Consider the following 288,358-nt stretch of genomic DNA (forward strand, 5'->3'; position numbering starts at 1 on the left):
CCCTTTTTACTCCCCATTCTGTCTCACCTGAAAATTCTACACCCTGGGGTATCGAGTTGACAGTACTGCCTTCGTTCAACCATGTCTCAGTAATGCCAACAGTATTAAATAACCTTGTATTAACTAAAGTTCTGGGCTCACCTGCTTAACTAGACCTCCTCTTAATACCACCAGTACTCAGAATCTTCCCAACTCGCAGCTCCAGTAATTTGCTAAGTAACATGCTCTGGTGAAAGTAATTTTCTCAAGTTCCTCCCTCCCTTATAATTCCTGATTTACAGCTATTTCGGGAATGTTAAGTATATTATCTACAGTGAAGAAAGATGCAAAATATCTAATTCATCTATCCTCTTAATTTCTAAGTTTAATCACCAACTCATTTTTGAAAGGGTAAACACACTTTCACTCTTTCCTTTTTAAAATATCTATATCATTAAACATATATATATGTGTGTGTGTGTGTGTGTACAAATGTTTGTATTTAAATATCTGTATTAAACATCTGTTTTCACAATTGTAGCTACAGTTCTCACATTTATATCTACGTGTGCCACGGTAGTGTAGCAGTTAACACGACACTATTACAACTCGGGGCAGTTCTGGAGTTCAGAGTTCAATTCCGGTGCTGTTCTGTAAGGAGTTTCTGTACGTCCTCCTCATGGAATGCATGGGTTTCCTCCGGGTGCTCCAGTTTCCTCTCACAGTCCAAAGATGTACCAGGTAGGTTAATTGGTCATTATAAATTACCCTGTGATTAAGTTAGGGTTAATCAGGGTTGCTGGGGCAACATGGGTCAAAGGGCCGAAAGGCCTACTCCACACTGTATAACTAAATAAAGAAACAAATCACTGAGATTTTCATCTTGCACTTAAAGTGAAAACTTGTTAAGTTCAAAATGTATACTCACGCTCTACTTCCACCCCTTCTCATCTATCCCAACTTACTCATCACTCCCACACAGACAAAACTAGCTCTGTAAAATTATCCGACTGCAGGAGAGCCTGTGTTCCCACAGGGCAGGAGGCAATATGAAAGACACAGATTCTTCACAAGAGAATCTTGAAGAAATGTGCTCTTGTATTACACAAAAGTTAAACTTTATTTTTGTGTTTTTTTTATTTTTGTAGAATTTTGCTAATGGCAAAATAATAAAATAGAACAACGACAACTTTGTTTGGTACAACATAAAACATGTCCACATGAGAACAAAACATAACATATAGAGTCTTTAATTCAGATTTTCATCCATTTTATCATGCTGCCTTGCATTCTGCAAGATATGAGCTTGGCACAGGTGTCATGGCAACCAGTTTATCACAAGTCCTTTCTTCTTAGATTCGTGTCAATTGATGCCATAGGCTAGAAGGCAAGATGCTTTCAACCTTCTCCATCACAAAATTCAATGGAGCAAACAGAGTACTGAGAAACTGCAGGGAAAAATAATGGAAAATCCTGTTTAAGGAGAGAGTTAAGCGCAGAAAATAAACATTAAAAAACACAAAGCAAACTTGAGATGTGTATTCAAGAAAATAGTTCTGCCATTAATTTAATTCAAACAATTATAGATCACTTTAGCATTCATACAAATTAAAAAGCTCCATGTACTCCGCAACCTTACTCTACAACAGATGCACCTACTATATGTTTTATTCTACAGAAAGCATTGCAGTGAACCCAGTCTAAACATTTAGTGCTAATCCGAGAGATTCTGCAGATGCTGGAAATCTTGAGCAATGCACACAAAATGCTGGAGGATCTCAGCAGGTCAATCAGCATCTGTGGAGGGAAATGAACAGTCAACATTTTGGGCCAATGCCCTCATCAGGATCTGTCCGATGAAGGATCTCAGCCGGAAACATCGACTGTTTATTTTCCTCCACAGATGTTGCCTGACATAATGGTGACTTTTTCTTGCTGATATATTGACTGTTCAGCACTGTCATTGCTACAACACTTTGGATGAGGGGGCAACAATGGAAGAGAAGTCTCCTGGTATCTCTGTTAAATTTTTCCTTAAGCATTAATTTTCCTTTAACATGCCCACGCTCTTGTCAACTAAAGCAACTTTTGGCTGCAAATCAGTGAATTCAGGTTGAGAAGAGATATGGAATAAAAAGGATGTGATAACTTGCTATTTTCATAAATGCACACACAAGATGCTGGAGGAATTCAGCAGGTCAGGCAGCATCTATGGAAAAGAGTAAACAGTCAACGTTTTGGGCTGAGACCCTTCATCAGGACTGAATGATGACGGGTCTGGGCCTGACATGTTGACTGTTTATTCATTTCCATAGATGGTGCCTGACCTGCTGAGTTCCTCCAGCAATTTTTGTGTGTTGCTTTGGATTTCCAGCATCTGAAGATTTTCTCGTGTTCGTGATTTTATTAGATTCTCCTTCATTTTAGACATCACTGATAACATGTAAGATCATTTGGTGATTATTTGAGGAAGTACTTTGCTAATTGTTCAAGATCAGGCTCCTAATTCCACAAGCTAATCAACAGATTAGTTTGAAAACCGTTAATCACTAGCACTGCATTAATTACCCTGTTGTTAACATTAGATTTGAATGCTAAAAGTGCTAAATCCAATTATCAAGTGAGAACATGATATATTAATTTTGCAATTCTAACAAAACTCCAGGCTGTTCCAGTCGTCTCTAAATCCATGGTTTGAGACACAACTTACTGGGGAAGAACGACAGAAGAAAATTGAAGTGCAAACAAGGAGAGAGAAAAAAGTGGGCACATTTGTAAACTGGAGTTGAATGTTTAAATATTTAAAAGCCCCACAGGCACTAAAACATGTCCTTCGCAGTCCACACATCCCTTCTTCTGTTTACCTGAATGGATCTGAAATCGCCTGTGCTTCTAGATTTTGCAGCAGGATCTACCCCTGGGGGAAGTAAACACAAACACACCCATGGGCCAGAGTGATCTGTTGTCATGGTGATTGTTACCTCCTTGAGGTTGCTATCCAAAACCAAGTCGAAACTCTCCTTAATGCCCCCATGAACGAACATTTTCCCAAGGGACGCAACTCAAAAATGCATAAAATAGTGGAAATCCCACGGCAACACATATAAAATGCGAGAGGAACTTAGCAGATCATGCAGCCTCTACAGAGAGGAACAAACAGTCAATGCTTCAGGCCGAAACCCTTCATCAGGGCAGGGGAAGGAAGCCAGCCCAAAACGTCAACTATAGATGCAGCCTGACTTGCCCAGTTCACCCAGTATTTTGTCTGTATTTTTTCTTCATCTGCCCACCATCTATGAGCTTCTGCCATTAGAATGTAGGTGACATCAGTTCCGCATGATTGACATAGAACAAAGAACAGTAAAATATTGGACAGGTCATCCGGCCCAAAGGTCAGCATAAATTTGGACAGGGCATTCGGCCCATGATGTTGTTCCAGTCTTGATGCCAATTTATATTAAGTACCTTCCTCCTGCATATTATCCATATGAGTCCATTCCCTTCATATTCACGTGACATCTGGTGAAAGTGCTCCCACTTGTTTAGGATGGAAAAATTTCATTCGTAGCAGAGGACAGGAAAATTGCATTAAGTGCAACATTTAACTGACCTTTGCCCCTTTGCCTCTGCTTCGCACTGGGTACATTTTTATTTTGGGTGTTCAACACAAAATTAAGTTATCAACAGATTCTCCCAATAAACTCCACTGAGCGGCACAGTGAAGGGTTGAGTAGAGGAATACTGACCACAAACCCATCAGATTTATGAATCAGTTCTTGCAAATTAAATACCCATTGAGATACCAAAGTGGGAACGAGGTGTAGAGACGACACCTGAATGGTTAAATCCTGAAGTGTTGTTAAGGATTCCTACCACCCATTCCACAATCTGTTCAACCCACCACCGTCAGTAAGGAGGTACAGGATTATCAGGACTAGGGGATCAACAGCTTCTTCCCCTAGGTAGTGAGACTGTGAGTTCGTTTGGATGGCCAGAAAAAATAGCTAGAATGGTGTTGGGGGAGAAGCGAGTGAGGAGGCTCATTGTCCATTTTGTAGCTGCTACATGAGCTCATCGGTACTGGTGGGCGGGAAATTAAACTCACCACACAGATCAAGGCAGCAATTACAAACTGCTACTATGCTTCTCAAACCGTGACACTCAATTTATATTCATCTCCTGTGCTCAGTGTCAACATTTGAAACATTATCATCTATTCATTATAGATCCAGTTGTAATCACTGTTCTTCTGACCTCGCTCCACATTAACATTGTAAACTTACTAATGAACAAAGCATAGACAATTAAATAAAAAACCTACAGGCAGGCAGCTCCCAAAAGCACCATTGTCTGTCAAGAGGTCTATTGAAAATATGGTCCTGCTGTCCGTAAAAGATTTCTTTACTGGTGAAAAGGTTACTGCACAAATAGCAAAAGGTCATGGTCCTGACTGACCAGCAGCATCTAAGTTTTGGCATTCCAATTCCCTACAGTATGGCCAGCTGCCACTGTCTCTTTAAGATTCAGACTGCCAATTATTGCCTGCACATTCCTTCATGGAAAGTCTGTACTTAACTGCCTCGTGCTGAGCACTCAGTGCTCAATCACAGGAGTTTCATTTCTAGTACTATGGTTTGTGATTTTTTTGCCTTTGGATTCTGGTTTTGTTGTCTTGTTCATTTTGAGCCTAAGTCTAAGTCTAAGACTTTACTCTGCACTTGGGTTCACCACTGTCCGTAGGTCTTTCGTTACACAAAATGCCTGGGGTTATTCAGCATGTTTAAATTACAAGAGTTCTCTCACTGCCAAGTGTCCTATCCCATCTGAAGGCTGCTGAACAACCATATCCGGCAGCATTAAAGCACAAGGAGCAGCCTATCAAGTTCAAAAGTCCTATATAAATATTTCTTCAATAGAAAGCCTTCTGTAATTTTATTATGTAAGTGTTATGTTTAATTATAAAAATGTGCATGAAAGGCAAAATCCAACAATTACTCCACCACAGGTGTCAGAACTAGATCTTGAGATGAGTAATGTCAAGTGGCAGGTTGGGGATACGTCTCTACTAAAGGAGGTGTAAGGCACTCCTTCCCTCCACTAGCCTGCAGGTCACCCTTGGACAAGGTGTAGCACCTGCTTCGTTCTCTGATCAGAGTCAAGCCAATCCATGGGAGGAGCTGGTGGATGGTCAGCTGGTGCACATCACAAGTCCTGGTTGTGCGACCACTGAGGGCAGACAATCTCTGAAGAATATTGATAAAGGCTGTGGTCACCTGTCTTCTAAAGACACTGCCTAGAGGAAGGCAATGGCAGACTACTTCTGTGGAACAATTTGCCAAGAGCAATCACAGTCATGGAAAGACCATGATCGTCATAAGACACGGCACATAATGATGATGTCATATGGCACGGCACATAATGATGACGATGAATATGGGAAGTAGTGAGAAAAGTTAAAATTCATTAAGTAGAGTCACTAAGAAACTGATCTCCACTGTGATGACTCATTTCTAATCATCTGTACATTCTCTCTTTGTACTAACTGTAAATCAATATCAAACTGCTTGCACTGAATAGTGCCTTTAGTACAATAACACATCCCAGCCCTTTTATAACTGCGCTTCAAATAAAGCATAACAACCACACAGCCCATTACTGTTTGCTTCCTGAACTTGGCATCTTGCTGCAACTAACTTACATCTCTCATCTGCAGAGTTAAAAGCCATGCTAAAGTCTTCACACTCAAAACACTGGACAACACTGTGCCTATGAGAGAGTGTGTCAGAAATTACAATATCTACCCCACGATTTTAGAGACAGATGGACACTTGGCACGCAGTCTGTTTATTCTAATCATTGAGATTCTAAGCAATATTCTGCTCAAGATTCACAGCTCACGCAATGAACTAAGTACAGCCAAGTCATAAAGGTGAAAACCTTTGATCTGACTTCCCTTGATCTCTCAAAATGCCCATTATATCTGTGTGCAATTTTTATAAGAATGCCCTCATGTGAAAAGAAATAAAAACAAAAACGAGAAGCTGGTAATTATGTAGTCCTGGGCTGGTAAAAACCTCAAGGTTTTGTGGCATTTATGCAAATCACCTCTGCACATAAGGGTGGCTACACAAAAGGTGTCCAGTTTAGCAAGGGTGGTCAGAAACATAAGGGTAACATCAAAAAGGACTTTAATGACATAAGGTAATTCTGAATTGTTTGCTGATTCTATTTCCTAATGCCACTGAACTACAAAGGCCCTGCACTAACATCTGCATCCCATCAAGACAACTTGCAAACAGTTCATTCAAAATCAATTTTAATTAAACCTGAAGAAAAAGGTTAATGATTCCTATTAATTTATGCCATAGCTATTCCAGTTTTTAAGCAGATGATCGATCACTTTCTTGCTTGAAATAACGCACAAATGCACAACACCTTCTTAATAGCAGTGACAGAGATTCAGCTATCTTTCAATACGTCATTGTAAACAGCTACTTCAGTCACATTGCTGCCAAATCAATTCTTAAGTATCTACTTCAGAAGAGGCATTTGTGTTTGACCCAGTTTAGCCTTATTGGAGTTTGTGCTATCAGCTGAGGTAAAGGTTAGTGAAAGATCAAAGAATTGTGATTTTGATATGTCTACAGTATTCACAAGGGTTCTTTAGGCACCCACGCACAGACATCATCACTTTGCAGTCAAGAGAACTTCTATCAGTAGACTTATTGAGTAACACAATGGACACACACTACTCCGGACACAAAAGTCAAAAACTATACACCCAGGGCTCAGGTGGTTTAATAAGTTAAGGTCAAAGACTTTCATGTGGTGACCTGGGTTCAAATTCTGTCAAAACTTTGACATCAGAGCACAGCTGCTACCTGAGATTGAAGACTATGTGGATTAAATTTGTCAGCTCAAGGTTCTTTGGTTCGTATGATAGGTAGTTTTTGTTAAAAAGAAATTGCCTATCGCAAGAAACTCCAGAAGCTCTTTACAATGCCTCAACTGCAACAGTTTTGACCTATTTAAACTTCTTTTAATGGGCATCCAACCTCTGACGCACACCTCCATTACATAACGTAAGGAAACAACATCATTCTGATGCTGTGACCAACCAGCTTCTTTGTTAACTAAATCTCTGACCATGATCCACAAAGAAAATTTCTCAAGATCTCGGAATACAATCAATATCACAGAACATAAAATGGTTATACTTGTACTGCAGACCACGTTTGTGAAAAGCATACTTTAGCGTGGTAGAACTGGTAAGTACAAAACAAAAACTAGTTTACAGTGTTAAAAGGATCTAGACGGGTACTTACAGCTTTTGCAAAGACTCCCATGAGCTCTGGAAACTGATGTGTGAGGAGAGCCAGCATAGCAGTGAAAGAGCACAGGCCTGCTGTGAACAGGATGAAGAACGGCAGCTCCTTCTTGGGGTACACTGAAACTTCATGAAACGCTGGATATGAACAGACAGCATCAGATAGGTATAGAGAGAGAAATAGATGGAAAGAAATAAAGACCAGAGATGCACAAAAAAAAACAAATAAAAATAGAATCAGGTACTCAGAAGCAGTGAATCAACACAGGAAGAAATAGAAACCAAGAATACAATGTGACATTTTACAGAAGTGTGACAGGAATGAATGCAGATATATAAACATACAACTCAAATATGTGTTGTAAGTAATATGAGAAATTCATCCTGATTTAATTTAAATATTTTACATTCAAAGACAGATTGATGGGCTGAATGGCCTAATTCTGCTCTGTGTCTTTTGGTCTTATGAAATCACAGATACAGCTCGACTCAACACAATTTAAAAAGGATAGAAAAGTGGAATAATTACTAAGGTATGATAAAGGGGCAAAGCAGCAGCAACACAATAAGGTGCTATTTTGTTAAATGTAAGAGTATTCTTAATTCTTTATGTTCCATCTGTTTAATAAAGCAACCATCTAAAGTATACTTCAAAGTTGGTTTATGATCTGTTAATACAGGGAACAATGTCACAAAGATGTGAACGTCCTTTATGGAAAGTTTAGGGATAAGAACAATGAGGGTGGTGGTGGTGATGGGAACAGGTTGTATCTTGTGGCACCTTTAACTTGAGGTGCTTCCAGAGGAACTTCAGTTGTATTTATGAAAAAGAGAATGGAACTCTGAGATGAAAGAGATCAAGGGGGCGATGTAAACTTGGTCTGGGTGATGGCTTTGACATTGTTCTAAAGGAAAGGCGGCAGAGCAGATTAAGGAACAAATTCCAACAAAATGCAGATTGCTGAATTGAGTCATCAATAATTAAATGAAAGCTGTTTCAACACATAGTCACAATTTATTGATCCCGGGGGAAATTGGTTAAATTGGTTACAATTTTACAACACCTTACAAGATAAGAGTGCTGGAATATTCAGCAGTGGGCTAATGGGAGGAGCACAGAGCTGAAGAAGATCACATGGCAGCTTAGAGTAAGAACGTAATGAATTTAAAGATGAGGTTTCGAACTTCAGTTCAATGCTTTGAGCAATTACAAAGCAGAAGAAAGATTAATTTAAGCTTTCAAAACTGTGCGTCTTAAGAAACATTCAACCTGTCCAACCTTGCTACTTTATCCCCATTTCAATTGACTAACTACTGGATGGGGAGTCCATGTAATTTGGTGGAAACGAGACTGATGGATCATTGGCACAGAATATGTAGTTATTAATGTCTGGATACAGAATACTTGGACACAGGTTGTGAAGGACTCATAGATTGTATTTTGTGTGAACAAAGCAATAAATGTGAAGTAATACATTTCAGTAATAAAACAAGGAAACTAAAAAAAGGTAAAACATTTATAAGTTGAAGAGGGAAGAGATACTAATGGAAGTATATTAGTATTAATGTTAGGGAATGGGGACAACCCGAACAACGAAGTTTATTGGAATATCAGGGCTATTTTGTATGGCGTTTGAAAGTGACTTATTTACGTAAAATCAATAAATCAAAATGTGGAACGAACAACCAACACTATTTTAACAAAATTTTGAGGTAAGCAGAAATGTAGATTACTCTATGAACTTACATGGTAGCAGTTCTCTGTCAGCAGTTTCTGTGCAGATTGGATATGGATAAAAAAGGTGACCTTTTTCCAAGGGATAGGGGATCATTCGGAATGCTGAGGAGAGATTATTACTGTATAAATAAACTAAATTACTTGCATTTTAAAACATTTTACTATTTTTACACTTATTCCCCTTCCAGTGAAAGCATTTTATCTATTCACTTATTTATGAAGCTCACAAAAAGTGAAGTATAAAGGGTGTTTAATAGAGAACTCTAGTTCTTTAGTATTTTAACTTGCTCTGTAAACATGGTCTTAATCTTTTGAGAAATTCAAACATGCATTTACTTTTAAATTCTGGGGACAATTGCTTCATATGGCTTTGAACATACAGGTTTGACATCTTTGAGGATTTCATAACATCTTGGGACTTCATTCACTGGAGTGTAAGAGAATGAGGAAGTGATACCACAGAGGTGAATCAGGCAGCACGGCAGTGTAGTGGTTAGCACAACGCTTTACAGTACAGGTGATTCCCGCTGCTGTCTGTACGGAGTTTGTACGTTCTCCCCGTGACTGCGTGGGTTTCCTCCTGGTGCTCCAGTTTCATCCCACAGTCCAAAGGTGTACTGGTTGATAGGTTAATTGGTCATTGTAAATTGTCTAGGGTTAACCGCTTGAAGGGCCCGTTCCAGGCTGCATCTCAATAAAAATAAAAGTAAAATCATGAGGGATGTGCCCAAGGCCAGGAGATCAGGAACTAGAAGTCAAATGTTTAGGGAGAGATTTCATAAGAACCAGAGGGGCAGCCTATTGACACAGTAGGTGGGCCTTAGGCTGCCAGATGAAGTGGTTGAGGAATTTAACAACATTTAAAAGGCACTTGAACAGGTACATGGATAGGAAAAGTTTAAATTGGACAAATGGTAGGATAGCTTAGACAGGAACTTTAGTCAGCATTGATCAGTTGGGCCAGACGATCTGTATCTATGCTGTACAATTCTACAGGCTCATGGCTGATCTCTTACCTGTCCCCACGTCACCCTTTGACTCACATTCCCCAACATGACTGTTTTTTTTAAATTCTATCAAATTCAAACTTGAAATTAACAACAATTTAGTATCACTTGCCATTTGCCAGGCTAAAACAAAAACAAATTTCTTTCAGCCTATGTTTCCAAATATGACTGCTGGGAGATCCAGGTCTAACCCTTATTTTCTGTTAAGCTTCTCAACAGTTTCCCTATTTCTGCCCTATTGGTTCCCCTAAGTGTCTAAAAATTTCAGTCAAATCTCCTCTGAATTCAGGAAACAACAGTCCTTGTATCTGATGTTTGTCTGCTGGGGGGAGGGGGTTGATGTTTTATTTTCTTTGAATGGGTTTTATGGTTCAATGTTTCGTGGCTGTCTGTGGTGAAGATGAATCTCACGGTTGTATACTGCATACATACCTTGATAATAAATGTACTTTGAATCCTTGAATCCTCAGAAAATTTCACTTGCAATTTAACATTTGGAGTCCAGATTTTTTTTTCTGGAAATCAACACAGTGCTGCCTTTGAGGCAACATATCTTTCCAAAGGAGTAGGCCAGAATTGCTCACAGTGCTGCAGCTCCGGTCCAACCAACACATTGCACTGTTGTACCATAACTTCTTCCTGTTGAATTTCAATTCTCTTATCAAAGCCAGCATTCCATTAGTTTTCCTTAACAACTGACTCCAACATCTTCCCAACCACTGAGGTCAGGCTAACCGGTCTAATTTCCTTTCTGTTGCCTTCCTCCTTTGCAATTTTCCAATCCTCCAACACCATGCCAGAGTCCAATGATTTTTGAAAGATCATTGCTAATGCCTCCACAATCTCTAAAGCTACCTGTCTCAGAACCCTAGGGTGCAGATCATCTGGTCCGGGTGACCTATGCACCTTTAGGTCTTTCAGCTTTTGAGCACCTTCTCCCTTGTAAAAGTAACTGCACTCATTTCTCTTCCTTCACACATTACAACACCTAGCATATTCCTAGTGTCTTCCACAGTAAAGACTGATGCAAAATACTCATTTAGTTCATCTGCCATCTCCTTATCCCTCATTATTATTTCTTCAGCCTCATCTTCCAGCAGCCCTCTATCCACTCTCATCCCTCTTTTATTTTTTACATACTTGAAAAAGCTTTTACTATCCACTTTGATATTGTTGCTAGCTTGCTTTCATATTTCATCTTCTCCCTTCTAATGATTCTTTTCATTGCTCTGTAGATTTTTAAAAGCTTCACAACCCACTAATTTTTGCTTTTTGTATGCCCTTTCCTTTGTTTTTACATTAGCTTTGACTTCCCTTGTCAGCCACAACTGTACTATTTTGCCATTTGAGTATTTCTTCGTTTTTGGAATAGACCTGTCCTGCACCTTTCTTATTTTTCCCAGAAAATCACACCATTGCTGCTCTGCTGTCATCCTTGCCAGCAGCTCCTTCTAATTTACATTGGCCAACTAGTACCACTGTAATTTTTTTTACTCCACTAAAATACTGCTGTCAGACTTTACTTTCTACCTATCAAATTTCAAGTGGAACTCAATCATATTGTGATCCTTCTCCTCCTAAAGGTTCCTTTACCTTAAGCTCCCTAATCACCTCCGGTTCATTACATAACATCCAATCCAGTATAGCTGACCCCCTAGTAGGCTCAATGGTAAACTGCTCCAAAAAGCCATCTCCTAGGCATTCAACAAACTCGCTTGCTTGAGATCCAGTACCAACCTGATTTTCCCAATCGACCTACATGTTAAAATCTCCCATGATTATCATAACATTACTCTTTTGACAAGCCTTTTCTATTTCCTGTTGTAATCTGTGATCCACATCCTAGCTACTGTTGGGAGGCTTGTATATAACTGCCAATAGGGTCCTTTTACCCTTGCAGTTTCTTAACTCAACCCACAAAGATCCAACATCTTCTGATCCTATGTCACAGTTCCATGAGTGTCAACTTTAGTTCCATGACTTTCAAAAGTGCCAGTTGGAAATTTGTGTGAATAATATTCACTGACACTTGACTAGTGCTTTGGTTGTCTATTTATATAAGAACAATCAAGTGAAGTTTATGAGTCACTGCTGACAAATTCAGTTCGATAGCTCAGTGCTTTTGTGTATTCAATTTGTCATTCTTTAGCAGCAAATAATTCCTCATTTGCCACTTTAATAATTGAACACTTGAAGAAATTAGTATTAGGAACACTAAAGTTAACTGTAGAACTGAAAGGTGTTGTATTAAGCCAAGGACTCCTCTGCATCTTTACTGTGAGCTCACTAACAAAATCTAATGAATGTGTGAACTCCTACACTTGCACAGTAGATACAAGCTAATGGCATAGAAAGTTAGAGCAGGACTGATGTGATATCAAGAGCTGGCTTTGGTCTGTTCATGCTTAATTACCACCTAAGAACTGCAGCTGCTGGAAACCCGAAATAAAAACAGACAATGCTAGGTACACTCAGCAGGACAGGCAGCATCTTAGGACAGAGAGACAGGTCAACATCCAAGCCTAAGAACCTGCGTCTGATGAAGGCTAAAGATTAGGGTTAGATCTTTAGAGCCTTAGGGTGTGAGTAAAAACCCTCATTATACAGAGAATGATTCTGATCTAAGCACTTTAAAGTGTTTGGAGGAAAACATGGGAGAGATGTCAGAGGTACGTCCTTTAGACAGAGAATGGTGAATGTGTTGCCAGGTTGAGGTCTATGAATGAGGGAAGAGTTAGATTCATCTTAAGAGTAGGGTAAAGGGTCAGCACAACATTGTGGGCTGAAGAACCTGCACTATCATGCTCTGCCACAATGATCAGTGGAAGCAGAGTTAATCAGGCACTCTAGTGGGAACTGGATTTGGAGAATAATCTTCAGAGCTACAGGGAATGTGCAGGAAAGCTGTTGTTCTCTTAAGAGATTTCACGGACGTGATGGGCTAAGTTTCCTCTATCAGTGTCAAAACGTTTCTGTTCCATGATTCTAAGCCAGAGAATGTTTCTAATAAAGTGCAAGCATAAATTGCTCTTCCAATTAATTTGACAGGAAATTAGACAGAAGCATTTTCAATTTAAGCAAGAAACACTCTAGGGCCCACACAAACAACCGAACAACTCATATCATCAGCTCAGACCCGAGTTGGGTTCTGGACCGAAATCAAAAAAGAAATAATAATCGCTTACTCAAAACCAGTGAAATAATTTTGATTTAAAGAAATAAAAAGTTTGTGGAAAGGAGAATGACCTCTCTTAACATCTGCAGACTAAACAATTCCCTTTGCACTCCAGGGATTGTCCACTGGGTCAGGTTGCCATTGAAGTTTGTGGTAACTAATCAATGTCCGCCTGAAGAAAGAAGACACAATCTATATCGCCACCAAGTGGCTAACACTGGAAGAGCCACTGTTGCAATAACTTTCATCTCAAGCAGTTGTTGAAGCAAAAGTATATCCCGTAGAGAGTCATATGCAACTTCGGCAATTGAAAGTATTTTTTGAATTGTAGCACCGGTCTATTTAGATTGAGCTGAATGGCCTAATTCTGCTTTTAAGTCTTTTGAACTTTTGGTCTTAATGAACAGAAGATCCATTCTAGTTTTGTTGACAGGATAACTGGTCTATGAATATTGCTCTTCGAAACAGTCCCACCGAATCCTTTATAACCACCTGATAGGGCAGAACAGGCATGAGTCTTAATTTCTCAACCAATCTATGGCATCCCAACAGTACAGGGGCCCCTCGGTCTACACAGTGGGATGGAACTTGAACCTACATTCTTCCAGTACAGAGATGGAGTTCTTCTTTTGCTGATTTCGCTACTAGCATTTAGGGCAGCAATGACGGTCCTCCATCTTTGGCAACATTCACGGCTTCCTTCATTGTGTCAGTAGCTTCCTCTCAGCTTACTGTCAGTCAGGCAAGGAATACCATCGCACTCAGATGTAGAAGGACTCTCACTGCTGTTTCTGTAACAATTCTGTTTTATAGTCAGGGTTTTTCGGCCCTGATCCGAGCCTGCGAACCTGGAGGACCAGTGGACCGCTCTTAGCCTGGCCTCTGGCTTTTAACCTGTTTGGCATGGGTGACCCCCCCCCAAGAGCCAAAGCACGGGGCCCTGACTCCAGCCAGCATAGCTCTCCGGGTCATTGAGGCACGCAACCCACCAAACCTCAAAAAGGTTGTGGTCCTCTCGGAGGACAGAGATGAAGTGTTACTATATGATTTTGTATGATGAGCAAAACTCAGAGTGGGGCACTTCCGTAACAATTGCTGGAGAAGGACCTGCTCTTCTTCTGAGCAAATTACCTGTGTGTCGATGCCCCAAGCTTGAAGGATTCTAGGATGGAGAACGATGCAGAAGTTTAAACAAAGGGGAAAAGTTTCAACAATGGACCTGGATGCTCTGGAGAGTGCTGGCAAACGATGAATGCATATTGCTTGCTACACCACACAGCTATTGTGTAAGGACAGTCACAGGCCATGGATGTTTTTGTAGGACCTCACCCTGCACAGTCACTGTTGAGTTTCATGCATTACTACGGTGACCACACTTCTAAACCACTGCATTGGTCAAAAGCATTCTGTCATATCCTAAAGGACATAAAAGAAGTGTGCCAATTCAAATATTTATTTTCTTTCTTACAAATGGAAAAAATGAACGATTTCAAAAGGAGACAACAGAAGACCTTTTACTTAACAGGTAATAATTAGATTAATCATCAGTCGATGCACTCTTAACTAGATCAGTGGGAGAAATATGTTATTTATTTAGGGAAAGAAAGTATCACTGAACTAATAAAGTACACTCTCTATGCTGGTGGTGTAGTGGTATCCGCACACAGACTTCGGAACAGGAGGTCCTGAGTTTGAATTCTGCCAGCTCTTTGCATGCTTTGCATTCATGCCGGGTTGAACGTCAAGCTAGCAAATCGCCCTCATAAGGAACAGAAAACCGCTAAAGAAACAGCAAGGTTGTCACCTGATGTGCTAAACAAGGCGCGCAGGGAGGATCTTTTTACTAATAAAATACACTGGATTGGGACTAAGTAGCTCAGATGAACAACTAAAAGATACTTACTTCCCTCCCAAGTACAATGTAATAAGTTGAGGGCTCCTTCTACCCGCTTCCAATGTTGAAGATGGAAGAATGCATATGCTATTGCTTCACTGTCCCCTCTCTTCAGAATGTGTTCTGGTGGCAGTATTAAACTTTTCATTTCTAATAAATACTAAAGAAAAAGTATTTTTTTAATATAATTATACGGGAAAACCACACAATGTGAAAAAGTTATTCATTTAATCATATGCCTTTCAGAGTGAACTAAAATGCCCAATCAGTTATTCCATTTTCAGACATCATTCTTTACACACAAACTGAGAGTTAATTTAACTGCGGGTTTTAAGCTGACTTGACACTCACAGCAACTTTCCTCACTGCCTTCCAACCCCACAGTTAGTAATGATTCGTTTATAATGAATTCTCTGATGGCTCACTCTTAAGAGACTGCAGGTCAATGCTACTCACAGAAGCATTACTAAAAGCATTCCCAAACAAAGCTATTGGAACGAGAGCTAATGGAGAAAATAGCAGCGACTCACTTTGGGAACGTGTGGGTTAAACTCTACTGCTCTGTGTATTGCTTCTACTGCATTCATCTCTGCAGTGCTGAGCCCTCGCCTGGAGGCAGCCTCTGGTGAGAATCTAGAACAGCAGCAAAACGGTTCGTCACAATTTATATAAAGCCCCGTGAAACACTGACAAAAACACAATATGACACAGAGCTCCCAGAAATCTCATAACATGGGAGAGGGACTCAAATGTTCAAATGCAGAAAATGGCTATGCTCAGACTCCACAGAGATCTAATGTATGTCAAAGACTTGTCCTGAAATATTAGGAGTCATATTAGGAGCTGAAGATTCATAACCGCTGCCACAACAATCAAACATCCTGCATTTATTTAGAAAGAGACTTCCAACTTTTATTTTAATGTACACATAACCTAATCGGGTGGTGGGGTGGCAATACTGTATGTCTCTACAGTAAGGCGCTCCTTTCCTCTGCTAGCCTGCAGGTCACTTCTGGGCAAGGAGTAGCACCTGCTTAGTCCCCTATCAGGGTCCAGAGAAGCCATGGGAGCAGGTGGTGGATGGTCGTACGAGCAGCTGGTGCATATCACAAGTCCTGGTTATGTAACCACTGACGCCAGGCAGGCAATCTCAGAACAGTATTGATCATTGGTCACGGCTGAGGTCACCTGTCTTGTAAAGACACTGCCCAGAAGGCAGCAATGGCGAACCACTTCTGTAGAACAATCATGGTCATGGAAAGACCCTGACTGCCTACATCACACAACATGGCACATAATGAACAAACGAACATATTTTGGCATTCTTGGCAAAGAAATATATCATATCTGCTCCCCTCTATTTTTTTTATTAGAAATTTAATTCTCCACTTTTTACTAATGTTAACATTTTCAAGGATACTTACTTGTCAGAGACTGCTCTTGCTTTAAGTAGTGCAGCTGTATAACATATTGTTGCTGACTTTGGAAGGCTAATATCTATTACAAAAGGGAAATAAAAGCAAAGATATTTGATAGTGGTACACACAACAATCTTCCACTTAACAATACAATGAATGTTTCCACAAATATTTGATCTTCATTGGGTTGATTTGCTTATATATTAATTCTCTCAACTGATCCAAAACACAAAACATTATGCAGAAAAATTCCAATAAATAATGTATCGTCTTGGCCACATTGTGCTGCTTATTTGTGATGCCTTTATTAACTCATGGGTTCAAATGTGTTGACTATTTCCATAAAAGTTTGGAAATTTTGTAATGCTAAATTGCTGCAGATTAAAACAAAACTGCAATCTGTCACTCCGTACTTATCAGGCAGCACACATTTGATATTTTGCCACTTTTCAAATATTAGCCATGCACGTCCAGTTTAGAAGTGTATTTGGGAGCTTGGCAGTGCATGCAGCTCTGGGTGGCAAGTTTCGTAGCATTCATACGCTTTATCATAGTACGACTCATTAAGCACTGGAAAATGAGGAATATATGTACTAAAATCACTATTATGGAATTCCTGATTAATATCCCAAAATCAGTTCAGATTGGGGTCATGAGACAAAGGCTGGAATCCAAATACTGCTGATCTTCTGCACACAAATTGGAATTACTCTGTAAACGTGAACATTTTTTCTTAATGGCCAGATATGTCAAGTGCTTTCCTGGCAGAATGTGCATGCTTTTGCAATGATTTCTTTTACTATACTCTGGTGTCACAGTTTGCAAACTGCCTGCTTGGCATTCTGCATAGAGGGTCTGAAATTCACGTCTTTTCATTCTTTTTCATCATTCAGTTCTTTTAAAATCGATTTTCTTAGAATTCTTCACCTGGTAATAAACACAATGTGTGGAATCAGATTCAGAATCACTGGCACAGGTCATGAAATCTGTTGTTTTGTAGCAGCAGCATAGTGCAACACATAACAATAAAAAAAACTATAAATTACAATCAGAATCAGATTTAATACCACAGATGTGACATCTGTTAACAGCAGCAGCAGTATAATACATGATAATATAGAAAAAATACACGAATAAATCAATTAAAGTATATATTTGTACATTAAATAAATTAAAAAATAGTAAAAACAGAAATAATATTAAAAAAGTGAGGAGGTGTTCATGGGTTCGATGTCCATTTAGAAATCGGACGGCAGAGGGGAAGAAGCTGTCCCTGAGTCACTGCGTGGGTGCCTTAAGGCTTCTGTATCTCTTTCCTGATGGTAACAGTGAGAGAAGGGCATGCCCTGGGTGATGGGGGTCCTTAATAATGGACGCTGCCTTCCTGAGACACCGCCCATGATGCCCATGATGGAGCTGACTGATTTTACAAGTTCTGTAGGCTTCTATCAATCCTGTGCAGTAGCCACTCACCAACCCCGACCCCCAAACCAGACAGTGATGCAGCCGGTCAGAACGATCTTCATGGTACATCTGTAGAAGTTTCAAGTGTTTTAGGTGACAAACCAAATCTTCGCAAACATATCGAAATATAGCCTCTGTCTTTATAGCTGCATTAATATGTTGGGACCAGGTTAGATCCTCAGAAATCTTGACACCCAGGAACTTGAATTTGCTCACTCTTCCCACTTCTGATTCCTCTGTGAGGATTGGTTCATGTTATAAAATTATATATATATTAAATATGTAGTGCAAAAAGAGCAAAAAACAGTGAGGTCATGTATATGGATTCTTTGTCCGTTCATAAATCTGCTGGTGGAAAGGAAGAAGCTTTTCCTAAAACATTAGATGTATGTCTTCATGCTCTTGTACCTCCTCTTTGATGGCAGCAATGAGAAGAGGGCACGTCCTGTGTGATGGGGGTCCTTAATGAGAGGTGCCGCCTTTTTGAGGCATCACCTTTTGAAAATGTCCTCGATACTGGGTAGCCTAGTGCCCATAATGAAGCTGGCTGAGTTTACAATTTTCTGCAGCCTTTTCAGATTCTGTGCAGTGGCCCCTCCCCCTCCATTCCAGACAGTGATGCAAGCAATTGGAATGCTCTCCACAGTACACAGAAATCCATGGCACATTACAGGCCCTTCAGCCCATAATGCTGTGCCGACTATGTGACCTACTCTAGAAACTGCCTGGAATTTCCCTATCCCACTTTCAAGGAATTCTAGATCCGTATTTCCAGATCACTTGTAGGAATTTGTGAGTGACTTTGGCGACATGCCAAATCTCCCCAAACTCCTAATGAAATATAACCGCTGTCACGCCTTCTTTGTAACTGCATCAATATGTTTTGGGCCCAGGATAGATCCTCAGAGATGATGACACCCAGGAACTTGAAACTGCTCACTCTTTCCACTTCTGATCCCTCGATGAGGACAGGTGTGTGTTCCCTCGACTTGCCCTTCCTGAATTCCTTGGTCTCACTGATGTTGAGTGCGAGGTTGTTGTTGCGAAACCACTCAACCAGCTGATCTGTCTCACTCCTGTACGCCTCTTCATCACCATCTGAAATTCTGCCAACAATAGCTGAGTCGTCAGCAAGTTCATAGATGGTGTTTGGGATGACCTAGCTGCACAGTCACGGGTGTAGAGAGTAGATCAATAGGCAAAGCATGCAACCTTGAGGTGCAGTGGTGTTGATTGTCGGTGAGGAGGATCCACACTGACTGTGGTCTCCCAGTGAAGAATTCAAGAATCCAGTTGCAGAGGGAGGTACACAGTGAAAGTGATAGTGCTAATGCTCACACACAAAAGCAAAGCACCAAATATTTTAAATCCTTTATTTTGTTATTTTCCCCCTCTACTCTGTACCTCTGAGTACATGCCATCAACATTGCTATAGGCCAGGGGTTTCTAACCCTTTTTTATGCCATGGACCATTACCATTAACCAGGGAGTCTATAAACCCAAGTAGGGAGCCCCTGCTATAGGCAATGAATTTCAATCACTGAGAAGATTGGGGACAAGTCCAAATTCAACCTTCAAACTAATAACCTGGCGATCTTTTCTCTTCCCTGATTCAAGGGTACTAGAAGCAATTGCAATACTTCGCTTGAGTATCTTTCGTGGCGTGACTAGCAAAGACTTCCATAGTCATGGTTGTTTACTACTTTAGTTTGCTGAATTAAAATGTGTAGCAAATGTACAGTCAGAAAAACAGTTCTCTTGATTAAATACTAAAGGGAAGCTACCTTGTCGTAAAACCAAATGAGCTAAAGATTAATGTCACCTTGACAACAAACAGACATTAACATGACAGAAACTAACAGGCCTGCAAACTGGCACTAGTTGGCAACATTACAAAGAATAATACCAAAATGTGACGCAAATAAATGCAGATACAGAGGTTCCAAAATACAAGTGAAATAACATTGTCCTTTTCCATGCATTGGGTCATTCCTACAAACAACTATTTGGAAAATCCTTTTCCAATGTAGATTGAACTTCAGAAATTGGATTCATGATGTCACTAATTAAGCCATGCTCCCATGAATACACAGCAACAGCAAATATCAAGTTTGTTGCTTAGCAATGCACATAGCTACAAAGATATCAACAATAACTTTGAAGAAGGCGAATGCAATATTGGCATTCATTTCTAGAGGAATAGAGTATAGGAGCAGGGATGTGATGTTGAGGCTCTATAAGGCGCTGGTGAGACCTCACTTGGAGTACTGTGGGCAGTTTTGGTCTCCTTATTTAAGAAATGATGTGCTGACGTTGGAGAGGGTACAGAGAAGATTCACTAGAATGATTCCGGGAATGAGAAGGTTAACATATGAGGAACGTTTGTCCACTCTTGGACTGTATTCCTTGGAGTTTAGAAGAATGAGGGGAGACCTCATAGAAACATATCGAATGCTAAAAGGCATGGACAGAGTGGATGTGGCAAAGTTGTTTCCCATGATGGGGGAGTCTAGTACGAGAGGGCATGACTTAAGGATTGAAGGGCGCCCTTTCAGAACAGAAATGTGAAAACATTTTTTTAGTCAGAGGGTGGTGAATCTATGGAATTTGTTGCCACAGGCAGCAGTGGAGGCCAAGTCATTGGGTGTATTTAAGGCAGAGCTTGATAGGTATCTGAGTAGCCAGGGCATCAAAGGTTATGGTGAGAAGGCGGGGGAGTGGGACTAAATAGGAGAATGGATCAGCTCATGATAAAATGGCGGAGCAGACTCGATGGGCTGAATGGCCTACTTCTGCTCCTTTGTCTTATGGTCTATGGTCTAATAACATCTTTGGGGGGAATTTAACATCAGAATATTTGAGCCCAGAACTATCAAATCTTGCTTATTGTTTCAAACCAGTATACTTCAAGTAGGTCCTGCACTGAAAGAGAATTGATATCTAAAACATATAAGGGCAGATGAAATCACTTCTCAAATTATACCAGGAACAAGAATTACAAATTAATTGTATCTCCAAGATTTCACAAAAAGTTATCAGACTGATACTGATACAAGTATACTGCACAGATACTGATGAAGGGTCTCGGCACAAAACGTCGACTGTGCTTCTTCCTGTGGATGCTGTCTGGCCTGCTGTGTTCCACCAGCATTTTGTGTGTGTTGCTTGAATTTCCAGCATCTGCAGATTTCCTCGTGTCCACAGATACTTACTGACTTTGGTTCTAGCAGTTTCAATTTTTATCAAAAATTTGAAGCAATTTCCTTCAGAACAAGTCAATTCTAACACAGATTGTGAAGTCTAGGCTGTTACAATAAGATTAACTGTACTTATCTTCCAGTCCTATTGACTCAAGTCTCTTTGCTTTCCAATTCCCCATCTCTCCCATATGTAGTGCTGACAAGCAGGCATTTCTTAACTATTTTTAGTTGGTCTGAGGAGAATCAGTATATTGGTTTGACAGAAATCCAGATAAGCACATTATTTCATACAACAGTCAAGAAGCAGAGTTAATTACATTAGTGTAGGACAGGAACAACAAAAGCCAGGATTGGATAAGGATGACAAGTTTTCTTCTTCAAATAATGTTAGTAAACCATTTGGGCACTTAAAACATTCCAACGAGCTCACTATCATATTTACTGATAACAGCTATTTTACTTCTAAACTATAACATTTGAATCTTTCTATCAGAATTACTAATTTAGGACTTTTAATGACTTGTCCAACAAAATAACTGCAAAATGCTTGTGATACTTTCTACCTGGTCACTGATGATCTTTTCATTGTCAACACAAAGTTAATATTATTAGAAATAACTTCAGGCACATCTGCTGTGCTAAACTGGAAAAATCACCACACAATTTTGTGCTAAGGCATTCAGCCTAAAAGATTCCATATTCAATACCTTCAACCTCAGTAAGGATTATCGCTCTACCATTTGCCTCAACAATCCTAGGTTAGAGAGAGAAAAACATTGAATGGATTAATGAATTGTCTGCTAACCAGGAAGGACTAGATAGAACTGTCTGCTATCCAGGAAGGACTAGATAGAATTGTCTGCAATCCATGAAGGACTAGGTAGAATTGTCTGCTATCCAGAATGGGATGCTGGAAACTTTACACTTGGAAAGGTTAGATGAAGCCATGTATGTTTCTACCATTGTCCCTTCAATGAGTAAATTGCTTGCAATATGAGAATCTGGTTACCCTTTTAAAGTGAGGGCATGTGGTTATGCTAATGAAGAGCAGCCAGATTCAGTGGAGCAATACCTTTAGCAAGAGTCTACAACTGAAGAGAGCAGGGGAGGAAATAGTGGAAAAGAGAAATCCTCTGCAAATATATGTGCACAGAACAGCAGCTTCAATCCATTTGGGACGAGAGGGGCATATTCTGTACTTATTGGATCACGGTAGTGTAGTGTTTAGCACAACGCTTTACAGTACAGGTGATCCAGGTTCAATTCCCACTGCTGCCTATAGGAAGTTTGCATGTTATCCCCGTGACCGCGAGGGTTTCCTCCAGGTGCTTCCGGTTCCCTACCACAGTCCAAAGACGTACCAATTGGTAGGTTAATAGGTCATTGTAAATTGTCCAGTGACTAGGCTAGGATTAAATCAGGTAATCACTGGGCAGCGTGGCTTGAAGGTCCGGAAGGACCTATTCCATGCTGTATCTCAATCAATCAATCATTAAAAATTATTATGAAGTGCTTTAGAATGATTTGCTGACACAATACAAAAGAAAATTATTATAAAAGAAGAACCACAAAACATCTTTTCAACTTTATTCCAGGTTGTCCAAGGACTCACCATCATATTTAGCTAATACTGCTTGCACGTCAGCGTAGGCTTGTAACTCTAAAAGTGCCTCCAGTAAATTTTCATGAATATTAAACATGCTGAGGAGAGGGAATTCCTTCATCAGCTGCAAAGTAACCAAACTCAGAGTTACATAGCGGAAGAGGAAATAATATACAGTTTAAAAAAGGAAATTGTAAACTAAGTTGGCATATTTTGAGTTATGGGTTTTCGACAGTTCAGAATGTTCTCCACTTGTATTAAAGGTTGTAGTAAACTTTGGTTGGAGTTTGTATACTGTGCTGATTCGGCAGTGTATCAATGTACTATAACAGATATAGAGTAAGTTATTCTGTTAGCTAGTTTTTCAAAAACTCTGAATTTAAACTTAATGGCTGTGAATAACATATTTATTTCTTAGGAACACTTGCCGACTGTCCACTGTATATTGTCAGGGTCTAAAATTGTTAATGTTTATCATTTACAAACCTTTAGTTATTGAACAGAAAAACACAATCATTGTGCACTAAAACACAATTCTTCTTACAATTAGAAACCAATAAGTTGTCTGCAATTGCTCAGACCGATCATGAAGGTGAACATCAAGTGTCGGTATGCATTGAAGTTGTTTTCTTTCATGATATTTCAATTGCATGGATGCCAGAATCTACATTAGCCGTATATAGGTGGTAGAATCAGTCATCAGGTTTTCACATTGCACTACCTTTCAGATTTTTAAACATTTTAACACTATACGCAGGTGCAGCAAGCCTTGCTGGTATTATGCTGTTAATTTCCATTTCTACTCACATCTCGCATCATTTTTACAGCTTCTCTTGTCCTTCCCAGTTTTCTCGAACACATCGCCAATCTTCTTTTAATATAAACTAACACGTTTGTGTCTCGCCCTGAAAGACAAGCATCGTGTATGCAAATGCATATTTCTGTTCGAGAAGACAGCCATTAAATGAAAAACAATCTCTCACACCTAATTACTCAATAATAGATCACAATAATAGATTAGAAAGATCTAAATAGAAACATAAATAAAAATGTCATCGTGATCAGAATATATTTCACAACTCAGGTTAATCATGGCTGCTTTTTCTCAAGATGAAGATGAGTAAGCTGAATGTATTTTAACATAGCAATAACAAGGTTGTGATCAGATACATTTGCCATTACCACAACTCACCACCTTATAATCTCATCATCGTTTCTTTGATTCAGGCTGGTTTAACTACTTTCTTACCTGCCTATCACTTCCCCCTGGGTCCCCTCCTCCTTCCCTTTCTCCCGTGGTCCACTCTCCTCTCCTATCAGATTCCTTCTTCTCCAGCCCTTTACCTTTTCCACCTATCACCTTCCAGCCAGCTTCCTTCCCCTCCATCCACCTTTTTATTCTGACGTCTTCCATTTTCCTTTTTGGTCTTGAGGAAGGGTCTCAGCCCGAAACGCTGACTATCTATTCACTTCCACAGATGCCGCCTGACCTGCTGAGTTCCTCCTGCATTTTGTGTGTGTGGGGCTTTGCCTTAACTACCTGTTTTTCCCAGGTTGATCTAAGCTCCACACCATAACAAAGCTTCAAACAGTTATTCCTTGGACTCCTATACAACATATGCTTCATTTGGTTGTCTGGAACAGAACAAGAGGAAGGGGTTGCTACCTTCCCTTTCCCTCTTAAGTACTAAATTACCAAATTAGTTCATTGTTGCCACATGTACCTAGGTATAGTGAAAAAGTTGTCTCGCATACCGTCCATATAGATTAACTTATTATAACAATACACTGAAGTAGTACCAGGTAAAGCAATAGCAGAACACAGAATAAAGTGTTAAAAGACAGAGAAAGGGCAGTGCAGGTCAACAGTAAAGTGCAAGGCTATAACCAGCTAGATTGCAAAGTCAAGAATCCACCTCATCGTACTAGGAAACCATTCAATTGTCTTACAACAGCAGGATAGAAGTTGTCCTTGAAGGTGGTGGTCGGTGTGCTTTCAAAGTTTTGTACCTCCTCCCTGATGGGTGGAGGAGAGGAGAGAATGTCTGGGGTGGGAGGGATCTTTGATCATGCAGGCAGCTCTAAAAAGATAGAATTTTTAGTTTTCTAGTGCCAAGGCTTCTAAATAACATATTCTTATGGGATGCTGAGCAAATATGTTATGAAAGAGTGAAAAATAAATGCACAGCATGCTGAGGAGGGAAATGAAACAGGACATCATTCCAATAAGCAAGTTATAGTCAGTCTTGTGAATGGCAATAAAAAATTCTGCATCTCCACATAGATTCAATCTATAACATTCTAATGGTCTTAACAGTAAAATTATTTAACTATGTTATTCATTTAATTTTCAACAGACTATTGTAAACACAGTGGTTGTTTTATTATTCCATATAACATTTTCTGCTTCACCTTTTTTTTGAAGAGATAATCAATTGCTTCCTAAGTAAAGATTAAATGAATGTAGCAAATTTAGGACGGGATATTAATACTCATACCAGTCAGCCTTGAGATTCAAGATGTTAAAAGATACTATGAATGTGAAAATTCTGAGGTTAATTTAAACCTTGTTTGGTGTTCAGGACACTTTGAACATCAATATCTCAGCCTGTGCCTCACTAATACTCCCATCACCTTGGAAGTAACTCGCTAACAGGAAAAATCCTTCACACTATTCCCAGAGAGATTTGTGTCATCTATCTCTATCTCCCTACATTTTCTGAACTTGAGGGCGACACTGGATTCTCAACAAATGTATTTAAATAAGCAGTTTCTTCTCAGTGAGAGGTCTCCAATTTCTAGCCCTTTGTTTCGAGGTTCAATTGTGCAATTGTTCTTAGCACCTTGGCTACATCCTGCCGGCACTTACATTTCTGTCATAAATATTGTGGACACAAGGTCTGCTCCATAATCACCAGCAACAGTCCCCACTACTGTGATTCTTACATTTCCTATTTTGTCTAATCCACATTATGACCTTCTGCACTCTCTAGCCAAAAGCTCCAAGAAATGAAGAGACCTTGAGAGAACCAAAATTGAAATAATTTGTTGACAATCAAAGGCGGGCAGTTTTAGTCTGCATGGTACTTACTGTGTTGTGCTTCATACTGCGCTCCGTGATGCTGCAGTTGTTGACTGCGTCTGTAACAGACCTCTCCTGCCTTTAGTGCTTGCTTAAAGAGTCTTTCTGCTTCCACAATGGTAGTAGCTTCTTCTTCAGCCAAAAGAATGTATGCAGTTGCACATCTGTGAAAAGATTCATGCCTTATTACACTTAGACCCTTCTGAAATTGCTTCACTGATAATGTTATAAAATAGCATTTGTTTTTATAAACTGATTTGTTTTCAGGATTTGGCTGTCAGAGGAAAAGTCAAGATCTATAGGTCATGTGTCACTGAAACCTTCATTCACTCTACCAAAAGTGCACTGGCTGCACAGTTACTCACCTAGGTTACATGGACGGCTCCTCTCACATCTGAGACCTCCGGCATTAAACCTATAACCTCCACCATCAATAGGTGAAGAGCAGCAGATACACAGGATACAACCACCAGCAGACTTCCCTCCACAAACCTGACCTGGAAATGTAATATCATCTTCACTGGGACCAAATCTGGGTATTCCCTCCCCAAAAGAGCCTTGAGGGCACCTTCACCAGAAGGACTGCATCAATTCAAGGTGGAGGAATGCCACTGCATTCTCAGAATTAGTAGGGATAGACAATAGATGCAGACCCAATGAGCAGCATTCACATTCTGCAAAATGCATTTTTGAAAAAATATCCTTCAATAGTGTGGTTGGCTAGGCCATTAGTTACTGCCCTGTTACACCACTGGCATTTAGGGCAGCAATGATTGCCCTTAGGATTCTTTATTGCTGTTTCTATAACATTTTTTTTTGACCAGTGAGCCCTGAGCTGCGCCCCCGAACCTGGAGGACAGGTGAACCACTCTTAGTCTGGCCTCTACCCTTTGCCCTGTTGGACATGGGTGACCCTACCAAGTGTCAAAGCACAAGGCCCTGACTCCAGCCAACGCAGCTCTCCAGGCCATCAAAGCACCCAAGCCTCCAAATCCTACGACAAGGTCGTAGCCCTCCTGGAGGTGGCTAGGCCATTCCAGAGGGTCAATCGGAGATACGGAGGCAGACGTAGATCGTACTAGGAAAATAAGAACAGATTTCCTTCCTTAAAGGACTTCATTAGCTTAAAGGTCTTTGGCCTTGGTCAACAAATGTAAGGTTGATTCTGCACTCTCAGCAGTGGTCTCACATAGAACAGTACAGCAAAGGAATTGACTCTTTGGCCCACAGTGTCTATACTGAACACAATACAAAATTAAACTAATTCTCTTCTACATGCACATGCCTCCATTCCCTGCACATTCATGTGACTATTTAAAATCCTCTTTAACCTCACTACCCCCGGCAGTCTATTCCAGGCATCCAGCACCCTCCATGTAAAAAAAAATACCTACCCAACACACATAAAAGTTGCTGGTGAACGCAGCAAGCCAGGCAGCATCTCTAGGAAGAGGTGCAGTCGACATTTCAGGCCGAGACCCTTCGTCAGGACTAACTGAAGGAAGAGTTAGTAAGGGATTTGAAAGTGGGAGGGGGAGATCCAAAATGATAGGAGAAGACAGGAGGGGGAGGGATGGAGCCAAGAGCTGGACAGGTGATTGGCAAAGGGGATACAAGAGGATCATGGGACAGGAGGTCCCCCTCCTGTCTTCTCCTATCATTTTGGATCTCCCCCTCCCCCTCCAACTTTCAAATCCCTTACTCACTCTTCCTTCAGTTAGTCCTGACGAAGGGTCTCGGCCTGAAACGTCGACTGCACCTCTTCCTAGAGATGCTGCCTGGCCTGCTGCGTTCACCAGCAACTTTGATGTGTGTTGCTTGAATTTCCAGCATCTGCAGAATTCCTGTTGTTTGCCTACCCAACGCATCTCCTTTAAACTTTTTCCTTCTCACTTTAAATACATGTCCAAGTATGCACATGCACTGAACCCCATTAACAGATACATTATTCAGGATCAGTGATGTTCTGCTTGAAAGACTAAATTCATTCTAAAAAGATGATAACATAATTTGCCTAGTATTTCAAACTGCAGAAATTATGCAAATGACATATACGCACCATTACTGCTTTCAGTAGCTGAACTTCCTTTCAGCTACATAAAGGTCAAAATAAATCAGGTTTAGATTCCAGCCTATGCCAAGTTCTAAAGCTAGATATACACTTAGCGCCTCTAGGATGTTGAAGAAGGAAGATATATCTCTCATTCCAAATGGGCAGCGAGAACAACTGTCTCATGGCTCCAAAGAGTCCATGGGTTCAATCCTGACCTTCAACACAGTCCATGTGAAGTTTTCATGCTCTTCCCATAACAATGTTGATTTGCACCAGTTACCCAAAGTCATGAATGTTGGTAGGTTAACAGGTCACTGTAAATTTGTTCTATTATGTTGGTGTGCTGTAAAATCTGACAGAAGTTGATGGGAAGCAACGCACAGAAAATGCTGGAGGAATGCAGCAGGTCAGGCAGCATCTATGGAAAAGGGTAGACAGTTGACCTTTTGGGCTGAGACCCTTCATTGTTGCTTTGGATTTCCAGCATCTGCAGATTTTCCTGTGTTTAAGAATTGATGGGAGTATAATTTAAGTAACATGGAATTATTGTACTACTGGTATAAATAGATAATTAATGCTTGTGGACTCAGTGGCCAAAGGGCTTGTTTCTGTGCTATGTCACTCTATGATTGATTAACCCATCCCATGGGTGGAACATACAATCTGTATAATAATCAGGCAGCAACTGATGAGCGTACTGAATTGCCCCTTATGGTAGTCTTGCTATCTCTGTGCGCAAGGTAACCACATATAACATTCTAAAAGCTGTGCCAGCATTCATGGAACTGCATACCAAGCAAGAACTGGTGGCAAGAGGCGGAAAATTAAGATTCATGAGAAAATGAACTTCAGGATTATATATGGTGACATATATATATACTTTGATAATAACATTTATTTTGAACTTTGAAGACACCCATAACATTAACAAATCACTTATTTTGTATTGAGATTTCAAATGACTGCAAATGTCTTCACTTATTACTGATCTGATGTAAAATTGCCTCAATATGGTGACTTGGACCCTGAGAAAAACTGACTGGAGTTGTGTTAGCATAAAAGACAGATTTCAGAAGCTGCACTTAGACTGACATCCCAACTATTTCATTCTAGACATTTTGCATGCTAACAATGTGAGCTTACATATCAGTATTTGTAATTAGATTTAAAACGAGTCATCAGAATTACGAGACAATTCTTCCTAAGTAGTTTTATAATTTACTAGGACGTGGACTCAGGGGAAATGTTGCCTCTACAGGTCTCCTTTTGTGTTCCGCAGATCAACCAACGATCCTAACCAACAAAAAATTGTGATTTCTCACAAAGTATTAGATAAATCTGAACAAAATACTATTGTATACTGAACAAATCTGCTTTAGGTTGAGCCCTTGGCATGTTCTGCTGATATCAAAGAATTGTAGCATAAGAAATATTGTACATGATTAAGAGAAATGGCAGCAAGTGATTCAAGTGAAGTGCTCTCAATGAAAACTAAACCCCAAGGATGACAATAACATTTCTTTATTTTTTTTTAGGATGTATGCAAGACTTCTAAACCCAATCTTGGTTGCTCTGAGAAGATTGTGGTGGGCACTTCAAAAAGCACAGTGTTATGTGGTTGGCCTCATATGCAAAACAGGTTGACCAGAGATTACAAGTTTCTTCCTTGTGGGACATAAGTGAACTCACACGATTTTGACACCTTTTCATAGCCACTAGCTTGGTTCCAGTCCACAAAATCATCAGACTATAATGAATTCATCAGACTATACTAAATTCGTCAGACTATACTGCATTCATCAGACTATACTGAATTCATCAGACTATATTGAATTCACTTCGCACATCCCACTGTGGGATTTGAACGCACGATTCAGAGTTATTAATCGAGCCTATATCCATTCGGCCACAGGACACCCATTCTCCACTATACTATTTAATTACCCAAAGCCACTCTTTACAATTTCTTCTGCATTTTATTGTATTTTGAATATTCATGACACACTTATTAAATGAATACATTGTGTGCAAATGTTGCTGGGCCATAATTAAAGATAATGATAATGCCAGTTAAGATTTTTAGCATTATGTGGCCAATTTTATTTTCTGTAAAATACGTAAAGCACTCAATATTCACCAGTGTTTGCAAAATTACACAACCAGAAACAACTACATTACACTGAATGTAAATTTATTAGGTTTAAGTTTTCTAAATGCCTGTTGGTTAGCAATTTGACTATAAATTATGAGCGCCAGGTCAAATAGCATAAAAGACTCCAACAATCTTATTTGATTTCTTTATTATCAGACAGAGATTCTATACTGCAGGGGCTCCCAACCTGAGGTTCACAGATCCCTTGCTTAATGGTAGTGGTCCATGGTGTAAAAAAGGTTGGCAACCCCTGCTGTACAGGCTCACTGTTTAAAAAATGGCTGTTTTGAAAGAAGGTGATCTATTGAATTAATTGGAACATCTAACCTGGAATGAAACAATTCATAGGATGCTAGTAGTTCTAATAATTCTCACCATGAAAAGTCGAAGTGGAATTATATTCAAAAGCAGTACAATGTCTTTGCCAATTAACATTTAATGATTATGAGAACAATTAATGAAACAGTGGACATTAGAATATTAATTCCTGTTAAGTGTGCAGACCGGGAGATATAGGTGCCATGCTAAACAATCTGTAGCTTACTGTTAGTTCTTAATGTTGATGAGCGGCTAATAACCAAACACTGAAACTTTTTGGTTACTGCAATGATGTGAGAAGCCTCTTGCGTAATGGGGCACAGCAGCTGAATTAAATGTGAATGTCAGATTGTACAATTCTCAGACCCAGCTGCTGTGATGTCAAGGCAATTCAAAGGAATGGACAATAATGGGCAACCCTGGAGTGATTATGAGGCAGTAATTTCTTTGAGTAGTTCAGATAATGTCACAAATCACATGAGCACAGCTCGAGCAGATCAGAACTGTCATCCTACGTTTGAAGTAGCCTCAAAAACACTCCCAGGTAACTCTTTAGGAACATACATTGTGAACTTTATTCCATTTTGGGTCCTTCTTTTTGCTTGCAGCGGCTGTAGCAGTGGACGCCAATGGTAAAATATCCTGGGTGGAAAGTGGACAGTGGTCTGGTCAGAATTCAGTGGAATTTAAAGAAAACGGTACAAAATGTTGATCAGAGTACATTAGCATTAAAATAAGATTAGACCCCTTACTTCAAGTGTTAGATATATTGCTACCAAAAACAAAAGGTTGCCTACAAACAGCCAGGCAATGTTCAGTGTAAACATCAAATTCACTGGAAAAGTTAATCAGAACTTCTGGTTATAAAAAGGGGCAAAAACATCACTCACTCATTTAATTCTAAGGCTTCATGTGCTGCAGAGATTCTTGCTTGTGGGTTCCTCTCTCTCCAAGCTTTTTGCATTACTGTTCAAACAAAATAAAAGCCATTATTTAAAACAAGATGGAACATGCAGCTAGAATTTGAAAGTTCACCTAACCTTTTCCAAGACATTAATCGACAAACAATTTCAAATCGAGGTGCAGTCAGTGTTGCAATAACCTTTCTTCACTCTGTCACAACTAGATTTCACTTTGGCAGCATTCTTCTGCTCAAAAATGTGAGTGATTATGGAGACTGTACTGAAACTCCTAACAATTGCCCACAAAAATGAAAATACATAAATCAAAAAAAATTGACTTCACTGAGTTAACCTTGCAGCTCTCACCAGATTGCTTCATGGTAAAAATAACACTCTTGTAGGAGAGCAACTTCGAAGCTCAGTTAAAACACTTTCAAAGACTTTATGAGCACAATTCCATTGCTCACAACTGTATTCCTCATTCTACTATATTCAACTGCGTTTGTGACTCCTCAAAATACAAACTGAGGCAGATGATACCAGTTTGCACCATCTAAACTTAGAGGCAATTTTTCATGCTCCTTAGATCAAAATCCTACGATTCCTGACCCACCAGTAACGCATGTGCTTTCACGACAGACTCCAGAGGTTCAAGATGATGCTTACTACCATCTTCGCGTGATTAATTATGGCCTTGACAATAAAAGCCATATCCCACTTGAAAAACAAACAGTCCATGCCTGTGGACCACATCCAGCTTTGAGTGGATAAGCGATGAGCAACATCAAGGCCACAAAAGATGTCTTCTCCAGCAAAAGAGAATCCAAATCTGACAGCTTACCAATATATTCAATGGCATTACCACCACTGACATGACCTCCCTACTATCAAGTTACATTTTGCAATAACATCTGTTGCACAATAGTCATTACTTTGCAAGTTAGTGGAGGCTGTGATTTTAGTGCTGATGGCTTATCTTCTGACTTCTGTATCCTCTGCGAGTACATGGCTCCTCTGTAGAGAGAGTTAAGTGCACCAAGTTCCTGGGAGTTTACATCATGGATGACCTCACCTGGTCCCTTAATATCACCTTCCTGAACAAGAAGGCACAGCAGCGCCTGCACTTCCTAAGAAGATTGAAGCAAGCAAGGCCCCTCCAAACCACCCCCCCCATCTTAACTGTGTTTTACAGGAGGAGAGGGTCCTGATAAGTTGGATCTCCATCTGGTTGAGCAGCAGACCAGAAGTCCCTACAGAGAACTGTGAGAACAGCTGAGAGGATCATAGGAGTCTCCCTACCATCCAGCAGGGACATTTATCAGGAGCGCTGCATAAGCAAGGCCCTTATTATTAGTAAGGATCCCACCCCGACCCCCATCCATCCAGCATCCTTTTTGACTTTCTACCATCAGGCAGGAGACTACGATGCATAAAAACAAGAACGGTCAGGATGGCAAACGGTTTCTTCCTCCCAGACCATTTGGCATCTGTCATCTGTAGATTCTATCCTTACCTTCATAAGTTATCATGTGTTATGTATGTTATGTGCTTTACACCCAGGTTTGGAGAAACATCTTGTTTCTGTATACATTACATGGTTATATATGTTATATACATGCATACAGTTCAATGCAATAAACTTGACTTGACTTCCCAAAGATTATCCACTAGCTACATGTTAAAGCCATTAAGTAAGATGGAATATTGTCCATTTCTTCGAGGGTTCAGTTTAAACAAAATGTCTTAACCTCATTCAAGACAAAGCAACTTGATTAACACCTTAAACACTTGTTAAAACATCAGCCAGAAGCATGTAGCAACTACATTACACAGAGCAGGGGGTTCCCAACCTGGACCTCACGGTTAATGGTAGTGGTCCATAGCACATAAAAGGTTGGGAATTCCTGATCTAGATACTATTGCTGGTATTTGACTTCACTTAGTATTTGTTCATTACTTCGCCAGTCCACAGACTAGAAACCACATCACCCAAAGGAACAAAAGGAATGAAATGCATTAAAGCAATAGTTTCCCCAAGTAACATAGCACCTTGATTTGGACTTGCTATCATCAGGATTAGAATTGTTATCACTAACTTTTATGACACAAAACTTGTACAGTGCAATGAAGTTCATGTCAGACACAGTGACATGACAGCAGTACAGTGTGAAGACATACAATTATTATAAATTAGAAAAATACATAAATAATGCAAAAATAGAAATAATGAGGCCGTGTTCATGGACTGTTCAGAAACCTGATGGTGAAGGGGAAGAAGTGGTTTCTGAATCATTATGTGCGGGTCTTCAGGCTCCTGTACCTCCAACTCTGACAGTAGTAACAAGAAGGGGGCATGCCCCAGATACTGAGGGTCCTTAGCGATGGATGCCACCTTCTTGACACACTACCTCTTGAAGACTTCTTTGATACTGGGGAGAGTTACTGCAGGGAAATCTCTATCTAACAGCATGAGCCGGAAGCTCAAGAAGAAAGGCCACCACCAATTAAGAATTGTGAACAAAGTTGGCCTTGATGGTGACAGCCACTTCCTAAGAAGCAACGGAAAATAAACTAACGATCATGGGAATTCTGGTGTGTCCTTACCAACAATTACAAGAAACCTATAATGAATCCGCAATTATTTATCTAATAATGCAGAGAGATGTTGCAAACTGCAGAATACAACAGGAGGTTTACAAAGGAATACAGAAATCAGCAATCCCTCTCTGAAGCTTCAAATCGGTGCTCACTCACCACTTGGCAATCTTTCCACTTTGAGCCTCTTTCATATTTCACAAACAGTTTAATTTAATTACAAGTAGTATTAAAAATATCATAAACCAGACATCTGTGTTAGAAGGAAGCTACATTCTATTTGTACAATTTGTATTATTGTATAATCCAGTTTTTCAAATTTGATGGCAATTTGCCATTTTATTTTTTGCTTTTGTAGAATCAGAAACAGTTTTTTATTTGTTTCACTGTATGAAAGAACGTTTTTTAAAGCTGAAAGATACATTAATTTAACAGTGTTATCTGCCAGATTACAAGCATCACAGTGAGACTTAAAATATCTGTGCAGCTGGCAGAAATGCATCATCTGATGTCCATGAATTTATGATTAAGTTTTCAGCTGTATTCAGGACAATGGAACACTTCAATAAATATTGGTTCAGACAAATCTCATAGCAACACAAGATTGCCTTCTATTATAGGAAAGCACAGTGAATTTCTTATGGTTTTAAAAGAAAGGATTTGCAGAATATAATTTAGGTGCATAAATTGCAGTATAAATTTATTTCCTATTTCCTAGAAGGTATTAGGGAATAGATGGTGGAAGAGAGAATATTTATATGCCTGACTGGTTGGTGTAGGGATATAATGCGATCTTAGAAAAGGAGCTGCAACCTTAAATTTTGAATGACTGTCCATCTGACTTTTAAAGCAACCAGATTTTCTAAGAAACCTGGTTAAGACTTAACCAAGCCTCAATCAATGATTATTCCATAATGCACGTCAGCTGAAGGAAATAACGGCTGCCCTCTACACTGGTCTTCTCCAGGAGAAAAGGAGTCATGATTATCTAGCGAAAGTGTCCCATCATCTGATGGGAGGAGGACACGTCCAACAATGACAGCCAGAGGGCGGTGGGGACTATTTGTTGCTCCAACCGCCCACTCACTCTTTCAGAAAGCAATTAGCCATCCTGGAATCTGTGTCAATCAGCCCACTTCACACTCAATCAGATGGGCGCACAGTGCCTTCTCCTGGATTTTGAATTACACGTTTAAAAAGGCTTACAGTAAGGATGCAATATTCACAAATGTCTGAGTTTTCGATCTTACAATCCTCCTTACTAGCATCGGCAGGCCGTAAGTGATCAGTCTCACATGTGAAGAAGGTCTGGTGATCTTGTGCAGAAAGATTCATGTCATAGTAAGTCAGTGGTTCTCTTCCTGTTACCCACGTATACCTTTGAAAGAACACAAAGGAACAATGACAAAACTTACCACCAACAAGTGGCAGGAATAGTTGAATACCAACTATTTTCAAATAAAAGCTCTTGTCCTAAAAATTACTCTCCCTTCTTTTGGAGAATTAAAGCCTAATATTGTTTAATGCTGCACTAGCAATGAGAAAGAAATACTTCTTACATCATTGTTGTAGCTAGTACCCCTCTCCTAGAATGATTTTGCAGGTGCAAATGGAAATAAAAGAGCTCAGGGAAATACAGAATTATAGCTGACACTTTGTGACAGAGAGCGTTTAGTAAACACACTCCGGACCCACGCGCATTTACACACACACAAACGTTGCCTTGTCATTCTGCAGTTATTGTGCTCACAGTTTGCACTTTAGTGTTTTCCCCAGTATATCTGAATAACGGGTCGTAAAGGATTCGCTTTATGGGATCTTTCCTGCATTATATGGTGGAATGTTCCATTTCTTTAGTAAAGGGGATGGGTACATGTGTGTATGTTGTTTGTACACAGTATTTAAGGTAGATACTTCTGTTATTTTGTAATATGATTGAAACTATATTGTGGGGTGTCTCATATTCTAATTCATGTGTAGTCTTATGTAAACTTTATTAGTAATTAAAGATGGCATGTCCTAGTGCTGGTTTAAAGGAACTCATCACTCTCATGGAAGAGAGAGATCGAGCTACCAAGAGTTCATACTGGACAAATATAGTATGGAGCTATTTACTCTGTTTTCTGGTATATATCTTCTTGTAAATATTGGCAGTTTTCTTTTTGCTATTTTTGTAAGCTTGATTTTTGGCACATTAAAGTGCTACGCAACTCCAGGTTTGGTCATAATCCACAATCCAACACACGTGTAACACTGCATTTTATATCATACATGAAGACAATAATTATACAGTTAAATACTCACCGATTATATTCAGCTCCTCTAAATAAATTTAGTGGATTTCGCCACACCTTGCATTCTGTCAGATAAGCATAAACCAAACAAGTTTATTATACACTGCTATGTGATAAATACATATTATTGTTCTGCATAAAATTTAATTTAATGGCACAAAACTCACTTATGATTTCTTAACAGTAATTGGAGGGAAGATATATCAGAAAAGAACCAAAACTGGGGACTGGAGAGAAAACATTAATCCTATTTTTTGCACACCTTCTCCCTCAGACCTTGTACTTCGTGATTTCTTTCCTTCCGGATTATGATTTTTAAGCTTGCCCATGATTATCTGTTGGAACTTAAAAACAAAATTTTGAAATTGCTCTTGACCTAGGAATGGTCCATAATGGTTACTTTGGAAAACAAAATAATATGCAATGATGATTTGCTAAAAATATATACTTTACCATGTGCAAATAATTACAAAATATCAATTAGAATCATAGAATTAGCAATGAGCAGATGAACTTGGATGTAATAAACTGAAGGTGCTTGGTAACTTGTGAAGCAGTGGGTCAGCTTTCGAAGGACTGAAAGGATTATCGCGGTCTACCAGCGTTACTGGGTTCCCAACTGGATATAGAGAAACGTGAAACAGACAGTTACTTTTAACCAGGGATTTGGGGAAGAAAGTTCTAGCTTTGTTTTGTTTTCATTATTCATAATGTTTCCATCATCTTCTGCTACGGACTCTAGGGAAGGATTAGTGAATCAGAGCTTATTGTATCTTTTTTAAAAGAATATGTACTATCCTTCACTGGTATATCAAAGCTTCACAGAAAGAAAAAATAATTAGTTATTAAAAAAATTATTTGCAAGGGGTGTGGATTTTCAAATTACTCATTTAGTTTTAAGATTTTCTTTGGAGGAAAACAACTATGAAGCACTGAATTTAAAACAAGAGATGAAACTAACAGAAACACAATTAAGTGAGGTGCAGCTCTCCATATCTAATCACACACTGAGCTCAACCATACATATACATCTGTGGACTGGCAAAGGGGCAGCAGCTTGGCTAGTCACTTCAAAATAACTGGAGCCAATTCAGAGAGACTCTGCCAAGGTTGGAAACTGTCAGGGAAAAAAGTGAAGCATGGGTTTGTGTTTACAGGTTACTTTAATCCTTTGTATTCTGAACTGCTAATCTCAATCTGTTTGAGAACACTATTGTCAAAGAACCCATATGTTAGAAATTGAAGGGGGGAAAATAAGATTTAAGGTTATCCTTAATATTAACCAACTCACCCCAACATGCTCTTTCTGAGACTGGAGTACAGGGCACTATAGCTAGCTTAGGGCTATTAACTGTAGAGCTTTTAAATATTTTAAAAAAGAAATTTACAACTTATTTCCAATAAATGTTATACTTTTAAATTAGTGTCAATAAGATGTACAATAAAAACTATTTTTATAGCTTAGTCTCTATTTGTTTGCATGAATAGAAGCCATTATTTGAACTATTGAGGACCATTATTCAGAAGTTTCCACCTAAATGTTCATCATTATCTTCGTCATGTGTGTGTCGTGTGACATAGGTGATCACGGTCTTTGACCGTGAGTGTTCTTGGTATTTATTTTATATATAGAAGAGGTTTGCCTTCTCCTGGGCAGTATCTTTCCAAGGTGGGTGACCCCAGTCATTATCAATACTCTTCAGAGATTGTCTGCCTGGCGTCAGTGGTCGCATAACCAGGACTTGTGATATGCACCAGCTGCTCACACGACCGTCCACCACCTGCTCCCGTGGCTTCATGTGTCCCTAATTGGGGGTGGGGGGGGGGGTGCTAAGCAGGTGCTACACCTTGCCCAAGGATGACCGGCAGGCTAGCAGAGGGAAGGAGTGCCTTACACCTTGTTTGGTAACGACATATTTCTCCAGCCCACCAGCCTTGCCCAGGTGTTACTTCAGATAAAATGATTAACAAACCAATCATGTATACAGTAAATACTAGACAAGGTATGGGCTAGGTCAAAGCCCATATGTGCAAAAGAGGCAACAAATTTTTCAAATTTCTATGATTGATAGCTTGTTTTCCCATGATATTTGATTGTAATTCAGGTATTTCTCACTATTCTTAGTTTAGTTCCAACAGAATCTTTCTCTGTGGCTGAACTCCACGCATTGAAAGGATTCCTGCCTTCTCATGTACAATATAACCTGAAGTTTAAATTAATTTCTCCAAGTGCCTCTCACATTATCAGGCAGTATGAAATCAAGCCAAGATGATGGGATTAAACTTGTGAACTGATTTTATCACTTATTTCTAAAGAACTGCAACATAAGCAACAACTTCCCATATTTTAATACTTCTGTGCCCTGCACAGTAAATCTGATTCCCAATTTTAGCTGTGCAATGCATCTGCTTTTGGAATAGATGGGGAGCACTCTAGATGTGTGGTTTCTGATACATTGCTTCCCGTTCTAGATGTACATAATGTTGCAGGTTTTGTGCAAGAGGGCCTTGTTCTGCCTGTAAAAACTACTGTTGTAAACTATTTTATTGTAACTTTTAATTTTAAAGTACGTCATATTACACTGAGCATCTTGGAGGTGAATTTTCTTGGCAAACCTTCCAACTGTCTACAACTTCAGTGGATCTGTGGAATTCGTTACCACAGGCAGCTGTGGAGGCCAAGTCATTGGGTATATTTAAGGCAGAGGTTAATAGATTCTTGATTAGTCAGGGCATGAAGGGATACAGGGAGAAGGCAGGAGATTGGGGCTGAGAGGGGAAATGGATCAGCCATGATAAAATGGTGGAGCAGATTCGATGGGCCAAATGGCCTAATTCTGCTCTTATATCTTATGGTCTAAAAGAAGATTGGAGAGATTTAGGCACAGATTTATGATACACATTAGAATCCCAATGGATTTAGGGGAGTCCAATTATTATTTGTAGGAATGGATTAGTATGCCTTATTTACAGTACGGCACGTTCATGCTGGAAGAGGGAAGCAGCACACTCCACTCTCTGACCAATGACACTAATCACACTCACTAACCAAAGCCCTAGTTGCTGCTTTGATCAATGCAGTTCCAATAAGTATCGTATGCATTTCACTCTGTACAATAGCTCTGTGGCCAATCATGAATGGGGATAGGAGAATATTGACAGGAGTCAGCCTTGGGAATTAGTGTTCACTCATTTCCACCGACCGCCTCATGGAAAAGAGTGCGACGAGGAGCAGTAGCAAGATGAAAAGATCATTCCACCTGGAAATTTCGAACAAGTGTTATAAATGTCGATGGATTTATTGCCTCTTTCTGTGCTCCACTGCCCTCATTTATACAAGGAAATTGGCTTTTTACAATCTCCTAATCACCAGTTTTATCATGAACTCAAACTGAAGCTCTTCAGGTGATGAAGGAAAGGAAAATCCTTAAAAACACGACTGAAAAGCTCACATTGTAGTAAGTATTTGCACATGTACAGTGCTTCAGGGTACACGGATCGTTGATACATTAGAAGTAGATTTACAACTAGTCTCTTCATTATCAGGAACTTCCCAGTTGACTTACTATTTAAAACCAACACTCAAGGCAATTACACAATCATGGATAATCTTCGTCTAAATCACTTAAGCATTATAAGTTGTTTCCAGGTTCCTTCCTACACTCCAGACGCATGCAAATCAAGATTTAAATAATTGAAGTGGATTGAACTATCGCTGCTAGTTTTAGCAGAAGGTACCTCAGGCAAAGTTCCTAAAAGCACCAATTGCAACCAATCTATTCAGAGTACTGTAATTATCAATTCACTGCTGAACAAATTCGCGGTGTAACAGTACGCTTGGCATTCATATTGCAAGGGCTGCTTTATATTGCAACTTACAATGAGAAAGAAGGACCCAGAAGCAAGTCATTAGCGTGTTGCTTATCAGATACAATATGTCTAGTAAGAGTGTATTAGCAACAAGAACTTGCTGTGGCTAAATAAAATCCATAACTCTCTCGACACTGAGTGAAAGTCTGCTGGTTCTCGCGTTGGGGGGAACTCCAATAAGCGAGGCTGTAGATTGTAACATCGAAACAGCCTTCTGTGACAGGAGCGCTCTCTCCCTCTCCTTCGCCAGTGAGAGAGATAGAGCCTGTCTGAGATGCTGAAGCGCTGGGATGGACAGTAGCTTTTCACAGACTCTACATCATGGTCTCTGGGGACTTTGTTATCGCTTGCACGGCAGATGGGGGGGAGGGGTTAATGCTTTTGCTGGAGCAAGTGGGGGCAAGGGGGTAGGGTTGATGTTTTTGCTGCTCCTTGTGCATGGGAGAGGGAGGGGGCTTTGTGTTTCTAACATAGTCATTCATTCTTTGGGTTTTTCTTCCTCTCTGTTTTGTGATTGCAAAGAGTAAGGGTTTTAGGTTATATAATGTACGTTCTCTGATATTAAATCAAACCATTGATATTTGACCTGTTCATTAGACTACATTAGCCTGAGAATGATAGCAATGTTTATTTATAAAGTAAGTTCAGCCTGCCAAGTAAACAGCTTATCAGTCACATCATTAGCATTGACAGGATATCCACATTACATTTCTCTTTCACAGTTGCTCTGTGACAAAATAAGCATTTTATATTTTTTTCTGAAGTAGTTTGTTAGTGAATTTCTGTTGCTTTAATCTCTAAATGGAGAAAAGTATAAACTTATATAGTGTCAGTTGCCAAATATGCTAAACAGATTGAGGGATGAGTTAAGATAGCCCCCGAAACAGGATTGCATTGTGCAATAGATCCACCATCTCAATATAGGCAGCATGCCTTCTTCAAACTGCTTGCTGAGTTGCATAAAGCCAACACTGATTACTGTTATTAGCCTTAATAAGCATTGAGAAAATCCAGTGAAACTAAAGCTTACCCTGTATTTAAAGTCACCGTAGATCTCTAAAAGCACCTGAGCAATCTTGAACACAAGGTGCAGGACATTGGACATCCCAACAAACCATCCTCTAACAGATTGCTTTAGGCCAGAGGTCCCCAACCTTTTTTGCACCACGGACCGGTTTAATATTGACAATATTCTTGTGGACCGGCCGACGGGGGGGGGGGGGGGGGGGGGGCGGAGAGGGGGGTGGTTTGTCCAAGTAGGGTGAACCTCACCTCGACATGTCTTTTATAGTTAGGGTTGCCAACTTTCTCACTCCCAAATAAGGGACAGAAGTATCAGTCAAATCTTGGGACACTTTACCCCAGGAAAGACTATCATGACCATGAAGCCTTGCGCGGACACCTGTGTGCGCATGCACGTACGTGCCGGTATTTTTCCACAAATCGGTTTTGGCTTAATCTTCCCAACTATACTGTACATACATAATTTCTTCTTTATATAGGCTGTGTATTTATCAAATAATTCCTGCTTTTACTATATGTTAGTGTTATTTTAGGTTTTATGTGTTATTTGGTATGATTTGGTAGGTTATTTTTTGGGTCTGGGAACGCTCAAAAATTTTTCCCATATAAATTAATGATAACTGCTTCTTCGCTTTACGCCATTTTGGCACGAAAGGTTTCATAGGAACGCTCTACTTTAGCAGGGGAAATATGGGACAAGGGCGGTCCCGCATGGGACTAACCAATTTAGCCCCATATACGGGATGTCCCAGCAAATACAGGACAGTTGGCAACCCTATGTTCAAGTTCAACAGTGCATGACAGGGAATGAGGAAAGGCGCAGCTGACTCATATCGTTTCCTCGTGGACCGGTAGCACATGCTTTGCAGCCTGGTGGTTGGGGACCACTGCTTTAGGCAACCTCAAGAAAAAGCAACGGGGTGGGGGGGGAGGGGTCGCCATGAAGGAAGAAGCAAGATATTCTCTCAATGAAACATTTACTCTCTAATAACTTTGCCAGAGTCCTCAATTATTGTCCCTCAGCCAGCAAGCCTTGACTCCTGGGACTTGGTGGGAAAGCTCATAGTCATAAGGCTCATAGGATTATTAAACGTCCATTTTGGCTGCTGTCTGTTACCTGATACGCTCTGTCTGTTCGAATCAGTATCTCCATTATTTGAGGTGGAGTTGCTGGGCGTGGTGTTGTCCACTCCACCAAGCAATGGCCGGAGGTGGCTGACTGACACTTGCTCAATAAATGACGTGCCATACTTTCGAAAATACCACCATTCAAATATCTGTGAAACCAAAAAAAAATGCATTGATTGCACCTGAAAATCTGATATAGCTTTGAAGTTGTGATCATAGTTGATGCCTCACCTTAAAATTCATACAAATATTAAATTCAAAGCAACAGTTCTTTTAATAGTACTTAAAATATTAAAATGAAAGGGGTTCCTTCCTCCTGGTGGCTGTGAATGAGGACTATCTTGTGGATAATTGGTTAAGAGGAAAGGAGTTCAGTGTTTCTGGATCTTATCCTATGACTTGATGAATAGATTTAATATTTTTATAAAGTTCAAGACGATTACACATAGTTTCGACACAGACAGAAAGGTATTCAATTCAAAAACACGAGGAAGTCTGCAGACGCTGGAAATCCAAAGCAACACACACAAAGTGCTGGAGGAACTCAGCAGGTCAGGCAGCATCTACGGAAAGGAATAGATAGTCGATGTTTCGGGCCGAGATCTTTCTTCAGTTCAATATGCCCATATTATTAATTACACCACAGGTATTCTCCCACGCTTCTTCATCGATCGCCATTAACGCATCCCTCTGTCCACTTCTACATTTTTATAGTCAGACTGCCTCAACACATACTTGTGCGATTTGCCTCAACCACTCCTTGCAGTGGTAAGTTACACATTTTAGATATTGATGTCTGCCTGTTCTTGATTTGAAATATTGTCTCTATACCTCCTCAGTCAAAGTCATTCATAACCATAGGGACTTCTATCAGACCAGACCGTCATTGTTTAGAAAGTGAGTGTCACTGACACGACCAATACGTGTTGCCCATCCGCAATACAATTGCGAAGGCATTGCCCTTCTTCACCTGCTAAGTTTGTATGGTGCAGGTCATCCACAGTCCTATTAAGTGAGTGTAGATCCAGGATTTAGACCCAGCAAAGATGAAGAAACAATGGTTATATTTCCAGCTTAAGACAGCATACAGCTCATTGGTGAGCATGTAGGTGGTGGTATTTCTATGAATCTGATAGCTTTCCTCTTTTGCTGGTAAAGATTAGCAGTATGGGAGGTGCTGTTGCAATAGTTAAGCTCAGATATCTTGTGCATTTTGCAGATGGTACACCAGTTGTGCAGGGAATGTACGTTTTGAGTGATAGATGGGATGCCAATTGCAGGTTGCTTTGTCCTGGATAGCGTCAGACTTTTTCCAGAGTTGTTGAGGCTTTGCTCATCCAGGACGGTGGGGAGAATTCATCATAGACTTAGGACCATCAGATATAGGAGCAGAATTAGGCCATTTGGCTCATCGAGTCTGCTTTATCATTTCATCGTGGCTGATCCATTTTCTCTCTCAGCTCTAACGTCCTGCCTTCTTCCCGTATCCCTTCATGCCCTGACCAATCAAGAATCTATCAACCTCTGCCTTAAATGTACCCAATGATATGGCCTCCATAGCCACCTGTGGCAATGAATTCCACAGATTCACCACTCTCTCATTAAAAAAAAATTCCTCTTCATCTTTGTTCTAGAAGGATGCCCTTCTATTATGAGGCCTTCCCTCTGGTCTTCCTGCAGAGGAATTTGCTGTGGGAGGGGAAAGATCCAGTTGTCCTGGTCCTTGTGGGTTCCAACGACATAGGTAGAACAAGGAAATAGGTTCTGTAGAGGGAATCTGAGCAACTAGGGACTAAATTAAGAAAGCAGAACCAAAAAGGTAGTAACCTCTGGAAAGCACGAAACAGTGAAGAAAATTCAAGTGCAAAAGAGTAAAAGATTACAAGATCTTAAAAGCACAATGAGTATAAGGGAACTTTATTTGAATGCCCATAGTATTCGAAACAAGGTCAGTGAACTTGTGGCACAAGTCAGTACAAAGAGGTATGATTTAGAGGCTATTAGAGACGTGGCTGCAGGGTGGAGAGGATTGGGAATTAAATATCCAAGGATATCAGGTAATATGGAAGGACAGGCAAAAAAGTAACTATGAGATCAGGGCGATAATGAGAGATGATATCAGATCTAAAGAGTAGAATAATGAATCCATCTGGGTAGAGATTAGGAATAGTAAGGGGAAAAAAATCACTGGTGAGAGTTGTCTATCGACCACTGAATAATAATATTACAGTGGCACAGGCAATAAACAGAGAAATATCCAAGGCATGAATGGAACAGCAGTTATCGTGTGGGGACTTTAACTTGCACATAGATTGGATGAATCAAGTTGGTTGAGGCAGTTTTGAGGAGGACTTCATAGAATGCATCCGTGATGGCTTTCTTGAACAGCATGTTACTGAACCTACAAGGGAACGTGCTATCTTAGACCTGGTCCTGTGCAATGAGACAGGTAAAATTAATGATCTTGTGGTTAGGGATTCTCTTAGAAAGAGTGATCACGGTATGATTGGATTTCTCCTACAAATGGAGGGTGCAATCGTTCGATCTAAGACCAGTGCATTGTGCCTAAACAATGGAAACTACAATGGGATGAGGGAGGATTTGGCTAGTGTAGACTGGGAACAAAGGCTATAAGATGGGAGAGTTGAAGAACAGCAGAAGACTTTCAGGGAGATTCTTCATGATGCTCAACAAAAGTATATTCCAGTTAAAAGCAAGGACAGTAAGGATGACAGTAAGAATAACTTAGGAAATAAAAGAAGGCATCAAACTAAAAGCACATGCATTCAAAGTCGCCAAGAATAGTGGGAAACTGGAAGACTGGGAAAACTTTAAAAAGCAACAAAGTACCACTAAGCGAGCAATAAAGAAAAGGAAGCTAGACTATGAAAATAAACTCACACAAAATATAAAAATGGATTGTACAAGTTTTTTATAATTATATAAAGCCGAAAAGGATAGCTAAAGTGAATGTAAGTCCCTTGGAAGACAAGAAGGGGAAATTGATATTGGATAATGAGGAAATGGCCGATGCTTTGAATGACCATTGTGTGTAGGTCTTCACAGTGGAGGACATGTCTAACATGCCAAAGAGAGATGCTATGGATGCGATGGGAGGTGAGAAACTCGACACTATAGCTATCACTAAAGGGGTAGTGCTGAGCAAGCTTGTGGGCCTGAAAATAGATAAGTCCCCTGGTCCTGACAGAATGCATCGCAGGGTACTGAAAGAAATGGCAGAAGTTATAGTAAAGGCTTTGGTGATAATTTACCAACATTCTCTGGACTCCAGGCAGGTCCCGGCAGGTGGAAGACAGTGAATGTCACGCCACAATTCTAAAAAAAGATGTAGGCAAAAGGCAGGTAACTATAAGCCAATTAGTTTAAAATCTGTAGTTGGGAAAATGCTTGAAGCCATCATTAAAGAAGAAACAGCAAGACATCAGGAAAGAAATGGATCCATCAGACAGATGCAGCAGGGTTTCACCAAAGGCAGGTCCTGTTTGATAAACTTACTGGAGTTCTTTGAGGATATAATGAGCGCAGTGGATAAGGGGGACAGATGGATGTTACTTACTTGGATTTCCAGAAGGCGTTCGATAAGGTGCCACGTAAAAGACTTATCTATAAGGATGCATAGAGTTGGGGTGATGTATTAGTGTGGATAGAGGATTAGTTAAATAAGAGGAAGCAGAGAGTTGGGGTACATGGTGTTACTCTGGTTGGCAATGAGTGGTGAGCAGTGTGCTGCAGGGGTCGGTGCTGGCCATGCAACTGTTCACAATCTGGAAGAGGGACTGAGTGTAGTGTATCTAAATGTGCTGATGATAATAAATTGAGTGGAAAAGCAAATTGTGCAGAAGATACGGCGAGCCCGCAGAGAGATATAGATAGGTTAAGTGAGTGGGCAAGGGTCTGGCAGATGTGGAGTACATTGTTGGTAAATGTGAGGTCATCCACCTTGGAAGGAAAAATGAAAGAGCAGAGTATTATTTAAGTGGTAAAAGATTGCAGCATGCTACTATGCAGAGGGACTTGGGAGTGCTTGTGCGTGAATCACAAAAGGTTGGTTTGCAGGTGCAGCAGGCTACCAAGAATGTAAATGGAATGTTGGCCTTCATTGCTAACAGTACAGGATACTGGTGAGGCCACACCTGGAACATTACATGCAGTTCTGGTCTCCTTACTTGAGGAAGGATATACTGGCTTTGGAGGAAGTGCAGAGGAGGTTCACCAGATTGATTCCAGAGATGAGCGGGGTTAGACTATGAGGAGAGATTGAGTTGCCTGGGACTGCACTCACTGGAATTCATCAGAATGAGAAGAAGTCTTATAGAAACATATAAAATTATGAAAGGGATAGATAAGATAGAGGCAGGAAAGTTGTTTCCACTGGTAAGCGCGACTAGAACTAGGGGACATAGCCACAAGATTTGGGGGAGCAGATTAAGAACGGAGATGAGGAGGAACTGCTCTTCCCAGAGAGTAGTGAATCTGTGGAATTTTCTGCCCAATGAAGCAGTGGCGGCTACCTCAGTAAATATATTTAAGGCAAGTTGGATAGATTTTTGCATAGTAGGGGAATTAAGAATAATGGGGAAAAGGCAGGTAGGTGGAGATGAGTCCATGGCCAGATTAGCCAAGGTCTTATTGAATGGCAGAGCAGGCTCGACAGGCCAGATTGCCTACTCCTGCTCCTATTTCTTATGTTCTTAAGCCTCCCCGACCAAAAGAAATATCCTCTCCAAGAACACTCTATCGAAGCTTTTCAACATTCGATAGGTTTCAATGAGGTCATCCATCATTCCTCTGAATTCCCGTGCGTAGAGGCCCAGAGCCATCAAATGCTGCTCATATGACAATCCTTTCAATCTCAGAATCATTTTCATCAACTCCTTTGAAACCTCTCCAATGTCAGCACATCCTTTCTTAGATATATGGCCCAAAATTGCTCTCAATACTCCAAGTGAGGCCTCACCAATGCTTTATAAAGTCTCAGCCTTATATCCTTGCTTTTGCATTCTAGTCCTCTCAAAATGAATGCTAACACTGCATTTGCCTTGCTCATCATCGACTCAATGTGCAAATTAACCTTTTGGGAATCCTGTACAAGGACTCCCAAGTCCCTTTGTACGTCAGATTTTTGAATTTTCTCTCCATTTAGAAAACAGTCTATGCTTTTACTTCTTCTACCAAAGTACAGTACTGTACATTTCCTGACACTGCATTCCATCTGCCATTTCTTTGCCCATACTCTTAACCTCTCCAGGTCTTTCTGTAGCCTCTCTACTTCCTCACAATTACTTGCCTCTCCATCTACCTTCATATCATCCACAGACATGGCCACAAAGCCATCAATTCCACCATCCAAATCATTGCATACAACTTACAAAGTACTGGTCCCAACACACACCCCCGTGGCATGCCACTAGTCATCGGCCGCCAACCAGAAAAGGCTCCCTTTATTCCCACACTTTGCCTCTGGTAATCAGCCACTGCTTTGTCATCCATGTAAATATATTTCCCATAATTTCTGACGTGCCTTGCAGATGGTGGAAAGGATTTGAGGTGTCAGGAAGTGAATTACTTATCATAGAATATCAGCCTCCATGGCGTTGCGGCCACAATATTTTTATGGGTGGCCCAGTTCAGTTATTGATCATTGGTGGTTCCTAGAACTTTGACCATGGCGTACTCGGCAACGGTACAGTAATTCCATAGACTAAAACTCTCTCTTGTTGGAAGTGCTCATTCACTGACACCTCTGTGATTAGATTATTAATTGCCACCAGGTTATTGGAGAACCATAACACCATGGTCAACAATACCTTTCAACACTTCACTAATGATTAAACATAGGCAGATTGAGTGATCATTTAACCAATTAATTTGTCCTGCCTTTTTTGAACAGGAAAATGCTAGGCAGTTTTCCACTTTTTAGGTTAGATGCCAGTGTTGCAAGTGTACCAGACAATTTGGCTAGACCCATGACTAGTTCTGCATCACAGGTCTTCAGTGCTCATTCAGATTGTTGTCCGCAACACCCCCGCCCCCCCCCCCCGCCAGCCTTTGTTGGATATAGTGCTCTGAGCCGCTGAGTTTTGTAGATCCTACGCCTTTGCTCGATTCCTCTACTGCTTCAAAGGTTTGCAAATGCCTGAAGAGTAATTTGGGGCATCCTGAGTTCAGAAGGCATTATATAAATTTGTTACTTATTGGTGGAAAAACTAGAATTCAAAAACATCAAATTGAAACATTACTTTCAAGAATTTATTTTGACACCATCATTAAACTGACCAGCATGCTTACATCCTCACAAGTTAGGTATCTGCATCTGGGTACTGTGCGGTCAAGGAGGCCGCGGTGAGGCTTTTCCGAGTGTTCCACACTTATAACAATAAATTTCAAAGTCCAAAGTACATTTATTATCAAAGTATGTGTACTGTATACAATACAGCCTTGAGATTTGTCATTTTGCAGGCAGCCACAACACAAAGAAACACAACATAACCATAAGGTGTATGATATAGGTTTCAGAATTAGGCCATTTGGCCCATTAAGACTACTCCACATTAAAAACCCATTTAAAAAACCCACACAACAAAGACCATCAAGCACCCAATGTGCAAAAAAAAAGAGAAAAAATCTTGCAAACAATAAAAAAGGAAACAAAAACACTTGGAACATGAACTGTAAAGAACCCAAAAATGTTTCCACAGCTGGGGGGTCCATCCAGCACTGAGGTGAGTGAAGCCCCTTCAGGAGTCCTGTGGCTTCAGGGGAATAACTGCTCCCAAAGCTGGCAGTGTGGGACCCAAGATTCCTGTCCCTCCTGTCCAATGGTAATAGCGAAAAGAGGAGACAAACACAGGCAGATGGTGCTGAACACCTGTTCATTTTTCGCTCTCATCCCTGACAATTTTAATCTTGTCAATACTGTAATTGGGATGGAGTTATGGAGCTAACCACAGGTTCAGCTTCCACCATCAGGCCTCAGTTTGGCGTCCACACCAGCAATGGCTGTCCCCGCCATACCTGCACTCTTGGGAACCTAGTTCGCCAAATCCCCCAGGAGATCGCAAAAGCACCAGATTGTTTAGCTAGTTGAAAAGAAAAACCCTGGTCAAACAATGTAAAGGGCCGCTACCAATATAATATTGAGAGATTGGGAGATGTTTCCCACTCCACTGAACCCTACAAATCAAACACGTATGCTAATGGATTTACCACTTCATTTGAAATGTGTAATTAAGGACACATGGAGGAAGGACTGAAAAAAAACCCAGCTCTTTCTATGATGTACCATCAAAGTGTAGAACGAGCTCTTTTATTTTGTTACATGAGTGTGAGGTAATAATGCTTTTTCAATTAATCTAATAATAAATACCACACTTAGATCCACAGTTGTAACCCACCGTACTGCCCGAGTTCCATTAAGGGATGAAGATAAACTTCCATCATTGTCCACATCACTAGAACTTAGATTGCAACGAAATAGAAATTTCAAAATTTTTTGTTTAAAGTATTTGCAGCAAAAATACTCATATTCATTTTCCTGACACCTCTTTATCTGGAGGATGACAAGAGGCATCTCGACAGAGGTTTATATGATAAGTGGACACAGTCAGCACCTATTTCCCAGATCATAATGGCTAATATGAGATGACATACTTTTAAGGCAACTGGTGAAAGTATAGGGGGATGTCAGAAGTAAGTTTTATTTTTACACTGAGCCACAAGAGGCCAATACATCAGGAAAATTTATAAGACTCCTAGATAAGGGTGACTCTTAAGGTGATATGGTAGAGTAGTGGTTAGCACAACGCTTTACAGTAAAGACAACTCGGGTTCAATTCTCCCCACTGTTTGTAAGGAGCTTGTACGTTCTCCTTGTGACTGTGTGTGGTTACCTCCAGATGCTCTGGTTTTCTCCCACAGTCCAAAACCTACTGGTAGGTTAAATTGGTCATTGTAAATTGTCCCGGGATTAGGCTAGGATTAAATCGGGGGATTGTTGGGTGGCATGACTCGAATGGCCTATCCCATAAAACCATAAGATATAAGAGCAGAATTAGGCCATTTGGCCCATCGAGTCTGCTCCGCCATTTCATCACGAAGAAGAAGAAGAAAGCCCTTAACTCCGAGTGGAGTCATCCCGACACCGTCATGACGCCGTCTTTTTAGCAGGCTTTATGTTTACGAGGCCGAGTTGCTAGCTCGACGCTCAACCCAGCACGGATGGAAAATGTGCAAGGGAGCCGGCTGGATTCAAACTCTGGAGCCTTCGCTCCGAAGTCCGGCGCTGCACCACCAACCGGCCACATTTCATCATGGCTGATCCATTTTCTAAACTCAGCCTACAACATCATACCTGTCAATCTGCAACTGTGCTACAAGTTCAACGACTTTATTCCGTATACTGTGCACATTCAAATACAATGCCTTCAGTCCAAGATTCACACTTCTTGATTCTGTCCGCCTTTTACATTGTAACTCATCCTGTTGACTAGAACTTTGCCCTATCATCAGCCTCTCCTTTCTAGGAGTCTCACACCACACACCGCCTCTGTTTGTAACACAACTACCTCATCTTCAGCACTATCACTCCGCAGTAATATCACAATAAATAAATAAATAAAAATAAGCACGTGGATGAATAAAACAGGAGGGATATATAGGAGGGAGGTTTAGTTTGATCTTGGAGTAGGTTAAATAGTCAGGACAACATCATGGGCCGAAGGGCCTGTACTGTGTTGTACTGCTCCACATTCTATGTTCTAATCAAAGGACCCAGCAACATGACAGTGGTGAAGTACATATTGTAAAGCACTTCTGATTTAATCCATAAACACAAGAGATTCCTCAGATGTTGGAAACACAGAGTAACACGAACGCACAAAGTCCTGGAACTCAGCAGGTCAGGCAGCATCTGTGGAAAGGAATAAACAGTCGGCGTTTCGGGCCAAGACCCTTCATTAGTCGTGATGAAGGATGAAACGTCGACTGTTTATTCCTTTCCATAGATGCTGCCTCAGCTGCAGAGTTTCTCCAGCATTTTGTAAAAGTTACTCACAATATAATCGATACAACAAACAAACATGTGGAAAATGCAAATTACTAAATCTGTCAGAGGACACTGCATTTTCTTTAACCAATTGAATACAAGCATGAGACCTTTGCCTTATTACTGATGGACATGGCAAACTCCTTTTCTTCCAGTTAAGTAAGAACTGGAATCAAATTGTAAAGAAGGTGAGACAGTGGAAACCTGATTGGCTGCGAACTAATCAATCAGGACGGATGAACGTTAGGGGAATATATACCAGTGGACTAGATGTGCCTCGGCATCATGCCTGATGAAGATGGCAGAGCCTGTCATCAAAACATCTGTTAGCCCAAGAGAAGTTTATTCATCATATACACCAGTAAAGCACAAGAACATTTTTCCTTTTCCTCCATTTTACCAAGCCAGACTAATAATTTGCACTGTGCTTATCCCTCACTGTCTCCCGTGATGTTACTGCCTGGAAGCATATAATATGGTCTCTGAATGGAATGTGAAGGGGGTTTATCTACTCACCAGTAACATGCCCCAACAGTACCTTTAGATAGTAAGTATAAAACCAAAACGAAAGATGAGCCTTCAACAGGTAATTACACATCTCTGTTCATGCTGCAAGCTGCTTACAAAACTTCTAAATATACCTCTTCTGAATTACTCTCACTGAAATTTGCAGCCTGTCATTTCCCTTTAAGCAACATACTTTTAAACTGCCTTAATGATAAACTAGCAATTTCATCATCTTCTGCAGGACATGGCGGACTAATTCTCAAGCACGCAGGTGCGGCACTGTTAAGTGGACGAAGATACATCACCATGGCCGGAAGAGATGGAGGTGGTGAGGACTCCAAGCCAGACTGAGACACAGAGTAATGAGACTCCGTCTATCCAGCATCTTGTTTACAAATGTACAGTCACTGGAGAACCCAAGGGCAAGATTGCTGTATCAGGAGGAAATGAGAAATTGCTGTGGTCTGTGTTTCATAGAGACATGGCTCACTCCAAACATGCCAGGTGTGTCAATAAGACCTGATGGCTTCTCAATACACAAGATAAATTGAATTGCTGGTTTGGAGAAGGCAAAAGGTGGGTGTCTGTGCTTCATGGTAAATTCTTTGTGGTGCTCAGATGTGGCAGCTTTGCCGTACTCTTGTTCCCCTGACCTGGAACATCTAACAATTATGTGCTGACCATTCTACTTACCAAGAGAGCGCTCCTCTGTGATCTTGCCCATAGTTTACATACCACCAAAAACCAACATTAACCAGGCAACACACACAAAATGCTGGTGGAACGCAGCAGGTCAGGCAGCATCTATAGGAAGAGGTACAGTCGAAGTTTCGGGCCGAGACCCTTTAACCAGGCCTCCAGATATTGAATGCTGCCATCATCAAACAAGAAACAGCTCACTCCAGTGCATTTCAAATCATACTTGGGGACGTCCATTACAAACCAACGGACTCTCACAGCTACCTGGACTATACCTCGACCCACCCTGCTACTTGTAAAAACGCCATCTCCTTCTCTCAATTCTTCCGTCTCCACTGCATCTGCTCTCACGATGAGGATTTTCATTCTAGAACAAAGGAGATGTCCTCCTTTTCAAAGAAAGGGGCTTCCCTTCCTCCACCATCAACGCTGCTCTCAACAACATTCCTTCCATTTCACACACACCTGCTCTTACCCCATCCTACCGCTACCTTACCCGGGATAGGGTTCTTCTTGTCCTTACCTACCACCCCACCAGCCTCTGTGCCCAGCACATAATTCTCCAAATTTCCACCACATCCAACTGGATCCCACCACCAAGCACATCTTTCCCTCCCCACCCCCGCGCCCACTTTCTGCTTTCCAAAGCGATCACTCCCTATGCGACTCCCTTGTCCATTCGTCGCTCCCCACTGATCTCCCTCCTGGCACTTACCCTTGCAAGTAGAACAAGTGCTACACCAGCACCTTGACCTCTTCCCTCACTACCACTCAGGGCCCTAAACAGTCCTTCCAAGTGAGGTGACACTTCACCTGTGAGTCTGTTGGGGGTCATTTACTGTGTTCGGTACTCCTGGTATGGCCTCCAGTATATCGGTGAGACCCGACATAGATTGGGATACTGCTTCGCCAAGCATTTATGCTCCATCCGCCAAAACAAGCAGGATCTCCCAGTGGCCACCCATTATAATTCCACTTCCCATTCCCATTCCAATATGTCTATCCATGGCCTCCTCCACTGTCATGATGAGGCCACACTTAGGTTGGAGGAACAACACCTTATTGTCACAACCACGGATCTCAGTCTGTTGGGCTTCCCAGGTCTCTCAGTCTATTGGGGTTCCCAGGTCTCTCAGTCTCTCTGGATCCCCGAGTCTCCTTGCCTCTCCAGTTCCCCAAGCCTCCCTCTCAAGTTCCCCAGGTCTCTCGAGTCATCCCTGGATCTTGAGTTTTCAGGTCTTCCTGGGCCATCAGATGCCAGTTATAGGGGGTGGGGAGTCCTGTAGTGACTTCTTCAGGTCTGTGCAGGGCATCAGAGTATTGGGCTCTGAGGTTTTTGGAGCACCTGAATTAGTTAATTGTTGCTTAAGAACAGCTATTAATGGTTTAAGAGATCCTTGTGTTTTTCTCGAGCGATGCACTCTTTGTAATGCGGTTTCCTGATGCTTTCTATTTAAGTTTATTTTGATAGGCTCAGGGATTCTGTGTTAGTTTTATTGTTGAAGCAGGTGCCTGGTTAGTTCCAATTGGAGGGTCCTCATTTTGAGAATGATCTGTCTCACGGCGTCACTTGATCCAGCTACCCCTGTAAAAGTCTTGTTTCCAGCTCTACGTGGAAGTCTTTGGCTCCGATACTGGCAGTGTGCACCATGGCACTTATCTACCAGCATCACTGAAGGACATCTTGGACAAGTCCCTCATCCGGGACTTCCAGCGGACACAGGTCTGTGATGCCTCAGGGGCTGCGCCTAGAGAAGGGGGCCTGTCACAACCACGGATTCGGCAGTGCAGCAAATTCAGCAATTTCGCTTGCGAATGTGCGCGTTTCAGCTAATTATTATTTCATTGTGATAGTACTTAACTCCATTCATTCCATGGTTGTATTTATTGAGACTCGGACACAACAATGCTTCGCTACCTGCTTGCATTCCGCCTTGCCTGAGTCAACTAACTCTGAAGACTAGCGGTATTCGTTTTACCCTTAGTTGTTCTTTTCAGCCGCAGTGTAGGCTTCATTTGCCATTTGAGAGTTTTAGTTAATGGTCCTGTTTAGCTTAGAGTTTTCCCCTTAACACTGTTTGCATTAAAGTCTGTGAACTATCGACCTGCTTCAGTGTCTCTCACTCTGCACTTGGGCCGTATCCGAACCGGGTGACACTTCTAAATTGCTGGTGAACGCAGCACGCCAGGCAGCGTCTCTAGGAAGAGGTACAGTCGACATTTCGGGCTGAGACCCTTCGTCAGGACTAACTGAAGGAAGAGGTAGTAAGAGATTTGGAAGTGGGAGGGGGAGGGGGAGGGGGAGAAAGATTTTCGGATATCTTTAACCCCTCGCTTCAGCAGTCTGAGGTACCTACCTGCTTCAAGCAGGTATCAATTACACTGGAGCCTAAGAAGAATTAGGTAAACTGACTCAATGACTATCACCCAGTAGCTCTTACATCCACTGTGGTGAAGTGTTTGAGAGGTTAGTGATGAAGCATATCAACTCCTGTCTGAGATGCAACTTGGATCCACTCCAATTTGCCTACCACAGCAGATGCCATCTCATTGGCTCTTCACTCAACCCTAGAACATCTGGACAGCAAAATGCATATATTGGGATTCTCTTTATCGACTATAGCCCAGCATTCCATAGCATCATCCCCTCAAAGCTAATCAATAAGCTTCAAGTCCTATGCCTCAATACCTCCTTGTTCAACTGGATCCTCAATTTCCTCACTTCCGATTGGTAACAACATCTCCACAGACTGCATCAGCATAAGTGCACCACAAGACTGGGTGCTTAGCCCTTCGCTCTACTCGCTTTATACTTATGACTGTAGGGCTAAACACAGCTCCAATACTATATTTAAGTAAGTTTTCTCTTTACACCACTGTCGTTGGCTGAATCAAAAGTGGTGACGAATCAGCAAATAGGAGGGAGATTGAAAATCTGGCAAGTGGTACCACAACAGCAACCTCTCACTCAGTGACAGCAAGACCAAGGAGCTGACTATTGACTTCAGGAGGAAAAAACTGGACGTCCATGAGCCAGCCTCAACGATGGAGATTATATCGACTGGTTTCACCACAGCCTGGTATTTAAACACCAATGCTCTTAAACAGAAAATCCCACAAAAAGTAACGGATATGATCCAGTTCATCACAGGTAAAGACCTCCCCAGTGCTACATGGAGCGTTGTTGCAGGAAAGCAGCATCAGTCATCAAGATCCCCACCATCCAGACCATGCTCTCTTCTTGCTGTTGCCGTCAGGAAAAAGATACAGGGGCCTCAGGACCCACGCCACCATGTTCAGAAACAGGGACTTGGGAGTCCTCCTGCAGGATACCCTTAAGGTGAACCTCCAGGCTGAGTCAGTGGTGAAGAAGCCGAATGCAATGTTGGCATTCATTTCTGGAGGAATAGAGCATAGGAGCAGGGATGTGATGTTGAGGCTCTGTAAGGCACTGGTCAGACCTCACTTGGAGTATTGTGGGCAGTTTTGGGCTCCTTATTTAAGAAAGGATGTGCTGACGTTGGAGAGGGTTCAGAGAAGATTCACTAGAATGATTCCGGGAATGAGAGAGTTAACATATGAGAAACGCTTGACCACTCTTGGACTGTACTCCTTGGAGTTTAGAAGAATGAGGGGGGACCTCATAGAAACATTCTGAATGTTGAAAGGCAAGGACAGAGTGGATGTGGCAAAGCTGTTTCCCATGGTGGGGGAGTCTAGTACGAGAGGGCATGACTTAAGGATTGAAGGGCGCCCATTCAGAACAGAGATGCAAAAAAATTTGTTTTAGCCAGAGGGTGGTGAATCTGTGGAATTTGTTGCCACGGCGGCAGTGGAGAGCAAGTCATTGGGTTTACTTAAGGCAGAGATTGATAGGTATCTGAGTAGCCAGGGCATCAAAGGTTATGGTGAGAAGGCAGGGGAGTGGGACTAAATGTGAGAATGGATCAGCTCATGATAGACTGGCGGAGCAGACTCGATGGGCCGAATGGCCGGCTTCTGCTCCTTTGTCTTATGGTTATTACCCCTCAACCATCAGGCTCCTTAACCAGCGGGGATAACTTCACTCAACTTCACTCACACAATTGCTGAATTTTCCCACAACCTATGGACTAACCTTCAAGGACTCTTCATCTGACGTTCTTGTTATTAATTGCTTATTTACTATTATTATTATTATTATTTATTTTTCTTCCTTTGTATTTGCAGTTTGTTGTCTTTTGCACATTGGTTGTTGTCTGTCCTGCTTGGTGTGGATTTTCATTGATTCTATTGTGTTTCTTGGATTTATTGAGTGTGCCCGCAAGAAAATGAATCTCAGGGTTGTATACGGTGACATGTATACGTACTTTGATAATAAATTTACTTTGAACCTTTGTACGTCCCATACCTAATGCAGTGAGATGTATGTTCAGTGAAGAGTTGGTTGTAACTCTACAACAGCAAAGCTCTATCATCCAAAAATGCAAGTCATCACTTGGTTCGTGATATCTTTAATTATTTTAGAATTAATAGAAAAAAACCTATGCATGGTAATAATGCATCTTCACTTTCCTAAAACCCATCCAAATAGGAAAACACCTGTGGTACTGTTGCATGCCCGTAAAACAGGATTAATGAAACAAGAGAGAAGCAGGTAGAGTCTGCACAAAGACAAACCTGACACTGCCCCTTTCTCTCCTCCATTGCATGAACTGCATCTGTGAGAATCGCATTAGTGGAGCAGTAGGGTGGGACAGGACAAATTGTAGTGAACTAAGAAATGCCAATAACCAGAGCAAAACACCACAGATGCTGTAAATGACAAACAGTTGCATAAAGTTAGGGAAATAGCAGGTCAAGCAGTACCCGTGGAGAGAGAAACTAAGCTAAGATTTTTGAAAGAAGCAGTTTAAGTAAACTGGCAAATAAGATGGCTAACCAGGTCTCCCAAACAAGGGCAAGACCTTAGTGCTGTGATTCAGAGACAATAGCCTGGGAAATGAAAGTCAGGAAGTTTCTCAGTACCAGAAATGGAGAGTTCAGGGACTGGTATCCAGGGACCTTTAAGATGTCAGCCGAAATGGATATTTATAGATCTTCAAGCTGAGAACCTCATGGCTTCCAATGGTATAAAATGTCAAGGGTTAACTAACCGGGTCCATACATATAAGCAGTGGTGTTAAAAGGTTCTCAGGACACAAGTAATGACAACAGATGAAAAAACATAAAACGTGGCTGATGATCATGGACAACTGCACATCTGGCCCAGCTGCAATTCTGTTTACATTTTTATTCATAATGATAATGATGATGTAATAATATTTACTTACCAGAATAAGCCCTGAGATCAAGGATGATGTGCCTGTCAGAGCAACGTAGAATTTGGGGGTTAATGTATTCAAAAACATACTCACTGCAAAAGGAAGAGGAGAAACATGCATTAACATAAATCTTCACAGGCAGAGCTACAGGACTTAACAAAATGTCTTGAGCTACAATTTCATCCAACCATAAAAAGCATACAACTACATTGAATTGATTATGTACACATATCAGAAATGTAACTCTTCTTTTGTACAGATTGTGATAACGAATACAATTTGGAACGCAGTACTGATTTTAGAGCATGACAACTGGTTAATGGAATAAGCGTACGGGTTTGAGAACTCCCATATTTGTATAAGGGCTGGAAATAAAAAGCCAGTCTCAGCAGCTGTAAGGTGAGCCACTTACTGCAGGGACCCAACAAGTTCACTTATCCTTTCCCTTCGTGAATGGGAGCCTGGCTAACAGGTGAACAGCTCTTAACCGACCACAAGTCCATCCGGCAGCAGTCAGCAGAGAATGATCTGCAAGCCTGCTGGAAAATGACATCGTGAACCCTGTGGAGTAAGTTCCCAAGCAGACTGTTGAAAACCATTTGGCACAATGCCTCATCACCAGCAGGTGTCAAGACCTCACCTCCCTGGCAGTGAGCAGGGCCCTCACTGTCAGATCTTTCCTGCATGGTCAGAGTGTCCTACTGCCCTCAAGATGACTGTGATGAGGATGAGGTAATCACCCACCTCTTCGTGCAATGTATTTGCAAAGATGTTCTGTAAAAGGATGTAAGGGTCTGTGCCGATGCTCACCTGAAGCAGCCATGAAACAAAGGACTCTCTGATCTACAGGCTATTCCCTGGGGCACATACATACCAAAGCAGCCATCAAGTGCTCTGAAACATCAGCTTAGTGAGAGATGCATTTTAGTATCCCCAAAACTTGTTGAGATGTCTGTAGCACCTTCCAGACTTGAGGACTACACACTAGAGGACAAAATGAAGCTTGGTGCAGGCAATACAAAGGGTTTGTGGGGAAGAACTGCAATCTAAAGTCCTGCTGCCATTCGGCACTGAGAACTTGGTCCTATGTAACAGCTGCATGCACACTTAAGGCGATGCTCCCTCTAGGGTGTGCGCGTGTGTGCATGCACACATCTTTTGCTAGTAGTGCACAGGGAAATTTAAACTGAGCACAAAAGGTTGTTACCCTCTACCCCATTGGCATGTTAAGTATATTTTGCAATCGTACACAATCACATTTCCTTTTCCGGTTCTGATGTGAACAGTGTCGACAACAAGGAGTTTGCGATGATTTCTCTGCAGATTTTAGATCTGGCTTATTTATACTGTGTTTATTGAAGAAATTATTGATTCACTATGCCGAAATCGAAAGAAGCAAAGCGTGTGAAGTGTAAAGTAACTGGTAGTTCATTTAAAGCAGAATAGTTTAAGCCAATTGTCACGATACAAAAGGTGCTGGAGAACTTGCAAGTGGGAAGAAGTGGAGTGATAGTTGGAAACTTTTCTTTTTAAAGCATCATTTAGCAAGCAAATCGCATATGGACAGTGTGCAAAAGCTCCAGCGAGAAAATTCTTCATTACCCGCGACAGGACTGCCACGTAAGTTTTGTGAGAGTGCAGACAAACGACTGTGAAAACGGTCAAACCCAGAGGAGATCAAAGTTCTTCTTGACAGTGTTTTGCTAGCTGTTAAAATGAATACATCTACATACAAAATTCAGTGCGCACACGTTGCTGTCACTGGGAAGAAAATTGCACAGAACAAGATTTTTGCGCACACTGGTCATTACAAATTAGAGACGGGTGTATAGTTCGAAGAGGAAATGTGAGTGGCATTGGTGTTTGGCACAGGGACTGTATTAACTTGATGACACTACGAATGTCGAGACTTAGACAATACTATAAATGTACTGACACTGAATATAAAGAAAGCCATTTACTGTTTTGCATTTCTCATATATATTTTCTATGATTAAAACTTACTTTTTAAAAAAAAGATTAGCTGTTAATTGCTCTGAACTGGGCAACAAAATTAATTGTATTGTAGAGGATGGCACTTCATTTTCATTATTTTCAATGTTTATTGGATCAATACTTTTAGAGAAGAACAGGCACAAAAAGGTTCAGGAGAAGCTTCCAGCCAAATTACTGATGCATGAAAGTACAAGAGCCCTTTGGGTATCAATAGTCCTGTTGCTGGTGAGAAATCCTTATCCTGAGTCTTATCGAATATGAAACAGTATAGCCCAGTACAGGCCCTTCAGCCCATTAAGTTGTGCCAAACTTTAATCTACTCTAAAATCAATCTAACCTTTCCCTCTCACATAGTTCTCCATTTTCATTCATCTATGTGTCCATCCAAGTCTCTTAAATGTCCCTAATGTATATGCCTCTACCATTACACCTGGGTTATATCTCATCTGGCCTCAGGGACGTATCTACCCTCATGGATTTCAGAAGTCCCAGCACGCCCTTTCTTAATGTCAATATGTTCCAGCATATCAGCCTGTTTTACACAGTTCTCACTTTCATCAAGGTACCTTCTCACAGGAGAGGTCCTTAATGAAGCAAAGTATCATTAAGGTCTTACTGTCTCTTTAGTCATCCTTCTGTTCTTCACGCATGTGTAGAAGTGTACAAGCATGCACGTATAGTTTTACAGAATGTATCAACGAGTGCAGTCTAGTTTTAAACTTGAAGCCTGCTGCAAAAACAGAGTTTGATCATATCTACTGAAATAGCCTCATAGGACCTGATGCAGTGCAAGTATTCCTGTTATCAGACACAAAGTGCTCATGAATCAGTGCTTCATCTTTGCCTGAAGAGCAACATCTACCATATTAAATTCTGACTGATACTGACTCTGGATGTTTACCTTCTACCAGGGGTTCCAAACCTGGTGTCCACAGACCCCTTGCTTAATGCTATTGGTCCATGGCATAAAAAAGGTTGGGAACCCCTGCCTTATACTGGAGCAAACCCCAAAGATATCAGTGCTTAATGACCTATGATGTTGGCACCTCAGTAAAGATGCATGGATAAACAAAGTCTGCTGATTTAAAACACCCTCGAGTATTAACTGAAGTCAGAGTTCACAAATTTATAAGAACCATTTGATAGCAAGGACTTCTTGCTTGTAAACCATTAAGGGTGGAATGTAAATGAGAAGGAAATATATAGTGGAACAACACATATCACCAATTAATGGAAACTCCTGTATAATTCTTTCAAGATGAATCAATTTTATAAAAAGTGCAACTCTGATATACTGAAAATGCCCCTTAAATGACTGCTCAGATGGTAATGGGGCTTCAGCAATGCTAATTCAAGTACATCAAAAATAATTCTAAGCTATGACCTTCAGTAAAGACCTTTTTGCTCTTCAGGTATATGGAATAGACAATACAGATTACACTTTGAGCAGCTTACAAACGGCACAAAGAACTTCTGTTGTTTTGTTGAGATGAATTATTAATAAAGAGCACAAAATCCTCAATAGAGATTTTGGCAAATATCTGGACTTTGTGGGATTTCTGGTATATATGCATGCATGTGGAAAGCAGGAATGTGCTTCATGTAGAATCCAGCCATAGTTTCTCAGCTCTTATGTTGGAGTTAGGTCTGCCACAGGCCAATTTAATTTTTAACAAGAGAAAATCTGCAGATGCTGGAAATTTGAGCAACACACTCAAAATGCTGGAGGAGCTCAGCAGGCCAGGCAGCATCTATGGAAAAAGTACAGTTGACGTTTTGGCCCATGTGTTGTTCCATTTAAATTTTAGTTAATTTATATTTTGGATTTTTTGAACATTTAAATATATGGCATATATAAACGTATTGGTTTTTTCAGTTTTCATTAACTTTGAAACATCGTTAGCCCAACACACACAAAGCGCTGGAGGAAATCAGCGGGACCTTCATGGTCCTGAAGAAGAGTCTCGGCCTGAAGCGTTGACTGTTTACTCTTTTTCATAGATGCTGCCTGGCCTGCTGAGTTCCTCCAGCATTTTGTGTGCGTTGCTTGGAATTCCAGCATCCGCAGAGTTTCTCTTGTTTGTTAAAAAAATTGTTAGCAGTTTGAATTTTTAAATGAATTTTGCAACATTTTCTTGTGACAGCCAGACGTACATGACATATGGCTTTATTGCTATCAGAGTTCACAGCCTTCCGGAGGGGGGGCTTGATGCTCGTCTGTCTTGTTTCACTCACCAACCCCACTCTGATATAAAACCAGCATCACCGGAGGTTGACTTACTTGAGTTCTTCACTTATACACATATATAACACTATTTGTATTGAGGTTCATTTCATAAATATCCGAGCTTCCATTTGCTAGCCATTTTAATCCACCCCAATTCCACTTTAAACAGTCTGTCCACAGCCTGTGAAAGATGAAAAAATGAAAGACAAGAAAAGCACTTCGTATACACCTGGATGCTCTACAACTCAAAAGTATCAACAATGAATTCTCCGATTTCAGGTAACCCACTTCCCACCTGTCTTTCTCCCTTCTTCTGATCTATTCAGTTCCTCCCATACCCACAGCACTCCCGCCAAACCCCTTATTTCCACATTTATTTTCAATCTAACACATACTCCATTTGCCCATCACCCACACCCTTCTCCCACTGGGTTCCCTTTTCAACTGTTCCCATCTATCCACCCCAGCTCCCTTGTCTCATTTGATGCCCCAACTTCCTTTTGCATTAGATTTCACCATCTGTAGCCCCTTGTTACCTCTACCCATCACCTTCCAGCCCGTGTCTCTTCCTTCCTCCATCTGCCAGTAATTGCTGCTCATCTAGATCCACACAGCTCTCACTCCACCCCTTCCCTTTGCCTAATCGTACTGCTTAACTAGATTTGCAACATTTCCTTATGAACACCATTTTGTATGGGATTTGCCTGTTCCTTCCATATGCACAGGATTGAAAGATGCTGCAGAAAGTTATGAACTCAGTTTAATTATGGGCACTAGCCTCCATAGCATCCGGGATACTTTCAAGGAGTGATGCCCCAAAGAGGCATCATCTACCATTGAGGACCCCCATCACCCAGGACATGCCCTTTTCCCATTGCTACTGTAAGGGGGTTTCGACTTTTATGTTACTGCGGAGGCTAATTAAAATGGCGTTTTTGTTATGTTAATCTGGGGAATGCGGCTTTGTTGTGCTTTAACGCTGAGAAAGTTTGCGCTAGCAGCTTATTGTGGTTTAGAGGGTGCTATTAACCAATTGGGATAGTTGTTATGGTTTTGGTGTATTTGAAGATACTGTTTGCGAGGGGGTTTGGGGGCAGAAGGCGGGAGAGCGAGACAGAGGATGGACCGGGTGCTGTGAGTCCGCTAACGGGGTCGGACCACGAGCGGGATGTTCGGCGAGGAGACGGAGACGGACTCGTGTGGAGCGTCTGGTCGACCACCGTTGTTGGTCCCAGGCGGCCGGTCGAGGTGGTCCGAGGGGGTCGCAGGGTGAAGAAGAAGGTCCTTGAGCTCCAACGGTTTTTGTGCACGAAGAGATTGAACTTTGATAAGTGTTGGCGCCTTTTTTTTCCCATTACTTTCCTCTCTGTATCAAATGCATATTAATGTCATAGAATTAGTAATATCTATAAACTGTAAATCATTTAATTGCATCTGGTGTATTGTCTGTTATTTGGGCGGGGTGGGGTACCTCACACAGCATCCACACAAACGAATTACCCAGTTTGGCGGGGCCGAGGCTGTTTCCCTAGACGACAGCGAGCCGAGCGACCCTGAGGGTGGCCAGGGGGGGCTACACTACCATCAGGAGGAAGGTACAGGAGCCCAAAGATAAACACTCACTGATTCAGGAACAGCTTCCACTCTACTATCAGATTTCTAAATGGACATTGAACCCATGAACACTACCTCACTACTTTTTAAATTTAAATATATATTTATATTTACTATAATTCACATCTCTTATTATGTATTGCATTGTACTGCTGCTGCAAAAGCACCAAATTTCACAACATATGCTGGTGATATTAAACTTGATTCTAATTCTAAAAATATTCTTAATTTGTAACTGTTGAAAGCTGGATACTGTACACTGAAGAGAGTCTTAAGCCATTAAAAACACTGCAATGTTTTCTGCTCCTTTGTTCAAATTGATGGAGAACAGGGAGGTGACTCTTTCCTTGCCCCTATGACAGTGTGGGTTTCTTCCAGGTGCTCTAGTAAACTTCCACACTCCAAAGAGATACAGGTCAGTGTTAGCGATTTGTGGGCATGCTATGTTGGCACTGGAACAGCAGCAACACTTGTGTGCTGCGCATCACAATCCTCATTGATTTGATTTTATGCAAAATATGCATTTCACTGTATGTTTCGATGTACATGTGACAAATAAAACTAATCTTAACTTTAAGCAGCTTAAAAAGAATTGTAAATATTTAATGTTTTCAGAAATTCAAGATTTGAAAACTGAACTACTAAAACAAAATATTATTATTCAATTTGAAGTATCTATAATTCTAAATCACTTCTAAGGAGCAAATTCTTAATGTTCAGTTGAAGACTTTATTGCACTGTACAGTAATGCAGTGTGGATCAAATCTGGTTGGTTTTAAAATGATCTATCCCTTGGTGCCAACACAAGGGGGCACTAATGATTCGATGTGTGGGACAAAAGAACTCATGAAGCCAATTCACAGACAGCAGTGGATGGTGGTAGGCACTGCCAGAAGTGGTGGAAGAGGCAGATACATTAGGGAGATTTCAGAGACTCATAAAAAGGCATGTGGATGAAAGAAAATAGAAGGCTATGCGGCAGGAAAGGTCTAGATTGACCTCTGAGTAGGTTAAAAGATCAGCACAACATCATGGGCCGAAGGGCCTGTATTGAGCTATAGTGTTCTATATTCTAATTTAATGTGTTAAAATGCAAGACCATTCTCCTTCCTAAAACATGACAAAAGACAACATAACATTGTCCAGTTCCTTTAAATCCAGTAATGCTTTATATGAAACTATGGACATATACCACATGCTGTTCAGCTATTTAATGATTACAGCTCAGTGCTCAACACCATCATCCCTTAAGTAATAATCACCAAGCTTCTAAATCTGGACCTCTGCATCTCCATCTGAAACTGATTAATCAACAGCCTCATCAGGAGAGCACAGTCTGTGTGGATCAGTAATAACGTCTCCTCCTCACTGATAATTAACCTCAAGGATGTGTGCTCGACCCACTGCTCTGTGCTCTCTACATTCACAACTGTGTGGCTCAAACACCATCTATAAATTCGCTGATGATACCACCGAGTTGGCAGAATCTCAGGTAGTGACGAGCTGGCGTAAAGGAGTGAGATAAATTGGATGGTTGAGTGCTGTTGCAACAACAATCTTTCACTCAACATCAGCAAGACCAAGGAATCGATTGTGAGCTTCAAGGAGGAGAAGTCAGGAGACAACACACCCACCCTCATGGAGGGGTCAGCAGTGGAAAGGGTGAGCAGCTCAAGTTCCTGGCCGTCAACAATTCAGAGGATCCATCCTGAGCCCAGCACGTTGATACAATCATGAATAAGACACATCAGTAGCTCTACTTCATTGGGAGTTTGAGGAGCTTTGGTATGTCAAATTTCTACACTCACACGGTGGAGAGCTTTCTGACTGGTTGCATCACGGTCTGGATTGGAGGCACTAATATTTAAATATTTTCCAAAGAATTTGCCTGTTGTAGCAGATCCCCTTTCCCTCGTGTTTTTACAGCAGCTACAAAATTCACTGATTAAATTCTTCTTTCCTAATTTACAGAAAACTATCATCATAGAACAAAGGATTATTAAACTGAATTTATAAATAGCTAATGGTGAAATAGCTTATATATTTATAGTCAGTTATCAATAGCTAATGACAAAACCTGAAAACAAGCAATAATAGGAAGACTGGAACAAATTACAGGGGTCAAGCAGAATAGGAAAATAATTTGGAAACCAGTATCAACTCAGTTAAGTGAAGATAATTTATTTTAGAGGAAGGACAGAGGAAAGCGCATTACCTAAAATTCTGGGTCTAAGTAGGATCTAAGTAATCTAAACAAGGGAGTCATCAAGTACAAATACACCCCATACCACAGGCCACAATTTAGCAAGACCATTTAGCAAGCATATGAAGCACAAGGGTCTATTTTTAGAAGAAAAGAATTGAAAAACAGGGAAGTTACGCTCAACAGATTTCAAAAGTCGGGTAGGCCACACACAGGAGCACTGCAAACAGTTTTGATCGCCATATTGTATAAAGGATACTTTCTCCCGAGTGATGGGAACTGATGGATGACCTCATGGAAATATCGGAAATTACCATGGATTTGATGAAGTGGCCACAGGGAAAATGTTTCCATGTATTGGGAAAGAGTGTGACTGAGGCCGGAATTATACACATTGGTCACCAAGAAATCCAACGCAAAATCAGTAGGAATTTCTTTACCTAAGCAGTGGTGAGAAGATGAAACTTACTTTAGGGAACGACTGAAGCAAATACTATACAAATGTTTATGGAGAGGCCAAAAATTCATGCAAAGGAGATTATGCCACCAAATACAACTGAAAAAAGACAGGCTCAAGAAACCCTATGTATGCTAAGTTGACCTGGTTGCCTGCTCCTCTGCCTTTCCACCATCTATAGGGGAAGTTTCAGGAGCATGGCAGGATTTCCTCCATTTGCCTGGACTTAAGGACCTGAGTTACAGGGGGAGAGGTTCAACAGAATAGGACTTTACTCCCTGGCGTATACGAGAATGAGAGATTTGATAAGAGGTATAAGAAGATTATGAGGGGTATAGATAAGGCAAATGCAAGCTTTTTCCACTGACATTGGGTGAAACTAGAACTCGAGGTCATGGATTAAGGGTGAAATGTTCAAGGGGAACATGAGGGGGAACTTCTCACTTGGACGGAGGTGAGGGTGTGGAACGAGCTGCCTGCAGAAGTGGTGGACGTGGGTTTGATTTCAACATTTGAGTTTGGATAGATATGGTCCAGGTGCAAGTCAACGGAACTAAGCAGAATAATAGTTTGGCATGGACTAGATGGGTTGAATGGCCTTGCATGCGCTGTAAAGCTCTATGACTCTAAAAATACTGACAGCTTTTAATTGGTAACCCATCTATCACCCAAGCCTTCATTCTCTATACCAGTGGTGCAAAGTGAGTACAGTTTGTACAGTGTCTACTAAATGCACAACTGTTCCAATAGCACCTGCCAAATCTGTGACCTCTGCCTCCAAGAGGAACATGGACTTAGGAGCAACACCAACCCACACAGGTCTGAGATGTCAGGGACTACCTATGCCCAAATCAGGAGCAAAAAAAAAAAATGGTTGGAAGAACCCGTGAGGTCAAGCATGATCCGTGGAGGAAAAAGGGGAAATTAATGTTTTGTTTAAGACCCTGCTTCAAGACTGAAAGTGTAGAGTGAAGATTACCAGTCACACAGATATGAGAAGGGGTCAGGAGAATCTGGAGTAATTTGGAGGGAATGTGAAGAGAATCAAGTGGGATTATTGAAGGATTAGTGTTAAAAGGTGCTTGACGGTTGATGTGAACTCAGCAGGCCAAGGGGCCTGTTTCCACACTCAGCATCTCTGAAGACCTTGATTATAACCACAAGAACTTGAATGTAATAGGCAGAAGGACATGAATTTCGACCCACAGGCTCACAACAGAACTGCCTGCCGCATTCCCCTCCCCCATACCTGAAACCCAAAAATTGCTGGCCTTGGATTCAGGCTCAGTTGAGGTTTCCACAATCTGTAGCACTATCCACAAAACAAATAAGGCTTGAAAGACCTCTCTTCCTCTTCCTATCTCTCATTCTCATTCGCACACCAACGCAATTCTCCTGGTGGAGGAAATAACCACAACAAAACCAGCAATGCACACAAAATGCTGGAGGAACTCAGCAGGCCAGACAGCACCTATGGAAAAAAGCACAGTCGATGTCTCAGGCAGGATGGCTTGGATTTCCAGCATTTGCAGATCTTCTCTTGTGATACAATAAATCACTATGACAAAAGAAACAATTATACTTCCCTCCGTTCACTGCAGCTCAAGCCATCTTTGCACTCTCTATTAATGACTATAATAACTAAATTCAGCAGAAGTGCTCCACACATTATTTAAAGAGATGGTAGATATTTTTTTTTGGAAGATTGGGGTATTAAAAGCTGTAGGAAACTGGCACAGAAGAGGAGTTGAGGACTGAGACAAGTCAGCCATGAATATGTTGAATGGCGGGGCAGGCTGGAGAGACCTGGTGACCTACTTCTCCTGCAACCCAGACGAAATCCTAAAGGAACTCAGCAAGTCAGGCAGCATCTATAGAGGGGAATGAACAATCAATGTTTTGGGCCGAGACTCTTCATCAAGACAGGAAAGGCAGGGGGTGGAGTCCAGAAAGGGGTATGCTGGCAAGTTATCAGAGTGGTTTTAGAAAGGGAAGGAATTCCATGGACTCGGTGATTATGTTAGAGACTGAAATAAGGAAGGCCCAGAAAAATAAAGAGTCAGTAGTGGCAGTGTTCTTTGACATTGAAAAAGCCTATGATATGATGTGGAAGGAAGGATTATTAATTAAACTGCACAAGATGGGGGTTGGTGGGAGAGTTTTTAACTGGATTACAGATTTTTTTGTTTGGTAGAAAAATTCAAGTTCGGATTGGATCAGAATTATCAAAACAGTACATAGTGGAAATGGCGCACCTCAAGGTAGTGTGATTAGCCTGTTACTTTTCATCATTATGATCAATGATGTCTTCACAAAGGTACCAGTGGATATAGGTAGGTCACTGTTTGCGGATGATGGGGCCTTGTGGAAAAGAGGCAGGAACATGGACCATATAAACAGGAAACTACAAGAAGCAATTGAAGTGGTGGAGTGGGGTTATGATTGGGGATGTAGATTTTCAGTAGATAAAACTCAAACTGTATTTTTTACCAGGAAAAGGGTTGAGGTAGGGAAGAAGTTAAGGATGTATGGGGTTGAATTAGAAAGGGTTGCATCATTTAAATTTCTGGGAGTTATATTTGATTCACGATTAACATGGGCAGACCATATCAGGAAAGTTGAGGAGAAATGTAAAAAAGTAATAAATGTGATGAGATGTTTGACTGGTAGGGAATGGGGAGCAAGTTGTTCAGCTTTGAAGAGAATGTATGTGGCTTTAGTAAGATCTGTATTGGATTATGGAAATATAGTATATCGATCAGCATCTAGGTCTCTTATAAGGAAACTGGATGTGATTCAGGCTCAGGCCTTGAGAGTGTGCAGTGGGGCTTTTAAAACGTCACCAGTGTCAGCACTACAGGTAGAAATGGGAATAATGCCTTTGGAACTAAGAAGGATGCAACTGATGGCAAACTACTGGGCTAACTTGCAGGGGCACAATGATTCTCACCCTGCTAAAGGAGTGTTGCAGGAGTGCTGGGAAAATGGGAGGTTTCAGAGGGATACCTTTAGTCGGGTAGGGAATGATATCGCGAAAGAATGTGGAGTGTTTGATCTGAGGATAAGTCCTTCAGTAGTTTATCCGGTTGTAGCTCCATGGAAGCTTGTATGGCCTGACATAGACTGGCATTTGTTAGAGGTAAAAAGGAAAGAAAGATATAAAACAGATCTGGTAAATGCATTTAACTGTCATGTGATGGAAAAGTATAGTGATTATACTCACATTTATATGGATGGTGCAAAGGAACCTGAAACAGGAGTGACAGGGTTTGGGGTGGTAATACCAGCAAAAGAAATTGGAATCAGCAGAAGAACATCCAATAAGTTAGGGGTGTTTACAGTGGAGATGATGGCAGTGTTGGTTGCATTGCAATGGGTGCAGAAAGCCAGACAAGCCAAAGCATTGATATGTTCAGATTCATCCTCAGTTCTAGCAAGTTTAAGGTCTTTTCACACAAACAGTCGGCAAGATGTACTTTATGAAGTCCTTCAGTTAGTTACAAGAATTGCAAATCAGGGAGGTCAGGTAAAATTTCTATGGATTCCAGCACATGTAGGGGTGAAGGGGAATGAGAGGGTGGATGAGTTGGCAAAGAGGGCGTTAAAGAAAGAAAATGTGGAAATGCACATTAGTATCAGTAAAGCACAGGTTAAGTGTGTAATCTGGGAAAAAGTCAACCGAATGTGGCAAGAGAGATGGGACAGGGAGGGGAAAGGGAGGCATTTATATCAAATACAAAAGAGTGTTGCAGTTACTAGGGTAGGTAATGGAAACAGAAGAGAGGAAATTGTGTGGACTAGGTTAAGGCTGGAGCATTGTGCATTAAACAAAACATTGAAAATGATAGGGAAACACCAGACAGGATTGTGTGAGGAATGACAGGAAGAGGAGTCAGTAGAACATGTAGTTCTGAGTTGCAGGAAGTATGGGATACAGAGAGAGAGATGAGAAATAAATTAAGGGAGTTGGGGATGCAGGAATACACATTAAAAAGGTTGCTGGGCATGGGTGAGAGAGCACAAGTCCGGGTATTTTTAGCGTTTTTAAGGGGTACAGGGGTTTTTTATAGAATATGACGAATAAACAGGAATAGGATACTAGGATGGTCAAAGATGGGAGGGTGAAGTGTAGGTTTGTATATATATATATATATATATGTTTGTGTGTGTGTGTGTGTGTGTGTGCACGCGCACGCAATTGGGTAAAGGGATTTAGAATGTATGTTTAGTGCACATTCTGGAGCAGAGGGTGGCGGTAATGCACCATTAAGCTGGATGCCAACCGCCGTAAAACAAGATACAGACAGACAGAGTCCAGAATAAGAAGGTGGTGGTGGGGGGGAAGGAATACAAGCTGGTAGGTGATAGGTGAGACCAGGTGAGAGGGAGGGTGAGTGAGTGGGCGAGGATGTGAAATAAGAAGCTGGGAGGGGATACTCTGCCGCTGTGTCTTGATGTGTTTTTGCGATACTCAATCAGAAATGATTACCACAGGAAGGATGTGGAAACCATAGAAAGGGTGCAGAGGAGATTTACAAGGATGTTGCCTGGATTGGGGAGCATGCCTTATGAAAACAGGTTGAGTGAACTCGGCCTTTTCTCCTTGGAGCTTCGGAGGATGAGAGGTGACCTGATAGAGGTGTAGAAGATGATGAGAGGCATTGATCGTGTGGAGAGTTTTTCCCAGGGCTGAAATGGCTGCGACAAGAGGGCACAGGTTTAAGGTGCTGGGGAGTAGGTACAGAGAAGATGTCAGGGGTAAATTTGCTTTTTTTTTTTACACAGAGAGTGGTGACTGCGTGGAATGGGCTGCCGGCAACGGTGGTGGTGGTGGATACGATAGGGTCTTTTAAGAGACTTTTGTATAAGTACATGGAGCTTAGAAAAATAAAGGGCTATGGGTAACCCTAGTAATTTCTTAGGTAAGGACATGTTCAGCACAACTTTGTGGGCCAAAGGGCCTGTATTGTGCCATAGGTTTTCTATATTGTATGTTTTTCTACCACTGACAGTTCACACCTGTGGCCAGCCCTGTTCTCATCAATATTTTTGTATTACTTTATCAATTTGATGAGCAGAAACTAACGCTCACCTGTAACTTTTGGCTCCCATTTACCGGCAAACCAGTCTTTTCTAAGTGGCTCCTCACAGGAAACAGACTGCATGTTTAACGTCAAATAATTGATAACTAATAGCTCCGGGTTTCGGGCCCACTGCTGATATCAACCCCTTTTCCAGCCATATTGATCAAGGCTGTAAGAAAAGGCTTGGCACCTAGATCACCTCCCTAGAATCTCCCCTCTCCCAAGGACTTCCCAGGCCATCTAAACAATGACCTTATTATGAAGTCTTGTCCAAAGAAATCCAAATTCCATATCCATGCCAACCAACTGCCACACAGACCCTGTATAAAGCTATCTATCTCCTACTTAGTCCAATCCTCAGATTCTGGCTACACTTTCTCCTCACCTCTAATAACCATCCAACCTTCAGCCTTCTGGGGATCTCCCTCAAATTTCCTCCTTGAACTTCATATATGTTCACATTTGAAATTGTCCTCACAAACCACACTATTGACCAAGCCCTTGGACTTTTCCTTGTCATTACAGTCATAAGACTAAGTCCATTCTCAACTACTTCCAAAGTAAGGCACCCTGAAACGTTTTTTTCTCACTATAAAGTGTTGCATCATTCCAAATTGTTGTTATGTTAAGATCACCAAGCTCAATCCAAGCACACTCTAAAATCCTCTGTTAATCCTATTCAGATCCCCTTCCTTACTCAAGTAACACATTTGTAGCCCTGCCTTCTTGTCAGGCTCAGTTAAATTGGAGAAGGGTAGGCTTGTTTTCCCAGCAAAATACAGAAGGAAGTGGAAATCTATTACAAGAAAGTCCAAGAACACACATGAGATGTCACAAGGATAAATGATATGGAAATGTAAAAGGCCTCTTTGATGCCAGAAGGTTTCCAGGGATGTAATTAAATCACAGTACTGTAGCAACATGCAGAGAACACGTCGGAGGAGTTATAGGAACTCAAGGAGATAAGGTCAACGAGAGATGTGTTGACTTGGATACAAATATGAAATCCAGTTCTTCTATTAAGTCAGAGAACTCTGTATGCCATTATGACGAAGAATGACCAAGGTCCCACATTTCCACTTCATTTACCCTGCGTTCCTCCTCTATTCCTTCTCTGCTAACAGACCGGCAAGAAATTAAGTTTACATAGAGCTCTTCACATGCTCGGAAATCCCAAAGTACTTTACCTCTAATTAATTAAGCTGCAGATGTCAACCATGCAAATTCATTGATGAAATTTGCACATCTGGGCAATTCCACTGTTAAGCCTGCTCTAAACAACTGAGATTGAATTCATTCACATATTTCATGCTTAATTATTTTCCACTAGTTGCACTTCTAATGAAAATATTCAGCTTAAAATGGGACTAGTTTCAGTCACACGTTCAGTGCCATTCTCTCTTAAAATTCTTTGTATTTTCAGTAAAACATATGTGAATAAACCCAGATCTATATCCAACTCATGGGCAGATACAATGTTGTCAAAAAGACTGAATTAACATAGTTCTGTCACCAGAGTAACGTAAGAAACTTATGGAAACAAACAGCAAATATCTACAAGCAACAATGAGAAGACAGCAAGCAAAATTGATGGTTTGTTTTATTGGGAAATGTTTGTTCAAGTAGGGCAACGAGTCTTTTGCAACCAGCGGAACAGGGAGATAAGAATCTTGGTTAAATACATCATTAATGTATCCCCAACAATGCCGCACTGCCCCTGTACTGAAGTACCAGGCTAGATGAAATGGCGAAATCGTTCAAATAGTGTTTGTCCAGTCAACCTGTAATCTAAAGGGTAACATTACCATGAAGCCAAGCTGACAGGCATGACAAAATGTAAACAAAATCATTTATTGATGATCCTTTAAAAAGGATCTGTGAAGAAATTCTGCATGTGTACAGGTCTGTGTGTGTATGTATGTATGTATGTATGAGAGACAGAAAGAAAGAAAGAGAGAGAGAGAGACAGAGAAAAAGAGAGAAAGATAGAAATACAGCATGGAAATAGGCCTTTGACCCAATGCAACCATGCTGATCAAGATGCCTACCTGAATTATTTAGTGAGATTTCAGTTAAGCAAAAGATTTTTTGGGAAAAAAGAGAAAAGGAGAGATTTCAGATGAAAATCATGTGATATATTTTGGATGCTAAAGCTGGTCCAATCTTACTTATTGCCATTTTTGAATTATCACAACAAATTGGTAAGATAATTATAGTTAGATTATGTAAGTGTGACCCTCTCATGGTCAGAAATCAGGGCATTACAGCAGGTTAGTTTGGTGCAGTGTTGTGGGCTGAAGATGAGGTACTGGCCTATGTTCCAACAGTTAGAAACTGGAACCCTTCACAAGAGGCAGCAATGAAAGTTCAAATAATCCCTCCAGGTTATTGCAAGTGATTAAACAGATTTGTACTCTGAACACAAAGCCAAAGAAAGTGATGCTGCTCTAAACCAGCTACTACCATTCCTGATGGTTGAAGGCTAATAAACGTTCCTACACCAGGTTCAGGTACCCGTCAACCATCAGGCTCTTGAACCAGTGGAGATGAATTGACTCAACTTCACTCGCCCCATCACTGAAATGTTCCCACAACCTACAGTATGGACTCATTTTCAAGGACTCTTCATCTCATGTTCTAGATATTTATTGCTTATTTATTTATTATTATTATTTTCTTCTTTTGTATTTGCAGAGTTTGTTGTCTTTTTACACATTGGTTGTTCATCCTCCCTGTTGGGTGAGATCTTTCATTGATTCTATTATGGTTGTTGGATTTACTGAGTATGCCCACAAGAAAACGAATCTCAGGGTGGTACAGCACATGGTGGCATACATGTATTTTGATAATAAATTTACTTCGAACTTATTTGCTTATTTAAGTAGTTGAAATGCTGTAAGTCACGGCAGGTGAACAGCCACATTGTTTGTACAAGATGTTCTCACGAAGCCCATAAGAATGGTGGTGCAGGCAACGAAACAACTAATCAGGAGATATTGTGTTATGAATGACAGCAGCAGAGACCAGCACATGGAGAAACTGAAAAAAGCTGGTTAACTTGAAACTATCATCAGCAAGAAGTTTCCAGTAGATGATCCAGCTAAACATAGTGAGGTCCCACCGTCACCAAAGTCGATCTTCAGCTATCTTGATTGACTCCACGATTTAAGAAACAGGTGAATGAACCGGGTACATTAAAGGCAATATGTCCTGACAGCATCCTGTCCATGAACATGACAGTCTGAGTGGTGATCGTTCCCATAGCTGCAGACTTCCAATCCAATAAACAAACAGTGGTACATTTAAAAGTCAGGATGGCGTACAACTTAAAGGGAAGTTTACTGATGGCAGTGTCACTGAGTGTGAAAGGAAAGCACTGAGACACTCCCTTTTTGGAAATAAGCACTTTACTTGTGGCCTATTGACTCAAATCTGCTTTGTTTAAAAGACAGGGTTCAGGAACAGATGCAATTTATCTGCAGTATCCTTGCACACTGGCTCCTTTATTAAATACTGCTATACCTCTACTTCAGAGATATTCTGCTTCCACCACCCTTTCAGAATGAATTTTCCAGACTCATGACACTTTTGTTTCATTTCTGTCCCAAAGGGGGTGACCCCGTTTTTTAAAAAAACAGTGTCATCGAGTTTATGTATACAAGATGATCTCCACAAACCGCCTGTCAAGATTCCACTGGATCATATCTGTTCAATCAAGCCCATTCTCATTTTTTAAAACTCCAGTGGATATAACCTTATCATGTCCAAACTTTCCTGCCAATTTTAGGTATTACTGCAAGAAACCTTCCTGAACTACTTCCAATGTGTTAATGTCCTTCCTTAAATAAGCAGACCAATGCTGTAGACAATATTCCAGATGTCATCTCACCAATGTCTTATATTAATGAACATAAATTCCGTTTATGTATTTAGTTCCTCAGAAGAGTTACTTTTAATTTTAGAGATACGTTATAGTAACAGGTCCTTCTGGCCCAACAGCTGTGTGACACCCAATTACACCCATATGACTAATTAACCTACTAACCCATACATCTTTGCAATGTGGGAGGAAACCCACACGGTCATGGGGAGGAACACACACAAAACGCTGGAGGAACTCAGCAGGCCAGGCAGCATCTATGGGGAAAAAAGTACAGTTGACGTTTCAGGCCGAGATCCTTTGGCAGGACTGGAGAAAAAAGATGAAAAGTAGATTTAAAAGGTGAGGGGAGGGGAGAGAGAAACACAAGGTGATAGATGAAACTGGGAGGGAAAGGGATGAAACAAAGCGCTGGAAAGTTGATTGTTGAAAGAGATACGGGGCTGGAGAAGGGGAAATCTGATAGGAGAGGACAGAAAGGCATGGAAGAAAGGGGAGAGGAGCACCAGAGGGAGGTGAAGGACAGGCGAAGAGACATGGTGAGAGAGGGAAAAGGGGATGGGAAATGGTGAAGTGGGGGGGGGGGGGCATTACCAGAAGTTCGAGAACTCGATGAGAATGTACAAACTCCTTACAGACAACGTCAAGAACTGAACCCAGGTCACTGGTGCTGTAAAGTGTTACATTAACTATGCTACAATACCGTCCAATTTATGACTGGAATCAAGCACCACAAAGCTATCTATATGTAAATGCTACAATCAAAATCAGGCCAGGCGCTGAACATTCTGCAGAAGTAATTCATTTCCTAATTCCATGAACATTCCATCATTCAGTAATGTTGCAAATTCAGTAACTCAGAAAAACCATTCCGCAATCAGAAGTATAATGGAATAGGGTCACTTATGGGATACGTGCAATTCCAATATTCAAGATGCATAAAAATATCCAAAGTATCCTAGTTGAACTGATTCACCAACGTAAATATATTGTCTTCCACCAGCAGCAGTTCATTGCCACACGTGAGGCTGCTTAACAAGCTACGAGCCCATGGTATTATAGGAAAGATTCTAGCATGGATAAAGCAGTGGGTGATTGGCAGGAGGCAAAGCGTGGGAATAAAGCAGAGGTCCCCAACCTTTTTTGCATCGCGGACCAGTTTAGTATTGACAATATTCTTGCGGACCAGCCGACGAGGTTGGGGGGGGTGCGGGGTTGCTGTTCAAGTAGGGTTAAATTTACCTCAACATGTCTTTTATAGTTAGGGTTGCCAACTTTCTCACTCCCAAATAAGGAACAAAAGTAACAGTCAAATCCTGGGACACTTTATCCCAGGAAAGACTACCATGACCATGAAGACTTGCGCAGGCACCTGTGTACACATGTGCGTACGTGCCGATTTGTTCCCACAGATCGGTTTTGCCTTTATCTTCCCAACTATACTGCACATACATTATTTCTACTTTATATAGGCTGTGTATTTATCATATCATTCCTGCTTTTTCTATATGTTAGTGTTATTTATTTTTGGTTTTATGTGTTATTTGGTATGATTTGTTAAGTTATTTTTTGGGTCTGGGAACGCTCAAAAATTTTTCCCATATAAATTAATGGTAATTGCTTCTTTGCTTCACGCCATTTCGGCACGAAAGGTTTCATAGGAACACTCTACCTTAGCGGGGGAAATACGGGACAAACCAATTTAGCCCAATATACGGGATGTCCCGGCAAATACGGGACAGTTGGCAACCCTTGGGTCAGAGCCGTCTCTATTTCCTGAGGAGACTGAGGTCCTTTAACATCTGCTGGATGATGCTGAGGATATTCTACGAGTCTGTGGTGGCCAGTGCTATCATATTTGCTGTTGTGTGCTGGGGCAGCAGGCTGAAGGTAGCAGACACCAACAGAATCAACAAACTCATTCGTAAGGCCAGTGATGTTGTGGGGATGGAACTGGACTCTCTCACGGTGGTGTCTGAAAAGAGGATGCTGTCTAAGTTGCATGCCATCTTGGTCAATGTCTCCCATCCACTACATAATGTACTGGGTGGGCACAGGAGTACATTCAGCCAGAGACTCATTCCACCGAGATGCAGCACAGAGCGTCATAGGAAGTCATTCCTGCCTGTGGCCATCAAACTTTACAACACCTCCCTTGGAGGGTCAGACACCCTGAGCCGATAGGCTGGTCCTGGAGTTATTTCATAATTTACTGGCATAATTTACATATTACTATTTAACTATTTATTACTATTTTCTATTACTATTCTATTACTATTTATTATTTCTATTGCTATTACTATTTACTAATAGTAATATTACTATTACTATTTCTATTACTATTTATTATTTATGGTGCAACTGTAACAAAAACCAATTTCCCCCGGGATCAATAAAGTATGACTATGACTATGACTATGTTCAAGTTCAACAGTGCATGACAGGGATTGAGGAAAGGTGCAGCTGACTCATATCGTTTCCTCATGGCCCGGTAGCACATGATTTGCAGCCCGGTGGTTGGGGACCGCTGGAATAAAGGGACCCTTTTCTGGTTGGATGCTGGTGACTAGTGGTGTTCCACAGAGGTCTGTGTTGGGATTAATTCTTTTTATGTCATATGTCAATGATTTGGATGATGGAATTGATGGCTTTGTTTTCAAAGTTTGCAGATGATATGAAGACAGGTGGACGGCAGGTAGCTTTGAGGAAGTAGAGAGGCTACAGACAGCGTATGGAATGCAATGTCACAAAGTGTATGGTCATGTACTTTGGTCAAAGAAATGAAAGGATTGACTATTTTCTAAATAGAGAGAAAACAGAAAAAACTGAGGCACCAAGAGACTTGGGAGTCCTTATGCAGGATTCCCTGAAGGTTAATTTGCAGGTTGAGTCTGTGGTGAGAAAGGCAAATGCGATGTTAGCATTTATTTCAAGAGGACCAGAATATAAAAGCAAGGATGTACTGTTGAGACTTTATAAAGCACTAGTGAGGTCTCACTTGGAGTATTGTGAGTAGTTTTGGGTCCGATGTCTTAGAAAAGATGTGCTGACACTGGAGAGGGTTCAAAGGAGGTTCACAAAAATTATTCTGGGATTGAATGGCTTGTCATATGAAGAGCATTTGATGCCTCTGGGGTGAATTCACTAGAGCTCATTAAAACCTATTGAATGGTGAAAGGCCTTGATAGAGTGGTTGTGGAGAGGAGGTTTCCTATGGTGAGAGAGTCTAAGAGCAGAGGACATAACCTCTGAATAGAGGGGTATCCTTTTAGAACAGAGATGAGGAGGGCATGAAGGGATACAGGGTAAAGCAGGAGAGGAAAATTAGATCAAACATGATGAAATGGTGGAGCAGATTCACTAGGCCAAATAGCCTAATTCTCACCATAAACTCCCACCTGTACCTCAGCAACTCACCATGCTTTCTGGGCAGCATGGCCCCGGCTTATGATGACTTTATCCATAAATACCAGGGTAAGCGGTACAAAGTGAACGTCGTCATCTTCAAGTTTCCTCTAAGTAACATAGCATCTTAACACAGAAATATGTTTTTATTCCTTCAACTTAACCACAGTATGAAAACAAACAGATGGCTTGTCACCATTTTCTGAAGATAACTGAGCAGTTAAGAAATGCTGGCCCTTCCAATTAAAGCCAACTCCCCATGAGTAAATAATAAGAAATAAAACTGTACATGCTGCAGTGCTCAAAATATGTCCTCTACTTCCCGACTTTTGTTTCAAATATAACTACTTTGTCTTCCAATACTTTAGGTCGGGAATGAAGGATAAATAAATCACTAAGAATGAAGGATAATCAAATTCAAAGCTTTGAGTGTGAGCTGAACTATCACCTGCCAAATCACAAACAAGGCTCTTGTTGCATTCTATCATTGTTGACATCTGCAATCAATTCCTTCCAATTGCAGAATTTCAATGAACCCGCATTTGCTGTCAAAATAACAATGAGGTTAATGGAGTTCTCTGTTATTTATGCTTAAATATTGTAGCAACTTCAGGCGAAGATCTATATTTTCAATACAGATAGGGGAATCTGATGGGGAGAAATTACTCTGGTTAGGGAAATTGTGGATTAGAGTGTATAAACTTAAAAAAAAAAAGGCCTTTCAGAAATAAACACATTCTTACACATAAAATGGTGGGAGAGGTTTGCAAAGTCCTTTCACAGAAGGCAAACTGATCTTAAGTTAAGGATTAATTTTACATCTAAATCTGATAGCTTTTCGTTGGTCAAAGTATTAAGGGATACAGAGCAAAGATGGGTATATGGATCTGTGCCATCGTAGAATAAATGTCCTACTAAAGAGCAGATTGGGCTTGAAAGGCTTGATCTGCTGTACCCAGTCATGGCAATGTAGCAGTCAATATAATGCATTACAGTGCCAGCTGTAAGACTGGGGATCAGTTCCCATAGTCTGTAAAAAGTTTGACCTTTTTTCCCATGACTGAATGGGTTTCCACCAGGTGCTCCAGTTTCCTCCCACATTCCAAAAGACATATAGGTTAAGGTTAAGTTAGTTGTGGGTGTGCTGTATTGGTGTTGGAAGAATGGTGACACTATGGGCTGCCCAAGCACATCTTCAAATGAGTTGGTCATTGTTGCAAACATATCTCACTGTTCTTTTCGAAGATTCTATGTACAGATATCAAATAAAGCCAATCTAATCTAATCTTTAATCATTGATAAGAATGTTGCTCTTTCTGATTTAGATACACGGAATTGGCATTCCAACCTCTCTCATCGACATGCACCGAGCTACAGGAAGCTGCTATTTTTATATGGTTTTAACTGCTGGGGGTATTTACAATTAATAATAACATGCACTAAAAACTTTTGCACAATGGGACTTTTTTTATTGGCTGAAGGGATGGGTATGAGGATACACTACATCAGGCTGTGGAGCATTGGCTTTGGGTAATGAGATTACCATTAATCACAGCTACCTCCAGGTCATCCTTAGGCAAGGTGTAGCACCTGTTAGCCTCCCTACTTGGGTTACAGTGAAGCCACGGAATGCAGGTGGTGGATGAAGCAGAAGGCAAGTTGTGAGTAACACAATCGATGGTTCCTGCTTCTCAGACGCTGAGCAGTAGATCCTTTTAATAGGACAATGTTCAGGGTCACCCATCTTGTAAAGACACTGCATCCGAAGCAAGCAAGGGGAAGCTACTTCTTGTATTTTATCCCTAGTAAAACCATGGTTAATACATAGACAAACATAAAAGATAACAGCGTAAATGGTAGCCCACTTCCAAATAGTGCAGACACCTCGCTCGGTACCGGATATCATGTAAACAGACAGGTGAGCCGGGATCGTCATACCACTACTGTCTGCAAGAACAAGAGACTGCGAATTGCCACTTGGAATGTTCGAACCCTGTACCAAGCTGGTAAGCTAGAAAACATAAGGTTAGAAATGAAGAGGCTGGAAGTCAGCATCCTAGGCCTAAGTGAAATAAGACGGAAGGGCACTGGAGTATTCCAATCAGATGACTACAGGATGAGATACTCTGGTGGAGATAAACATGAAAAGGGTGTTGCAATCATCTTAGACAAAGAAACATCCAAGAGCCTGCTAGGATACTGGCATATCTCAAGACAGAACGATGCTAATCAAACGAAAAGGACAACAAAACAACATCTCTATCATCCAAGTATATGCACCCACAATGGCAAGCTCAGAGGAAGAAACTGATGCCCTCTACCACTCCCTAGACAAAGCAGTAGAAGAATGCAAATCACAAGAAGCCATCATAGTCATGGGCGACTTCAATGCAAAAGTCGGTGAGGGAAGAGAAGACCATATTGTTGGAGACCAGGGATTGGGAGAAAGAAATGAAAGAGGAGAAAAGCTTATATCATGGTGTAAAACAAACAGTCAGATAATCACCAACACTTGGTTTAAACAACATCCAAGAAGGAAATGGACATGGAGAAGCCCAGATGGGAACAACAAAAATCAAATTGACTACATAACAATCAATAATAGATTCAAAAACTCGATAATTCAATCTAAAAGCTACCCTGGAGCCGACTGTGGAAGCGACCACATACCAGTCATTTGCAAAATGAAAATAAAAATAAGAAAATTAAAGAAACCAAAAAGATTAGAACCACTGGATTATCAACAACTACAAAACAACCCTCATCTGAAAACAGAATACACAATCAAGGTGAAAAACCGTTTTCAATTGCTGCAGGATGAAGGAGGCAAATTTTCCTGGGACATACTGAAGGAATCCATGGTTGAAGCTGCAAAAGGAACCATCCCACGAAAAGAACGGAAAAGTAAGAAGAAATGGATAACTGAAGATATAATACAATTGATGCAACAAAAACAGACCAAACTAAGAGACAGCGAAGAATACAAACAACTTGATAAGACAATAAAAAGAAAATGCAGAGAAGCTAAAGACAGATAGCTAAATGAGAAATGCTCAGAGATAGAAATGCTACAAACCCATAACTCTGGAACAAAGCTGATGCACAATAAGATTAAAGAACTAACGGGGAAATTACCTTGCTCAGCAAGTGGATGCATCAAGGTAAAAGATGGCAGCTTAATTATGAACAAAGAGGAAATCCTAAACAGATGGACAGAATATATAAAAGAACTTTTTGAAGACCAAAGAGGAGAAAAACCGAACATAAAGAAGAATCTTGAAGGATCTAGCATTCTAAAATCAGAAATTCGAGCAGCCGTAAATAAAACAAAACATAACAGAGCAACTGGTCCAGACAACATCGCTGTTGAAATGATACTGGCCTTAGAAGATTTTGGAATAGAGAAAATAACAGAAATAGCAAATGAAATCTATGATCATGGGGAGATACCTGATGATTTAAGTAAATCAGCGTTCATCACACTTCCAAAGAAAGAGGGAGCAGCAGAATGTGAGTTACATCGTACAATAAGCCTGATGAGCCACGTGGCAGAAATTATTCTCAGAGTAATCATGATGAGAGCAAGACGCTGTATAAAACCAGAAATCAGTAAAGAACAATGCGGCTTTGTGGAAAACACTGGAACCAGAAATGCAATTTTCCTGCTATGGATGATCTGTGAACGAGCCATCCAGGTACAAAAAGACATCTACCTATGTTTCATTGACTATACAAAAGCCTTTGACACTGTCAGACAGCAAGATCTTCTGGAAATGCTTCAAGATATTGACATAGATGGGAAAGATATACGTTTCTTAAGAAACTTATACTGGGACCAGACAGCGGCCATCAGAATAGAGGGAGAAGTGAGTGAGTATGTGAATATCATGAGAGGAGGCAGGCAAGGTTGTGTCTTTTCGCCAGACTTCTTCAACCTGTATAGTGAAAATATCTTGAGAAGTATCAAAGGATTCACAATTGAAGGCCATAATATAAATAACATCAGATATGCTGATGATATCGTACTAATAGCTGAGTCAGAAACAAAACTTCAAGAACTACTCACTATAGTGGCAGCAGGAAGTAATCGCAGAGGCCTCTCAATCAACACCAAGAAGACAGAAAGCATGGTCATCTCCAGAAAGACAAATATCCCACAATGTGTAATCAAGATCGGAAATACAAACATCAAACAAGTCAACAAATTCAAATATCTTGGCAGCCTAATAACAAGTAATGGCAGGTGCGACACAGATATCAAATACAGAATAGCAATGGCGAAAGAAGCTTTCCAAAAAATGAAGACCAGATTAACAGACAGAAAGATGAGCACGTACACTAAAAACAGAATACTGCAGTGCTACATTTATTCTATCCTGACTTATGGAAGTGAATGCTGGACCATTTCTCCAGCAATGGAAAAGAGACTAGAAGCAGCTGAATTATGGTTCTACAGGAGAATGTTAAAAATATCATGGACAATACACATCACATCAAATGAAGAAGTTCTCAGAAGAGCCCAAGCAGTTCGATCACTCATACCAACAATGAGAGAAAGACAACTCAGATTCCTAGGACACATCATGCGGAAAGATGAACTAGAAAAACTCATACTCTCTGGGAAGATTGAGGGGAGTAAACCTAGAGGAAGACCTCGGCTTATGTACATCAAAAGCATAGCCAGGTGGCTACACATCGAGGAAATGGAAGTCATCCAAAAAATGAAGGATAGATCTATATGGAAAACCATGGTCAGCAAAGTCCACATCAGATATGGTACCTAGACAGACAGACAGAAGGGATGGAGCCACTGCAGCATTTGTTGTCCATCTCCATTCCCCCAATACCAAAATGGAGCTGTTAACATACCATATTGGATTGGGGGGGGGGGGTGCAATAAAGCATCAACCATGACAAGGGGACTGAGCCAAAAATAAGTAAAACCAGGTAATGGCACTACATTCCCTTTCCAAAGGGGCATTTGTCTAGGAAAGTGATTACCATGAAAATCCAAGGTTTAAAGGTTATCAATAACAGCTTTTAATTTCAGGTACATTTAGTCAACTTGTCTCTAAATGTTAGTCCAGTAATTTAACCATTAGGCTATGTTATCCAATAGTCAAAATTACTCTCAATCCATCTCTCCAGCAGTGTAAATTAACTCTCTTATGTAAGGAGTCTCATTCCTTTATTTTTCCAAGCCAAGTTTAAGAATTTCTGCCTCATCCTTCTCTCTATCTAATGGTTCAGTCTTTAGTTTTCCTTTATGTACCTTGTGAAACAATGACTTTTTCCACTCCCTGTCTCCAGCTTTCTCTGTTTATCTCTCCTTCCTGAATCTTACTGGTAAAAGTCCTGTATGTTTCTCTCTTCTCTCAGCTCTCACTTCCAACAACTTCTGGGACAAAAAGTCTTCTGAGCTGCAGAGCTCATGTATGTCTAGGTAGCAACAGATGTCTGGAGATGCCCTGGTCCAGCAACATCTGATCTAGTGGTTCAAATTCAACATTCGCCTTGTAGTATATTGCAAGAGAACAATCTACAAACCTCCTGCCTTGAGAAGCAGGATTACTGGAAATGTTTCAAGAGTTGCCTAAGATTCAAAAGAAAAAGAATATTAATTAATATAAAAATATCACAGAAGTGCATTGTTTTAAGTATTTTGTTCTAATAATACTTTTCACAAACAAGACCATCTTTCTGCTAAATGCTGGTACAGTAATATGATTACAAATGAGTCAAATAGAAAACTCATCTCCTGCAGCAAAGCATCCTGTAATTATCTGCAAACTGACAAGGCTAAACCAACATTAGAAGACAAACACAATGCATAACAATCCAATGGGTAAAACTACAGGAAAACTGGCATAGTTTAATAAAATGCATTCTGAACAAAAATACCTCAGATTTATGTGTTAAATAAAAGACTTCTTATAATTGATAACAACATCTTTTATTTGGCCTTTGGTATATTCTTTAGTTTGTAGTCTGACAGGAACAATCTAATTTCCAATACCAATTTAACACTTTCAGTATGTTTCATTTCCACATCATTTTACTATATTGCATCTCAGTGAATTTTGTTTTGCTTTCAGTCTCAGAGAGAGTTGATGATTTGGTTTAATCTACTGCTTGAACCAGCTCTGTATAGCAAAACCTAAGCTTGATAAGAGAATCTGCTGTTTGATGCAGTCAGTTACCAACTGTTTGCCTTTGCCATCTTAAAAGCCTTAAGATCTGCAGTTTTATATCATTCCTTTTGCCCTGTCTTCTCAACTTGGAACTAAAATGTGTCCATTTGTGTATAATCCTTTTTGTTCAATGTCATGAAGATGAAAATAAAAAGACATAGCCAGGCTACTTGTTCCAAACATCTTACTCTCCCTCCTCCTCCAAACATTCAATCAAAATGCCAATTAAAAGAATTTGTGCACTATTAACATTGTTTAGAAAAAAATTGCTTACAAGTACGTTAAACAATATCAAAAAACTGCAAAGCTGAAAATCCAAAAGTAAGTTCAGCAGGTCAAGCAGCAGCTGTGAAAAGAGAACCGGTAATATTTCAGATCAATAGCATACTGACTGTAAACTATCAGTGCATTTCAAGAGAATTAAAGTCTTTCTCTTACATTTTAGTGAAGGGGTCAACAGTGGAATCCTATCAGATTCTTTCTACTCCAGCCCTTGACCATTCCCACTCCTGCATTTCCTTCGTCTACCCTGCTTGTAATTTCCTCAAAAAATTGCAGTAGGTTAGTCAGGCAGGATTTTCCTTTCAGGAAACCATGCTGGCTTTGGCCTATCTTGTCATGTGCCTCCATAATCTCATCCCTAACAATCAATTTCAACAACTTCCCAACCACTGATGTCAGGCTAACAGGTCTATAGTTTCCTTTCTGCTGCCTCCTACCCTTCTTAAATAGCGGGGTAACATTTGCAATTTTCCAGTCATCCAGTACAATGCCAGAATCTATCCATTCTTGAAAGATCATTGTTAATGCCTCCGCAACTTCTCCAGCTACTGCCTTCAGAACCCGAGGGTGCATTCCATCAGGTCCAGGAGATTTATACAACCTCAGAACATTAAGCTTCCTGAGCACCTTCTCAGTCATAATTTTCACTGCACCTACTTCACTTCCCTGACAGTCTTGAATGTCCGGTATACTGCAGAAGTCTTCCACCGTGAAGACTGATGCAAAGTAAACATTCAGTTCCTCTGCCATCTCTGAGTCTCTCATTACAAGATCTCCAGCGTCATTTTCTATTGGCCCTATATCTATCCTCAACTCTCTTTTACCCTTTATATACTTAAAAATGCTTTTGTTATCTTAAAAAACATAGAAAACGTACAGCACAATATAGGCCCTTTGGCCCACAAAGTTGTGCCAAACATGTCCCTACTTTAGAAATTACCTAGGGTTACCCAGAGACCTCTATTTTTCTAAGCTCCATGTACCTATCCAAAAGTCTCTCAAAAGACCCTATCGTATCCGCCTCCACCACCGTCGCCGGCGGCCCATTCCCAACACTCACCACTCTTTGCGAAAAAAAACTTACCCCTGACATCTCCTCTGTACCTACTCCCAAGCACCTTAAATCTGTACCTTCTTGTGACAGCCATTTCAGCCCTGGGAAAAAGCCTCTGATTATCCACACAATTAATGCCTCTCATCATCTTATACACCTCTACCAGGTCACCTCTCGTCCTTCGTTACTCCAAGGAGAAAAGGCCAAGTTCATTCAATCTGTTTTCATAAGGCATGCTCCCCAATCCAGGCAACATCTTCGTAAATCTCTTCCGTACCATTTCTATGGTTTCCACATCCTTCCTGTAGTGAGGCGACCAGAACTGAGCACAGTACTCCAAGTGGGGTCTGACCAGGGCCCTATATAGCTGCAACATTACCTCCCGGCTCCTAAATTCAATTCCATGATTGATGAAGGCCAATACACCGTATGCCTTCTTAACCACAGAGTCAACCTGCACAGCTGCTTTGAGCGTCCTATGGACTCGGACCCCAAGATCCCTCTGATCCTCCACACTGCCAAGAGTCTTACCATTAATACTATATTCTGCCATCATATTTGACCTACCAAAATGAACTACTTCACACTTATCTGGGTTGAACTCCATCTGCCACTTCTCAGCCCAGTTTTGCATCCTATCAATGTCCCGCTGTAACCTCTGACAGCCCTCCACACTATCCACAACACCCCTAACCTCTGTATCATCAGCAAACTTACTAACCTATCCCTCCACTTCCTAATCCAGGTCATTTATAAGAGTAAGGGTCCCAGAGCAGATCCCTGAGGCATACCACTGGGCACCAACCTCCATGCAGAATATGACCCATCTCCAACTACTCCTTGCCTTCTGTGAGCAAGCCAGTTCTGGATCCACAAAGCAATGTCCCCTTGGATCCCATGCCTCCTTACTTTCTCAATAAGCCTTGTATGGGGTATCTTATCAAATGCCTTGCTGAAATCCATATACGCTACATCTACTGCTCTACCTTCATCAATGTGTTTCGTCACATCCTCAAAAAATTCTATCAGGCATGTAAGGCATGAGCTGCCCTTGACAAAGCCATGCTATTTCTAATCATATTATGCCTCTCCAAATGTTCAAACATGATCTTCTCTATCAACTTACCAACCACTGCAGTAAGACTCACTGGTCTGCAATTTCCTGGGCTATCTCTACTCACTTTCTTGAATAAGGGAACAACGTCCGCAACCTTCCAATCCTCCGGAACCTCTCCCGTCCCCATTGATGATGCAAAGATCATCGCCAGAGGCTCAGCAATCTCCTCCCTCACCTCCTACAGTAGCCTGGGGTACATCTCATCTGGTCCCGGCAACTTATCCAACTTGATGCTCTCCAAAAGCTCCAGCACATCCTCTTTCTTAATATCTACATGCTCAAGCTTTTCAGTCCGCTGCAAGTCATCACTACAATCACCAAAATCCTTTTCCATAGTGAATACTGAAGTAAAGCATTAAGTACCTCTGCTATTTCCTCCGGTTCCATACACACTTTCCCACTGTCACACTTGATAGGTCCTATTCTTTCATGTCTTATCCTCTTGCTCTTCACATACTTGTAGAATGCCTTGGGGTTTCCCTTAATCCTGCCTGCCAAGGCCTTCTCATGGCCCCTTCTGGCTCTACTAATTTCCTTCTTAAGCGCCTTCCTGTTAGCCTTATAAACTCCTAGATGTCTAACATCTCTAAAAGCTCTCTGAACCTTTTGTAAGCTTTTCTTTTCTTCTTCTTTGATATTAGTCGCCAGCTTCCTTTCATAATTCATCTTTTCCTTCCTAATGACCTTCTTCGTTTCCTTCTGCAAGTTTTTAAATACTTCCCAATCCTCTATCTTCCCACTAGCTTTGACTTCCTTGTATGCCCTCCCTTTTGCTTTTACTTTAGCTCTGACTTCACTTGTCAGCCATGGTACTGTTCTTCTTCCATTTGAAAATTTCTTCCATTTGTCTTGCACTTCCCTCATTTTCGCAGAAACTCCAGCCATTGCTGCTCTGCTGTCCTTCCTGCTAGTGTCCCTTTCCAGTCAACCTTGGCCAGTTCCCCTCTCATGCCATTGTAATTTCCTTTATTCCACTGAAATATCGACACATTGGACTTTAGTTTCTCCTTCTCAAATGTCAAAGTGAACTCGATCATATTGTGATCACTGTTCCCTAAGGGTTCCTTTAACTTAAGCTTTCTTATCACCTCTGGATCATTGCACAACACCCAATCCAGCACAGCCGATCCCCTAGTGGGCTCAACAAGCTGTTCTAAAAAGCCATCTCTTAGACATTCTACAAACTCTTGAGGGCCAGTACTGGGCTGGCTTTCTGAGTATAGCTGAGTATGCAGATATGCACTATCGTCTAGAAATTGTAAAATCAGTGTCTGATGTTAGGGGAGTCTTGGTCCTGGAGTGGATTTGACAAAGATCAAACAATTGCTTGTTCAACCTACAGATAAATACCACTCCAGCAAGAAATAGTGGCATGTCACTTAGGGACTTGTGTTAATATAATTCTGTGACTGTATATGCTATTGTAACAAAGGTCAAGATTTCTTTTGATGCTAATGACATAACCTAATTTGACTCCAATCGGCACCAGGATTTGCTCTGTGATGGATCCAATGTTTTACATTTACATCACATTTTGTCCAGCACCCTGTGACAGATGTTGAACGTTACTGAATTTTTGGGGGCTGGCAAATTTGAGAAGCATTCTCCTGGGTGATGGAGTCAAAGACTTTTTGAGAAAGCCAAGTACACAGTTAATCCTGCTCTCTGCATCTTTGCCAAAGGAAAATCATGTCCATTATATATCACTAGTTGGTAGTGGAAAGGGTTTGAAAGCAGATAAGACTGTTCCTATCCACAAAGAATAATTAACACGAGCCACTTCATGTCAGTACCTAGCAGAAATTTTGACGGTTCTTCTCTGCCTGGGGTCTCTTACTAAAGATTCCGCAATACTCCAAAAGCTGTCTCAGTTGAGCTCATTCACTTTACGGAGAAGAGAGACTGAATGTGGAATATTCTCACTCTGATGACTCAATAACTCCATACAGGTAACCTTTACTCATCGAGCGTCAGGAGACTTTCTTCTTTGTGACCAACAATTCAAGAAAGAATTCCTCATTTTGCAAACCTCTGCCCTATGGGTCACGACTTGCTGCTTTCTACCTTGTACAAAGAAATGGCAGTCTCTGCAGAAACTGGACAAGTTTTCAAGTGCTCTTACCAATGGTTTTCTATTCAGAATGCATTTTTATGAAAATTGTAGGAAGTCCTTTTCAGTCACATGTGATGAACTCATTAATAGTGAAAATATCATTTGTTTCACACGGACTTCAATTGAAATGATACTTGATAATTCAAATAAATATGGAAATTTAAAAGAAAAAAAGTCTATCTTTCTTTGTCCTTACAGGCTGGACAGCAATTCAATAAGACGAGTTTCAGATGGCTCCGTGAATGACACAAAACATTCAGAAGATAAAGACTTCCACTAACTTTCCCCTATGCTCAGCACAGCCTCCTCTCCTAGCAATTGGGGTTCACAATAAGATCTGTAGGAATATAATTTTCCATATCTCAGGAGCCAGGTCCTTGCACAGGCAGGCATCAATGACTACATTACCATTGCTTTTGGATAACTGTATTAGACTGCTCAATGAACAATACAACATAGCTGGCACCATCGTTATGGTCTACCCAGGAGCACTGGGCTCTGTCCATTCATATGCTTCTGAGTATAGACACTCTCCAAAAGGCAAGATGAAGGCACTGGAAATGTGTCACAAAAGCTGCCTTTACATAATCCTCCAACACTGAAAAGATATTGGAACCAATCTCTGAATCATATCGTCAGTTCTAATCAATAAGCTCCAAAACCTGGGCCTCTGTACCTCCTTCTGTAACTGGATCCTTGACTCCCTCACCAGCAAATCACAGACTGTGCGGATCGAAATTAGCATCAAGTTCAAGTTTAATTGCCATTGAACCACACGTGAACACAGCCAAACAAAACAGTGTCACTCCAGGGCCAAGGTGCAAAACACAGTGCCAACAATCATACAGTACAAGGTACATATAGCACATATAAGACGGCAATAACATACAGCCCGACAGAAAAAAAATCTCCTCCTTGCTGAGAATCAATACTGGCACACCTCAAAGAGGCCTGCTTAGCCTACTGCTCTGCCCGTTGTTCACCCACGACAGTGTGGCTAGGCACAGCTCAAACAGCGTCTATAAATTTGCTGACGACACAACTATTGCTGGCAGAATTTCAGATGGTGACGAGGAGGCGTACAGGAGCGAGACAGATCAGCTGGTTGAATGGTGTTGCAACAACAACCTCGCACTCAACAACAGTAAAACCAAGGAATTAATTGTGAAAGGGGGAAGGGGAAGTCGAGGGAACACACACCTGTCCTCATTGAGGGATCAGAAGTGGAAAGGGTGAGCAGTTTCAAGCTCCTGGGTGTCAACATCTCTGGGGATCTATCCTGGGCCCACATAGTGATGCAATTGCAAAGAAGGCACGACAGTGGTTATATTTCATTAAGAGTTTGAGGAGAATTGCTATGTCACCAAAGTCAGGTGCTAATTTCTACAGATGTATCGTGGAGACCATTCTAGCTGTCTGGTATTGAGCGACCACTGCAAAGGATTGGAAAAAGCTGCAGAGCTGTAAATCAGCCAGCTCCATCATGGGTACCAGCCTCCCTGGCATCCAGAACACCCTTAAAAAGGTGGCATCCATCATTAAGGACCCCCATCACCAATGACATCCCTCTTCTCATTTTTACCATAAGGAAGAGGTTCAGGAGCCAAAAGGCACACAACGTTTCAGGAAAATTACCATCAGATTTCTGAATGAACAATAAACCACTGAACTCTTCCTCAATTATTTTTCCCATCTCTTTTTGCACTACATATTTCGTTTATTTTTAAAATATTTTTCTTATTTTAATTTATAGTTTTAATTACTACATATTGCAATGTACTGCTGCTGCAAAATAATATATTTCACAACATATGCCGGTGATATTAAATCTGATTCCTCTCCCTGGCCAACTTCCTCTTAACAGACTTATAAAATATTTTGGGATTTTCCACAGCTCTTGCTTGCAAGCAATACTTAATGTCCCCTCATTGCCATATATTTTTTCACCGCACCCTACACCCCTCTATTTGTCAGGGGCCTCCTGTTTCAATTCTCTGTACCTGCCATCGGCTTCTTTTTTTTAATATTAACTATTCCTTGACATCCAAGTTATCTTTGCTTTTATGTTTATGGGAGCACTTTGTCCCTGATTTCACAGCTGAATGACTCCAGGTTGGATATAAACCTACTTGCAAGTCCTCAGTCTACTTTTTAATCAGATCCTGCCTTCTGAAATTGAAATCAGCCTTTGCGCAATTCTGTGCCTAAATTCCCAGACCATCCTGATCCCTTTCTATGTGTAAATTGAAACATGCAGCTTTATAGTTACTCTCTGCAAATTGTTCCCTCATTCACAGTTCAACCACCCAGCCAACTGCATTCACCAGGATTGGGTTCAGTACAGCCTCTTCTCTCATAGGACTCAGTATGGATTCTAAAAGGTGTTCTGGCCATCTCCCGACACCTTTCACACTAAAACAATCCCAGTTGATTTTGAGGAGGTTAAAATCACAACTATTAAAAGATATGCAACATTCCTACCTGCAGGGTGGAAATACGTCACTGCTAAAGGAAGTGTAAGGCACTCATTACTTCCGCTACCCTGCAGGTCACCCTTGGACAAGGTACTTAGCCCCGATCAGGGGCACATAAAGCCATGGGAGCAAGTGGTGGGTGGTCATGTCAGCAGCTGGAGCATATTACAATCCTATGCGACCACTGACGCCAGGCGGACAATCTCTGAAGAGTATTGATAATGGCTTGGGTCACCCATCTTGTAAAGACACTTTTCAAAAGAAGGCAATGGCAAACTGCTTCTGTAGAAAAATTTACCAAGAACAATCATGGCAGTAGACCATGATCACCCATGTCATACAACACTGCACATAATGATGGTGATGATGATGAACATTCACACCAACTCATGGGAATCCTTAGCAAATGACTATTCAAAGAGGAGGAGGAGCATCCAGGAAGGCATGCAGCACCTTGAGTGTCAACAATATAGAGGCCTAAAAGCACACCACAACCCAAACTACCAACGTCCCATCCCACTTTCAGCAAGTCCTCTTCATTAACCTCTGGGACAAGAAGAAGAAAAAAGCCCTTAACTTCGAGTGGAGTCATCAGGGCGCCGTCATGACAGCGTTTTTTTTAAGCAGGCTTTCTTATTTTTACAAGGCCAGGTTGCTAGCTCGACGCTCAACCCAGCACGGATGGAAAGCGTGCAAGGGAGCCGGCTGGATTCGAACTCTGGAGTCTTTGCTCGGAAGTCCGGCACTGATCCCACTATGCCACCAGCCGGCCTAGGACAAGAATGTAAGGATGTTTTCCACAGACTTAAAGATAAGCCTCAGAAGAAGCTGTCTTCATTACAGAAAGATAAAAATCAGAATGTTGAACACGAGAGATACTGCAGATGCTGGAAACCCAGAGGAACAAACACAAAATGCTGGAGGAATTCAGGAGGTCAGGCAGCATCTATGGAGAGGAATATATAATTGATGCTTGAGCCAAGACCCTTCACTGGGACTGGAAAGGAAGGGGGAAGATGCTAGAATAAGAAGGTGAGGGGAAGGAGCTCTGAACCAAATGTTCACCTGATGACTGAACTGATCTCACTCCACGTCAGTCACTGTAATGCAGGGAGAAAGTAAACCTTAAAGGAGTTAGGAAATGAAAAAAAAATCAAAATGACCAGAAATTACATTCTTAAATTCTGCAGCAACCATGTGGTACTTCAACTTTGACCACTCTATTTACTGGAAGTCACTATTGCACCTAATTGCAACAACAAACCTGATGCTCAGGAAATGGGCTGTCAACATATTTTATAGACATCTCCCAGGAGAACAAAAGCATTTTCTAAACACATTTCACATTTACTGACGTGCTGCATCGGTCTCTAACATCCCTCTATTTTTAGTTGGATGTGAAATGAAATTAAGGCAGGATCAGGAAGATGCATCTTTAACATTTTTCAGTCCTGTTGGGTTAAAATTGTCTTGCAAGTGTTGCCATGCAAACTCACCTGCTAATGTTAAGAATCTGGTCTAGATCTGTGAACATGCGAAGTTTATGCAAGTCATTGGGCCCGAGCAATCTTTCAGTTTTGAGGACAGCTACTTGTGCATTCCCATCTGCTCTGGATTAGCCTGGGCTCTACAATGGATATTTGTACAACATGGGAAAATGTTCCCTAACACGCACTGTTCTAATGGGCTTGTTGTTGTTGGATAGACCAAATAAAACATATATCCACAATTCACAAGGAACATTAGCTCTTACAATGGGCATTCCATGGTAAACTGTCCATTGTGTTAACCTGGCAGATATATGGAGTCACAGGGAGATACAGAATGGAAACGGCCCCCTCAGCTCATTGAGTCCATGCCAACCATCAATAGCCTATTTACACTGATAAAACATCAACCTCATTTTTTCTTCTACCCATATTCTTATCAACTTGCACCAAGTTCTACCATTCACCTGTATACTAGGGGCAATTCACAATTAACCTATAATCCGCATGCCTTTGGGATATGGGAAAATACCTGACCATCCAGAGGAGATCCGTGCAGATACAGGGAGAACTCCACAGATGGAAAGCACCCAAGGTCATGACTGAACCTGGAACTGTGAAATTTGAGGCAACAGCTCTAACAGGTGCATGACCATGCCACCAACAAACACTCCTATGTCTGACCAAACAATTGAAGGATGGTTATTAATGAAGGAGCTGAAGATATGGGGCCCACACCACTACTCCTTGCAAGGTGTCCTGAGTCAGGGATGACCCATCTCTAATAATCACAATCATCCTCCTTAGTGACATAATGAGATTCAAACTGACATATCTGAATCAACTGTATAGTTCTTCACATACACCACCATGCTATACATCCCCTGGACACCACTGAGCGAGGGCATATGTTTCCATTTTGGAGTGCACATGAAAAAGGTTGAATCTGCAAGTGTAATTCAAATCAACTAGCTGAAGAGTAACATCTCAGCAGTCTGAGAATCATCCAGCTAAAATCAAACAAAATATCATTTTTTTTAATAACATGGTGAAGGTTGCACATTTTAGGGGTGCTCATCAAATGGTTCTTGATTTTGTACATGGCGTTTTACAAATGGAAATAGAAGTGGAAGTGGATTACGAATGGGAATCGAAGTGTAAGTGGATTACAAATGGAGTGCACATGCAACTAAGTAAAAAAAGAAAGTGCTGGAGATACCTATAGAAAAAAGAAAAGTTAATGTTTTGAGATGATGACTTGGAAATCAAACATGTTTTAAGTTGTGATGAAGGTGAGAGATAGCACGAACAAAGGTTCTGTCTGTGACGGGGTGGAAGCCAAGACGATAAGATATACAAGCCAAATTAGGCCATTTGGCCCATCGAGTCTGCTCCGCCATTTCATCATGACTGATCCATTTTACCTTTCAGCCCCAATCTCCTGTCTCTCCATGTATCTCTTCATTTCCTAACTAATCAAGAATTGATCATCTTTTGCCTTAAATATACCCAACAGCTTGGCCTCCACAGCCACCTGTGGTAACAAACTCCACAGATTCAGCACTCTCTGGCTAAAGAAATTCCGCCTCATCTCATTTCTAAATGGATATCCCACTATTCTGATGCTGTGTCCTCTGGTCTTAGGCTCACCCACCATAGGAATTATCCTCTCCACTTTTCTAACTGAATCCAAGAGATTCAGTGACACATGTGCTGGTCATGAGCACAGTAAAATCACTGCTGAACTCTCTGCAGGAGGTGTAAACAGAAGGAATGAATGAAAACAGAGCTAAGAGAAAGATAATAAATTGCCTGAGTTGTGACATATGAAACATGGAAGATGCAGCAAATTTGAATGCAAGACAAAGTATACTCAGCAGGTAAGGCAGCATCTGGGGGAGAGGAAAAGGCAAATCTAATGTTACAAATTGATGACATCTCATTAGGACTGGTCAGTTTTGGTACAATCTGTTCAGGGCTGCTGATCTAAAATTGTTGATTTCAATGTTAAATCCTGAAGGCTGTAACATAGTATGTTGGAAAGTGAGGTGTTTCCCTCAAGATTAAGTTGGATACACTTCAAGCACTATGAGAGACCAGAGAGGGAGTGGGATGGAGGATTAAAATGAAAACCAAATGGAAGCTCAGGACCATCCTTGCAAACTGAATGTAGGTGTTCTGAAAACCAATCTTCATTTGGTTCCTCCAACATAGAGGAGACTATATTCCCAAGCATCAAATGCATTACCAAATAGGAAAAATCAGTCTCAGGAAGAGACTTATAGCACTAATGACAGGTGCAGGAAGGTACTGTTTTCAGCAAAAGTTGTACTTTATGTGTCGAAGCTCAACCAATCTCTAAAGCAAGTCTAATCAATGTTATCATGTGAAATCTGATCCCCATCAAGCCAATTACATCATTGTATTAGCTGCTTTAAGCATATTAGCAGATTTACAAAGAATTAGATCATTTAATGACAATGTGTAAACAGAGTGCCACCAACTAAAACAAACCTCGATCAAAGACACCATTTATTAAATAAGTTCTGCCTGCATCCCAAACTAACTAATATTACTGAATGGTCTGTACTCTCCTTAAACCTTTGTACTAAATAGCCCTAGAACTCATTTCAGCCAGGAAAACATGAAACTTACTACAGTGCTTATGTTACTATGAGAGGGTGAGGGTGGATTTTTTCCTCTGGGTACAATTTTATTTTCCTTTTTAAGGATGCTTGACTTGAGGCAGTGCAAAAAGGTTCACTGATTAATTCCTAGGGGAAAAAAAAGAGGTTGCATTAAGCAGAAGGACTGAGACTAAACTCCTAAATCTTCTAAAACTCTAGAGAGTGATCTGAACAATTCATAAGATTTCAAAGAGGCTGGGAGGGTAAGCAGTGGGAAGGTGTTTTGCTGATGGGGTCGTCTCGAATTATTTGTTCTCTGGATAGAGAGTACCTCAGAAATTGCTTCTCAGTGAATATGAATAAATGGCTTCTCTATGTCAGAAAGCTCTGCATGCAGACTCATTTTGGATATTTTAAGACTAAAATAAGATTTTTGGACTGCAGCGGAAACAAACCTTACAGGTATCAACTGAAAAGTGGAACAAAGGTAACCAATTAGATTAGCAAACATTTTATTGAAGGCAGGAGAAACCTCCAGTTGCTCTATGGCCTACTCCTGCTCCTATTTCTTACAGCCCCATAGAGTAACAGTGCACGGAAACAAACCCTTCACCCAAAATCTGCAATGACCACCAAACCCCCACTGGTGCTAATCCCGTTCTATGTTGATGTTGAAAAGCACTAGAGGGAGGTGATGGGCAGGTAAGGAGATAAAGTGAGAGAGGGAAATGGGAACGGAGAATGGTAAAGGAGAGGGGTGGGAGGGCATTACTGGAAGTTCCCTGTGTGGCCTCCTGTATATCAGTGAGACCCTACGTAGATTGGGAAACCGCTTCATTGAGCACCTACGCACTGTCCCCCAGAAAAGCCGGTTTTACCAGTGGCCACCCATTTTAATTCCGGTTCCCATTCCCATTCCGACATGCCAGTCCATGGACTCCTCTTCTGTCATGATGAGGCCAGATTCAGGTTGGAGGAGCAACGCATTATATTCCATATGGGTAGCATGAACATTGATTTCTCGAACTTCTGGTAATGGCCATTCTGATGCTTCACCCTCTTTCCTTTCTTCCATGACCTTCTGTCCTCTCCTATCAGATTCCTTCTTCTCCAGCCCTTTATCTTTTTCACCATTCGACTTCCCAGCTCTTTACTTCCCCCATCCCCCACCGTCCCAGTTTCACCTCTCACCTACTACCTGACCTCATCTTTTCTCTCCAGTCCCGCCAAAGGATCCTGGCCCACAACATCAACTGTTTATTCTTTTCCATAGATGCTGCCTGGCCTGCTAAGTTCCTCCAGCATTTTATTTGCATTGTTTGGATTTCCAGCACCTGCAGATTTTCTCTTGCCAGTTATTGCCTCCCCTCGTTCCCAGAGGAGGAGAGGAAATTCTACCGACACGCCAGTCAACTCCCCAATATTCTCCCACTCACCTGCACTCTAATTAACTTACCAACCTCAACATCCTTTGGACTTTGGAGGAAACCAGAGCACCTAGAGCATACTCATGCAGACAGAGGGAGAGCATGCAAACTCCACACAGACATCAGTAGTGGTCATGACTGAATCTGGAGTTCCTGGAGCTATGAGGCAGCAGCCTTACTGTCTGCACCACTGGCCACTTTGATTATTAATAAACTCATGGTCAATAGATTATACCTCAAAGAGGACTACAATCTTGTCGTGGTTTGGAGGCTTGCATGCCTCAATGACCCAGAGAGCTACGCTGGCTGGAGTCAGGGCTTTGCCCTTTGGCTCAAAGGAGGGTCACCCATGCCAAACAGGTCAAAGGGTAGAGACCAGGCTATGAGTGGTCCACTGGTCCTCCAGGTTCAGTGGTTCAGCTCAGGGCTAACAACCCTGACTGGCAAAACAATATTGTTAGGGAAACAGCAATGAAGACTTCTTCTACATCTGAGTGTGACGATATTCCTGAGTCTCCACCCAGCACTTGCATGACTGACGGTAGTGAAAACCGAGAGGAAGCTACTGACACAATGAACACCACCAGAGGTGGAGGACCTTCATTGCTGCCCTAAATGCCAGCAGCACAACATGGAGTATGTAATTCAATATATTATACAAAGACTTTTTTTTTGGTAAGCATGGCCTTAGATATTAAGCAACAGCAGAAATGGGCTTGGCAATGTGTTAAAGCTCAAGATTTACTTCAGAACGTGAGCCAAGCTGCACTGACCAACCCCACCAGTGAACATGTGCTGTGATTGGTGAATCAGCTGAAACTCCTAACTGGACTCCAGCACATCTTGTCAATGGAAGGAGCAGAGCTGGGCAAGAAGCACTGGGTGTGCATGAGGAAACGAGCAGGTTTCATGTGTTGTAAGCCAGTCACATCCCAGTAACCATTTCAAAATTAAATAAAAACATGGAATCTAACCTGGAGGTGAAGAGAGCAATTTCTGCATTCCTCCACCCATAATAGTCATGACTTCGGCCATATTCCAACAATTGCTTTCAGACGCATCCTTGCAGAATGATTTTGCCAAGGGCAGAGACTGGGAGAGAATATCAATCACCCAACTAAAAGCCACATAACTTCAGAGTTCAGCAGTTCATAAATAATATGTCATTGCCAGGCGATACATCTTGATAGGGAGAATAAGCAGACCAGAATTTCCTAGGAAAGGGTGTGCCTGAATGCGGTAAAGTAACAGGGAGATCGCAGACGATTGAAGTTGATGATAAATAAGGAAAATAAGCACATAAAAGCAAGTATAAAAATTAAACCCCAGAGGAAAGGAATAGGTAGGAAAGGCGTGGTTCTTTCTTATTTCTCCCTACTCTGTGTAGAGTTGCTAATGAGGGTGAAATTATTGATCATCCCTGATACAGCTGGGGTAATTTTTAGCTTAATGTGAGCAGATTTCCATGTATATAATGAGAAAAAAGACATTGAAGAACATGTCAAAAAAAAAAGATCATAGAGTACAGTGGTCATCCTTGTCAAGAAATACTGAATGAGACGCGGTTCCAATCTCTGGAAAAGCAAAGAAAAAAGTTTGGATTATCGATCTGATTGAGAGGTGAATGCAGCAAGGATGTTCCCAATTATGGCACAGGCAGAAGGGCCACACCTATCAAACACTCACTGATAAATTCAATAGGAACTCAGGAAAAAGGCCTTTAGCTGCAGACGAGTTAGAAGGTGAAACCAGCTCCCTAAGGAGCAGTTGAGACGAAGAGCGTTCAGGCACTTAATGAGCTGATAAGCAGGTGAAGAAAGACTGGAAGAGAATGCTGATGGGGGGTTAGATAGGGAAGAGGAGTGGAGCTGCAATACCAGCCTGAGGCAGTTGTCCTGATGAAGGGTCTCGGCCCGAAACGTCGACTATTCTCTTTTCCACAGATGCTACCTAGCCTGGTGAGTTCCTCCAGCATTTTGTTGTTGTTGTGTTGTTAATACTTTGTTCTTTACCTTGTAATGATATCATCTGCAATGTGATTTATTATTGGTGCAATCGAAAGTCAGGTAGTAGCATCTAATACATGACTCCCCCGCTACTCATTCACGTGCCCCGCCATTAACAAGTTTATTTGTGAAAATGAAAGCAATTCCTTTGATTTGTATCAATAAATACAATAAACATCAATTGCCCTCGAAATATATATTTTTAAAAACTTGAGATTTTGGTCCCTTAATGTGTATTTGAAAGGAGAGCTAGAAATATTTTCCAGAAGCAAAATGGCCTTGTTACTGTGCCAACTCCAAATGTAACATAATAATATAATAACTGCTGATGCAGTGTAAGGTTTTATTTTATTCTAAGTAACACCAAAGTCATTTATCAACTGGAGATTGACAGCTGGATATGGTCTGTGTTAATACTATAATGAAACATGTCTTGGAAATAAAATGTGTGTGTTTGTGCATGACAGATAATTTGTCTGTGACAGGACCAAAATGTCTTGCTTGAGGGAATGCCACTGGGATATTGAGGGGTGTTTTCAGATTAAATCAGGCAAATCTGAGGTACAGGCTAGGAGATTTATTTATTTGTTTGTTTGCTTGATTGTTTATTTATTGAGATGCAGCGTAAAGCAGGCTCTTCCAGCCCTTCAAGCTGTGACACCCAGCAACCCTCCAATTTAATCCTAGTTTAACCACGGTAAAATTTACAATGACCAATTAACCTGCCCACAGGTACATCTTTGGACTGTGGGAGGAAACCGGAGCACCCAGAGGAAACCCACACAACCACAGGATGAATGTACAAACTTCTTACAGGCAGCGGTGGGAATAGGAGCCTGGTGGCCTGTACTGTTAAGTGTTGTGCTGACCACTATGGGACAGGGCTCTGGTGAGGATATTAGTAACCAGAGAGATGAGGGAAGGACCAATCGTTAGGCATTAATATCGAAGTAGTAAAATGGATTCAGCAGTGGCTGGATGGGAGACGCCAGAGAGTAGTGGTAGATAATTGTGTGTCAGATTGGAGGACGGTGTCTAGCGGTGTGCCTCAGGGATCTATACTGGGTCCAAAGTTGTTTGTCATATATATTAATAATCTGGATGATGGGGTGGTAAATTGGATTGGTAAGTATGCAGATGATACGAAGATAGGTGGTGTTGTGAATAATGAAGTAGGTTTTCAAAGCTTGCAGAGAGATTTAGGCCAGTTAGAAGAGTGGGCTGAAAGATGGCAGATGGAGTTTAATGCTGATATATGTGAGGTGCTACATTTTGGTAGGACTAATCAAAATAGGACATACATGGTAAATGGTAGGGCACTGAAGAATGCAGAAGAACAGAGGAATCTATGAATAATGGTGCATAGTTCCCTGAAGGTGGAATCTCATGTGGATAGGGTGGTGAAGAAAGTTTTTGGTATACTGGCCTTTATAAATCACAGCATTGAGTATAGGAGTTGGGATGTAATGTTGAAATTGTATAAGGCATTGGTGAGGCCAAATTTGGAGTATTGTGTACAGTTCTGGTCACCAAATTGTAGGAAAGATGTCAATAAAATTGAGAGAGTACAGAGGAGATTTGCTAAAATGTTGCCTGGGTTTCACCTCCTAAGTTACAGAGAAAGGTTGAACAAATTAGGTCTTTATTCCTTGGAGCATAGACGGTTGAGGGAGGACTTGATAGAGGTATTTAAAATTATGAGGGGGATAGATAGAGTTGATGTGGATAGGCTTTTTCCATTGAGAGTGGGGGAGATTCAAACAAGAGGACATGAGTTGAGAGTTTAGGGGAACTTCTTTACTCAGAGAGTGGTAGCTGTGTGGAACGAGCTTCCAGCAGAAGTGGCTGAGGCAGGTTCGATGTTGTAATTTAAAGTTAAACTGGATAGATATATGGAAAGGAAAGGAGTGGAGGGTTATGGGCTGAGTGCAAGTCGGTGGGACTAGGTGAGAGTAACAGTTTGGCACAGACTAGAAGGGCCGAGATGGCCTGTTTCCATGCTGTAATTGTTATATGGTTACATGGTTAACAAAGAAGTCAAGATGGGAGGTTTGATAGACTTGGGTTATGGGTCTGGACACGGGGAAGGAGAAGGATTGGTGAGGTGAGAGTTAACTGTTGAGGAGCTGTCACACAACTGCAGTTGGAGGCAGAACGAGGAGATGAGTACTCGGGAGGATGTTGGTGATTGAGAGGGTAAGACTGGCACGCGACGTCACAAGTCTGGGGAGGGAAGGAGTAGGAGTTTAACAGCGAGGGCAGGAATCTGCTAGAGAGTCAGGCCAGCAGTGGACTGGGCTTTGGTCAGGAAGTTAATCGTTATACCATGCTGAAGTAGACCTCACGAGTGTCTGAAGGTCTGGTTCAGCAGAAATGATTCATGAGAATCCTGAAAGTGAAGGATATCACTGTGCTTGTCTGGGCACGCACTTGTTTGCTCATCAGACACATAGAAGACCTGAGAGGATATTCAGATACAGGTGTCCCCCACTTTTCGAACGTTTGCTTTACAAAACCTCACTGTTACGAAAGACCTACATTAGTTCCCTGTTTTCGCTAACAGAAGGTGTTTTCACTGTTACCAAAAAAGGCAGCGCGCGCCCTGAGTAGCCGCTCTCCCCCGGATTCGGAACTGCATTCTAGCCGGCATTGCTTAAACACGTGCCTGTGAGCAGCCATTAGCAAGATGAGTTCTAAGGTATCGGAAAAGCCTGAAAGAGCTCGTAAGGGTGTTACACTTAGCGTAAAACTAGACATAATTAAGTGTTTCAATCGTGGAGAACGAAGTAAGGACAAAGTGAGTTTGGCTTGTGGAAGTTGACGAAGATGGTGTTGAAGAGGTTTTGGCATCCCATGACCAAGAACTGATAGATGAAGAGCTGATGCAATTGGAAGAGGGAAGGATAACAATCGAAACCGAATACAGTAGCAAACGGACTGAAGGTGAAGTCGTCCAGGAACTGAACGTGAGGCAACTGCGTGAGATTTTCGCCGCAATGATAAAGTACGACTTTAATTTTGAAAGAGTACGTCGGTTTAGGGCATATTTGCAGGATGGTTTGAGTGCTTACAAAGAACTGTATGATAGAAAAATGCGCAAGGCTAAGCAGTCAAGCAAGCTTTCCATATCAGCCACAGCAGACGACGAACCTCGACCTTCGACATCGAGGCGGGCAGTCATAAGAGAAGATGAGCTGCCTGCCCTAATGGAAACAGACGACGATGAGATGACACTCCAGTGTCCCACCACCCCAACCCCCGGGCCCCAGACAGATACCGATTCGCAGAGAATGCAGCAGTAGCTGGGAGGCACACAGCACATCTTTAAGAAAAAAGCCAAAAGAAACATGCTAATTAATTAGGTGCCACCTGGCATGTAAACGTCAGCCCAGATCAGAGGCGATGCAGCCTCAGGTCTGGGGTGACAATTATGTGCCAGGCGGCACCTAATTAATTAGTATGTTTATTTTGGCTTTTTTCTTAAAGATGTGCTGGATGCATCCCGGCTACCGCTGGACTCCTGCATGCTTCGCGGATCGGGATCGGGTCGCTGCCCGGAGGCCCGGCGGCCACTGCACCACCCCAACCTGTGACAACTCAGCCTAGCACACCATCATCAGTGTGCTCGACGCTGTCCCAATTCTGGTAAGTGATACGACACTGTACATACATTATTTCTACTTTATATCAGCTGTGTATTTTTACGTGTTATTTGGTATGATTTGGCAGCTTCAAAGCTTAAAGGTTACTGGAGAGAGCGCTTGCACCGTGTTTTTGTCGACGGCGCTTGCGTGAGATTTCTTGCCGAGAGTGCTTGCGCCATGTTTTGCCAAGAGCGCTTGTGTGACATTTTCACTACGGAGGCAATCGTTGTAGAGAAGCATTTCTAATTTATATAGGCTGTGTATTTATATCATTCCTGCTTTTACTATATGTTACTGTTATTTTAGGTTTTATGTGTTATCTGGCATGATTTGGTAGGTTATTTTTGGGTCTGTGAATGCTCACAGATTTTTCCCATATAAATAAATGGTAATTGCTTCTTCGCTTTACAACATTCCAGCTTACGAATCATTTCATAGGAACGCTCTACCTTTGGATGGCGGGGGAAACCTGTACTTTGTGCAACTCACAAGTCCCTGATAACCATTACATTTTAGGTTTTGCTGTAATTAAGTCACATACCACACAAAAGCAGGCAATCCAATTTCTAGACCACAAAAATTCAGGTTGCAACTATATAATTTGCAAATGCAAAACTGAGAGTATATTAGTTCATACAGCATTGCTTGTGTATCTTGGAAGATCTGTAACCAGTTGTGATCTCAACCTAATTTTGACAATTGTAAATAAACTTTCCTTCCTGAACCATGAGAGACACGGCAAGTTCAAGACCACTGCTGAGGGAAAAAGAAGCAAATCTTGAGGACGTCTCCTCTGCTGTTCCTTTGCCAAAGGAAACTATCAGCATTCTATTCCTAGGATTGCATACTGTACAGCAGTATTCTGGTGCTTCCCACAGGAAATGCTCTGGATTACAATCTCATTGTGAACTATAAAATTCTCTGCAAACCTTGGCAATCTTGTGAGCTTCAATTCAACTTCTGAAAAACTATGACCTTCCACAAAAGTAAAGCAGCCACAAATAGGTGAGGTTTCATTAACTGTGTGTCCTACATTAACAAAGGTATGTTTTCAATAAATTACTACATTGATAAATATTAACATCTGTCATTTACAATCCTACATACTATATACTGTAAGCTATAGACAAAAAGGCTATGTTTTGCCAATAAGACATACGTAAAACTAATCCATACAATTAAATTTTCAGAATATCGATCTAAAGTTGCCATATTTTCTTACTATTTAAAAAGTAATAATCAGCATAAAACGTATTTTTCTCCTCAGCAGCAAAATGATAAGTCTGCAGAGTCTGGCCGGGACTCTGCTACTAGAGGAGCCAAAATGAACCATGATAATTCTTAATGTTTTCTAAGTGCAGTCATTTGTAAATCAAAATGTAAAAATATACAACAGCCACCACCATTAATATACCACACTGACAATATGTTCAGTAGCAACTCAGAGAAGTGTATTGAACAAAACATTGATGCTGGGCCATACACGAAAATGTCTGGACATACGATGATAAGCTAGGGCAAACAGTTAAGTTTTAAACTGTATCGTAAAAGAAGACACACAAAATGCTGGAGGAACAACAGGTTCTTCAGGACTGGAGAAGGATCTCAGCTCGAAACTCCAAATATTTATCCATTTCCAAAGATGCTGCCTGACCTGCTGAGTACCTCCAGCATTTTGTGTGTGTTGTTTTGGATTTCCGGCATTCGCAGAACTTCTCATGTTTACACAAGAAGATACGAAGTTTAAGAGGCAGTGAAGTTTAGGAAGTGAAATCCAGGGCCTAGTGCTTTGGTGGTTGAGGGTCTGGTTGCTAGTGGTGCAGTAATATAATTCAGTGGTGAGCCATAAGGCGGAATTGAAGCATGAACTGTTATACAGTTATACAGCACTGATGCAGTCCCTTCAGCAAATTAAGTCAAATCTAAGCATCGTGCATCTCTTTACACCAACCACAATTTACTCTGCTCACATTCCAATGAACTCATCCCAGATTCTACCACTCTTCCTCAGGGGCAACTTACAGTAAGCAATTCATCTACCAAACTGCCTACTTTGGGAAACCAGAACACCTGGAGGAAACTCACATAGTCAGGGGAAGAATTATGTAGGGAGCACCAGAGGTCAAGGCCAAACCCAGGTCACTGAAGATAGAAGGCGGCACCTGCACCACTGTTTTGTCTAATGGTGGCACAACAACCAGTGTTCACATTCATCATGGTATGGTCCTAACAGTAACTTCTGGAGGATGTACATAACAAATGAGAACATACTCTCAGCTGCTCTCTGGGCAAGATACAGAACAGCAGGCCAAGGCACCATCTATAGAAATTAATAACAGTCGATGTTTTGGTCCAAGACACTTCATCAGAACTGAAAAGGAACCAGAAGATGCCAGAATAAGAATAAGAAAGGGAAGGGAAGGAGTACAAGCTAGAAGGTGATAGGTAAAGACAGGTGGGTGGTGGATGAAGTAAAAAGCTGGAAGGTGATAGGTGGAAAAGGTAAAGGGCTGGAGAAGAAATAATCTGATAAGAGAAGGGAGTGGACTATGGGAAAAAGGGAAGGCAATAGAGGCAAGAGAGGGGAAGAGGTAAAAAGGGAGGCCAGAGTGACGAAATGAAGAGAAGGGGGAGCGGGAAAATAACATTGGTGAGACCTGGCACAGACTAGGGGTCCACTTTGTCGAGCACCTTCAACTCCATCTGCAAAAAGCAGGATTTCCCGGTAGCCAACCATTTCCTTCTTCCCAAGCCCTTTATCTTTTTTCACCTCCCAGCTTCTCACTTCATTTCCCCCCCCCCCCCACCCCAGCAACCTAGCTTTACTTATCACCTTCTCCTTACCCTCCCCTCACCTTCTTATTCTGGCATCTTTACCCCTTCCCTTCCAATCCCGATGAAGGGCCTCAGCCCAAAAACGTTACTTCCACAGATGCTGCCTGACCTGCTAAGTTCCTCCACCATTTTGTGTGTGTTGCTCCGGATTTCCAGCATCTGCAGAATCTCTTGTGTTTATGATCAGCAACTCTCTGCTCTTTCTCACAGTGAAATCAGTTCCAATGTAACCAGCAAAAATACAAGAACTTCAGGCATTTATAAGCTAATCTCTCTGCAAAATAGGCTGAAAACATTGAGTTTTTGCATATGAGGTAAATTAGCTTTAATAGAGTACCACACCGTAACTATTTAACAACCTCTCTGGCTCTAAATAAAATTATGTGTGCCTTGCAGTTTTATTAGAGAAGCATGTATTTATTTATTATTGATATGCAGCATGGATTAGTCTTTTCTGGCTCTACACAGCAACCCACCAATTTAACCCTAGCCTAATTACGGTACAATTTACAATGAGCAATTAACCTACCAACTCGTACGTCTTTGGACTGTGAGAGGAAACCACAATTGTTTCTGAAATAATAGTATATTACATTTTTTTCAATTTACATATTTCAGCTTCAACTTAAATCTCAAAATCTCTTTCGGTTTTGGATATTACTAAAAGTAGCCGGTAAAACCTGCTGTGAAGTTCAAACTGTGACATCATTTTTTGCTGTATGCCTCGGTCTTCTTGAAGCGCCAATTGAGCAGAACAGGCACAGGCAGAACAGAGTCCGTTAAAACACTGATCATTAGATCTTTGTGGCTGGCATTCTCATTGGCCTGAAATCCAGCTCATTGTTCTTAATACTGTTTTAGTATTCTACTATCATTCCAAGGAAATAATTCATATAGATTTGGGAATCATCAATTATTGGTCTTCCAGATGAAGGAGATGGATATCAATGAAATAGGCATAAAGCTAATTGAGTTCCAAACTGAAATGGATCATATAGATCAAAAGAAATTCATGACACGGCATGGCAGCAGAACATCAGATCCAGATCATGGGATCATTAAAACTTCTGTACTATGTTTTTTTTATATACAGCAAGACTACTCTAAATTCAGAATTATACAAATTTTGAATTTAATATAGATCAGGAGGCTAGATTCTCAACATTAAATTAATGCAATAAAAAGATAATATATGAATACTGTTAAAATGGATATACCTGTACATCTGTAAGGATAAGTGGAGGAGATGCCCACAGTGAAGTTGATACTTTATTTTTCATAACTTAAAATTTGATCCCATATTTGACTTGGTAACTCAACAATATTTTACATATATCATTGGATTTGCAAAGTCATGTCAGAATCAAATTATATAAAAATAGGCAAGTGACTTGAGATTAGAATTTGGTGTCAAAATCAAATTAGCATAATGGTACGTGTATCTATTGTTCACATCACATCCACTTAGAAGGTCAAACTGTCTAACAATATCTTCAATTTCATGTGGTGTAATTTGAAGGAAGTCAAGGTCAGAGGGAATGTCAGACTGAGACAGTAACAGAAACTGAGCGAGTGCAAATCAGCAGCCTGCTTACACACTGGAAAATGGGTAACTTCCCCATAGCAATTTTACTCCACTGACAATAACACAAATTCTCTCCAATGTGTATCTATCTGTCTGGGAAATTGGGATTGGGGAAATAACTGAAGCAGGATGTGTAGATGTGATTTAATAATACTTGCTTATTCTTTATTTCTGAATTTACATTACAATCTTCTCTGTCACCAAATGTAATAGTGCAAAGCCTGACATGGCTATAATTGAAGGATACAAAATGAGAAATCTCAGATACAAGATTAAATGCTAGAGCATGATAACAACTTGTTGTCCCCTCTGTCTGCACAGCACACCACCAGTGTTAACATCTAAAGCACAAATCCAATTCCGATGCACTAAGGGTTAGTATGGCAACTACTCTACCCACAACCTCAAGAAGCTATGGAGACTTGTGGACATGGTTCAGCACGTTATGGGTACCAGCCTCCCCTCCATGGACTCTGTCTATAGTCACTGCTGCCTCAGTTAAAGCAGCCAGCATAATCAAAGACTTCACCCACCCCAGACATTCTAGTTTCTCCCCTCTTCCATCAGCAGAAGATACAAAAACCTAAAAGCACGTACCACCAATCTCACTGTAAAAGGACAAACTGAACAACTCCCTAGTATGACCAGTTGGACTCGCCTCTTGCTGCACCTACCTTGTTTTAGCCTTGCACCTCATTTTTCAAGCCTGTACTGCACTATCTCTGTAACACTTCATTCTTAACTTATTTTATAAGTACCTTGTTTTCTCTTGTACCACCTCACTGCCTGTTGTAATGAAATTGTAATGAATATTGCAATACAAAATGAAAAATGAAATTATGTTTTTCACTTTGGTGGATTTTTGATCTGAATATTTAAACCTTAGACCTTATTGTGGTACATGTGACAATAACAAACTTATTTACAAATATAAATCAACCCATTTGTATTTGCCATCCCATGAAAGAGAAACCAAATCCTGTAAAATGTGAAACAGGACATGTTGGAAAATTAAAATACAAATTGAAAATGCTGTGCATATGCAACAGGTCACGCAGCATCTGTTCAAGTTGAAGTTCAAGTTCAATTATCATTCAACCATGCATGGATACCCATGAATAGAGCCAAATGAAAGAGCATTCCTCCAGGGCCAAGGTACAAAATGCAGTGCCAACAGTCACACACAGCACAAGGCACATATAAGATAGCAAGTAAGCATACAATCATACACAAAAAAAAATGTCAAGTCCCTGAATGACATATCCTGTAAATTGATAGTGCATGGGTGTTATTGGTGAGAAGACCATAAGATATAAGAGATAAGTAGGCCATTCAGCCCAGAGTTTGCTCCACCATTCAATCATGGGCTGATCCAATTCTTCCAGTCATCCCCACTCCCCTGCCTTCACCCCATACCCTTTGATGCCCTGGCTAATCAAGAATCTGTCTATCTCTGCCTTAAATGCACAAGAAGAACAAGTAGTTCTCAGTAGTCTGCAAACGCAAACAATTCAGCTTGTCTTGCACATAGCAAACACTGGAGGACAGCAATGACTGGGGCGGGGGGGGGGAGCAGCCGCCAACCCAGCTACACTTCCTCCAGCATCTACTCACCCGGACTGCTGCATCAGGCAAGCCCGCGGCTTGAGACCTAGTCCTTGACACACCAAGGCCACGCAGCTCCCTCACTATTTATCTGGCCAATAAACAAGGAAAACAGGCTTGCAGCATTTTGCAGGGTCTTGCAATCGCAAGAGAACTGTCAAGTATGATCACTCGCCATTGGACTGTGCACCCTGCCCTAACTCTCATGCCTTTCTGTAGCAGGCAGTAACACGGTCCTAACCAAGTCTAGCTACTCCACCAATGAGCACCTCGCTGATGGGGTAGACCTACAATACTTGAAGTTCTTGATGTCCAGCACTGTCTTGCAATTGTAAAAAAGACGTTTAAAAAAGACAAACACCTTTGGCTGGCCCCCAAGAAGCTGCTGCATCCAAATATGCTGCCATCTTACCAAAAGAGGGAAATAGAGAAACATTTCAGATTAATAGACAAGCACGTTTTAAGTTAAGAGGGGGGAAGGGAGAACAGAGGGAATATCTGTGAACCAGCGGAGACAGAGGACGTCCAAGCAACACAATTGTTTTTGCTGCTGTCAAAGGAAGACATCAATTCTTGTTGTCTCAAATGATTTTATTTTTGGAGGAATGAAAATACAGTTCCTTCCCAGTTTATGAACTTACACACAAGCGACAGATCCATCCCACCAGCATTCAGGATACTAGTGGGACGGATCTGCCGACTGCTGCAGGGCTGCATGTGTCTGTGCTTGTCACTAGCTGGAAATGTGACACATCGAATGCGAGAAGAATACATTCTAGTTAACATGTTGATGCCCATTCTGCGAATCCTATCTTGAGACATGCTAGTCAGGCCAGCGGCATTGACCTTCTTAAACCCTGTCTGCAATATAATCTTTTAATATCATTGTTAACCCCAGACAGGCTCAGGCATTATATATTAATATCAGTTTATTATTAACAATGGTAAAACAAGATTGATTTACTCTATACTATCTATTCCTACAGGACAATGCACCTCTTCAGGCATCTTATGCTGTATGGGAAATCAGCGGCTACATTTCAGACTTGCAAACTGTTCAGATTACAAACAGTTCACAGGAACGGAACCTTGCTGTGACCTGCAAGGGCCTATGGAGAGAGGTGAAATACAGCAGTGGTGGAAGAAACACTTTTTCTATCATCACAGATGCTACCTGACATGAATATCCCCAGAATTTCTGAAGGCAAGTCTAGTTCATTTCTCTTTCTATTAACTGTTCAATATTGTATTGCTAGTGCCATGATAGAAATGATGCAAATCAGATGTGCTCTCTCCCTCTCCCCCTACACACACACACACACACACACACACAGAATATGTTTGCTTTTTTAAAAGCAACATTTCAACCAAAATTTTGTTTTGTGTAAAATCTGCGAACAGTTTCTCTTTAAATTGCTTAGAAGATTTTGAACTATGACAGCTCAGAACAATATCCATAAGCATAAGTGGTTAATGCAAAATTCTTAAATACAGGGGAATGAATAATAGGCTTCCATCCTTGAAATTTAGACAGATCGCAAAGTTCAAATTCAGCTTCAGGCAACAATGATGACTTCAAGCACAGTCTCGTGGGAAGAGGTTATAGTCTTGAAGTAAAACTTTAAATAAAGACACTATACAGAATACATAAGACAATACAAAGTTAACTGTAATTGTAGTTGCAGAATTGTCATCCCTTTTATTTCACCTATTCTTTTAAGGTTGGACCTAACAAATAAAAAAAATCATTAAGAAAGAATAGTGTGCAATCTGGTGTCCAACTTGTACAGACATAAAATAATATGCACTAACTGTTCCCATTATAAATGAGAACATAAGAACTTATAACAAAAAAAGAAAGCCAGCAAGATTTTAATCTTGTCTAACCCCTTCATTTACTCCATTTAAATCAGTTCTAGTTTACATTGTGAAATCCAAGGCATTTCCAACTCCCTCAAGATTCCCTCAGCAGCCCACAAGATTTTTTTCTCTAACCCATCTAAAATAAATTTAAAAATAAGGAATATGAGTTTGGGATTCTTCTTTAATTTGGATTCAATGGTGATTATTACTAAAAAAAATATATATCTGGCAACTTGTACTCTTATCTAAAACAATTGTATAAACAACTGAAATTACTAACTGAGGTAATTTTCTGCTTCTATATTAAAACTAAACTTGGCCTGTAATTTTATCAGCCATTTAGACAAAAGGGGTTAATTCTTCAAATACAAACAGCAGATACTGGAACTCTCTGTATGTCAGACAGCATCTATAGATGCAGTGGTTGGTCGGTCCTTTATTTGAAATATTAACTCTGTTTCTCTTTCCATACTTGTTCAAACTTTTGAGGGTTTCTATCATATTTCTATTTATTTCAGATTTCCTTAATTTTCAATTTATTGATTTTCAATATTTTTGCAAACTTGCTCAGATAAAATACAATAATTAAATACACCTTCATCAACAAATCCCAATGGAAAAAAGAAAAATTTTCAAATACTTTTAAGAAGAAAGAGATTTTATGAAGGAGCAAAATGAAGTATTCCTAAAATTCAATTATCTAGTCATTTTAAAGTCACAACCAAGGAAAAGTCATCAGCTGAGCCAGTCTGATGATGCCTTGACATCAATAGTGGTTTCAAATCACACTGGATTCAACCACATCAGAGGGAAGTCTGTTTCTGCTTCCTAGCATATCGTTTTTGCATTTTTAGCTGCAGATTTGCCTACATACAGAACATGATATTGTAAAAACTTAGGAACAAAAGTGACAAAGCTGTAGTTAATATTGGCGAATGAATTGCCGAAGTTTCAGCATTTATATTTTTGCATGTACTTATGATTACAATTTTAAAAGGAAATGTGATTAATTTTACTGATTGGTGTGCGCGATGCATTTTGTGGAAAAGAGAAAGAGCAATAGGTCTCCATTTAATTTCTTTGCTGATTCCAATTTAACAAAATTATGCATACACATTTATTTGTAATTTTATATTAGGGCAATAAAAATGTACCAACTACACCAGGTTGAAAGGGTTAATCTCACAAAACTGGCTGGGCTGGATGTCTGTCTGGAACAGCTGTCAAATTGCTTTTGGCACTGATGCGTGACGTCTGTGAATTTATGTTGAACTAGGCTGTTTCTGGAACAGTTTTCCAACATCTCAACTGACTTTTTTTTTAAAATAGCCTCCACAACATTATTACCATTTTGTTGTTTTTTTTTGGTGGGGAAGTGCATTTAGTCTAAGAGCACCAACTTTTAATTCCATGCTACCATCTGCAACGCTTGTTGTGACTTACAACACTGAAGTTGTCTGAATACAGATAAAAATAAATATATTAATCCTACAGTATCACACGTTCACCGGAAGGCTGAAATAACAAAACCCCAAATTTCCCAACATCAAATACAACTTTGCGCTGAATCTACTTTCAGTGGGAATACTTAAAAATACCAAAATTTGTACACATGTATATAATATATATATTATGTATGACAATAGGAGTTGAAAATTCCCAATGGACTGTATTCAGAATTCTCACTGGGTGATTTATCACGTTAATGCATTGCTATTCCTCTATCTGCACAGTTTAATTGGTCCATTCTCAATGTAGTTCTTTACTCATGAGGCACTCGAATTTGGTTTCAGACAGGCTATATTGCAAGAGGAGAGAGATCAGCAAGGTATAAAGATTTCTGTCTCAGTCTGAGCTGTATTTAGTCTCTGGAGCGAGGTAACCGATGTCATCATTCACTTGTCAAAGACCACCTAAAAAGGTCAAATTAGTTGGTACAGAATAATTGGTTTAGGGGTAAAAAGCCTGTGAAATTTAGTATGTGAAAGGGGTAGTGGGGAATGAAATGGAAGCAATTTGCAGGGTTATGTAAAATCTAGAAAACTACTCAATAGCTGTGGGGTACTTTTAGGTAACAAATAAACAAGCTATTCTGGCACAGTAATTAATACATAACACCAAACATTAGGCACGTTGACGTGTACATTGTCCTGGGAATTGGATGGGACACATGCAGGTCACTGGGAGGTGGTAGTCGGGGCTTCTACAATGTAGCATAAATGAAAACAGTCATTTTAAATGTGAACAGTACTTTCGGTTGCCCGTTTTTCAGCATTTGCTTATGAAACTCTGGGGAGATAAGCAAAGCTTATTCAAACAACCTGTAGATATGAACACGCAGTAAATGAGGCTCAAAAGAAGTAAGGAAGGACAAAAGGGGCTCTTGTTCGTTCGCAAATTCAAAGTATTCCATATGGATTTGGTTTGTATTATTTGAAAACACTATTTATGAAGTGATAACCTTACAAGAAGTCAAAGTATCCACTTATCCTCAGACCCTGGGTGCAAAATCAACTACTGCAAGATATTCTTTATACCGTGAGTTTTCATCAGCGAACAACTTCAACATTGTACAGTAAATAGAGACTGAGGCATTTGTCATCATTTTAAAAAAGGCACAGATTCTTATGCAGTCATAATAAAATAAAATGTTGAACCAGTTACCACTATAATCACTCAGGTTTTACCTGAAGAACTAGGGTCATCTTTGTTGAGTTTTAATAACTCCAGTACCAGATGGACCAACAAAGGTAAAAAAAAAGGCACAAAGACATAGAATATTATATCACCATTACATGTGCTCAGCATGTGGCACTGAGTAATTGACAATTAATTGCTACAGTTTATCAAAATATCAAATATTCCCAACCTATTACTGGTTAAACAACTATTCGCTATACAAAACTAAACAACGCTATTTTCCGTTAGTCTATTTCTCCACTATCCATCAACAGGCCCTGCCCCTCCAAGACCTCTTTATTGTTCTCAACTCTTCCCCATGCCCTAAAGCACAGCACTGTATCTGTCAAGTCACCAAGATGTAATGAATATCAGCCCTGAACTTCCACCTTGGAAATCTGCAGCAAATCTCGAGGTTGACCTGACTAGCTTTAGGAATTCTTCTCATTATGAAATGAGATGCCGGCGACCATGGTGAGTGAAAGGGAAAAAATAAACGCAGTTCTGAAGAACATCTGCCTTTGTTTGATCACTCGAAGCAAATTATGGTTACTGCTTGTAGAAACCTAACATCATTAACCCTTCTTTAAAAGAGAAAGCCCTGGTATCTTGAGACAGTTGTTCACCTAACTATAGACCACAAGCATGTACTACTGAAGAAAATGCTGAATCAACAGGAAAGAGAAAGTGTAACTATGGACCAATGTGATAATCTCCTTCATTGCTTCATATCTAAAACAATTGCATCCAATGACATACAACCCAGCCATGCCTTGATGTTGGTTATTCAGAAGGAAGATATCTACTCACATGTTTTTGTTCTGTTCCTATTCATTCTCCTTGCTTAAGAATTCTCTTAATTGACTGAAAACATTGGGTAATGAGCTGGACCATAATGGCCACAGGTTTAAGTCATTAACAGTTACAGTGATGAAGACGACAAAAAAATTACAATTGCATGATCAATTGGGAAGCAAAACGTCACCACAATGCATAGTTGTTAAGAACTATTGTTCAGGTAAGTAGCCATGTAGGTGAGACATACAGGCTGAGAGAATCAGTCCAACTATACCCAAGTAACAATCAACCTCTACTCAGGGATTTCAATCACTAGTGCTTCAGAAACTTGTGGTTGCAATCCCATCTCTAATACTTGGGTACAAAGTCTAGTTTTTCTTCAAAAGATTATAGCTGCCATAATGCAACACTCTCTCAGGGTTGAGAGAGTGTCAGCACAACACTGAGGGAGTGCAAAGCAAACTGCCAGAGGAACTCAGCAAGTCAGGCAGTATCTGTGGATGGCTGACATGTTGGATCAAGACCTTGCATCAGGATTAAGCAACTGGTTCAGTTTCAGAGCTGTTGCCTTTTGGGTAAGATATTAAACCAAGACTTAGGCTACCAGCATGTAACACTCAGATCTATTTGATAAAGACCATCAAATTCACATGGCTGATATCTAAAACCAGATTATTTTGTCTTGTATTACATCAGTTTTTTAAGGACCTTACTGCGCATTCCCTATGTTACCACAAGATGTACACTTCAAAAGTGCGTTGTTAGCTTTGAAGTGCATCTGGATGACCTAAGGTCATGAAAGACACTTCCCAAGTACAAGTTCTTTTCTATCTATTAGTCACAAGCTTCATGAGAGGATAGAGTATTATATGTATTTTCATAACTTTACAGAGCACTTTGAATTCTGCAGCATGACTGCAGGTTGAAAAAAAATCTCCATATTTTCAGAAGTTACCATTTGTTACTGTCATTGCATGTGAACCATGAATAGAAAGCAAGATTTTAAAAGGTAGTTTCCAGATATTGATTATGCTGTGTTTTAAAATGCAACATTGGCACTATTACTAACTGCACTTACCCTTATTCCCAGAACAAAGGAACAAGTTAAGACAGTTGACTTATTAGAAGACATTTCTGGGAGCATCTACCATAAAGATATTTTTTCACTGGATATTAATTTGCAGGTGACCTCTGCTCCTTGCCCCAGGGTTCCTGTCAGTTACTCAGCACTGTAGCCAAAGAAGTCATCTGCAAAGGTCAACAGATGACACTGCAAGGAGCATTCAGCGAGAATATTTTCCTGACTTCGAAATGGATATTGGAGAAGTAGCATTTATTGTAAAAGGTTGCAATTTTATTTTTCACATAATTGAAACAAATATGTAGGTCAAGCAGCCACTTTACTATTTGCAATAACAGTTTCTGAGGCAAAAGAATACTTACAGATCAGACAAGTAAAAAGAACAGAAAGGACTGTAAGTGCTGACCAAGTTCCTGCAGAAAGCAAAATAAAAAATAAATAAGGCAGGGTACATTGGTGCAGATCTACTCGCACTTCCAAGGAATATTGTTTGTCAGACTATAAAAACATAGATTATAAAGATTTTAAATGGATATAAAGGAAAAATTCTGCTTTTAATATATATGCTTATTAATAACCTTTCCAATACAATCATATTTTCACAACTTTGGAGATATTATATGTAGGATACTTCAGAGAACATAATTTGATTGTTAACCTTCGGTTTTCCCAAGGATTTCCCCTTAAAGATGTTAGGGAACTTTTGGTTAATGTGTATTGCTAATTTTTAGATGTGACTCCCCCTGTACTTGCAGTGTAAATAATGCTTTAAGTTACCACTTTAGGAAAGAATGTCACATCATAGACCTTTGCAATATTTAGATTAGTAGAAAGTCCTCTACCACAATAAACGTGTTCCTTAATCTGGCTTGTCTAAGACAACATGTACAATATACTACAGTACAAGAACCCAAATACACTTCTATTACTTAATCTGGAATTTATCCTACAATTGCCTTTTTCCCTCTTTATCTGCATAGTAATAGAAGATTATTTGAAATATCCAATATTTGGACACTTGCTCTCCATCAAAGGTAACCAAACAATAAGATTGCAGTTGGCATGGTAATTAGTTACTAAAGTAGAGAGGTACTAATATTTCTCTCTGATCCCAATATTCAGTGACACTTGATGGAAGCCACCAAACAGTAGGAATTTGACTTGAGGAATCATCTGATTTATACAACCCATAAACCTACTACATACATTTACTGTATGTATTAATCACAACAACTTTCAATTCTCTGGTCTTGATCACTTTAACCATAGATGGCCAGTCTGTATACACTTCTATCCCCCCTCAAGAAGGCCTTAAAGCTGTTTCTTTCTCAACAAAAGACCCAACCAGTTCCCCTCCACCACTACTCTCCTCCATCTAACAGAACTGATCCTCACCCTCAACAATTTCTCCAAATTCAAAGGGTAGCCACAGGACCCCTTGTTGTCCATGTAGAACAATCCATGTTCCAAGCCTTCGCTGGTAATGCTTCTGAACTCTTCCTGCACTATATAGGTGACTGCATTGGTGCTGCTTCATACGTCCATGCTGAGCTCATCAATTTCATCAACTTTGCTTCCAATTTCCACCCTGCCCTTAAATTCACTTGGTCCATTTCTGACACCTCCCTCCATTTCTCTATCTCCATCTCTAGAGACAAACTGTCTACTGATATCTTGAACAAACCTACCAATTCCCACAACTACTTTGACTACCTCTTACCACCCCGTCTCATGTGAAAATCTTACTCCCCTTTTCTCAGTTCCTTCATCTCCACTACATCTGTTCCCAAAATGAGGCTTTCCTTTCCAGGACGTCAGTGATGTCCTCCTTCTTCAAAGAACAGGGGTTCCCTTCTTCCACTATTGATGCCACTCTCACCTGCATCTCCTCCATTACTCGGACCTCCATGCTCACCCCATCTTCCTGCCACCCGAACAGGGATGGAGTTCTTCTTGTCCTCACCTTACACTCCACATGCCACAGGACACACATCATTCTCCCCAACTTTCGTCATCTTCAAGCACATCTTTACTTCCCCACTCCATTCTCCACTTTCTACAGGGATCACTCCCTCTGTGATTGCCTTGTCCATTCATCCCTCACTACTAATCTCCCTCCTGCGCATATCCCTGCAAGCAATAGAAATACTACATCTGCCCATTTACCTCCTGCTTTACACCATTCAGGCCCCAAATAGTCCTTCAAGGTGAAGCGAATCTGTTGTATATTGTATCCAATGCTCTCCATGCGACCTGCTCTACATTGATGAAACCCGATGTAAATTGGGGAACTGCTCTTTCGAGCACCTCCACTCCATCCACTAAACAGGGAATTTACTGATGGCCAATCATTTTAATTCCAATTCCCATCCGACATGTCAGTCCATGGCCTCCTCTTACGCTACAATGAGGTAACCCTCATGCTGGAGGAGCATCACCTTATATTCCATCTGGGTAGCCTCCAAACTGAAGGTATGAACATCGATTCTCCTTCTGGTAATTTTTTTCCCCTCCACCTTCCCTCTTCTATTCCCTACTCTGACCTCTTACTTCTTCTCCTTGCCTGCCTATCACCTACCCCTGGTGCCTTCCTCCTTTCCTTTCTCCCATAGGCCACTATCAGATTCTTTCTTCTCCGCCACTATCAGATTCTTTCTTCTCCAGCCCTTTACTTTTCCCACCCACCTGGCTTCACCAATCACTTTCTAGTTAGTCCTTCCTCACCTCTCACCTTTTTATTCTGGCACCTTCCCCCTTCCTCTCCAGTCCTGAGGAAGGGTCTCAGCCTGAAACGTTGACTGTTTGTTCATTTCCATAAATGCTACCTGACTGCTGAGTTCCTCCTGCATTTTGTGAGTGTTGCTCTGGATTTCCAGCATCTGCAGAATCTCGTGCTTATGTAATTATTGTGCTGCATTAACAAATAAATATTTTCCAATGCTTTTTAAGATAATTTCAATGGTAATTATAGAAAAATATTTTCTTAAATGCAAAAGCCAAGATGGCCCAATGCCTCTTGAAATGTAGTCCAAGCGGCACCCTCTATTTCAACAACTAAAACTGTAACTGTTGTTTTCACTTCTGGATTGGTAGTAAGGTGCTAATCTTTAAGAATGTCATTCACGATCACTACCACATTTACACGCATACGGCAGAGGAGAGTGCACAGCTATGTTATGCTCAACGACCTAACTCTTTCCAGAAGAATTGGCGTTTAACGTAAACTAGAATTATATACAATATAACAACAGGCCATTCACGACAAGAGTGAAAATAATTATGGTCCATATTAACTTTCCCCACCACATTTTATCCAACCCCATCAACATCTGTCTCCATAGGACTCAGGCCACCACGTTCAAGAACAGTTATTAACCCTCAACCATCAGGCCCTTGAACCAAAGGGGATAACTTCACTCAATGTCACTTGCCCCATTATTAAAGTGTTCCCACAACCTGTGGACTCACTTTTAAGGACTCTTCATCTCATGTTCTCAATATTTATTGCTTATTTATTATTATTATTTCTTTCTTTTTGCATGCACACAATTTTTTGTCTGTTGCACACTAGTCAAACGTCCATGTTGGTACAGTCTTTCATTGATTATACTGTGGTTATTATCCTATTATGGATTTATTGAGTATGCCCACAAGAAAATGAATCTCAGGTTTGTATATGGTGACATATGTACTTTGATAATAAATTTACCTTGAAATTTGAACTTTAAGATCCAGTTCCCTATACTTTACAGATATTTGTGCTAGCAACTACTTGTGGAAGCAGCTACTTTGAATGGAGTTGCTCCTGAAATCCTTTTAAGGTTTATTGATCAAACTAGTGGCCTAGCAACAGAAACACAGCATTAGATTTAATTAAACTTTCAAGCCTTTATGGTCATCATTTTGTCCTGTTAGATGTCAGGAGTGTGGCGAGGAACACCAACTTTGGCTCTTGCGGAGAAAAGGAAGGATATTATAAAGCTGCAGTGGAAAACAGTTCTGTGCCTTTGCTTATTATTACCAGTTTGCTCGGAGCAGGTGACAGTACAGAAGTATTACAATTAACAGCATGACTGAACACAGACTCCCTGAATACCAACAGTACACACATTAAGTACAGCAAACTCAATAACAGAAGAGCAAGCAGACAGGAATCCCAGCATGTTTCTTAACCTAGGAGGATATTCTTGTCATACTACGACAAGCATACCTTCTTTATGCTCAGTTGCGCTGCTAAACCTACACTTCAAAAGTAAGCAACACTTCAGTAGCAGTAAAAAAGTCATCCGCACGATTCTCTGGCAGGCCCATTCATGGCTGGGAATTCGGATCCGAGACTTACAGACAGTTGAGCAGATTTGTATTTAACTGTTGAAATGTTAAGACTGTAATATACCAACCCTCACATTTCACCAGGGAAGAATACAGAAGTGGTTCCATATCCTTAGTAACATCTAGGTTAATTTCCCCAGAGGCCCACATTACCTCTTTATAGCTTTGCAAAGAAATTTCTTGAGATTTCCCTGTCAATATATGCTTTTATACAGTAAGACCGGTCGGTGCAAATTCCATAATCTGCAGTCATTTCATGCTTCTCCTTACCTCGGCTTTTTCAATGCCGCCTCTGCTCCCACTCCTCACTCCCTTCAAATCCCCACACTCTTTTAATCACTTCACCTGTCCTGAACTCATGCTTAACTTTGCAATATACAGTATAGTCATAATTCATTGTCAGGTTTAGCAATCCATTCAATGGCTTCAGGTACGGCAGTGCGCAAGGCTGTGCTGCTGACGGCACTAGGCAGGTGTCTATTACATAGGTGATGGTCTGACTTGGGATAGTCACAGTCAGCATGTAGTCCATGTTCAACTTGTGGAGCAGGTGGCCACAGCTTCCCTGGCTACTTAATCTAGTGGTTTGGTGCGGCTCAAAATGTTACCATGTTGGACCTCATTGCTCAGGTCAACTACCAGATTGTAGATGGTGATGTTTGCGATCAGTCAAGAAGTGCGCAATCAGCTTTGGACCACTTTTGAGACTGGGCTACATGAGGGAACGGAAGGGCGGAGGCTGGGGCAGATTGATTTGTTTATTTAAGGTCATCCATCAGTGGATGGACCTAATGATCATCAGCCACTGTTTACTGAGCTGTTCACAAACATCATCAGTCTGGGAGACTGCCCCCCGCTGAGTTTGTTGTCTCAGTCACGACAGTCACCAGAGCAGTATTTGCAAAAGCTCGAGACAGGCATCTTATCTAATAGGAAGAAGTTAGTGCACATTTGCTTGGATGCAGAATCATGCAACCATTGGGATCAATTTTCCAAGCAACTTTCTCCACTTGTTTCATCTCCTGATTCTTTGCTAGTGTCTAGTTCCAATGGCTCCACTATTCTCAGGAATCCTGTCCACTGGCCCTGGCAGTGATTATCAGCACGATACTAGCTGAAAGGAATATCACAATCAAGTGGACCCAAAGAATTCTCATTTGATTTTTTTTTTTGCATGGGGATACAGTGTGGAATAGGGCCTTCTGGCCTGTCAAGCTGGGCCACCCAGTAACCCCTCAATTTAATCCTACCCTAATCATGGGACAATTTACAATGACCAATTAACCTATCAAATGGTACTCCTTTGGACTTTGGGAAAAATTGGAGGACCTGGAGGAAACCCACACAGTCACTTGGAGAACATACACACTCCTTACAGGCAGCCGCGGGAACTGAACCTGGGTCACTAGTACTGTAAAGCATTGTGCTAACCACTACACTACCGTGCCGCCCTAAATTGATGAATTCACTTCAGTGGAGTTCATGAAATGACTATCAACAGACCAAATTGTTATCTAATTCCCCTCCCTGACTCAAACATCTTTAGACCCCATTCTTCAGTTTAATCTCATCAAACCAATGGAGTAGATCACAGAAAAAATCTGGTCGAACTCAGCGAAATAAACAGTCAACCTTTCCGGGCTGAGACCCTTCATCAGAACCTTACATGCACTGATGAAACGTCTTGGCCTGAAATGTCGATTGTTTATTCCCCTCCATTAATGCTGCCTGACCTGCTGAATTCCTCCAGTACTTTATGTATGTTGCTCTGGATTTCCAGCACCTGCAGAATCTCCTGTTTTTATAAACCACTGGAGGAAATGCCTCTTTTCAGATTTTAATAACCATAACCATATTTTGTTAATGAACATAATTTAACTCATTATTGTATCCATTTCTCCAAGTTATCCCTAAAGAGATGCAATATACTGGCCATTTCATTAAATATTTATGTATATCTGTCCTATAAACCATGTACTATGGGAATTCAGGTACTTACCCAAATTTACTAGTATTGTCCCTTTTTGCTAGTTCACATTCATATTAGCCACAAGGTAGACTTCACATTTGTCCTCAGTATTAATGGGGGGAAAACATTTTAATGAAAACAAGCTGGAGACCATTAATTAAGCCTGCTTCTTTTCAACTTCAGACCAGTACCTCATGTATCTCGGCCCACTTGGTCAGTCTGAGGTCAGTACCACTGAACGTGTTGAGAAACAATTCATTCAGATCCTAAGTTTAAAAGCACTCATTCTGAAGGAGTTTGGCAATCATAATAATTTCTACATAGTTTACTAATCACGCTGATCTTTTGGCCGTAGTTACAGTAGATAATAATCCTCATGGGTAAACACTACAAACACCACCAGAAAGCAGTCACCCTTATTAAGAGAGCTGAAGCTATTAAAAATTTTTGAATTTGCATCATGCTTCTTGTACAGTCTTTCAGAATTATTTCAAGCACAAGTAAACATAACCATTTTTAAACATGAAAATAAATAATTTTGTCTTGGGAAACAAGTTATTAATGATGAATGAAAGCAAATAATGGATTGATTTTGATTTGCATTCTATCCTTTCAAAGACCGGACTGAATACAACGCCATGAACAGTCAATAAACCAGGTACTATTTTCCTCCATCCCATAAGTGCCTCGCCAGCAAGGTACAGGGCAGAAATTGCTGATGTTATTGTATATTTAACTTGCTTTTTCACTGTTTGAAAATAAATACGACAGTCTCCTTAGCTGACAAAAGATAAGTACAGCGACATTAATCCAGGCATTTATTTTCAGTCCAGGAAAAAGACCCCATTTTTAATCCTCTCAGCACACAGAGTGTTTTTGTTGCCGGATTTTAAGATAGCTCTCCGCTCCTCAGAATAACAGGGAAAATATATGCTGAACTCTCAAAAGCAGATTCATCAAAAAGTATCATGCCAAGTTAAACATTTTATTGGAGCTTATTTATGAAAATAAAAATGAAAGTAACCCACTGAAAACTGCCATTTTGTCATTTTCCTTCCAGACTCCTTTGCACCGCCAAAACTACAAAGCCCCCAGGATATGAATCAACATTAAATCCACAGGTTAAAATATAAACATTTCCTGCAACACAGGCTCTCCAAGTTAATTTTGGTTCTCCCAATTAAAAAGAGAAATGATTCACTGTCATCATATCACATCACACCTTAAGGTAAGAACAGAATTTTTTTGTGATCGACAATTAAAATGTTACTTTGAGCAGCACTTAAATCCGCCCTAGTTTTGGATGTAAGCCACATTACCGACTCCATCCTCTTGCAGGGATAACGGGGGCAATGTACCACCTACAGGCACCATCGAAAACCCCATACTCACTATGCCAGCTTGCAAGAGATATCAATTTTCAGCCATCGCAATCTGGTAACCACGGCAGCAAGAGACATCGACAAACACAGGAGTGAACTGCAGGGAACGCGTGGACGGCTTTATCAAACAAGGGAGCCCTGTAAATAACAGTTCACTTTATGATAACAGACTCGCTCCTGCCTCGCGGTGCCCCTCCAAGATTAGCTAGCTCACAACAAGCACACACACGTCCATTTGCCCAGCTGCTAAAGCGATTCCCTGCTATTCAGCGCCGTAGCATCTCAAAGAACAGACAACCAGAGCAGAGAACCAAAGGGTCCCTATGCAAAGTCTGGACCTCCTGTCAATAAATTGTGTCGCCAGTAAAAATTGATGGGGAGGGACAGGGGGAGGGGTGGGGGCACAGAGTGGAAAGACTATTTGCTGGTCGTCTATTATTTGTCGATAATATTAACATCGTCTTCATTTATGGGAGCTGGTTGCAAATCCCACTGAAATACCAGGAGCTTCTAGAATTTTAGAACTTCCAGAAACTGTCGTTCTCAATATAGGCCTTAAGATAGTCAGCAAAATGTACTGTGGTAAAGTCGCTGAAATAATTTATGAGCTACGAGCAGAGATTCTCTGTAGTGCACTCTGTAACAAATTCAGCCTCGCCGCTCCTTGCCGCCTGCTTTATTGCTGTTGCCGTAACGGAATTATGTTTGTTATTTTGGGCAGCTTGATCACATATGTGTTGTTGACACACGCCGTACAGAATGATCACGGAAACAGAGAAAAATTATTCCCTTAAATCCTCAAGAACAGTTACAGTGACATGAATCGTTCAGATTCGTTTCGCACTGATGTCTATTCTAAGGGGAGCTGCGAATTCATTGTGTGAAGTGGCCCTGACTCCAACTGCTTCCATGCAATAAAACAATGCCATGGCACAACGCTTATAAGCTAATTATTACTGAACTCTTCCTGTACTGTACTTACATGAAGACTCCGTGCCGAACATGGCTGGTTCAGATGCTGCAAAAAGATGAGGAGCTACACAGCAGGGGTCATGAAACTAGACAATGCAGCCCGGCTCTGCGGCTGGCAGCTGCCCTGTTCAAGCGTGAAAGCTGATACAACCCACAGCAGTCCTGAACAAAATACCGTTTATATTTCTCTTGCAAGTGAATGCCAAAAGCTTCTGGTGGAAATTCCACAGAAAGGAAGGAGCAAGCGAGCACTCACTCCCCTGTCCTGCTGCAGTGAGTCTGAATGAAGAGCTGAGACCAGACACAGTAAGACAATAGCACAGGCTGCATATATTGAGTGACGTCAAAGGCACTTACTGCAAAGACCGATTCCCTCCTAACCATGGCCAGCAGCAGAAAAAAGAATGAATGGTAAGAGATTTGGGACGGAGCCTTTTGGTGCAAAATGCAAAGACCGTAGTTTCCCCTCTGGGATACAGCAGCCAAGACTTTTGTATTGAAACTATAAAATACAGAACTGCAAATGGGAGCATGCAATTGAGTTTATAATATGAGGGAAACTTGCAAGAACATTTTAGGGCTGTGCAGCTAATGACACATCTCAAGAACTCCCTATGTCATTGACCTTCCTGCCTATTTGTTTTGTGAAATTTGTAAATTTCATACTGTAAGGTGAACCAGACTGCCTCTGTGCAGGATGACACTAAAATAATTCTACATACTGTGGCCAAAGATTAAAAAAATAGACAAAATTGATAGGCAAATTAAACGTTCGATCGTGAATATTTGGCACACAACAGTGAAGGGCATATCACAATCCAACATATATATTTTTTAAAAGACACCTCCAATTGAAACAGTGCACTCAGCACACACAGGTTTTAGAACATATTTCATAAAGTGTTTGAATGGATTTGTTCAAAAATTTTTAGGTACTGAATTGTGGCTGAAGGATATTTGCAGTTGGGAGCTGAATGTCCAAGGTTACACATTGTATCTGAGGGATAGGAAGGTAGGCAGAGGGGGTGGTGTGGCTCTGCTGGTAAAGAATGACATCAGATCATTGGAAAGATGTGACATGTGATCAGAAGATGTTGCATCCTTGTGGGTTGAGTTAAGAAACTGCAAGGGTAAAAAGACCCTGATATCAGTTACTTACAGGCCTCCAAACAGTAGCTGGGATGTGGACTACAGATTACAAAGGGAAATAGAAAAAGTGTGTCAAAAGGTCAATGTTATGATAGTCATGGGAGATTTTAACATGCAGGTAGATTGGGGAAATCAGATTGGTAATGGATCTCAAGAGAGTGTATTTATTGAATTCCTGCTTTTTAAGAGCAGTTTGTCATTGAGCCTATTTGGGGATCTGCTATACTGGATTGGGTGTAATGTGATGAATCGTAGGCGATTAGGGAGCTTAAGGTAAAGGAACCCTCAGGAGTCAATGATCACAATATGATTGAGTTCAACTTGAAATCTGGTAGGGAGAAAGTAAAGTCTGATATTTTAATGGAGTAAAGGAAATTACAGTGGTATGAGAGAGGGGTTGGCCAAAGTAGATTGGAAGGAGCTGCTGGCAGGGATGACAGCAAAGCAACAATGGCTTGAATTTCTGGGAAAAATGAGGAAGGTGCAAAGTAGACATATTCCAAAAACAAAGTAACACTCAAATGGCAAAACAGTATTGACAAGGGAAGTCAAAGCTAATGTGAAAACAAAAGAGGGGGCATACAACAAAGCAAAAATTAGCGGGAAGATAAAGGATTGGGAAACTTTTAAAAACCTACGGAAAGCGACTAAAAGAATCATTAGGAGGAAAAAGATGAAATATGAAAGCAAGCTAGCAAACAATATCAAGATGGATAGAAAAAGCTTTTTCAAGTATATAAAAAATAAAAGAGAGATGAGAGTGGATATAGGACCACAAGAAAATGAAGCCGGAGAAATAATAACAGGGGACAAGGAGATGGCAGATGAACTAAATGAGGATTTTGCATCAGTCTTCAATGTGATAGACACTGGCAGTGTGCCAGATGTTGGGTGTGAGGGAAGAGAAGTGCGTGCAGTTCTCAAAACGCAGGAAGACCTAAAGGTACATAAGTCAACCAGACCAGATAAACTGTACCTTAGAGTTCTGAAAGATGTAGCAGTAGAGATTGTGGAGGCATTAGTAATGATATTTCAAGAATCATTGGACTCTGGCTTGGTTCCGGAGGACTGGAAAATTGCAAATGTCACTCCACTCTTTAAGAAAGATGGGAGGCAGCAGAAAGGGAATGATAGACCACTTCGCCTGACCTCAGTGGTTGGGAACATGTTGGAGTCAATTGTTCAGGATGAGGTTATGGATTACTTGGTGACACATGACAAGATAGGACAAAGTCAGCATGGTTTCCTTCATGGAAAATCTTGCCTGACGAACCTATTGGAATTCTTTGAGGGATTCCAAGTAGGGTAGATATAGGGGATGCAGTAGATGTATATTTCGATTTTCAAAAGGCCTTTGACAAGGTGCCACACAAGGCTGCTTATTAAGTTGATTGGTAGGAGGAAGCAAGTGGAAATTAAAGGATCCTTGTCTGGTTGGCTGCCAGTGTCTAGTGGTATTCTGCAGGAGTCTGTGTTGGGACTGCTTCTTTTTATGCTGTATATCAATGATTGAGATGATGGAATAGATAGCTTTTTTTTTTGCCAAGTTTGAAGATGATATGAAGATTGGTGGAGAGGCAGGTAATGTTGAGAAAACAGGAAGGCTGCAGAAGGACTTAGGCAGATTAGGAAAATGGGCAAGAAAGTGGCGAATGAAATATAATGTTAGAAAATGCATGGTCATGCATCTTGGTAGAAGAAATATATGTGCAGACTATTTTCCAAATGGGAAGAAAATCCAAAAATCTGAGATGCAAAGGGACTTGGGAGTCCTTGTGTATAACACCATAAAGGTTAATTTGCAGGTTGAGTCAGTGGTGAGGAAGGCAAATGTAATGTTAACATTCATTTCAAGAGGCTTAGAAATTAAAAGCAGGGATGTGATGCAGAGGTTCTGTAAGACATTGGTGAGGCCTTACCTTGAGTATTGTGAACAGTTTTGGGCTTCTTACCTAAGAAAAGATGCGCTGGCATTGGAGGGTTCAAAGGAGGTTCACAAGGATGATTCCGGGAATAAAAGGGTTATCATTTGAAGAACGTTTGATGGCTCTGGGCCTTAACTCACTGGAATTAAGAAGGATGGGGGGGGGGGGGATCTCTTCGAAACCTTTCTAATGTTGAAAGGCCGAGACAGAGTAGATGTGGAAAGGATGTTTCCTATGGTGGGGGAGTCTAGGACAATGCCTCAGGATAGAGGGGCATCCATTTAAAACAGAGATGTGGACTAATTTCTTTAACCAGAGGGTGGTGAATTTATGGAATTTGTTACCACAGGTTAGGTCGTTGGGTGTACTTAAGGTGGACATTGATAGCTTCTTGATTGGTCTCGGCATCAAAGGTTATGGGGAGTAGGTCAGGGAGCGAGGCTAAGGAGGGGAAAAAAAAGGATCAGCCATGAATGGCGGAACAGACTCAATGGGCCAAATGGACTAATTTTGATCATTTGTCTTTTGATCTTATATGTGGAGTCATCTGCCTACTGTCTCTGTGTGGCTGGGCACAGCTCAAACACCATGTACAAACTTGCCCACGACACCACTGTTTTAGGCAGAATCTCAGACGGTGACGAAGAGGAGTGAGGTAGATCGGCTGCTTGAGCAGGCATTGCAACAACAGCTTCACACACAACACCAGCAAGACCAAGGAATTGATTGTGGACTTCAGGAACGGAAACTTGACAGTACACACGCCCGTCCTCACTGAGAGATTAGCAGTGGAACGGATGAGCTGCTTCAAGTTCCTGAGCATCAACATCTCACAGGATCATTCCTGGGCCCAACACATTGACGCAATTATGAAGAAGCCACATCACTTTTACTTTCTATTTTTTTCCTTTCTTATTAATATTTTAGTCATTCAAACTTAATTTTATATTCTGTCAACTTGTCTTTGCACAATTATTTGTTTCTACCTTAAGCTGTTGTAGCTACATGATATGGTGGACCACATCTGCCATAAGTGTTGGCTTCTTGAGGAACTCAGGCTCAAAGTTGATGACCTGGCGTCTGAATTTCAAACACTGCAATGCATCAGGGAGGGAAAACGTTACCTGGACACTGTGATTCTGGAGGCAGTCACCCATTCAATTAGCTGCTTCAAATTTGGACTCTGGCCAGGGACAAGAGGGTGTGACTACAGCGGAGGGATTAAAGGGGTAGTGTTGAAGGAGGCTCAGCCCTTGAGCTTGCCCAACAGCTTTAATGTTGTTAGTGTTTGTGAGGATGGGAGTGGGACCTGTAGGAAGGACAAATGTGGTTCAAAGAGCCACTCAAGAGGGGGATAGTATAGTCAAGGCAATAAAGATAATTCTCTGTTGTAAGGATTGAGAGTCCCAAAGAATGTATTGTATCCCTGGTGCCCAGGTTCGGGCCATCTCATCTGGCCTGGAGAGTCATTTGGAGTGGTAAGGGATTTATCTAGTTGTTGTGGTCCATGCACGTACTAATGACATCAGAAGAATAAGGAAAGAAGTTCTGCTGAGGGAATTTGAGCAGCTTGGGACTAAAGTAAAAGGCACAACCAAAATGGTAATAATCTCCTGACGAAGGGTTCCAGCTCGAAACGTCGACCGATCTTTTCCACGGATGCTGTCCGACCTGCTGAGTTCCTCCAGCATGTTGTGAGTGTTGCTTTGACCCCAGCATCTGCAGATTATTTTGTGGTAATAATCTCCGTTTTGTTACTTGAGCCAAGTGCAAATTGACACAGGGTTAATAAGATCAGAAAAATTAGATGCACTCTAATTGGTGTGGGGGAAGTGGGTTTGAATTCATGAGAAGTTGACACCAGTATTGGGGAAGGAGGGAGTTGTTCCAATGGGACAGGTTCCACCTGAATCATGCTGGGACCAGGGTCCTAGCGAACGTATATCTAGGGCCATGGATAGGGCTTACAACTAAATGGTAGCGGGTTGGGTTCAACAGCTTGGAAAAATATGAATAAAGTAAAAGAGAAGCAGAGTGCAGGAGAGGTTACTGAGGCCTCCAGAATGAAGAATAAGGTACAAAGTTTAGAAAGGGATAAGAATGTAACTTCAGGCAACGTGAAGACAAAATGGAAAAGGAGGGTGGTGGGTACAGGACTGAACATATACAAAGTAAGGTAGATGATCTTGTACTGCAGTTAGAAATTGGCAGTTATAATGTGGGCATCACAGTCATGGCTGAAAGAAGATCACGGCTGGGAGCTTAATTTTCAAGGATACACATTGTATCAAAAGGACAGGCAGGTGGCCAGAGGGGCTCTGTTGATAACAAAAAAAAGTGAGGTCAAATCCTTAGAAAGAGGTGACCTAGGATTGGAAGATGTAGAATCTTTGTGGGTAGAGTTATAAAAAATTACAAGGGTGTTGGGAATTATATACAGGCCTTTGAATAGTACAAATTACAGCAGGAGATAGAAAATGCATGTAAGAAGGGCAAAGTTACGACGGTCACAGGAGAATACACACAAAATGCCGGGGCAACTCAGCAGGCCAGGCAGCATCTTTGGAAAAGAGTACAGTTGACGCTTCGGGCTGAGACCCTGTATGTATCAGAACTGGAGACAAAAAGCTAAGGAGTCAGCTAGAAGCTGGGAGGAGGAGGAGGAGGGGAGGAAGGAACACAAGGTGATAGGTGAAACCGGGGGAGGGGTGAAGCAAAGAGCTGGGAAGTGGATTGGTGAAAGAGATACAGGGCTGGAGAAAGGGAATTCTGATAGGAGAAGACAGAATGTCGTGGAACAAAGAAAAGGGGGAGGAGCATCAGAGGAAGATGATGGACAGGTAAGGAGATACAGTGAGAGAGAAAAAAGGGAATGGGCAATGGTAAAGGGTGTGTGGCATTACTGGAATTTCAATAAATCGATGTTCATGCCATCAGGCTGGAGACTACCCTGACGGAATATAGGGTGTTGCTTGTCCAACCTGAGTGTGGCCTCATCACGACAGTGGAGGAGTGGCGTGTCAGAATGGGTCATAGGGGATTTCAGTATGCAAGTAGACCGGGAAAATCAGGTTGGTGCTGGATAACAAGAAACTTGTAGAATGTATACGAGATGGGTTTTTAGAGCAGCTTGTGGTCAAGCATACTAGATAAGTGACCTATTCTGGATTGGGTGCTGTGTAATGAACCAGATTTGATTTGGGTGCTTAAGGTAAAGGAACCCTTAGGAGATAGTGATCACATGATGATCGAGTTCACTCGGCAGTTTGAGAGGAAGAAGTTAAAATCAGATGTATCAGTATTTCAGTTGAATAAAGGTAACCTCAGAGGCATGAGACAGAAACAGGCCGAAGCTGATCCAAAGAAGAAGAAACATTCTAAAGGGAGGATACGGCAACTGTAGGTGACAAGAGACGTCAAAGACAGTAAGAGAGGGTATACAATATAGCAACAACTAATGGGGAACAACAGGATCGGGAAGCCAGTAAAAACCAACAGAAGGAAACAAAAAAAAGGAGAGAAAAGATGAAATAGGAAGGTAAAATGGCCAATAATATAAAAGAGGATACCAGAAGTTTTATCAGATACTGTGTTTAAAGAGTAAAAAAGAAGCAAGAATGGATATTGGACTGGTGGAAAATGATGTTGGAGAAGCCATAATGGGAGACAAAGAAATGGCAGACCAACTCAACAAGTATTTTGTGTCAGTCTTCAGTGTGGAAGAAACCAGCAGCATACCATAAAGAAGTGTTGGATAAACTTCTGTTTAGGGAAGTGTATGGTCATGCAATCTGGTAAAAGGAATAAAGATCTAGGCTATTTTCTAAATAGGGAGTGCATTCAGAAACTGGAGGTGCAAATGGATTTTGTAGTTCTAGTGCACAATTCCCTAAAAGTTAACCTGCAAGTTGAGTTGGTAATAAGGAAAGGCAAATACAATGTTAGTGTTATTTCGAGATGACTAGAATATAAAAGCAAGGATGTAATGCTGAGGCTTTATAAGGCGTTGGTCAGACCACATTTGGAGTACTGTAAGCAGTTTGGGGCTCCTTTGTGCTGACATTGGAGAGGGTCCAGAGGAGGTTCATGAGAACGAAAGGATGAATGTATGAGGCACACTTGATGGCTCTGGGTTCACAGTTTTCTTCCCAATAGGTTTGCCTCAGCCCTCTGATTTATTGCATTGTCACAACTTTTATGATTATCACATCCAGCAGTAGACATACGCTGCCAAAAACCAGAACCAGTCCTACATCCCCTTCCTTGTCTTTTGCCTGATGACAGGGATACACCAGGAGGCAATACAAGGTTTACATTTCTTCCAGGTATATAGGACAACGTTTTGAAATCTGAAACATCAAAGCATAAGATTGTTGAACAGAGGAAACAGATATTATGTTGGTGCTCAGCTTTAATACGTTGCATCTTGTAGATCACAGTGTACACAGTCAGAAGGTGCTTTTTACTGTGGATAGGTGTTTTCATTCATCTTGGAAAATTTAAACAAAAATTGTGAGTAAACATACAACAAAAAGATACAAAAGGCTTGGATAAACTAGATTTGGATAAAGTTCTATGAGTTCAAAGAATAATTCTCTAAAAGCACAAATGTAAATAGTCAAAGTCATTAAAAAGTCCAATAATATTTAACGTTTTATTATCAGGAAATAAAGAATGATGATAATGAAGAAGCGTGTGTATCATTTATAGGAATCAATACTTAGAACGCAATATGCAGTTTTTTGGGAATTTCAATGTAGAAAGGACATTATAACTATCTGAATGCAGTCAGCATTGATTTGCCCATAATGTACTTACAGAGTATCCAACACTTTGGAGCGGGAAGTGGTTAATGTAGAGGACATTGCTTCTTTTAATGAAACTTGGATAAACATTTGAAATGCAAGCCCCCATTTCTGCATTCTAAAATATTTTCTTTCTTTCTTTCAATATAGGGCCTTGGCACAAATATTGGCCAAGTCAGGGTACGTTCAGGTTGGAATTAGATGCAGTAGTTATGGGGCTTCAGACATTCATAAGGACAGAGAAATACTGGGATTCCACAATGAGGAAGCACTATTTGTTACACTATCCCATACTTTGCCCATATAAGAAAAACATCTCCCATTCTCTTCTTGTACTTCTAATAATAATTTTAAGATAATAATTTACTTCCCTCATGTTTGCCATCCAACCACATCCCCACTGCTCCTTAACTAGGATATCAAAACCATTCTCTGATGTCTCTACTACAGTAGAAGCAGTTCCATCAAGGATTTTATATTCAAAAAGTATTATCCCTGCAAACATTTGCAATTTCCCAGCTAAAAGAAAATGGTGGTCTCAAGAATGCTGAAATTATTTTACAATTTTGATGTAGGGAAACCAACATCAGAAGTATAGTCAAATGTCTTCAGGATCCTAGAAATTTACAGGATATTAATGCCAAAATGGGTTATTCTATTAAGCACTTTATTGATCCTGAGTGGGAAATTATTTAATTATATGCAATATGTCCAAAGAAAGTCTAGAATGATGGGACTTTTGAATCTGAATTCATCTTCTTTGTATACCAGTCCATTATATCACTAGTTTTTGAATCCTTCTGAAATCTATCTCAGTACAATCCTGCCTAGTACCCAATTCTCAGCATTGGAAACCCTCTGTGTGGGAAAAGATAATCATAATCCATAATCATAATTTGCTCTGATAGTTCACATTTATGATCATTTACGTCACTAATCTATCCTTGTTCAGTTTCAATTGTGGATAGACTATTTTAAGCTATTGAATATTTCATACTCTCTTATTTTTCCAACTGGTGTCAAGATCAACCTTTGCATATCATCTCACCATCACCTATGATTCCTGCTTTCGATTCCAGTCTCCAGGATGTAACTGTGGCCGGGAATACAAATAGCACTCCCACAGAGCCATAGGTTTATCAGTGGATTTATATTCTGCATTTTCCATGATACATTCAACAGTTTTTACTGGTTGCTTTAAGAGCTTGCTGCAGCAAAAGTCTCTGCTTTGAAGTGACACCAAAGTCATAGTCTAACACCACCTGGAGCCTGATGATCTAAGTCACAATGCTTTGAATTGATTAGATTTATACCGAGCATTCATTTTTTCATAATATTTAAATACCGTATGATAATTTTACCATGCTGACAACAAAATTTCAGGCCCCTCTGTTCCCATATCTCACAGGCCGGCTTTAAAAGCAATTAATAAAAATAAACTCGGCCAGCTGATTAAAATTGGACATTAGAGAACTATGTAATAAAGATTTCCTAATGATTCCACACACAAGTTCGCAATATCAGTTGCTTGAGAGGGATGAAGAAACTAAGGCTGGGGGGAAGGGGGGCAGTGGGGAATGGCAAGAGTGGGTCCTCTGACTGGCTTTCTTCCCAAACTGAAGTGGATCTCTTAAGGTCCTGACTATTTGTGTTTGTCCTTTACCATCTGATTTATGTGTTTGGAACTAAATGAGAACGTACACAATGGAGTTTTCTTAAGTTGAAATATTTGAAAGCCGTGCAATTAGTAGAGATTATGATTAATTGGGGCCAGCTGGTGGTGTAGTGGCATGAGCACTGGACTCCGAGGCACGTGATCCCGAGTTCGAATCCAGCCAGGTCCCAACCTGGGCACCAGCAGTATCTGCACAGAAGAAAGGCCTGGCAATTTACTTCCATACCTTGCCATGAAAACCCTATGGACAACTACACTATAGAGAACATAGAACATAGAATAGTACAGCACAGTACAGGCCCTTCGGCCCACAATGTTGTGCTGACCCTCAAACCCTGCCTCCCATATAAGTTCCCACCTTAAATTCCTCCATATACCTGTCCAGTAGTCTCTTAAACTTCACTAGTGTATCTGCCTCCACCACTGACTCAGGCAGTGCATTCCACGCACCAACCACTCTCTAAGTAAAAAACCTTCCTCTAATATCTCCCTTGAACTTCCCACCCCTTACCTTAAAGCCATGTCCTCTTGTATTGAGCAGTGGTACCCTGGGGAAGTAGCGCTGGCTATCCACTCTATCTATTCCTCTTATTATCTTGTACACCTCTATCATGTCTCCTCTCATCCTCCTTCTCTCCAAAGAGTAAAGCCCTAGCTCCCTTAATCTCTGATCATAATGCATACTTTCTAAACCAGGCAGCATCCTAGTAAATCTTCTCTGTACCCTTTCCAATGCTTCCACATCCTTCCTATAGTGAGGTGACCAGAACTGGACACAGTACTCCAAGTGTGGCCTAACCAGCATTTTATAGAGCTGCATCATTACATCGCGACACTTAAACTCTATCCCTCGACTTATGAAGGCTAACACCCCATAAGCTTTCTTAACTACCCTATCTACCTATGAGGCAACTTTCAGGGATCTGTGGACATGTACCCCGAGATCCCTCTGCTTCTCCACACTACCAAGTACCCTACCATTTACTTTGTACTCTGCCTTGGAGTTTGTCCTTCCAAAGTGTACCACCTCACACTTCTCCGGGTTGAACTCCATTTGCCACTTCTCAGCCCACTTCTGCATCCTATCAATGTCTCTCTGCGATCTTTGACAATCTTCTACACTATCTACAACACCACCAACCTTTGTGTCGTCTGCAAACTTGCCAACCCACCCTTCTACCCCCACATCCAGGTCATTAATAAAAATCACGAAAAGTAGAGGTCCCAGAACAGATTCTTGTGGGACACCACTAGTCACAATCCTCCAATCTGAATGTACTCCCTCCACCACCACCCTCTGCCTTCTGCAGGCAAGCCAATTCTGAATCCACCTGGCCAAACTTCCCTGGATCCCATGCCTTCTAACTTTCTGAATAAGCCTACCGTGTGGAACCTTGTCAAATGCTTTACTAAAATCCATATAGATCACATCCACTGCACTACCCTCATCTATATGCCTGGTCACCTCCTCAAAGAACTCTATCAGGCTTGTTAGACACTATCCCTTGGGTCGTCATGAGTCGACAGCACCTCAAAAGCACTCAACAACATGATTAATAGAAAGTTATTTTCGGTTGAAGTGTAACACTTCAGAAGAAATCTTTCACAAAAACTGAGCATGGTCATATTTTTGAAATGTAGGTTTTCTCACTCTGGTATAATTTGGGGAGAATGTTTTCTGTTTACACATATTCCATGACTAAAGCAATCTGTAAGCATCAGAGCATCATTTTAACACAGAGATAATTAAAGGCACAATATCACCATCCAGCTTTCATGCTATTATTCTACACTTGCATGTCACAGATAATTTAATTTAAAATAATAATTTAGCCACCATATCCTGATGAGATTTTTGGCCCTTCCATATTACCCTAAACCTTCAGATGAGTGGCGAATGAGCAAAGCAACACACACAAAATGCTGGAGGTCCTCCCTTCTTCCTCAATTCCCCACTTTGGCCTTTTACCTCTTCTCACCAGCCTATTACTTTCCCCTGTGTCCTCTCCTCCTTCCCTTTCTCCTGTGGTCCACTCTCCTCTTCTTTCAGATTCCTTCTTCTCCAGCCCTTGCCCTTTCCCACCCACCTGGCTTCACCTGTCGCCCTCCAGCTAGCTTCCTTCCCCTTCCCCCCAACCACCTTTTATTCTGGCATCTTCCCCCTTCCTATTCAGCCCTGAAGAAGGGTCTCGGCCCGAAACGTCGACTGTTTATTCATTTCCATAGATGCTGCCTGACCTGCTGAGTTCCTCCAGCATTTTCTGTGTGTTGCTTTGGATCTCCAGCACCTGCAGACTTTCTCATGCTAGTAATAGTCAGAGCATCTTACTAATGCTCAGTCTGTTCAGCTATCAGGTCTAGGTGCTGCTGAAAATCCACTTTCACAAAGGTAACTGGAATGTACTAGCAGTAAGGTTCGACTATAAATTCACTGAGTTCTCGATATCATGTAGGTTAAGACAGTTTTGGAAACTGTCCTTCAGGCCCTGATCATTTAACAACTTGTCTTCTGTGTCCATTGTCTTTCATTCTGTAGATTACAGTCAGAGTGAAACACTCATGAAATTCTTCAGACTTGATTTAGATGGGATCTTGACATTTCACTTTGAAGTGTTAGACTGATGCCTTTGTCGTCAACTAATGTCAAGGATACTAAATATAGGAACATGTCAAACTAATTGTGTCAAATTCTTTCTTGTAGGACATTAAACTTACTTTTTAAAAACTATGATTTTGCCTTGCCATTCCAAACACACTGAAAACATTTTTCTACATAGATGTATTTTGGTGATTTAAGTGATCAAATATATATGCTAGAAGTGCAAGCTTGGCAAGTACCAAAAAGAGAATTCTTCTGAGATAGAAAGGCTTCAGGTTTACTTAGTTCAGTACTTCAGCAGGGAACAGTCACTGCATCTGAGCACATTAAGATAGATGGTGGTGATCAGCCTCCATTCCATAACTCATAGCAGCAATGACGTGAGAACTGAGGGCATTTGCTTTGACAAAATTCATAATTCTAAGTTCTGAATTGACATAATTAAACACTGGAGACAATTTCTTGGCTACATCTACCTCTCTCTGAAAGGTCATTGTGACTATTCCATCAGTAGATGCAAATGCAGCATTTCCACTGGAGAACATTAAACAAAGGAGCAAATTAGGCCACTCAGCCCATCAAGTCTGCTCCTCCATTCCATCATGACTGATTTATTACCCCTCTCAACCCTATTCTCCTGACATTTCCCAGTAACCTTTGACTCCCTTATTAATCAAGAACCATCAGCCTCCTCTTTAAATATACCCAATGATTTGGCCTCCACATGCATCTGTGGCAATGAATTCCACAGATTTACCACCCTGTCCTGTCATGTATTCATGTAAAAACAATTAACTTCCAATTGCATTTTGTGGAAGTTCTTCTGAGCATACAAGAGCGACATATGCCAACCAGTGGAGTGGCGTTGCAGCAGCAACATTGCAGTCAACATCAGTAAGACGAAAGAGCTGATTGTGGACTTCAAGAAGGGTAAGATGAAGGAACGCATACCAATCCTTACAGAGGGATCAGAAGTGGAGAGAGTGAGCAGTTTCAAGTTCCTGGGTGTCAAGATCTCTGAGGATGTAACCTGGTCCCAACATATTGATGCAGCTATAAAGAATGTAAGACCGCAACTATACTTCATTAGGAGTTTGAAGAGATTTGGTATGTCAACAAAAACACTTAAAAACTTCTATAGGTGTACCGTGAAGAGTATTCCGACACGCTGCATCACTGTCTGGTATGGTGGTCGGGGGGGGGGGGGGGACGGGGTGCTATTGCACAGGACCGAAAGAAGCTGCAGAAAGTTGTAAATCTAGTCAGCTCCATCTCAGGTACTAGCCTACAAAGTACCCAGGACATCTTCAAGGCGCAGTGTCTCAGAAAGGCAGCGTCCATTATTAAGGACCCCCAGCACCCAGGGCACTCCCTTTTCTCATTGTTACCATCAGGTAGGAGGTACAGAAGCCTGAAGGCACACACTCGGTGACCCAGGAACAGCTTCTTCCCCTCTGTCATCTGATTCCTAGATGGACATTGAACCCATCAACACTGCCTCACATTTTTAATATAATTTCTGTTTTTGCATGATTTTTAATCTATTCAATATTCATATACATAGGCATATTTTGCAAACCAACCTTTAGTTTGCCCTCTCTCAGTCAATTGGAAATAAATGTCTTTTGCAATATTGGTGAAGTTCTACCATCTGACAAAGGAACGCTGCTAGCTTTCTTGGCAGCTGTTTCACCAAGACTGAACAACAGGCAACTGTTCTAAAAAGTATTGCTAATCTTCATCCACTGCATTTGGCAATGTGATTTAGGCAGGGAGATATGATGCTTGTACCATACCTCCTGTTTTCATTATTGCAGAATGTGCTAATTTTTTTTGGGGTGGGGGGAAGCCATCTCACAATTTCCATTGCAAAGTTTCCACTGGCTTTCCATTCAACTTCAGGTGTTTGGTGTCTTTGCAATGGATCATGGTAGTATTATCTTCTCCTGCATTGCTTATCGCATATTTCATTTCTCATAAGGCTACTGATGCAGGGTTTCCACCCAAAACTTCAACAATTCTTTCCTCCCCACAGATGCTGCTCGACCCGATCAGTTTTTCTACCAGGTAGCTCGTTACTTCAGTTCTCTTATGTTTCTTCAATTTTTTTTTGCTGATTTAAAAGAAAAATGATCCAACAGAACCTGCTGTATGAGTAAATTAAAAATCTAATTTAACTTGCTGGCTTGTTCAGCTTCAGTGGTGTTATTAAATGGAAAGCTTTAAATGGAGCTGCAAAGGATTGTAATGCAATCCTTTTTTGGATTTGGGGTTTTGTCAAATTCTGCCTCACTCATAAACCTAAGAAGTCTGTAACAGCTTTTTTTCCCTTAATTCTTTTATATTTAAATTTGTTATGTCAACTAAAACACTCTTAAATTTCTATAGTTGTGCTGAGGAGAGTATTCTAACTGGATGCATCACCATCGGGTGTGGGGGGTGAGAGGGGGCCTACTACACAGGATCGAAGTATGGAGAGTCAACTTAACTCCATCATGGGCACTAGCCTCCGTAGCATCCAGGGCATTTTCAAACAGCGATGCCTCAAAAAGGCAGTGTCCTTCATTAAGGACCCTCATCACCCAGATCATGTATTTGTTACCATAAGGAAGGAAGTACAGAAGCTTGAAGGCACACACTCAATGATTCAGGAACAGCTTCTTCCCTGCTGCCACCTGATTTCTGATTGGACATTGAAACCATGAACACTCTCTCACTTCTATTTTTATTTCCATTTTTGCATTACTTATATATATACTTACTGTACTTCATGATTTGTTTTTGCTATTGTTATGTGTTACATTGTACTGCTACCGCAAAGTTAATAAATTTCACAGCATATGTTGATGATATTAAACCTGATTCTGAATCTTTTCATTTCTATACATGGAAAAGTAGTTGAGATACATTTCCCTACTGAATGTTCTAGAAGTTTATGATAAGGCATTACATTCAGTGCCAGTCCCTTTGTCCTCAAGTGGCCCTTTAGATCAGCAAGATCTATGGGAGCACAACAGTGATCAAATGACCTTTAGCTTTGGTTAAATTTCAACTGCTTTCTCAGCCTACCTTGCCACCTTCAAAGATATATGCATGTGTACTCCCAGCTATACTTAGCATTCAGTTGTTTGTTGCTAGGTAATGGAATCATGCAGCCTTGAAGAGGCAAATCATTGACCACATCCAACCATTCACCTTATGTTAAGAATCTGCCCTCCATAGTCACACTGCAAAAGTTGGAATAGTTCTTAGCTATAGGCAAATTGTTCTAGAGCCAGCAGAATGCTTGGTAGAAAATACTGTTGCTTCGAGTAACATTCCATTGTGTTGACATTTGGACTGTTAGATATGAATATCTACCTGAGTATCATCACTAAATATCAAACTGTTTACACAATAAAGCATAAAGAAAAGACAACCACTATTACACAATGCAATACCAACATTTAGCACATAACAGTAAGAAGTTTAGAGCTGGACATAAACAAGTTGCACTGGCTTTCCATCAAGAACAGACAATACCACTAACAACAGGGCCCTAATTTATTGATTTTTTATTTTATTGATATACACCATGGAATAGGCACTTCCAGCACTTTGAGCCACACCGCCCAACAATCCTCCAATTTAATCCTAGCCTAATCACGTGACAATTTACAATGACCAATTAATCTACCAACCAGTATGTCACTGGACTGGGAGAGGAAACCAGACACCCAAAGGGATCCCATGTGGTCACAGGGAGAACATACAGGCAGGGGCAGGAACTGAACCTGGCTCACTGGTACTGTAAAGCATTGTACTAACTATTAATATCAGCCCTAATGTCTGGATAATTTTCTGATAACAAAATAATTGACAAAACATGAACTTTCTTAAGGAAATGGCTGCTTTCTTTCATTTCAAACACTAGATTAGTTATTACAGTCAATCATCTACAGTACATGTCAGTCGATATAAAATCTCCCCCTTGACCATGGCTTTGCTCACCAGTCTTAATATTTCCTTCAAATGCTTGGTGTCAAATGTCACAAGTTTTATAAAAATATAATATGCTGGAGGGCAAGAGATGAACTTTAACACGAGGTACACACAAAATGCTGGAAGAACTCAGCAGGTGAGGGGTTTTGGCCCGAACCAACAACTGTTTATTCATTTCCATTAATGCTGCCTGACCTGCTGAGTTCCTCCAACATTTTGTGTACATTATTCTGTATTTCCAATATCTACGGAATCTTCTGTGTTTTTCTGATTGAGTTAAACTAACTCTCTACTCTGTTACTTAAACCAGAGACCAGAAGCATGCTCTTCTGCAAATCAGAAAGGTGTAGAATTTAACTGTAGGTTACTAGCTGTGATCAAGTGCCCAATCACATTCATATTCTATGCATCTTTGAGGTCCTTGAGCAGAATTCATGCACATGCAGATGTATCTCACCATCAAGTGAACATTTTCTGAAGACGATTTTTTTTCTTAAATAAGAGTCCTGAACTTACTAATCCATTCCTCAGGCATACAGTATGTTTTCAATCATTTGACAGTGAACACTGAGATTAATGTCAATAGTGCACTTTGTTGATGAAAAAGAGTTCATGAATCTGTTCCCTTTAAAAAAAAAGACATTTCATCCTAAGCCTCTCGGCTAGGTTTCTCATGGGCCATCCAATTAATTCCACCTTTTTGCATTTTCTCTATAGCTCCCTTATTTCTGTATGAGCACGTATTCCATTTCCTTCAAAACTATTTTGCTCAAAGAATTCTTCTCTTCTCTCTGGTTCTGTTGCAAATTGTCCTGAATCTCAAGAAGGTAGCTTCCATCATTAAGGACTGTCACCATCTGGGACATGTCCTCTTCTCATTACCACCATCTGTGAGGAGGTACAGGAGCCTGAAGAATAGTTTCATACCCTCTGCTATCAGATTTCCAAATGGTCCATGACCCATGAACACAACCTCACTATTCCTTCTTCTCCAGCCCTTGACCTTTCCCACCCACCTGGCTTCGCATATTGCCTTCCAGCTCACTTCCTTCCCTTTCCCCTACATTTTTATTCTGACATCTTCCCACATCCTTCTCAGTCCTGAAGAAGGGTCTCGGCCCAAAACGTCGACTATCTATTCTTTTCCATAGATGCTGCCTGACCTGCTGAGTTCCTCCAGCATTTTGTATGTGTTGCTTTAGATTTCCAGCATCTATAGATTTTCTCGTGTGTATTTTTTACTACCTTAGTATTCCTCTTTTGCACTACTTATTGTAACATAGTATTTCTGTTTAGCTGCCACAAAAACAACAAATTTAACGACATATGCCCGTGACAACAGCCCTGATTCTGATCTCTCTGAAAGCAGTAGCCAATGAAAAGTTCTCCTTATCCACTCTAGAAAAATCCTACATAATTCAGAGCTATTTTATTAAATTTCTCCTTATTTTTTCTCTGGTCTGTGGAGCATGTTCCCATTTTTCTATTCCTTCACATTAGGTCCCTTAGCCTAAAATGGTTCTGGTAATTTTCTCTGCTGGACCTCCAAGCTCCTGACACACATCTACAGTCTGGTATTTTGGACTAATTTACCACAGAACACTGCTTTGTCGAGCACCTCCGCACCATCCGCCACAAGCAGAACTTCACAGTGGCCAAACATTTTAATTCCCATTCCCATTCCTGTTGCAGTGTGTTGAGTGTTGATCCGTGGCCTTCTCTTGTGCCAAGAGGAGGCCACCCTCAATCATCTTATATTATTCCATCTTCTTATATTCTGTCTGGGTATCCTCTAACCTAATGGCATGAATTATCGATTTCTCCTAACAGTAAACAATTTCCCACTCTGACCTTTTTCTTCTTCTTGCCTGCTTATTACTTCCCCCGGGTCTGCTCCTCCTTCCTTTCCTCCTATGGTCCACTCTCCTCTCCTATTAGACTCTTTCTCTCAGGCCCTTGACCTTTCCCACCCACCAGGCCTCACCTATCACTCTCCAGCTAACTTCTTTCCCCTCCCCAACTATTTTATTCAGGCATCTTTATCTTCCTTCTCAGTCCTGAACATCAAAACGTCAACTGTTTACTCTTTTCTATAGATGCTGCCAGACCCGCTGAGTTCCTCCAGCACTTTTTGTCTGTTGCATCGAAAGTAGCTGAGCAGCTCATGAAGTTATGAATCAACCATGTAAAAGAGTAGCATTTTTGCACCAAACCAAGCCTTTCAGTTCACCATGTCAATGCCAACCATCTTCCCATGTTAATCCTAGATACCAGCATTGGTCTTTTACCTGGGCTAGGCTTTAAAGATACTAGCTGAAATATGAATGAACACGTGAATGTGGCTGTTAACACACTTTTGTCCTACAGCATTTAAAGATGGATGTGACTAAACAGCATTATTTATTCACCTATCAATGACTCCCACTTTTTCTTCAATTACAATAGCAAAAGAAAAAGTTTCGATTATTTGTTACGCCTGCCTATTTGTCTACTCCTTTCCCTAAGGCAGCAGCATTTTTAATACATGGCTCCATGCCTGCACTCCAGTTCCTAGCCAGATGAAGAGACCGCTAATTAAAGGACCAAAAAAAAAAGCAGGGATGAAATAAATTATGTACTGCCATTGTTGTAACATGTGCACGAGGTCCCAGAAATAGCAATAGATAAATCCTCACAAAAACTGTCAGTGGTGCTGAAGAGGTAAAAATATTGGACCGATACCAGGAGAACGCTCCTACACTTCTTCAAATAGTGCCATGGGATCTTTTACATCTGTCTGAAAGAAGCAAATGTGATTTACTATCTCATCCAGCAGAAGGTAATGTAGCAGTTTAGCACTTCCTTGGTATTTCACTGAGGCTCCACATTTTAAGTTTAGTTGCTTGGAACTTTAGTTGCCAAAGATTTATGATAGCAGTGAACATAGCCAAATCACTTTCATTGTTCTTCCATCCCTGTTCCTTTGCTTGTGTTGTGCAGAAAAGAAAGCACACTAAAAATACCACAATCTGTCCTCTCGCCTTTCTTGAAAAGAGTCATAATTAGGTTCAGTGTTGGTACCAGGGAACATATACAGTACACAACCTGAAATCCTTACTCTTCACAGACACCCATGAAACAGAAGGAAAACCCCAAAGAATAAATGAACCCGAAAGCTCTTCCCTTCCCCCATGCACAAACAGCAGCAAAGGCATCAACCCCACCATCCTCCAAGCAAGCGACAGCGAAGCCCCCAGAGACCGTAATCTCGAGTCCGTCAACCGTCCATCCCAACACTTTGACAGCCTCTCCTCTTTTCAGATGAGCAAAATAAGGACACAAATTCACACTACAATTATTTCTTAGGCATGCTTTAGTAACTTCAGCAAGAATAATTACATTCAAATAATAACATTTTATCTAATGCAAAACAAAGTATAAATCTGAAACACAAACACAAGAAAATCTACAGATGCTGGAAATCCAAAGCAACACACAAAGTGCCTGAGGAACTCAGCAGGCCAGGCAGATGACATTTCAGGCCGGGACCCTTCTTCTGTCTTGAAGAAGGGTCTCAGCCCAAAACGTCGATTGTATACTCTTATCCATAGATGCTACCCGGTCTGCTGAATTCCTCCACCATTTTGTGCATGTTGCTATAAATCAGAAAACTCAACTGTAATGCAGGGTGAAATTAGGTTGGTGTGAGGTTTTGAGAACAGTCAGGAATGATGAGCCTTCTGGATAAGTAAATGATTCAAATCAAACAGTTCAGAATAAACAAACATGACCTTAAGTAGAACATTAACCAAATCAAAAGTGAAATAAAGACAAAAATTGTCCTTGAAAAATCCAGTTGGCAGGAAAAAATAGTATGTTTTAAAAATATTCTCATATCACCATCTATACAAAATGAAAGGTACATATTATACATTTAAAGCACATCACATCTACTGAAGGGATATGGGGCTTTCCTCTATTGTAATCTACTGGTAAAAATTTTCCAACAAGAATTCAAACACAATCACTTAACTGCACCTATCAAATTATTTGGCAGAGTTGTATAAGACTGTGTATAAAGAGTAAGCAGAGAGCTGTTTCTATTAGATGAAGGTGTGAATAAACCATGGTTCAAAGATTCGAAGTAATGAGCAAAAGAACTCTAGAAGCTGGGATTTGTTATGGTCTAGAAAGCAGTAGTTATACCAGTGGTGGAAACTGGGTCATTCGGAGCTTTCAAAAGAAACTGGGCAGACGCCCTGGGGAAAATATATGTTTCGCTACACAGGATGAGTAGCAGCCTGGACCAAATAGATTGCTCTATAAGGTAACGGTGTGGAGTAGATGGACCAAATTAATTTCTTCTGTTAATTTCAAATTAATTTAAGGAATCATTATGAAGTGCAGGGTTATCCTTTGCCCAGAAATTTTCAAAATACTCTCTGAAGATATTTTGATGCATCAATAACTAAAATTTGATATGGCCAAAGTAAGGTTCTGAACATATTAAACATAAAACTACATGCATTCAGCATAAAAAATTATCCACTGTCTTGTATGTACAGTGATTACATTTTATACTTCACAACATAAATTCAGTGAAAGATCTAGATTTGCATTTAATGTCTTGAATTTGTATTTATTTATTGAGCTACAGCACGGAATAGTCCTTCCAGCCCTTCGAGCCACACCGCCCAGCAATCCTCCGATTTTTTTTATCACAAGACAATTTACAATGACTAATTAACCTACCAACTGGTAGGCCTTTGAACTGTGCAAGGAAACCCACACAGTCACAGGGAGAACATATAAACTCCTTACGGCAGTGGGAACTGAACCCGGGTCGCTGGTACTGTAAAGCGTTGTGCTAACCACTACGCTACCGTGCTGCCCTTATTAATAGTATTAGTAATTTTAGTACAAATATTATTACAAATAAATAGAGTCTTGGCTCAAAATGTCGACTGTACTTTTTTTGCATAGATGCTGCCTGGACTGCTGAGTTCCTCCAGCATTTTGTGTGAGATGCTTTGATTTCCAGCATCTGCAGATTTTCTCTTGGTTGCAAATAAATAATCTAAAGTTACTTACGATTTTCAATAATAATTATTTAAATTTAGATTTTCCATTTCACAAACTTGAATACAAACTTAAATTCTAAACATCATTATTTGATAGTAGATTGCAAATTAACAGCAAGCTTCCCCTCATCTGAAGGTGAAATGACAAAACTGACAAAGATCCCTCTTAAATTACAATTGTAAATTTGATTTGTCCTCATTCCAAGTGCATATTTAGAATCAATCATATGTAATTCATCAGTTCCCTGCGCAGACGATTTCTGAGCCCTCTGGGTTAGCTGGAGTCAACAATTGTGTAGGAAAGCCTTTATCTTGTGCACTTCCATGTGCTGTCTAGGGAATGGGGTCAAGAATTTCAAATGAAAATCCCTCAGCTCTTCCATTTGTTACATGGCAGTGCTGCGGTACAGCTGCAATGCTTTCAATTTGAATACTGCTTGTTGTAAAACCTCAATATTCACATTTTGCATCATTATTAGCTTGACGGTAAAGAATAAACTCAAGGCACAGTTTTATTTGACAATATTAATGTTTGCAATTTTACATCAAAAGTATTTGTCAGATATTCCTAGTTATATTGAACAAATTAGTGTGCTTATTTAATATAGTACTTTAGAAATAAATATCAAAACTGTAAAATGTAACAAGAATCCAGTTCATGATGATAATAGGCCTCCGTTGGTCTGGATATTACATCCTAGCTGTCGAAGTCAATACTCACGCCAGTACACAAGTTCATGCTATTGCTATTCTAATTACACCATTTCAGACGCTGGAAACTAGCCAGTCTCCTCCTCTCCAATGTACCCTGAAAGCTGCTATGCTTGGGCTATGTTGCATATCGGTGGTCAGCTTGACATGTCATGGAATTGCCTTAAAAGCATTTTTCACAATTTTGGCCTCTTAAATGTAAGGCCATAAAGCTACCACCTCATAAGCCAACATTATACAGAACATTGTAGAGACCAGCTACTGAACAATACTACGGCCAAGGAATCCCATTTTACTACCCCAATATTCATTAATCTCTCAACCTTCACTTTTTCACAATGCACTCAAAATGGGGTTTATAATGCTTCATGAAGTGTTTTGTATGGAGGAACATGGTTTGGAAAAGTAAGGCAGAGTCCTTCAATAAATATAATCACTGTTTAATGTGCAACATGCATGTGTCAAACATGTATATTAATTATAGTACATCCAAAATATTGTTTTAGAGCTACAGCACTGTAATAGGCCCTCTGGTCCAGTGAGGTCACACTGCCCAATCACACCCATGTGGCCAATTTACCTCCTAATCCGCCTGCACGTTTTTGAAATGTGTGAGGAAACCCACGCAGTCACGGAGAAAATGTACAAACTCCTTATATACAGCAGCAGGAATTGAACCAAGGTCGGTGGCACTGTAACAGCACTGTGCTAACAACCACGTTGCCGAATACTGCTATCTATAATATGTCTGCTCAGACACATGTGCATACATCACACCGTTCAGTTGCTGGTGGTTTAAAATGCTCTGTACAACTTGGCCAATGAGGTGGCATCATTATGGGCACAACAGCTGAGTCAGCATGGACCAGGCTTTAAAGAGCACACTCTCCCAGCTGTGTGAGGAATTGGTGGGGCACAGTAACTCTTGGGCTGTAAATATTACCTACTGTGTTCATTATTTAGCTGCTGAAGACCTCTTTCTGGTTGTTGATATTGTTCTTCAATGAAGAGTCAACAAACACCAAAGCCTAAACTTTACTCTTTGTATGCACGGCCTTGATTTATGTATTAAAAATTGTTTGCATGGCAATATATTCTATAGTATCTACTTATTGCCTTTTTTTGTCTCTGAAGGTTAAATACCATAATTCTGAAAAGAGAACTTTGAAGATACAGAAGAGACTGCAAATGCGGGAAACCTGAATCAACACACAGAAGATCTGGAGAATCAGAATCAGGTTTATTATCACCGGCATGCGATGTGAAATTTGTTAACTTAGCAGCAGCAGTTCACTGCAATACATAATCCAGAAGAGAGTGAAAAAAATAAATAAATAAAATAAACATAATAATAATAAATAAATATTATAAATAAATAAGTATATCAATTACAGTAAGTATATCAATTCCGGAAATAGTAGGGGACCGAGGGTCCAGTGAGATGGAGGAACTGAGGGAAATACATGTTAGTAGGGAAGTGGTGTTAGGTAAATTGAAGGGATTAAAGGCAGATAAATCCCTAGGGCCAGATGGTCTGCATCCCAGAGTGCTTAAGGAAGTAGCCCAAGAAATAGTGGATGCATTAGTGATAATTTTTCAAAACTCTTTAGATTCTAGATTAGTTCCTGAGGTTTGGAGGGTGGCTAATGTAACCCGGCTTTTTAAAAAAGGAGGGAGAGAGAAACCGGGGTAAGCCTGACATCGGTGGTGGGGAAAATGTTAAGAGTCAGTTATCAAAGATGTGATATCAGCACATTTGGAAAGCGGTGAAATCATCGGACAAAGTCAGCATGGATTTGTGAAAGGAAAATCACATCTGACGAATCTCATAGAATTTTTTGAGGATGTAACTAGTAGAGTGGATCGGGGAGAACCAGTGGATGTGGTATATTTGGATTTTCAAAAGGCTTTTGACAAGGTCCCACACAGGAGATTAGTGTGCAAACTTAAAGCACACGGTATTGGGGGTATGGTATTGATGTGGATAGAGAATTGGTTGGCAGACAGGAAGCAAAGAGTCGGAATAAACGGGACCTTTTCAGAATGGCAGGCAGTGACTAGTGGGGTATCGCAAGGCTCAGTGCTGGGACCCCAGTTGTTTACAATATATATTAATGACTTAGACGAGGGAATAAAATGCAGCATCTCCAAGTTTGCAGATGACACGAAGCTGGGCAGCAGTGTTAGCTGTGAGGAGGATGCTAAGAGGATGCAGGGTGACTTGGATAGGTTAGGTGAGTGGGCAAATTCATGGCAGATGCAATTTAATGTAGATAAATGTGAGGTTATCCACTTTGGTGGCAAGAACAGGAAAACAGATTATTATCTGAATGGTGGCGGATTAGGAAAAGGGGAGGTGCAACGAGACCTGGGTGTCATTGTACACCAGTCATTGAAAGTGGGCATGCAGGTACAGCAGGCGGAGAAAAAGGCGAATGGTATGCTGCCATTCATAGCAAGAGGATTCGAGTACAGGAGCGGGGAGGTACTACTGCAGTTGTACAAGGCCCTGGTGAGACCACACCTAGAGTATTGTGCGCAGTTTTGGTCCCCTAATCTGAAGAAAGACATTCTTGCCATAGAGCGGGTACAAAGAAGGTTCACCAGATTGATTCCTGGGATGGCAGGGCTTTCATATGATGAAAGACTGGATCGACTGGGCTTGTACTCTCTGGAATTTAGAAGATTGAGGGGGGATCTGCTTGAAACGTATAAAATTCTAAAGGAATTGGACAGGCTAGATGCAGGAAGATTGTTCCCGATGTTGGGGAAGTCCAGAACAAGGAGGTCACAGTTTGAGGATAAAGGGGAAGCCTTTTAGGACCGAGATGAGGAAAAACTTCTTCACACAGAGAGTGGTGAATCTGTGGAATTCTCTGCCACAGGAAACAGTTGAGGCCAGTTCATTGGCTATATTTAAGAGGGAGTTAGATAAGGCCCTTGTGGCTAAAGGGATCAGGGGGTATGGAGAGAAGGCAGGTATAGGGTTCTGAGTTGCACGATCAGCCATGATCGTACTGAATGGCAGTGCAAGCTCAAAGGGCCGAATGGCCTACTCTTGCACCTACTTTCTATGTTTCTATGTCTCTACGTATATTGAATAGACTTTAAAAAATGTGTAAAAACAGAAATACTGTATATTAAAATAAGTGAGGATAGTGTCCAAAGCTTCAATGTCCATTTAGGAATCGGATGGCAGAGGGGAAGAAGCTGTTCCTGAATCGCTGAGTGTGTGCCTTCAGGCTTCTGTATCTCCTACCTGACGGTAACAGTGAGAAAAGGGCATGCCCTGGGTGCTGGATGTCCTTAATAATGGACGCTGCCTTTCTGAGACACTGCTCCCTGAAGATGTCCTGGGTACTTTGTAGGCTAGTGCCCAAGATGGAGCTGACTAGATTTACAATCTTCTGCAGATTCTTTTGGTCCTGTGCAGTAGCCCCTGCATACCAGACAGTGATGCAGCCTGTCAGAATGCTCTCCACAGTACAACTATAGAGGTTTTTGAGTGTATTTGTTGACATGCCAAATCTCTTCAAATTCCTAATAAGGTACAGCCGCTCAGTAGTTCAGGCAACATCATGGAGCCAAATGGATAGTTGACGTTTTGGTTGAGACACTTCATTAGGATTGGCTGCTTGAAGACTTAAAACTCACAGTAAATTCCTTAAGAGCTTTATTACTCAATTACAAGTTAGTTTTAAAATCATATAGCATTTGTGGAGATACATTCATTCAGGTGCAATTTCTGGTAAAATGGCGATGCACTTGGTTGCAGCTGCCTCCCTGGGTCCAAACAAAGGTGTAATTTTTCAACCATTGCATCTATTTTACGACCACAATTCACAGCTGATATTAAGAACGTCAGGTGCTACAGGTCTATCCCCCTTGTGAGTTGCTGGATGGAGATGGAGCTCGACTTGCTGCACACCACATGACCGTCTGCTACAGTCACCAAACGAGGGGCAGAGAGGCGGTGTGTGGAGATGGATGAGCGGTCCGACAAATATGCAAATGATTGTCCTGGGCATTTTCCTTGTGATCATAAGATCCTGTTGGACATTGGAAAAGTAGTGTTGGGCATTAGAAAAGCCCAGTTCACTGATTTATTGGCAAAACCAACAGTGGGCGAGCTACGTGAGCTCAGTCGTTACCTGGGCGGACCCTCATGCCATGGGGTCGCCTGCTGCAGTGCCACCAGAGGTAGTGTGGGGTGGTGGGCATCAGTGCTGGGTTTGGAGCTGTCCCCTCCCACCAGTGCTGCCCTCCAGAGTTCCCTCGGTGGAAGACAAGCTGAATTACATTCAACTGCAGCTGCACTAGCGTGAGATGTGGGCTGCTGCGGCCTTTCTCTCACAGAAGCGTTACTCCAGGACAAAGTCCCACGTACCATCAATCTACGGGCCATGACACTCAGTGACTTGGGCTCTATTGTTTTGTGACTGTATGTTTTACAGCCCTCGTAATTAAATGTGCTATTTGTGCCCTGTGCTGTATGTTACTGTTGACAAGGTGTTTGGCACCCTGGGCCCAGAGGAACAGTGTTTTGTTTGGCAGTATTCACGTGTATGGTTCAACGACAATTAAAGCTGAACCTCAAATTGAACCAGAACTATAAATCATTTGGTGTCACACATTGTTTATATTTATCAGTCAAGCATCCAGAAAGGTGCTAATTTTGTGGAAAAGTCCAAGCTGCAACATCAGCCTTGCAGTACACTTTCAGCACTGCACCACATTTTCAAAATGCCTCACTAGCTCTTAAATATTTTGTCAGTGAAAAATCACTTACTAACATTGTGTTGAACAAACTCATGGAACGACAAGATATCATTCTATCTTCCTTAGATCAGAAATTGAAAGTGATACCAGAACCTCTTTAATGTAAAGAAGAACCAATCTCTTGGGACGTACATGTCGCAAATCCCATCTGTTGTGTTGTAAGACATAATGACAGCTCACCAAAACAAGGTAAACACACCAGGCAAGAATTGTGCTCATTTTTCCTTATTTGTTTGAAGTACGTTGAATGGAAAATGTGACAAAAAGTAGTGTGTACAGCCCAGTCCATCACTGGTAAAGCCCTCCCAACCATTGAGCACAGCTACATGGAGTGTTGTCGTAGGAAAGCAGCATCCATCATCAGTGACCCCCGCCACCCAGGACATGCTTTCTTCTCGCTTCTGTCATCAGGAAGAAATTGCAAGAGCCTCAGGACTCGCACCACCAGTTTCAGGAACATCAACCATCAGACTCTTATGTGACAGGGTCCTGAATTACCCCTATGAACTGTGCTTTTGAAACGAGACAGAGAGAGAGAGAGAGCTGTTCAACACCAGACACCTTGTCAAAAAGAGAGAGAGAGGCGAAGACTGCTCACGGTATGCTTACACATTTTCAAGGACACTGGCAGCTTCCAAGTTCTTACAGAGAGAGAAGGGAGGAGCCGCTTGATGGACAGCTACTATTCAGCACGGTGAGATAAGTAGAAGGTCAGCTGTTAGACCTGGAGACACATGGTTTTGGACACTGAATGAGCTTTGTTGTGCCCACAGAAAAGGTAGGTTTTGGAGGATTAATCAAGCGGATCGATCAGTGGCTCTCGTAGGGTGAAAAGGGTGTGACCAGTGGGGGGTTATTCGTGTGTCCAACACCCGCGTGGGTTGATAATTCCACCACAGAAGAACGGTCCCCTTTGTTGTGGTCACAGTCGGTGATTTCTAAAGGATTTCGGAGGACAACGGGAAGATCGATGGCGTCAGCTCACCTGAAGACTCGAATCTCTCCCTCTCTCTCTCTCTCCATCACTACTCAACTAAATATCACGAACTGAGCTGAACTCTACTCATCATCGTAAGACTACCTATTTACCCCTAGACATGAAGGAGCTTGGTTTTCATATATTTCCACACACACACATATATACATAAAATAATTGCTAACCTATTTTATATATCTGCATTTATATTACTGTATTGCGTAGTTACTAATAAATACCATTAGTTAATAGCAATACTGGACTCCAAAGTGTTTTCCATTTCTGCTGGATCTTTAAACCATCACGGGGTACATGACAAACCAAAGAAGATAACTTCACTGGCCCCATCACTGAAATGTTCCCAGAACCAATGAACTCACTTTCAAGGACTCTTCATTTCATTTTCTCAGTATTTATTGTTTATTTATTCATTATTATTGTTTTTTTCTTTTTGGCTTTCACCAGACGGAGAAACAGCAGTGTTTGAGCTCCTAGCTGGTTTGCTGCAAGGAGACACTCTGGCACCCTACATCTATATAATCGTCCTTGATTACGCTCTGCATCAAGCTACCAAAGATCATGACAAGATCGGTTTCACCATAAAACCAGGGCAAGCCAAAAGGGTCAGACCAGTTACGCTCACAGATCTCGATTTTGCAGATGACATAGTCCTGCTCTCTGACCAGATGGAGGAAGCACAGCAGCTACTGACAAAAGTGGAAATTGAGTACAATAAAGTTGGACTTCACCTAAACGCTAAAAAGACAGAGTACATGGCGTTTAACTGCAACGAAGGTACTCTCGAGACCGTAGAGAATGATACCATTAAGTAAGTCTCTGATTACAAGTACCTCGGGCCAAGAATGATGAGTTCGGAGAAGGACATAAAGATACGGAAGGCGCTGGCGTGGAGGGCTATGAACGACATGAAGGAAATCTGGAAGTCGAACCTGGCCAGAGGGCTTAAAAAAAGGATTTTCATAGCAGTCAGAGAGTCCATTCTCACATACGGCTGTGAGACGTGGACACTCACCAAGATGATGTGAAGGGCTATAGATGGTTGCTATACATGAATGCTCCGGATGGCTCTTGACATGAGTTGGCAACAGCACATGACGAACATCGAGCTCTATAACAACCTACCGAGGCTCACCACTAAAATCAAGGCGAGAAGACTGCAACTAGCGGGGCACTGTCTACACCACCCCGAGCTACCTGCCAGCCTAGTCATTATATGGGAACCCAAGCACGGGAGGATGAACCCTGGGCGCCCTCCCAAGACTATGGTCAACACGCTCCTAGAAGACAGCAGCGCGGCTAATGTAGATGAACTGAACACACTGATGAGGGAGAGGGAGAAGTAGAGAGTCCGTCATCGTGCCTGACGCCGGCCCCCTAGGCCTGAGTCGACATAGTAGTAGTAGTAGTTTGTACAGTGTATTGTCTTCTGCACTCTGGTTAAACATCCCATTTGGGCGGTCTTTCATTGGTACGGTTATCGTCATTATTTTGTCAATTTGTTGAGTATGCCCTCAAGAAGATGAAACTCATGGTTGTATAGGGTGACATTTGTATAATTTGATAATACAATTTACTTTGATCTACATTTTCCTTAGAACAAAGTGAAACAATCCAGATAGCCAAAGGGAACAAATGCTGTTCAAAAATGGCTTCCGCACAACTTTTGTGTTAACAGTCCGAAAACTGAAGCCATGACATTAGTTTAAATCTGGAACGCAAAACCTGACCACGGTATAATATGTAGATTGCACTGGACAAATATTGATCACTATTAATATATTTCAAATGAGAAGGCGGCGTGAAACATAAGGCTGTGATACCTTTGAGTATGCACCTCAGACCATATTTACAGGTAGTCCACACAAACACATGTAAAACATAAGTAGAATTTTCATTGTTTTGCTTTGTTTTAATTCAGATGTCCACCACATTAACTACTTTAATCTACTGACTTCATTCTTTCCTAAATCCAGTGTTCTTATTATGACCATTCGTTCAAGAGTTAAGCCCAACACTATTTAGACTGTAAGTTCGAACTGGTACTGGCACTCTCTACTGTAGATGAGTAGGTGAACTCTCTTTAATTTGCTGTCACTGTCTCTTCTTTCAGTGCAGGTCAATCCATTTTTCCATAACATCTCTTCCTTTGAGCATAATATTTCCAATAATGGCAATATCTGAACTATTTACTTCTTTGACAAATCATTTGTTCTTTTAAATAATAATAGGTCACTATTTAAAGGGAGAAATCTGCAAAAGCTGCAGCACATGGGATTTGGGTGTCCTTGGGCACTATACAGAGAAAACCAGCACATAAGAAAGGCAAATGGAATTTTCGTCCTCATTTCAAGGGGATTTGTGAATAAATGTAAGGGAATTTTATAGCAAACATACAAGGCACTTGTCAACGTTCAAAGATCACAGTAAATTTACTTTCAAAGTACATATGTCACCGTATTGTATACAACCCTGAGATTCATTTTCTTGCAGGCAAACTCAATAAATCTAATACTCATAATAGAATCATTGAAAGACCTCACTGACATGGCAGACAACCAGTGTAACAGACAACAAACTATACAACTAAAAAAAGGAAGCATAAATAAATATTTGGGATAACAACAAGCAAAGATCACAGTACAATAAAGGGAAAGCTTTCCACAGAATTATTTCAAGGCTTAAGAAAATCTGTCAAACAGAGCTAAAAAGAAAAAATATAACAAAGGCAATAAACACTTTCAGTAACACCCATAATAATATAGTTTTGGCATAATATCTTGCTTGAAATTGATCTGGAAAACTCACAAAGCAAAATAAGAACTGAAATTACAAATTTTAGAAAACACTATGTATGCTCAAGCACATTTAGATTAACACTACCTAGGACAGAAGGAGGGAGAGGAATAACAAGATGTAAAAAAATGTACCTAACAGTCAAATTAAACATCTAAGTTACATTTTCATCAATGAAAGCAGGGTTCAGCACTCCATGTAATTCTGATAAGAAGTACACACTACTACACTTAAATGAAAGCAGAATCCAGAAAAATGAAGAAATTATCACTATAGAAGAAAATGTTAACCAATGGAGGAGCATGATCCTCCTTTGAAGACATCCTCATGACCTGAGCAGACTACATGTCAACAAGAAAGCATCAAACGCCTGGCTCTGAGCCTCTTCCCAGAAATAGTGGGGTTCCTTATTGCAATACAGCCCCAGGTGGTTAACACAAAAAATTATCTAAGATACATGATAAAAGACCAACAAATTCAAATGATAAATGCAGGAAGTATCAAGAGAAACCAGAAACAATCCAACACACTACAGGATCCTACAGCAGTTTAACTCAATCTGATTACTTTTACAGACACAATCAAGTGGCAAACATCATTCACCATAATCTTGCTTTAAAATACAAACTCATAAAAGACACCATACTTTATGAAAAATACAAGTCTGATCTAGATTTAGAGTCAGAGTCCTACAAATTATATTACAACCAAACCATAATAGCTACCCGGATATATTACAGAATAAACTTACTAAACAGATACAGCTACTTCAAAGACACACAACATACAGAAATCAATAAGTGAAAAATACCAGAAATATGCTGAATTAAAAGAGGAAATTGAAAGACTATGGCATATGAACAGGGTATACATTTTACTAGTTGTAGAAGTCCCATTAGTAATATCTACAACTAGTATCATCCCAAATCACTACACAATAGCATTAAACAATTAGGCCTACACAGCAATATTTATGCAAATCTCCAAAAGTCACAAACTAAATATCACTAGGATAGTCCGAAAGTTCCTAGCAATTGAAAAGTGAGTGTGCTTGGCTATGCCCATACCTCAGGTTTTGCCAGCTTGAGCTGAGAAAAAAAATAAAAATAATAAACAAGTATTCAGTTCATTAATGGGATAAGTGAAATTGAGAGAAGTTATCCCCTCTGATTCACGAGCCAGATGGTTGAGGGGTAATGTGCCAAAATGGGCTTGAGGAAGACAGGGGAGGCCAGAGGGCATGCATTTAAGGTGTGGGGGGGGGGGGAGGTTAATTTCAAAGGAGATGTGAAACACACGTTTTCTTTAACAGAGTGGTGGGTGCCTGGAATGAGCTGCCTGGAGTGATGTTGGGGACTTTTAAGAGACGTTTAGACAGGCACCCACCACAGTGAGAAAAATGGAAGGATGAGGACATTGTGCAGGCAGAAGAGATTAGTTAGTCATTTGATTACTAATTCAATTTGGTTTAACATTCAGCACAACATTGTGGCCCAAAAGGTCTGTTCCTGTGCTGTACTGTTCCTGAACTTGGTGGTGTTTATCCTGAGGCCTCTGTAACTTCTTCCTGATGGCAGCAGGAAGAAGAGAGCATGACCTGAGTGGTGGGAGGCTCTGTCAAGCCACATCTAGACTACTGTGAACTGCTTTGGTCCCAAATTAAAATAATATTATATTAAAATAGAGGAGGTTCATTGGAATTATCCTTGATATTATTCTTGATATGGGAGGGCAGAGTATCAGTATTATAGGAAATGTTTGGCCGATTAGTTTTCTGTTCACTAGAGCTGAAATCATCTTGAAATATATAAAATTCATAAGGGACATGGCAGGCTCAATGCTGACAGGATATTTCTTCTCCTGGGAGAATCCAGAACCAGAAGACATGATATCAGGAAAGAGGTCCAGTCAGGATCAAGCTGGGAAAGAATTTTTTCTCTCAGAGCAGTAGAAGTCCAAGGAATGTCTTACCACAGTGAACTGTGGGATTGGAGTCACTGAGTGCATTGAAGTCAGAGATAACATCCTAATCAGGAAGGGTTATGGGGAAAGACGACACAAGAAAAGGGGAAGGCTAGGAAGTGGAATGAGGACTGGTAGATCAGCTATTAGCTGAGCATGTTTGAGGCAGTGAATACCCACTTATGTTCTTACTTGCTATGCTGTTATAACTCATAATAATCACTCTAAACAAGCTGTGGAGGTCCTTTCCAGTGCTGGAAGCGCATTTACCTGCGTAAGGTTAACATATCGTTTCAACTGCATTGCTGAATTTTCTACAACATGTGACATCAAAACAAACTTGCAATAGTTCTGATATCATCAGCTAATCGCTTTGCATACTTTCAGTAGACATCAGCTGCATTCGCTAGCCTCCTTCCCAATACAACGAACACAACAACCTACACTCACTGGCCACTCTATTAGGTATTCCTGTACATCGGCTTGCTAATACAAGTATCTAAACAGCCAATCATGTGGCAGCAACGTAATGCATAAAAGAATGCAGGCATGGTCAAGAGCTTCAGTTGTTGTTCAGACTAAATATCAGAATGGGGAAGAAATGTGATCTCAGTGACTTTGACCGTGTTGGTGCCAAACAGGGTGGCTTGAGTAGCTCAGAAACTGTTGATCTCCTGGGATTTTCACGCACAACAGTCTCTAGAGTTTACAGAGAAGGGTGCGAAAAGCATAAAAACCATCCAGTGAGCAGCAGATCTGTGGACAAAAACACCTTTTTTAATGAGAGAGGTCAGAGGAAAATGGCCAGACTGGATCAAGCTGACAGGAAGGTAGGTGACAGTAACCAGGCATTATAACAATGGCAAATGAGAAAACCTGCAGATTCTGGAAATCCGAGCAACACACACAAAATGCTGGAGGAACTCAGCAGGCCAGGCAGCATCCATGGAAAAAAAAAATATACAGTCGATGTTTGGGGCCGAAACCCTTTAGCAGGAATGGAGAAAAAAAGCCGAGGAGTAGATCTGAAAGGTGGTGGGGGGACAGAGAAACACCAGGTGATAGGTGAAACTTGGAACGGGAGGGATGAAGCAAAGAGCTAGGAAGTTGATTGTTGAAAGAGACAGAAGGCCATGGAAGAAAGTAAAAAAAGGAGGTGGGGGAGGGGCACCAGAGGGAGGCAATGGGCAGGCAAGGAGATAACATGACAGAAGGAGAAGGAGGTGGGGAGGCTTGAGAAATCGATGTTCATGCCATCAGGTTGGAGGCTACCCAAACGGAATATAAGGTGTTGTTCCTCCAACCCAAGTGCCTTATCACGACAGTGGAGGAGGCCATGGATGGACATATCGGAATGGGAATGGGAAGTTGAATTAAAATGGGTGGCCACTAGGAGATCCCACTTGTTCTGGCGGATGAAGCGTAGATGCTCAGTGAAGCGGTCTCCCAATCTACGTCAGATCTCACTGATATACAGGAGGCCACACCGAGAGCACCGAACACAGTATATAATCCCCACAGGCAAAAAGCCACCTCACCTGGAAGAAGTGCTTGGGCCCCTGAATGGTAGTGAGGGAGGAGGAGTAGGGGCAGGTGTAGCATTTGTTCTGCTTGCAAGGATAAGTGCCAGGAGGGAGATCAGTGGGGAGGGACGAATGGACAAGGGAGTCGCGTAGGGAGCAATCCTTTTGGAAAGCAGAAAGTGGAGGGGTGGGGGGAGAGGGAAAGATGTTTGGTGATGTGATCCAGTTGGAGGTAGCGGAAGTTTCAGAGATATATGTGCTGGATGTGGAGGCTGGTGGGATGGTAGGTGAGGAACCCCACCCCAGAAGGGTGGCGGGAGAATGGGGTAAAAGCAGATGTGCATGAAATGGAAGCGATGCGACTGAGGGCAGCATTGATGCTAGAGGAAGGGACGCCCCTTTCTTTGAAAAAGGAGGACACCTCCTTCGTTCGAGAATGAAAAGCCTCATTATGAGAGCAGATGCGGTGGAGACGGAGGAATTGAGAGAAGGGTAAGGCGCTTTTACAAGTAGCAGGGTGGGACGAGGTATAGTCCAGGTAGCTAACAGTGGTGTGCAGAAAAGCATCTCTGAATTCACAACACGTCAAACCTTGAAGTGGATGGACTGCAGATGCAGAAGACCACGAACATACACTCAGCAGCCACTTACCAGGCACAGGAGGTACTTAATCAAATCGCCACTGATAGTATGATACAAATATGCACTGGAGCACTCGGCCCTGTAATGGAGCAAGCAAGAGACATATTATGCCCAACAATTACTGCTGCACAGCTGAGTTTCCGTGGCTTCCAGCAGATTGTCTGTTGTTCCTATGGCCTCCAACTTTTTTTAACACTCGTACATTAACTGCTCAGCTATGTCTATTTTCATGCTTGTTTTCACAAGTTAATTTAAATGTCCAAGTGATAGCAGGTTGTGAAAGAAAAGCATCTATACTCCACTGTTCCAAAAATCTCCACAGCATTAATAATAGAAACAATGTTTAATTTCTAGCACACACCGACCATAGCCCAAAACCCATTCACTTTAAATTTTGCCCACAGCTTGCACCTATGAACAAAATCAATAAGATTTTTAGCTTTGAAATTATCTTCTAATTTTTCTACCCAGCTGCTGAATTAATTGGAGTTTTTGCATGTTACTTACTTTCAATACAACCTTTCAATTGAACCCATAAACAGTACCTCACTTTTTTATAAAATTATTCTTGTTTGTCCTACTTTAATCTAACTATGTTTTATATATATATATATATATATATATATATATATATTTAAAATTAAAGGCATCCGTTAGTCTTGCGAGACCATGGATCTGCGCCTGGAAAGTCTTCACTCTCCAGGGCCCAGGCCTGGCAAGGTTGCATACACACACACACACACACGCATTTATTTATAAATATTAGATTTATTTTATTTATTTTTCTTTCCATATTATCATGCACTGCATTGTACTGCCACTAAGTTAACAAATTTCACGACACATGCTGGTGATAATACACCTGATTCTGATTCTAATATGACAAAGGAGCACACACCTCTGGGAGAGAGAAAAAAATCAGCCAAAAACAGCCGTCACTGGGACCCGTACAAGCCTTGCAACTCTGCCTAGTAATGCACGTCCTCCGAACTGACACCACGAAGATAGTCAGGAGAATTGAAAACAAAACAGAAAATGCTGGGGACACCCAATTGTGGCTTGTAAAGATTGAGTAAATGTGGCTTCAGTGAAAAAGCACTGAAGGATATGAAACCACAATACTGTTCCCAGAAACAAGGAAGACATGTTGCCATGGTGGATCAATACACAGGAATACCTTCCGCAGTCTACTCAAGACAAGGAAAGTAAAGCAAAAAGCCAACGGGGCATTGATAACGTCACCATAGTTTGTCCCAGAATACAACTGTGGACCTTGTGAGGGTCGTGAGGGTGTGGAACAAATTGCCAGTGCAAGTCGGTGCATGCAAGCTCAGTTTTGATGTTTAGGAGAAGTCTGGATAGGTACATGGATGGTAGAGGTATGGAGGTCTATGGCCCCAGTGTGGGTTGATGGGAGTAGACAGTTTAGATGGCTCAGCACAGACTAGATGGGCCAAAGGGCCTGTTTCTGTGCTGTACTTCTTTGTGACTCTATAACAACTCATTTTCAATCATTACTGATCTCACATCCTTAGGTAAAAGTAGAATCACCCGCAAGTGTTAATTAATTGTTCTTTGTTAATATGCTTCGCATTGATGCCCTAGCAGAGAGGATCTAACACCTTCAAAATATTACCTGGATAAAAGACTTGGTTCACTTTCAGCAGCGTGGCTGTAAAGATATTTATTGAACACAATAGAAGAATGTTAGCATTGCCAATATTGGTACTCATCCATATTTTTGCAAGTTAAGATTTTACTTAAGTGTGTTATTCCCCCTGCAAATTATCTGTAAATTATGTAATGCAGTGATTAGTGCATTTTTAATTCAATTTTCTTTGACAGCAACTGGATTAAGCAAATTTAACCCATCTGATTTTTAAAAGTAGGGGTGTTTAATTCTCACCTGAGCCAGATTATGTGAATATATTAATGAAGTGCCAGAAATTGGGATAATTTCCAGCACAGTAAGTGCCATTTCATACACAAAGTAACTGCCACTGTACGCTCTTAAGAGCAGGGTGTTCCTAGCAACACATGTACTAAATGCTTCAGAACAGATGTGATTCTTGGCTCAGAGACGACCATTGCATCAGTAAATTTGCCATTGATTTAAAGATTGATTAAGAAGCTGGCTTTCATGGAGACTTTTCCGGCGTGGTCAATGGCAGCCTTGTTTATCAAAGCAGCTGTTGCTCAAATTGATCTATCCTGCAACAGCATGGAAGAACAATAACGCCCCTTCAGGCGTTCAGACTAAAAGCTGATGACCTATTAGATTGACGTTATTTCCAGCTGCATGCCACTTTAAGGATCTCTTCATGCCATACATGAGAATACTTCTTGCTTCAGTGGAAACACGCTGCATAAAATAAACTTCTGGTGCAGGAACATGAGAAGTAATCAGTTGAAATGAAATGTCTGAATAGGACCTATGTTCACCAATGGACACATTTTGATTTCTAAGCTCACAGCTTGTTTCACAGCAAAAATCTGGGAACAAATGGTTTCTATATACATTCTTCCATGACTCGCCAAAAGAGCCAGCTGGATAACAGGCTGTGCAGCTGCATTACAGAGGCCAGAAAGAACTCTTAAACTAAAATTTACCCAGATACAAAGGTCACAAATCAAATCAAGTACTACGTAATTTGACTCAGTTAGACCACAAGATCGTAAGACATAAGAGCAGTATTAGGTTAATCGGCCTACTGCGTCTTCTCCGCTATTTCATCATGGCTAAGTAAGAACACAGAACATAGGACATAGAGTACAGCACAGGAACAGGCCATTCAGCCCACAATGTTGTGTCAAACCAGCTAAAAAGCAAATCAAAAACACCCACTCATCCCTCCTACCACACTACATCCTTATCCCTTCACCTTCCTCGCATTCAAATGCCAATCTAAATGGTTCTTAAAAGCCTCGAATATATTTGCCTCTACCACCATACCAGGCGTGCATTCCAGGCATCCATGACTCTCTGAGTAAAACACTTACCCCTCACATCCTTACTGAACCTACCCCCCCCCAACCCGCTCAGCTTCTATGCATGCCCTCTGATATTACACACTTCAATCCTGGGAAACAGATACTCTCTGTCCACTCTATCTATGCCTCTCATAATCTTGTAGACCTCTATCAGATCTCACCTCAGCTTCCAACGCTCCACAGAAAACAACTCGGATTTATCCGGCAGCATCCTGGTAAACTCTTCTGGACCTTCTAAGAGCCTCAACATCCTGCCACCCCTACTAATCAAGAGCCTATCAATTTTTGCTTTCAATACAAGACCAGAAGACCATAAGGTGTAGGAGCAGAATTAGGCCATTTGGCCAATTGAGTCTGTCCCTTTACTTCATCATGGTTGATCCAATTTTCCTCTCAGCCCCAATCTCCCACCTTCTCCGGGTATCCCTTCATGTCTTGGCCAATCAAGCATCTATCAACTTCTGCCTTAAATATACATAAATACTTGGCCTCCACAGCTGCCTGTGGCAAAGAATTCCACAGGTTCACCACTCTCTGTCTAAAGAAATTCCTTCTATATCTCCATTCTAAAAGGACGTCCCTTTATTCTCAAGCTGTCCCCTTTGGTCTTAGATTCTCCCACCATAGGAAACATCCTCCCCACATCCACTCTATGAAGGCCTTACATCTTTTTTTCTCCAGTCCTGCTGAAGGGTTTTGGCCCAAATAGTTGATTGTACTCTTTTCCATAGATGCTGCCTGGCTTGCTGAGTTCCTCCAGCATTTTGTGTGTGTTGCTTGGATTTCCAGCATCTGCAGATTTCCTCGTGTTTGCCTTTCACCATTCAGTAGGCCTCAATTAGGTCACCCCATATTCTTCTAAATTCTAATGAATACAGGCCCAGAGCCATCAGACGCTCTTCATATGACAAGCCATTCAATCCTAGAATCATTTTTGTGAAACTCCTTTGAACCCTCTCCAATTTCACCACATCCCTTCTATGACAGGGGGCCCAAACCTGCTCACAATACTCCGTGAGGCCTCACCAGTGCTTTATAAAGTCTCAACATTACATGCTTCCTTTTATTCCCACAGCTGCCTGTAAGGAGTTTGTACATTTTCTCTGCAACTGCATGGGTTTCCTCCCACAGTCCAAAGACGTACAGTTGGTAGGTTAATCAGTCAATGTAAATTGTCATGTGATTAGGCTAGGATTAAATCGGGGGTTATTGGACGGTGTGGCTTGAAGGACTATATCTCAATAAATAAATATTCTAGACCTCTTGAAATGAATGCTAGCAAGTTTATCTACCTTATTCCGTATACTGCGCACATTCCAATGTAACACCCTCAGTCCTGTACAGGCAGTCCCCGGATTACGAACGAGTTCCGTTCCTGAGTCCGTCTTTAAGTCGGATTTGTACGTAAGTTGGAACAGGTACATCCGGTATTATTTAGCGTCAGTTAGTCAAACGTTTGTCTTAGTATATAGTATATATCTTACCTTTCTATGCATATAAAACACTTAAGAAACATATGTATTTCAATAATTAAATCAGTGTGTTGCTTAGTAATAATTGTAGCTTTCATTGGGGCAGGGAGTTTCACATGCTCCATTATTCTCACTTTATCCTTTAAAATTGTTCCGATTGTTGACCAGCTGTAGCTTAACGCTTCTCCAATGACCGATGGCATTTCACCTCTTTCCGATCGCTTTATTATTTCCACTTTATTTTCAATCGTGATCGTTTTCCGTCAACGGAACAGAAACACTGCGGATTCAGCAGCAGCTGCGGGGAGGAGAGTCCTGTGCTCCCCTGGGTCCTAAAGTCCACCCGCACTGAGACAGGTTAAATGGGACAAGTGGGGGCGGTGCTGACTGGGAAGGCCAGGGAGTGGGGGGTCAGGATGAATCTTGCTAAGAAAAATTTAAGCCAATTACAAAGTTGCACACTCAACACAGTGTTAACGGCAATGACTTAAAATGGCGGATGGCGTCCTCCCTCCTCTATTCGTATGAGTTGTTCGTAAGTCGGACGTTCGTAACTCAGGGACTGCCTGTACTCACCCTTTTCAACTTTGTCCGCCCTTTACATTGCAACTCATCCTGTTGAGTGCAATTTTACCCAATGACTTGGCCTCCACAGCTGTCTGAGATAATGAATTCTGCAGATTTACCACCCACTGCTTGAAGATATTCCACATACAGGCCTACGTCATTACTCCTCGGTCTTCACCTATACGTTTTCCAGGCTCACTCTTGCAAACAGAATAAACTAACGTTGGCCTCCACTCCCACCTTCTGACTTTTCAGGTTTACTTCCCCTGTCAAATTAGTTGGCCCGCAAGTTACAGCAGTTGTAAATTACTGATTTGCCTGAGGAGGGGAAAAATGAGAAAGCAAGGCAAGATAGGATTAGAAAAGTTGAGTTACTGAGCATATCATAATCAGAATCAGGTTCGATATCATTGGCATATGTCGTGAAATTTGTTGATTTGTGGCAGCAATTCAATGCAATACATAATAATAGGGAAAAAAACTGGCAGCAATGAGAACAAGGCATGATCTGGGTGATGACCTTATTGATGGACGCCGCCTTTTAGAGCAAATTGCTCCTTGAAGATGTCCTGGATACTATGGAGACTAGTGCTCATGATGGAGCTGACTAAGTTTACAACTCTCTGCAGTTTACTTTGATCCTGTGCAGTAGACACTCCTTACCAGATGGTGATGCAGCCAGTTAGAATGCTCTCCATGGTACATGGTAGAGGGATTTGTGAGTGTTTTTGGTGACATCCAAATATTCAATCACTAATTCATATTTTCTATTGATGCAGAATGAGACCATTCAGCGCAATGACTCTATACTGGCTCTCGGATCAATTTCACAATCTAAGTTTCCCACTAATTTCCCCGTAACCAATTTTCCTTCTCATGCCCTTCAGCTCTACCCTGATTCCTGTGCTATCCACCAACACTGGGGACATTTACAGGAACTAACTGACCCACCCAAACAGTACATGCCTGGTACGTGTGAGGAAACCAGAGTATCCAGGGATAAGCCCAGGTCATAGGGCAAAGCCACGGTAGCGTAGCAACTAGCGCAACGCTATTACAGCTCAGAGCATCGGGGTTCGGAGTTCAATCCCAGCATCCTCTATAAGGAGTCTCTGAACGTCCTCGTCACCCGGTTCGGATATGGCCCAAGTGCAGAGTGAGAGACACTGAAGTGGGTCGATAGTTCACAGACTTTAATGCAAACAGTGTTAAGGGGAAAAGAAAACGATAAATGCTCGGCCAAACAGGGCCATTAACTAAAACTCGCAAATGGGAAACAAAGTCTATAGTGCGGCTGAAAAGAACAACTAAATATGAAACAAATACCGTGAGTCTTCAGAGTCAGTTGACTTGACAGTCCAATTTCTCAGGCAAGGCCAAATGCAAACAAGCAGCGAAGTGTTGCTGTGCTGTTTCCAAGTCTCGACAAGCACTACGACGACAAGTATAGAGTTAAATACTATCACAATGAAATAATAATTAGCTGACACGTGCAGATTCACAAGCACAACTGCTGTATCTACTGCCTTGCTGAGTCCGTAGTTGTGACAGTCCTTCCCGTGGAATGCGTGGGTTTTCTTTGGTGCCTCCCATTTCCTCTCATCTTCTAAAGACATACCAAGTAGGTTAATTGGTCATTGTAAACTGTTCCGTGATTAGGTTAGGGTTCAAAGTATATTTGTTATCAAAGTATGTATACATTATACAACCTTGAGATTTGTCTCCTTAGAGGCAGCCACAAAACAAAGAAACCCCAAAAGAAGCCATTAAGATAAATTGTCAAATACCCAGTGTGCAGAGAGAAAAAAAGTTGTGCAAACAATAATAACAAGCAAATAGCTTTCAGAACTGTGACGAACTGAACGAAAGACCGGAAGCCAGGTATCACTGCAGGCAGAGCAGGCCACAGCCTCAGTTCAGTGCAGAGCCTGGTAAATGCCGCGGGACCACAGCTGCGAAGCTAGGTATCACTGCAGTCAGAGCAGGCCACAGGCTCAGTTCAGTGCAGAACTGAGAAAACGTCACAGAGCAGCGAGCAGAACAGGCCCGTCCTTCGCCTCAGATCCCGACACCCTGACCTTCACAACCTAGCCCAGCGCTTAAATCATCCAAATATTGGGTCATTCCTCGCTCTCGGACAGCTCTGGGACCTGGACACCACCACCACAATTCAGCCCGTACCCGACCCTTCCAATTCGGTCTGGCACTTAAATCGAACAGACATCGGGGTTGCTCCTCCTCCTGCCTCCAGTCCCTTAGCCTCGCCTCTGCACACCTCTCTACTGTTAGCGGTGATCATTACTAATAAAGTGTTATTAATAAGGTGTTCAGTAGCTTTCTTTGTTTTGTATTTGGCCACCGATAAGTAATCTCTGGGCAGCACCAAAACGATATTAAAACAGGGTTATTAGGAGTTGTTAAGCAGTGCAGTTCAAAGGGCTGGAAGGCCCAATTCCGCACTGTATCTCTAAATAACTAAACAGACAGATGGATAAAAAGATAGATAAATTAATAAATAGATAGCTAGATTGACAAATGAATAATAAGGAGAACCCTACACAGATTGCACCTTCAGGTCAGGGTCAAACCGACACTTGTTGTGCCATTGTTTTACCTTACCCAAGTCTCAGATGGTTGTGAATTTTATAGGTTATCTAAAACATTTTCCTTCTTTGTATTATGGGACAACCGAGAGAATGTGAAATATTGGCATATTTGCTTGTCTTGGGATAGAGCTGTGTCCCTCGACCGAGGTTTAATGTCAATGCTACGGCTGTTAATCTGCTGACTCACCCGTCTGCCACAAGCTGAACTTCCCGGTGGCCAAACATTTTAATCCCCAATTCCCATTTCGATGTGTCAATCGACGGCCTCCTGTTGTGCCAAAATCTGGTCACCCTCAGGGTGGAGAAGCAACACCTTATATTCAATGTGATGGTATGAATATCAATTTCTCCTTCCGGTGAATACATTCCCACCCCCTCCTCCATTCCCCACCTTTTACTTCTTCTCACCTGCCTATTACTTCCCCTTGGTCTCTTCCTTCTTCCCTTTCTCCTATTGCCCATTCTCCTCTCCCATCAGATTCTTTCTTCTCCAACCCTTGACCTTTCCCACCCACCCGGCTTCACCTATTACCTTCCAGCGAGCCTCTTTCCCCTCCCCCCACCTTTTTATTCTGGCGTCTTCCCCCTTCCTTCTCAGCGCTGAAGAAGGCTCTCAGCCCAAAACGTCGACTGTTTATTCATTTCCGTGGATGCTGCCTGACCTGCTGAGTTCCTTCACCATTTTGTGTGCGTCACCCAGTTAATAGTCCAGTTTTCCACTGGACTTACAAAATGAAAGTAAGTCGATTCATCACACTTAAAGATAGGTCCAGCTATTTTTGAAACTGAAGATCCCGCAGCCTGAGATTACGGGCTAATTTTTATTAATATTAGTATTTAATAAAAATAATTTTAACATGAGAGCTTCTAGAATTATTTACGTCAACAACATTAAGAAACCAGAAAGACGCCTGTCAGCACAACTAACCTTTACAGAAACACAGCATTCCGACAAGTTCATGGATCTGTTTATGGGTAAATCGGAGTGTTTGTAGGTGCCAGTCACATTTCCTTGATCCACATTGTTAAAAAGACACATCCTGTTAGGAAGCTTTAAAGCGAGCGTGTTAGTAGAGCAAAAGAATAACAGGAAAATACTGTTAGCCTCTACTGCAAGCAGGGCTCTTACAGTATGAGTGAGAAGGTCAGTCTACAACTCTATAGGGCTTGGAGTTCAATGCACAGTTATAGTCTCCTAATCCAGGGAAAGATACGCTTGCTTTACAGTGGGAAGCAACAGGGATTTGTAAAATATTTGGGGATAAAAGAGCTGGAATTGATTCCAGTAAGTCATGTTCTCCGGAGCACAGAAGAGAATCCTACAGAAGCATATGAAATGCTTAAAGGTGGATGTTGAAGGATATTTACAATTGGAGATCAAAGACTTGAAACCAAGCATTCACCACTTACATACAAGTAAGTGAATCAGGAGGCCACTCAGATCACTGAAACTGCTACATCTCTATATTACCGTGGCTGGTCTACCGCAACTCATCTTGAAATTCAAGTCCACCTACAGCCACCTTTACTTAGCAAGAATCTCACTACTTCTGCCTTAAAAATGTTCAAAGAACCTGTTACAGCCCCCCTGCAATGAAGGGCATTCCAAAGGTCCATGAAAGAAAAAAAAATTGTGCTTCTGCTGTAAATGGTCAAGGCTTATACTTTAACAGTGATCCCTAATTCTAGAGTCCGCCACAAGAGCCAACATCCTCTCCTCCTTGTCAAGCACCCTCAGATCTTATATGTTTCAATCAACTTCCCTCCAACCCCTCCAAACTCCCAACAGATACAAGCCTAGCTAGTTTATTCTTTCCTCATAAATCAACCTAACCATTCTAGAGATTAGACAAATAACCAGTCTCTCAACAGCTTTTGATGCATTTACTGTATATCCTTACTTAAGTAATACCAAATACATCATACTGCGATAAAGGGAAAACTTCCGTCAGAATTTACTTCAGGGCTTTAGAAAATCTGTCAAACAGAACTCAGTAGTGAAACTATAACAAAGGCAGTAAACACTTTCACTATACCCATATTAACTTATTCTTTTGGCACATAGCAAGGTCTGAAACTGACCAGGAAAATTTACAAAGAAAATAGGAACTAGAATGACAAATTTTAGAAAACAAATGCACTTAGATTAACACTACCTAGGACAGAAGGAGGAAGAAGAATAACAGACATAAAAAAATTCACAATAGATAAAACTTCTAAGGATATATTTTCATCAACAAAAACAGGATACAGCACTCGAAGCAAACATATGAAATTCTGATAAGAAGTACATTAAGAAGTACATACTACTAAAGTTAAATGAAAGCACAATCCAGAATACTGAAGATTATGCTTTTCTCAATTGCTAGGAACTTTCGGACTACTCTCTTGGTGTTTAGCATCGTGGCTTTCTGGAGGTATACATAAATATTGCTGTGTAGTTTGATGCTATTGTTTAATGCTATTGTGTAGTAACTTTGGGATGATACCAGTTGCAGATATTACTATTGGGACAATGTATACCCTGTTCATGTTCCATAGTCTTTCAATTTCCTCTTTCCATTCAGCGTACTTCTGGTGTTTTTCACATTGATTTCTGTATGTTACGTGTGTTTGGAATGGCTATACTGTAGAAGCTATCACTAAAGAAAAAGTTAACCAATGGAAGACCATGACCCTCCATGGAAGACATCCTCATGATCTGAGCAGACTAGATGCCAACAAGGAAGCTTCAAATGCCTGGTTCAGAGATGGGGACCTCTTCCCAGAAACAGAAGGGTTCCTTGTGGCATTACAGGACCAGGTGGCTAACGCAAAAAAAAAAATCAAAAATACATAATAAAATACCAATGAATTCAAGATGATAAATGTAGAAAATGCCAAGGAACAGCAGAAACAATCCAACACATTCAGGATCCTGCAGCAGATTAAACAATCTGATTACTTACACAGGCACAATCAAGTGGCAAACATTATTCACCAAAACCTTGCTTTAAAATAAAAACTCATAAAAGATACCATGCCTTACTATAAATACAAGCCCGATCCAGTTTTAGAGTCAGAGTACCACAGATTATATTATGACCGATCTGTTATTCCAGATAGGACAATCCATAATAACCATCCAGATACAGTATACAGCAAAAAGAACTTAATAGATACAGTCATTCCAAACACACATAGCACACAGAAATCAATGTGAAAAACATCAGAAATATGGTGAACTAAAAGAGAAAATTGAAAGACGTTGGAACATGAACAGGGTACACATTGTCCCAATAGTAACATCTACAACTGGTATCATCCCAAAGTCACAACACAATAGTATTAAACAATTAGGGCTACACAGCAATATTTATGCGAATCTGCATAGAGCCACAATATTCAGCACCACTAGAATAGTCTGAAAGTTCCTAAACACATCAGTATGCTTGGCTATACCACTACCTCAGATTTTACCAGATTGAGCTGAGAAAAAAATAAAAATACAACAAGAAATAATAATAAATAAATAAATAAACAAATAAACAATACATATTGAGAACAAAAGAGTCCTTGATATTGAGTCTAATTCAGTGGGAATAGTTCAGTGATGGAGTGAAGATGAGCGAAGTTATCCCTTCTGGTTCGAGTCTGATGGTTAAGGGGTAATAACTGTTCCTGAACCTGGTGGTGTGAGTCCTGAGGCTCCTGTACCTCCTTGCTGATGGCAGCAGTGAGAAGAGAGTATGGCCTGGACAGTGGGTACCTTGATGATGGATGCTGCTTTCCTGTGACAGTGCTCCTTGTAGATGTGCTCAGTGTTGGTGAGGGCTTTATCTGTGATGGACTGGGCCCAATTCACTACTTTTTGTAGGCTTTTCTCTACAAGGGTATTGATGTTCCAATACCAGAATGTGCTCCAACCAGTCAATATACTCTCTACCACACATCTATCAAAATTTTAGACAACATGCCTGTTGTAATGTGAACATTATTAAAAGTAAGTTAATACTAATTAGGATAAGGGGGGGTTTACTTCTGTTCTTTTTACTTCTGGTGTGCTTTGTATATAGTGTTCCTGCCATACCTTACGGGTTCTGAAAGTCTCTGTATATACATAATGGTTTTGACGTTCGAGATAAAGTGGTTTCTTTGGGCATGCAGTTGTCGAGTATGCCTTTTTTCGAAGTAGAAGTTACTACATATTTTTGGTGATGAGGTAAACTGGTTTTGTGGACATGTCGGCATGGTTCGAACGGGAGCAGTAGCGCCAATAAGGGCCTCACGTTCAGATGGCTACGTCTGGAACTATCATTGAATTTGTGGAGGTAACGGAGGACTGGCCGGAGTATGAGGAATGGTTGGGACACTTTTTCTGTGCTAATGGAATTACTGAGGAGGCTAAGAAGCACTCTATTCTCCTGAGTGTGTGTGGGGCAAAGACTTACAAGCTAATAAGGAATTTAGCCACACCGCGGAAACCGGGGGACATTCCATATGACGAAATGGTCAAGCTCATGGGAAACCACTACAATCCAAAACCTTCTGTGATAGTTCAACAGTGTAAGTTTCACTGCCGTTTCAGGAAGCCAGTTCAGTCTGTGGCCAATTTTGTGGCCCAGCTTCGGCAGCTGTCGGAGCATTGTGATTTCGGAGCGGTGTTAGAAGACATGCTCCATGATAGATTGGTATGCAGCATTAATAATGATGGCATACAACACCCCCATGGAGATGGCTGCTAATAATGTCAAGGATATCCAGAAAGGACATGGGGGTGGGGGGGTCTGGTTGCAATCTGTGGCAGTGCACCAAATCAGGAGGGAGACTGGTAAACAGGCAAAGCGGGTGGAATGTTTCCGGTGTGGAGGGACGTACTATGCAAATGATTGCAAATTCAAAGACAATGTCTGCCATGCTTGTAGCAAAAAGGGACACTTAGCTAAAAAGTGCAGAAGTTCAAAGGGTAAGATTAAGCCTGGGCAGAGGAAAGCTCAACAGGCTCAGGCAGCCACACACCATCTAGAAGATGCAGATAAAGAGGCAGCGTGTGCCTACAACATGTTTGGAGTGAAAACAGATAAGGAACCACTTATGCCACAGTCGCTGTCAGGGGAAAGGACATTAAGTTTGAGATTCATTCAGGGGCTACTGCATCGGTCATTAGTGAGGAGACCTACAGGAGGACATGGGGGTCCAACCTGCCTCCCATTAGACCGTCAAAGCTCAAACTTAGGACCTATACGGGGCAGCCCATACCTCATTTAGGGGTGTTATATGTGGATATTTCAGCCGGGGGTCAGAAGGCTGCAGCCAGGCTAGTGGTAGCTAAGGGCAGGGGGCCCAGTCTTTTGGGTTGCGATTGGCTTCGCAAAATCCAACTAAACTGGCATGAAATTAAGTATGCGCACACGATGGAGGGCATTCTGCAGCGGTACAGTGATGTTTTCAGGGACGAGCTGAGCACATTGAAGGGCGTGACAGTGAAACTCCATGTCGACCCTGAGGCTACAGCACATTTTTTTAAGCCAGGTCGGTGCCCTTTGCCATGAAAGGCAAAGTCGAGGAGGAGCTGGAACATTTACAGAGGCTGGGCACTATTGAGCCCCTTCAGTTTTCAAGGTGGACGGCTCCCATTGTTCCAGTTTTGAAGGCAGACAAAACGGTGAGGATATGTGGAGATTATAAGTTTACAGTGAATCAGGTCTCTAGGCTGGAGGAGTACCCATTGCCACGGGTGGATGACCTGTTTGCGACCCTGTCAGGGGGTAAGCTGTTCACAAAGCTGGACATGAGTCATGCCTACCAACAGCTGCTGCTCGACGAGGATTCAAAGGACATGAGCCACGCCTACCAACAGCTGCTGCTCGACGAGGATTGCACAAGGGGTTATGCAAGTATAGTCGCCTGGTGTTTGGAATGGCGTCCAGTCCTGCCATTTTCCAAAGGACAATGGACACTTTGCTGCAGGGTTTCTGCACGTAGCAGTATACCCTGATGATATTTTGATCACGGGGGCTATAGAGCTGGAGCATCTGGCTAACCTAGAATGGGTGCTGAAGAGGCTCTCAGACACAGGGCTGCAGTTGAAACGCGGAAAATGTGTGTTCCTGGCATCGAGTGTGACTTACCTGGGACACAAGATCACAGCTGAGGGGCTTTGTCCTGTGGAGGACAACGTGAGAGCTATTAAGGAGGCCCCAAGCCCTAAGACCATCACGGAACTCAGATCATTTTTGGGCATGGTGAATTATTATGGCAAGTTTCTTCCTGACCTCTCAAGGGTTTTGACCCCACTGTATAAGCTGCTTCACAATGACACTAAGCGGCAGTGGGGTGAAGAGCAGGAGAAAGCCTTCAAGGAAGTGAAAGAACTCCTCCTCTCAGCGAAGCTGCTTGTTCACTGTGACCCAGACAAGGAGATCACCCTTGCATACGATGCCTCGCCCTATGGAGTCGGGGCAGTTCTCTCACATGTAATGGAGGACCACTCAGAGAGGACTATTGGTTTTGCTTCACGTACCCTGACAGCTGCTGAGAAGGGATATTCACAGCTAGACAAAGAAGGTCTGGCTATTGTTTTTGCAGTCAAACGCTTTCATCAGTACCTTTATGGACGTGTATTTACAATTTATATGGACCTTAAACCACTGATGAGCCTGTTCAGTGAGACTAGATGCATCCCACTGCTAGCCTCAGCCAGGATACAGCGTTGGGTTCTAACATTGTCAGCCTACCGGTACACTATAGTGTACAGAGCAGGTGGGAATAATGCAAATGCTGATGCACTGAGTCGACTACCTTTACCTGAGACACCTGTTGCTACATATGTGCCTCCAGAGACTGTGTTTTCATTGGAGAGCTGTCAAAGACACCTGGAAAGGCAACCCAGATCAGGCAGTGGACAGAGAGGGACCCAGTCCTGTCCCAAGTCAAGATTTCTCTTTTACAAGGTTGGCCCAGAGTCGTGGAAGGAGAGGAACTGAGGCCTTATGCCAAACGCAAGACAGAACTCAGTCTGCAGGATGGCTGCATTTTCTGAGGGTGAGGGTCATCGTGCCTCCCCCTGGCCATTCACAGATTGTGGAGGAAATTCATGAGACTCATCCAGGGGTGTCTCGAATGAAAAGCCTTGCAAGATCCTATGTTTGGTGGCCAAGAATGGATCAGGATCTGGAGAACAAGGTAAAATCATGCACACAATGTCAGACTAATCAGAATATGCCACCACCAGCTCCTTTGCACCCGTGGAAGTGGCCAGACCACCCCTGGTCTAGGCTACATTTGGACTTTGCTGGCCCTTTTATGGGGCAGATGTTTCTTGTAATGGTAGATGCGCATTCTAAATGGATCGAAGCTCACATCATGAGCAACATCACAGCCCCCTCAACCATAGACAAACTCAGGCAAGTGTTTGCAGTCTATAGGTTGCCTGACACTCTGGTCACTGATAATGGCCTGATGTTCACCAGTGAGCTGTTCAGTGAGTTCATGCAGCAGAATGGCATTCATCACATTCGGACGGCCCCTTTCCACCCAGCCTCCAATGGTTTGGCTGAGCGGGCTGTTCAGACAGTGAAGGAAGGCCTGAAGCAGATGACAGGGTTTCACGTTTCCTGTTTAAATACCGCCTCACGCCACAGACTACGACTGCCCGCACTCCAGCAGCGATGCAAATGGGGCGTAGGCCCAAGTCAAGATTGGACCTGCTGCACCCGGACATGAAGGCCAAAGTGAGACAGACTACTGCGGAAGCATGTCCACCAGTGACTTTGCCAGAGGGCGAGACGCTGGCAGAGGGGTCGTGGTCCCCTGAGAAGGATGGACATTCTCACACAGACACACAGACCCCTCTCATGCCCCCAACACCAGACCCACCCAAAACACCATCACCAGCGGTGCCTGCTGGGTCACTGGAGGTAGTGCGCAGATCACAGCACACTTGTAAACCTCCTGACAGACTGAATCTTTGACGGGACAGTTTTTTTTGTTGAATCTGTCATGTTTTCCAGGTGTTTTGTGTTGAAAACCTGTTGTCGAGATACTAGTTTAAGTTTTCAGGGGTACGCAAGTTAATAACACCACTGTTTTTATTTCCTAGTCTTTTACATTTGGGGAATGTTGGATTTTAAAGGGGGAGAAGTGTTGTAATGTGAGCATTATTAAAAGTAAGTTAATACTAATTAGGATAATGGGGGGGGGTTTACTTCCGTTCTTTTTACTTCCGGTGTGCTTTGTATATAGTGTTCCTGCCATGCCATACAGGTTATGAAAGCCTCTGCATATACCTATCGGTTTTGATGTTCGAGATCAACGTTTATGTTTCTTTGGGCATGAAGTTGTCAAGTGTGCCTTTTTCAAAGCAGAAGTTACTACGATGCCGAATCTTCACAAACTTCTAAGAAAGTAGAGGCTTTCTTCATAATAGCACTTATGTACTGGCCCCAGGACAGATCTTCTGCAATGATAACACCGAGGAATTTAAATTTGCTGATCTTCTCCACCCTTTCATATCAGATACGATAGGGTCTTTTAAAAGACTCCTGCATAGATACATAGAGTTTAGAAAAATAGAGGGCTATGGGTAATCCTAGGTAATTTCTAAAGTAAGGACAAGTTCGGCACAGTATTGTGGGCCGAAGGGCCTGTATTGTGCTGTAGGTTTTCTATGTTTCTATGTTGCTACCTCTGATTCCCCAATGTAGACTGGCACAGGGACCTGCAGTTTCCTCCTCCTTAAGTCAATAATCATCTCCTTTGGTCTTGCTAACACTGAGTGACAGGTAATTGTTGTGGCACCACTCAGTTTTCAGTCTCCCTCTTTTATGCTGATTCATCACCATCCTTGATTCAGCCAGCGACAGTGGTGTTGTCGGCAGACTTAAATATGGCACTGGAGCTGTGCTTAGCCTCACAGTCACAAGTATAAAGCAAGTAGAGCAGGGGGCTAAGCACACAGCCTTACATACTGTGTACAATTTTGGTCTCCCTGTAATAGGAAAGAGTACAGAGAAGATTTCCCAGGATGCTAGCAGGACTTGAGGGCCTGAGTTATAGGGTAAATTTGGGCAAACTTGGACTTTGTTACTTGGAACATAGAAGACTGAGGTGTTAAAACATCCTTCAGAGGATTTAAAAATGTAAGGGTATAGATAGGGCGAATGCCTATGTCCCCAGAGAATGAAAATTAAACATTAGAGGGCATAGGGTAAAGGTGAGAGGTGAAAGATTTAAAAGGCACCTGAGGGGTCAACTTCTTCACATAACTGGAATGAGCTGACAGAGTAAGCGGCTGAGGCAGGTACAATAAGTTAAGTGAGTGGATAGGAAGGATTTAGAGAACAAACATGAGCAAGTGGGACTAGCTTGATGGTAAGTATAGTTGGCATAGAGGAGTTGGACCAAGGGGCCTCTTTCCATGCTGCACGACTGAGAGGAGAGCAACAAGTGAATGTGGTAGGGGAAGTTCAGCCACCATCTTACTGAAAGGCAGTGCCTTACGACTTGCTCTTGACCCTGCGCCTTATCTTCCTGTGAAAGTACTCCGTGCTAATCAGCCACATATGTTCTATCTCATAATAATGAGGGGATGTAAACAAAAAGCAGAAAATCAAAGAAACACAGAAAATACTGGAAACAAAGGATCCATGTATCAGCATCTGTGGGCAGTCTAATTAGCTGTACAGATAAGTAACTTCCAGAAACTTTCTAAGTTTTCAAAGTGTGCTTAGAGCTTCCTTTAATATGGCCATAGCTGGGAATGCATATAGTTTGTATAAAACAACTCACAGTAAATGTTTTGGGTTACCAATTCGATGGCACTTAATTCTCAAACTAATTTGTGAACTAGATTATCTTTCTGTAGCCAGTAATGAATAACAATGATGTGAGTTTTTATATGAAGTAACTTAAAACTGGAAATAGAAATTGGAACAGTTCTAGTTTCCTTTCCTCGCTTACATTCATTTTACAGTCCAAACAAACTTCTGAATATCATATAGGAATCAGACGCCATTTTTATCAAATGAGAGTCATTCACCTCCTCAAGCATATCTGATAAAGATACAGTTTTAATTTGTCACCAAACTCAGCCATGGAACAAATAACAAAAGTATAAATACTGTTTGGCACTTATAATTATAAATAAGCTAAAAACACAGACTAAGAAATAGAGACATTAACATCTAATATCCTGCAGTCCAAAAAGGAGAGGAGCTAACAAATAAAATTAAATAAATGAAATTAATATAGAAATGCTGTTAGATACAACAGTTCACATAAAGGACAATACAGGTGAATCTTTCCGATACACAGACTTTTCCCAAAGCACTTAAAAATTCTATTAGTTTCTGATAAAGGATCTTAGTTTAATACACTTTTTCTTTTTAGGCTACTTTTATATTGCCTGATTTTCCATCTTCTCCTATATATATATATATCTATGAATTTTTGTCACCCCTTATGGATGGTAGTTTCCCTCAATCTCGGGTCCTCTGCCAGGGGCCTGGCAGTTTGAGGGTTCAGCGCAGTTTCCTAGCTGTTCCTAGTAGTGCGCTCTTCTGGACCGAGATCTCAAATGTTGTTCCTGAGATTTGTTGGAACCACTCTCCCAGTCCAGGTGTCACAGCTCCAAGTGCTCCTCCTATCACCAACAGGATTACACTGGCTTTAACCTTCCACATCCTTTCTATCTGCTCCTTCAAGCCCTGGTATTTCCCCGGCTTCTCATATTCTTCCTTCCTGCTGTTACTGTCATTCCGGATTGCCACAACTATTACTACTGCTTTCTTCTGTTCCTTGTCCAGTATTACTATGCCTGGTTGATTGGCCAGTACCTGCTTATCAGTTGTATTTGGAAGTCCCAAATACTCTCGTTATATATAGGAGTGAGAGTGAGAGAGTGAGAGAGAGAAGAAGTAAGTCTTGCAGATGTCACTCTCCTCTGTATTTCAGTGTTAATTACAATGGACACACTACGAAATGTGAAACCTTGGCTCCATAATAAGAAGTCAGCTCCTACTCCTCAAGTTGCAAGCAGAACAAGTGTCATACCTGCCCCTACACCTCCTCCCTCACTGCCATTCAGGGCCCCAAAAAGTCCTTCCAGGTGAGGCGACACTTCACCTGTGCATTTATTGAGGTCATCTTCTGCATCCGGTGCTCCTGGTGTGGCCTCTTGTATATCGGTGAGAACTGACGTAGATTTGGAGACTGCTTCGCCGAGCACCTACACTCTGTCTGCCAGAAAAGCAGGATTGCCCAGTGGCCACCCACTTTAATTTCACTTCCCATTCCATGCCCTCCTTGACTGCCACAATGAGACCACACTCAGGGTGGAGGAGCAACACCTTATATTCTGTCTGAGTAGCCTCCAACCTGATGGCATGAACATTGATTTCTTGAACTTCCAGCAGTTGTCTTCCTTCTCCTTCACCATTCCCCATTCTCACACCTTTATCTCCTCACCTACTTATCACCTCCCTCCGGTGCTCCTCCCCTTCCCTTTCTTCCTTGGCCTTCTCTCCTCTCCTATCAGATCACCCCTTCTCCAGCCATGTACCTCTTTCTCCAATTGACTCCCCAGCTCTTTACTTCACCCTCCCCCTCTACTGGTTTCACCTATCACATACCACCTTGTTCTTCTTTCTCTCCTCCCCCTACCTTCTTACTCTGACTTCTAATCCCTTTTTCCCAGTCCTGATGAAGGGTCTCGGCCGGAAATGTCGACCGTTTATTCTTTTCCATAGAAGTTGCTTGGCCTGCAGAGTTCCTCCAGCTTTTTGTGTGTGTTGCTTGGATTTCCAGCATCTGCAGACTTCCCCTTGTTTGTTTTCCCACACCTCATGTCTTTTTGCTGTTATTCAGTGTCCTCACTTCTCTGACCCAGGAGCTGGAAGAGCATAGTTTCAATTCTATAAAACCACATACTCCTAACAGCTGTACAATATATAATACTACATTCTTAATCAAGTTTGCATATCCTCTCTTTTCTTATTGTTGTGCATATGGAGTACTACTTGAGTTGTTGCAAGATGGATCAATGTCTTATACCAGGGTAACCTTTAGTACACACCCCAGGCTGAAAGGGGTAGGTACAGTTTGAGTATGTTGCCTTCATAGTGATGGCCGAATTCTCTATATGTTGCTTCAAAACCGTCTGAGCTACTGCCCAGTCATCTGGAATGTCACTGAATTGATAGGTGTCGTTGTTTCACGGACTACTTGAAAGGAGTCAAGAGAAAACCAATTAATTCTACTGATAATACGCCATTATTACGGGCTAATTCGGACAAGCGCATAAAAGGTACACCCCTGACCTCTGTTCTGCTTGGATTAACCAGGAACCTTTATTGGTTGACCGTCAGTGACACAGCAGCAGGAGCACATTAGGAGAGTATCATGGTCCCGTGAAGCTGAAAGTCTTAGAGCTCATCTTCTGAGCATGTACAAACATCATCTTCAAACTGCAGACCGTCTACTGAGGTTCAGTTGTCTTCAAATTTGGAGTGATTTTGCCTTTGGTTGAACAGTTCCTCATTAGTTCTAAGGAACAGCTCCATTCCTGTTGGAAGTCTTTTGAAGGTGACACAGAGCACTGCAGTATAATGGATTGAGTAAAGTACTGTGTCAATAACACAGCCATTGACATTCTTCACTAAGAATGGTTCTGCCATAGGCCTCTGAAGTAACATAATAGTTTGCTTGCCATTGAGGAGCAAGGAGGAGACAAATGTCTGTGGGCAGCCTATTTTGAGGTTGTTCCATCTTGGCCTCAATAGCTCCTTGTGCAATTAGATCCCTGATTTCCTCACTTGCAGACCCCAGTCAGATCACATTGGCAACAACACCTCCTTCATAATCATCATCTGCACAGGTGCACCACAAGGCTGTGTGCACAGTATCCCACTCTACTCACTTCACATTTATGACTACATGGCAAAGCACAGCTCCAGTGCCATCACAAACAAGAGAAAATCTGCAGATACTGGAAATCCAAGCAACACACATAAAATGCATGAGGAACTCAGCAGGCTAGGCAGCATCTGTGGAAAAAAAAATACAGTCGACGTTTTGGGCCGAGACCCTTCAGCAGGACTGGAGAAAAGATAGCTCCCCCGACATTTTAAATCTACTCCTCCGCTTTCTTTCTCTAATCCTGCTGAAGGGTCTCGGCCCAAAACGTCGACTGTACTTTTTTGTGCATTGCTTAAATTCCTCTGTGTTATCATTTCGGAGGATCTGTCCTGGGCCCAGCACGTAAGTGCAATTATGAAGAACGCACGGCAGACCCTCTAATTCCTTCGGAGTTTGTGGAGATTTGGCTTGTCATTTGAAATTCTGACATATGTCTATTGATGCGTAGTGGAGAGTATATTGACTGGCTGCATCACGGCCAGGTACGGAAACACCAATGTTGTATATAGAGTAGCGGACTGCACGACCCCATTTACATCGGTGGTGTGCATGTGAAACAGGTCAAAAGCTTTAAGTTCCTCGGGGTCAATATCACAAATGACCTGACTTGGTCCAACCAAGCAGAGTCCACTGCCAAGAAGGCCCACCAGCACCTCTACTTCCTGAGAAAACTAAAGAAATTTGGCCTGTCCCCTAAAACCCTCACTAATTTTTATAGATGCACCGTAGAATGCATTCTTCTAGGGTGCATCACAACCTGGTACGGAAGTTGTCCTGTCCAAGACCGGAAGAAGCTGCAGAAGGTCGTGAACACAGCGCAGCACATCACACAAACCAATCTTCTGTCCTTGGACTCACTTTACACCGCACACTGTCACAGCAGTGCTGCCAGGATAATCAAGGACACGGCCCACCCAGCCAACACACTTTTCGTCCCTCTTCCCTCGGGGAGAAGGCTCAGGAGCTTGAAGACCCATACGGCCAGATTTGGGAACAGCTTCTTTCCAACTGTGATAAGACTGCTGAACGGATCCTGACCCAGATCTGGGCCGTACCCTCCAAATATCCGGAGCTGTTTTTTTTTGCACTACCTTACTTTCCATTTTCTATTTTCTATTTATGATTTATAATTTAAATTTTAATATTTACTATCAACTTGTACTCCAGGGAGCAGGAAGCACAGAATCAAATATCGCTGTGATGATTGTACGTTCTAGTATCAATTGTTTGGCAACAATAAAGTATAAAGTATATGGTGACATATATGCACTTTGATAATAAAATTTACTTTGAACTTTGATGAAGCATTCTTTGATGTCACCTGTTGCTGGAAGTCCACATTACTGCTCCACTACTGGCAACGGTAACCTTGGTCGTTTATTTACTTAGTGATATGGTGTGGAACAGGCCTTTTTGGCCCAGAGAGCCACACTGCCCAGCAACCCACCTACTTAACATTAGCTTAATTACAGGGCAGTTCACAATGACCAATGAGCCTATTAACCAGTACATCGTTGGACTGCTGGAAACCAGAGCACCTGGAGGAAACCCACATAGTCACGGGGAGCGCCAGGACTGAACCCTGACGGCCCAAGCAGTAATCATGTCACGCTAGCCACTGTGCTACCAGGGCACACGTGTACTATATCACTGTATCAGCCTACAGTGGTATATGTGGAATAAGGCATTGGAGAAGCACTGTGTGTGTTAAGTGCTAGTTATACAGAGACTATGATGTTGCTTCTTCCTACTGCTTAGTATAGGAATAAAGTTATTCATGTCTTGTAGCACAACACTGCTGGTGATTTGACAACATGAGTGTACCAGACTGTGCTATAATATTGATAGTACTATACTCCTTTTCCTGCTTGATAGAGCTTGAAACTGTTGTTTGCATTTCACCCCACCAGCAACATTTTCGCATTACAGTGAATTTCAAGAGGGCAGTTCTTCGGCTTGAGTAGGTAGTGCAGGATCTAATTTCCGATTTGCAGTCTAAGCCTCCAAACAGAAGAGGTCCGCTCTCGGTGCAGCTGCTTCCAAGAACATGTGCCGGTGTCAATGTCACTAAGCACAGAAACAGCACAAAGTTTAAAATTACAGCCAGCCTGAATGGACTTAGTCCTCTTCTCAAGTACACAGGGTATTTGCAAAAATGACTCAATCCAAATAACAGGTAAAACTCCTCGCCAGTGTCAACGACTGAAGTGTCGCGGGAGATCGGAACATCGCGACAGCAGTGTACGCTACTGTCGAAATAAGTGGCACCGCAGACTGTAACATCGAAACAGCGAGCTGTTGGTCCCCCTCTCGCTGTGGCAGGAGCGGTATCTCTCTTTCCCTCAGTAGTGAGAGGGAGAGAGAGCCTGTGGCATGTCGAACTGCTGGGATGAGCAGTGGTTTTTTACAGTCTTAGATCGTGGTCTCTTTGGGGGCTTTTCTATTGCTTGGATGGTGGGTGGTGAGGGGTCAGTGCTTTTGCTAAGGTAGGTGGGGGGAGGGGGAGGGGGAGAGTTGATGCTTTGCCACTGTTTGTGTGTGTGGGGGTGGCTTTGGGGTTCTAACATTTTACTCACATTCATTTTTTGGGGGTTTGTCTTCTCTTTCACACATGTCTGTGGAGAGCAAAAATTTCAGGTTGTATACAGTATAAATTCCCTGATATTAAATGAACCGTTAAACCACTGAATTCCAGGTAATCTCCCAACAATATAAATATAATGTGACATTCAGTTACCATTCATGACTTCATTATTACACAACAATATTAATTCAAACACCAAACCACCTGCAGAGTTCTGCCTCTAAAACGTTGAATTTTACAAACAAGAGAAAATCAGCAGATGCTGGAAATCAAAGAGCAACACACACAAAATGCTGGAGGAACTCAGCAGGCCAGGCAGCATCAAACAGTACAGTCAACGCTTCAGGCTGAGACCCTTCTTCAGGACCTGATGAATGTCCTTGGCCCAAAATGTTGACTGATTACTCTTTTCCATCGAGGCTGTCTGGCCTGCTGAGCTCCTCTGGCATCTTGTGCATGTTGCCATGAATTTTACATAACCCACCACCAATTTTAATTCTTCTACTGGGAATACTGGCGCTTTGAAATCCCTTTTCAAATCATTCTTTTCCCATTGCTTTTGAGATTTCTGTACGTCATAGAAGGTGGCATTCAGCCCATCTACACTATGCCAGCTCACAGAAAAATCCAGATCTCCTGCTAATTTCCACAATAACCTAGTCTCTCCTGCATTCCCATCAACTCTCCCCAGCTTCTACCAATTTTACTGACAAAGGGCGAGATTTACGGTGGCCAAATAATTCACCAACCTGAAGGTCTTTTGGGAATTGCAACACCCACTCAATCAACAGGGGACCCCAGGCAGCCCATAAGGTCAGGACCGAACCCAGGTCACTGGAGTTGTGAGGTTGCGCACATGAACAGGAAAACATCCCATTGACAGATTTCAAAAGTGTGAGCAGGAATAATATTTGTTTAAGTTTAGAGACACATTACAGTACCAGGCCCTTCCAGCCCAAGGATTCCTAAGCTACCCGATTATGCCCATTTGACCAAATAACCTACTAACCCCTATTCCTCCCACATCTTTGGAATATGCGAGGAGACGGGAGTACCCAAAGGAAACCCATGTGGTCACGGGGAGAATGTACAAGCTCCTTACAGACAGTGGCGGAACTGAACCCACATCAATGGCACTATTAAGTGTTGCGCTAACTGTAACACTATCCTGCTGCCCTACCTAAAAGGAAGTATGATTCCCTACTATAGAATTTGTTGAAAGTAAATTTTAGTATCAAGAGTATATATATATGTCACCACATATAACCCTGAGATTCATTTTTCTGTGGGCACACTCAGCAAATCTATAGAATAGTAACTCTAACAGGATCAATGAAAGATCAACTGGTGTACAGAAGACAACAAACAGTGCAAATGCAAATATAAATAAACAGCAATAAATGACAAAAACATGAAATAACAAGATGAAGAGTGCTTAAAGTGAGATTATTGGTGGTGGGCAACACATATAAAAAATGCTGGTGGATGCAGCAGGCCTGGCAGAATCTATAGGAGGAGGTACAGTCGACGTTTTGGGCCGAGACCCTTTGTCAGGACTAACTGAAAGAAGAGATAGTAAGAGATTTGAAAGTGGGAGGGGGAGGGGGTGATCCGAAATGATAGAAGACAGGAGGGACGGCTCCATATGCGACTCCCTTGTCCATTCGTTCCCCCCCCCCCACCCCTTCCCACCGATCTCCCTCCCGGCACTTATCCTTGTAAGCAGAACAAGTGCTACACATGCCCTTACACTTTCTCCCTCACCACCATTCAGGGCCCCAGACAGTCCTTCCAGGTGAGGCAACACTTCACCTGTGAGTCGGCTGGGGTGATTTACTACGTCCGGTGCTCCCGATGCGGCCTTCTATATATTGGCGAGACCCAACCCAGGCTGGGAGACGGTTTCGCTGAACACCTACGCTCTGTCTGCCAGAGAAGGCAGGATCTCCCAGTGGCCACACATTTTAATTCCATGTCCCATTCCCATTCTGATATGTCTATCCATGGCCTCCTCTACTGTCAAGATGAAGCCAGACTCAGGTTGGAGGAACAACACCTTATATTCCATCTGGGTAGCCTCCAACCTGATGGCATTAACATGGACTTCTCTAACTTCTGTTAATGCCCCACCTCCCCTTCGTACCCCATCTGTTATTTATTTATCTTTTATTATTATTAATAATTTTTTCTCTCTCTCTCTCTCTCCTTTTTCTCCCTCTGTCCCTCTCACCATACTCCTTGCCATCCTCTGGGCTTCCCCCTCCCCCTTTCTTTCTCCCTAGGCCTCCCGTCCGTCCCATGATCCTCTCATATCCCTTTTGCTAATCAACTTTCCAGCTCTTAGCTCCATCCCTTCCCCCTCCTGTCTTCTCCTATCATTTCAGATCTTCCCCTCCCCCTCCCACTTTCAAATCTCTTACTATCTCTTCTTTCACTTAGTCCTGACGAAGGGTCTCGGACCAAAACGTCGACTGTACCTCTTCCTATAGATGCTGCCTGGGCTGCTGCGTTCACCAGCAATTTTCAGGTGTGTTGCTTGAAATTCTAGCATCTGCAGATTTCCTCGTTATTGTTTGTGGGAAGGTCTCAATAGATGAGTGTATTTATCCTCTTTTGTTCTTGAATCTGGTGGTTGAGTGGTAGTAACTGTTCTTGAACCTGGTGGTGTGAGTCCTGAGGCTCTTGTATCTGCTACCTGATGGCAGCAGCAGGAAAAAACCATGGCCTGGGTGGTATGCTGCTTTCCTATGACAGTGTTTCATGTTGATATGCTCAATGGTTGGGAGGGCTTGACTTGTGATGTACTGAGCCAAATCCACTATCTCTTGTAGGATTTTCTGTATTAGTATACAATAGTGGTGCAATTTACCGCCAATTTTATCACGATTAGTATTTCCCATGGTCACTTTAAGTTGAAAAGTACAGATTCTTTATACACAAGATGACAAATACATGACTTCAGAAACTCTCCACACCACCACCTGCTGCTTGGAGTCTGCAACTACAGCAGTATCAGCAACTTACATATACAGGCAACACACATCAAAGTTGCTGGTAAACGCAGCAGGCCAGGCAGCATCTCTGGGAAGAGGTACAGTCAATGTTTCAGGCCAAGACCCTAGCCCATCCTCTGGTGAAAACTTTGATGTGTGTTGCTTGAATTTCCAGCATCTGCAGAATTCCTGTTGTTTGAACTTAAATATCCAATTTATATTTTCAATGATTTCAAGGGCAGATTTTGACATTAATTATTCACTTAAATAAGCATTAAAGTCATAAGCTGAATCTAGAGAGGAGGAATACACAGAGCATGAGCAAGATTTTATATCCATGTAGATAATGCAGTCAAATAAAGGAAAAGATTACATTTCTCCCTAAAGCTGGATACAGCCTGGACAGCAAATAGGAACAGACTACCCAACCACAAAGTTGGTATATGTTTTTTTTAACATCCACGTGCATGTCATTGCTAGAGGAGTTGCTAAAGAGATTTCAGAGCTTCAGACCTTCATTATTTCCACCTCTCAATTTGAGGTCACAGAAAACTAGCGAAGTAACCCTCTGAGCCAAGAATAGTTAACTCGGTACTAAGTCAGACAGCTTTCCCAGTACAGAAATGTTGGCACTAGTATAGGGGGGTTACCAGAGGTAAGTTCGTGCAATGCGTTGCCAGGGGCAGTGGTGGAGACAGATACATTATTGACATTTAAGAAACTCTTAGATAGGTATATGGATAATAGGAAAATATAGGGCAATGTGGGAGGGAAGGGTTAGATTGATCTTAGAGTAGTTTAAAAAGTCAACACAACATCATAGGCCAAAGGGCCTGTACTGTGCTGTAATGTTTTATACCACAAGATAGGGTGATACTTTTGCGGTGATGGGCACCTTCTCAAAAATGGTTAAACGGCTAGAAATAGAGAAAGAAAACAAAAAGCCTAGGTGTCATGCTGCACGAGTCACAGATAGATAAAATGTAGGTGCAGAAAGGCCCTTTATTGCAAGAAGATTTGATTACAAAAGAAATTGCATTATGATTACACAGGGGCCTTGGTGAGACCACATGCCAGAGAAGAAAAAGCAACACAAAGAGAAAGCAGCAACTATTCACAGAACTGGTTTCTGAGACATTGGGTTCATCAGGAAGAGAATCACATTCACACAGCAAGGAAGCAGGCCCTTCAGCCCATCATGCATATACTAACCCCATTTACCAGCACTTGGTCAGTAGCCTTGTCTGCCTTGGCAATTCAAATACTCGTCCAAATGATTCTGAAAAGTTTTGATACAGCACCTGCCTCCAATTCATTCAGACATATGTTCCAGATTACAATCACCCTCTGGATCAAAACGTTCTTCCAGGAGGATCTCTGAGAGCATGTGAGTAGGCTAATCTTCACTCACTGAGACAGGCAGAAAACATGCTATCCCTAAGTTATAAATCGGTTACTAGAATAAACTGATTTTGTTCTCGAGTCAGAAAATAGACAAAAATCACTTGATATAGCAATCATACCTCTTCAATATTGTGAAATACTCTCCAGTTATTTAAAATGGAAAAGGGACGGTTGAGAGAGAGGCGGGGTGGAGAGTGAGAGGGGGGAGGGTGGAGAAAGAGGAAAACGGAGAGGGTAAGAGGGAGACAAGAGAGGGGGAGAAGTAGAGGGAGGGAGGGGCAGAGGGAGAGTGGAAAGGGGAGAGAGATGGTGAAGGGGAAGAGGGGAAGGGGAGGGGGAAGGGTGTGGGAGAGGGAGGGGGAGAAGGATGGTGTAGGAGATGGAGAGAGGGAAGGGGAGGAAAAGGGGAAAGGGAAAGGGGAAGGGGAGGGGAGAGGGGGAGAGGGGGAGAGAAAGGGGAAGAGGGAGGAGGAGAGGGAGGAGGAGAGGGAGGAGGAGAGAAAGAGAGAATGTACATACATCAGATTGTTGAACTTAATAATATTATGGAAGCTGGTTCATATGTAGGTATGATCATAAGTCAGGCGTTTATAACCCAGTGGCAGCCAGTCGAGGTCTTGACAAAGTGATCTGGGGAGATTGGTCCCCTAAGCTGTGAAGCACCTTCAATTACTCCAAAAGCCTGAGGTTTGGTAAAATACTGAAAGGCTTTTATTCGCTGTACAATACGACCTCCACAGTGAGTGTCTGCCCCCGGACTGAGGGGGGAGGGGCAAGGCGAAAACCTTTATACAGGACTCTGTGGGAGGAGCCACAGGGGCAGTCAGCAGAGGGGTGTGTCCAGACAGGTAACCGAGTTACAACGTATATACATGGTTTACCACAAGCTGACAAGTGTGAAGCTCACAATAAGGGGTGGGTGATTTGGAACGCAGATGATGATGACTGTTTGAAATTCTCCACTAATGCATACAAAATTGATATCAATAGATTTATAAATACAAGAAGGATCAAGGGATAAGGAAAATAGTGTTAGGTGTGACATGTTGAATGGGCTACTGCTGCTATCTCTTAGGTTAAGAAAAGTGGCTCAATTCCATAAGTACTGAGAATACATGATTATGTGTATGACAGATCCATTAAAAAATTAAAATAGTGAGAACATAAACTTATAAATATTTTATGTTTGGGATTTTTAAAATAGTAGTACCCAGACCTTTTATAAAGCATTTTACAGAGGACGGGATGTGACTTAAGCATGCAACAGTTTAAATTTTCTCGTTCTGCAGTTGCTGTTATGGCGGATGTTCATGATTAGTTCCATCTTGTTCAAACCCAGCCAAGATATCCACTTGCCTGAAGATACACATACAGATTTGCATGCTTTTTTTTGAAAAAAGAGAAACAAGCACATGCAAGCCAAAATACCCACAAACTTCCCAACTATTTAGGCAGTGGTATTTTCAAATGTCATGGCAAATTTCCCGAGGGCTAAGTCAACGTTAATTGCGAAGCAACCAACATGGACTAGCAAGCACTTGTATAAAGATTGTCTTGTCGTGAGGAGAAGTGCCAGTTAAGGCGGCTGTGGAAAGCTTTCTTCTAATGTCTCATTGACAAGAAAGGGGGAGAGAGAGCGCTTTTGTGATATTTCACTGCAATTCAGACAAAAGGCCTTCTGCTGCTACTGCTTGAATCTCAACGCAGCACATTCCACATTAACACAACTTAGAGAAGAAACATACCATCTCAGAAAACAAAGCAAACCTGGATTTCAATCTGAATCCTAAAATTTCTCTCTCATGCTGGGGTAGAGTTCCACATGCCAATTCCTCACAAAAGCAGTCATCAAACTCAGAGAAAATAATGGTCCAGAAACAGGCCATTCAGTCCATCTGGTACACACTAACCACCAAACACCATTTATATTAATCCTATATTAATCGCTTTTTTTAAAAAATTGCACTACATTCTTGTCAACTCTCTCCAGCTTCTTCCACTCCACTACACAATTCACAATATAGTAGCTAATTAACCCACCACCAGGTGTGATTTTGGGATGCTGCAGCAAACCAGAGCACCTGTCGGAAACCCACATGGTCATGTGCAAACTCCACAGCGACTACATCCCAGGTCAGGATTGAACTTGCAGTCCCTGGTGCAGTGGGGCAGTAGTTCTAGCTGTGACATTGTGCTGTTCGATTGCAGCAGGGTGTCAGGGCAAAAACTTGGTCAAAGGGGCAGATTCTAAGTTAAGGGCAAAGGAGAACAGATCGGGCAATGAAAGGATATTTGTGAGGAAATTCCAGAGCTTACAGTCTGGACAGCTGACAGCATAGCTGCCAATTGATTCAATTCAAGTTTAATTGTCATTCAACCATAAATGAATACCCATGACTACAGCCAAATGAGACGGTGTTACTCCAGGGCCAAGATGCAAAACACAGTACCAACAGTCACACACAGCACAAAGCACACATAGCACATACAAGATAGCAAGCACATGTAAGATACCAGTAAGATACAGCATGCAAAAAAAAAATCCAGGCCCCGAGTCCATGTATGTTGCAGAAATCTGCAGTCAACGACAATGAGGGGTGCATTATAAAAATTAGAAATATACAAGATGTCCGAGGAGTTGGTAATGTATTGTATTTTGCTGATAACAGTTCTAGAGCCCAATTTCACCTATCGTCAATTCTATGCCACACTAATTAGACCTTAAGATATAGGAGCAGAATTTGGCCATTTGACCCATTAAGCCTGCTCCACCATTTCATCATGACTGATCCAATTTTTCTCTCAGCCCCAGTGTCCTGCCTTCTCCCTGTATCCCTTCATGCCCTGGCCATTAAAGCATCTATCAACCTCTGCCCTAAATATACATAAAGATTTGGCCTCCCCAGCTGCCTGTGGCAAAGAATTCTACAGATTCACTACTCTCTGGCTAAAGAAATTCCTCCTCACCTCCGTTCTAAAAGGACACCCCTCTATTCTGAGGCTGTGTCCTCTGGTCTTAGATTCTCCCACTATAGGAAACATCCTCTTCACATCCACTATATCAAGGTCTTTCACCATTCAATAGGTTTCAACGAGGTCACCCCTCATTCTTCTGAATTCTCGTGAATACAGGCCCAGAGCCATTGAACACTCTTCACTTGACAAGCCATTCAATCCTGGAATCAATTTTGTGTACCTTCATTGAACCCTCTCCCGTTTCAGCATATCCTTTCGAAGACATGGGGCCCAAAACTGCTCAAAATACTCACAGTGAAGTCTTACCAGTGCTTTATAAAGTCTCAACATTACATCCTTGCTTTTATATTCTAGTCCTCTTGAAATGAATGCTAACATTACATTTGCCACCTCACCACAGATTCAACTGCGAATTAACCTTTAGAGAATCCTGCACAAGGACTCCCAAATCCCTTTGCGCCTCCATTTATTTTATTTTCTCTCTATTTAGAAAATAATCAACCTCTCATTTCTTCTACCAAAGTGCACAACCATACATTTCCTGACACAGCATTCCATCTTCCTTTCTTTGCCCATTCTCGTAGTCTCTCTACTTCCTCAAAACTGCCTGCCCCTTCATATTTCTTCATACTGTCTACAAACTTTGCAAAACAGCCATCAATTCCATCATCCAAATCATTGACATATAATGTAAAAATAATCAGTCCCAACACAGATCCTTGTGGAACACCACAAGTCACTGGCAGCCAGCCAGAAAAGGCTACATTTATTCCAGCACTTTGCCTCCTGACAATCAGCCACTGCTTTATCATGCTATAAGTTTTCATGCAACATGAGGGGTTTATAGCTTGTTAAGCAGCCTCATGTGTGGCACCTTGTCAAAGGTCTTCTGAAAATCCAAGTACACAACATCAATTGATTCTCCTTTGTCTATCCTAATTGTTATTTCTCTAAAGAATTCCAACAGGTTTGTCAGGCAAGATTTTCCCCTGAGGAAACCATGCTGACCACAGCCTATTTTATCATGTGCCTCCAAGCACCTTGAGACCTTGTCCTTAATAATTAACTCCAACGCCTTAACAACCACTAACGTCAGACTAACTGGCCTATAGTTTCCTTTCTTCTGCCCCTCTCTCTTCTTGAAGAGTGGAGTAATATTTGCAACATTCCAGTCTTCCAGAACCATTCCAGAACCTAGTGATTCTTGAACGATCATTACTAATGACTCCACAGTCTCTTCAGCCACGTCTTTCAGAACCCTGGGGTGTACACCATCTGGTCCAGGTGACTTATCTACCTTCAGACCTTTCAGTTTCCCAAGAAACTTCTCTCTAGTTATGGTAACTTCACACATTTCGTGACCAGATACCTGGAACTTCCACCATACTGCTATTGTCTACCACAGTGAAGATTGATTGCAAAATACTTATTCAGTTCACCAGCCGTTTTGTTGTCCCCAATTACTACCTCTCCAGCACCATTTTCCAGTAGTCTGATATCCACTCTCACCTCTCTTTTACACTTTATGTATCTGTAGAAACTTTTAATATCCTCTTTAATATTATTGGCTAGCTTACTTTTATAATGCATCTTTACCTTATTAATGACTTTTTTAGTTGCTTCTGCTGTTTTTTAAAACCTTGCCAATCCTCTAACTCAGCACGAGGAATTCTGTAGATGCTGGAATTTCAAGCAACACACATCAAAGTTGCTGGTGAACGCAGCAGGCCAGGCAGCATCTCTAGGAAGAGGTATAGTCGACACTTCGGGCCGAGACCCTTCGTCAGGACTAACTGAAGGAAGAGCTAGTAAGAGATCTGAAAGTGGGAGGGGGAGGGGGAGGTCTGAAATGATAGGAGAAGATAGGAGGGGAGGGATGGAGCCAAGAGCTGGACAGGTGATTGGCAAAAGGGATATGAGAGGATCATGGGACAGGAGGCCCAGGGAGAAAGGGGGGGGGGAACCCAGAGGATGGGCAAGGGGTATAGTCAGAGGGACAGAGGGAGAAAAAGGAGAGTGAGAAAGAATGTATGTATATAAATAAATAAATAAATAAATAAATCAATAACGGATGGGGTACGAGGGGGAGGTGGGGCATCAGCTGAAGTTAGAGAAGTCAATGTTCATGCCATCTAACTCAGCGATCATTCTTGCTCTAATTACCACCTACTATCAATAAACCTCATGCTTCCATTATCTGGGTGGGGATGGTGGGGTGGGCAGTGGTTTGGAGGTGGGGGAAAGAATTGCAGGCTATCGTCTGAAACTACTTCCTCAAGAAAGATTCTGCCACTTTTGATACCTGCAGAGTAAGCACTACACCAGATTTGAGGAAATAACATTTCCTGGATAATTGTTTGAACACTTTTTCATATCTAAACTTACAAATTTTCACCGGAAGTAAATTAAAATTTAACACCAGAATTTCCAAAGTATGGTCTTTGGAATATTTCAATTAGTTTGTTACACAACAACTCACAGCCCTAACTCCCTGTTTGAATTATTTAGTCCCAAATCACAAAGATCCACATCTGTCTGCTAATTGAGGAAACACTGGTAACAGTTGTCCCAATCAGTTGCTTCTAAGTATCATCCAACAAGATAAAGATTTCCATTAAGTCTCCCTTCAAGGATATCCCAATTTGTTCTGCAAACTATGGAAGTAGATTTTTAAGTGTATCTATACTTACATTGCAGAATGTAGTTAGCATGACTAGTAAATTTGCGGATGAAAGCAAAATTAGTGAAGATTGCCTAAAGACTGAGTTATACTTGTGCGTCAAATGTATGCTGTAGGCACTGCATACCCTATGCCGTAGGGTGACATGGGCCTCCCCAAAAATGTAACTCACACGTCGTGGCGACGTAGACCGCAACAACTGTGATTGGTCCGCTTGGCAGCATCACATTTCCTCATACGCATTTTCGGTTGCTTTTTTCCGCCACGTCTGTACACCGATGTGAAATAAATGGTTGGAGACGATGAACCAAATCGTCAAATCTACCTGCCGACATCCGAAAATATTTGAAACGCATTTCGTCGTCCATGTCTCTCACGAAGAAACTCAACACGGTGGCAATAGAAACCTCACCGCCAACTAGCGTTTTGGCATAGCCCGTACGCACAATTATAAATCAGCCTTAAGGTTACAACGAGATCTATACTGACTGGGGAAGTGGGCAAAGGAATGGTAGGTGAACCAGGGCAGTAATACACGGTGAATGGGCAGTTTTGTCTAACAGGGAGTTGTCAGATGCAAGGATGTAGTTCCCTGAAAGTGGTAACATAGGTAGACTGGATGGTGAAGACAACTTATAGTTATACTTGGTTGGCACTAACTACAAGAACTGTTATGTCACCAATCATGAGTAAGATTGCACTTGAATCTTAGTCTGCAGTCCTACTCACCATGCTACAGGAAGGATGTGATTAATGTAGGGGAAGTGCAGAAAAGAATGAAGACCTGCCTGGGGCAGTTTTCTCTGTAGTGAAGGAGGCTCAGCAACGCCTTATGGAGGTTTATGAAATTATGAGGGGTATGGGTAGGATGGATCGTTGCAGTCTTTTTCCCAGGGTCAGGTAATCTAATACTAGAGGGCACAGACTTACGCTGAGAGACAAAAATTCAAAGCGGACCTGAGTGGCAACTCGTTCACACAGATGATGGTGGGAATATGAAATGAGCTGCCAGAGGAAGTGGTAGAGCAGGATACAATCACAACATTTAAAAGACATTCGGACAGGTACCTGGATGGGAAAGGTTTACAGCAAGGGCTCGCAACCTTCCTTTCTGCCATGGACACCTACTATTTGCCAAAGGGTCCATGGACCCCGGGTTGGGAACCCCTGGCTTAGAGGGATATGGACCAAATGTGGGCAAAGGGGCCAAGCTCAGATAAGCACCTTGGTCTGCTCAGACCGACTGGGCTGAAGGACCTACTTCAAAGCTGTTTAATTCTATGGTTCTTGAAACTGAAACTGCATTCTCATTCACGCCATAGTGGACAGAATTTATCCAGACTAAACCCACAGATTAGGGCATGCTATCTCAGATGATGACCATGATCCTGGGATTTCAAGGTCCAGTCGTGGCTTTACTTTTGTATTCATGCTGGTTCTCCCTCTAGCTCGACATCACAACAGACCACCACCAATAAATTATTGTGATCTCCAAGTACTGCACCATCCCTCAGGAATGTTATTACCTCGAAAATGGCTGCGAAAGAATCAATTTCTTTGTGGTATAACCTCACCCTGCATGCTGCACCACTTTTGATAGTTACAGATAAACAGATCATCAAATTGCCAGTGAGGAAATGGAAGAAGTAGCAGGGCAGAGGACAAGGGAGAAGAGCAGAGGAGAGACATTCCTGTTTTAGCAGCTCCAGAACAAGAAAGTAAGTGAAAATGCTGATATAAATAAATAAGTCATCAAAATCCTGTTTTACTCAACTCAGTCACAGTCAATAATAATCTGGTGCAACACTGAGGCAATGAAAGCTGACTGAGATTTTATAGCAACTGTCAGCCATATTTGATAATATGACAGGGCCTGAAGCCAACTTCTCACCACCACGGAAACTCCTCTCCCCAGTAGAAGAGAAACTTCTGCCACATAAGTTAAGGCTGTACAGAGTAACAAGCTACACAGAAATGGACACATGATGATAGGACAGTATGCAAAAGAAATCGGCTTCAAATCCAGACCATTGTTTTAATAAATTATAATTACTGCACACAAAAAGTGCCTACTGATTGAATGAACTTTGTTCTTTGTTTTATTTTTTTGTCAGTGCCACAAGATTTAGATTGAGTGCTCAGAATGCACACTATAGTCTCATCACAGCCTGACCAAAGCATGTTGGACATATCAACGTTGGAATCAAGCTCTTTAACTTCATGCACTTTTTAAAAATAACAACGTTTGGTAACAATCCTTTTAACATAGATAGGTCTATGGATGACAGCTTCCAAAAGCATAACAAATAAAACAAAATGCTGTTTGCAACAAGCACAAAATGCTGGAGGAACTCAGCAGGCCAGGCAACATCTATGGAAAAGAGTAAACAGTCAACGTTTCGGGCTGAGACCTTTCATCAGGACACTGGGGACAAAATACTGTTTGTCTATTTGGAGATTTATCTGAATTTGCACAATAATAAAACCACAACTTGAATTCAGAGATGACCCTGTTCACCCATTTGTTGTGTACTTTCACCAAATACATAGTCTCAATCAATATCCATTAACCAAAACATTTACTCATGTCTGGCCACTTGAACTGCATCTTTCACCTGACTGTTGCTAACCTATCTTACTGGAAGAAGTCCTCAATATTTAACACTCCCTCTATTTTAGTATCACATTTTCAAAGCTTTAGTACTCCCTATGCCCAGGTCCAAGTGTCCATTGTCAGTCCAAGTGGAAACTAATATGCTGAGCATGAGAATGTCTGCAGATGCTGGAAATCCAAAGCAACACATATGTTGAGGTACCTTTCTACCATCTCAGGTACGACTATCTATGCTATTTGTTCAAATCCTGGCTTACAGTATATAGAACGTAGAACAGTACAACACAGAAACTCAGCAGTGTTGTTCTGAGTCCCAGCATTTTGTCTATTTTCTTGTGATAGTACAGGAACTGGCCCTGTGGCCCATAGTACCTGTGCTGGCAATGATTCCAAACAACACCAAGACCATCTACCTACAGATGATCTATAATCCCTCCATTCCTTTCATGACACAAAGGTTGGAGGTGTTGTGGATAGTGTGGAGGGCTGTCAGAGGTTACAGCAGAATATTGATAGGGTGCAAAACTGGGCTGAGAAGTGGCAGATGGAGTTCAACCCAGATAAGTGTGAGGTAGTTCATTTTGGTAAGTCAAATATGATGGCAGAATATATTAGTAAGACTCTTGGCAGAGTGGAGGATCAGAGGGATCTTAGGGTCCGAGTCCATAGGACACCTAAAGCTGCTGTGCAGGTTGACTCTGTGGTTAAGAAGGTATCCGGTGCATTGCCTTCATCAATCGTGGAATTGAGTTTAAGAGCTGAGAGGTAATGTTGCAGCTCTATAGGATCCTGGTCAGACCCCACTTGGTGTATTGTGCTCAGTTCTGGTCACCTCACTACAGGAAGGATGTGGAAATCATAGAAAGGGTGCAGGGGAGATTTAAAAGAATGTTGCCTGGATTGGGGAGCATGCCTTATGAGAATAGGTTGAGTGAACTTGGCCTTTTCTCCTTGGAGCAATGGAGGATGAGAGGTGACCTGATAGAGGTGTATAAGATGATGAGAGGCAGTGATCGTGTGGATAGTCAGAGGCTTTTTCCCAGGGCTGAAATGGCTAGCACGAGAGGGCACAGTTTTAAGGTGCTTGGAAGCAGGTACAGAGGAGATGTCAGGGGTAAGTTTTTTACGCAGAGAGTGGTGACTGCGTGGAATGGGCTGCTGGCGACGGTGGTGGAGGCAGATACGATAGGGTCTTTTAAGAGATTCCTGGATGGGTACATGGAGCTCAGAAAAATAAAGGGCTATTGGTAGCCCTTGGTAATTTCTAAGGTAAGGACATGTTCATCACAGCTTTGTGGGCAGAAGGGCCTGCATTGTGCTGTAGGTTTTCTATGTTCTATGTTCATGTGTCAATCTAAATGCTTCTTAAAATCCATATCATTCTGTTTTCACCACCACTCATGGCAGAATATTCCTGATACCTACCATTCTCTGGTAAACAAAATGCCCACACATGCATGCCCCCCCCCCACTTTAAAGATGTGCCTGTCACTATCTCAAGCTATGACCTCTTGTATATGATTGATTTCCCCTCTTCTCCCTCTCTCTATATATAAAATATACCCTGTCAAGCAACTATATATTGCTGAACTGAACTGCACTAAACTGAACACTCCTCGACTGCTTCAAGGACTCTGTGGTTTGAGGTTTATTATTCTGTGTGTTTTACGCTTGTTTTTTGATGTTTGCACAATTTGTTCTTTTGTTTTGCATATTGGGTGTTCGATGTTTTCTTTGAACCTGTTCCATAGTGTTTCTTGGCTGACTGCAGGAAGGCAAATCTCAGGGTGGTATACTGCATACATACTTTGATAATAAATTTACTTTGAATCTTAATATCTCCTGACAAGCAAATATATATTCTTGTTGAAACAGTCTGGTTGAGATTCTCACTTCAACCCAATACCTCCAATACCTCAGGTTGTTTTAGAGTCAAGGCTTCTTTCTTCCAGAATGTTTAAGCTGTAAGAATTGGAAGTTCTAGATATCTGATCACAAGCACGTATACTGTATAATCAGTACAGTTCAGTATAGCTAAAGAAAATAAAGATTCAAAGATTGAAAGAAACGACCCACTAAATGGGTCAGGACTCTTGCATGCAATCAGGACTCTTGCTTCATTTTTTAAATATTGTCGGCTTTCTTTGTGTAACCTTCTCACTGCAGGCTTGTAATGAAGTGGTTGTTACTGTGAATACAAGCAAACAGCAACATAACTCGATAATGCACAGGAATAGCAATGAAACAGGTCATTTCCATTAAATAAAAACGTCTAGGATAAATCAATCATAAAAGTTTGAATTAACCTTCTAAGGGAAAACGAAGGCAATTACTTGTATGAACACTGACACGCCCATGCAAATTTACCATTCAGCAGGAATCAATAATTTAACTCACACTAGATCAAAATTGTATTGACAAAATATTATAAACTGCAACAAACACAATAATACTATATAATACAAAAGAAAAGGACCATGGTCCTTTTGTTTTGTGTATATGTATTAGTCTAAATGTACACATAAACGTTAGAGTTCATTGGCAGAAAATCGATCCAGTTTGCTTCACTTCATTTACTTTTGGTAATGGTACTGAAATGGCTTTGCCTGAAAAGCCAGTACAAGTGAAACATAAATAAATATACTCGCCACGGTCAAGGAACAAGGTGTCGAACTTTCTCCAATGTTGTGTGCTAACTAGCTAACTATACAGTATTTGCACATTCTCCGTGAGACCACTGACTGCATGAGGATTTTCCGACAGCAGTATCTGTCCTTCCGTATGGGCCCTGTGAGCATTTCACCATGTTCTTCTGCTATGTTCGCTGTCTGTTTCCTTTCTCCTTCTTTCTCCTTCATCAGTCCCACTCAAAAGTGGCTCCCCCATTCTTTTTCCTGAGCTGTCTGGAACGTTCCCAAGACAAATCTTATTGGCTAATTCAACAAGCCTAACTTATCAATCAACTGAATTTTTATCTTAAACAGCAAAAATGAACTACTCGATTAACAATGTAGTTAAAGGAACATTTACTGCATTTTGAGAAAATCTGCAGAAAATAAAATACCCAACAGCATAACTATTAATAAAATAAAGCATGGTCTTAAACCAGGGAGCACACACAAAAAACGCTGGTGAACACAGCAGGCCAGGCAGCACCTATAGGAAGAGGTACAGTCGACGTTTCGGGCTGATACCCTTCGTCAGGACTAACTGAAAGAAGAGATAGTAAGAGATTTGAAAGTGGGAGGGGGAGGGTGAGAACCAGGGTGTACATTTGTAACAAAACTTTTCTTACTTTGCTTTCTCCTTCCTTCATAATGCAAATTTATTTTCATCCTTGGGCATGATTTGTATCATGGAGGGGGAAAGTTATAACCTGATGATTATGAAAATACATTGCGGATGAATCATCCTCTGAGAGACCTCATGCCTGAAGCTTTGCCAGAGGACGTGCAAATGATAAGTTAAGGTCATCACCTTCAGACTAGATTGGATTTCCTTTAATTCACTGCAATCACCAACTGATAAACTGCCTTTTATGGAGGTTTAATTTTATTTGTGATCTCAGTTTGATTACAATGGGAAGAAAGACAGGACCAGCAGAAAATATTTCAGTTTCAAGCATTATAACTCAGCAGCCACAGAGCGGCTGGGTAAAGATTCAAAGTCAATTTCAAAGTACAAGATTCTGAGTGAGACAAGAAAAGGGGCAAATGGGAAATATCACTAACACCAGAAGGTTTGCAGATGCTGGAAATCTAAAGTGAATCACAGAAAAAGCTGGAGGAATTCATTTTGTTAGTTCATTGGAACTGGGTGACACACACAAAATGCTGGAGCAACTCAGGAAGCATCCATGGAAAAGAATAAACAGTCGACATTTCAGGCCAAGACCCTTTCAGGACTAAGAAGGAAGGGGAAAGGTGCCAGAATTAAAAAGGTGGGGAAGGTGAAAGAGGCTAGCTGGGAAGTGATTGGTGAAGCCGGGTTGGTGGGAATGGTCAAGGGCTGAGAAGAGAGATTCTGATAGAAGAGGACAGTGGATCATAGAAGGAAGCTGAGAAGCAGGAACTCAAGGGCAGTAATCTTGGGATTACTGCTCGTGCCGCTCAACAGCAAGGATAGGAATAGAATTAGGTGGCAGTTAAATGCGTGACTGAAGAATTGAGGCAGGAGGCAGGGATTCAGATTTCTGGATAATTGGGGCTTCTTCTGGAGCAGGTGTGATCTGTACAAAAGGGAGGTGTTGCATTTGAATCTAAGGGGGAGGCAATATTTTTGCAGTCTGGTGTACTAGAGCTGTTGGGAGTGATTTAAACTAATATAACAGGGGGATGGGCGCCAGTATGATAAAGCTGAGAATGAGCCAGCAAGTTTACAAGTAGATGATGTCCGACAGAGTGATCAGCAGCACTGGAGCTCCACAGGGGACTATCTTGTCTCCCTTTCTCTTCACCATTTACACCTCTGACTTCAACTACTGCACAGAGACTTGTCATCTTCAGAAGTTTTCTGATGACTCTGCCATAGTTGGATGCATCAGCAAGGGAGATGAGGCTGAGTACAGGGCTACGGTAGGAAACCACAAAAGTTTTGAGCCACATATCTCAGAAAGGATGTATTGTCATTAGGGAGAGTCCATAGGAGGTTCACAAGGATGATCCTGGGAATGAACGTATGAGGAGCGTTTGGCAGCTTTGGGCCTGTAATCACTGGAATTTAGAAGAATGCGTGGGGATCTTATTGAAACCTACTGAATGTTGAAATGACACGATAGGGTGGATGTAGAGAGGATGTTTCCTCTGGTGGGGGTATCCAGAACTAGAGGACACAGCCTCAAAATTGAAGGTGACCTTTTAGAGCAGAGGCTGGAATGTTATGATGAGGTTGTATAAGGCATTAGTGAGGCCGAATCTGGAGTATTGTGTTCAGTTTTGGTCACCAAATTACAGGAAGGATATAAATAAGGTTGTAAGAGTGCAGAGAAGGTTTACAAGGATGTTGCCGGGACTTGAGAAACTCAGTTACAGAGAAAGATTGAATAGGTTAGGATTTTATTCCCTGGAGCGTAGAAGAATGAGGGGAGATTTGATAGAGGTATATAAAATTATGGTGGGTATAGATAGAGTGAATGTAAGCAGGCTTTTTCCACTGAGGCAAAGGGAGAAAAAAACCAGAGGACATGGGTTAAGGGTGAGGGGGGAAAAGTTTAAAGGGAACATTAGGGCGGGCTTCTTCACACAGAGAGTGGTGGGAGTATGGAATGAGCTGCCAGACGAGGTGGTAAATGTGGGTTCTTTTTTAACATTTAAGAATAAATTGGACAGATACATGGATGGGAGGTGTATGGAGGGATATGGTCCGTGTGCAGGTCAGTGGGACTAGGCAGAGAATGGTTCGGCACAGCCAAGAAGGGCCAAAGGGCCTGTTTCTGTGCTGTAGTTTCTATGGTTCTATGGTAAGTAGGAATTTTTTTTGGCTAGAGTAGAGAATCTGTGGAACGTTCTGCCACAGACTGCAATGGAGGCCAAGTCTGTGAGTGTATTTAAGGTGCCAGTTGATAGTTTCCTGATCGGTCAAGGATATGATGAGAAGGCAGGTGTATGGGGTTGAGTGGGGTTTGGGATCAGCCATGATGGAATGGCAGAGCAGACTCGATGGGCTGAATGGCCTAATTCTGCTCCAATGACATATGGTCTTATAGTCTCTAAAGGGAGGGGAGGGGAGCCAGGGGGAAGTAATAGGCAGGTGAGAAGAAGTAAGAGTTCAGAATGGGGAATGGGGAGGGGGGGGTGGGAGTAATTTGTTTACCAGAAGGAGAAATTGATATTCATGCTATCATGATGGAGACTACCCAGTCAGAATATAAGGTGTCGCTCCTTATATTAAGAAATACGTTTCCTACATATATGTGAGTTAGCTCAAAGGCAGCACAGACAATTATAAAGAGAAATGTTTAAATAGAAATTATGTCAAAAATGTTTAGTAGCTACTGTTCATACATAAGCTTATAAAGGTTAATCATAACAATGTTTAAGCTATCTCCTGGTTTTATTTCAAAGTGTGTAGGCAGCTTTTCTTAAAAAGGGGAACAGGTGTGTAATCCGAGTCTCTACCCTGCGCCCATAAATGGGCCTTCTCAGCAAGAGGGAAGCAAAACACAGATTAAGAAGCTGGGGTTTGCCTAAAACACTGAGCAACTTTCATTCTGATATGGTGCCCTAAACCCATCACTTTAATCCAAATTCAAGGTCTTTTCTCTGACCGTTACATCATTCTAATAAGTTTCAATGTAAGCACCTCATCTACTGTTTTGGTACATTACATCATCAGAACTCGGACTGAATTTGAAATTTTCAGATAGACAGCCCAGTTCTGATGTAATATTATCAACCAATAAAGTTAACTCAGTTTTCTCCCTCACAGTTGCTACCTGATTTGCTAGACTTTACTCGCATTCTCCTTTATTTTCAGCAACTACTCTTTTTGGTACCTTATTGTTCCTGCATTGCTTTCTTTGTCTTTCTTCTCCATTTTCCCTAAATTTATACCTACATACAAACTACTACAAACAATAAGTCTTCACAAAATTCTCACTGCAAATGTCGATCAATGCCACCCATCTTCTCTCAGTGCCATCCTAATGTGACTTTCCTGCTGTCCTTTCCATCTCCGCACCCCAATGCACCCTAAAACATATTGTTCTGATAACATCACTGACGAGACCATTAACATCGCTTTTTCTCCACAAATGTTGCTTATTCTGCCATGTATTTCCACCATTTTGCATTTCACTTCAGATTCCTAGCATTTGCAGCAGTTTGCTTTTTGTTTACTACTAAAAACACTGTTCAGTTTACAAATTGTAAACAAGCTCTATTTTTTTGTCCCTCAAACTCCAGAAAACCTTCAATTTAACAAAACCCTTGAGTTTTTTTTCATAACGATGGAAAATATTGGAAAATGTTTAGGAAATCATATTTATCTGTGGAAAGAGAAGTTATGCTCTCGATTGAAGAACCTAACATTATGAGACTGCATCACATTATTTGCTTAGGCCTAGAGTAAGACCCAAGTCAAAATGTGAAAGATTAATGTGCGCATTATCCTGAGGCATCAAGATTCCTAAAGTTCAAGGCACAGTTTGGTCCTGGAAAGTGTGTTGACTGGCTGTGTTATGGCCTGGTTTGGGTACACCAATGCCTTTGAGCAGAAAATCCTACAAAAAGGTAGTGGATTCAACCCAGTACATCATGGGTAAATCCCTCCCAACCCTTGAGCACATCTACATGAAGCGATGCCGTAGAAAAGCAGCATCCATCATCAGAGATCCTCACCACCCAGGCCATGCTCTTCTCTCTCTGCCGCCATCAGATAGAAGGTACAGGTGCCTCAGGACTCGCACCACCAGGTTCAAGAACAGTTACTACCCCTCAACCATCAGACTCTTCAACAAAAGGGGATAGCTACACTCTTTAAGGATTCTTTTATCTTGTTATTTCATGCTCATTATTTATTGCTATTTATTTATATCTGCATTTGTTTGTTGTCCATTGATCCTGTTCACAGTTACTGTTCTATAGATTTGCTAAGTATACACACAGGAAAAAGAATCTCAGGCCTGTATGTGATGACAAGTATGTACTCTGATAATAAACTTTACTTTGACTTTCTTTATCATCATGTGCCATGTCTCTGCCATATCACTTGCTTTAATTTGACCTGTTCTCCAGTTTTCTTACTGGACTTGGCAGATTCCAGAAAACAAGAACATATGATCGAGAAACTGAAACGGACTTACTTCCTACATATCAGTGCTGTAGCCTCAGGGGTTAGTGCTGAGCACATTGCTGTTTGTCATCTACATCAGCAAGTTGAACAGAAATATACAGAGTATGGTTAGTAAGTTTGCAGATGGCATCAAAATAGTTGGAAGAGTGGGCATTGAAGAAGGTTGTCAAAAATTACAGGGTGGTCTTGATCAGCTCTGAAAGTGGGCCAAGAGATGGCAAATTGAATTCAGACAACTTCAAGCTGTTGTATTTTGGAAAGTTAAATCCAGGTAGAGCTTTCGCAGCAAGGCCTGAAGAAGCGTTGTAGAATAGAGGGGCCTTGGAGTACAAGTATATAGTTCACTGAAAAGTGGAGTCACAGGCAGAAGGGTTTTGGCAGGGCAATGAGTATTAAAGTTAGGAGCTCATAGTGCAGCTGTACAGGATGGTGATGAGACCTCACTTTGAGTATTGTGTTCAGGTTTTGGTCACTCTGCTATAGGATAGATGTTATTAAACAGAAAACAGTGTCAAAAAATAAAAAGGATGCTGTCTGAACTTGAGGGACTGTGTTATAGGGAGAGGGTGAACAGACTAAGAATTTATCTTAGAACGTAGGACAATAATTGGTGATCTTATAGAGATATATAAAATCATGAGGGACATAGATAGAGTAAGTGCACTCAGTTTTTTTCTCTGAGTTGTATAATCAAGAACTAGAGAGCACAGGTCTGAAGTGAGAAGTGAAAAATTTAATGGGAACTTGAACAGCAACTTTTTCTTTACACAAAGAGTGATATTTTTGCAGAATGAGCTGCCAGAGGAAGTGGTTGAGGCAGGTACAATAATAACTTTTAAAAGACAGTTGGACATGTACATGTATAGGAAAGGTTTAGAAGGCTAGGGGTAAAGGCTGATAAATGGAACTAGAATGGATGGGGCATTTTTGATGGATTTTTTTTCAAGTCAGAGTACCAAGGAATGGAGCCATACAACATGGGAATGGGCCTTTGGCCCAACTGGTCCACAACGTCCAAGTTTATCTATTTTTTAAAATCTTGGTTGTCGTGGACCAGTTTGGCTGAAGGGCCGGGGCCTGTGGTATATGGCTCAGTGACCCGTTCCTTGGGAATCTAACTTGAAAAAATCCGTCAAACTCAATCTTGAACATCTCAAATGACCAAGAATGCACCTGGAAAAAGATAAAAGAAGAGAGATACTTGAACGCATGTCTGAAAATATGTGCTTTAAAGAAGGGAGTGAAAAGCAAACAAAAAAATGTCAGGGAGTAAACTGCGAAAGGCAAAGCTGAAATGATGGAAGTTATTTCAATAATTAGCAGAGTGGGAGCACATGATAGCATTAAATAAGGAGCTGCATTTTAGACGTACAGAACGATGAATTCAAAGGGATCGAAGACCCTAAACTGCAAGATATTAAGGGAGTCATAAGGAAAGGAGGGCCATTAGGAATCCATAATTGAGTTTTCAATCTAAGGGAATACATAAAGAACAGGAGGCAATAAGTGATGAGAAGGAGTGAAGACAACATATAGGCAAAGTTTCAGGTGAGTTAGGGCTTGTGCATGGCAAACTTCGGAGCAGAGAGTAGTTAAGTCTACAAATAAAGTGGCGAAATATGCAGTGATTCTGAGATAAAGGCAGATACGGGCAGAGCCGCAGTTATGGACAGAACATGAGTGAATATGATTTTTGAAGCTTATTTTGTGATTGAACAATACATTGAGGTTTTGGACCATCTTATTTCATCTGAGCGAGCAGTTGAAGCAGAGTAATAAACTATTACCTTAAAATACTTCTGCCAAAAAAAATATGTATTTTTTTCATTCCACATAAATTGCACAAGAAACCCACTAATGTGTCTAATTAAACATTTTTCTTACTGCTGTGCTTCTGTCTGCTAACATGCAATTGGAACCTGCCATTTACTCATTGTTTGCTTTTTCGTAAATAGTGAACTTAGGCCAATCAAAACTTCCAGTTACTTACATTTTCCTGTATTCCCAGAGCTGCTTATCACAGGGATTTTGGCCCTGATATTTTGCAATCTAGCTATGAAATCTCTATAGCCCACAACACCAGCTAATCAGGCTTGCCCACAATCTCAATAACAGCCAGGTTTGGTCAGACACATATGAACTCTGGCCCAGTGTCTGTGAGTAAAGGAGATGGAGCTAGAAAGCAATAACCTCCATTAGATGGACAAAATAACATGACTGACAAAGCAAGAAAATATAGTGAGCAGAAGGAAATTTAGGAGTAAAAGTCCCAACATGAAGATGACTGAGTTGCATATACAAAGAGGAGAATTGTAGAATTGGTAAAAAAAAGTAATGACCAAAGTTACTGCTTTATACAGGTAAATAAGGCCAAAGATCAAATAGTGTACAGCTTTAAAACGTTCTATTCCAAACAGCTGCCCCCACTACAGGTTTCAAAAATCATTTCCAACCCACTGCATAGGCTACCAAATAAATAAGTATTTAATGATACGGAACAAGTTATTTTAAAAATTCAAATTATTTAAAGCCAAGTTTCAATCAATCCTGAACTTAAAGGCAAGCATTTAAAAGTAGCAATCACAAAGCACAGTGACATTCAGAGTGTGTGTGTGCGTCTCTCTCTCCCCCTCCCTCCCCACCAGTTCTAGATCTCTCCCTCCCTCCCCACCAGTTCTAGTTGCGTACAAAATATAAGTTTTTGTGGAGCAAACAAAGATTTCGATTCCACATGAACTCTCTGCGCGGTCTTGATTTTAATCTTGACAGGCCAGCTCCAGCATAGGGATTACATTGGAGGTTCAGAAAGTCACTAAAGTCTCCAGCACTGTACCAGTGAATCCTGAAGCGGTCTTCAGGAAGGCACATGGGACTGTTATGGGGAGAAACAGATGGGGAGAGAGGAGGTTAAAGAAGAGTAAGAGAGGTGTGAAAATGGAGGAAGTGGAAGAGGATGGGGGAAGGTGGGCATGTGTGGCGACGTAAAGAGGATGGGGAGGATGCGGGGGGTAAGAATAATGGGGCAGGGGAGTGAAGAGAAGGTGGGAGCAATGGATCAGGGATCAGAGATGAGGGGGAAGATGGAAGATGAGACATTGGAATACTGGAGTGGATCTGGGAACCACTGAATGTTTTCAGCCGGAGAGAGTAAGTGCAACCTGATTACAGACTGTTTGGGAGAGTATCTGGAACATGGGAACCTTGCTTTGGTCGTGAATTGAGGCACTTTTTAAAAGAGGGGGACACCTTGAAGATGACAGACAGTGGTATGGGGGAAGGCAGAGGTGGATTTGGTACTAGGATAGTGACATGGGAAACTGTTAGGTAGGGTGGGCGGGTATGCGACCTTGTGGGGGGAGGGGTAGTGGGGCTCTGGTATCCTACTTGGGGCTGTGTTGGGACTTTGCTGGGGTGGGGTCCATCCTCAGTTTACATCGACCCAGAGCTTGATGAGTGGGGAATACACTGGGGTCCCTGCTTGGAGGTGGGGTGGGATTGGGGACCGGAGGAGGGAGGTGGAATGCAATCCCTATTTGTACAAAAGGAGGGACTGAGTTTCTGGTTGCAGGACGGGGAATATGTGAGAACTGGTGAGGAAAGGCATCTAACATGGAGAGGGCTGAAAGACATACTGCAGGAGAGGGGGGCTAGCTGGCCTTGGTGGGCTCCGGAACCTTGCTAAAGAGCTGGAAGGGTTTTGTCATGCACAGCCGGGATTTTCACTACAGTTTTTTTTACAAAATGTCAAGCGGTGCGGGACTGCCCAGGGAGGGGGTGCGGTGGAGCGAGCGCGGGCCGCATCCCGTTGCCTGTCCGAGACCCGGTTCCACTCCCGGGGACGTGGCTTCACTTTCCTCTCTCCCGAACCGCAGGAGGAGTTGAACTTTTCACTGCTGGCGCCCGTTTCTCCCTCGCCGCCACCTCATCTCACCTGTGCTCAGATTGTCGCTGATCTTCAGGGGAACCCGCAAGATGTAAACAAGGAAAAGCATCAGAAAAAACCACAATGTCCACAGGTAGGTCCAGGACCAGACGATGCACGATTTGAGTTGCTCGGCCAGGCTGCTGCTACCGACTTCAGCCATGTTTCAATTGCTGTCACATCGGAGACTCCAGTGTATTGTGGGATCAGCGCTTCCTCCAGCCCAATGCCCCAGAGCGGCTCAGAGCCCGACTGCAGGACAACACGCATTCAAACGTGGAGCAGAAGGGGCATTTATTGGAGAAAGAGAGAGAAAGCCTGCAGAAGCAATGTGCACAGACAAAGAGAGAGAGAGGGAGAGCGAGAAAGCCAGTGCAGTGAAATATAAAGCTGGAGAACACGGAAGGAAAGAGAATGCAGGAGGCAGAAGGGAATATGCCCCGGAAAAGTGAAAGGACAAGAGGACCTGACCGGAGAGGAAGAGGGAGAATATGTGGACACACATAGATGGGGCAGAAAGGCTTGTGCAGAGATCCAGGGCATGCAAGGAGAGAGAGCGGATTACCAAACAAAAATGATAGAGTTATAAAGAGAGACACTTTGGCTCATCTGATCCACGCTAAACATCATTAACCCATTTGCACTAATCCTACACTAACGCATTGTTTTTCCTCTCCCCACATTTCCATCAGTTCCCTGCAGATTCGACCCCTCACCTGTACACTCGGGGGCAAGTTACAGTGCCCAGTTAACCTACCGGTCTCACGTCGGGATGTGAGTGAAGGCTCGTGGCCAGAGGGAGAATGGGCAGACTCCACGCCCAGCATCCGAGGTCAGATCTCTGGCGCCGAAAGGCAGCAGTTTTACCAGCTGCAGCACTGTGACACCCAGAAGATTTCTGCAGGACGCCCCAAAATCTTTTCACCACCTGTGAGACACATTTGGGAGGAAAGAGATAAACTCTCCATTTGCCTCAATGAGTGTAACGTCAACAGCAATCAACAGCATCCAGGTAAAAACACACTGCTTGATCAACACAGGATCCACCACTTTAAACATTTATTCTCTACTAATGTGGCTACAGTGTACAGCATCTACGAAATGCACAGCAGTTACTGACCTTTGTTAGTCTGAAAGCACCAGCATGAAGATCCAGAACGCAAATACTACATGGGAACACTACCTTTAACAAATTTCTCTCCAAGCCGCAAGCCATTCTGACTGGAAATATATTATTGTTCCTTCATCAATGCAGTCTGAAGCCTGGGAATACTTACCAATAACATCGTGGGGCTCCCTTCATCAGAAAATAACCATCCATTTATAAAACAGTTTTTTTTTATAAAACCACTATTTCTTTAAGGCAACTAGATTAGATTAGATTCAACTTTATTGTCATTGTGCCGAGTACAGATACAAAGCCAATGAAATGCAGTTAGCATCTAGAAATGCAAAGAATAGTGTTATGAGATGGGCAATAAATAATGGACTTGCATACATTTATTTTTAAAGTATTGCATTAATGTAAGTATCTGCCCATTAAACAGCTGGCATTTAGGGCAGCAATAAAGGTCCTCTGTCTCTGTCCTTGGCCATCCTCTCCACTTTGCCCCAGGTGTGTTCCAGGGTCCTCATTTCTGCCTCTATGGTACAGCACCAAGTTGCCTTTGGTCTCCAGCATTTCCTCCACCCTTCAGTGAAATGCTGTCTTGCTGATGGAGTTGGCCTCTCCTCTCAACACCTGCCCAATCACCTCCAACACTTGCACATGGTGATCCTGGCCATGTCCTCTTTATGATACTGAAAGAGTAGATTCATGTAATTGCATAGCTCTTATTTTTGTGAATGGTGTAGTGATCGGACAGAGTGAGATTGAGCACCCTTATTTTCATCCTTACCTTTAATAGATCAAGTGAGATAGACTACAACTCACATGGGCCAGAGAGCTCTTCATATGTCTTGCCATGGTTGTGGGCAGTAGCAGTGAGGTAAACATAAGGAGTCAAGATCCAAAGACATACTGTATATCTATTGTTCAAGTAGTTTAATGGCTGCACACAAATGGTCACAATAAGTGAATAAGAATGTCAATAATATAAATCATCTTCCTAACAACAGCACCACCAGCCTCAGCTTCATGCAGTACAGATCCACATTTCACCTATCATGACCAGTTATAATTGGAGCTGTCATCTAATATTAAAATGCCTCACCAGACTCTCTGGAGGAGATGGTGGCCCTTAACCAGCATCACAAGTAAGAGAAAATGCACAACCCCAGTGGGTCAGGCCATCTAGAGGTGACAGGTAACCAAAGACAGGATCAAGAATGTCAAGATAATCTGGGTAAGTATACACTTATCAATTTCTCCACCTTGCCTCCACACGACCACATGGGCTGCACAGTCAGTGAGAAAATACAGAAGGGAGAGGGTAACACAATCTGCAGCACAAGGAAGTAACATTTCTGGTCGAGAGGGAGCATGATCAGATGGGATCTGCATATGCTGAATCACAAGGCTTGTGACCAGCAAGCAAAGCAGAGGGAAAGACTAGGCCTGATTCAAAATCCACCAAATGGTGCTGCAGAGGCCCTCAGTGGGGCATGCCGGTGGACGTGGATAAGGAGGTTCAGGGTAGAGAGACAGGCCTACGTGAAATGTTGGCAAGCATGGGGCAATTATGCTTCAACCTTGTATGTATTTCAATAGGTGTCCTCTGCACACCCCTCCACATGCCCGTCTTTCTAAACCTCCTCCCATATCCTCCATCCTCTTCCATCTCCTCCACCCTCACACCTCTCGAACTCTTCATTAACCTCCCCTGTCCCCCTCTGCTTCGACCCATAACAGCCCGAGGTGTCTTCCTGAAGACAACTTCAGGATTCATTGGTCCAGTGCTGAAGTCTTTAATGGCTATCTGAACCTTACACGTCATTCCCCATGCCAGGGCTGGCCTTTCAACTTCTCTAAAGGCAAGATTAACATCAAGACTGTGCAGAGTCGAGAGTTCGTGCTGAACTTTGTTTGCCCCACTGAAATTATGCAACTCTGTGTAACTGTCTCAGAGACATGTTTCATTGAGATGTTTATTTTATATGTTTTGTCATAAATTCATGATTCTTATTTTTATCTTGAAATAATGTTTGATTTAAAATTTTGTGCTTTTTATGTAAGGTTTTATTTAATGTAGAGTGTAATGGGTCACATGACCAGAGTTTAATAAGAGCATGACTGTGGCATTATGTCAGAACCAACATGGAAGCTGAGGAAGACATATGGCCCTAAAATAACCTAATTCTGCATGTGGTCCAAGAGGTGCACAAGGTAATTGTTCTTATTTGTTTTATATTGTGTATAATGTTGTTGATGTGCCTTTACATGGACAGTGTCATACGTTTTTAGTGATTTTATTTGATTTCAGCACACTTCTGTTGTGCTGACGTGTTTTGGGCCTGTTTATCAGCGGACACTAGCTTGAGAGACTTTAAAGGACTGAGAGATGTATGTTTCAAACACTTTATGTCTTTTATTTTTTTGTAGTTTTCATGGTGTCTGCTGAAGAAAGAGAGAGAGATAAAAATAAATCTTCAAGGACATCTGTATGATGCATGGCCATTATTTCATTGGACCAGTGTAGTTACATCTTGGAGTTGATGGGGAGGGACAGACAGATAGAGAGTGGGGAGGGGTGAAGAGAAAGTGAGAGAGTGAGATTCTGAATGTCAATGTCCTCTGGGATTGCTACTTTTAAATGCTTGCCATTAAATTCCCGATTGATTGAAACTTGGTTTTAAATAATTTAAATTTTTTAAATAGCTTGTTCCATATAATTAAATACTCATTTCTTTGGTAGGCCATTTGGTGGGCTGGAAATGATTTTGAAACCTGCAGAGGGAAGGACTGTTTGGAATAGACGTTTTAAAAGCTTTACACTATTTGATCTTCAGTCTATTCCCCTGGAAGAGTGCTCTGCTCGATTTTAACCCTTGTGGAGCCAACCAGCATGCTGTCTTTATTGGCCAATGTCTCAGCTGTCACAGAGGACAACCAGCACCAAAGGCGACTCAGATTATCGCTGCCATGGTTTTGGATGCCAACGTTTATAATGCTTTGAGATTACCATGTGACTCCAATAATCTGCTTTCAGACAGAATCACTGGGATTGCTGAGTTATTGCCTAAGGAAAATGGAAGTGGGACATGAATTTGCTGTCCAGTCTTAAGGTAACCACATTTATGCTCTCAGTCCTGTTGCTCTGCCTGCACGTCTACTCCTGGCTGTCAATCAGTCAGCTCATTGACTGTTTTTCAGAGAAATGCAATCTGGGCTCAAGGCTGATCTGCCTGTCCATCTGCAATTCACTAGGCACTTTACAGCCACTGAAGAAAATTACAGAGGAAGATTATAACAGGCAAAAGCAGGCAGAAGGCCAACACAAAGGCAAGAGATAATATTTCATGTTAATTTGATATAATCCTACGTTCTGTGCCTGTGGTCAAGCAGAAGATGAGATCATCAGCAAGGGAAGGAATGTAAAGTGGCCACTGTAGTGAAGGAGTGAACTGGTAATTGTCTCCTTCCAATGCACCCACTCCTCCATCCCCTTCTCCACAGCTCCTGGCTATGCTAGACATCTGGAGACCCACTCTGCAATACAAGTCCATAAAACATAGGAGCAGAATTAGGCCATCTGGCCCATTGAGTCTGCTCTGCCATTCAATCATGGCTGATCCTTTTTTTAAAATCTCCTCTTCAACCCCAGTTCCCAGCCTTCTCCCCATAACCTTTGATGCCATGTCCAGTCAAGAACCTATCGATCTCTGCCTTAAATACACCCTACAACCTGGCCTCCACAGCTGCATGTGGCAATAAATTCCACCAATTCACCACCCTTTGGCTAAAGAAATTTCTCTGTATCTCTGTTTTGAAAGGGTGCCCCTCTATCCCGAGGCTGTGCCCTCTTGTCCCAGACTCATCCTTTCCACATCTATTCTGTCTAGGCCTTTCAACATTCGAAAAGTTTCAATGAGATCCCCCCTCATCCATCTGAATTCCAGCAAGTACAGACCCAAAGCCATCAAACGTTCCTTGTATGATAACCCTTTCATTCCTGGAATCATCCTTGTGAACCTCCTCTGGACCCTCTCCAATGCCAGCACATCTTGCCCAAGATGAGGGGCTCAAAACTGTTCACAATAATCAAGGTGAGGCCTTAGCAACGCATCCTTGCTCTTGTATTCTAGACCTTTTGAAATGAATGCTAACATGGCATTTGCCTTCCTCCCCACCGACTCACCTGCAAGTTAATCTTCAGGGTGCTCTGCACAAGGGCTCCCAAGTCCCTCTGCACCTCAGATCCCTGGAATTTCTCCCTGTTTAGAAAATAGTCGGCACATTTATTGACCATGTATTTCCAACATTGTATTTCATTTGCCACTTTCTTGCCCATTCTTCTAATCTGTCTAAGTCCTTCTGCATCCTGATTCCTCAACATTACCTGCCCCTCCACCAATCTTCATATCATCTGCAAATTTGGCAACAAAGCCATCTATTCCATCATCTAAATCATTCATATATAGCATAAAAAGAAGTGAACCCAACACTACTAGTCACCGGCAGCCAACCAGAAAAGGATCCTTTTATTCCCACTCGCTGCCTCCTACCAATCAGCCAATGCTCTAACCATGTTAGTAACTTTCCTGTAATACCACGGGCTCTTAACTTGGTAAGCAGCCTCATGTGTGGCACCTTGTCAAAGGCCTGCTGAACTTTCAAATATACAACATCCACTGCATCCCCTTTATCTATCCTACTTGTAATTCCTTCAAAGAATTCCAATGGGTTCGTCAGGCAAGATTTTCCCTGAAGGAAACTATGCTAACTTTGTCCTATCTTGTCCTGTGTCACCAAGTACTCCATCACCTAATCCTTAATAATTGACTCTAATGTCTTCCCAACCACCAAGGTCAGGTTAACTGGTCTATAATTTCCTTTCTGCTGCCTTCCTCCTTTCTTAAAGGGTGGAGTGACTTCGCAATTTTCCAGACCTCTGGCACCATGCCAGAGTCCAATGATTTCTGGAAGGTCATTTCTAATGCCTAGGGTGCAGTTCATCTGGTCCGGGTGACTTATGTACCTTTAGGTCTTTCAGCTTTTTGAGCACCTTCTCCCTTGTAATAGTAACTGCACCCACTCCTCTTCCTTCACACAGTATAACATCAGGCATACTGCTAGTGTCTTCCACAGTAAAGACTAATGCAAAATACTCATTTAGTTCATCAGCCATCTCCTTGTCCCCCATTATTATTTCTCCTGCCTCATTTTCTAGCGGTCCTATATCCACTCTCATTTCTCTTTTATTTTTAACATACTTGAAAAAATGTTTATTATCCACTTTGATATTATTTGCTAGCTTTCTTTCATATTTCATCTTTTCCCTTCTAATGATTTTTCTAGTTGCTCTCTGTAGGTTTTTAAAAACTTCCCAATCCTCTATCTTCCCACTCCTCTATCTTCCCACTAATTTTTGCTTTGTTGTATTCACTTTCCTTTGCTTTTATAATAGCTTTGACTTCCCTTGTCAGCCACAGATGTACTATTTTACCATTTGAGTATTTATTCATTTTTGGAATACACGTGCCCTGCATCTCCCTCATTTTTCCCAGAAACAGACCCCATTGCTGCTCCTTCCAATTTACTTTGGCCAACTCCTTTCCCATACCACTGTAATTTCCCTTACTCCACTGAAATACTGCTACATCATACTTTACTTTTTCCCTATCAAATTTCAAATTGAACACAATTATATTATGATCACTGTTTCTTCAGGCTTCTTTTACCTTAAACTCCCTAATCACCTCCGGTTCATTACATTACACCCAATCCAATATAGCTGATCCCCTAGTAGGCTCAATGACAAACTGCTCTAAAAATCTATCTCTTAGGCATTCAGCAAACTCACTGTCTTGAGATCCATTACCAAACTGATTTTCCCAGTCGACCTGCATGTTAAAATCTCCCATGACTACCATAACATTGCCCTCTTGAATTGCCTTTTCTGTTTCCAATTGTAACCTATGGTCCACTTCCCAGCCACTGTTGGGAGGCCTGTATATAACTGCCATCAACACCCTTTTACCCTTGCAGTTTCTTAACTCAATCCACAAGGATTCAATATCTTCCGATTTTATGTCACATCTTTTTACTGATTTGATGCCATTCTTTACCAGTGGAACCATGCCACCCCTCCGCCTACCTTCCTATCCCTCCGATATAACATGTAACCTTGGACATTCAGCTCCCAACTTCAACCTTCCTTCAGCCACGATTCAGTGATGGCTACAACATCATACCTGGCAATCTATTATTGCAACAAAATCATCCACCTTACTTCTTATACTATGCACATTTAGATACAACACCTTGAGTACCGAATTTGCTATCTTTTCTAATTCTGCATCCCTACTAATTTGATATTCAGCCTGTTGGCTGCAAATAATTCCTGTCATCTGCCTGCCCTTCCTGACAATCTAACAGCACTGGAAGGTCGATCACCAGAAGCAAGAAGCAATTTCAGGTTTCCTCAGTGATGTTCAGATGACTAAGGTGTTCACTCTGAATGAGCGTTTTCTCCAATGCATGGGCTTTGGAGTGTAATCATGTGGTCAGAAGATAAACTTTAACTCCTTTGGTGCATCTCAGTATGTATCATCACTGATACTCTGAATTAGGCATTAATCAGCATTTTGCCACAAGTCACTCTGCCAAGGGCCAATATAAAGCATAAAACATCCCCAATACTTTGCATAATTTTGTTAAATGCTCTTGTAATCTTCTGATTGAAAATTTTCTAATACAACTATCAGCAGCCAAGTAAACTACAACCCCCCAACCCCAAACGTCCTCCACCTCTTTTTATGTCCTTTTTTATTTCAAGCTCGATCCCTGATTTACTGGACGAAGGTATTTATTCACCCCGTCGAGGTATCTCCATTATCAGAGCTACCCCACCATTTTGTCTCTGCTTTCTGAGAGCCCTGGAGTATTTAAAGATGGAATCTGTGTTTGGTCACTTGTGCTTGAAGTGTTCGGATCGGTTCAGGTCCCACAACTCTTTTTATGGGTCATAGGGGCGCTTCTGCTTATCTTGGTCTAGTGAGGTCTGACGGTGCCTATCCCTCTCCAGGCCAGACCACAGCCGATGTCCCCCAACTCGGTGGCTCGCCCTGGTCTCAAACACGTGGCCGTTGTAGTTCTTCGGTGATCTCATCCACCCTGGCCGCTTTCTTCCTCGATGAGGTCCTTTGCTCAGTGCTGTTGTGTTAACACCATCCTCTCACGTCGTTTAGTCTGCCAGCTGAAGCAATGTGCTGGGGTAGGTCACTTGGTGGCAGACGTGAGAGATTTAGGAGATGGATGAGGACCAGTGATGCCCATTTACCCTACAAGGTAGAGTGCAGCTCCAAGACATCAAAAGTACTACCTCTATCCAGAGCTTCCTCCACCCCAGTTTTTCCTGCCTGGTCAGTTTGGACCAGGAAGACTACTGTAGCTACAGTGAGCTGGAGAACATTGGGTTCCTAGGTTTCTAGAGCACCTTAATTGGTTAAAATTGTGGTTTAACTAGTACCATTAATTATTTAACTTTGTTAAGTTACTTTAATAGGCTCAGATTCTGGGTCATCGGTGCTATTTAAGTGGATGCTCCTTAGCCCTTATCATGGGGCCCTAGTTTGGAGAACGGTGTCATTCACACTGTCATTCAATCAAACCTCCAATGTTCTGTTGGGATTCCTATTATTAAACCCTGATTGCCTTCTCTATATGGGAGTCTGCACTTGGGTCCAATCATTGCTAGTGTATACCGTGATAGTAGCAGTCCCTGCACAGCTCATTTGACTTTAAAAGTTGATTCTCTAAACCTCTGCCCTTTTTTAAATTCTGATCCCCCTCTTACTGTCTCTGTGCTTGCTTAAAGAACTGTTAAATTTGGTCCTGTAACATTATCCAGTTGTGACACAAGGTCATCGGCCTGAAATGTTAAGTCTGTTCCTATCTCCACTCTGATGTGCTGGACAAATCCACCATTTTCTGTTTATGCTGCAGATTTCCAGTCACCTCATTATTCACCCAACAGCAAGAAACCTTTGAGATTAACAAAAACACACATAAATAACTGTTACTTGCTTACAGCTAAAAGCAAGTTAGAAATTGTATGCTGTCCAGCCTATCTTGTAATATACATTTTCTGATCATAAATTATATCTAGAGCAGATAGACCAGGCTCAGTTTATAGATAATATTTCAAATTTCTGGAAAAATAATTCCCTTCCACTTCATCAACTCTTTCCCTGCAATACTAGATAACAATAAATGATGGATACTGTTTCTTTTCAGTGGCTTGATAACAAATTTTTTTTGATAATTTATAATGACAACTGTTTGCATTGCAAATTCCTGGAGTCATAGAGATGTATAGCACAGAACACTGCTCCTTGGCCCACAGTGTTCACCTCAACGTTTTTTGTCCATCTTTAGAAATCCCATTTGCCTGCAGTTGGACTATAGCCCTCTATGTCTTGCCTATTTGAGTGTCTGACTAAATGCCTCTTAAATGCTGATTGCATTGGTATCAACAACTCCTCTGGCAGTGAATTCCCAATATCAACCATTCTCTGTATAAACAATGATTCTCTCAAATCCTCTTTAAGCTGCTTTTTCTCTTCTCCAACCTATGCCCTCTTGTTATAAAACCTCTACCATGGGGGAAAAAAGATGTTGGCTATCTACCTTATCCATGTCTCTCTATATCATCATCAGGTGCCATGCCTAGTTTGAGCTTTGACTGCCATGGCCCACGCACTCCTGTTTCGGGTCAAGTGGATCAATTCATTGGTATTCATTTCCAGTTCTCTGGCTGCTGTGTCCATCATCATTTGTCTTTGTCTTCCTCTTGCTTTCTTCCCTTCAATCTTTCCCATAACTACTGTGCATTCTAACTCCTCTTTCCTAATCACATGTCCAATGAAGTTACATTGCCTTTTCATGATTTCATACATTATTTCTCTTTTTGTGTTTGCTCTGTTCATGACATCCTCATTAGATATTCGTTTCATCCATGATATTCTTTGCATCCTCCTCAAAAACCACATCTGTGCTGCTTCAGTTCGATTCCTCGTTACTGGATATTGTCCAACATTCTGAGCCTGTCTCTCTACATACAGTGTACTTTTATTAGGTCACTCCTCAGCTTCATTCTCTGCAGAGAATATGTCCAACCTATCCAATCTCATCCCTTAAATAAAGTCCAGTTTCCTGATGAATCTTCTCTGCCTTCTCCCCAGCTCAGCCACATTCTTCCTGTAGGGTGGCAACCAGGACTGCATACAATGACTGCTGAGACTGTTTTTACTGAAACGCCTGTGACTGAAGTTCACACGGCAGATCTGATGCCTGACTGCCTCTACGGATTGCTTCATCATGTGTTCCATCTCAGCGTTTTCTCCACTATTTCCTATGGACTGTTGTTGAATACAAGTCAGTCATGACATTTCAAATGGAAAATTAATGGAAGCCAGCAATATTGTCCAATGTCACATTATAACAGGTCTGAGGTCGAGGCTCACAAGAAAAATTGGTTCAGAAATCTGAAAAATACGAAGTGTTAATGTTTTGATTTATTAAACTCTAAATATTAATGTTCATTTAAACTCATTTCAAAGAAGTGTGTACAACAATATTTCCTAAAGTAATTCTTGATCAAGTGGCCATCAACAGACAGATAATTCTGAAAGAATTTACTCCATGATGGATTTTCCTATAAGCAAATGCCTTCAGAAAATGCAAAAGAAACAAAGACACTTAAGTAGTATTTATTCAGAACCACAAAGTGATTTAACACAGTAAGAGGACACTAAGCCTCTCAAATCTGGAGCTCAAGGCCTGGAGTTCAGGGTCCTCATTCATGCCATTGGTGAGTCCTGTGGTTGATATGGAAGGTTAAAGCCCAGAGGCCATTCAGAAGTCAGATAATTGAGATCTGATGGCCAAAGCTGTGCATTTCAGAGCCAATTGGGAAAGTTGAAGGCCAAATATTTGCAAGTCCACAAGCCCACTAGAGACTGGAGGCACCCATGCGACCTGTCCTGGGGTTAGAGCACTATCTGTGTACGTGTGTGTAGGAGTGGATGGGTGGGTGGGTGGGAGGGAGATAAGGGACTTGCTTGGCTGTTGTTCAAAATTCAAAGTACATTTATTATCAAAATGTGTATACATTATACAACCTTGAGATTTGGCTCCTTACAGGCAACCTCAAAACAAGAAATGCAAAGGAACCCATTTAAAAAACAGACCAGCAAACAGCCAATGCACAGAAAAAGAACACAACTTGTGCAAGCAACAGCACTCAGAACACAGGTGAACCCAGAGCAACCAGAGCAGGCCCACAGGCTCAGCCTCAGTTCATTACACAGCGGAGCAAAGTGTTGCCAGCTCCCAGACACGAATCCCGGAGCAGGCCCAGGGCCTCAGCCCTCATGCAGCGAAGAGCAGAGCATACGTCACGGAGCAGCGAACAGAACTGGACCGACCCTTGCCTCCGGTCCCGTAACCCTGCCTTTTTGATCCATTTGGCCTGGCGTTTAAATCGTTCAAACATCGGGTCATTCCTCGCTCTAAGACCTGGGCCCACATTTGGTTACTGTTGTTGCTGTTGCTTGTGTGTTCCATGAAAATGGTAGGCATGCTAGGTTAGCTTCAGAATGTATGGCGACACTTACCACCCCCAGCACATCCTTAGGTTGTGCTGGTTGTCAATGCAAACGTTGCAGTTCACAGTATGTTTTGATGTACCTGTATGTTTTGATAAACAAATCTGAATCTGAAATCTATATCAGTTGTATGCAAAAGCAGTAGTTCCATTGCCCTGCTCGTTCTTTTCATTGTTCTCCATTCAGCCAGAGACTCATTCCTCCAAGATGCAGCACAGAGCGTCATAGGAAGCCATTCCTGCCTGTGGCCATCAAACTTTACAACTCCTCCCTTGGAGGGTCAGACACCCTGAGCCAATAGGCTGGTCCTGGACTTATTTCATAATTCACTGGCATAATAATTTACATATTACTATTTAACTATTTATGGTTCTATTACTATTTATTATTTATGGTGCAACTGTAACGAAAACCAATTTCCCCCAGGATCAATAAAGTATGACTATGACTATGTCTTTAGATATATATCTCGTTCCTTTTAGAGTGCCAAAATTAAATCCATCTTTACTGATATCTGTTGGCTGTACATTCTAGAGGGTAACTTCTCACTATTTAAAATGTTTTTTTTTGCCAATCACCTACATCTTATGTTCCCCTCCCCCACCCCTCTCACCATTCTTGATCACTCCACCAATGGGAACAGCTTATCTCTACCTTCCCTATCTAAAGCTCCATAACTTTAAATACCTTACATTAGACACCCTTTTGACCTTTGGTGTTACATGTAGAACAATTCCAACTTCTCTATTCTAGCAATGTCATAAAAGTCCCTCTTCCCCAAAATAGTTTTATAAAATCTTTTCTTTGTCTTCTCTAAAGTGTTTACAGTTTCCCTAAAAATGTAGCACAGATGTGGGCGGAACAGTGTTTAATAGTTGGGGGTGGGTGGGTGTAAACAAAAAACAATTGAAGCTTAAAAGAAGTCCAAACAAGGAATGACCAAATGATGACTCACATAACTTCCCCTGCTGAACGTCGGGGAATGTCAGGGCTCGGATAGTCTACCATGCAAAAGGCCCAAGATATTGTGTGCAGTTGATTGATGCCTCTTCATCCCAATTCCAGACGATAACTGTTCAATGTCAAGATACAGAGATCCTGTGGGAGCTCAGAACCACAGCAAAGATCTGAGGAAGGAGAGAATCATTAGTGACTGGCTGGGATGTCGTTCAGGATTGAGCTCAGAGAGACGTTTGAAGGTGTGGCATCAAGTAGATGATCCGATTATGGTCAGGCAGAACAACCTGACAACGGAAAGATGGTACATAAGAAAGCAAGAACATGTGTGGGTCATTCAACCAATTCAATATGATCATGACTGATCTGCCCAAGTCTGATCTCTTTGGTAAGTTTCAGAAGACACCTATGTTATGTTTTGTAACTTATAAACATTAAATTAATTCAAAGGAAGACCAGGAGTCTGAGAATGCTGGTGTAACTTTGTCTTTACTTTCAATGAGGCACACACATGTCACATGGTTGTGTGATGCTTTATACATTTAACATATTTTTACGTATAACCCATAACTGATTATTTAAACACACAATCGATTAATATACGTACACGATTACTCAAATATTATTGAAGCATTAAATACACAGCAACCTATGTGGGAGTAGCCCAGTGAGCCCGGGCCTTTTAACGGATGCCCAGGCATGTCTCTGCCCTCCAGCTCCAATGTACAACAGGAATTGGCACGTGACGGCAAACAGAAGGGGTTGCACAGTGGTGCAGCTGCTGCCTCACACACCAGAGACCCAGGTTAAATCCTGACCTCAGGTCCTGTCTGTGAGGTTTGCACATTTTCCCGGCGATGACCTGGATTTCCCCTGGGTGTCCTGTTTTCCTCCCACATCCCAAACATGTATGGGTTGCTATGGTAACTGGCCACAGTAAATTGTCCCTTGTATATAGGTGAGTGTCAGAATCTGGAGGTGAAGTGAAATAAGGACAAAAAAAAAATTAATCGGAAGAATGAGAATAAAAAGTAGGATTAGTGTAAAGTGTTGGTTTTATCTGGAAAGCGGGGTGGAGATGCATCTCTACCAAAGGAGGTGTAAGTTGCTCCTTCCCTCCACTAGCCTGCAGGTCATCCTCGGGCAAGGTGTAGCACCTGCTTAGCCCACATCCCCCCCGATCAGGGTTGCATGAATCCATGGGGGCAGGTGGTGGATGGTCCTATGAGCAGCTGGTGCACATCACAAGTCCCGGTTATGTGACCACTGACGCCAGGCAGACAATCTCTAAAGAGTATTGATAATGGCTGGGGTCACCTGTCATGTAAAGACACTGCCCAGAAGGCTGCCATGGCAAACCACTTCTGTAGAAAAATTTGCCAAGAACATTCATGGTCATGGTCATGATCGCCTACGTCATACAACATGGCACGTAACGAACGAACGATGGTTAATCGGTGGCAATTCGGAGGGCCGAAGAACCTGCGTCTCAACTGTGTGATTGTATGATTCTGACTGTATGATTCTAGAGGAGGTATGCCAAGTGCTTGCCCAGTTGACCCCGGTCTGTTTGAAAACACATGCGTAGAAGATCTCTCGCTGGACTTTCGACTTCTGTTTCAGTCTGACAATGGCTGGGTTGCACCTACACTAAATGTTAAAGATGAAAGCCTTAAGAGTGCATTCTTTAATGTTGAACTTTATATGACTTCACCAACATTTAACATGTGAAAATTGTGTTTCTTAACTTTATTTGGAACTTCAAGCTAAGAAAATTAAGCCAAAATAATGTATGCCTTATCGCAATGCATCATCTAATCCATCATTGTACTTAAATAAATGATGTTTTTCATTGACCTGGATAACTACACTCACTTGCCCATCCATTGAAATGTTCCCATAATGAATGATCTCACTTTAACGACTCTTTATCTCATCTTTTCATTACTTATTGCTATTTATTTATGTTTGCATTTGGACAGTTTGTTATAACATAGAAACATAGAAAATCTAGAGCACAATACAGGCCTTTCAGCTCACAATGCTGTGCTGAAGATGTACCTACTTTAGAAATTACCTAAGGCTACCCATAGTCCTCTATTTTTCTAAGTTCCATGTACCTATCCAGGAGTCTCTTAAAAGACCCTATTGTATCTGCCTCCACCACCATTGCCGGCAGCCCATTCCACGCACTCACCACTCTTGGCATAAAAAACTTACCCCTGACATCTCCTCTGTAACTACTCCCCAGCGCCTTAAACCTGTACCCTCTCGTGTTAGCCATTTCAGCCCTGGGAAAAAGCCTCTGACTATTCACAGGATCAATGCCTCTCATCATCTTGTACACCTCTATCAGGTCACCTCCCATCCTCCGATGCTCCAAGGAGAAAAGGCCAAGTTCACCCAACATAAGGCAAGCTCCCTAATCTGGGCAACATCCTTGTAAATCTTCTCTGCACCCTTTCTATGGCTTCCACATCCTTCCTGTAATAAGGTGACCAAGTGGGGTCTGAGCAGGGTCCTATGTAGCTTTAACATTACCTCTTGGCTCTTGAACTCAGTTCCACAGTTGATGAAGGCCAATGCACTGTATGTCTTCTTAACCACAGAGTCAACCTGCGTAGCAGCTTTGCGTGGCCTATGGACTCGGACACCAAGATCCCTCTGATCCTCCACACCTCCAAGAGTCTTACCATTAATACTATATTCTGCCATCATATTTGACATACCAAAATGAACCACCTCACACTTAGCTGGGCTGAACTCCATCTGCCACTTCTCAGCCCAGTTTTGCATCCTATTGGTGTCCCGCTGAAACCTTTGACAGCTGTCCACACTATCCACAACACTCTCAACCTTTGTGTCATCAGCAAATTTATCCCTCCACTTCTTCATCCAGGTCATTTATAAAAATCACGAAGAGCAGGGGTCCCAGAACTGATCCCTGAGGCACACCACTGGTCACCGACCTCCATGAAGAATATGACCCGTCTACAACCACTCGTTGCCTTCTGTGAGCAAGCCAATTCTGGATCCACAAAGCAAGGTTCCCTTGGATGCCATGCCTCCTGACTTTCTCAATAAGCCTTGCATGGGGTACCTTGTCAAATGCCTTGCTGAAATCCATATACACTGGACAAAGCCATTATGCCTCTCCAAATGTTCGTAAATCCCGCCTCTCAGGATCTTTTCCAACAACTTACCAACCACTGAAGTAAGACTCACTGGTGTATAATTTCCTGGGCTATCTCTACTCCCTTTCTTGAGCAAGGGAACAACACCTGCAACCCTCTAATCCTCCGGAACCTCTCCCGTCCCCATTGATGATGCGAAGATCATTGCCAGAGACTCAGCAAACTCCTCCCTTGCCTCCCACAGTAGCTTGGGGTACATCTCATCCGGTCCCAGAGATTTATCCAACTTGATGCTCTCCAAAAGCTCTAGCACATCCTCTTTCTTAGCGTCTATATGCTCAAGCTTTTCAATCTGCTGTAAGTCATCCTTACAATTGCCAAACTCCTTTTCCGTAGTGAATACTGTCTTCTGCACCCTGTCTGATCTTTCATTGATCTTGTTATTGTTACTATTCTATAGATTTGCTGAGCTTGCCCACAGGAAAATGAATCCCGGGGTTGAATATGGTGATATGTATGTACTTCGATAATAACATTTACTTTGAACCTTAAACTTTTGAACATACCATAGCTTCGGAGGTATTGGAACAAGTTCACTGCTTTCTGGAAATGCCAAGTAAATAATTAAATTGTGCACATAGTCCGTGAGCCAGTAGGGTTGGTCGGTACCATCTGAGGGGAATAATGCTCATTGTGATTTTTGGCAAGGTATACATCTCTAGGGTTAGAGAATATGTGATAGCATTGCACCAGTGGTAGGTTTATCATAATCATAATAATTTTCATAATTATGATTATGATTTTTTTTGTGTGCCATACTCTAACCAGTCGCTCTATGGCAGCTCCTGCGACACCACTGTTTCAATCTCTGCCCTTCCTTTGGATTCATCAGCTGCGTGAGAGGGGGAGCTTGCTGCATGGGCAGCAGCTTGTTCTCATATGGTACTGCCCAGGCTTAAATATCACGTAGACAGCTATGATGCAATATCCATTGTCAGCCCTGACCAGTGGAGGACCTTACCTGACTCACATGCAATGCTCTTCACAAATTTATTATCTATTGTAATAGTTTATGGAGTATTATCTTGCCAGTCATTGCAGTATTTGAGAAGCACTCTGCATCTACTGTATCATGAATGAGACTGGAACAGTGTGATTTAAATGTGAACATATGCTTGATAAATACAGAAGGAATTTCAGTTTAGAAGATAATTAAACTGTTCTTTGTTCTGGAATATGTATGAACTGTCTGACTGTTTCAACATGCTCAAATGAACACATCAAAGCACTTGCATACCTGGGCATTAATGGGTAATTTTGTCAGAAATCACTGTCTGATGACTAGTTGGCCAATTTCTTTCATGAATTTGTCTAAACCTGCATAAACAAGAGCAACACATTTACTGTAGTGTCATTTTCTGGATGTTTCTGAAGAGTATTTATACTTCACCCAAATCTCTTCCCCTTTATTTTCATATGACTCTAACAGTTAATTTTTCTTTCTCTCATATCTTAGCTAACACTCTATGAGTCCTGCCGAAGGGTCTCGGCCCGAATTGTCACCTCTACCGTTTTCCATAGATGCTGCCTGGCCTGCTGAGTTCCTCCAGCATTTTGTGTGTGTTGGTTGGATTTCCAGCATCTGCAGATTTTCTCGTTTGTGATTCCCTTGAATGCAACAGTTTGACTCCTTTGGTTGTACATTGCCATTTTCCTCCCTCATTTGGTAAAGCCATTTCTCATGAATCTCCCATTTCACTTCTTGTCGATCACTGCATTTAATGCCCTTTGGCTTTGCTCTTCATATTCAATCCACAGATCCCTGAAAGTTGCCTCACAGGTGGATAGGGTAGTTAAGAAAGCTTATGGGGTGTTAGCTTCATAAGTCGAGGGATAGAGTTTAAGAGTCGCGATGTAATGATGAAGCTCTATAAAACTCTGGTTAGGCCACACTTGGAGTACTGTGTCCAGTTCTGGTCGTCTCACTATAGGAAGGATGTGGAAGCATTGGAAAGGGTACAGAGGAGATTCACCAGAATGCTGCCTGGTTTAGAGAGTATGCATTATGATCAGAGATTAAGGGAGCTAGGGCTTTGCTCTTTGGAGAGAAGGAGGATGAGAGGAGACATGATAGAAGTGTACAAGATAATAAGAGGAATAAATAGAGTGGATAGCCAGCGCCTCTTCCCCAGGGCACCACTGCTCAATACAAGAGGACATGGCTTTAAGGTAAGGGGTGGGAAGTTCAATGGGGATATTAGAGGAAGGTTTTTTACTCAGAGAGTGGTTGGTGCGTGAAATGCACTGCCTAAGTCAGTGGTGGGGGTAGATACACTCGTGAAGTTGAAGAGACTGCAAGACAGGTATATGGAGGAATTTAAGTTGGGGGGTTATATGGGAGGCAGGGTTTGAGGGTCAGCACAACTTTGTGGGCCAAAGGGCTTGTACTGTGCTGTACTATTCTATGTTCTATGTTCAATGGCAAATTTAATGATACAAGTATTAAACACTCAACTGTCTTTCTTAGCTTCCCTGAACCATTTGTTGAGACAATAGCTGTAAGGATAGGGCCGTTTGCACACTAACAACATTGAACTTGCATGTAAATGGGATTAGTGTAAAGAAGCAAAACGGTTGGCATGGATGTGTTGGGCTGTAGGGTCCCTTTCCCTTGTGTACGGCTGTGATTTCATGACTCCCGACGTTCAGCATTATTCCCCTAGATTCAAAGTCATCTCTGACCTCTTCCAGCATCACGTCATGGATAAAGCAGAATCTCTTCCAAATGAAGAGAGCATAGATTAAAGCACTGATATAAATACACCCAACTTTTAACTCTGATTTCTTTTCTCTCCCATCCCTCCCCCTTTGTTTACTGGGGCCTCGTGTGCAACATGGCAATGGTATTTGACCCAAGAACAAAACAAAGAACTCCATAATCTAAGCACCTTTAAGAGAACTTCACTCTTATGCAAGTTCAACCTCCTTGACTTCCTTTCCAATTACCCCACAGCTAAAACTCTGATTCATGCTTTGTCACATCCTAACTTGAATTTTCTCCTCAGCCTCCAAGCTCCAAAATTCCACCACTGTACTTCTCTCATACAACTTCCTGCCTGTTAATCCTTGCAGATTTACTTTCTGCCCCCAAACTATTGACTTCAAAAATCCAAATGAGCATTTAAAATATGTTCAAAGACTTACTTACCATACTTCAGCGCCCTCATTGACCCTGGTTATCCAATATTAATCACTGATCATTCCTTATTCTATTACTATGGATGGCTTTTAGCTCACTCTGTGTTTCCCAACCTATCACATCTTACCTTTTGCATTACACCCTTCAGCAGACACCAGTAAGATCTGGAAGAGTCTCGGCAGGGAGAGACCTTCTCTGTGGAGAGAATGTTTCTTCTTGTTGGATAATCTAGAACTAGAAGTGTCCAATTTAAGATGGAGATGAGTCAAATATTTTTCCCCTCAGAGGGTGGTGAGTCTTCAGAACTTCTTGCCTCAACAGGCAGTAGAAGTAAACATTTTGAATATTTTTAAGGTAAAGGTAGATAACTATTTGATAAGGGGTGAAAGGTTACCAGAGATAGGCAGGCATATGGAATTGACCCATGATCTGATAACATTTCAGAGCAGGATCAAGGAGCAAGTGGACTACTCCAGTTCCCAATTCCTTATTTTTCTGTGTTTCAATTATTTCAAAACTCCTTCTGCATCTGTTTCTTTCTGCTTGAAACATCATGGGATAATTTTTTTTAACATGAAATACATAAATAAATGTTTGCCATTGTGTTTGACCTTTTGCACAACGACCAGCACGATGGGCCATAAACTCCGCTTTCAAGAACTGAGGAAAATGTTTTTAATATTCGCATTCCCTGCCCACCAGTTTTGTTTCAGTAACTTTTCCATCACAATCATTACAAACACATTGACCAGGCCAGTGCCCATAAAAAGACCAAATTGTTCCCACCTATTCAAAAGAAAATTTCTAACATGAACTCAAAGTAAATAAGACAGCCAAACAAAACAACAACATAATTGTGTGACTGTGTGAAATGACTTTCATTTCACTGGGAAGTGTCATTGCAATTATTCGTCTGATGTATCATAATATATATTTTTATTTGAAAAACTGAATAAAGATGCTGGAGAAGACATCGGCCTGAATAATATCACAAAATGGGTGGTATATCATGGAACTTGCTTGCTCTATATCAGAGGTTCCCAACCTTGTTTATGCCATGGACCCATACCATCTACTGAGTGGTCCATGAACCTCAGGTTGGGAACCCATGCTCTATACTGAAGTTCTATCTCAAAGTCAATAGAATGGAATATTGGATGAGGCTAATAAAAGACATCATTGTCCCATTGCTTTAAACCAGGGGTTCCAATCTAGGGCCCACGGACCACTTGCTAAGTAGCATTGGTCCATGCATGAAATAGTTTGGGAACCCTTGCCTTAAACCAATTTTCACTGCAGGTAGTATGGTGATCGCCATCAATGACACCTAGGATATTCTGAGGAACAGAAGGACCTTGGTATACATGTTCAAAGTTCAAAGTAAATTTATTATCAAGGTACATATATGTCACCATATACAACCCTGAGATTAATTTTCTTGTGGGCTTTGACAGTAAATACAGGAAACACAGTAGAATCAATGAAAAACAAACAGCCAATGTGCAAAAGACAACGAACTGCAAATAAAAAAAGAAAATAATAATAATAAATAAGCAAAAACTATTGCAAACATAAGATGAAGAGTCCTTGAAACGGAGTCATAAATTGTGCAAACATTTATGTGATGTGGGGCGAGTGAAGTTATCCTCTCTGGTCCAAGAGCCTGATAGTTGAGGGGTAATAACTCTGCCTGAACCTCCTGATGTGGGTCCTCAGGCCTCTGTACCTCCTTCCTGATGGCATCAGTGAGAAGAGACGGTGGGTGTCCTTGACGATGGGGGTCTGAAATGATAACATTAGGGAATTTAAAGTTGCTGATCCTCTCCACGTCTGATCCCCTGATAAGGACTAGCACATGGGCCTCTGGTTTCCTCCTGCTGATGTCAATATTCAGCACCTTGTGGCACCACTCAGCCAGATTTTCACTCTCCCTCCTTTATGCTGATTTGTTACTACCTCTGATTCAGCCAATGACAGTGGCGTCATCAGCAGATTTAAATATGGCACTGGAGCTGTGCTTCACCTCACAGTCATAAATATAAATTGAATAGAGCAGGGGGCTAAGCACCCAGCCTTGTGGTACACCTGTGCTGATGGTGATTGTAGAGGAGATGCTGTTGCCAATCCGAACAGACTGGGGTCTGCAAGGGCAGAAATTGAAGATCTAGTTCCACGAGGAGGTACTGAGGCCAAGATCTTGGATCTTATTGATTAGTTTTGAGGGGATGTTAAGTGTTGAATGCCAAGCCATGGACAATGAAGAGCATCCTGATGTATGCATCTTCACTGTCCAGATATTCCAGGGTTTAATGAAAAGCTAATGATATGGCATCACTATGACCTGTGATGGATTAGGTAAATTGGAGCAGATCCCAGGTACCTCAGACTGCTGAATCGAGGGGTTAAAGATATTGGTGAATAATCCAGCCAGTTGATCAGCACAGGTCATTAGTACTCATCCAGTTACCCCATCTGGGCCAGATGCTTCCTGTGGATTCACCCTCCTGAAGGATACGTCATCCTCAAAGACTGAAATCACAGGATCATTGGGGGCCATGGGAGTTCGGAAAACTTTCTTCATGTTTTGACAGTCAAAGTGAGCATAGAAGGCAGCAAGCTTATCTGGGAGCAAAGCCTTGTTGTTACCTACGTCACTTGGTTTCATCTTGACAGAGGTGATAGTATTCAAGCCCTGCTTCAGCTGTTGAGCATCTTTCAATGATTCAGGTTTGGTCTGGAATTGCCAAGCAACACACACAAAATGCTGGAGGAACTCAGCTGGCCAGGCAGCACCTATGGAAAAAAGTACAGTCAGCGTTTCAGACCGAGACCCTTTGCACGTGAGGTGGCTTTCCAGAATTTGTACCTAGGTCTTAGGTAGTTCACTTGGTCAGCAGACCTGAATGCCACTGATCTGGCCCTCAGCAAATTGCGGATCTCACAGTTCATCCAGGGCTTCTGGTTTGGGAAGTCCATAGAATGGAATTGGAGTTGATTTATTATCATTTGCACTGATCTCTAAAGGTGGCAGCGCAGGTGGATAAGCTGCTGAAGAAGGAAGACAGGATGTCAGCCTTCATTAGCAAGGACGCAGCACTTTATAAAACTTTCGTTCAACCACAGCTGGAGTACTGCATGCAGTTCTGGTCACTAAACATAGGAAGGATGTGGTTGCAATGGAGAGTGGCTTTGGATATTGCCAGACGTTGTCTGGGTTGGAATGTTATGCAGAGAGAAGGCTGCTTTCCTTGGAGCAGAAGACAGAGTGGGAAACCTGACAGATATACAAAATGATGAGGGGCATGGATAGAATGGACAGTGAGAGACTATTCTTTGGATCTGGCTAGGATGTCTCTGCACAGTTGCGGGTGGAAAAGATATTTCTGGATTAAGATTTGCAGTGGAATTTCAAAATCAACTACAAAAATCAGCTTGCTGATTGTGTTTACTCATGAGTGAAATGAATGAAACCTGTTATGGTGCAACAGCGGAAACAAATTTCACAACATATGCTGGTGATATTAAACCTGATTCTGATGTTATAGAACAGATAGTTCTGCTACAATGCATAAGTTACATTCCTCAGAAACCGTGGGTTTTAAAAAGTCCCATTATACCAGAACAAACTGTCGTTGCCTTGTAAATTCATATTGTGTTATAACCAGTATGATTTATGGAATGCCAATATGGTGATCATTAATCCATCAATCATATTATAACCAATTTGTATCATGCAAGCACACGTTATAGCTGAACTATTTAGGTGTTAGTTCTGGGAACCCATAAGACATGCTAGCCTTAATTTTGCAGTCAGCATTGATCTCAAGATATAGTACTTTATCAATTGAGTCTTCCCTACTTCAGCATGGCTTTGAATATGGCACCAACAACAGTGGTCAGATAGAAGAATTCTCATTTACAACAAACCAAGAAATAAAAAACACAGATTAGCTATTTTAATAATTTTACTGAAAATGAAATAAAGGGTGAGCAAACACATGGAATATCAAGCATCGTGGAATTCTCTGCCCAATGAAGCAGTGGAGGCTACCTCAGTAAATATATATAAGGTTGGATAGCTTTTTGCATAGTAGGGGAATTAAGGGTTATGGGGAAAAGGCAGGTAGGTGGAGATGAGTCCATGTCCAGATCAGCCACGATCTGATTGAATGGTGGAGCTGGCTCCACAGAGCAGATGACCTACTCCTGCTCCTACTTCTTATGTCATGTTAAAACTAAAAATTATGGAAGTGATCAGATTTTTAAATGCATTCTTGAGGAAATGGCCATCCAGAATTTTAAATTTAGTTTTGAGACAAGAAAAGTTGTTTATCAGTAGTCATGCCTTAGTAAGTCAGCAGCATCGTTCATTTGCCTAGAAAGGTGCAGCTCCAGTACCATCTAGGCAAACCAGCCTGGTTGATTGGCACCCCATCAAACTCTCTACACATGCACTCCCTCCATCACCAGCACACAGTGTACAAAATGCACTGTCACTACCCACCCAGGCCTGTCTGCCTGCACCTCTCAAATCTGTAACCTCTTCTGCAAGAAGCACAACAAAGCACGGAGGAACACCAACCCTCAAAACCATATACCATCCTGATATGAAACAACATGTATATAAAATTTCATGTTTGTGTCCAATGATTGATTCTATCTGAATTGCATTTGGGAAAAGTACAATAGAATATTTTCAAAATCAAAGTAAAATATATTATCAGAGTATGTACATGTCACCACGTACAACCCTGCGATTCGTTTTCCTGTGGGCATACTTAGCAAATCTATAGAACAGTAATTGAAGAAAGAATTAAGGAACAACAAACTGTGCAAATGCAAATATAAATAAATAGTAATAAATAACAAATATGAAATATTAAGATAAAGAATCCTTAAAGTGAGACCATTGGTTGTGGGAAATAGAATAAGTGTAGTTATCTTCTTTTGTTCAAGAGCCTGTTGGTTGAGGGGTAGCACCATTCTTGAACATGGTGGTGTGAGGAACACACAACATCCACCTTTTCTCTTTAGCCTTACATGTCAAAACCAGGATTTTCTGTTAAATTTGTAGATAGGCAGCACTGGTAGTTTTGATTTCATGACCACCATAAATTCCTAGCCATTTATTTATACAATCATAAATAAAGTTTCTTGACCAATGTTTATTTATTTCCTAGGCTGTTCTGAATGGTGTTCTTTGATTTGATGCAAGAAAACTCAGGAAATCAGATAAAAAGCATAAACCACAGACTGTGGTATTTAGCCTAGAAATTGTTTTGTCATCAAATATGGGCAAAAATACAAGAGTGACTTGCAAAGCTGTTGAATAAGTGAACAATGTCAAATTGGTCCTTTCACTTCACAGGAAAATAGAAAGAGCAATAGGCTTCTAGATCCTCAAACATACCCCACCATTCACTATCTACTGCAAGCCCCAAATCTTTCTCTATGCAAGATCCCCATAGCTCTCAATCCTCTGATCTTTCAAAAATGTATCAATCTCCATATTAAATACTTCTAATGATCTCACCTCCACAACACTTGAGGGCAAGGAATTCCAGATTCACCACACTCCAAGAAGATTTTTTGCACCCCAGTTTTAAATAACTGGCCCCTTACCCTGCAATACAGACAAAATGCTGGAAGAACTCAGCAGTCCAGGCAGCATCTATGGAAAAGAATTTTTCTCCTGTTTGGGGCCCCTTATCTTGAAGCTGTCTTCCCATTTGAGGTTCTCCTACTAGTGAAAACATCTCTATTGTCCTCCTAAGGATCTTACATGTTTCAATAAGATTCCTTATCCTTCGGATCTTCGAAAGATACAGGTACAACCTGTTTGGCCTCTACTGGTAATATAATCTGGTCATACTTGGAGTTAGCCTGGCAGATCTCCTTTAGTCTTTCTCTAATGCTATTATGCCATTTGTTGGGTAAAGAGCCTAATCTGTGCCCAGGAGACATGTGTGACCTCAGCAGCACCCAGTGCAATTGTAACAAAACTAACCTGATTTCTAACTTCCAACCCCTTCGTAGTAAATAGTTTGAAATTTTGTTTGCTGTCACAATTTACTCTATTTGCCTGCCAATGTTTTTATCATTTATGCACTAGAACAAGAACACCTACTGTCTATACTTCACTCATCTGAAGTACTTTTTCAATTAATTTATCTTCTGATTTCTTTTACCACATGATCTCACGTTTTCCCCCACACTAAACTCCATTTGCTAGCTTTCACCTACTCATTCAATCTATCTATACCCCATTGCAGAGTCACTACATCATCATTTTCCCTTCCACCCAAAGCCACATGTCACACACTGCAATGGCCAATGGCGGAAGTGTTGGTGAGCTCAGAATGTAGGAATTGTGGGTGAGTGGCAATCAAGGTTCTGACAAATAGGTGGGGAATAGGTCAGATTGACGCTCCTCCTTGTTGTAAATTTAGGAAAAATAATGCTACTGCTATTTTTGGTGAGAAGCCACAGCAGCCACTTTAAAGTTATGGGATCTGGCAGATTCAGTTCAACTTCCAGTCCGAAACAAGTACCATGCCCTTCATTTATCCAAACGATCACATATATACCTTATTACTCATTGCTCAAGAGAATTTAGCATCAAATTTCTATGCACTCAGTTCTCATTTGAATTTTCCAAAGCTAGCAGCTTTCACTCTTTTCTTTCATATTTTACTAAGTTTACTCTGTGATCGATTGCCATATTTAAATAGGAAATTTTCAATACTTTATACATGTATTTACTCACTTTATCAAGGGCTATTTACGCATCTGTTGTATGAAGTACGTAACAAAATGAAATTAGAGAAAATCACTTCCACATAAGAAAGCTTTCAATCACATTTACCAAATGAATTAAAAATATTAAATATTTGCCTTTTTGATCTGTAACAGATTTTGCAAATTGGGAAAATCTAATCCGAACAATAAACAGGTATTTATTTCTGGGAAAAAAAGTTAATACATCGAATTCTTTGACTTCATTCAATTCCTGGACTTGGTGCAGACCATGCAGCTGCCTGGGTCGAAGTTGGTGCGTGAACGTAGTACGCAGTGAATGATTGTCTTAGGCACTTTTCTTGTGATCAAAAGACCCTGTTGGACATTGGTACTGTGGAATGCTGCAAATCCAAATCATTGGTTTGTTGGCGAACGGCAGGATGAAGCTGTGAGGTGAAGTCCAGCCCTCCAGCCACAGTGTTGTTGCTGCTGTGCAGGAGAGAGGCAGCGGAATCAGTGCGCTTCACATAGCAGAGGGCTGCTCTTCGGTGTTTGCTCGGCCGAAGACAGCTGCGACATTCATGGACTCAGACTAATTTTTTGTATCACTGTATTTTATTGCCATCTTATACGTGGCCCCCGAGTATCACTGTTTCGCTCAGCGGCATTCCCATGTAGTTGAATGATAATTAAATTTAAACCCCACTGTTGCCACCAGAGAAGGATTTTTTCTGAACCAGTGGTAGAATGAGATAAAGTTTCCATTATATCAATCTAGCAGTCAATCAGACATGTTATTTACTGCAACAATTGTCCACGCAAGATCAGTTAAATTCATAAGAACATAGGCTTTACCTGGAAGATACTCCTTCTAACAAGAGCAACCAAAAACCCAAATAATGCCCATTTGTGATCTGAAGTACACCATCGTTTTCTGAGAGATTATGTCTTCAGTCATTAAAATTAAAATCAAAGATTTGGTCACAACTAAAGACAGGATGGATCAAAGTGCAAGAGAGATTTGATAGTACCTGTGCAATTGCTTATTTTTAGACTTTAACTTAAATACTACATTCTTGCATAAGCAGTTTCTCATAACAATCATTGTCAAAATTTCCAATCAACTTTCCAGCTCTTAGCTCCATCCCTTCCCCCTCCTGTCTTCTCCTACCATTTCGGATCTCCCCCTCCCCCTCTCAAATCCCTTACTATCTCTTCTTTCAGTTAGTCCTGACGAAGGGTCTCGGCTCGGAACGTCAACTGTACCTCTTCCTAGAGATGCTGCCTGGTCTGCTGCGTTCACCAGCAATCTTTATTGTGTTGCTTGAAATTCCAGCATCTGCAGATTTCCTCGTGTTTGCGTTGTCAAAATGTTAACCAGTTTTGACAATGCAAAGCTCTTCTGTTTCAAGTCTAGTATTTGAGACAACAAAAAGCAAAGAAAATCATTTTTTCCCAGAAAAAAAAACCCACCACTGTTGGAGGAATTCAGTGAGTCAAGCAGCATCTGTAGAGGAAGGACGTTTTATATTGAAATTGTCCATCAGGACTTTCTCATCATTTGATAGTTACATTTCTCACATCAAAGACTTTCAAACTGCTTGGTAAACACAGAGGAACAGTTAAGATTCAGTAGGGGCTAAATACCCTGGTACGAGGACAGATTCCATGAAGGATGAATTAAAAAGGTTCATTTAATTTGAACAAAATTATCAATTTATACCACATGGTGGAGCTACAGCTTCAGTACTTCAGCCAAATACACCATTGCTGGCAGATACATAACCGATTTGCCGCATTGTACCATTTTCAACATTCCATGTTGATAATTTTTCCTCTTGAATTTTCAATTGATATAACAGCCAAAGCTTTTAGTAGAAAAGTAACTCGAAAATTTTTAAACTTTATAATATGTCCTTGTTTTCATATTGAGAATCTTGACTTTTCTCTCCCACCCCCACCTCATTGGAATTCAATTTCTGACCTCGTAATGATGGTATTTCAACCTGAGACTACTGGAACAGTTAGCAAAAGGAAGAGAAGTCTAACTACACCTGTTCTCAAACACACCGAATGCCAGAAGATTTGACTTGAAAGCCTTCCTGCTCTGCTTTGCTTTGGATCAATTCTCAGAGAAAACAGATCCACAACTTATTAGAACGAGCTTAATGTTTTAAATATTGGGACCATTGTAATTTAAATTATTCAGATCAAAAAAAAATCACCAAAAAATAGCACAGGCTAAATAACTTTTTATCTGGAACTAATCTATTCTTATTCAATTTTCTAATTTTTAAAATATTGTTCCCTTACAAATACATATCAATTTTTGTTAATTTTTTCAGTCTGAACACCTGCTTGGAATAAAGCATGTATATTTAAATCAATTTCTACCAAAATTATAAGTTTAAAATAAGCACATCCTACTTGAAGCTGAACAGCATATTAGTAAATAAGGTTATACTGTATATCATATAAAATCAAAATACTGGACCAACCAAAATGTTGTCATTAGTGCAGAGGTTTCTATAACTCTTATGACTTAAACATTTTTTTTATTGGGGTGGTCCTTTCTGGGCAATTATTTAACCACTTTGTACCCCCAATAATAATCTGAGACCTGATGGACATAGGCCAATGAAAAGGCCACAGATCTAGAGTCAGCATTGTTTTATACCTTTTCAGATCTCCAAGTATAAATAAGACACTAACATTGATTTCAAAATATAAAAATGTACTTGAGATTAAGTTTTAAAACTTCATGATGAAAATGTCAAAAAGAATTCAATGTGGTATTTGTAAACAGAAACCAAATATAGATATGGGAAATGTGACCAATATGTAAATTAACATTTATGTAGAATTTTGGAATGCAGTAAATTTAGACAGCATATGGCAATTGTATCTTGCATGCTGAGGTGTCAGGTGACTTTGGACTTCTGCCCATATTACTAGAGATTGATGGTCATGAATAGTCAAGCTTTATTGCATCATGCCAGATGGCAGAATACAAACCAGATGGGCCTTCATACCTTTTAGTTCAGCAGCTTCTAGGTTTCTAAATATACTGTACCAATGTCTCTCAGTGTATCACAGCTTCCAAGAAATAAAAAGAAAAATAGCAATTAGACATTTGATTGCTAACACTTTGGTTATCGGGTCCACGGGTAGGGTTAACATCTGCAAAAGGCAAGCAATATGAGAAGGGTCCTAGAAATGCTGCATTAGCCAGGCTGTTGTCCATGTGAATGAAGGATCTGTGATCTCCCATGGGCAGTGGGTTTCCTCATTAAATTACCGAGTTGTTTGCAAATGTTATGTGAAAACAGCCACAAACACATTCAAAATATTTATTTTTCCTCAACCATTGCCATTCTTGTGTTGGAGACACAAGAGGCTGCAGGAAAAAAAACTTATTTATTGAAAGAAATCTTTGCCAAGTAAAAAAAATTTGTACAGTAAAGCTAATTCCATGGGACATTAACAACACCTTTGCACTTTGGAACATTATACTTCATCTCACAGCTTTTCTCTTTTGCAAAAAGCTTTTGTCAGCATCAGCCCATTTCCGAATGTGTTTCTCGAAGATATCCTTGGTAGTAGCAAGTTGCTCACTCTACAGTTCCCAGAAACACAATTTTAATTTACCAAGCTAAGAAAGAAATGGCAGGGAATTGTACTTCTCAAATCTAATAAAAGCAAAACTTCAATTCTTAAAGACTGACAGAACCTTACATTAGAATTGACAAAAATGAAGGCACACAAAAAGGAAAATATTGCTATTTTGAAAACTAACAAGGTTAAGTGAAAATAGGATCTTCATACACTAAAGAAACCATAATCTGGCTGGTCAGGTTTTATAAGACCTTTTGATTTATAATAACTTTAATGAATTGTGCATTTGAAAGGAAAGGACAATAAAATGACATTTTTTCAACAAATGGAGCAATGGGTGGGTTAAACCTGTCATATACAACTTAGGAGTCAAATAGGCAATAAAATCACTTTATTTTTAGGAACAGGAAAGGGCCACTTTGAAAAGCATCACACAAAATGGAGCAGCTCAGCAGGCCAGGCAACGTCTATCGAAAAAAGTACAGTTGACATTTTGGGCTGACTCCTGCCGAAGGGTTGCCAAGCTCCTCCAGCATTTTCTGTGTTGATTGAATTTTCAGCACCCGCAGATTTTTTGTTTGTGATTTAAATGAGCATGTCAGCTTATTTAAAAAAAACAACAAAGACCTTTATAATCATGTCAAATCCCATCTTTTGAAAATGACTATTATACAATAGATTTTTCCACCCCCGTCCAATCTCAAATCTATTCACCAGAAAGTGAATTCTATAACAGGGACAAATCGATTGTGTCAATTCTACCATTATCAAATAAATCAAGTATTGGTTTTGAAACAACACACATCAAAGTTGCTGGTGAACGCAGCAGGCCAGGCAGCATCTGTAGGAAGAGGTACTGTCGACGTTTCAGGCCGAGACCCTTCGTCAGGACTAACTGAAGGAAGAGTGAGTAAGGGATTTGAAAGTTGGAGGGGGAGGAGGAGATCCAAAATGATAGGAGAAGACAGGAGGGGGAGGGATGGAGCCAAGAGCTGGACAGGTGATTGGCAAAAGGGATACGAGAGGATCATGGGACAGGAGGTCCGGGAAGAAAGACAAGGGGGGGGGGACCCAGAGGATGGGCAAGAGGTATATTCAGAGGGACAGAGGGAGAAAAAGGAGAGTGAGAGAAAGAATGTGTGCATAAAAATAAGTAACAGATGGGGTACGAGGGGGAGGTGGGGCCTAGTGGAAGTTAGAGAAGTCGATGTTCATGCCATCAGGTTGGAGGCTACCCAGACGGAATATAAGGTGTTGTTCCTCCAACCTGAGTGTGGCTTCATCTTTACAGTAGAGGAGGCCGTGGATAGACATGTCAGAATGGGAATGGGATGTGGAATTAAAATGTGTGGCCACTGGGAGATCCTGCTTTCTCTGGTGGACAGAGCGTAGATGTTCAGCAAAGCGGTCTCCCAGTCTGCATCGGGTCTCGCCAATATATAAAAGGCCACATCGGGAGCACCGGACGCAGTATATAACCCCAGTCGACTCACAGGTGAAGTGTTGCCTCACCTGGAAGGACTGTTTGGGGCCCTGAATGGTGGTAAGGGAGGAAGTGTAAGGGCATGTATAGCACTTGTTCCGCTTACATGGATAAGTGCCAGGAGGGAGATCAGTGGGGAGGGATGGGGGGGACGAATGGACAAGGGAGTTGTGTAGGGAGCGATCCCTGCGGAATGCGGGGGGGGGGGAGGGAAAGATGTACTTAGTGGTGGGATGTGCTTGGAGGTGGCGGAAGTTACGGAGAATAATATGTTGGACCCGGAGGCTGGTGGGGTGGTAGGTGAGGACCAGGGGAACCCTATTCCTAGTGGGGTGGCGGGAGGATGGAGTGAGAGCAGATGTACGTGAAATGTCCAACCTGATGGCATGAACATCGACTTCTCTAACTTCCGCTAGGCCCCACCTCCCCCTTGTACCCCATCTGTTACTTATTTTTATGCACACATTCTCTCACTCTCCTTTTTCTCCCTCTGTCCCTCTGAACATACCTCTTGCCCATCCTCTGGGTCCCCCCCCCTTGTCTTTCTTCCTGGACCTCCTGTCCCATGATCCTCTCGTATCCCCTTTTGCCAATCACCTGTCCAGCTCTTGGCTCCATCCCTCCCCCTCCTGTCTTCTCCTATCATTTGGATCTCCCCCTCCCCCTCCCCCTCCAACTTTCAAATCCCTTACTCACTCTTCCTTCAGTTAGTCCTGACGAAGGGTCTCGGCCTGAAACGTCGACTGCACCTCTTCCTACAGATGCTGCCTGGCCTTGTTTATTGGTTTTGAAAAGCATTTTTCAAAATTTTAATGTCATTACTTTCTAAAGCACGTAGAACTCAAGGTATATTATTGAATACTGAGTTTGATGGATATGGCCTGATGCAATATTTCCTTCTCTACCTCAGCATCATCTCTCTACTTAAATTGCAACCCTTCTCCTCCCCTTGTGGCCATTGTATTGTGCGAAACTTAATTTTATCCAACCCTGGAGGAGACAGCTCTTTAGTGTGAAACCCAGTTCTGAGAAGCTATTGCACAAGTTTACACATTACCCTATCATTTGTGGAATGGAGAAAATACTAACCCTTGGATAGAGATAAGATAAATAGGTCAGTTTCACACAGCCATTTCTTTCACCCAAAAATATTACACCATATTAATTGTATTGCATCACTAAGTAATTAATGGGTTTGAACAATTAAAAGTCACAGTTTGCAATTTTTTTTTTGCTTCCAATATTCTTTACCCAGGCTCAAATTTGTTTTGTAAATTTATTTTGAACAAATTTCGTAGTTAAAATAGAATGAGATTCATGCTGTCCTTTGTGTCCATTTACATTAAAACTGAAAATCTGGCAAAAATGCAAAGTGAAAGATTAAAGAGTGACCTAATATTGACCCAAATAGCATTTAATTTTCATTATTTCCTTATTTTGCTATTGTGTAGTTTATTGCTGCAGGCCAGTGTTAATGCTATACCCAAGCTGCTTTTGTACCATTGGTTTTGACCACTAGACAGAAAGTCACAAGTATACTCTTAACCATGAACCATTTATCCCTGCCATGAATGCATTCTGTACATGTAAAGTAACAATGCTAGAGCATTTTCTTATGTTGGCAAGTAACAGGTATAAACTTTGTGGCATGCAAAAGTTTGGGCACCCCTGCTCAAAATTTCTGTTACTGTGAATAGCTAAGCGAGTAAAAGATGACCTGATTTCCAAAAGGCATAACGTTAAAGATGACACATTTAATATTTTAAGCAAGATTACTTTTTTATTATTTCCATCTTTTAGAGTTTCAAAATAACAAAAAAGGAAAAGGGCCTGAAGCAGAAGTTTGGGCACCCTGCATGGTCAATACTTAGTAACACCCCCTTTGGCAAGCATCACAGCTTGTAAATGCCTTTTGTAGCCAGCTAAGTGTCTTTCAATTCTTGTCTGGGGGATTTTCACCCATTCTTCCTTGCAAAAGGCTTCTAGTTCTGAGAGATTCTTGGGCTGTCTTGCATGCACTGCTCTTTTGAGGTCTATCCACAGATTCTCGACGATGTTTAGGTCAGGGGACTGTGAAGGCCATGGCAAAACCTTCAGCTTGCATCTCTTGAGGTAGTCCATTGTGGATTTTGATGGTGTGATGTTTGCTTCCAGAATTTGCTGGTATTTAATTGAATTCATTCTTCCCTCTACCAGTGAAATGTTCCCCGTGCCACTGGCTGCAACACAAGCCCAAAGCATAATCGATCCACCCGTGCTTAACAGTTGGAGAGATGTTCTTTTCACAAAATTCTGCACCCTTTTTTCTCCAAGCATACCTTTACTCATTGCTGCCAAGAAGTCCTATTTTAACTTTATCAGTCCACAGGACTTGTTTCCAAAATGCATCATGCTTGTTTTAGATGTTCTTTGCAAACTTCTGACGCTGAACTTATGTGGTGAGGACGCAGGAAAACTTTTCTTCTGATGACTCTTCCATGAAGGTCGATATTTGTGCAGGTGTCGCTGCACAGTAGAACAGTGTACCACCACTTGAGTCTGCTAAATCTTCCTGAATATCTTTTGCAGTCAAGCGGGGGTTTTGATTTGTCTTTCTAGCAATCCTATGAGCAGTTCTCTCGGAAAGTTTTCTTGGTCTTCCAGACCTCAACTTGACTTCCACCGTTCCTGTCAACAGCCATTTCTTAATTACATTACGAACTGAGAAAACGGCTACCTGAAAACACGTTGCTATCTTCTCATAGCCTTCTCCTGCTTTGTGGGCATCATTTATTTTAATTTTCAGAGTGCTAGGCAGCTGCTTAGAGGAGCCCATGGCCGCTGATTGTTGGGACAAGGTTTGAGGAGTCAGTATATTTATAAAGATTTGAAATTTGCATCACCTGGCCTTTCTTAACGATGCCTGCAAACAAGCCATAGCCCCAACAAGCTAATTAAGGTCTGAGACCTTGGTAAAAGTTATGAGAACTCAAATCTCCTGGGGTGCCCAAACTTTTGCATGATGCTTTCCTTCCCCCCCCCATTCTAAAATTGTACAAAACAAAGATACAGTAATCTTGCCTAAAATGCTGAAAAGAATGTTTCATCTTTATGACTTTTGGAGATCAGTTCAACTTCAACTCACTTAACTATTTACAGTAACAGAAATTTTGACCAGGGGTGCCCAATCTTTTGCATGCCACTGTATTTACAACTTCAACACCACTTGAATCTTTTGACAGACTTGAGAATAGCTCTTTAGATCTAAAACTTCATTCTAGAATAAACTGGTAGTGTGTAAACCAAGCTCTGTTGCAAACTTCTGTAGGAAGTTTTCTTTTGCCACTTAGCTGAAAATTACTCAAGTAATATTGGGACAACTTGCCCATTTTATTAAAAGATGTAAAGGTGCACCCTAAACTCTTCGAAAACAGAGTACAACTCCAGCCTTAACTTGTAGATTGCTAAAGTAATATTTACATCAAACTATAACAAACTGAGGAAAGGGTACTTCACACTGCAATTGTTACCATGTTTATGCATTTCTTTCAGAAATGTATCCTAGATTTATCAAATGACAATTGTCATTTACAAATGAATTATATACAACGTACATTTAAGGATTAAATGTTATGTCATTGGAAGGAGTAAATAAAACAGGCTGGCACACAAATTAATGAATACAGGTTTATATTACAATGTGTCTTGTTCTGGTACAGTTGTGTCTGCTTCATAAAAAATAACTCATGGGTAACTTTTAATACACAGCTCATTGAAGGAGGAGTTTATGTGGGCACAAAGCAGTATCTGCATTTTATGTATATTTTTGCAAGAAATATTAACTACATCTGAGACAGTGCATGTCAGTAAAGCATAAACATTACTAACCATATTGAATTATTTACCCATTAATTCAGTATTTTCTGTCCCATGTCATTTACCCCTTGAACAGTACATCTCTATGGAGAATAAAGGCAAGATTGGAAATTAATGTGGAAATAACTGCAATCTATGAAGGGATACATCGTAGATATAAATGATCAATAACCGTTCACCTAAATAAAGGTAATGGGAAGAAATAGGCCCAAACTGTTAAAATTTGCTTCAATCATCAGCAACATAATATGAAGCAGAAATCAAAAAAAATCTAAAAAAGGCATGGTCTCACCCTGGTACTGTAAACAAATATGGCAACTAAACATGATGGCTGTACTGAATGTTTTAGAAAGGGAACATACATTAAAAAATGAAAACAGTCACATGAATGTTAGAAAGGGAAATGCTGCATTGAAAGCCATGTGCTTCGTGCACAGTAAATCTATCATGAGCGCTAATGGTGTTCAACTGAAAGTGTATTAAAGAAAAAAGTTATGAGGCAATTTCCCAAATTATTTATAAATGTAGTTCAACAATTTCACACTTGTGAGACCAGACCTTTTTAAAACAGACACGAAAATTATCCAGTCATGCGAAACTTCCTCTTAAAGATTTTGCATTTCTTTGCCAATCTTGTAGCTCAGGATTTTATTCCAGTCGATTTTGGTGCGGGTGACTGGCAGTTGTCGACGCAAGGCTTTAAATGTAGTATCTGACATGGTCTGATAGTTTTCATTGATAGCAGTCTATAAAAAGCAAACAGATTTAAGATTCTCTGAATAAAAATTTTAGACTAACAACACAATAAATTGTCAGGGCATTTACAAATTAAGTACAAATGAACATCAGAATGCATCAAAACCTGAACTTCTGATCAGTACTACCAGTTAACCAGTTTGCAAGTTATGCACGTTTGCCTTCTTTATTGCAACATACAGGCGTAGAAATCAGGAATGAGCTAAAGGTCAGATATTGATATATCTGAACTTTGCTCACTCAACTTAGCACTGAATCCAAATGTGACTCACAAAAACAATGAACTGAAGGATGGCTGACAACGCTCAACTTATTCATCTGAACGTCGTGTGACTATTTCATCCTCACACAGTTTTTGTTAACTGGGACACACCAGCACATTCTGGCCCAATTAAGCAGCTGCCCCAATTAGCTGAAATTTCATGGAAATAGTTAAAGTATAAAAAAGACAGATTGTTTAACTGAGCAGCCATTTATGTATTTAAATGAAATACAGAACAAACTCTCCTGCACAGGTTTCCTGTTAATGTCAGATAATGACAGATAACCACTATTATTGGCAGTGTTCTAATTTGTTCTGTATTTCACTTAAATACCCAATTTGTAATACCCTTTTTAACCATTTCCATGAAACATCAGCAAATTGGGACAACTGCTGAATGAGCCAAAGGGTACTGGTTCCCATATGTCCCAATTAACTGGAATCCACTGTATTCTTGATATAGATAACTAGGCAGTTCTGCTGTAATTCTAATGCAAATAGAATAAAACAAGTTGTATGAAATTGCTGAATTCAATATCCAATTCCAAAGACTGCAACATGCCCAAATGGAACATGAATTGCTATTCACTGGAATAGTCTTGGGTGCTGCAGCTAAAGAATTTAGTATGGGTGTGGTGGAGAATTAAAGTGACAGGCAAACGGAAGCTCAGGATTGTCTGCAGACTGAACAGTGGTGCTTTTAGGTCACCAAGAGGCATTACCTAATCTGCTGGACTTTGCCAGAATTCTCCTTTTGGTTCCAGGCTTAAAACAGCTCTGAGCTGCATTTAGAGCTTTAACCTGATACCCAGTTTGATTTCAATGTAAATATAAAGTACAGCATTCCAGGACGTTGGCAAGGGTGATATTTAAATATACATTTTCATACACTAGATTTTATGACTTGCTCACATTAAATTGTAAACTGTTTTGAAAATTCAGAGAATTTCTTGGACAAGATCCAATTATAAAATAAATCAAGCAATTTACCAAATCAGCAGTTGAGGTCAAGTTTAAAAAATGCTGTCCATACTTTAAATCTGAATCCTGAAGTTAATTTGAAGCTATATAGTAATATTGAAAACAATTAGAATTGGTTTATTCCCTTCACATGTACCAAAATACAGTGAACAGCTTGTCTTGTGTACCATTCCATAGATTTACAGCTAATTGATTTCAGGTTTGTGAAGATAATGTGGTCTCAAATTTGAAGTTGTGACCTGACTGGTGAGAAACTGGTCAATCAAAATAATTGACTACTCAGTTAGCTGGTAAATTGCTTCTTTTACCAGAAAAAAATTGAGAACCAGTTAGAGTCACAAACGACAATATTTAGGACATATCAAAGTCCTCATTTTAAACATCCAGAGAGATTTCAAACATGTGTGCCTGACAGCTGTAACATCTATTTTGGTTTGATTGACTGAATTGACAGAATATCATTTTCTTGCTGATATTTACATTTTGGTGTCAAACATATTTCCACAGGGCAATGCAAATACAGATCTGGGAATACAAGTAATTGGTTCAAAAATTTACTGGGGGGAAAAAAAAAAAACAAGTATTCAATAAAGAGTTCATACCTGATATTCATTTTCTACTGCCTCTACAAGTTTTGTAAATTCTTTTGCCATCTGAGCCTCATTCTGTAAAAGAAAGCAGAACAATCTAGATGTTTTCAATAAGCTAGTGGATAAAATTACGACTTTGAAGGGATTTGATAGAAAGACAAGAGGAACAGAATGATTAAAATAAAACACATGGGAATCTTAGGAGGAAAAAAAGTGAGAAGCATGTACAAGTCATGTAGTAGCAATTGTGAAGAGGCAGACTCCATACTTGTAAAAAAAAAATGTTGAGTCAAGGCATTTTTATTTCTTTGGGAGTGGAGGAGAGGATACTCTGGAGAGAAGAAATTATACATAGACTGGAATAAGAAAGCTAGCTTACGTTTTCTATTTAAGATGAGGGGAAAGCAAGAAATTGTATACCAATGAACTTAGTATCTGTTATCAAGATATTACTTGTGTCCAATACAGTAAATTCAATTATTGAATATATTACAAGTTTTCAGTTAATCACATTTCAGCACTTTTCCCCCAACAAACGGCAAAGCTAATTTAATTTTTGTTTTGAAGTCTTTGAAATAGGAGCCAGAACAATGTATATGGTTGTAACTTGTAAGAATTATTGGAAAAGAACTGGGGGAAAAAAAAAGAGGCAAGACTTAACTAAAATTGAACCTCAGGGAAATGAAGACAAATGAATGAACCAGTTAAGAAATCAACAAGTGACAACTAGGATAAGTAGCTCTCAAATTTATAACACATCACTGGCGGGGTCCTGCAAGAATATATTGAACCTAAACTAGTCACCATTTTATAAATCATTTAAATGATAGGAAAAAAAAATCATATCCAAGCAAGACAAAACAAAGAGCAAACAGCAGTGATGGAATTATATTTCAAGGAAATGTAAGCAAATCAAAATGGGCAGAACAGTAACTAATGGATTTCAGGTGTTGCTCAAAATAATGTAATTTTCTTTGAATCACAAAGAAATGCTCAAATTTCTTTGGACCTCCACTTTTTACATATATGTATGAATTGCAATATTATGTTAAATAACAAAAGTCAACAGAATGCTAGCCTTTATTACTACAAGTTCTATCCCTTGTACTCACGGCTTGTCAGAAACAAAGGCCAAGTTAGACTATACCAGGGATTTTGCAAGGTGCTTGGCACTAAGCTTTAAGTAGATGTTGCTCTTACAATGAATGCAGTACAAATTTACCATAAATAAGGTTTAAATTACAAATAAAGATTATAGAAACTGGGACACGTTGCTTGGAGTTTAGTTTGATTTACCAAAAAAAGAAATCACTTGTGCAATGCTGATACAACTGACATACCATAATTACCCATTCTTAATTACTCCTGAGGTAATGAAGTATTCATAATGTTGTTGCGTAGGACCAAGCTGCAATGTGGGGGGGGGGGGGGGGGAGAAATAGTCATTGTTATAATGCAAACCTTTTTTTCCTTCTAGTCAAGAGGATACAGGTTCAAGAAATGGTCTTGTTAAATAATAGCACATCCTGCAGATGGTACACAATGTATCCTCAGTGTGCTGCTGGCAGGGGAAAGACTTGGTGCAAAGGGTGAAGCAGCCTGACTAGAACTGCATTCATTTAACCAAGTATTTCACACACTCCTGATCTGAAGCATGTAAATGGCAAAATGGCTTTGGAAGTCAGAAGGGAGTCATTCTTCATGGGAAATTCAACTTCTCACTTTTTTGCCATAGCATGTTTGTGGTCACTTCAGCTACATTTCTGGGCAATAATAACCTAGGATGTTGATTTGCAGATGGTGAGGAACTTGATAATGGGAATGCTATTCAACGTGGGAGATGATTATTGTTAGACAATGTTACCGCCAATTATCAGCCAATGCAAAATGGTGTTAGGTGCTGACATCTGATTAATTTTGAATTGCAATTACTGAAAGCTGCAATCTTCAATAAACAGCCCCATTCCTGACCTAATGGTGAAATGGTCAGAGAAGCAGCACCCAATGATAGCAGGCCCTAAAATCCTGAGATTAACCTGCAACAATTACCATACACTTCCTTTGCGTGAGGTCTCACTTAAAGCAGTGGAAAGTCACTGAAGTTCCAGTGTTTCAAGATACCAGTTAAGTACAAAGATGAAATGTTTCTACATGTTGGATGCAATCTGGAACAAAGGAGTAAATGACTTAGTTTTTATTTTAAAGCAGACTAATTTATTCATGACAACCAAATATATTTAGGGAAAATGGAAAAACAGTAACAAAATGGGGCATGGACTGTTCATGATCTCACTAAATGTTAATGTTCTCAGCAGACAAACATCTATTTCTACCCCACTGTTAAAAAAAAAATCCTCTGGAGAATTAACTTGATCTTTAATACAGTTAACGTGGATCTGGTAAACCAAGAGATCTTATAAGGTTTGATTAGGTTAAAATATATTCCTGATAACCCAAGTTTTATAGAGACCATTTGGTAAGATGTACCGAGTTAGTGGTCTAAACATGGGCTCTACTCTCGATCTAACGAAGTAGTGAAAATATATAGCTACAGCTCCAATTTCCATCTGCTATTCAAAAATCTTTACTGGAATGTTCACATGGAGATAGAAATGGGTGAGCCTCAATGTTTTTCCCAGTAGAAACTTTCAGCCAATACACTGTATAGATTTACACATGATTAACAGTCTTGGGCAGGATTTCAGAGATCTGTTAGCATCTCAATGGCTGATTATAAGATTGTGCATTCAATAAAATAGCAAGGTGAAAGGAGAAAAGCAGCAAGAAAATGTGTGGTTTGGTGGTGGGTAAATTGCCAGGATGCATCTTCATATATAATCAATATATGCAGTACATACACTCAAGAGCAGACCGGCAAACCAAGATTAAAAAAGCAACTTATTTTCACCATCAGAATGCTAAACAAAGGTCTTACTTACAGTGACAGACAAAGTTTCCTGTACATCTTTATGGCTGACCAGTTGAACATTGCCATCTTCATAATAATGAACCTAAAAATCATGAAAAGTCTGCATTTTCAATTCTAATATATCAAAATTTAACATTGAAAATCAACCTTCTCCCACCCTGCCCCCACCACTATTTTAATCCATGTAAAACTATACAACTTTCCAATAAATAAATTTAGCTGCAGGGTAACCTAGGAATTGAAGTTAAAACCAAGTAACAAGATAAAGCAAACATTCATGTCACATTCGGTAGGGAAAAAAATTCAGGCCAATGCCCTAATCAACTTGAAGGGTTGTAATCCACAAACACTGTTTGAACCATGTACTTTCAGTCTTTCCTATTTCAGATTTCTGCTGCTTACTGTATTTTGCTTTTGTATTGCTGTTTTCTATGAAGAATTAAACTGCCTTTTAAAACAATCTGAAGCACTAATTTGCATTGCCAAATAATCTCCGTATAGATTTATCTGCAATTACATCCTGACCACAGTACAATTTGACCTTAAAACTAAATTGAATAAATGGATCCTTTACTGTACTTTAAAAGCTGTATATTGTGATTAAAGCTTTGATTTTAAAAAGTGAAATAGACAACACTGGTGATTTTGTATTATAGATGAAAGCACAAACTTCCAATTAAGAAACTAAAATTTCAATTTTAGTTTCAAACAGTATCAATAACCCTCTTACTCAGTTATTACCAGAAGAAATAAACAGAGCAAGCACAAGTGCTTATTCTGATTCAGCTCTGATATCCCATCTAACAGCTAGAACCTACTCCTACCGTTTTCCCTTTTTGGTAATCCCAGTGACAAAATATCAAAACTGAACTTTGAGAAGATCAAGTATAAAAAATAAACTTTGATATAAAGACAACCTAAGAAATACAGATAAGAAAGCAAAATTACAATGCACATATCCATGTAGCAAATCAATTCGGAAGACGGGAGTAAGGAGATTCAAAATATGTAGTTTTATTAATTTGAAAGTCATAAATAGAGCCCGAACGCAATTGGTGCATCAACCAGATTAATTCAAAAACATTACAATGGTTCCTTTAAAAGTCTTCAGCAAAAAAATTTCAGTGTTTGAGTTATTAGAACACGAGTCATAAATACCTACTGCCCAATATCAAGTCCTGAGCGACTCCAGCCCTATCTCACCAATGACAACTTGGTCTAAATTTTAAAGGGGAAAACTGAGATTGGAAAATAAACAAATAACTAACTTGATCCCCCACCTCTTCACTTCAACCATCCTGGAACTTTACATATAATACTGATAGCTAAAACATCAAAATAAGGCAAGTCTTCACTACAAGGGCAGTAGGATCTTATGGAGAATGAACAAAAATTGTAGAAGTATTGAAAACACCATAACTAAAACCATCAATGCTGCAACAATACACATTTTCAAATAAATGCAAGTGTCTACTTGTAACATAATAAATATTAAATATTAAATGTGAAGTAAGAACACCCTCATGGTGGATCTGGATCTTTAGGGTCATGAAAGTATTACAAAAGGCAAAGTGGTCTGAGATGTTTACAGGTGTCCCACACTTTTCGAACATTCGCTTTATGAAACTTCACTGTTACAAAAGACCTACATTAGTTCCGTTTTCGCTAACAGAAGGTGTTTTCACTGTTAGGAGAAAAGCAGCGCTCGCCCTGAGCAGCCATTCTCCCCGGATTCGGAACTGCATTCTAGCCAGCATTGCTTAAACACGTGCCTATGAGCAGCCATTAGCAAGATGAGTTCTAAGTTATCGGAAAAGCTTGAAAGAGCTCGTAAGGGTGTTACACTTAACGTAAAACTAGACATAATTAAGCATTTCGATCGTGGTGAACGAAGTAAGGACAAAGTGAGTTTGGCTTCTGGAGGTTGACGAAGATGATGTGGAAGAGGTTTTAGCATCCCATGACCAAGAACTGATAGATGAAGAGCTGATGCAATTGGAAGAGGAAAGGACAACAATCAAAACCAAATGCAGTAGCAAACAGACCTAAAGTGAAGTCGTCCAGGAACTAAATGTGAGGAAACTGCGTGAGATTTTCGCTGCAATGATAAAGTACAACTTTGATTTTGAAAGGGTACGTCGGTTTATGATATATTTGCAAGATGGTTTGAGTGCTTACAAAGAACTGTATGATAGAAAAATGCGCGAGGCTAAGCAGTCAAGCAAGCCTTCCACATCAGCCACAGCAGATGACGAACCTCGACCTTTGACATCGAGGCAGGCAAACATAGAAGATGGCCTGCCCTGATCGATGAGACTACACCTTTGTGCCCCACCACCCCAACCCCCGGGCCGCAGACAGATACCAATCTGCGGAGAACGCAGCGGTAGCCAGGATGCACCCAGCACATCTTTAAAAAAGCCAAAATAAACAAGCTAATTAATTAGGTGCCCCCCAACACATAAATGTCAGCCCAGATCAGAGGCCATTGCGTCGCCTAATTAATTACCTTGTTTATTTTGGCTTTTTTTTCTTAAAGATGTGCTGGGTGCGTCCCGGCTACTGCTGTACCCTGCATTCTTCGCGGATCGGTATCGGTTCGCTGCCCGGAGGGTGGGGGCTACTGCACCACCCCAACCTCCGACGATTCAGTCTAACACACCAGTGTGCTCGGTGCTGTCCCAATTCCAGTAAGTGATACTACACTGTACATACATTTCTACTTTATAATCGGCTATGTATTTTTACGTGTTATTTGGTATGATTTGGCAGCTTCATAGCTTAAAGGTTACTGGAGAACGCTTGCGTGAGATTTGCGCTACGGAGAACAGTTCAGGCAATGATTGTGGAAAAGCATTTCTACTTTATATAGGCTGTGTATTCATCATATCATTCCTGCTTTTACTATATGTTACTGTTATTTTAGGTTTTATGTTATTTGGCATGATTTGGTAGGTTATTTTTTGGGTCTGCGAACGCTCACAAATTTTTCCCATATAAATTAATGGTAATTGCTTCTTTGCTTTATGACATTCTGGCTTACGAACTATTTCATAGGAACGCTCTACCTTCGGATGGCGGGGGAAACCTGTAATCTAATACGTAACATGGGAAAACAGTTTTAACGAACATGGGGAGGTATTTAGCACTTATTTTTACATCTTCAGCTTTAAATATTATCCAGTTTTGATCCCTTGATCTGGGGAAATGGCAGGATTGCATGCAATTTGTTTTTTCCTCTTTATTGCAACAAACACATTTACCTTCAAGTAAAATACCTCGAGTTTAGTTGGATTATGTATGCCCCAGATCTATTTAACAGCTATCACTAACCTGAATCTTTAAAATGCCTTCCACCTGAGTTGATGAGGAAGTGATAGTAAACTTCCACTCTGATCTCCAACGTCCATTCCTTCATTAACAGAAATGAAGATAACATGCCATCAGTGTCACAAACATGCAATCTGTTATGAAGTAAATATATAATACACTTTGGAGATACAGAAAGTCAGACTTATTGTAAAAAAAAACTTGACTACTTAGATAGTATTCAAGTGTAGAGTTGACTGGATAATAAGACAATAAAAACGACAATATATAAAATGCAGCACAATTTTTACAGTTGTAACAATCTTTCATTTACAATCTTGCATGAGAATAACGCCCTTCATTGTATGACCTACTTACTCACCTGAAAAGGGATGAAAATAGTATTCTGTATAAATATGCCATAAAGCACTTAATTGTTTTCCCCTAGATGATCTACACAAAGCCTACAAATGCTTTATGCACAATAAACTTAAAAAATAAAATGTAATCTGTAGCATAATCTAAACAGCATTCACAGGTGGTTGTATGATCAGATAAATTCCCTCATGTAGTTCCCCAGTATATCCTCTACCATTCCTCCAGATTTTGTCTTAAACAGCAAGGCATTTTATTGAGAAGAATCTCCCCATCATTCTTCCTCAAGAATACTTACACTCAGAGGTTAATTTATTAGGTACCTCCTGTAAAGTGACCACTGAGTGCATATTTGTGGTCTTCTGCTGCTGTAGCCCATCCACTTCAAGGTTCAATATGTCGTGTGTTCAAAGATGCACTTCTGCACATCGTTATGTGAGTTACTGTCGCTTTCCTGTCAGCTTGGACATTCTCCTCTAACCTCTCTAATAAGACCTTTCCCCCTTAGAACTGCTGCTCACTGGATGTTTCTATCCCCCCACACCATTCTCTGTAAACTTTAGACACTGGTGTGTGAAAATCCTAGGACATCAGATTCTGAGATACTCATTAACAAATCATTCCATAGTCAAGGTTACTTAGATCATATTTCCTCCCCATTCTGATGTTTAGTCTGAACACTGGAACTTCTTGACTATGACTGCATGATTTTATGCACTGAGATGCTGATTGGATATTTGCACAGGTGTACCTAATAGTGGCCACTATGTGCTATTACCTTATGTAAAAAGCAGTAACACTAAATCTAAATAAAGCAGTTCCACTCCCCACCCCCCTCAAATTTGGACACCCTGAGATACTGAAAGGATTTATACAAATATTTTTTTCTGGTCAAATATCTTTTTCTTTGGCATTACAGGCTTTCCCTGTTATGATCACTGACAACATGAACATTTTGCCCCACAGAATTTCTAGATCACAAAAATCTTCAAATATGAAATAAAATTCACTGCTATAAAATTTACAGAAAAATCTTTTTTTTCCTCCAATTGGCATTTCCTTAAAACAGCTTTATGTCACAGACTAATATGGCCCATTTTCTCGTAATACCCCCTTATGCAGGGCTGTTTGAATACGCTTCAAATCACTGTAATGTCAACGCTTTCCAAGATGTCATTTATGGTAAGACTGCCAAAAAAATAGCCTCTATTTTGTCAGAATTAGACAAAACATATGTGGGATTAAGTTCAACATACCAGAAATTTTTGGGTTGAAACTGATGGCTCTCAATGCATACTATGATAGTTTGATGCCCACCAATCGTTTTCCCATATACCTGGAAAAAGAGCAAAATTGTATTTGGAATGGCTTAAATAAAACATGAATATTACACAAAATAAGTGTTTTACTAAAATCCTAGGCTTTCATGATGGTTAAGTGAGCATGATGATCAAGTATTAAATCCAAAACTGCTGGAATGCCTGGAATAAATTTTCTGCTGACAAATATATTTTGATACATTCCAGGAAAAATATCCTCTGATGATCAGGAAAGCAAGTGGCAACACATCCAAATTAAGAAATGAGATTTCCTTCACAAAGTGTTTGATAATTTTAATTCAAGGACTTCAAATTGGATGAACGTTTTTGCCTTGGAGGCATAAATTTGAGTACAAATAATCCCTACTTTTGAATGAACCTAGCGATAACCTAGAGACTTAAACCAAACATCATAAATGCTGTTGATTTGAAATACAAATTACACCAGACATATAGGGAACAATTCCAGAAAATGGTGACAATACTTTGAAGTTTGGGTCTACCCATGGAGAAAAAGTTAATATTGAAGGTCAATGACTGCCATCAGTACTAAAGACACAAGTTATAATTTCTAGAAGAGGGCAAGATTAAGTGACAAAGGAACTGCAGCAAAAGGAGAAAATTGTTATTGGCCAAGAAAAGGACTTCTGATGTGGAAGTGGGAGAAGCAGAATATTTACTTGAAATACATGAATAAGTAGAGGCTAGAAGATGGAAATGAAAGCTGAATTGTCAAAATAAATCACTATTTCAAGTAGAAAGTGTTGAGGTCTGAAACAGTGGGAAGGACAAAGGTACAATGGCAAATGGTACATTTGGAGCTGAACAGAGAGCCAAGTGGATAAAAGACATGGCATTAAAGCAGAAGGAAGCAATGTGCAGAATAAGCAGTTACTTGGGAACAAAGGGAAGAGGATATCATCTTAGGGGATGGCAATTTGTAAGCTGCATAGAGAGGAAGCAATATTGCATTTACTATCTGGTGAGATGAAAGACAATTTTATCCTGGTTCTCAGATGAACTGCAATAACAGATGGTTGGGAGCCATGTCAACAGTGAAGATTTGATGTCAGCTGAAGATAAGGCCAGAAGCACAGGTATGAAATGAAATGATCAAAGAGAGACAGAAAATAGGAAAATGGAAGGAATCATTATAAAATTGCAGTCAAGGTATGGGGGGGGGGGGGGGAAAGAGGAGGAAAGTCAACCAGTATTGGTACCAATCAACACACACAAAATGCTGGAGGAACTCAGCAGGCCAGGCAGTATCTAGGAAAAGAGTACAGTCAATGTTTCAGGCTGAAACCCTTCAGCAGGACAATCACTCATTTATCCCAAAAATGGAGGTAAAGTTGTAAGGAAGGAAATAGCTGGATATAACCCATGCAAAGGTGCAGGATAGAGATCGGCAACAAATATTTAGATAAGGGAAAGTATCAATGCACCAAAAAGGGCTGGGTCTCAAGTTGATCAAATGTCTAGCGGTTACAGTAGGAAATCATTACTCATAAATTAGAGGAAATGACTTTTCAAGAAAGAATTTATACAGTACAAGTTCAGAAGGGTAGCAATAGGGACATAGGGAAAATAAAATGGGCCTTTGACGAAGACAAAAGTCCTTCTGGAAGCTTGGGAAGAGAATGTAAGTATCTACAGTGACTGGCCACATGTTGTCAAAATGAGAGGCTTGCAGAGGAAACTTAAAGGCAAAGGGTATCAGATGTGAGTGGGAACAGACTGGGCAAGAGCAGTAAAGAGCATCAAAATAGGAAATGGGGTACAAAGGATAGTGTTGGGTCTATGAGAGCAGGCTTCAAAGTAAATTTATTATCGAAGTACATACGTCACCATATACAACCCTGAAATTCATTTTCTTGTGGGCATACAGTCAATCCAAGAATCAATAAAATCAATGGAAGTCCACATCCAACAGGACAACCAACCAATGTATAAAGACAACTGTACAAATACAAAAGAGAAAATAAGTTATAATAAGCAATAGAGGATATGAGGTGAAGGAATTCTTGAAAGTGAGTTCATAGTTTGTGGGAACAAATCAGTGAAGGGTTAAGTGAAGTTATATCTTCTGGTTCAAAAGCCTGATGGTTGAGGGGTGATAAATGTTCCTGAACCTGGTGGTGTGGGTCCTGAGGCTCCTGTACCTGCTTCCTGATGACAGCAGCAAGGAGAGAGCATGTTCTGGATGGTGTGGTTCCTTGATGATAGAACTGCTTTCCTGCAACAAGGGTTCATGCAGATGTGCTTAATGGTGAAGAGGGCTTTACTTATGATGGACTGGGCTGCATCCAATACTTTTTGTAGAATATTCCACTCAAGGACATTGATGCTTCTATACCAGGCTGTGATGTAACCAGCCAATACACTCTCCATCACACATTTATAGAAGTTTGTCAAAGTTTTAGATTATTAAGCCAAATCTTCGCAAACTCGTAAGTAGAGGGCTGCCATGCTTTATTCGTAATGACACTTACATGCTGGACCTAGGACAGGTCCTCTGAAATGATAACACCAAGGAATTTAAAGTTACTGACCCTCTCCACCTCTGATCCACTGATGGACCGGCTCATGGACCTCTGGTTTTCTCCTCCTGAAGTCAATCATCAGCTCCTTTGTCTTGCGGACATTGAGTGAGGGGCCACCGTGGTGGTACCACTCAGCCAGATTTTCAATCTCTCTCCTATATGGTGATTCTTCACTACCTTTGATTTGGCCAATGATAGTGATGTCATCAGCAAACAAAGCATTAGAGCCTCAGTCATAAGCATAAAGCAAATAGAGCAGGGTGCTACTAGCAGAGTTTTATGGTACATTTGTGCTGATTGAAATTGAGGAGACATTTTTAGCCAATCCGAACTGACTGGCATCTACAACTGAGGAAATAGAGGATCTAATTGTCTGAGGTATTAAGGCCAAGGTCTTGAAGCTTATTAATTTTTGAGGGGATGATGGTATTAAGTACTGAACTGTAGTCGATAAAGAGTATCCTGATGTATGCACCTTTGCTGTCCAGATATTCCAGGATTGAGTGAAGAGCCAATGAAATGGTATCTGCTGTGACAGTCGGAAAATTGGAGCAGATCCAAGTCACTATGTTTCATCACCAACCTCTCAAAGCACTTCACAGTACATGAAAATGCTCCTGGACGTTCATCACTGAGGCACGATACCACGTTCTTAAGCACCGGTATAACTGAAGCCTGCCTGAAGCAGACTGCCAAAACGAGAGGTTAAAGATATCAATGAACTCCAACCAGTTGGTCAGTACAAGTCTTTAGTTCTCAGCTAAGTACCCCATCTGAGTTGGATGCTTTCTGTGGGTTCACCCTCCTGAAGGGTGCTCTTACGTCAGCCTCAGATGAAATCACAGAGTCATTGGGGCCGTGGGAGATTGTGAAGGATCTTCCATGTTTTGATGGTCAAAGTGAGCATAGAAAGCATTGAGTTCACCTGAGAGTGAAGCCTTGGTGTCACCAATGTCATTTAGTTTCATTTTGTAAGAGATAACAGCATTTGATCCCTGCTACAGCTGGCGAGCATCCTTCAATGATTTAAGGTTTGGTGGTCCAGAGTTCGCATGCAAGTTGGCTTTCAGAAGATAGTATGTGGACTTCTTGTATCTTACTTGGTCACCAGAACTGGCCCTCAGCAGATTAAGAATCCCATTGTTTATTCAGTGATTCTGTTTGGGAAAGAATCTGAATGATTTTGTAGGGATTCACTCATCTATGACTGTTTTTATGAAGTCCATGACAACTGTGGACTTCATAATGTATTCATTCAGATCCTCTGATTAGTCCTTGAACATGGCCCAGTCAACCAACTTGAAGCAATCCTATCACAAACAAGAAAATCTACAGGTGCTGGAAATCCAAGCAACACAGAAAATGCTGGAGGAACTCAGTAGGTCAAGTAGCATCTATGAAAAAGAGTACAGTCAGCGTTTCAGGCTGAAATGTCCATTGTACCCTCTTCCATAGATACTGCCTCACCTGCTTTGTTTCTCCAGCGTTTTGTGGTTGAAGCAATCCTATAGCCACTTTTTGCCTCCCACGATGACCTCTGTTAACCTCAAATCTGGAGCCTTGCTCTTTAGTCTCTGCTTGTATGTAGGTAGGAGGAAAGCCAAGTGAACAGATTTCCCAAAAGGTGATCTAGGCGTTCCTAATTGTAGTATACCAGTGGTTGAATGTGTTAGGGCCCCTGGTGCGGTAAGTTATGACGATAACTGAGCAGAGATTTCCTCAAACAAGCCCGAATAAAGTTCCCAGCAATGATTTCAAAGACTTTAGGGTAGGCTGTTCCTTGCTTACTAATGGCAGTTTTTTATATCTTGAGTGCCTACTTAACATAGGCACAGGATTACTCGCTGACCTAGTGGAAAAGGTGAAAGTAGGCTGCTTGTAGTTGAGAGATCAATTAGGCTACATACTATGGCAGAAGTATCTCCAGTTGAGTCAGGGTCAGTGACTGTTTACAAATCTGTGCTTAGTAGTGGGCTCATCGTTCACACAGATATGATGTCACGAAAGAGGACTTTCAGACTTCAAGGTAGAGGTTAGCTTCGCCATACACCACCACTGGCCCTATTGGCAATGTTGGATTGTGCTTTGTGAATGGAATGCTACATGTTTAGAGGTGAGCTAATGTGGTGTAAAACATCTATAGTCAATGTAAGTTGAGCAAAAACACTAATTATGAAAAGTTAACAGCACAAACAGGGAGTAACCGGAATAAGGAGGTACATAAAAAAAGGTCAGCCCAGGGAAGAAAGCCTTTGTCACATCATACACAAAATCTTGGAAAAGAAAATAGCTCTTGGATAAAATATTGAAAGGAAATGATCTCATCCAGGACACATTTTTTTGAGATGTATTACAAGATTACATCGAATAGATCTCATATCCTCAGCTAAAAAAAAACTCAAAAGTGACAGATGGACAAGTAGAGAAATGAGTTGAAGACAGAAGGAAATGGTTGTAATATAAAGATAATTCATTACTACTAACTCAGAGCAAGTACTGAATGAAATACTTACAGTGCAGACACCATTTGCATAATGTTCTTTTACATATGCTCTCATAGCAGTATCCACAGCACTTCGCCAAGATTCCAATGCATTTTCAACATCATGGGGCTTGGGATCACTTGCTTCTTTTCGTAAATGGTCAAATTTAAATGAGATCTTGTTCCTGGGATCCAAAAATCTACCATTGCCAAGATCACCATGTTCTGTTATTAAGACCTGTAGTGCAATATTATTGGCATAATGTTAAGACCACCTGAGGAAACTAGTATTTCCTTTCTTTAATTATGCATGAATGCATTTTCATCATGAAACTATTGATCCGTGAGATCTTGCATTAACAAAATATATTGAATATTTACAGAATCAGCACTGGATTAATGTCAAATTTCACCAATGCATTTGGGAAACTTGAATTGAGTTTTTAAAAACAAAGGAAATGCTTGCTATGAAATAAACTGGTTATTTTGTTAAAATTTCATTCCATTTATTAAGATTTAGACCTTTTAATGATATCATGCCCCAATTGAGCATACCTGTCAATGTTGACCTATAGCAAGGCATTTTGCAAGTTACCCAGATACAACACATTAATGTATAACATAAAGCAGAAATACCCAAGTTCACAACATTAAAGAAAATTGAAAACATTCATGTAAATGCAAAATGCTTTGGCAATCACCGCATTGAGTGCCCCGGACAATCACCTTCACCTCCACAAGTATACGGTAGCTATGGTATCATCATTAGGGTACACTGCAGAAATTTGTAAGGTCATCTTCAAACAAAGCCTGTGATCTTGATGAGTTGTAAGAGGGTAACAGATCTTTGAAAACTGCACTTGCACTCATACGTCATTCTGACTTGGAACTATATCCTTCCATCATCACTGGATCAGAAATTGAAAGCTCTCTAGGTAGTTGCCGCATGGGAGCATTTGTACCACTGAGCCTGCAACAGTTTGAGATGGCGGCTTTCTGGTACCTGATGAGAGCACGTTAAGCGCAGCCTTATCAACATTGACCTTTCAAAAGTGATTAAAAATATCAAACCTAGTACATTAATTTACTGCTAATGCCACTTTCTTCCAAAGTTTTAGCACTTTTACAGGTAATAAAAGGTCCTAAATATTCTAATTTATTATTTTAAACTACATAACCAAATACATGAAGTCAGTAATTATCAATATTCTAAATGCAAAAAATTGTTTTTAAATTCAATATATTAACAAAAATTAAGTGGAGAATCTGAAATTCAAATAACAATTTCATGTTATTTACTCAACTGCAAATTGTTAACTTTACATCTTTTAAAAGCAAAATGGTCACAAAAGTAGTAAATAAATTTTAATACAACAATATGGTTCACATTTACAAAATAACGCATCTAAATTACCAAGTATGAATATTGTTAGGGAATTAATTAAAAACTGTAAACTTATTACCCGAGTACCAAACTCTTGCTCAAATACAACCTAAAAAGGTCACAATGACTCTAACCAATTTAATTGCTATAAGGGTATATTTAGGAAATTACAGCACATGCATACATCAAGATTGAGTATGGTGATTTGGTTTTCCTTGAAACAGAAGAGGTTGAAGGAGTCCCTTGATAAAGATATATACAAAATTATGACGGTCATAGGGCAAATATTGGAAAAACTTCCCTCACAGCTGAGAATGTGTGAACTAGAGGGCAAAGGTTAGGGCAGGGCTCTGAGGAACAACTCTTTCATTCAGAGGGTGGCTGGGATTGGAAATATTACTTAGTTGGTAGTCTCCCAACATTTAAGATTTTAGGTCAGCATTTGAATTGCTAAAGCATAGATAGCTTTAGACCAAGTGAGATTAGTTGGTATCTCGAGATGCACGGTAGTTATTAAGTATGGGCATTGTGGTCTAAAGAGCCTGCTTCTGCACTGTATTTACATAGAGTATATGAAGTATTATCATGCTCATGTCAATTTAACATCAATTGCAAGACCATAAGTTATTTCATACCTGATCATCATAACCATCAATTTTTGCTGGAGTAAACTGGTCCACATTATACTGTGCAAAGGCACTGAAATCAGAAGAAAAGGAAGATTACAGAAAGTCCAAAATTCCCAAATACAGCTAAGGTTCCATACCTTTATAAATTCTGTTGATGGGAAAGAATCTAATTAAAAAACTTTAATCCCGTGTACAGCACAGGCAATTTCTACCAAATGCATTAAAATTACTAAAAACTTTGCATTATTCTGACTTGCTGCAAAGAATTTGCTGAACTAAACTTGATGTTTATATGTCTCCAAACAAATAACCAAAAAAAAAATCAAATGTTTACAACCACAACACTACATGCACTGATTTCAGTGTTATCAGGAAATATATAAAGCAAAATTGAAGGTCATTTAATGCAAATTGTGGGTCTTTAGTGTAGATGATTACACTTTGCCAAAAACAAAATTGCTGTAATTAATGTAGATTTATTTAAATGACTAAACCATAATTGTACTTACTGTGCTGTACCCTCCCTAAGAAGATTGTCCTCATTGAGCAGCAACCGCACATCTGAAGGAAAATTTAATAGACGTGATACATTCATCAGTGAGCACAAAAAGGCATTCAAATATAACAGGCAAGTTAAGCGAACTGACTGCATTTATAGCTGTAATAAGCTTTCAAATTTGTACTGTGCAATTAAACAGACTGATTTTTGTTTTCACTATTTCAAGTATGTATTGCCTAGAGCTGCACTTTCATGTTGCTGAGATACATCCAAGGATGCCCTGGGTCACATCATTAGAGAAGTAACCCAAGGTCGTTGGGTGTTTGGGTCTTTCAACATCAGGCACTCTCACCTAGGTGACCCAGCCAGGGTTGATCAGGCTGTGGCTTGTATCCTAGCAACGTTGGTCCGCAGGTCACACCTCTTGATCCATAGCTATCAGGACGCTCACTCAGCAGCCTCTGTGATGGCCTTGATGGCTTTCTTGGCAGCCCCCATAATGCCAAGGAGAGAGCAGGTTCTGCACAGCAAGCAGCCAGCAGAACCTCTACACCCTCTATAGGCTTGCATTGTACTCTCTACCTGTCTTGGGCACCAACCCCTGGTATTTGACTTCCTTATACTCAAACACCATCTCAATGTGGTCCTCCCAAGGAGCTATCAATTCTACCATCACCACCTGCTTTGAGTTTTCTCATAGAATGACCATGTCAAGCCTCAGGGATTGATAATGTTGTAATGAAGTCAGGAAACGATGCTGAGGATGTTCTACGAGTCTGTGGTGGCCAGTGCTATCATGTTTGCTGTTGTGTGCTGGGGCAGCAGGCTGAGGGTAGCAGACACCAACAGAATCAACAGACTCATTCGTAAGGCCAGTGATGTTGTGGGGATGGAACTGAACTCTCTGACGGTGGTGTCTGAAAAGAGAATGCTGTACAAGTTGCATGCCATCTTGGACAATGTCTCCCATCCACTACATAATGTACTGGTTGGGCACAGGAATACATTCAGCCAGAGACTCATTCCACCGAGATGCAACACAGAGCGTCATAGGAAGTCATTCCTGCCTGTGGCCATCAAACTTTACAACTCCTCCCTTGGAGGGTCAGACACCCTGAGCCAATAGGCTGGTCCTGGACTTATTTCATAATTCACTGGCATAATTTACATATTACTATTTAACTATTTATGGTGTTATTACTATTCATTATTTATGGTGCAACTGTAACGAAAACCAATTTCCCCCTGGATCAATAAAGTACGACTATGACTAAACTAACTGCTTGTCAAGATAGACTTCTAGTTGCCAGTCAGATGCCTTGTCGATGAGGCCTGCTGCTGATCTGGGCTGAAGCTGTGGTTGGTCTCCAGCTTTGACAAAGGCAGAGGTGCCTATCTTTGTTAATGACTGAGGGGATACTTTCGGCCACTGCCTTCAGCGCCTGGACATGCAGCCAGCAGCAGCATCCCCTAGACTTCTGGGTAGTTGTGCTCCGGGGTGTCTCTTCCGGGGCAGAGAGGACATGATGGTACCTCAAGCAAAAAGGTTCACTGGACTGGATAGGATGTCATACACAGCCTGGATCATGAACTTGATGCATTTGGGTTCTGCTTGCTAGTTGCTGGACCAGGAGATCTTCTGCTTCAGTGCACACTCCCACTTTGTCCAAACTCTCTGCCGACCCATTCCTACCATCCTGATGGCACACCTTACTTGACAGCTGCTTGCATCTCTTCCTGATTAAGTTTGCATCTGAACCTGCCCTGGGCCTTGTAGAACTGCACTTTCAAAGTATCTTAAAATAAACATCCCCATCAGATTTTTGCAGTGAATGCCTCTATATTAATAAGGTTATATAAAGATAAAATGGAAACTCTTAAGGGAAATTAATAACTTACAAGAAACTGAAATGAATGACATTTATGGTGATCTTGACAAGCTTTCAACAGTCAGAGTTGTTGACATACATGAGCAAATATTTCTCTTCCCATGCAAAAGACCAAAACAAAAGCCAGATACTAGCAATGAACTCTTTCAACTTTCTAGAAACTAATATACCAATTTTTCCAATATGCTTGGGCAACTAAATTCAAACTAAAGATTGAATGAAAGAACACAGTTTGATCAAAGCAAAAGAACACCCATCCCGAAATGTGCAATATTTCTTTTCCGATGAGAACATAATCCTTGTTCTCTTTCTGGGAGTACAGGATTTTGCCCTCAAATGTATAATTACACACTGCAGTGTGAGAACTAAATCCAGATCAATAGCCTTGATGCAAAAATGTTGATTGTCTATTTCTCCATCGATGCTACCAATCATGCCGAGCTCTTTCAACACTTATTTTTGCTCTTAATTCCAGTATCTGCAGTGTCTTCTGTCTGCAAACTAAACACTATGTCCTCTTCTCACCACCAAACCCCATCCTACAAGCTTTCCTTGCTGTAAATATTGAATAACCATGCTGTAATTCCTTACCACTTGATCATAATTAAACGACAATGATCAGATTTTTAAATTAGGACCCAAAGAGGAAAAGAAGTTACATTATTAGCAATTTAACAGAACTTACCATTAAAAACTTCATTGAATTCTCCTGGTGGAGCATGAATAATGAAGTTTGCTGCTATGCGCACCTGTAATTAAAAGAGCGTTTCTAATTAATTTTCATCTCAAGGTCGAAAATAGCTCTTTACCCTTTGACAAATTTAAATGTGGAATGTTGCTTTACTTGGAAAAGAAAATTCCATTAAAACAACTACTTTGAATAAGTGGCTATTTATCATTTCACAAACTTCAGCAAATTATATGCAGAGTACCAAAATAAAGAGGAAATTGAATCAGATTTAGAGGTGTAAACTAGAGATTTCAATGTTGAAAATACTGCTCATCTTCATGCAGGATAAAAAGTACAAGGCAATACAATACCCCAAAAGGACCTATATTTTCTTAAGTGTCCAAAATAGACCGAAGACAATGCAATTAATAGAATCATTGCTCTGGTATGGCGTAAACATTGCAAATTATCTACAAAATTTGGCCTTGATTGAAATTCAAAGTTTTGCAGTAGTTTTTAATTTTAAGCAATGCATTTCTATATGCTGTTCTATTCCATTATTGATATTAGTTCTCTTTTTTGAAATCAGAGTTGGAGTTAAAAATAGTAAGAGAAATTGTCAGTTAGATATTTAGCTGACAGAGGAATAGAGCAACTATTTGGCATTTCCAGTTGATAGAACTGCACTACTACAGTGCTACTGTTGGTTAGATGGTGGCAACATTGCTTACACAAATAAGAAAACCTGCAGTGCCTTGCAGCTAATAAATTACACTGTTTTCCTGGAAACAAACAGGCACTGAGTAAAGAAACACCATAGAATTCAAGAAAACATCAAATATCCAACTCAAAAAAAATTGTTCAAATGATAAAAAAAAATGAGCAAACACAACATTAAACATCAAATTGCAGTGTCATTGAAACAGTCAAGGAATGCTTAGTTCAATTTAGCGCTCTCTTCCGTTGACTGCAAGCCACGTAGCTAGTCTGCCTATCAGAATCGCACCAAATAGCAATTGAGAGTAACTAGAAACACATAACATGAACTGCAGAGTCCTGTAAAATGTGTTCAATCCACAAAGTGTGCCTATCATACCGTGCCCAAGACCCAATACTCCTGTACCTTCTTCCGGCAACATTGAGTGAGGAGGAGGGAGACTGGTTAAATGCAGGCAGATGGCATTGAACACCCACTCTCATCCTTGCTAATTTCAATCTTGCTTGATGCTTAATTGGAAAGATCAGCAAGAAATGGAGCTGATCATGAATTCACACTCTATTAGGCCACAACTCCATTCTCAAACATGCCAAATTCCCTCAGAGATAGCAAAAGCATCAGATCAGTCAGTCCAAAGACACATCAAAATATAAATGACAGGCTCCAATTGCACACAGATTAGTAGAAGTATATTTAAACAATTCTCAGATTAAAAATGATTTGTTCAATTAAATTTTCAAAAGAATTCCAGATGTTTGATTTACAATTACAGTGTAACTTGAACACAACAGATGTTGCTAATATTCATTTTGGGCTTAATCTTGTTGCTCAGGACTGATACATGCACCAAGTGTTGGAATCTTAACAATTCTGATAGGTTCCAAGTGATTCATCCATTACTATGCTACACTATACGTGACCAACTTTTTGTTTTTAAAGAGTTGTTGATTGCTTCCAAATATCAGGAGGATTCAAAAACATTCCAAAAGCTTTAAAATTTTGACAATGTTGTTGATGTTGCTTTGGCATAAAGCACAGCACAGAACAGATGCTTCGGCCCAGCTCAACTGTGCCAACCAAGATGCCCATGGGGGCCATATCCCTTTAAATGCTTGTTTATGCAAGTACATGTTTAAGTGTCTTAAATACTGTAAATACATCTGCTTCTACAGTTTCTTTTGGTGATTCATTGCATATACTCACCACTATGGAAACAGCTGCACCTCAGGTCCCTTTTAAATCTTTCCCTCATCTATCTACATCACTCAGGATTTTAATCACTTTTATTATGTCACCTTTCAGTCAACCATCAAAAGTTTTCCTGAACAGTTTCATTGACTAGTTTTGTTTTGAAACAGAATAGATTTGCACGAGACCCAAATGGTCTACTGATGCAAAATTGTTTGCACAAAAATCTTGGCTGTACTGTGCTGACAGTGATGGAAACTATGTAATAAGCATACCATCTAGCTTAGTGGTTCCCAAAGTGGGTGATACTGTCCCTGAGTCAGTGGGAGTTTCTAAGGGGGAAAACGCTCAGCAGCAAGGGGTGCAGCTGAGAGATTACAGCCTTAAGAAATGAATTACCAATTATGAGGCACTGAGGATCAAATGCTAATAATTGATTACAAAGATCACAATCACCTTTGTAATCAATTATTAGCACCAAAGCATGTTATAGCTGTTGAAAAGCAATGTGACACCTCTGTATTTGGCACCTCACTGGAAATCTGGACTGAACTTATTTCCAGACCTAGCCCTCATATTGCCATTCACTACTGTAGAAGTATAAAGTTATGCCCTTTCTGATGGCCTTGACCACATCTCTCTAGCCCACAGCCCAACCGAAATATTGCTGCCCCACTTTATGTACCTTCAGGCAAAGTAAGGTTTTACCTGAGCCATGATGATGTCATAACACTCCCCTTTACTGATCAGAGTGCTCCAGGTTGGGCGTAAACAATAGGTGATTGACTGCGGTCATTAATCCATAATGAAAATGGCAGAAGCAGACCAAAAAATATAGTCAGTACAGTGTGGAGCATCTGAAATACCAGCACCAAGCAACGTGTGCGGAAAATGAGGCAATGAAACCATCCAGACTCCTTGAACATTTGAAGAGAATACACTGATAAAGCAAACAAGAACCATACTTACAGTCACTACGTGAAAACTTAGAAACAAAATACTGAAACATGTTTGCCAGCACTTGCCGAAACAGCGATGGTTTGTGTGCTTCATGCAACATTTCATTGCTCACAGCTAAATCTGGAAAGCCCCATACAATTGAAGTACTGATTCTGTCAGCAGAAACTGAGGTTTTGAGTACAAGTTGCATCAGACCAAATAATTAAAGTGATTCTGTTCAGCAATAACTCTGTTCAAAAGTGGACAGATGGAAGGTACAAGAATGTTGAAGGCCATTGGACAACATAACTTGCTATGCAGTTGGATGAGTCAACTTTGCCAGGCAACAAATCTTGCTTTTTTCTTTATGTTTACTTCATGAAAGGTGAAAGCACGACTTAAGAGTTATTTCCAAGGGGACTATAAGCAGATATGAAGGGGTGTCAATATTTCAGGTTGTTGACCAACTTTTCAAAGAGAAGTACATTTTGCTCACTAACAAACAGGGCACCGTCAATGCCAGGATGCCACCATTCTTGAACAAGGCTGTACCTAACATTTACCCTTCACTGTGTAAATCAGAGACATCCTGTCGCAAAAAATGATTGACGGCACAAATAATTAAATCCTGTTATCAGAGCAGTAGAAAAAAAATCAAGACCCATGCTCTTAAGTCTTAATTTTTTCAAGAGCTTTGTATTGAAAATGATGAACAGTGATGAACATCTGTGGCTATACGACTCTTAAAAGGAAACTAGCCAAGAAGCTTTTATGTGCATTTTGAAACTGTGGTAAAATTCTTTGAAGAGTTGAATGCTTCATTCAGTAATCAACTGAAACTGTCCTCGCTGAGTCTCAATGCCCCCCCCCCGGAACCTGAACTTAAGGCCTCAGTCGGTCCACGTGGGTAGCAATGTTTCCATGCCGAGCACTGATGCTTCCCAGGGCTGTGCACAGCCCGCTGCTGTTCACACTGGTCACACACGATCATGTCTCAGGATTCAGCTCAAATCATATCACGTTTACAGATGACACAACTGTGGTTGGCTTCATCAACAACGATCAGGAGTCAGAGTACAGAGTACAGAGAGGAAACAGAGCAGATGGTAGACTGGTGTGAGAAAAGCAACTTAAGTCCGAACATGAAGATCACAGAAATGATTGTAGACTTTAGGAAGGTGCAGATGAACCATCCCCCTTTGCACATACATGGCTCCTCTGTAGGGAGTTAAATGCACCAAGTTCCTGTGAGTTCACATCACGGATGTCCTCATCTGGCCCTCTATGTCACTTCCCTGAATAAGGTGGCACAAGCAGTTGTCTCCACGACACAAGCCCCCCCCCCCCACCTTAACCTAATTTTACAGAAGCACCTTGACAGCAACCTTACAAACTGCATCTCCATCTGGTATGGAAGCAAAGTATTGGAGCAGAAGTCCCTACAAAAAACTGAGAATGTCCGAAGGATCATAGGGGTCTCCCTATCATCCACTGGGGACTTTTACCAGGAGCACTGTGTATGTAGAGGCCTTAGTATTATTAATGAATACCACCCATCCACCCTGCATCCTCTGACATTCCATCATCAGACAGGAAACTCGATAGAGACAAGAATGGTCAAGATGCGAAACAGCTTCCTCCCACTCCCCAGGCCATTAAGCTTCTGAACTCCCTGCCGCATCGCATTTGAAGCATCACCGGTAATTTGTATGTACCCTACAATATTTAATTTCTGCATTTTACATTATCTACGCTGAATTCATTTGAAGACTTAATTCTTAATTTCCTAAGCTATTATACGTTATGTGGGAGGAAGCTCTCAGAAAGGCAGCGTCCATTATTAAGGACCTCCAGCACCTAGGTTTATTATCACCGGCATGTGACGTGAAATTTGTTAACTTAACAGCAGCAATTCAATGCAATACATAATCTAGCAGAGACCAAAAAAAACCAAATTACACATTGAATAGATTATTAAAAAATGTGCAAAAATGGAAATATTGTATATTAAAAAAGTGAGGTAGTGTCCAAAGCTTCAAAGGCCATTCAGGAATCAGATGGCAGAGGGGAAGAAGCTGTTCCTGAATCGCTGAATGTGTGCCTTCAGGCTTCTGTATCTCCTACCTGATGGTAACAGTGAGAAAAGGGCATGCCCTGGGTGCTGGAGGTCCTCAATAATGGACGCTGCCTTTCTGAGACAGCGCTCCCTAAAGACGTCCTGGGTACTTTGTAGGCTAGTACTCAAGATGGGGCTGACTAGATTTGCAACCTTCTGCAACTTCTTTCAGTCCTGTGCAGTAGCCCCTCCATACCAGATAGTGATGCAGACTGTCAGAATGCTCTCCACAGTACAACTATAGAAGTTTTTGCGTGTATTTGTTGACATGCCAAATCACTTCAAACTCCTAATAAAGTATAGCTGCTGTCTTGCCTTCTTTATGACTACATCAATGTGTTGGGATCAGGTTAGATCCTCAAAGATCTTGACACCCAGGAACTTGGAACTGCTCAAACACGAGGAAATCTGCAGATGCTGGAAGTTCAAGCAACACACACAAAATGCTGGTGGAACGCAGCAGGCCAGACAGCATCCATAGGAAGAACAACAGTTGAAGTTTCAGGCCGAGACCCTTCATCAGGACTAACTGAAAGAAGAGATAGTCTCCACCTGAAATGTCATCTGTGCTTCTTCCTATGGATGCTGCCTAGCCTGCTGTGTTCCACCAGCATTTTCTGCGTGTTACTTGAAATTGCTCATTCTCTCCACTTCTAATCCCTTTATGAGGATTGGTATGTGTTCATTAATTACATATTTAATGTGTAAATAGTTTTATTTCTATCTTTAAATAGGCTTACATAATTTCTGCAATTATTTGTCAGCTTTGAATTCACAGCTCCTATTTTCTTTCAAAGTGCATTACAAATCAAAATTCTTTATAGTTTTTATTTGATGACCAGACAGTCAAAAAAAAGGTTTAGGAACCACTGGTCTCTATCTCTTTCCAGATTAGCTAAATTGTCGCCTCTATGACAGAAATGAAGAAAATTATTCAGAACTTTTCTAGCTTTAGTTATCAAGCATTTCAAAATCAAGATTACAAGATTCAGGAAGGGAGCCAATACAGTCCCCTGTGGGACCCGAGTGCTACCTATAGCCATGTCTGACACACAGCTGAGGCCACACAAACTGCGGTCTGCCGGTCAGGTAGTTCATTATCCAGGAAACAATGGAAGTGTTAAGCTGCACTGAACGGAGCTTTTCCGCCCAACAATGAGGGTGGTATGGTACTGGAGCCGCTCAAAATAAAAACACAATCCTCACAGTGCTGCCCTGGGAGTAAGCTCTGTTCAGCAGGCAGCTGATATCATCTACACCAATGTGCTCCTGGTATGTAAACTGCAGGGGATCAAGAGCTGATCTGACCAGGGGTGGGAGGCTAGCGAGGACCAGCCTCAAACAAGAGAAAATCTGCAGATGCTAGAAATTCAAGCAACACATACAAAATGCTGGAGGAACTCAGCAGCCAGACAGCCCAAAATGTCGATAGTACTAATTTTCTATATTTGTTACCTGGCTCACTGAGTTCCAGGACAAGGATCTCTAAGGTCATGATGTGTGAGGTTATAAAGTAAATACAGAAGTGGCTATGTGGCCTCTGATGTGTGCCTTACCATTCACTATGAGTATGATCGTTAAAATGAATAGTGATGCAGGCTTCAAAAGGCTCATTAGTCTCTACTCCTCATGCGCTAGTTGCTTACAGTCCTCAATTCTCCGATCTTTCACAAATGTACCTGCATCCACTTAATTACAGCTAATGACCTAACCTCCACAACCCTCCAGAGTACAGAATTCCAGAGATTCACTAGCTGCTCCAAAAAGAAATTCCTATGCACACCACGGATCCCTCTAAGCTGCGTAAGTGCACGGCTACAAGAAACTGAAATGCTCCCATGCACATAGCCTTTGCTGCCGCATAGCTGGAATTTTGTGTCAATTCTGAAATCTAGTTTCGGAATTCCCTATAATTGTATTAAATGAATATAATCCATAAATTTTCTAAATAAATGTGCCATAATCTTTACTTTGAAAGATCTTGGAGCTTCAACATATTTACAGTGTTAGCATTTCAAGTTACAACACTATTACAAATTGTAATGATAAACACAGAATGGAAGTCGGTAGCTCAACAGTAATAAACCACTGACCAGCTGAACACTAATGCCATCTAGTCAAAACATTTTACTTTCCCCACTGTACCTGTCAGTTGTTTTGACTGCCTGACATCGTTTGTGTTGTGAGTCGTGGTTTATGTGAATATTACAAGAACATTTAAAGTGCCAGGCAGTTTTCAGGCGGTGTAAAATTCCACGTTTAAGAGTAATGGCTGGAATGTGCAGATGTAAAAAAAATTTGAGGGAACACTGTGGCACACCCATTTTAAGCAAGTTACCTGTTTTAAATAGTTAAAAGTTATATTGTAGCTATGCCCTTTTCCAGCAGTGAAAACTCTGCCACTTGTGTGTCTAATCAAATTTGGTATCTTTTTCTCTATTACTGGCTCTTTGATAAAGGAATACAAAGGAATTTTCCATTAACTTAAGAATCCCCTTTCCTGTCTCGGCAAAACTTATTACCCTAGTCTATTTCTGGTTGGTAGTATCTCAAAATACCAAAGCTGATTTTATTTCATTCAACAATTCTAGATCAAAAAGTGCCTGATAAACAACATTTTGGAGTAATTTTTGTATTAATCTATAAATCTATAGAGGGAGGAGATGGCAGAGCGATGCAGCTTGCAGCGGCCACTCCAGTGATGTCTGTTATTTGTCAAGTAGGGTGCCGTGCACAATCCTGATTTGATGGAGACGGATGTGAGAGCACAGAGGAACATCTGGTGAAACTTCTGAAATGCCTGCTTCGCTGCTGCTGCTACCGTGTGGTCCAGAATCTCCGGAGAAGGCCCCGAGTCCTTGGCTTTGCTTGTTGCTCGGCGGCCGGGGTGGGGTCGAAGCACTCGGCAGAGGATGGTGCTCAGAGAGGCTGGTCGGAGGCGTGAAGTTTTCGGACGGACTCAAGAGTCTGCTGCAGTCGGATGCTTCCAATGGTGCTGCATCGGCAAGTTGGCGGCGCTTGGAAGTTCATGGCAGGGACAGTTCCTCCCTTCTGCCACCTGCATGGGATGAGGAGTCTGTTGGGACTTTGAGGCTTTTTTTTACCGTGCCCATGGTCTGCTCTTTAACAAATTATGGTATTGCTTTCCACTGTTGTAACTATATGTTATAATTATGTGGTTTTGCCAGTTTTAGTCTTGGTTTGTCCTGTGTTTTCTTGTGATATCATTTTGGAGAAATGTTGTATCATTTTTTACTGCATGCATTTCTAAATGCCCATAAAGAAGGACTGAGTGTCCTCATAATCTAATCTAAATTCTAGTCAAAGGGGATTGTTTTCAATTAAGTCTCAATACTTGAATTTGTATACAATCCTATACCACCTTCATTACAACTGTCTTCAAACTATTTGTATTTGTTGCCTTATCACTTCAAAGTATAGAAATAAAATTAATTTTAGAAAAAAAATAATCAATCCAGATCAGTTTGCTTTGCAAGTACAAAGAATTCAAAAAGGTCAACAAGCAAGGAAAAACCTGGGAGGATACCTCCTATGCTATTACAATAAAAAAAATTGAGGATACTGAAGAAATTATAACAATCTAGCTCACCAAACGTAGCAGGATGTGTCTACTCACGGCTTATTTGTAAGGGGGTTAAGAACTTAAAAAGGAAACTGCTGTAAATAAGTTCAGGTTAAATTTAACATTTCTAAACCCAGCATTTTTATTACTTGGATATACCCAATCCTAAAATATCCCACAGCCAGATGTTAAAATGAATCTAAAATTACAGAACATGTTCAGTATCCTCAATGTTTCCATCAAGTATTTTGAAGCACAGTCACAATTCTGATGTGCGGAAATGGAATAAGCTGCACCCAACAAGACCTTAATCAGCAATGAGAAAACAACTAATGGTATGCCTGAGACAATAATTGCCCTGAACATGGACAAGTGTTCCCCACCCCCCCCAACTCTTCACTAAATTGCCTTTTCCCATTAGATGTTGTAGAAAGGATCTATTTGACATTTCATGCAAAATCTAAACAGATACTTCCAATTTCAGTTCATTTAACTACATCAATGCAATCAGAGTATTTAATCAGCAACATACAATGCATAGTCCAGGAACATTGCTGACCATATTGCTCATACAAATTCAATGATGTCTTGATAACTTGAGCAGAAATTTTTAATCTACTAGTTATCCAATACTTCCACTGATTGCCCTATAAAACATTTTATATTTCCTAACACATTCTTGCCCCCTTCATTATTCTAACTCCAAAAAACTGTCACTCAAGCCCTTGCACTCTCATTTTCATATTTGTAATTCATCAAAATCAACTTATGAGCTACATTCTACCTTCGCCAAAACTGCACTAACTCTTCTGTCAAAGTTTGAATCAAAGAAATCTTCCAATATTGAGTGTGACCATGATCTCAAAAAATACTTTTTCTATTATTGAGGTGAATAATTGCCATACCTGAAGATTAAATAGAGAATTCTTACTGAATACTGGGAGTTGACTGCATGATACTTGTTCAATCAATACAACGTATCTAACAAACCAACTGATTTAGGATCAATATTTTAATTAATGATGGTAAATAATGAAATTGCTCCTGCATAATTTGTTATTTTGTTCAGGTAGAGAATTAATTTTCAAGTCCACATCTCTATAATGAACAAAATTCATCTCTTCAGCTTGAAGGACAACACTTATCTACTTATCAATCCAGTAGATCCCCATGAAGCTCAGTCTTGTAGCATTCCATTAACCTCTATTTAGTACCCTTTATTAAGAGACCTTCCAAGATCATCTCTCTTCCCTTGTTTCATACAAAGGCAATTTCTAAATACAAACAAAGCATAAGTAAACCCTTCCATTCCATACTGCTGTCACAGGTTGTTGTTGAGGTGGATTACATGAAGGTACTTGAGAAGCTGGATGACAATTTGTTGCGCTGATGAAAGACAGAAGTTGACATGGAGCATTAACTCCGGCCAAGATCTTCAGAAATAAATGATCTTGATGATACTCTTCCTCCCCCCCCACCCCCAGTCTGTTGTAATATATTAAAACCTTTATCAAGCAGATGAACCAAAGAAAAGATGAATATTTGAGGGCAATTCCTATTTAATCAGTCAACTATGAAATTTCTGTTGAGACAATCTGATGTCAACAACTGATCTGAAGTTACATAAAATTCTAAACACCAGTTCTGAGTGTTTACACACCTACACTTTTTCATTTAACTATCAAACCATCTTCTTTCTCCATATGCCTTCCTAAGTTAACCTTGAATATATCTTATCTGGCTCAATTATTTCCTGTGGCACAGAGTTCCACATTCCAATTTCTTTGGATAAATAAATTACTCAAGTCCCTATTAAATTTATCAACAGATCTCATGTCCTATTGACAGAACTTTGTTTACAGTATCAAACTCTCTTGTAATTTTAGAACTTCAGCTTCAGCATTACTTTGTTGCTCTTTTAAGAATGGCTTTATTAAACTGTTTTCACTTCACCATGAGTACCAATATTCAAGGTCCCTTTGCTTTCTTATTGTAAAGAATAGCATGGATTCCCTCTTAGTAAAATACACCTCAAATGAGAAAAAGAAGGCTATCAATTACACTTGCATTCCATAAGTTTGTCTTATTGACCACATCCAGCACGTGATGTAAATCTTACACTTAACCTTTCACTCATTTATGTAAGTGGGGAATAAGTATGGTTGCAGTACTGATCTTTAGCATCACTGGGTCATCTGTAGCTAATCTTAACTATACTGTTAGTTTGATATTCATTCTGCTATTGGTTTTCTGACTACACAGGTTTTGGCTACAACTGCAACTCTATGGAGTCTTCATTAGACATTTTTTGAAAAAAAATAAACATAACATTATATTACCTTGATTTATTCTCTATTACTCCAACAAAGACTAATAAAGTTGACTGGGTTGTCCTCTTGGAATTTGAGCCTTTTAAGTACTTTCCTCATAAAATGATCTGAGAGAGCATTCCATGTCTTTTGCTGCTGGTCCTTGGACATGTACGTTCACATTAGTCATTTATCATTTCTTGGGCACCATTCCCAAAAATTGTGTGTGCAGGAACAGTTCTGCCAAATATTCACTGCAACATGATATCCATCCTAGAATTCATGCTGTTTAATAACTTAAATGAGGAGAAAAATCTAATCTTGAGAATGTAACAGCCAACACATTATGTCTGAGTTCTATCAATACAGTTTTAAGGAAGGAAACAATGTCCAAGGAGGCAAATCATGAAGTTACCCATGACATCAGCTCCAATGATCAAATCAGTTAATTCTTATTGCCATGCATCCCAAGTTTTTAAAGAGTTTGTATTAAAAGTTCAACTGTAATTCAACTGCGCAGTTCAATTACTAATTCAACTGTAACTAAAAATAATAAACTGAGTGGTGGGCAGGGAATTGAATGAAGATGCTCCATTGTATTTTGATCACTATAGCAAGTGCAATCCAGAATCAATAACACAAATAATCTTAAGGAACACCAATAATGATTCTGGAAATAATACAATTTGACAACCATAGTGAAGGATTAATATTTAATTATCTGGCAGACCAGAGAATTACCAGAAATATATATAAAGTGGGCATTACATCAATGGGTTTTGGTGATTCACCATATTTCACAGAAATGTAGTACAAAACTGCGTATAGACAACACAACTTTCACTGGTCCTGTGTTTCAAATCCTACCTTACCCAATATTACAAAAGTACAGTCACAAAGTCTACTATCATTTCATTGTTGCAATGTTCCCGCTACAGGTTGAGTACCCCTTATCCTAAATGCTTGGGGCCAGAAATGTTTTGGATTTTGGAATATGTAATGAGATAGCTTGGGATCACCATAATTCCCAACTCTGAATTTTTGTACTACCAGTAAGCAGTATTAGTCTTACACTTGTTCATCACATGTATGCATTTAACAGTAAAAATTATTACAGGTCGACCTTCACTAATCTGACTACCTATAATCCGGTTCCTTTGATACTCCGGCACTGATTATGCTTAATGTGATCCTTCTGTAATTCGGCATTTTCACTAATTGGGCACTCCTCAGGTCCCAGTGGTGCCGGATTAGTGAAGGCTGACCTGTACTTACCATTATTATAATGAAAATATAATGTGTGCAGGATAACAAAAGCAGCACAGCAGCATCAGAAGAATACCTGAACCAGATGTTGAACAGCAATTTAAAAAAAGCCAGATTTCAGTATCACCTACAATGTCATGCTATGACTACAAGGTTACAGTGTATCATTTGTATTTTACTTTTAAAAAACATTTATGTAAGGTGTAAAAACAATCAGTATTGTAGACTTGTTCTGGTGTTAGTTTCAGTGATGATTTTTGCAAACTTATCAGTGCTTCATGATCAGCAGAAACTCTTTAAAATGTTTAAGATCTTTTTTAAAAAAAAATGCAATGCAGTGCCTTTTCTTAAATTTCTGCAACCAGTCTGCAGAATATTCACAATTACTTTCAATTTCCAGTTTGTCAGAATAAATCTTTCCTTGTTTCATGATCAGCATACTGTTAAAGTGGCATATGTTCATTCCAACACAGACAAATGTATTCCTTCAATTCACAATTGAGATCTTCATTTTTCACTTTATACACCAGTTTTGTATTTTTCATTAACTTCTATTCAACACACATGCAAGGTCACTCCTCAGAACAGCGTGATGTGCAAGGATCTGCATATTGCCTGCAATCTGTGCGGATTAGTGATAACATATCCTCCTCACTGACGATCAACACGAGTACACCTCAACGTTTGTGCTTAGCCCACTGCTCTACACTCTCTATACCCATGACTGTGTGGCTAGGCATAGCTCAAATACCATCTATAAAATTGCTGATGATACCATTGTTGGTAGAATCACAGATAGAGATGAGAGGGTGTACAGGAGCGAGATACGCCAACTAGTGGAGTGGTTTTACAGCAACAACCTTGCACTCAACATCAGTAAGATGAAGAGAGCTGATTGTGGACTTCAGGAAGGGCAAGATGAAGGAACACATACCAATCCTCAGAGGGATCAGAAGTGGAGATTGAGCAGTTTCAAGTTCCTGGGTTTCAAGATCTGAGGACCTAACCTGGTCCCAACACCGATGCAGCTACAACGTCGACAAGACAACATCTAGAATGAAGTTTGAACTTAGGAGTTTGAAGAGATTTGGTATGTCAACAAAAACACTCGAAAACTTCTACTGGTGTACCATGGAGAGCATTCAGACAGGCTGTAGAAACTGTCTGGTATGGGGGGGGGGGCGGGTAGGTGAGGTAGGTGGGCAGGCTAATGCACACGATCAAAAGAAGCTGCAGAAGGTTGTAAATTTAGTTGGCTCCATCCCAGGTACTAACCTACAAAGTACCCAGGATATCTTCAAGGAGCAGTGTCCATTATAAAGGACCCCCAGCAACTGTTACCATCAGGTAGGAGGTACAGAAGCCCCAAGGCACACATTCAGCAATTCAGGAACAGCTTCTTCCACTCTGCCATCCAATTCCTAAATGGACAATGATCCCGTGAACACTACTCCACTTTTTAAAATATATATTTTGTGTTTTTGCACGATTTTAATCTATTCATTATACATAATGCAATTTATTTATTTTTCTTTTTTTCTTCTTCAATATAATGTATAGCATTGAACTGCTGCCAGTGATAACAAACCCAATTCTGATCTTCCCACCGCCTTGCACAATTTCCCATTCATGATGTCATATTAGTAAACAAAACGAATTTCGCTTTTTTGATTTTTGTATTTTTGTATATAAGGGGTACTCAACCTGTTTTAGAGCTGCCAAATTATACAGCAAAGAAACAAACATGGTCAACTAGTCCAGGCTGACCATAAAGCACCCTTCTAAATTAATCCTATTATATTCATCCCTCATTCTCATTAACACAATGGCCATATCTTCAGGAGGAAATTGGAGAATCCAAAGTAAACTCCTCACAGGAGAATGTTGCATATTGAATGAAGAATGCTGAAGCCCTCAGGATACAGCTCCACTAACAGTGTCACTGTGTAGGCACACCAAATTGAGGGACTCCTGAATGACTGCAGACATAGAGACTGGTAAGCAAAAAGTAGGAAACCTATATTGTGCTTAGGCAGCTAGGTATGAATGAATCCCTTGATGAATATAAAAAGTTTAAGACTAAGCTTAAGAGGGAAAACAGGAGGGCAAGAATGAATTTGGCAAACTCGATTTAAAAAAATCCTAAGAGATTCTTCAGTTATATGAATGTAAGAGGGTGACTAGGGAAAGAGAAGGTCCCCTTAAGGACCAGAGCTGCCCACGTGCAGAGCCACAGGAGTTAAATCTTAGCCTCTTAATTTGTAAGTATTCCTTTCCCTGTGTTTTACAAGTGACTTTTCCTCACATATAACCTCACTGCCTATATTTATGACAGGTTTTCCTGCCAGATAAATTATCCTGGATGATTATCCTTAAATCTGTTACCTATAGGATAGTTGTATTCATTTAGCAACCCCATCCCACTTAGTTTAGCTTCTCAGTTAATTCCTATCATAAAGAAAATGTGCAATTTCCTGTTAAAAAACAGGTGCCACCACCCACAGCCATAGATCAATTTCTAAACTGTCCTGCTTTGTTGAAAACAAATAGTTAAGATGCAACCAGAGGCAAAACTTAATTCTTATCTTACAGGATCCACTTGCTTTTCTGAAAACTTTACTGTAATAATGAGCAACATGCTCTTGTACCCCCACATTTCCACACCCCCCCCCACCACTTGTCTATTCCTAAGCACAAAGACAACAAAGCATCCAGGTCAGACTGTACCAGAAAAACAGCTAGTCCTCCTAACTACTGCATTTCTAGCTGCATCGCTAATATTTAATCCTTATTCTCGTTCACTAGTGTAATTGTTAATAATTGAAAAAGGACATGCTATAAAGTAATACTGCCCATTCAATTATTATATTGTTAGTTTTGATATACATATATAATTAACTATAAGATCTAGAAATTTACAATAAATGTCTATATTTTTCAGCAATTGGGTCAACTATGCTCAGAAGGACTATAAATGTCACATGATATATACCAGACTAGACACAGAATATTTCTACTACAAACCCGACAGCAATTATCAAATTAATTACAGTAGTATTTTTTTAAAATCAGTCTTTATGAAAAGTACATAGATGGATGGAGGTAAAAAAACAATTATTCTGTTACTATTTCAGTTTAAAAACAAATGATTTTTAAAATAATGAATGAATGAATGTATTGTATTCCAAACAGTTACCTGTCAGCAATCACAGACCACCCTAATTTTGGTCAGTGTGTAGGAAATCAACTTCAGTGCAGACAAGATTTATTTAATTTGTCTCTTGAAACACAAAAATCAATCTATGGAAAACTCTGGGTGTGAGGCAGTGCAAAATTCCACACACCCCTCCCCTTCCCATAAAAATATCACCAAGAACAAAAGCTTTTTGCTTCCTTGAGAAAAATGTGTGTGAAGGATATTAGGAGAGGCTGTGTTGGAATCTAGGCTCACTGGAGTAGCAAATGACATGGAAGGATCTAACTGGGCCTAAGAAAACAAAGATGTAACTTAAAGCTATTTTATCTTCAAGTCTATAAATAATCTTGTAGCATCCCATTCCAACATCTATACCAGCATTTTCATTCAGATGACATCTAAACCCACAATATCTGACATTTAAAACACAAATGAAATATCCATACACTTTCAAATCAGCTAATCATCTTATCACCTTACTGAATTCATTACACAGAAGATTAATTTGTGCATTAAACTTAACTTTGGTACAAAGTACAAATGCTCGGACAGACTTAAATAACAATTGTAAATTAATGCAACTTTCTAGCTGTAGTGACAGTTTGGTGAAGCAGAAGTTACAACGTCATTCAGAAACAAACTCATACGTAACGATTAAAATGCAGTGTAGCTAGAGAATGCAAGTAAACTCACTTCATTTGCACAAAAGTGTATTTCAGACTGAAGAGGATGAGTGGCATCTATAAAACATTCTAAATTGATAAACAGTTGCTTCTGTTTACCAAATTTCCAGGATAACCTACTCTGTCCAAAACCCATCCTGAATATTCACACAAATGTTATAACCTCTAGACTATAATTTAATTTTAAAATTTCTAAATAACTACATTCCTATCACAAAACAAACTTATGAATACGTATGTTAATTAAAACAAACATCCTTTACAGGTTTTTGGCATATGCAGTGGATTTCAGTTAATTGTTCAACCGGGGCAGCCATTTATTTGCATAACTCTTAAGGAAAAATAAAAATCGAGAGAATAACTGGGATTCCCTGGTAGTTGGAGAAATAAGCAGGAAGACAATTTGGAACCATTTTGCTCACTAAAGTTTCAGCATTCAATTTGGAGATTCCAGAAACAGCTGGGAGTGAAAATGAAACAATTTCACTACTTCAACAAATTAGGAATTACGAAGAATTCGAAGGCATGATAATCTTGAATGTTACAATGAAAATGTGGAGGATGCAGTCTATTATCTACACTATGTGCCTGCGCTGATTTGTTCATTTACAATCAAAATAACATGGCAGATGAATTCTTCTGTCGATAACTATTAGGAACTAATACAGTTATATAGTACTGTAGAGGTATTAGTGTTCTGATGTTCTATATTCTTTTAAACACACAAATTGTTAGTTACATGGCAGTTTGGCTTTTTAACTATTTCCATGAAACTTTGGTTAATTGGGACAGCTGCTTAATTGGACTAAAATGTACTGGTTTGAATGCGTCCCAGTTAACCAGAATTCCACTGTAGACGACATTGTACTGAGTCACAAATTTAGAGGTACAAGTAACAAACCTCAATGAAGTTGTGAAGTGGCATCTCAGAAGAACAAGAGGAATAACAAGCCACAGTCTCTTAAGGTTGTTCAACCATTTATTGAGATCCCCAATCCTGCACAACTGCCATGAGTGATAACAAATACACTAACCTGAAACCGCAAATGTTTTCCGTATACAAAGATGTATTTTCAGAATACTCAGTTTTATTCCACTGTATCCCACTGATTTCCTTGAAAGTCTAGAAACCTATCCACCTCAACTTTGAATATAGTCATGGGAAAATCAGAGCTCAAAACTTGTGCTCTAAATAGCTGACCCTGCATCAGCTACCAGGTTCTTTGCAGACAGGGATAACAGCCATTTAAGCCCTCAACTGCACATTTCAACAAGATCTCAAAGGCTCAATTTGCATGAAATAGGCAATTTAATCACAAACATGAGAAAATCTGCAGATGCTGGAAATCCAAGGCAACACACACAAAATGCTGGAAGAACTCAGCAGGTCAGGCAGCATCTCTAGAAATGAATAATCAGTTGATGTTTCAGGCCGAGATGGCATGAGCATCAATTTCTCGAACTTCTGCTAATTCCCCCTCCCCTCACTATTCCCATTTCCTCATCTCACCCATTTCCTTATGGGCTCATCACCTTCCCTCTGGTGCTCTTCCTCCTTCCCTTTCTTCCATGGTGCTCTACCCTCTATCAGATTCCCTCTCTCCTACCCCTTTATCTCCTTCACCATTCTATTTCCCAGCTCTTTACTTCACCCCTCATCCCCTCGGTTCACCCATCACCTACTACTCTGTACTACTTCCTCCCCTCCCCCCACCTTCTTACTCTGACTTATCTTCCCCCCACCCCCCAGTCCAAATGAGGGATCTTTGTCCCAAATGCCGACTGTTTATTCCTCTCCAAAGATGCTGTCTGACCTGCTCTCCAGTACTGCATTGCCATCTCGTTTAATATCTGTACTGTTATAAAAATGCACAACTGCAGTAACCAATTAAATGAATCTTTGTTACACCATCTCCAAATCATGAATAGCCTCAAGATAGAGAATGAAAGTTCAAATAGTACTCCAGGTGCATTTTCAGCAAAGCCATGTAGAACTGCAACTCAGCTCCCTTACTCTTGCACTCCAACACTCAATCAACACCGTTGATTAATAAGACATCAAAATCAATTACTACACCTGCCTCGATTTGTCTAACAAAGTAGCAAATCAATTAACACTTAAACTTTCATGATTTTCAAAAACATACTGAAAGCAGCCAAATATTTATCTTAGCCAACCTGTTAATCAAGTAGTCCTTTTAAACACCTTGGTCCATCTACTGTTGTCTAGTTTCCTCCCAAACCATCAAGAAAAACTGCCTATTAGATTAACCCACTTTGCAGATCAAAAGTCATGAAACTGTACCTTCTTCAGACGTATAATAAACTAACTTTAGTACGCTCAATCTACTTTGAACAAAATGGAGGCCTGTTATGTGAAATTCATTATTCTCTTTTACATCATGTAACAGGAATAAGAGTACAGACTGATTAAAATTCTAAATTATGAGAACAGCTTAAGAAAAAATGTATTAGCTGCCCTGACAATATTTGTGTAGGCCTGAAATAATTTGCATCAAATTCCAAGAAAATATTACTGTAGTGATCAATGTTAAACACTGAAGATGGAACTGAAATGACTTCCTGGTAGACAGCAGAGCGAAGTATACGGTAATGTCAAAACTAAAAGAAATCACAAAGTATTTAAAATCAAAATAACTGATGCACTGGACCCAATAGAAAGAACCTTCGAAAATTACTTTGTGCTCCTAGTTGTTTTGAAACTTACAAGGACGTGTTTTGAGTAAAACCCTAATTCATATCAAGTTCAAACAAAATTACAAAAGTTCTGTTTTCACAGAATGAAATGTGTGATTACAGGCTGATTGGCACGGCACTCCTTAGAAAGTTAACATGATTCAAATGTAGACTGCTTACTGAAGGAGACGATTTTAAGCAGTTTATTTCTAGCAGCAATGAACAAAAGACGCTAAACCTACAGAGACTCGGGAACAGATCCTAACTTTGCCATCTTTACTAACAGGAAATGTCTTAAAACATAGAAGAGAAAGATAATGAGAAATGCAGCCTGGATATTCTCTCTCTCCCCAGCGCTTAAACTAACACATAGAAGCTGGTATAGCAGCCTCGGGGAGGTGTTTGGATACACAATTCCTACAAAGTGAGTGCTGCGGCATAAGGAAAGGGCAGCGGCGACCGGGAAGGAGGACACCGGCCATCGGTGGGGAGCTATACTGTTCCGCGCTCTGTCCTCCCCGGCTCCAGCAGCAGTGTCAGGTCGTCGGCCGAAGCTGAAACGGCGAAAGCAGCCAGAACCAAAGGGGAACGAGAGGCGAGGGGAGTCCAAGACCCCGCCCGAGTCTCAGCCCTGGCCCCGCCCGAGCTCTGGCACCCACCCCCCGCCCGAGGGTGCGGGCGGCACGCTCGGCTCTTTTTGGGCACCCGCCATTCGACGACCCTACAAGGACTGCGGGCGATTTGCACCAAGCTAAAAATAAAGCGGCCCTGCACTAGCACCGGGCAGGGCAGGGCCGAGACGCCCCGGGCACAGCCGGCGCTCACGGCGTTCCGCTCGTCAACCGGCAGGGTAGACGCCGGCAAAGCTAGCGCAGTGCCTACACCCGTAGCTAGACCCTTAGAGCAGCCGGATGAAGCAAATTACCCCTCACCTTCTCCTCCTCCGAGACCTGCTCCTCATGATCCGCCATCTTGGGCCGGGCTGTAAATAACTGAACGCTTCTCGCGGCGCATTATGGGTAAGGCGAAAGACCGGGGGGTGGGGGGCGCGCTTGGAGGTGCGGGGGCGCGCCCAGACTTGGGAGGGGGGAGCGGGGGAGCGCGCCGAGGCGCATGCGCGCCCTCTACAGACTTTCGATGTCACTGCCCCAGTAGCGCAATGGGTGTGGGAATGAAATCGAAAAGAAATTATGTATACTTTTCCATGGTCACAATCGTTATATCTAACTCCAATTAGTAATTATTCATTCCCTATGCTACTCTACTCCGAGTACACTCTGTGCCAGATTTTGCTCTTAACTCCATCTGCAACTTTGCACAAGATACCATAGAAGTGGGCCATATCTCAAACGCCACACATAAAAGTTGCTGGTGAACGCAGCAGGCCAGGCAGCATCTCTAGGAAGAGGCACAGTCCACGTTTCAGGCCAAGACCCTGACCATTCGTTGTCTTGGCCTGAAACGTGGACTGTACCTCTTCCTAGAGATGCTGCCTGGCCTGCTGCGTTCACCAGCAACTTCTATGTGTGTTGCTTGAAATTCCAGCATCTGCAGATTTCCTCGTGTTTTCATATCTCAAATACGACGAATTGGAATAATGGAAGGAAACAAGAGAGCTTAGTAACGTGTTACATTTCTCCATTCTGTTATTGTTTTAGCTGGACACACCGTGTAATTTTTTTTCTCTATTGTCATATATTGCTGCTGTTAATAACTTACATGACATTTGCTGGTGACATAAAATCTGATTCTGTCTGAACAGTATGTAAGACAAAGCCTTTCACTGTACCTTGAAACATTATATAGGCATCTGTTAGTCTCATGAGACCATGGTTTCCAGGGGAAAGGCCTGGGCAAGGTTGTATGGAAGACCAGCAGTTGCCCATGCTCGAAGTCTCCCCCATCCATGCCACCGATGTTGTCCAAGAGAAGGGCATTAGGACCCATACAACTTGGCACCGGTGTCATCGCAGAGCAATGTGTGGTTAAGTGCCTTGCTCAAGGACAGATGCGCTGCCTCAGCCAAGGGTCGAACTAGTGACCATTCAAATCACTAGGCGAACGCCTTAACCACTTGGCCACACGCCAACACACCTTGAAACATACGCCAATAATAAACCAACCACAATTCAAATTTTCCTGTGCAATCAGATAATAAAAGTTGATATAAGACTGTAAGATATTGGAGCGGAATTAGGACATTTGGCCCATTGAGTCTGCTCCACCATTTTGTCATGGCTGATCCATTTTTCTTCTCAGCCCCATTCTCTTGCCCTCTCCCTGTATTCCTTCATGCCCTGACAAATCAAGAATCTATCAACCTCTGCCTTAAATATATGTAAAGACTTGTTTTTATTTTCTTTTGCATAGAATAGTGGTAAGCAGTTACAGTTTCATGAATGCAGTTGAAAATGAGCTTAGCTTTAGAAATATATCGTGGGTGAATCTCGTCCTCCGCCTATGAATGATTTTGAACTATTGAAAGGTGTGTCACTCACAAAGAGGGCAAGTCAGGGTGTAGACGTCATCATTAGCTATCAAATGAAATATCAGCTTAAATCATTGCTCATATATAAAAAAGAACCTGTGTACTTGAACAGCAAGTCACTGAAAGCAAACATGCACATGTAACTAGCAGATAACGAGGCAAATGACACATTAGCCTTCTTTGCGGATGTTCTGAGAACAATAGCAAGGATGTCAAACAACAACTAATCTCATTTTTTTTTGTGATCTGCTAATTTGTTATCTGTGGATTTGCATACTTGTGAGGTTGAACTTCCATTACTGAGGCTGTTGGTAATTGTCACTTGGTCCCTCTTCCTGGTGCCTGCGTGTTATGAAGACTTACGCATCTGGAAAATAAAACCTTTTCCTAATGAGGAGAAGACTTAAGTACAGAGTGGGAACAGGGCTCAGCACCGAGTGACTGGTGCCTTGCCTGGAAACCCATGTGGTCCCATGGCTTCAAACTAAGAAACACCAGTTCCAAGAATCAAAAAAGAGTGGCAATTTATCACAGGTACTATTTGAGCCTTTGGGATTCAGGAAGCCTCTGAATTAGGGTGATGGTTGCCGGGGAGAAGAGTGGGAATCTCAGCAAGCCACTTCCCTCTGAGCACCATTTCCACAAAGTAAGCTTAAAGTTTCCAAAACTGATATAAAACAGGAGGATATTGGAGTTGGCCTTAGTGGTATGTCTGGTTTTTGTTACCTGTGAGAATTCTGTGCCCACATCCTTCTACGATATCAAGGACTGAGTCTATGCAGGGCGTTAGAGAGAATATCCCTGGAGTACTGTCTGCAGTTTGGGTTCACCTCCTGAGAATAGATATACTTGGCATCAAGGGAATATAACAGAGGTTCTGCAGACTGATTCATTGCCATTCTGGAACTGTCACAGGAGGAGAGATTGAGTCAACACCTCCTGTGTTCCAGAGTAGTGAGAACCCTCATTGAAAGGTACATGATTCTGAAAGGATGCAGAAAAAATCTTTCTCTTAGCTATGGCTACATCACATTATATGATTTTCACATAAAGAATTATATGATATTTACATTAAGAAGATGGCACCAGTGAGCAACACGGCCAAAGGCAACGTCCTTCGGACAGTTCACAAAACTTCCTTCAACTATGATTCTGCTGCTATTGGAACGTATGACTCGCATTGTGACAGTGTGTTTTCCGGCCGATTGAGCGAGCTGGTGCTTTGCTGTCGATAAGGTTTGGAGTGAAGTCTGTGGCCTGGAGACGGGGCGCGAGCCCATGGGCAACTCCATTTCTCATTGATCTCGCGGATTAGAGTGGAGAGCAAGATTGAAATCAACGAGGGCAAGAGCGAAAGGGGAATGGATGTCCTGCGCCATCTGCTTGCTTTTGACCAGTCTCTCTCTATCTCTCTCTCACTCACTGCTCTGAGGAAGGAGCCAGAGTCTAGATATAATCAACATGGCTTGTGGATTGGACTCTGTAGTTCATGTTATGACATGGTTACTCCTTCTACTATTGCTATTTTGTGCGATTTTGATTGGGGCGGACCGGCGCTGCAGCCTGCAGTCAATGAGCGACAAGGCGCTAACTTGAACTGAGCCAAACTTTATGAACATTCCGAGACCATCTCAACTGTTTGATGCTTTATATTCTCACTTTTTGCTGCTTGCACGATACGTTCCTTTTTTCTGTGTGTTGGGTGTTTGATTGTTTTCTTTGAACAGGTTCCATGGTGTTTCTTTGTTTCGTGGCTGTCTGTGGGGGAGACAAATCTCAGGGTTGTATACTGCATACGTACTTTGATAATAAATATACTTTGAATCTTTGAATTATGTAATCATATCTCCAGTTATGAAGATATATGGTTAGGACAGAGATATGGAAAAAAATTCAGTGAGTGATGAACCTGCAGAATTCTCTACAGTAGAATTTTAACCTGGGATGGGGCAAATTAACATCTGGGGAAAATTAACATCAAATTGCTGCTGAGGTCTACACCCATCTAAACCCCTGCTACAGATTTACTTCAATAGTCGAACATGAAGGTATTGATCCCTCATGCTGATAGGTAACTACTAAAAGAGAGCTCATTCTAAGATGCAGTCAACCTCTGGCTCTGTATTCACAGAGCCCATCTCCAGCTCTCAAAAAATTGTAAAACACAATAAAACACCGATTAACAGCGCTCAGATAAAGTAAAGCAAGTGGACAGCCTTCCATGCTGTTTCTAATGAATGGCTAGATATTTTTCACTAGATTGTTTTAGTGTCTTTGGAAGGCATATTGCATGTTACTAATAGAGGAGATAATCAGACTCAGGTTTGTGACATGAAATTTGTTAACTTAGCAGCAGCAGTTCAATGCAGTACATAATCTAGCAGAGAGAAAAAAAATAATAATAAATAAAATAAAATAAATAATCATAATAAATAAACAAGTAAATCAATTACATATATTGAATAGATTTTAAAAATATGCAAAAACAGAAATACTGTATATTTTAAAAAAGTGGGGTAGTGTCCAAAGATTCAATGTCCATTTAGGAATCGGATGGCAGAGGGGAAGAAGCTGTTCCTGAATCACTGAGTGTGTGCCTTCAGGCTTCTGTACCTCCTACCTGATGGTAACAGTGAGAAAAGGGCATGTCCTGGGTGCTGGAGGTCCTTAATAATGGACGCTGCCTTTCTGAGACACCGCTCCCTGAAGATGTTCTGGGTACTTTGTAGGCTAGTCCTCAAGATGGAGCTGACTAGATTTACAACCTTCTGCAGCTTCTTTCGGTCCTGTAAAACAAAATCAAACCAAAATCATAGATTGTTTCCTAGAAACAAATTCATAGATTTTTTATTAATGAGTAGTCTTCCTTGTACCTGCCCTGCAGCCTTCCCTGGCACAAGGCAATGCTCCGGGTGGGAAGTGCAAATGGGGCATCTCTTGAGGAAATCACTGTTCCACTACTGAGCTCAATGGTGGTCCAATGGAAGAGCAGATTGTCAGGTGCAACAACGCCTGGTGGCTCTGGCAATCGTTTAGCATAATTTGTTCCATTAAAGATCACAGAAAATTCTACCATAACTTGCAATTAAAATCGCTTTGCCTTGGTCTGGCTGATTGTGCTGAAACCTGGCTGGAAAGCTAGCAGAAGAAAAAAGATGGACTGCCTATCCTGCTATTCCTAATGAATGTGTGATGAATTTTTCACTTGGTTGCTCCAATGTCTTTGTATGTCACACTCATTAAAGAGGGCTTAAAAACAAAACCATAGTCTTTCCCTCTGATGAAGGGCCTTGACCTGAAACATTGACTCTTTATTCCTCTACCTAACCTGCTGAGTTCTTCCAGCATTTTGACATGTTACGTTGGATTTCTAGCATCTGCAGAATATCTTACGCTCATAGCTTGTCACAAATAGATAGAACATGAAATAGTAAGATAAAAAGTCCTTTAAGTGAGATAATTGGTTGTAGGAACATTTCAATAATGGGGCAAATGAGTGTAGTTATCCCCATTTATTCAAAAGCCTGATGGTTGAGGGGTAGTAATTGTTCTTGAACCTGGAGGCTCTGGTGCCTTCTACCTGATGACAGCAGCGAGAAGAGAGCATGGCCTGGGTGTTGGGGATCCCTGATGATGGATGCTGCTTTCCTACGACAGCGCCACACTGTCAAAATCAAGGTCACACTGTTAAAACAAGGCTTTGCCATTCTGGGCTGAGATAGAAACAATTTTTCCACCAACAGGAAATTGAACCTTCTCAATTCCTCATTCAATACAGAGGTCATATGGATTGGATAATAAATGATATATGTCTAGTGCAGTAAAGTGTTATTAAGGAATCAGATCAGATTTTGTTTGAATGGCAAAGCAAGCATGGGAAGTTGGAAACCTCCTATTTCCGTTACTTATCTCCCATTTTATAGCCACAAAATCCCAACTTATATCTACGTTTTCCTGAAAACCCTTCTGTCATTCACCCTCCTCCTTAGTCACCTCAGGGTGCTTTAAACTGTTGAGGCTACAGTGGGGAAAATATACCCCCAACATTACTTTCATCTGTATACTGTAAGTACTGCAGTGTAAATAAATAATCGTTTGCAATTATTTTCCAAAACCAAACTGCAAACTCAAGACAACTACTTAGATCAGGGGGTTCCCACCCTGGGGTCCATGGGTACCTCACTTAATGGTCGGGGGCCATGGCATAAAGAAGGTTGGAAATTCCTGAGTTAGATGATCTTTAGGAACACATTCACCACGGCTACATAGTTTATTTTATAAGTTGCTTTGCGGTTGTTCAAATGTAGTCTTCATCATTATATTGCCCTCTAATTTTCTTCTTCCTTCATTTTCCAGAAGACATCCTTCATATGTCGATCCACTTTTAATGCAAGTCGATTAGGTAATTGATCATGGGAATGAGCGAATCCCATAAGATGGTAAGTAGTCAGAATTTGGCCTTTGTCCCATCATACTTACTGGAGCAATTTAGTTCTCCCAAATGCACTAATGCAGAAAACTCTTTAGAAATCTGCACTCTAACTGCAAAAAAAGCTTTATCTTTTGTTTCTATCCCTTTTTTGTATTATTTTTTGAAATATTGCTTCATCATTTACAATTTAGCCTTTTCTTTTCAAGAGCAGCACCCACCCAAAACTGTAGTTTCTCCTTTCTGAGTATTACATTTAGATATCTCCACTGACATCTATCTCCAATCCTCAGCAAACATCATCAATTGAAATAAGACCTAAAAAAAGCTACAGATGCTGGAAATCTAAGATAAAAACAGAAATTGCTGCAAATACTCAGAAGGTCAGGCAGCACCTGTGGGAAGAGAAACCAAATTAATATTTCAGGTCAAAAATATCTGACTTGTAACATTAAATCTGTTTTGTTACCTCAGGTATGGCCTGACCTGCTCAGTATTTCCTGCAATTTCTGTTTTCATTTTAGCTAACCAGAGACCAATTCGTCACCAGGACCCCTAAGTCTAAACTCGAGCCATAAGCAATGCCTTCAGTGACCTCATACTCCCAGTACGGAGAATAAGGACTAAAGTTTGAATGTTGAATTTAACCATAGGTACTTTTTGCAAACTGTGAATGATAATATTGAATTAAATTCTAGTTGGGTGGATAACCATGTCCTTAAGATTGAAATTGACAGAAAATCTCGCCCAACAGATTGCATGTGAGAAAATTTGAGTGTAATGGCCACTTCAACCATGAAGTCTGAAGTGTTGCCGAGTATCAGCATTATTTGTTTATTTATTGACATACAGTGCGGAATAGGGTCTCCTGGCCTTTCAAGCTGCACCGTCCAGTTTTAATCCTGGCCCAATCATGGGACAATTTATAATGGCCAATTAGCCTACCAACCAGAGGAAGCTGGAGCACCTGGAGGAAACCCAAGCATGGAGAAAACATACAAACTCCTTACAGACAGTGGCAGGACTTGATCCTGGATTGCCTGTACTGTGAAGCGTAGTGCTAACCAGCATGTTTTTGAATAGCACACAGAACATAGAACA

General features: G+C 41.0%; 2 protein-coding genes across 14 annotated transcripts; both read right to left on the reverse strand.

Moving 5' to 3' along the window:
• Positions 1 to 1,114: 1,114 nt before the first annotated feature.
• Positions 1,115 to 206,734, reverse strand: LOC140202572 (suppressor of tumorigenicity 7 protein homolog). Of its 13 annotated transcripts, XM_072267590.1 has the most exons (18): positions 206,288 to 206,733; positions 115,891 to 115,941; positions 57,805 to 57,887; positions 42,212 to 42,371; positions 36,212 to 36,266; positions 35,158 to 35,285; positions 31,301 to 31,376; positions 30,975 to 31,052; positions 25,897 to 26,051; positions 23,613 to 23,710; positions 22,815 to 22,929; positions 16,545 to 16,617; positions 15,651 to 15,753; positions 15,130 to 15,280; positions 9,054 to 9,146; positions 7,305 to 7,444; positions 2,844 to 2,896; positions 1,406 to 1,427 (listed from the first exon to the last, which is right to left on the reverse strand). In XM_072267590.1, the coding sequence occupies exons 1-17, from the start codon at positions 206,439 to 206,441 to the stop codon at positions 2,891 to 2,893; spliced, it is 1,719 nt and encodes a 572-aa protein (XP_072123691.1). In that variant the 5' UTR covers positions 206,442 to 206,733; the 3' UTR covers positions 1,406 to 1,427; positions 2,844 to 2,890. The 13 variants fall into 13 exon arrangements, with proteins under 13 accessions (XP_072123686.1, XP_072123684.1, XP_072123685.1 ...); XM_072267585.1 differs by lacking the exon at positions 2,844 to 2,896 and having other exon boundaries at positions 1,115 to 1,427; positions 7,305 to 7,432; positions 206,288 to 206,732; XM_072267583.1 differs by lacking the exon at positions 2,844 to 2,896 and having other exon boundaries at positions 1,115 to 1,427; positions 206,288 to 206,731.
• A 34,091-nt stretch (positions 206,735 to 240,825) lies between these two features.
• On the reverse strand, positions 240,826 to 281,371 carry LOC140202573 (F-actin-capping protein subunit alpha-2). Its single transcript, XM_072267596.1, has 10 exons — positions 281,273 to 281,371; positions 261,661 to 261,724; positions 259,097 to 259,148; positions 258,594 to 258,657; positions 256,606 to 256,812; positions 251,487 to 251,566; positions 249,880 to 249,958; positions 246,557 to 246,628; positions 243,630 to 243,692; positions 240,826 to 241,774 (listed from the first exon to the last, which is right to left on the reverse strand). Exons 1-10 carry the CDS (start codon positions 281,309 to 281,311, stop codon positions 241,634 to 241,636), a joined length of 861 nt encoding a protein of 286 aa, XP_072123697.1. The 5' UTR covers positions 281,312 to 281,371; the 3' UTR covers positions 240,826 to 241,633.
• Positions 281,372 to 288,358: the final 6,987 nt, after the last annotated feature.

The sequence above is a fragment of the Mobula birostris genome, chromosome 9, assembly GCF_030028105.1.
Source record: "Mobula birostris isolate sMobBir1 chromosome 9, sMobBir1.hap1, whole genome shotgun sequence".
Classification (NCBI taxonomy): domain Eukaryota; kingdom Metazoa; phylum Chordata; class Chondrichthyes; order Myliobatiformes; family Myliobatidae; genus Mobula; species Mobula birostris.

Excerpts from the sequence above, each read along its gene's own strand:
- LOC140202572 (XM_072267583.1), bottom strand. The coding sequence starts at position 206,441 with ATGGCTGAAGTCGGTAGCAGCAGCCTGGCCGAGCAACTCAAATCGTGC. Across the intron at positions 115,942-206,287 it reads CAGCGACAATCTGAGCACAG|GAACTTGGTCAGCACTTACA; the intron begins GTGAGATGAGGT and ends TGCTTTCTGCAG. Across the intron at positions 26,052-30,974 it reads AATGGAATAAAGTTCACAAT|ATGTGCAACTGCATACATTC; the intron begins GTATGTTCCTAA and ends ATCTTTTCACAG.
- LOC140202573 (XM_072267596.1), bottom strand. The coding sequence starts at position 281,311 with ATGGCGGATCATGAGGAGCAGGTCTCGGAGGAGGAGAAG. Across the intron at positions 261,725-281,272 it reads AGGTCTCGGAGGAGGAGAAG|GTGCGCATAGCAGCAAACTT; the intron begins GTGAGGGGTAAT and ends TTTTAATTACAG. Across the intron at positions 251,567-256,605 it reads ATGCAAATGGTGTCTGCACT|GTATATGGGAAAACGATTGG; the intron begins GTAAGTATTTCA and ends CTCTTTTTCCAG.